We start from the raw sequence: 288,358 nt of genomic DNA, 5'->3' as shown, positions 1-288,358 counted from the left end.
AAATACTTACCTGACATTTTCTGGCAGTATAAAACAGACATTGCAACCAAAATTTTACAAGATGATCATTTTATATTTATATAGATATGCCCTAGAAGGAACTTTTGCTATGCTTTAACTTGTTTTGATACATTTGCTTTACTGCACTGCTATGAATATATAGCTGTGTATTTGTTTGTTTGTTTGTTTTGGGTTTAACGCCGTTTTTCAACAGTATTTCAGTTATGTAACGGCGGGCAGTTAACCTAACCAGTGTTCCTGGATTCTGTACCAGTACAAACCTGTTCTCCGCAAGTAACTGCCAACTTGCCCACATGAATCAGAGGTGGAGGACTAATGATTTCAGACACAATGTCGTTTATCAAATAGTCACGGAGAACACACGCCCCGCCCGAGGATCGAACTCGCGACCCCGCGATCCATTGAGGCGACTCTCTGACTGAACGCGTTCCATGGATTACATAATACTTAACCCAAGGATGATTAATTTTTTCTTTTATTTCCTCCATTCTTGAAGAACATAACATATGTACATTCAGTCGACCAGATAGACATATATCAGCAAATGTAAATGTAAACAACCAAATATTATCGTTACCTTTAAATGCATGGTTAATATGTGAAAACAAACCCCATTACGACCCTCTAATTATGCGCAACAAAATCACACATCGAATCATAATAGATTGACCGGGTCAATGTCTTATTGCCGTATTTACTCTACTGAAAGTGGTAACAGATTTAATTTGTTGTTGGATTTAACAATTTATGTTAAATAACTATCGTAAATACTTACCTGACATTTTTTGGCAGTATAAAACAGACATTGCAACCAAACTTTTACAAGATGATCGTTTTATATTTATATAGATATGCCCTAGAAGGAACTTTTGCTATGCTTTAACTTGTTTTGATACATTTGCTTTACTGCACTGCTATGAATATATAGCTGTGTGTTTGTTTGTTTGTTTGTTTGTTTGTTTGTTTTGGGTTTAACGCCGTTTTTCAACAGTATTTCAGTTATGTAACGGCGGGCAGTTAACCTAACCAGTGTTCCTGGATTCTGTACCAGTACAAACCTGTTCTCCGCAAGTAACTGCCAACTTCCCCACATGAATCAGAGGTGGAGGACTAATGATTTTAGACACAATGTCGTTTATCAAATAGTCACGGAGAACACACGCCCTGCCCTAGGATCGAACTCGCGACCCCGCGATCCGTAGACCGACGCTCTACCTACTGAGCTAAGCAGGCGGGTTATAGCTGTGTATAGCTGTGTATTGCTTTATGATAACTGTGCTGTAACCAAACAACAGGCGTAAATGTTTTAGTCCCCCTCGATGGCGATTTATGCTGACAGGTTATTTCAGATGAACTGTGATTTACACATGTTGGATTTCTTTCTTCGGGACCGACAATGACATGCATGATTTGAATGCAAATCCTATCTGGCTCATGGGTATAGTTCAGAAAGGGTCTGACTGCAATCAAACACATTGTTCTTTTAAAACATTCTATTCTACCAGTATTACCTGCACGCTTATCATATATTTTTGATAAGTTTATTCTTTGGAATTTCCTTGTGGATCAACCCGTTGACCTAGATCTATGCGAAAAACATTGGCATACTACGGAAGGAATCGGTTTTAATTTGAATGGTCAACTACCGCGCACCTTGTAAGTCATGCGCATTGTAGTTTTTGTAACATAGGGGTCGAACCGCGTCTCAGGCAACGGTATGGCGTTATCGATTTCTCCACTATTTAGTCACGTGACTGAACAGCCTATATCAGAGTTATAGTTTTAGTCTAAACAGTCACCTAATGATGATAAACAAGTGTGCAAAGTTTCAAAGCTGCAGCTCTTATAGGTTCTGAAAAAAAGGTTGACCTAAACAAAATATTTAACCAACGCCGAAGTGACGACAATACCTTGTAGATTATTTTCAAAAATCAGACGAGCTAAAAAGGCTCATTACCTTGGTATTTCTGTTACATGTAGTTTAATGGATTGATGTTATGGTTAGGGTACCATCAGCTTTTAAGTGAGGCTAATGGGTCGTTAAAAGACTTCCCGTTTTGAACCGAGTGTTGTTACATTTTCTGATCGATTATGATCATTGAGTCCATTCGATGTCCAAATGTATCTTTATAATATAATCCCGCTTATTATAAGCCGGCGCTAGGGATACGAGAGATGTAGACATGTCAGTCTCAAATTTGGCGCTTGTAGAAATTGATGTTTAGGGTAATGTACATGTATTATAATTATTGCTAGGTAAATCCAAAACTACCAGTCATGGATGAATTTTTCAGCGGGAGTATAACAGTGATATAACATTTATAATGTACTAAAATAACAGAAAAGTACGATATACAAGTAATAATTATATACTGGTCTTCCATTTCCACACTAGATTTTTGAGTTGAACTATTCTCGCAACATCCGTGACATATCTGGACAAAATAAAAATGATACATCTATTCTTATAGGAAATACCTACATAAACGTTGCCCTTAGTTAGCCAGTCTGTGTGCAAAAAAGATACAATCACTTTGACCAGTTTGACTTCATTGTGCCCTGCATGATGATACTGCCAGTCAGTTATTGTCATTTGAGATCTAAACAAACACTAAATAAAAGTTACAATCATAAAACGTTAATCACTCGGTTCCTATTTTCTTCAAAAGGCATTACTGAGATTCTAGTTTAACAAAAGTATTTTTGCTAAATATGACCACCGTAAATTAGATGCAAATATATGTACCTATGTGACACGAATGTAGTTACGGGCATAGCTATTTCCGACCTTTTCAGCTTTTTACAGTTGGTTGATATGCTTTCTTGATTGATTCAGCGAAGACTGACAATAATACAATCCCTAACATGGGACAATCTGGTTTGATGAGTTGTCCGATATATTGCTTCCTCGTGAGCTCAGAGGAGCTTCTTCTGGTATTCTGGCTTCTACAAACGAGTGAGATCTGTCTCCAGTCAACTACAATGTAGTTTAAACTACCTTGTTGTGGTCTTGTCACTGACCGTCCTAAAGCGGAATACTGCTGTGTCTTTGTGTCTTTTTGTTACGTCTGTGTTTATCTTTGCATCTATCTCTGTTTTTGTGTATAAGTACACATTAACACGTACCCCATTATCCACACAGAGTACTGTTTGGACGTCTGTATTCTTGGAATGTTGATTTTTATCGACTATCACAAGAGTAGTCTTTTTGTGCCTTGTGTCGACCTTAAAATGTCTCCCCAGTCTAGATCATAGAGTCCTGCCAAAATTTGTGTAATAGAATATCGGTTAAGTCACTGTTAGAGGGCGTGAGAGGTATTGCGCTTTCCGTTACATCTCGTGAACAGACGCAATCAAGCCGAGTCTGCTATTATTTTGTTTGGTTGTATTCTGTGCTTCTAAAGGATCTGTTTATAACTTTGACTGCTGGTATTTTGTACTTGTTGTTTATCATGAGATGAATGTTTGCATGATTTAACTTTTTCGTACACAAAGGGACCCCGTGTACTTGGTGAAATAAACGAAATCGTAGTACGTAGCATGTGAAATAATATTGCAATGGTAAAACTGAACATTATCGAATAAACGTCTGTTGAAGTCATCCTGCAAGTCTATTTGTCAGTGAAATGAAACAAAATTATGATAACTATTTAAACAGTTTAGGCACGCGTACCTCTTCTCGATAAAACATGATATTAGCCAAATAAATATGACCGAATGGCGGATAATTTGTTTAAGGTCAGTATAGATTGGTTTGTAATTTTCTATAATCAACTTTTACCATACGGTATCTTATGCATCTGTCACATGTCTCTTGTTTTTTTAATATGGGAAAATGCATGCCTGTCTGTCTAAAATTTTTGCTATTATATGAAATGCTATTTCCATTTTCGATCAAAACTGATTGACAATTAGTTCTATTTTTATTCTATTTATACTGCTGTTTATGAACAAATTGATGCAAACACAATCAAGACAGTAGTCACAAAGATATCTTACAATTTTGAATTCAATGAAGTCAGACGTTTGTGAAAAACTGCAAGATTTCAGTAGCAAATATTATTTATAAACTTGACGTTTTGGAAATATATATCCAAAGTATCTAAGTCTAACTATAAGACTTGTAACGTTGATTAAGTTACTTGTACCCATATCAATTACTTTACTGCGGAATACTGTGTGACATTTATATCCTGTTACTAAAATTTTCTTGATTTCATCTGTATGCAATGTTGTTGTTGTTGTTGTTTTTAATTTTATGTCAAAATTAGAATGAGTGTTCGTTAAGTTCGCAGTAACAGCTACGTTGACGGTAAAATGTACTATAAAATATAATTGAGAATTCTATAACCATTTGTTTGAGTTAATGACAATAATAATGAAAAAATTGTATTCTATGAAGGTACAAAAGACTTAGTGCTACCTTCAAAGAATGCACAAAATCAATCAGACATCATATCAGAATGACAAAAATGCAGATAAATGCTGATAGTACTTTTCTGCTTGAAACAATAAAAAAATCAGAAGTGCATACTCTTAAACATCCATCGTGCCAACTAGCATAGGCATAAAAGGAAACCAGTTATACAGTAACCTTAATGAACGTCATAATGTCAAAAACACGACTTAAATAAAATCGAGGAATACATATATGAAAATGAGAAATAATCCTCTTCCTTCTCGAACGATTAAAGTTTGCCCCTTTGATACAAAAAAAACCCTTAAACTTCTATGATCACATGTAAATTAACACAATTTGTTGACCAGAGAGTATAAAAGCTTTATCATATTCCGATTTGCCCAGCTGTCGTTTATCAAACACCCAGCTGTGATGGTCAATTACTGACTCGAGTTTCAATTTCACGCACGTCGCACACGACAAACACAGCAGGGCCGGTAGAGAAACATGCTAAATGAACTCGTAATTGAAATAATTGTGTGACAATTCAGCTAACAGGAAACCAAATTATGACGGATAGTTGAAAAGTCCGAACAATTTCAGATCATTTGCATTAAACATTGTGATACCTCCACCAAAAAGAAGAAAGACATTGACCAAATAACAGTCACATTGAATACGGTTAAGTTTGATGTGAATATATAACTACTATGACTCTAGGCAAGTAACAAATCTAGTAAATTTATTATATGTCATAATTCTTGGTGATAGGAAAAACAAATGACGGTATTTAGATTTATTTAAGTGTAGATGAACAGAAGTTTGAAAATAGTAATGATTCTTTTTCAATCCCCCTTTCCGTCTGTATGATAGTGTTTTTTTTTTTTTGTTTTTGTTTTCAACCAAGCATAAGGTGTAAACTTCTTTGACATTAATATGTGTATAATAAGTTATGCTCAAATTCCACTTTGGTCCTAATCAGATATTTTTCAGCTGAACTAATGCTGTCATATTTAATCATTTCAAATATTTTAGACATAATTTCTCAATGTACTTAAGTAACATTCATTAACAATTCGATAGTGTTGTTTCTTTCTGTTTTCTCTTGTTTTTATTGTCAAAATTGCGAAGCGGAAAAGCGAGGAAATTTACCGAGGCTAAATAATCAAACTTTAGTCACTCAATTTATGATAAGATAGACTTTTGATTAAATAGATATATAATCGAGAATCAGAACATTTAGGATATGTGTCTCGATATTTTACACTTTTAGTTGGTTAGTTAATTGCATATGCTTTTCAGGAAACAATTCGTAGATACTTGATATTTCTTAATTTATTTACATAGCTCACAACTGAACTAACAATACAAGTTATTACAAAAGTACTAAATGAATTAAGATAATAACTTCAATGATTAGATTTTTCTCCTCGATTTGTACCGGAGAAACATCTTACAAGATAAATAAATATGTACACATTCAGGCAAAGGATTATCTAATGCCAGATATGATTATATATATTTTTTGCAATTACCATATGCAAGATGGCTTAATGCACGCATTGAACCAAGACCATCTTTATCGTATGAAATTATAGGCCTGTTTCTCAGCAATTTATGGAATATATAATGTGACTTTACCAAGTAATCGTTCACAATAACAGCTTTTAACTTTTGTCTGGACGAAACTAGATTGTGTGCCTACAAAATTATATTCTAAAGATGTATATGCATAAAATGCCTATTGTTGCCCAAAGTTCTTCTCAAAAGTGAATATAGTGCAGTACATACCGAGATAGTTGAGAAAGCTAACTTACAATTCCTGAGGTGAATATATATTAGAAATAAACCGATGAACATATGTACAAAAGAAAATCAAAATATAAAATCAATGAAAATGAATTTAATAAAACAATAATATTTCTACATAGCATATGACAATAAAGCCTTTATATAAATTTAAAGTTTTATATGACAGATTGTACCCTACTGAAATACGTTATGTACTGTACAAATGAACATACAACATGATTGCAAGTCATTTTAAAATTAATTTAAATTTTCATTAACATCAAACAAAATTCAAAAGCGATCATTATTAGGACCATATTAATACTAATCTTACATTATATTAGAAGCTTTAAATCAGAGACTGCTAATAAATAATGTAGTTCAGAAATTTATGAAAGCAATTCAATTCAGCATGTTCAGTTCAATTCGTTTCGTTTATTTTAATATATATTGACATGAGTCTCACAATGCGTGGGCAGCATCAGCAATATACATGAGCAAAATCTGACAACAGGCATGTGTAAATTGTCCCTTAATAAGTTTAGATAATGTTTATATTAAATATTTAAATGTAGTAATCATTAGACGTGAGACATCAATAATAGAAATACTTTGATATAAATAACATATTATGTATGCTGTCATAGTTTCTTCTCCTAAAACGACATGTATTTCTCATTTCTTTGGAGGGCATGGGTAAAGAATAGTCAAGCTGATTTTTTTTCAATAAAAGTAAAATTCAGTGAGAGAAAAATATATAAGAAAGCAAATAATGGTAATTGTTTGGAAAGGGTATGGTTAATGTAGGACATAAAAATATCAGCATTAAAATTACCAGAGGAACACTGAGATTTTAGGCAAAAAATGGAACAACTTGCACCTTAATATGATGTTTACAGTATAAGGCAATGCATAAGCAGTGATATAGGGAAATGTGTGTGATAATAGTATTCTTTCACAAATTTTAGTCTGATCATTGTTCTATTTTTGACGCTCAATCACCGAAATCAGCTGATAAGAGAGGTTATTTATATTTTGGTCAAGATGGCGGTTATACATCCAAACTACACTTTGTGCCTTTGGTCAGATACTAGTTCATATTTCAATTATAGCCACTTTTCCACATGATAGATATTACAATGGTTAAATTAAATCGTAATTATATTGTTGTGTTCTCATAATCACGTAATGGGACTAAGTTTAAACCATGATGAATAGATGAAAATCCAAGGTAGACGTATTTTATTTAGAAATCATATAAATGATAACAACACCAATAACAAACAGATTCCTTTTTATTTTATGCCAGTATAAGCTGTAACTTCCTACAATTTATTAATAATATGGCAATTAATTTAAATATATTTGGCACGGGTCTGTCTGAAACTTGTTTTGACCAAATAATTTACTAAATTTTGCTCAAACATAGTTTTAAAACTTACATGTACTGTAAAGATGCTTCTACGACAAAGTATCTAGTTCAAACTTTAATGGAGACGTAATTGACCAACTTCGAAAGACATTTGGTCATGACAGTTTTCGTATGTATTCAGTACAATTACAAAAGGTACATCTACTAGTATCCTCTTTTTCTTATTAAAGCATTATATTTGCTGTCTTGTCGGATTATGTCTTGTCTTTAAATGCGTTTGTCCTGTTGCTGTACCTTTTGCGAAGGAATTGGGTACATAACGAACTGTTTATGGTTCATTTTGTCCATAACGTGTCTTTTATTATTATTGCATGTGTTAGGATATCAATGGCGGGAACTATCAAAAATGGTGAAATTAGCTAACGATGTGTGATTTATTGCACATTCCCCCGAATTAAACATCCAAATTCTGACTTGCTATGTTTGTTAAAAGGCGATTACCATTTTGCTCTTCATATGTTCATATTTTCTTCATTATGTATTTGTTTTTCTTTTCTTCTGTATATTTCTTCCTGTAATCATATGTGTTACGTAAACAACAAACCATACACTAAAATAGATGTTTTAGAGGGTTTCATTTTTTGTAATGTGACTATCCCTTTTGGTTCTTTAATGTTTAGCCAAACCACAGAAATATGCGATGAACGAACAACACCTTTACCTGTCCAACATAAGTATGTATTGCTGCACTATCCAATACGACTGGATATTTACAAATATTTATTAAAAGTAGATTTTGAATGAACAGTGTTTTTGGCAGTGGTTCAGGTTATCATAAACTGCGTATATATCATAAACTGCCGAACTATTTTACCAACTTTTACCACGGTTGCCATAAACTCGGTAAATATATTACCAAGTTACACTATAATCACTATAATAAACTGTGAATATATTTTAACTATATTATACTTATAGTATACTATCCTTATTAGAAAATATTTTTATACTTACTTTGATTATCAAAAGACACATGTGGGACAAAGTACATCCAAAAACTATTTTTTTTTTTTATAAAGATTCGATTTACCTTAAAATGAAACCAAAATAGCGACAGACGCGTGTGGATTTTCTTTACGCCCGTGGAGTGTTAGAATTAAACTTTGAATACCTGTTTCCAAACGTGTACTATATGAATGGTTTCGTTGAATATGACTTTTATTGTCGGACGTTTATTTGATGTTTTATCATCAAATGAATATACGTTTTTTCGTGAGCAAGGCAATACTCGGAGCAATAACTGAAATAATGGTATTATATGGTTACGGAATATAGTATAATAACAGGGATAAATAAAATTGCATGAAACGCTTGCTTGACTTATGCTGAAAGTCTTTTTTTATCAGACTGAGAGTACAACTGGTTAAACAAACGAGACACCCGTGGCTCGTATGCATACACATGATATTATCCGACAACTCATGACCGAATGACACTTAATTTGTTTAAGGTCAGTACAAATTGGACTGTAATTGTCTTTAATTAACTATTATTAAAAGCCTTAGGCATCTAATGCATATGTCACGTCTTCTGTGTCCTTGCCAAGGGAAAACACACGCTAGTCTGCCTGAAGATGATTGTTAGGGTAATAATCAATGGATACAGTTTGTATTAGATGAAAGGATGCATTTATTATGACCCAAAACGGACTGGAAAAAAACATTTCTGTCTGATATGCTTATTTTTCTATTTTATTCTTCATGTTATCGTGCCAATAATTATAATAAGCAAAGTAAAGGAAACAAATTTTGTACGGTATTCATAAACGTTTTAAGTCTTAAATTTGACGCTAATTTTTCACTGTTTAATTAAACAAATACAGTTCTTTGCGAAACATTCTCCAAGATTATAAAACGTTTACGTTTACGTTTAAACATATTTTATTGCCAATATATACATATATAAACAGATAACTACGCTAATTGTACATATAATAGGCAAAAGGGTCGATCCACAAGTTCTCGCAACATAAGTAACGGGTCTTCCATAAAAGATTATAAAAAAAAACTCAACTGATAACATTAAGACTTAAACACTGATTAATTCATTTTGACCCAAATGAAAAAGTATTTATTGCCGAATGGTTTATGCTATTTATATAATATTCTGATTTCTTCTGTAGAGTAATATCGCTTGCAAGTTGTTTCATGATCTTTACTTTAATTATTCTGATAGCAAAGTGATAAGAATCTTTAAATTTGATTAAAGGCATGAGCTCAAAAAAGCTTTGTTTTGTTGACAGGAAATTTTACGATAGTTTATAACATGTTGTTTGAGATAAGATAATGATAATGCTATGTTATGCAGGTTTAAAAGACTTAGTAATACCTTCAAGTGTATTTAGCCTATCAGCAAGACAAAAATTACAAAAAAAAACGTTCATGGTATTTTTCAATTTGATACAATGTGATAAAGGAAAACATGAAAAAATACATACAGCATATTTTATCCATTAGTCCAACTAGCACTAGTTAATCTTAACCTCTATTATGTAGTAAAATTGATAGAACTCCATAATATCAAAAGACTAGAAATAATAACATGCTGGTCCCAAAGACACTATGTTGGTTTTCTCATGGCACGGCTCATTTTTGACCATGTTACATTTGTACTATGAAAATAAAAATACCAAGGGATTTTAACCGCGATACCTGTAGCGCTTTTGCTTAAAATATGCCTATATCCAAAAAGTCAAGATAGAGTAATTTTAAAGTTGCTTAATCGCTTATTGACTTTGAAAGTATGGCAGTTGGAGTATTGGCACTTTTCTCCTGCTTTTGATATGGGTTAGCTCGTGCCGAATATTTGTAATTACTTAACCCTTCTCATGCTGGACACAACTGATTCTGCCTTTGGGACCTGTGCAAATAATGATCAGCCTGCACATCCGTGCCGTCAGATCATGAGCTGCAATGCTTGCCATTCAGTCAGTATATTTTTGGTATGCACCCCTTTTAACAGTAAATGATACAGTCAAAAGTGAAAGATGGACAAGTTCATAATAGAATTTCAGCAGGATAAGGGTTATTATATAAAATGCTACTTTATGTGAACATTTGTCCTGTAGCATTTACTGTCCTATGTATGAACAAAGATAAGGAGAAATACTATTTTGAAAGTTAAACAATTATTTACATGTGCAGATGTGGCTAAAATATATAAAAGACCGGCCCTGTATATCAGCCGTGTAACTCTTCTTATTAGACCTAATACTAGAAACAAACAATACATAACAATTTTCCACGAAACTTTACAAATTTGTTTAGTTTTGCATGTGTTCAAGTATTGGCTATTTAATAGTAATTTAAATAGCACTAGAGATAATGAATACGTCAAAATACGTACTTGTTGCTAACCTAAATAGAACATTGTAATGGATTTTGAAATGACTGTTTAGGCTGTATAGACGACATCCACCAATTCTCGCATGCCTTGAGTATAAAACAATCGTACTTATTAAACAAGTATGTGTGGCTAACGAACTCCCGATGTGTATTATACTTTACCGCAAATTACAAGGCTTCCAATTAAAATGCATTTCTTGACTTGTAATTAAAATGTTTTAATGTGTAGCCAAAACTCGTAGTCGTGTCGATTTAATATGATATTTACTGTAAACAAACTGACGACTCTATGTTAGATGGAATGTCGTCATATTGAATAACATCGCAGGTGTCATTTTGCGGATCTTGGAAATTTGCTTTCATCGTAATTTTAATATTTGATAAAATGATAGTAAGATATGAGAGATGGTAGAGCCAATTTACGGCGACGTACGAATGCTTATATAAAGTAACATCACTTTCAGCAACAGCACTTTCAGCGTTTTTAGTTTGATAGGACAATAAACAAGGTCATATAACGAACAGCTCTTAAGTTTATATATTAACATAAATTTGGTTGGAAAAGTCAATTTTTGTTTTCCTTCTCTGATTACATTTCACATTTTATATATTTTTTATCATCAACATTTGAAAAGCTAACGAACTGTCATTATGCTGTATTTATGCAAACATTAATATTCAATGGAAGATTTAAACTGCTATTACGGATACTTCAGTGCTTGGCAACCGTAAGCTGGCTGCTTAGACTTTAGGTTTCACGTTGTACAAAGACGGTTGTTAAATAAATAATATAATGCTTAGAGCACAATGGCTTTTACAGGAGGATTGAGCCATCTACAGTGTCTTGTAGACTTTGTTCACACAAATCTTTAATTTTACATTTCGAGGGGAGAGAGCAAAGCATCTGAAATGCGAATCAGTAGGAAGATTCTTTAGAGGCACAGAATGCAACCAAGTAAAGTAACAGCAGACACGGTTTGATGGAGTGGAGTTTGTCGAAGAGCTGTTTTGATCTAGATAGCCCCTCGATTTGTTCATTGCTTTCTATGCACGAAAATGGCACGTATAAAGAAACAGTTTTAAGCACTGTTCAGGTTTTTAAATGATGATAGCTCTCAGTTTTTTTGTTGGGTTTAACGTCACACTGACACAATTATAAGTCATATGACGACTTCCTAGCCTTATATGGTGGAAGAAGACCTCAGGTGTCTCTCCGGGCATATTTCATCACGGACACAAGCCCGCCCGCTTAGCTCAGTAGGGAGAGCGTTGGTCTACGGATCGCGGGGTCGCGAGTTTGATCCTCGGGCGGGGCGTTTGTTCTTCATGACGATTTGATAAAAGACATTGTCTCTGAAATCATTCGTCCTCCACCTCTGATAATTCATGTGGGGAAGTTGGCAGTTACTTGCGGAGAACAGGTTTGTACTGGTACAGAATTCAGGAACACTGGTGATGTTAACTGCCAGCCGTTATATAACTGAAATACTGTTGAAAAGCGGCGTTAATCTCAAAACAAACAAACAAATCATCACGGACACCTGGCAGAACCACCAACCTTCCGTAAGCCAGCTGGATGGCTTCCTAATATGAAGAATTGAACGCCCCAACCCAAACCCACGTCGGTGAGGGGCCAGTAACCTTAATCATTTGGCCATGTTGCCCCCTCTCTGTAAATTTTAAACTAAATCTATTGATGACATATATCAAAGGATATCCGCATTTGTGTTTTATTTGTCAAACAGCAAAAGTCGAAAAGTTATATAACAATTTGAAGTGTGCGACTTAAGCGCTCTATGATAGTAACATGAATTTCAAATATTTTTTCACAAACGTTGAAATTGTAAGTAAGACAATTTTCAGTATAAGAGAATTTTTCATTACATTGTATGTTCCACAACACAGCTTCTACTTCTACGGTATCAAGTATAGCTTTGGGTTCCTTATTAGAATCGCTTGATACAAGTTTTCAGAAAATAGTACCTCAGTGTGTTGGTATATTAGATAATGGATTTGATTAGCATTTATCTCTCAAATTAAAAAGACACAACTACTGAGATAAACAACATTTTTATCATATGTTATTTTTATTTCACATAGTCGAATGCTAACTAAATAAAATAAATTGGAGGGGATAACGTACGCCACCCAGCCATTTCATAATTATATTTCTTTGATACTATGATTTGTCTGAAATAATATGAATATTTTACATCCAAGTCAAGCAGAAAAATTGATGTCTAGACGTGAGAGGAAGCAGGAAATTGTATATAATAGTGAGTCAGACTAAGGTCAGATATAATTATATATGATTTTCACAATAGCTCTAGCTAACGGTACACAAATATATACTATTTAACCATGACTATCCATATCGTATGAGTAATGCTATTACTGTCCTATTTTGACATTTCGTATAATATATATTATGAAATATATTACACCGAATTCAAGGCATGGGAGTCATTTTACGTTCTCCCCATTGTACTTTAATTTACATTTAATATATGTGTCACCTTTCACCACTGCAGTGGTAACATACAAACAGACACAGCTTCAAAAAAAGAAAACAGACACATCCACACAAAAAATAAACAAAATAAAACACATACACAGACAAAAAAAAACAAGAACAACATAATAGAAAGAAAAAGAAGACGAATAAACGCTTCATGATTTTACATATCTCAGAAATCCAATGTAACGGTACGTTTTTGTAACGAAATCAAAAGTTGAAAATTCTATGACAGAAATTTCTACAATACAAGAGTCTTTGTTACGCCAAATTTACTATATGACATAATTATATTAAAAAGTCGATCATCTGACCATTTAATGAAATACTTGTAAATTAATTGATACAAATTAATGTAATTAGAATTGTCTTCAAAATACAGCTGACCAAACACAAAACACTTGGGCAGATTACTGTGTATTTATTAATGGTAACATCTTAAAGCATAATAAATCCTTGTGATTGGCCAACTAAGCTTTCCTATTAGATGTTGTAGTAACTACTTAAATGTAAGAATATATGAATTACTAGTTGGAGTGAGTTGGTTTTGTGTAACATCTTGCCTAGTCCTAGTCATTGGTGCTCAGACAAATGTGTCATCGGGTACGTCGGTGCTTAGATATTTTATGCCTATAATTTATTTTATCCAACTTGGCACTTGATTACTTGTGTAAGAACCCAACTATGTAACTATAACAGACGTTCAAAATTAATTTTAAATATTCTTAAGTTATTGTAAAGCAATGCCTTTTAAACAAACGTAGTCTCATACGTTGGACATATGCTTTACAGACAGAGATATCTAATTTTCCAAACAAAATCATCTTCAATAACAACAAAATACCACATTCTTTGCTTGAGTTTCACTAGGGAAAATAAATAAAATTACATGCTCTCTAAAGCGACTTTGTATTTTAGAAAGAACGTTCTAGCAGAACATCGAAACTAAAGCCGAAGAAATGACAATTGATTTTAACACTCTCCAAAATCCATTTATAATTTTATAGCATCATGTAGCAGCGCAGTCTTTGTTCTTGAATCAGAAACTGGATCACGTTTTATTGTTCTTTGTTTTGTGCAATAACTTTTTTTTTAATTAAGATTTACAATTGGTGTATTTTTCTTGTTTGATAGGACAGATAACGTTAAATGTTTTCTTTTACTAAATGAAAATATACGAAACAGGACAAGAAGTCAAATTGACAATGTGCAATGAAATTTCACATTTGCTCCCTTAACCATTAGCCTTCTGGCAGCAAGTGATTCTGCCTTTGGAACCAGTGCAGACCAAGATCAGCCTGCACATCCATACAGTCTGATCATGGTCTGCATTGTTCGCTATTTAGTCAGTAAATTTTCAGTGAAAACTTCTTCAAATGATAAATGGTATTGCCTGAAATAAAAGATGGACCAGTCCATTTTAGAAATTTAGCAGGGTAAGGGTTAACAATAATCTTTGATTTTTTTTAAGATTGGAAACAGTTAAGCAGAAAATCATAAATCTTTAAGCATTACTTTAAATCTGTACAAATTATTAATCGCTTGTAGTGTTTAATGATGTTGACCAACATTCTATTTCGGAAAAAATTGCAGTCTTACTTCGTCGGATAGTTTGTCATGTATAAATAATAAATATTGTAAAACATGCCGAAATCATTGTTACGGAGAAAATGGCGTAATTGTTCTGTAGCAATGGCCATTGTTGTAAATGCTTGACCTTCTTATGCACACACGGAGAAGTGGTTTATTACATTTGTCTTCTAAGTAAGTAAAACTATATACTAGTAGTCAATACGTTGCATGTTTTATTCCTATTACATAATTAACAAATAATCAAGGCCTTCGAGTTGTTTATCGTCAGACTCTGATTTACCACGGTTCGGGTTATTCTTCGATAAATCACTCTTGGGAACTTATTATTTCGATTCTAACACGACATACTAGCATCAACAGTGTTAGAAAAAATGGTAACTACTTCTTACGACCGTGCTACGCACCTGGATCGGATGATGTCATAGCACACGAGTGGTTTATTGCAGAATAACTCGAGATAGATTTTGCTTTACATGTATGTAGGTTATTTGCTGGTCGTGTTAGAATTGAAATTATAATTAGAACTAGATTAACTCTATGATGTGTAAGTGTACATTTGTTAATCATATTGTCTTTATGGTGTACCTTGTCCATACATATTAGTGTATATGTTAACTTTGTACACATTCCTACACACATTGTAATACTCTTGCAGTTCGAAGGGACTGTATTTTTACTATATTTTCCTTATTATTATATAATTGTCCTTAATTTTGAAAAGAAGGTCTTCGTCTATTTGTTTAACAAAGGAGTAAATGTAATGGATGTTACGGAAGTGTTAATTTCTTGTAAAACATCAAGCAAATCTATACAAATCGATTTTTTTTTCAGGAAGTTTGTCCAGAAATCAATTTAAACGTTGTTGTAAACATTCACACTTCATACTTAGAAGTCCTAAAGGGCTAAGAAATTTTCATATGAAATTATACACTATTGTGCCTTCGTATTATTGTCACTGATGCCAAGATTTATTCAGTAAGGTACCCTGGAAATAATCTGTATCTACCAGAGTTTATTGAAAGTTTGGTAAAACTTTGACATGAAATATGTGACAAATTCGTTAGTTTTGCGAAAGGTCTTGTGATTTCTGGGCTTTTGTACTGCCACGATAATCTGATAACCTTTTATAATATAGTTAGACTTCTTTTACTTAAAACAACATTATGTCCTTCAATTCTGTATAAAACTGAGATATTCATTTAACAATTATTTAATATTTGGTTATTCTACAAGCTTGGTTGTGGGAAAAACGCTTTTCCAAAAACAATAAAGATATGTAAGGTAGGGACCTCTGTTGGGGCATGACCCGTTACATCCGAATCAGCACCCGACCGTGTATCTACTTCATAAATAGATCTCGGACAAGTTTGCAACATAAATATTTTCTTAAGATGTCTGGCTGGGCTCTGAGTACTTTGAATGATTTGATAACATAGAAAATACAAACATTATTGCAACAGTATAAGAGTAGTAAAACTATTAATTTTTTGTAATCTCTTTGTTTAACCAATCTTATCTTTTAAAGACACACTAAGTTTACAATTAAATATGATCTATGCTGATAAAACATTAATCAGTCTATGTCAGATTTTTATCCAAACATATATCCTCGAAAAACTTTGACATTATAGTTTTTAATCTATACCAGAGCAATTCTAATTCGTTATTATATGCACTAAATACGTCAATTATGTAATAAAGTCCCAATCTCGTGATAGGCAAACACCTAAGGTTTATTAACTTCTTTTAAACAGTAAACATGTGGTATCTTTTAATTTTTCACTTTGTTGAACCTCAAATTACATATTTGTAAATGCTACATTAAGAAATATTTTGACGTCATTAGATATTTTGCGATTTTAATCCAATAGATGCGATTATTCTGTTGGTTGGACTGCCGTCAAATCTCAGAATATATGTTGCGAACGGAATGTAAAAGATGCATTTAGAAAAGAAAAATGCATTTCTACATTCCTGGTTGCTTTATTCGCGATGTGGCTGTTGAATTTGATATTTGTGTTGCACAATGCTCTCATTTATTCTACACTGACATTTCCACGATGGAAACAGATCTGCCTTTAATCCCGTAATTTCTGGTGTAGCAGACTACTTGTTTTGCTGACGTAGCTTTTGAAAGGATAAACATATTTATATTTACAAAAAATGTGTATCTAAACATGAATATTTTATTGGTATTCGTATGATATCTGTCCTAAAATTTGCATTTAGACCGATTGAAATTGAAACTGTCAAACTAAAAGGATGAATATCACGATTATCAGACATTTAAAGGGAATCGACAATCCAAAATTCTAAGTTTACTAACATTCTACCGCAGATTGTTAACATACGATGAGTCATTCAGTATCAAACACATAGCCTAAAGAGAATAAAATTTATAAGGATCACTGCAACAAAGCAAAATAGGAGCGGACTCTGATCAGGTGTTTGTTTGTGATTTCGCAGATTTCACCTATTTAGATCCGGTGATAAAAGTTACTGAAACATACAAGGTGTCTTTGATGTTCCTAATTGACTTTTGCCCTCAAGTCATTAATGGTATAAGAAGTACAAACTCGAACAAATAGCTCACGTGGTGGGTAAACCATATTACTCGATATGAAAAACTGTAAATAAAATTGATGCAGAAAATCCTTTGTAAGTTTGATGGAAGTTTCCTTTTAAAATGACTACTGATTTTTACTTCTAAAGAAAAATAATCAGGTCTGGATATATCTGCATCTTATCTATATATCCTGAATCTTTTTTTTATAATTCTTAATATGATACTGGAGAAAATATAAAATGCTCAGAAATTAATAATATAAATAAAAGAATAAATATTAATTCTAAAACAAAATAAAGATCATGGTCTAACATCAGTTAAAGAATCCCTAACAGAAAAATCTCTCCGTGTTGAATTTGACAATTGAGGAAACACCACCTAACCCAAACACACATAAACATTTACCCCTTTGATTTTATTGAATAAAAACTTTGAAATAAAAAACAAATAAAATGATCATAATTATCTATTTGTATCCGAAATTTATTGATCGCAATTTTAATACAACTGAAAGATAAATCAAAGGGGTCATAGATTGTCAAAGCCTTTGTCAGTTTTATCATGGGGGACTTTGTTGATGTGTGTGTGTCTGGCGGTGGGGTGCACTACATGGAATGTATCCGTAACGTCGTCGAAATGTTGTTTATTTTCTAAAATCCATGAACGGAAATGAAATGTCTACTTCAGCTACTCTTGATTATTTTTTAAATTCCACGTTTAGCTTATTGCTACGTGTTGTAACGTCTGTCGGGCCATGTTACAAATGCCCATAAAACATAAGCTTTAAATTGATGGATAATATCATACATCCATTTTTCGTTAACCTTAACCTTATGCCTGCTGGTGGCAAGTGATTCTGCCTTTGCGACCAGTGTAGACCAATATCAGCCTGCACATCCGTTCTGTCTGACCATGGTCTGCACTGTTCGCTATTCAGTCAGTAAATTTTCAGCGAACACCCTTTTTAACAATTAATGGTTCTCTCCAAATTGAAAGATGGACAAGTTCATTATAGAAATTTAGAAAGGTAAGGGTTAATTTGTCCAAATGGAAGCCAATCTGGCTGAAGAAAAGTTTATAATGGATCGCTTATATTCATTTGTAGTTTATCACTGTTAGATAATATATAATGTTATTTTTGTATTCTTTTTTTCTGCTGAAGAGAAGGATAGTATCAAACCCCCTTTAAGGATTTTCATGAAAATTGAGTCAAATGAACCCCCCACAAGACGATGTGCAGAATATGAGTCAGCCATGTCAGTTCAAGGTCAAGGTCACAGCTAAAATCAAAGGTTTACCTTTCACTATCCATAGCAGTGGCGGGAGATTTAGCTGTCTTTCAGACTGCCTTGTTTCAAATTAAAATGGGTATATCTCCATGACTAATGAAGATACTGATCTGAAATTTCATTTATGTCAACAGATTTATTTGGCAGATCCTTCTTTTGTTCACTTACAATATTTATTTTTTTAATTACTTCCCTTTTACGTTTCTATAAATAGCTTATTTTTAGTAACTTTTTTAGCTCACCAGAGCACAAAGTGCTCAGGGTGAGCTATTGTGATCGCTCACCGTCCGGCGTCCGTCCGGCGTCCGTCCGTCCGTCCACACTTTCCTTTAAACAACATCTCCTCCTAAACCAACAGGCCAATTTTGATGAAACTTCACAGGGATGTTCCTTGGATGGTCTTCTCTAAAAATTGTTCAAAGAATTGAATTCCATGCAGAACTCTGGTTGCCATGGCAACCGAAAGGAAAAACTTTAAAAATCTTCTTCTCAAAAACCAGAAGCCCTAGAGCTTAGATATTTGGTGTGAAGCATTGCCTAGTGGACCTCTACCAAATTTGTTCAAATCATGACCCCGGGGTCAAAATTGACCCCGCCCCAGGGGTCACTTGATTTTACATAGAAAAATCTTAAAAAATCTTCTTCTTGAAAACCAGAAGCCCTAGACCTTAGATATTTGACATGTAGCATTGCCTAATGGACCTCTACTAAAGTTGTTCAAATCATGACCCCAGGGTCAAAATTGACCCCGCCCCAGGGGTCACTTGATTTTACATAGGAAAATCTTCAAAAATTTTCCTAAAATAAACCAGAAGGCCTAGGTCTTAGATATTTCACGTGTACATTGCCTAGTGGACCTCTACAAAATTTATTCAAATCAGACCCCCGGGTCAAAATTGACCCCGTCCCAGGGGTCACTTGATTTTACATAGGAAAACCTTAAAAAATCTTCTTCTCAAAAAGCAGAAGCTCTAGAGCTTTAGATATTGACATGTAAGCATTGCCTAGTGGACCTCTACTAAATGTTGTTCAAATCAGACCCCGGGTCAAAATGACACCCGCCCTAGGGGTCGCTTGATTTTACATATGAAAATCTTCAAATATTTTCCTAAAATAAACCAGAAGGCCTAGAGCTTAGATATTTCACATGTAGCATTGCATAGTGGACCTCTACAACATTTGTTCAAATCATGATCTAGGGTCAAAATTGACCCCGCCCCAGGGGTCACTTGATTGTACATAGGAAAATCTTCAAAAAATTTCTAAAAATAAACCAGAAGGCCTAGGACTTAGATATTTGACATGTAGTATTGCCTAGTAGACCTCTACAAAATTTCTTCAAATCCTGACCCCGGGGTCAAATTGGCCCCGCCCCATGGGGTTACTTGATTGTACATAGAAAAATCTTCAATATTTTCTAAAAATAAACCAGAAGGCCTAGAGCTTAGATATTCAACATGTAGCATTGCTTAGTGGACCTCTACAAAATTGTTCAATATTGACCCCCTCAGGGTCAAATTGACCCAGCCCAAAGGGGGTTACTTTATTGTACATAGGGAAATCTTCTAAATTTGTTTAAAAAATAAACCAGAAGGACTAGAGCTTAGATATAGGACTTGTAGCATTGCCTACTAGACTTCTACAAACTTTGTTCAAATCATGACCCCCGGGTAGAATTGGCCCCGCCCCAGTGGTACTTGATTGTACATCGGAAAATTTTCCAAAAAATTTCTAAAAAATCATCAGTTGACATTTGAAACATATTAATCTGGTGAGCGATCCAGGGTCATCATGACCCTCTTGTTATTATTGGCCGTAGGGAAAAACCGAGACCACTTTTCTGTGGTACAACATGGATGGTACCTCCAATTTTTAGGTGTATTTTGACATATCTATACCTTGTAAGAAATTTTTTTTTTCTTTTTGGCTAAATTTTTCTTCGCTTTGTTGTTCCTGTCCTTTGGACTTAGATATTTTTTTTTGAGGACCTTCTTGTCCTCAAGTGCAATGAAACAGGTGAGCGATATAGGGCCATCAGGGCCCTCTTGTATAACTGATTACCCCCCCGATTGAATCAAATGATTTATATCAATGAGTGCTTATAGAACTATTTAAAAATTTCATATTTTTAAATTAGTTGGACTGAGCCAATCAGGGTAGATAACAAGGATTTAAATTTATGTCAAATTACCCCCCTTTTTATTTCAAAAAAAATGGGTGTATCTCCGTAACTAATGAAGATACTGATTTCATTTATGTCAACAGATTTATTTGGCAGATCCTTCTTTTTTTCCCACTTAAAATATTTTTTTTTCGTAATTACTTCCCTTTTACGTTACTAAAAAATAGCTTATTTTTAGTAACTTTTTTATTACTGCCGTGGGAAAAAAAACCGAGACCACTTTTCTGTGGTACAACATGGATGTACCTCCAATTTTTAGATATATTTTGACATATCTGTACCTTGTAGGAATTTTTTTTTCTTTTGGTTAAATTCTTCTTTTTGTTGTTTCTGTCCTTTGGACTTAGATATTTTTTCTAAGGACCTTCTTGTCCTCAAGTGCAATGATAACAGGTGAGCGATATAGGGCCATCATGGCCCTCTTGTTTTCTTTTTTTGTGCATACGACTATAGCATACTTGTGGGGGAGGGTGTGCATTGTCACCCAAAAGCTCTTGTCAATGACAGCTCTTGTTTTACTTATGTAGACTTTTGTGTTATAATTATTATGTTCATAAGTATTTGTTTTGGTATTTTTTAAATAAATAGATTAAAATCCCGTGTTGAAATTTTCAGTGATTGTTGTATTGTTTCAATATGGTATTAAGTGGCATTTGTACGAACAAATGATTATGAGAAATGAAAAAGAATTTTAAATGCAATTTGGAAATATGTTCGTACGTACGAACAAATCTGGACTGTTTCAAACAAAATGTCAGAACTGAAAGTACTTTTGCATACAGACCCTGGATTTGTTTCGTATGTACAACAAATTCCCAAATTGCTTTTTTTTTTTTTAAAGTTAATTCTTTTTCGTTCTCTCATTTGTTTTGTACATACGAACAAATGCAGGCTGCTCATTACGAACAAATGATTGTGAATGAAAAGAATTTTTAAAAACAGTTCGGAATTTTGTTCTTACATACAAACAAATCTGGCTGTTTTGAACAGAATATCGGGTTGAAAAATAATATGGACAGGATTTGTTCGTACATACAAAAAAATTCCAATTGCATTTTTTTTTAAAAATAAATTCTTTTTCAGTTTTTTCATTTGTTCGTACTACGAACAAATGACAGTGAAAAAATGAAAAAGAATTTTTAAAGCATTTGGAGTTTTGTTCGGACGTACGAACAAATCTGGGCTGTTTGATCAGAATTGAAAAAAAATACGGACAGGATTTGTTGGAACAGAATATCAGAATTGAAAAATAATATGGACAGGAATTGTTCGTACGTACGAACAAAATTCCGAATTGCATTTTTTTAAGAATAAATTCTTTTTCAGTTCTCTCATTTTTCGTAGTACAAACAAATGATAGTGGAAAATGAAATGAAAAAAAATTTTTTAAAGCAGTTTGGAATTTTGTTCGTACTTCCGAACAACCGGGGCTATTTGAACAGAATATCAGATTTTAAAAAAAATATGGACAGGGTTTGTTCGTACGTACGAACACAATTCCAAATTGGGATTTTTTAAAGAATAAAATTTTTTTTCAGTTCTCTCATTTGTCCGTATGTACGAACAAATCCAGACTGTTCATACGTACGAACAAATAATAGTGAGAAAAGAAAAAGAATTTTTAAAAACAGTTTGGAATTTTTTTGTACGTCCGAACAAATCTGGGCTGTTTGAACAGAATATCAGAATTTAAAAAAAATATGGACAGGGTTTGTTTCGTACGTACGAACAAAATTCCAAATTGCATTTTTTTAAGAATAAGTTCGTTTTCAGTTCTTTCATTTGTTTCGTACGTACGAACAAATGATAGTGAGAAATGAAATGAAAAAGAATTTTTAAAGCAGTTTGGAATTTGTTCGTACGTCCGAACAAATCTGGGGTGTTTGAACAGAAATCAGAATTGAAAAATAATATGGACAGGATTTGTTTGTACGTACGAACAAAATTCCAAATTGCATTTTTTTAAGAATAAATTCTTTTCAGTTCTCTCATTTGTTTTGTACGTACAAACAAATGATAGTGAAAATGAAATGAAAAAAGAATTTTAAAGCAATTTGGAATTTTGTTCGTACGTCCGAACAAATCGGGGCTGTTTGAACAGAATATCAGAATTGAAAAAAAAAATGGACAGGATTTGTTCTTACGTACAAATAAAATTCCAAATTGCATTTTTTAAAGAATAAATTCTTTTTCAGTTCTCTCATTTGTTCGTACGTACGAACAAATCCAGACTGTTCTTACGTACGAACAAATGATAGTGAGAAAAAAAAAAGAATTTTAAAGCATTTGGAATTTTGTTCGTACGTCCCCAACAAATCTGGGCTGTTTGAACAGAATATCAGAATTGAAAAATAATATGGGCAGATTTGTTCGTAATTACGAACAAAATTCCAAATTGCATTTTTTTTTAAGAATAAATTCTTTTTCAGTTTTCTCATTTGTTCGTACGTACAAACAAAAGATAGTGAGAAATGAAATGAAAAAGAATTTTTAAAGCATTTGGAATTTTGTTCGTATGTCCGAACAAATGGGCTGTTTTTAACAGAATATCAGAATTGAAAAAAAAAAATGGACAGGATTTGTTCATATGTACGAACAAAAATTCCAAATTGCATTTTTTTAAAGAATAAATTCTTTTTCAGTTCTCTCATTTGTTTTGTACGTACGAACAAAATCCAGACTGTTCTTAAAGTATGAACAAATGATAGTGAGAAATAAAAAAGAATTTTTAGAGCAGTTTGGAATTTTGTTCGTACGTCCGAACAAATCGGGCTGTTTGAACAGAATATCAGAATTGAAAAAAAATATGGACAGGATTTGTTCGTACGTACGAAAAAAAAATTCCCAAAATTTCATTTTTTTAAGAATAAATCTTTTTTGATTCTTATTTGTTCGTACTACGAACAAATCCAGGCAGTTCATACGTATGAACAAATGATAGTGAGAAATGAAAAAGAAATTTTAAAGCTATTTTGGAATTTTTTTCGGAGTCTGGACAAAAACTGGGCTGTTTGAACAGAATATCAGAATTGAAAAATAATATGGACAGGATTTGTTCGTACGTACGAACAAAAATTCCAAATTGCATTTTTTTAAGAATAAATTCTTTTTTGGTTCTCTCATTTGTTCGTACCCTTCGAAACAAATCCAGGGTGTATCAAAACGTATGAACAAATGATAGTGAGAAATGAAAAAGAAATTTTAAAAGCTATTTGGAATTTTGTTCGGACGTACGAACAAAATCTGAGCTGTTTGAACAGCATGTCAGAACGAAAAATAATACGGAATATGGATTATTGTTCATAACGTACGAACACCAGGATTTGTTCGTACGAAAAACAAAATTCCAAATTGCATTTAAAAATGTGAGAAATGAACAAGAATTTGTAAATTTTATTTGGGAATTTTTGTTCGTACGTACGAACAAAATTTTTATTTTCTGTTGCTGTGTCTGCGATTTCCCTTTAAAATTTTTTCTGTGATTTTCACCAGTAAAAACTCCGTATAGCGGCAAAAAAGAGGGACAGACCGGAAGATCCTCTTTTATTCCGGAAGCAGATTAGGTATATCCTGAACTTTTGAAAAATCAGGGTTTAATCAAATTCTACATTGTAGATAAAAGTTCGATCCAAACGTGCAGAACTACCTTAATTGAGAACCATGTACCGCTTTTAATGGAATTGCACCCCGTGTATCATTGAAGGTTCCATGTACACTGCCGTAAGAATACATCTATGGATGTATGCACTTGAAATAAATACAAATGTTGAAGGGCTGGAGGCCGTAAAGGTTGCATGCATTTCCACTGCTGCCCGTGGACAGGCTTAATCAAACCGAGCCTGAAACAATTTCAATATTGTCGTGGCTGTTGACCTGCGGAGTTTCCACTTTTTCTATTGTATGTTTTATAGGGCTAAATTGTAGCGGACAAGTTACATTATTCTATTGTTAAACCTGTTATAAGATGATTGAGACCATAGAAATTCTAATGTAATGCAGAATACAAATTGTAGCCCAGTGGCATATAAAATGTCGTGTTTTCAACTCGCTACATTTTAGAAACTCCAGACACTCGCTATCTTCTTCCATAAATATCAACTAATTTGATTTCTTTTGATATACCTCGAACAAGGTGCGTGTTCAAAGTATTTGAAAATAAATTAGTTACCCAATCTGTCTTTTTCAAGTTTCTTTTTGAGCATTAGATGCAAAGTATTCAAAACAGATGTTCTAATAATAGCATAAACCCTGTTTAAAACGTTTTGATCAGCATGGAAACGGCCTGCATAAGAAATATGCATGTACAAGTTTATTTAGTTCCATGAATGACCATAATGGTAGTAATTATACTCATCATTTCGAAGTAGTAAAATCTCCAACGTTGTTTATATAAAATAGCACATATTCCTAAAGATCTCGATTAAACTTTTAACCAGACTTCAATTGCTGTTGTGCAACACGGTGTTAAAAATAATGCTACCCCTTCCGCTTCAATTATTTTTTCTGAGAATCGTGGTGGGCCATATGCATGTATCTAGTTAATATTTACCTTTTATTACGTTAACGTCAACGTGTCATCAATTGAATGGTGCAGTGCTTTTCGTCCAATTTAATTTTGAGATATACCCTGTAAACACCTTTAACCTCTGGAAACGTCATAAAATTAACTTTTAAGTCGTATCAGCACAAATCGTACATGTATCTAGAAGAAAAGGTTGCATTGCTTCAAAATTGAAAAACATTTTTCTTCAGTAATTTTACTCATTCTTGTTATCACGACCGATGAATAACAAACATGTAAAGTAAACTTCGTGTATCACGTGATCATCTGCATATTAAATTCAACGTCCCCTACCTCACGATTTATTTGATGAAGTATTGCTCTAAATTCATTATCAAGTACATGTATGTACTTCTAGCAAAACTAAACTATATCTAATTATACCTATCCCCCACTGTGTTCCATTTTTGTTTGTGTGTCTTATATATATTTTTACTTAGTCTATATACTTTTATTTACTTACCGCTGTGTACACATCCATGTATACATTGATGTATTGTTTCATATTCAGTGAGGCTATTGTCTTTAATCGTATTCCTTTACATCTATATCAATATCTTCCTTCAACATCAAAGTTCATCGAAAAGTCTATTGCAGTTGAATATTGTTACCTCGATATCGGTTAGCTCGATACTCCGGTTAGCACGATGTGTTTGAGTCAGTCCCGATTTTTCCCTATTTAACTTAATGTAATTATTTATCGTTACCTCGATATGATTAGCTCGATATTTCGTTAAGCTCGATGAGATTTTTCAGTCCCGTCAACCTACCTGTACTGCTTTTACACCTGGTTTCGTCGATATCACAGTTTGTCAGAAAATATCCATGTTATTTGTAAGGTGTTAAAAGTCAACCTATTGTTGTCCGCCGATGTATTAATTATATTCAAGTCAGTTTGTATTTGTTTTTTAATATTTAACCCAATTTAAATGTCAGGAAGTTTTGCATTTAATTCCCAATAATTAGTCTTATAAAACATCATGCAAGTAGGAAAGCTGTTTCCAAATATAACAGCTAACTTTGGATGAAATATTTTCTGTTTGACGGAGTGAAAATCTACTATTTAGGATTAAGTAACAATATGCGTATTTATTTGTTTGTTTGTTTGTTTTGGGTTTAACGCCGTTTTTCAACAGTATTTCAGTCATGTAACGGCGGGCAGTTAACCTAACCAGTGTTCCTGGATTCTGTACCAGTACAAACCTGTTCTCCGCAAGTAACTGCCAACTTCCCCACATGAATTATCAGAGGTGGAGGACTAATGATTTCAGACACAATGTCGTTTATCAAATAGTCACGGAGAACATACGCCCCGCCCGAGGATCGAACTCGCGACCCAGAGGTCCGTAGACCAACGCTCTTACCTACTGAGCTAAGCGGGCGGGCATATATGCGTATTTAACTGGCAAATTTGCGTTATCGAAGCACAGTCAAAATGACTACGCAACATTATCACTGCATTCAGACTTGTTTAGGAAAGGAATCAAAATGCTAATGTTTAAATGTATATTTTCAAAAATTAAAAAGGTTATATGTATATATTTAATTAATATGTTTTATTTGTCAATAAAATGAAAATCATAATTCCGTTTAATATTATTTCTTTCCCCTTTCAAGCCCTCTGGAAAAAAAGCATTAGATATAATAACAATATAGGCGTCCACCACAAGTACAAAGTAGTCCTTAATAGTCGATATCGTTACGTCGAACTCCAGATACGTCGATGCAATTTTTACAGTCCTTTGAATATCGAGGTAACGGTATTCGACTGTATTTCGTTGCAGTGCGTACAAGGTTGGAACAGTCACACATTTAGTGAGTGTCAACCATGTTGAATGAATAGCTGTGACTCCAAAATACGTTTACACCATTACAATTTGAGAAAGGCAAGGGATTATTCATTTATTTCAAATTACATTAATATTTGATTAAGTGAAACACTTACTAAGGTTAAAGGCTTTGAACAATTGTATCCTTTTCAACATTTTGTATATAGCAAATGCGTAATGGGGAAAAAACAACTTTTGGACATCTAATGTTATACTGACTTTACAGAAATATAACGCCAGGCAAATGCGAACGTCAACGTTGTAAAATTTTGTTTCTAGTATCGTTTATGATTATTTTATGAAACATGTTTACCGATAGATATATTTTATCCCGATTACTTTTAATAAAAGCCCCCTATACGTTTATCAGTCATTTCTAAAACAAGAAAATATTTAACATATTGCATTGCAATGACTTTTCCAAAAAAAAAAAAAACAGAACAAAACACAAATTACTAGAATACAGCGACAATATCATGCTTAGCGAAATAATTCAAAACTTTATGTAATCAACAAAACCTGGCACTGTCTCTTATATCATCGGTTTGATTAATTCGTGGTTAGAGTTGAGTACGTTCAACTTTCAAATTGGATTTATTTTATATATACATTTATATTTAGTGCATTTTGGGGTGAATGTAATATAATGACCTTCCATTAGAATCTTCTAAGGTAAATATTGAGTTCTGGCGGCCATTTTGGAAAATGGCCGCCATATCGGCCATCTTTACAGATATCAAATGGGTCCCATGAAAAAAATGTTTTTAATGCTTTAATAAATAGCTGTGCCAATTTTAGTGCTTTTCCCATTTTCTGAAGTATTTTGGCATTTTCTGTTACGAATTGATCGCACTATAATTCCAAATTACATCCAAAGAATATAAATCCTCTCTTGAAGAATATTTTTTAAATCCAAAATATTAATGAAAATCCTTCAAATATTAAATGTCCAAACTGGTAATATTTTGTCATTAAGAAATACAGGAAAGTTTTTCAATAAGGTAATACTTTAGGTTCTGCCCGGTCCCCAGACAACTTTCTATTTAAAGCATCTAGCACTTTCATATATCACCAAGAATACCATGAAAATTCTGGAAAATCCAGAATAACAAAAACTTTAAAATAATGTAAACAACCTGTTTATCGGTATTTGTGATGGAACCGTCTGGAAAACTATAGAATATGAATAACTGACGACATACATGATATCTCATAACTAGGTCAGGCTTTACAGTAAACAATGAGTCAACAGTACAAAATGATAATAATGTAAAGCACAAGAAGAGAATGACAGCACAAAACAATTGTCGCATAATCAATTCTAAATTATTTATCTCATTTTTTTCTATTGTTTAGGTAACTTTTCATTTTATGCCGAAGGCACGCCGTTATTATTTGCGCCTGTAATTAAAGCAACTAAGATAGTCCGAAACCCAAATGAAACAGAGATAGCTGCTGGACGGAAAACTGTTTACGACACCTGGTTTGCCACGTTTCCTGCAAATAAATTTGGACGACCTAAGTATGATATATATATGCGTTATTTTCTATGTTACAGTTATTTGATAATGAAACTTCGGTAGGTTTATCTAACTGTTAACGACACAATGCCTCGTCATATATGTCCGCCCGCCCGCTTAGCTCAATAGGGAGAGCGTAGATCTACGGATCTCGGGGTCGTGAGTTCGAGCCCAGGGCGAGGCTTATGTTTTCCGTGACGATTTGATAAAAGACAATCATTGTGTCTGAAATCATTCGTCCTCCACTGATGCATGTGAGGAAGTTGGCAGTTACTTGCGGAGAACATGTTTGTACTGGTACAGAATCCAGGAACACTGGTTAGGTTAACTGCCCGCCGTTACATAACTGAAATACTGTTAAAAACGGCGTTAAATCCAAAACAAACAAAATCATCAAATATGTACTAAAACAAGGGTTGAAAATGTCGATTTTTGATAATTATCACAAAATAACAGACAATTGATAACAAATATTTTTATCATGTTGTTCAACTTTATTACAGGTATAATTTTTTAACTTTTATATTTTTATATCTTCTAGGATTTTGTTGCCGGGGTCTGGCAGTGACTATGCACCGTTTCGTGACAAGCTTGGAATTCCTATTATTGACCTCTGGTATACATACGATGTAAGAAAGAAACACTTTTGTTTTAACTGTTCAGAATAATATATATATATATATTCTCTACGTCTTTTGAATAGAAAGGACAAAACGTTTATTTTCGTATTAATATCACTGGTGCAAAATTTCAAGGGCTGTCCTTACCGTGAGAATGCACGTGTGAACTGGCTTCATTCATCAAAAACAAAAGCAAAGCCACGTCGTTCGAAAATGGCAACCAAAATATCTAAAGATTATTAAGTTTTAGATAAAACCCATCTTTCACACGGTATAGATCAAAATAGAACCTACAAGACCGTGCGCTTAATCATTTGATTTAAAGATATTATAAACTGTATTTTCAGCGGAATGAGAAGTACAAGTTTAGGTGGGCGGGTCTTTTGGGGCTTTTCTGTCTTGATATTGTACTGACATTAATTCATATTTTCAAAACTCATGAAAGAAAAACAACTTATTTTTGTAGCAAGCTACTTTCAAAATGTAAATTTAAGGATTGAAAGTTATTTTTGTGTGTGTAGATGGGTTTTAACCTCACCAGGACTTGTAAATCACCAAAAGCGTTGGAAGTGCGATTCGTGGATTTGCAAGAAGTCTCAACCTAGATTAAGCACTTGTAAACGCACAAAAAAAATGTGATTCTTAAAACTGACGTTGCGCAAGATACTTGTGAGTATGACGTAACGTCAAAACTTCATAAAAATTTACATAACCACGTCGAAATAGAATTTATCGCAGTACCACTTGACTCTCCAGTGAAAGAACAAACAATTTGACATCATTGCGACGTTACGTTATTACGTTGATATTACATTTTATCTTGCCTCCTACAAGTTTCTTGCATTTCTGTTGGTCAATAGACGTCCCGTGGAGACAGGATATATTCCATATCCTGCTAGTATATTTCAGATATGAATTTTGATTAAAACAAAATGGCTGCCACACTGCTGGCTTAATTGAATCAAGCCAGATTATTTATCAACTCCGGTGATAGTATCGTTTCCGAGAGTAAATTTAGTGTTTTCTTGCCGATTTCATTCAGTCTGGCACTCTTGTTTGAGATATCAAAAAACAAAACTTTAATTTTTGACTTGACTGCGTTCTAGCTTTTCCTGTTAGACTTCTGTCTTTGATTTTTATGCTGACTACGGTATAATTAACACACATACCTCTGTTTTGTAAATGTATATATTCTGGACAAATGTGTATGCAAAAGCTTACTCCTTGTTAACAAAAAATAATACAAATACGAAATAGATTATCTTATAAAAACTACAGTACTCTGCTGACTGCTGAATTCAAATCACTTGCTCGTCACGGATGTGGATTGGCGTGTAATTTTTCATGTGAGGAAGCCATATCCATCTGGCTTACAGAAGGTTGGTGGTTCTTCCAAGGTGGCTGCCTGTGATGACATAACGCCTGGTCCTTATTCAGAATTAAAGGCTAGAAAGTCGCCATATGACCTTTATTTGAGTCGGCGTGACGTTAAACGCAAGAACAAAAACAAAACGTTTAAAATGAGGGTTATTATTATTATATTATTATACCAGATTTATATAGCGCCCTTTTCATGATCAATTTCACGTTCAAAGGCGCTTTACATATTTCAAATGCAGCCACACAGGGCGCATAATTCATCCTCTACTAGTACAGACACAGAGCGATCTGACCAGAGGGACAGAGTGAGACAAAGCCCCCACGACAGAGAGATCAGAAGTCAGATACAGGCTTGTCCGGCTAACTTAGCCTAGCTCGTTGCGAACAGACAGCCTGGTTCTTTAACGTGCCCAGTGTACAGCACTGATACACTGATTACTTTATCATACCAGATTTTTTTACTTCTCATGTAATGTAACCTATGTATATATATATTTCTGTTAACAAAACCTAAATGTTGATGTTTGGTATTTTTTCAGCCTGATCTTGCAGTATTGTCTTACCCATTATATCACTCCGTTTATGATACTTTCTATATGGTGGATAAAATCGCAGACAGAGGTTTCAAGGTATGTCAGCTTCTGAGAAGTCCTTTAACCACCTGTGAACGTTTAAGATTCACGATGCGCTATGACAGTTTTTCGAAGTGGCCTAAAGCATTTAACAATTTCTTCCATGTTCTTTTTCCTAATTCAGGTGTATTTTCCCAGAGGCTTTTACTTTGACCTGCCTTAGCATAGTTTTAACAATTTCATTCGTATATGGCTTATAAAGTAGTGTTTAAACAACGTTTTCCAGAAGTGTATACAATAAATTGTGAATCTATCATTTTATGACATGTGTATTAATTATCTGATAAAACATGTTCCGTTATAATGCTCTGTTATTGACAATTTCAACTAAATTAAAAATAGTAAATATTTTCTTTTAATAAAAACTATTTTTTTCATAAAACATTTACAGACTTGAAGGAATAAAATAGAATAAGAAATTCAGAACAAATGCACGTTTCCAAGATTTTATTAATAACATCTTAGTATTTATATATAACATTATCATGATATCACATTCCAATAATAATAAAGACACATGCTCAGTAAAGAACAACTCTTATTCAAAAACGTGAAAGAAGGAATCGACGTTGAAATTTCAACTAAGAAATTTATATTCATATAAATCGTGTTTTTCATTCAAAAAATCTAAATACAATAGTTCAGTACACATCATTACATTAACATATCAAATGTAGAACATAAGCTCCGGTATTTGAGTCTGTTTATAGTGCTTTTGAACTTAGTCTATAATTAGAAATTTTAATCACCTCACTCAGTAACTAGGGTTTTGATTGGTCAGATTATTTCCATAATATGTTACAAGGTCAAACATTTGAGTTATTGTGTTGTACTCATTGACCGTGTGGCTTTGAGAAAAAAAAAGATGCTTTAATGTCCATCACACGTGGTCTACCTGTAAAACGGTGTTCCGTGGTTAAAAGGGGTCAGATTCAGTGTGAATTAACTGTTCTTCGCAAAATGATGTAGATTTTGATTTATTAACGGAATTTACATCAGCTGTGTCACTTTGTGGAATTTAATAATATCTTTAAAGACACCCCACATAACTGTATCCTTTTGTATTTCCATGATGATAATTATACACGATTTACATGAAAAAATTGAGAAATACAATAATCTAGTGACAAAGTGACAGTGACATAAGTTAGGCCAAGACAATGTGTTTATTGTCTGAACAGTCCATTAAACTTTATTAGGTGTATGCACAGTACTTGATGTATTAAGTTGAATTTAAACCACACTTTGTTTCTACATTCAATTTTGTAAGATAGTTATCTGTCTATGTTTTTAAAACTATACTGAAGAAGGATTGACTGAAAAAGTTCGCAGATAAAGTTGTGAAAAAAAACACAATTCAGGGAGGCCTAAATTGTCCATCTGTCATCTTGTAGAATAGCTGTATTATATCAGTATTATTAGAATGAGTTGCATGAAGTTCATGTTGGAGGAAAAAGTTAGTCACTAGGCTGTGATGGGTCTTTAAAAAGAAAATAATTGAACTTCCTTTGCATATGGACGTTTACAAAAGCTTTCCTGTCAGCATGCGATTTAACTGTTAAAAATGGATAAGTCAAGTATTTTATCATACCAATTTATAACAAAACTGGCAGTAGCATGTTAGTAAAAGCATATATCTCAGATGTCAAGTACATATGACCTACCCTTGACCGAAAACAAAATAACAAGGGCAAATCCAGCTTGAATTGTCAAAAGAATTCTTAGTTGTTGTTTTTTTTTTTTGGTGTTTTTTGGTGTGTGTGTTTTTTGTTTTTTTTTAGAATTTGCAGTTATGAAAAGAATTTCAATATTTTGTTACAGACTAATTTTCAACAATAGATATCACATCTTTAATAGGAAAAAGAACAACAAAATACCAAGTCTTTTTGAAAAATAACTATTAACTAAATAGGAAATTTACAGTTACTTCTTTCAAGTTTCTAAAGAACTGTTGTCCTGTTCTAACAAATATTCATAGGTAGACTCTGTTTTGGTTTTAAAACAATGTGTAACATGTAACAAACCATTCATGGTATCCTTAAAGATGAAATGTGTAATTGGCAAAACATATTTTTAGACAAAATAAATATTTCGTTTTAGTTAAGTTTATTTTGGCAAAAAAATGTATGGAATACATACAGAACCGTACAAACAAATTATTCATGAATATGAGAAATTACAAAATATCTATGATGTATTTATTAATCATAACCAGCTAAAAGGATAAATACTAGGATAAAGCATTATGCCATAGAGATAAAACATGCAGATTTATATTAAATATTTGAAAGATAATGATATCTTAGAAAAATAAAAACAAAACATCAACACGCACATATAGGTAAAATAGTACAAAATTTCAGTCTTATTCACATTAAAGCAGTGTATGAATAAATTTATACATATTTACATTATACAATGTCAGTAACTGATTTCTTTAAAGGAAAAAGTACTTTTCCCTACATATGAGTCGCACCATGAGAAAACCAACATCAGTGCGTTTGCGACAAGCATGGGTCCAGACCAGCCTGTGCATTCGCGCAGTCTGGTCAGGATCCATGCTGTTCGCTTTCAAAGCCTATTGCAATTAGAGAAACCGTTTGGGAACAGCGTGGATCCTGGTCAGACTGCGCGGATACGCAGGCTGCTCTGGATCCATGCTGGTCGCAAATTCACTATGTTGGTTTTCTCCTGGTGCGGCTCAGTTATATTTATATACAAGTCATGGTATACAGGGTAATCATCTAGAAAGACCTACAAGACTCAATATAAAAAAATACGATTTATATATCCTGTCATTTTTCCTTTAAATTTCCATACCAAGTCAAGCCACAAAGCATGTGGTTACATTTTATTTTAATCTTAATATTGGACTACGTTTTGTTTAATGATGAAAAATGCAGTTAATATTGGGTTTTAATGCTTTTCAAGATAATGTCAACATATTTGCTCAACTTCGTAAGCTCTTATCTGTTTTCTGTATTAAATAATTGGTCAAACTTCAATGAATTATGATTCTTAAAATAACATGATCATAAACATGGCCTTATGTATGTTCTTGTTTGTTTGTTTGTTTGTTTGTTTCGGCAACGCCGTTTTTCAACAGTATTTCAGTAATTTAATCGCGGGCAGTTAACCTTACCAGTGTTCCTGGATTCTGAACCAATACAAACCTGTTCTCCGCAAGTAACTGTCAACTTCCCTACATGAATCAGAGGTGGAAGACTAATTATTTCAGACACAATGTCGTTTATCAAATAGTCACGGAGAACGTACGACCCCGCGATCCGTAGACCAACGCTCTACCTACTGAGCTAAGCGGGCGGGCTGTTCTTATCTACCTGAGTGTCACAACATGTTACGCATGTTGTAAATTACAGTATACACCTGTTGAATCGTTTGTCAGTCAATAGTCAAACTGTTGCCCGAGGTGCGAAGGTAGGTTTTACTGTTGACCCACAAGCCATTCAATACTTGTTTCATTATATGCATCAGATATAAATTTTCGCATTTGTTCTATCCAAATTTAGACTTTTAAATTAGCCAAACAAAATTTAGTATCGAACGTTTGGATTTTAGCCCAACCAACAAAGTTTAGTGTTGAACTATAGACCGATCAGTAGCACACCAGTGAAGCATGACCAGTAGACCATGCACAAACTATGGACCGACGATTTATTCAAGGAAGAGCTGACGGCTTCAAATAATTACATATTAAACAAGTATTAAGTCATTTGTTATGTATTTTACAGTACCATAAAACGATGGGTCAGATTTGGACAGAAGTGACACGTGACTTGGCAGATAGTCTTCTTTTACCTTTCAATGTATCAGATTACTCCAGCGTATTGAAGGACCTTGGTGAAACGTTTATTACAAGATTTGACAAAGAAATGAGAGGCCATGGCTTAGACACTTGTATGTCATGTTTTGTTTTACAAGACAATGTTAAGACATGTTGAACAAAAAATCAGAAATGATAAACTTTTCGATTGCTCTGTTTAATGGTTAATATTTTGTACTTTTTTCCATATCTTAATTTCTAATCCAAATTTCTAAATCCATGCAAATCCTTGATGACAAAAGTTTTTTAGTTTGTATAACTTTCGTTTATTCGGCTTTTATTATAAAATAGTATTTTATGCATCTGAGATTTGATGCGTAGGGGTTCAGTAGAAAAAGCAATTTTGAAGGACACCGAATCTGTACTTTTTTGTTTGTATTTTAGTATTCATATTTCTTAACAACGTGATAGGATTATAAACCAATGTACATCAATTATTTAGAATTGCCAAAATATTTGTTAGGTTTAATTTTATAGCGTGTTCCTTGATGCTGTTGTTCAAAAGTAAATTTCATCATGATTTGCCAATATTGACTTAAAATTCGCTGCAAGAACATACAATATATTAAGTTAAGTGCATACTTCAAGCTTTAAATATTTTAAAGCATGTATACACTTTGTCTTCAGCACTTCTGCAGAATGCAATTGAAAATTTTACAAAGGAAGCAGAGGAGTTTGAAAAGCGTATAAAAACAGCCAACTTACAAGAGTGAGTTTTACATATAGACTATGCTGTATCAGGGCTTTGTGCAATAAAGTGAAAAATAAATGATGATAATACATTTTAACAGTTGAAAACAGATGCAGAATGTATGTTTGACATCCATATATGACATAAGAGAGACAGATTCGCAGTTGAATATAAAAAAATATTATCTTATGATGCAAATACATTTTATATGTAACAAGAATGTATGTTTTTTTGGTAATCAACCTTTGGTCAACCAAATGCATGATGTATTGAAATGCTTTCGTTCGAGCTCATCTGAGTATCGCAAGGCATAATGACAAAACAGAAGTTAAAGTAATATAGTTAATCAATTGTAACATCACGTAACATTAATGAGCTGCACCATGAGAAAACCAACATTGTGCATTTGCGACCAGGATGGTTCCAGACCAGCCTGCGCATCCGCGCACTCTGGTCAGTATCCATGCTGTTCGCTTACGGGTTCTCTAATTGCAATAGGCTTTGAAAGCGAACAGCATGGATCCTAACGAGACTGCGCGGATGCTGGGCGCAAATAAACTATGTTGGTTTTCTCAAAGTGCGGCTATTTGTATTTTTGTAGCCCTTTTGTGGTACGGCGTATCAATGATCAACTGATGCAGCTGGACCGAGCATTTCTAGATCCCGCTGGGTTACCAGGAAGAAAACTTAAGAGGTATGAAGTGTTAATATCCAATTATTTATTCAGTGCAGTATCACTAGCCCACAATTATATGAAATGGTGCAATATGTGGACCTTAAATACTTAATTGCTATTTATACAAAACTAAGAAAGGGTAATGAAATTGCACTTTTTGTTTCCCCCCCCCCCCCCCCCCCTTATAAGCGGTGGGGGCATATAGATTTGGTCTTGTTCGTACGTGCGTCCGTCCGTCCGAAGTTCCAGAGTTATGGCCCCTGAAATAGTCAAAAATGCACATTTTCACCTTGTGGCGCGCCTAACTCAAAAAGTATTTAATATAAATTTATTAAATCTTGCATGAGTCTTTATCATGAACTTGTACACCTCTTATTTTGTGTCTGCCTCCATCCCCTATTTTCAGAGTTATGGCCCCTGAAATATTCAAAAATGCATATTTTCACCTTGTGATGCACCTAGCTCAAAAAGTATATGATATAAATGGATGAAAACTAGCATGAGTCTTCATCATGATATAAACTTGCACACCTTTTATTATTTTTTTTTTTGGCTGGCTCCACCCCCTATTTTTAAAGTTATGGCACCTGAAATAGTCAAAAATACACATTTTCACCTAGTTATTTGACTAGCTCAAAAGTATTTGTTGTAAATTCATGAAACCTTGCTTGAGTCTTTATCATCATGTGACCTTGCACACTTGGCATTCTTCTTGAGAATCTTAGCGCTTATGACAGAGTTACCGCCCTTGAAATAGCCAAAATAGTGGATGTTTTGTTTGTGATGCTCATAGCTCAAAAAGTATATGGCCTAGAATAATGAATCCTTTTCATAAAATGTTTGTTGAGGCTAAACCCCATTAAGACTGCAAACATTTGAATCATTTTCCCTTATTTGTGACAAATGTACTAGTCTTGGGCACTTCTATAATATTTGGATTTCGCATTCGAAAATAACAGAATAATAAATTAAAAGTGAATCAAAACTTATTTCTTTTATGTTTGCCTGAGGAAAAGAAAGAGTTCAATAGGATACTAATTGTTTCAAAATTACACAGTCTTAGAATTGTGCAAAGGTGGCTTTTAAACAGAAATAACATAATGTGTTGACAGTAGGCATACGGAGATATAACGCAGTGCATCGCAGTGAAACAGTTAAAAACACTTCCGTGCAACGTCACTTAATACAGTTTATACTTCTGATAGCATTCACATATAGAATTTAACAGAAGTTGAGGGAATACGTGCTGACAATTCAAACAAATCAGACCTTCTGAGAAAATTTCGAATGAGTCTTGAATGTTAAAATACAAAGGTAAAAAGAAAAGACTAGGGGTGGTAAATCGTTTAAAACGTTAAGTATAGATTAACAGCACCCTTTTCGGCTTTTTTGAAACTGTTTATGGTCAAATGATATTTTTTTCTTACAGACATATTTTATTTGCGGACAGCACGATTGACAATTACTCAGGTAGCAGTTTTCCTGGTCTTTCAGACGCACTAGTTGAGATATCACTTGGGAAAAATGATGACAAACAGTGGAAAATAGTCCAGAAACATTTCTCAGTGATTTTATTTACAATACAGTCAGCTGCAGGAACATTAAAAGACGTATCTGATTTTATGTATAACTACTAAAATAATATCTAGAGCCGATTTATGTACGTGATGTTGCCGATGAAAACTTTTAATTTTTGAAATTTCTTTAAGTGTTAAATACAGATGTATATTCCATTGTGAATGTGCTTTACCTGAGAATCAATCTGGCGGCATCTGGGCAATGGTGTCCGGCATAGACTAGCCACTAGACTGATATCAAATATATTTCTAAATTTTACCCATTTTTGTCGAATTCAATTTCATAGAGACAAAAGCCAGTCTTTTTTAGAGATTTTCACAGAGGAATGATGTTAAAATTATCATATTGGACATAGGATATACATTCAATCATAAAAATGTAAAAAGATATATCATAGTCTAGGAGCTAGTCTAGGTCCGGCATCGCAATGGTTGATTGTGAGCACAAGTTTGAAGTTAACCAATGGTAAGACTGCATTCTGAGACAAGGTCAGTTGGTTGAGGTATCGCACTGCTTATGTTAAACACATTTACAATGTAATGCCATTACACAGTTATTCCATCTAACAAATAAATATTATGTGTACGTCTTACAGCGATCCTTTCATTTCGATCTAAGACAAAACTATATGTATTGTGATATGAAGTTTGCTTACATTGTTTATATTATAAGATTATTTCACTGGTTGTAGGTGCACATGGGAATACCCGGCCTCGAGGGTAACTGTTTAAGGCGGTACCCAGGCTCTACCGAGTTACCGCGTAAAAGTAACCCGAGAGCCGGATATCCCCATCTGCTCTTACAGGCAGTGATAGAATCTTTTTCTTGCATACCTAATTCAAAAAATAATACTGAATATAAAATCAAGCGAATGAATTTCTTTTCATTTTAGAACTATTTTTCTTCAGCAGCGCATTTAAACAAAACGCGGGAAATCATCGTCAGTAAACAGGAAAAACGTCATGACGTTTCAGACAAATAACAATGTTTAGTTCCAGTTTTGTTTTATCGCTTGCAGCGTGGCATTATGTATTTAAACTAAACTTACGTTTTTTTTAATCAAGAGATATGCTATATTATAATAATAAAGAGGAAATATCAAGGTATTGGATTTTATTCAACTACATGTATATATTACACCCCGGGGTGTAAGACTAAGCTTTCCAGCACCGGTTAAAATACCGGAAATTCCCGTCTGGTATGCAAGAAATACCTTTCTATGATAACAATGAGAATAACAACAAATAATAATAATAGCTTTATTTAAAGATGATAACATATTTGACTATAGCCAGTCTAACATAATTATGGTCCAACGAAATAATACATATTTTGTAATGTGAAAATTCATCTTATCATAGACAGTGAAGTAAAAGACAGTAATCAAAATAATGTATTATGAACAAATTAATTCTATTAGACACTATACTTTCGCATTTTCATTTTCTACTGAATTTGCTAAACCCGGGAATCAAACTTAACTGGTGGCATAGTTATAACGTCATAACGCCACTGCTGAAGGTCCATAAGTGTTTTTGTCTCCGCCTACAAGTCAGTAATATTTACCTTTTCATCATTTGTCATGTGTCTGTGTTAAGACATATTGGAAGACTTAGAACCTTTTTCTTATTATATAATTTATCAGCTACGTTTTACATATCTTGTAATACTGTAATGTGTATATTTTATAAAAACAAGGTAAATCTTATCGGTGATCCAACTTTCTGCAAGATGCTCATCATTCAGTAACCATAGAATATTGTCAGTAATGGAGTATAAATATAGATGCTGCAAGTTGATAGCCGACACCGTTGTTAAATTGATTGTTCTACTTCATAGTTTTTGGCAGCTAATTCTATGACAGATTTCCCAAGACTTTGCCAGTCTGGAATAAGTTCATATAGTCCGTCCTTTTCTACAAGCTTTGCTCTTGTTAGTCTATTGAAAAGAGTGCGTAACAATCTCGACATAAGGTCTGGATTAACCTCCTCTTTGAAGAGCAGAATAATTGGTTTTCCCATTTCATGAGCTTCTTTTAATTCCATTTCACACCAATGACTTGCACAGAAAGATTTAGAAATCACAAATATAATGACGCAGGACTCGGAAATACATCGTAAAATTTCGTCAATAATCGAACGCCCCAGACAGAAGTTGTTATCTCCATAACAAATTACTTCCCTTTTACAACGTAGTATCTCTTCGAAAGTTGTATTCAATTTAGGGTAAATAGTATTCAGAAAACATGCGTCGTCTTCACTTGAATACGATATCTGACACAAATATTGTTCTTTCAATATACCCTTTTTAAAGTCCTTCAGAAAGCGTTTTCGCTCGAATTTCTGTTTTTGTTTTCTCTTTCTCCTACATATACATATAATCAAAATGATAATTCCTGCAAGAAGTATAAGACCTCCAGTCGATGCACCTGGTATAATAACATCTCGATAACATAACCAAATTTTTGAATTCCGCAGAGAATCCTTATTGATTTCTGCTTCTTCGCTTTCCATAGAACAGCGATATGTTCTTTTAGTGTATTGTTTCAAGAAAATTACCCATTCCATAAACCGAACACTATCACAACTACATTCGAAAGGGTTTCCAGACATTTCAATGATAGTTGTTTGGTTACTTCCGGCGGAAGCACGTGTTTTAAATAACAACTGAATGTCTGTTAAGGGTTTATCTTCTATGAATTTTATACGATTTCTGGCAATATTCAGAGACTTTAGCCTTTCTAAATGTGTCAAAGTAAACGTTACTGACTTTAAATGATTATCTGCTAGATCAATTATCTCTAGCGCAGCATTGTTTCTAAAAATATCACGTGGCATATTTGAGATTTTGTTTTCGGCAAGGCAAACGTGCTTTAAAGCGGTGTTACTCAAAAGTAAATCCTTAAAATCAGGTAAGCTTTCCATCTGAAATAGTTTGTTTGATGTCAGTTTTAAGATTTCAAGCGCATGCGCATTTTGTAGAGCTAAAGGGGATATATACTCCATTTCATTATTAGATAAATCCACCTCTGTAAGTGCATTATTCTGTGGGAGAATAATTGATATATTAAAGTACTGAACATTGTTCTCTTTAAATTGCCACTTTTTTAGATTGAAATGACAATCTGAGATATTCAGTATGGTATTATTCATTATGACTGGGCTTCGAAACAGTGTATTTGAATACAGGTTCTTAAGTCTTAGAAGAAAAAATTGTATGAACCCTTGACGTAACTCATCACATTTTCTTATGATCCTATTATTCAGAAAATCTTTGTCTGGCAGGAAAAATTGCACCGGAATAGCAGATATATTCAATGTTTTGAGACCTTGAAAAAAGGAAGTAAATATGTTATGAAGTGTAAGTAAATCAACATGGTTGGGAAACATATATGTTGTCTGGGATACATCAAGGGTCGTAAGTCCTGACGTTTTCATCTGTCGGGGTTGGAATTGGTTGATTTTGAAGATTGTTTTCCGTAGAGACAAACTGGTAACTTTCATTTTTTGAAGAAGGTCATAGAAATTTTCATTTATACTTAGTTTGTCTGTATTAGCACTGGATACGTCTTCTAACACCAAAATATCTACTGTAATATTGGCATGAGAAAGAGCTGCAATTACGCTGTTTATATTCAGATAGCTGCACTCAAAAAACCGAAGTTTTTGGAGGTGTTCAAGTTTGTGGAACGAGTACAAGTGAAACCCATTAATCTCCACGCCTTGTATTCGTAGTTCTTTTAAGGCATATAACTTACTAAAGCACATACTTCCAAAGGTTACCGTGATTCCCCCATACTCATTTTTATAGCGTGCGTTTATATCTAAAGCAGCTACAGTTTGCCAGCTTTTGTGAGAAAAAGATCTGCCACTGAAGTGTATATCAAGTGAATATATATGTATATACACTTGTGTTATATTAGAAGGTAAAATAACTGGAACAATGTTGTCGCAGACTACAGTAACTGTGTCTTTATCTGAAGGTATACATGTCTGATTTGTCAAATTTAAACAGAAGACAAATATTACAGCAAACGCAGTGATCATTGTATATGTAATAGATCTCATTTTCATCTGTTGCTGCATGTTATTTTCTTTATTTCTGAAATAAACAAAATAAACTCCACATTCCAATTTACAATGAAATTATGCTACACATTAAAATAGGTAAAAAGAATAAATTTCTGTCGGTATGCATACCTGCTTAGGGAATAAATTGCAATAATATACCTACCTATTAAAGTAAAAATGCTTTTTTTTAATCACAAAAGCTTGTTTTAACCTTTAGCCAGCTGGTGACAAGTGATTCTGCCTTTGCGACCAGTGCAGACTAAGACCAACCTGCACGTCCATCCAGGTCAATGCAATGTAATGTTCGCTATTCTGTCCGCAAATTTTCAGTGAACACCACTTTGATGAATAGGTGGTATTGCCCAAATTTAATGATAACCAAACCATTTTAGATTTAGCAGGGTTAAAGTTCATCCAATGTCAGACATAGACATAAAGAAACTGAAACAGGGTAGCATTCACACCGTGTGACTGCCAACTCAGTGATCTTCATTTAGTTGATCCAGCTTTTGATTTCTTAAAAACGCTTCATAAGGATTTAAAGTAAGGGTAAAAAGAAAATAAAAAAAGAAATGTAAATCACTTGAATTCTAATTATCTTTTTGCTCTTTTCAGCAAAACAAATCCAAAATTTATAGCGATAAAATGAACAAATACTATTTGCGAATTAAGAATAAATGTAAACAGCGATTGAAAGAAAATGTATAAAAAATTTGATTATTGCAGTAGCTTATTTTCATATCTTAAACGTACCACGTATAAAAGACGAATATGGCAGAGGATTGGCATCTGAAACACATTATATCGTCAGGTCTAATATTACAGGAGTCTTACGAATGAATGGAAATGAACCGCGCCATAAGAAAACCAACATAATGCGTTTGCGTCCAGCATGGATCCAGACCAGTCTGCGCATCCGCGCAGTCTGGTCCGGATCCATGCTGTTCGCTAACGGTTTCTCTAACGCGCTACGTTGGTTTTCTCATGGCGCGGCTCAAATGATTAATTTACTCATATCTTTTTCACCCGACAATGTTATCAAATAACGCCAAAAGGTTTGATTATATCATAAATTGGCAACCATAGAGGCTGAATAATCAGTTCAGATTTCGATGATAGTAACTATACCCTCAGTTGTTACATATTTAAATTTAACTGGTTATTTTCACAGTAAACATACATTTTGTTATTTGGGTAAAAAATATTAAGTAGACCTTTTTATTCGTTGGAAATTATAAAATGGCCGGGTAGAATTTGCTAACAGCTATTTGTTTGTAAGATTAAAATGATTTTCACTCTTGAACAAGAGAACTTGCATCTTGAAAATATTGCATGTGCATGCCGTTCACCGCTCTGTGATAAAACTTCATTCACGAATATCATTTTAAATAATATTAGTTCTATTCAATAAGTAGTACGGTGGCACAGAGGTGACATAGATGTTTTTATATTAATACGTGCGCACGTAATAACTAATACGTGCGCACGTACTAGTACAAAAAACATCATCGCACATACTAAGACGTGCGCACGTACCAGTATAAAAAAACGTAAATAAGTCCAGTTATCATCTCAATGATGAATGATGAATTTAACGTCACATCGACACAAGTATAAGTCATATGGAGACTTCACAATTTTTTATGGTGGGAGAAAATGCCCTTTCACGCATTATTTTATCACGAGTGGGTACAAAATGTACCTGAGTAGAATCACCGACCGGCCGGGCGGCTTTCTCGCATGAAAAGATCAATGCCACGAGCGAAAAAGGAAGTGATTTGAAGTCAGCGACCTTAACCACGCGGCCACAGAGACTCCTCTTACTGATGAAGAGTTTAACTCAAAGTCGTTACGGAATAATGACGAACTTCATAAGCATCGGTCTTCAAACACTGGCTCCCTCTCTTTGTTGGAGGTGAGTTGAAAAACAAGCCACTGACACTTCAAAGGCCGGAACTACACGGGAAATGTAAACAAAGAAAGAGGGTGTGTGAACGCTAAATGATACAATTTTGCTAAAAGATACATCTGAAGTGTAATTATTCAAAACTGACGCTAAATGATACAACCAACATTTAAAGATACAAAATTGAGGCTTCCTAAGAGATACAAACTAACGCTAAATAATACAATAAAGATAGTTTTAGGCTTTTGAAATTGGCGCCAAAAAATAAAGATTTTATGCAGTATATGGAAGTTTTCTTAAATTGTTAACAATTTGCGATATTATTAATTCAGTTTATGCACGACTTGTCACACGAAATTTTATCAAAGTTTTGTATGTTTCCTGTTACATTAACGTAATTATACAAAATGACAAATCTATTTGAAAAAAAAAACTTCCGAAAATTGAAAGGATATTTTAAGGATGTTTTTCAATGGAGTGGGCGAGCGCAATCAAAAATAAGCAGCAAAGTATATTTTGTTTGTTTCCGAAAAGGGGAACGAGCGGAAGATCCAACGAACAACTTTTTGATTTGGTGATGCCTTAGTTATTCGTGATTTTAAGCTGAAAGGCATCTGCGTACTCAGATCTAATTACAGAGAAACATTTGGACGAGTTTTTCTGTTGAACAATTAAATCTTATTTTGACGTTTTAGACAGAAAAAAAGGCCTAAGTATATCCTTATTTTTCTTTGTGATAATGAACGGGAAGTTATCTTTTGGGATAGCGAGTTCGAGATCGAGGTCAATTAACACTTTTCCTGCTAAAGTTCGACAATGAATTTGTCCATCTTTCAATTTGGACAGTACCATTAACTGTTGAATGGGGTGCAAACCAAAAAAAGAATACTGATTGAAAAATGGACAGTGCAGGTTACGACCAGACTGCACGGATGATTATGATCTGCACTTGTATCAAAGGCATAAATATTCGTGTCCAGCAAGATAAGGGTTAATTAGACGTTTGCTGTTTTTTCTACCTCTTAAAAAGACTCTTGTATATTCTAGTTTAGCAATAAAAAGTGTTAACTTACTGTCGTTTTCTCTGTCCAAATCCTGTAAGAATTCCTATTGTTGTTCAATCAACTCTAGTTAAAGCCATTCACAATATTGTAATTAGATGAAAGAGAATCCTTATTTTCATTATATATAATGGTAACAAGATTTCAATATATGTTGTGTATTACAATAATACTAAAGCGTCGTATCATTAACGTGCCATTAACGCTCAGGACAAAGGCACTTATAAAAGTCTGAAAGTATGGAAGCCCTGGAGGGACATTTGACGTCCGTACTTCATAATTAAAACGTCTGACTTCTACATTTCTTATTTGCAAGTTCTGGACTTCTTACTTCCAACTTCTAACTTTCGCACTTCTGATGTCCTGACTTCTGACTTCTGACATCCCCCCACCTCCCCCACCTCACCCCCGTTCCAACTACTTACTTCGAACTTCCTCACTTCTAAGTTCTAACTACCTCGCTTCCGACTACTGACTTGCAATTTCTTCACTTCTAACTTTTCTAATTTCTTTAAAAGAGTTTCCACACTTCTTACTTCTAACTTATTGACTTCTGACTTCTACTGATTTCCGGTTAACTTTCACATTCCTTTCTAGCTTCCCACCTCTGACCTGTAACTTCCTAGCCCCTGACGTCCAATTTCCACATTTAAACATCCGACTTAAAACTTCTAAGTAGTAACTTCCTGGTTTCTGACTTCCAACTTTCAACTTTCTTATATCAGACTTTCAACTTTTGACTATCGACTTCCAAACTCCTGACTTCCGACTTTCCCTCTTCCTACTTCTAAAATAAGAAGTTAGAAGTATGGAAGTTAAAAGCTAAACGAAGACAGTTAGGAATCAGAAGTTCGGAAGTAAGAAGTTTGGAAATTAGAAATAGGAAGTAAAAATTCAATAAGTAGGTAAGAAATCAAAAGTTGGAAGTACGGAAGTTAAGTGTCCCTCCAGGGCTTCCATATATTTAATGTTCTATTAGTCTGTCACATAAGTACGGAAGAAAAATACAGTCGAAACAGCGACTGAACTTGAGTATACACATATCAAAACACTTTATTTCTATTTCCGGGGTACTGAATTATTGTACTCTGAAAACAAATGCGGTTTATACTTAATTAACATCACTCCTTATAAAAACGCCGGTCCATAGTCTATGCTATTGACAGGTCAATAGCTCAGCCGTGCCATGGGAAAAGCGACCTAGTGGCTTTGCGATCTGCATGGATCCAGACCTGCCTGCGCACCCGCGCAGTCTGATCAGGATCCATGGTGTTCGCTAACAGTTTCTCTAATTGCAATAGGCTTTAAAAGCGAACAGCAAGGGTCCTGACCAGACTGCGCGGATGCGAAGGCTGGTCTGGATCCATGCTGGTCGCTGAGCCACTATGTTGGTTTTCCCATGGCACGGCTCAGCTCATGTTAAAGATGAAAACTTATTTATGATGTCATGTAATAAATCACTCATTGAATGGTTTGCCAGTTAATTTTAAAACCTATTTAGCTCTCCTTTCAGACCTTGGGAGATAGTTTTGACTACGCAGATCCCTTCAGCAGAATCCCATAGTCAATATATGTTTTGATAATTGTTGATGCCTATTGAATATTTTTAAGGTAGATGCAATTTATATTCATGTAAATTAACTTTGAAGTTTTATTGTTAATCAAAAACCTCTGGTTAAACCTGTTTTATTATCTCCATTGAACTAGAATTACAAGAACTTTAAGTTATTTTACTCTAGCGTTTCCCTATCAACAGATTGAACGTATATGAAATGAACTCCTTTGAATGAAGAAGTTTTAAGTGTGTTGTAGAATCATCTTTTGATTTCCCTTGGATTTAAAAAAAATGCCCCTGATTTTCTGGTTCAGCAGTTGTAAGAAGAAACTTGTTTTCATTATATATTACTTTACGTGTTGCTAAAATGACCACAGAACGAAAAACATTAATTCCTTTTCATGATTTCGGGTTTTTTCACACATGATTGATTTTTTAGTGTTAGATTTTGAACAATTTTGGAAGAATAGAACCCCAACCAAGCTAACACAAGAGCAGACTCGGTTCATGAGAGGTAATGAATTATGCAACACCTTCACGTTTCCTAGCACCGGCATAAGCGAATTCCCATTTTAGTAAAACTTGACTGGACGCCATGATCGAACAACACGTCCAAAATTTTGGGAAGACTTTTCACAGCCCTACACGACACTTAAAGAAATGTTTTGCGATAGTTAAAAAGATTTAAAGAACAATCTTTTGGTAGCATTAACACGACCAAGCCAAAATAATAGATTCAGTTTGATTAAGCCTGCTCATAATAGGTAATGAAAAAATACAAACCAATCACGCCTTTAACATGATTTAGTGACGTTCTCTCATGATAGAAATTCATGATAGTAAATTAAATGAACCCAATGACCCCAAAGACTAGAAAATATACAATACTGAATCTAAAAAACTGGGGCGGGGGCTTTTGACAGCGCCAAAAGCACTAGAAGACTGTTGTTGGATAGTTAATAAAGTAAATTAAAAGATTGATCTTTTGGAAGCATTAACAACGGTTTTATTTTCGTTAAAACACAAGGAAATAAACGCCAAATCAGTTATACTTTGCAGACGACAATTTGTAATGACAGCACATCCTGTCACCACTTGCAACACACGTGGCGTTTTTTTTTTTGCAATATCATTTTGCTGCATTTTAAAAGACTTTAGCCCTGCAATTTAAAATGCCTCTAGAACATTTTCGGCTGTGTGGCATTTTGGGGGTAAGGCGTGCTAATACAATAATATAAATTGTTAATGTTATGTTTATGTAATATGCAGTTTTTGTCTTTTTAAGCGTGCACGGCATATTTTGAAATGTATGCGTATGCAAAACAGACTTTCGACCCAATTTGAAATTTGAATGAGAAATTTGCAAGCAACTTGTACTTTTAGCAATTGCGAATATTTGAGAAGTTTTGATTGAAGTATTTATATTGCTATCCACGTGTTCAGGGCCCATTTAAAAGTAAAATTGATATTTTGTTGTTACTAAAGATGTTCTACAAACGATACTCCTATATTTTATATATGAATGTTGCATTCCTGAGAAAGTGATATGAAAAATGTTTACCCCAAAGTAAATGACTAAATTTCCCCCAAAGCGTCAGTCGAGGTCTGTATTTAGGACTTTGCCTTTGTGGGGGGCCGATTTATCAAACCACAAAATTCGCAATTTGTTGCCTGTCTTAAAACCGAGCAACATCTACGCAAATAGTAATCTAATGTCCTCCGTAGATGTAAATACAATAATTTTACGTAGTGCAAGTCTATAAAACTTCCCCCCAAGCGTCTTTAGAAAACTTCTAAATTTAAAACTCGGTTTCTGTAAGAAATGTTAATTGAAAACCCCTACTGGACAGGATAGGTGTCATACAAGCTGTATATTCAATTAGGTGAGGTATACAAGTGTGGGAGATGAAGAACAATAAAAGAAGTAAGTCCCCCCAGAAGCTAAGGTTTATATCATTGAATGCGGCTATAAAAAATTCAAAATTCAGTTGGCCTATACAGTGAGCATAATCGAATTTAAAAAAGATATTACATGTATGTAAAACAAAAGAAAGCAAAAACTATTTCTCCCTATAAAAAATAACTTGAATGCCTTTTCCCTTTCGTGTTAGACCTGCTTTTTTTGCCGGAAAATGGAAAAAACTAAACTCAGGATGACTTTTAAGAATAAAATACCGAACTTCATTTGTTACTAAATAAAATAGTGACTAGAAGAAAGCTTTTATTTTTCTTCTATTTTAAATGTAGAATACAGTATCAAGAAAAAGAAAGTACAAGGGGCAGATGAAAATAGCTGGCTTTTCAGGTAATTGCTTAGCAATTTCAGGCTGCCTCATTACCGCTTTACGGTTTTCCCTTTGAGCCAGATATTTACATCTGCATCTTAAATAGTGATATATCTTGTAGTCTACCATTCTGAAACAATAGATACAGTAGAGGATATTTTTTATTTCAGTGTAAGATGGAATTATCTTTCAGAGTAAAACTGAGAGATATGATGTTCATAAGTGAAAGATATTTTTGATCTGCATGTAAAAACGAACACATTTTCTTTTTATTTAATGTTTTGAAATTTAAATTACCCACACATTGATTAAATTACCCATATTTTAGTTTCTTTTTATACCAGTGAAAAATTTTTTTTGATATTTTTTGATATTTTTCAAATGTGAAAATACCAGATTTATATTTCACTCTAATATTTTGATAATAAAAACGTGAACAGATGATAAAATTATTTTCTACATGTAAGAATCTGATTTAATTTGTTCATGTATTTAATTAATTATAACTTATTTTTCCAACAGAAAAAAATGCACAGAAATTAAGAAGGCAGTGACTTAATTTTGCCCCATCACATTTATTTATGTTATGGTATTTGGCGGCACTGGGGAAAATGAAAGATCCTTTAAAACAATTGCACTGCAACTTGTGAAAAATTGTTTACCAATAGTTTAGTTGCCAGGATGTCTATTTTTCTTTGAAATTCTTTTTTTTTTTTGTAATTGACACCTAATAGTATCAATATAATTGGGAATGTTTAACATTGGATTTTTAAATGAACTCCTTTGAATGAAGAAGTTTTAAGTGTGTTGTAGAATCATCTTTTGGTTTCATTGATTTAAAAAAAATGCCGCTGATTTTCTGGTTCAGCAGTTGTAAGAAGAAACTTGTTTTATTATTATTATTTACCTCACGTGTTGCATAAAATTGACCACAGAACGAAAAACATTATTTCCTCTCATGATACGGGGTTTTTTCACACATGATTGATTTTTAGTGTTAGATTTTGAACAATTTTGGAAGAATAGAACGCAACCAAGCTACACAAGAGCAGACTCGGTTCATGAGAGGTAATGAATTATGCAACACCCTTCACGTTTCCTAGCACCGGCATAAGCAGAATTCTATTTTAGTAAAACTTGACTGGACGCCATGATCGAACAACACAGTCCAATTATGGGAAGACTTTTCACAGCCGCTACACGACACTTAAAGAATGTTGTTGCGATAGTTAATAAGATTTAAAGAACAATCTTTTGGTAGCATTAACACGACCAAGCAAAATAATAGATTCAGTTTGATTAAGCCTGCTCATAATAGGTAATGAAATATACAACACCAATCACGCCTTTAACACTGATTTTAGTGACGTTCTCTCATGATAGAACTTCATGATAGGTAAATTAAATGAACCCAATGACCCTAAAGGACTAGAAAATATACAATACTGAATCTAAAAACTGGGGCGGGGGCTTTTGACAGCGCCAAATGGCACTAGAAGACTGTTGTTGGGATAGTTAATAAAGTAAATTAAAAGATTGATCTTTTGGAAGCATTAACAACGTCATTTTTCGTTTAAAACACAAGGAAATAACGCCAAATCAGTTATACTTTTGCAGACGACAATTCGTAATGACAGCACATCCTGTCACACTTGCAACACACGTGGCGTTTTTTTTTTTGCAATATCATTTTGCTGCATTTAAGAGACTTTAGCCCTGCAATGAGATGCCTCTAGAACATTTTCTGGCTGTGTGGCATCTTGGTGTAACGTGCTAATACAATAATATAAACTTGTTAATGTTATGTTTATGTAATATGCAGTTATTGTCTTTTTAAGCGTGCACGCATATTTTGAAATGTATGCGTATGCAAAACAGACTTTCGACCCAATTTGAAATTTGAATGAGAAATTTGCAAGCAACTTGTACTTTTAGCAATTGCGAATATTTGAGAAGTTTTGATTGAAGTATTTATATTGCTATCCACGTGTTCAGGGCCCATTTAAAAGTATAAATTGATATTTTGTTGTCTACTAAAAGATGTTCTACAAACGATACTCCTATATTTTATATACTGAATATTGCATTCCTGAGAAAGTGATATGAAAAATGTTTACCCCAAAGTATATGACTATCCTCCAAAGCGTCAGTCGAGGTCTGTATTTAGACTTTGCCTTTGTGGGCGGCCGATTTATCATACCACAAATTCGCAATTTGTTTCCTGTCTTAAACCGAGCAACATCTACGCAAGTAGTAATCTAATGTCCTCCGTAGATGTAAATACATTAATTTTACGTAGTGCAAGTCTATAAAACTTCCACAAGCGTCTTTAGAAAACTTCTAAATTTAAAACTCGGTTTCTGTAAGAAATGTTAATTGAAAACCCCTACTGGACAGGATAGGTGTCATACAAGCTGTATATTCAATTAGGTGAGGTATACAAGTGTGCAGATGAAGAACAATAAAAGAAGTATGTCTCCCAGAAGCTAAGGTTTATATCATTGAATGCGGCTATAAAAATTCAAAATTCAGTTGGCCCTATACAGTGAGCATAATCGAATTTAAAAATGATATACATGTATGTAAAACAAAAGAAAGCAAAAACTATTGCTCCCTATAAGAATAACTTGAATGCCTTTCTTGCGTGTTAGACCTGCTTTTTTGCCGGAACTGGAAAAACTAAACTCAGGATGACTTTTAATGAATAAATACCGAACTTCATTTGTTACTAAATAAAATAGTGACTAGAAGAAAGCTTTTATTTTTCTTCTATTAAATGTAGAATACAGTATGCAAGATAAAAGAAGTACAGGGGCAGATGAAAATAGCTGGCTGTCAGGTAATTGCTTAGCAATTTCAGGCTGCCTCATTACCGCTTGACGGTTTCCTTCGAGCCAGATATTTACATCTGCATCTTCAGCTAGTGATATATTCTTGTAGTCTACCATGCTGAAACAATAGATACAGTAGAGGATATTTTTTATTTCAGTGTAAGATGGAATTATCTTTCATGAGTAAAACTGAGAGATATGATGTTCATGAGTGAAAGATATTTTGATCTTGCATGTAAAACGAACACATTTTCTTTTTATTTAATGTTTTGATTAAATTTACCCACACATTGATTAAATTTACCCATATTGTAGTTTCTTTATATACCAGTGAAAAATATTTTTGATATTTTTTGATATTTTTCACTGTGAAAATACCAGATTTATATTTCACTCTAATATTTTGATAATAAAAACGTGAACAGATGATAAAATTATTTTCTACATGTAAATGAATCTGATTTATTTGTTCATGTATTTAATTAATTATAACTTATTTTTCCAACAGAAAATATGCACAGAAATTAAGAAGGCAGTGACTTAATTTTGCCCCATTCACATTTATTTATGTTATGGTATTTGGCCGGCACTGGGGAAAATGAAAGATCCTGTTAAAACAATTGCACTGCAACTTGTGAAAATTGTTTACCAAATAGTTTAGTTGCCAGGTGTCTATTTTTCTTTGAAATTCTTTTTTTTTTTTGTAATTGACACCTAATAGTATCAATATAATTGGGATGTTTAACACTTGGTATTTAAGAGCTGAATTCCAAGTATGTGTCTCTTCTAGTTCTAGTTCTACACGTATAAATCTGTTTTTTATTCTACAATTTAGAATTTGATTAAACTCTAGACTGTTTTTATTTTCAAAACCTTCTAATATGCTTTGGCAAATACAAAAGATAATCTTGTGAGCTTGATATTTTGCTCGTGTGATTGGAGAAATTTTGACCTCACACAAGTTTTATAATGGGCGTCTGTGAGAAAATCACAATTTTAATAAAAGTGTCGCCAATAGGAAATTTTCCACTTAGTAGACTTAAGAGTCGTTACTAAAGGTATGGTCTATAATTTGGTGAAATAAAATGTGTAGATTTGAGACATTTGCCTATATTTAAGTGGCACGCGCATAACAAACTGGTATTAAGACATTATTTGGTGTTATTAAACGTGTCAAGCGTTTTATTATTATATCTATCTAATGCAGATATTAAAGTTGCTGTTTTTTATAAATTACTCACAGTTTGACATCTATTAATAAATGATTCTCATTTACGTATACCTAGGCATGGCTGTACTAAACGTTATCATGATAGATATGTCCGGTTCATCCGACCTTCATCAAAACTACCTTACGTACGAGAAAGAAACTGTTCATTATATGGACACATTTGGTTTTCTTACTTAGTCTTACCCTGTCCTGTGGCTTTGTTTACTTAGTCTGGCCCTGTCCTGTGACTTTGTTTACTTAGTCCTACCCTATCATGTGGCTTTGTTTACGTAGTCTTACCATGTCCTGTGGCTTTGTTTTCTTAATCTACCACGTCCTGCGGCTTTGCTTACTTAGTCTTACCCCGTCCCGCGGCTTTGCTTACTTAGACTTAGCCCGTCCAGCGGCTTTTTTACTTAATAGTTTTGCCCTGTCCAGCGGCTTTGTTTACTTAGTCTTACCCTGTCCTGCGGCTTTGCTTTCTTAGACTTACCCTGGCCTGTGGCTTTGTTTACTTAGTCCCACCCTGTCCTATGGCTTTGTTTACTTTGTCTTACTCTGTCCTGTGGCTTTGTTTACTTTGTCTTACCCTGTCCTGTGGCTTTGTTTACTTAGTCTTACTCTGTCCTGTGGCTTTGTTTACTTTGTCTTACCCTGTCGGTTATACGTCGAGGGTAATAATTTCACGACGTGTTGCTTCAAACAGATATAAATAGAGGGGGGATGGGGGAGTGGTAACGTGTAGAAAGTGGGGTGGTGGAGGTTGAAGGGGAAAGTAGAATAAGGATGAATGTACAAAGGAAATGCTACGTTCTTAAATCAACATCTGAATTTTTTCACAATGTACACTAAACAAGTTGGTACAATATGTAAGAAACATGGACTAAATCACCATTTTTACGCCGGCGATGGGCAGCTTTATTTATCTTTCAAACCGACACATCCGGTCTCTCAGAAGGATGCTTTACTCTGTGTTGAAAACTGTCTCGTCGAGATTGTATCGTGGATGAACAGCAACATGCTGAAAATCAATGCCAATAAACTGAAGTTATTGTATTTAACTCTCAAAGAAACGAAAAACATATTAAATAGGTTTCTGTGAAAATTGGAGAAGTGAATATTACACCATCTAAATGTGTAAGAAATATTGGTGCTTTTCTAGATTCTAAAATTAGCATGGAAAACGTGTTAACTCATTTTGTAGATCCGGATACGGACAGCTATGTCAAATAGACAACTTCAGGAAATATCTAAATACAGATGCCACAAAATCGCTAGTAAATTCACTCGTTACTTCACGCCTTGATTATTGCAATGCAGTCTTGTATGGTGTTCCGAAGTCCTTGCTAAATAGATTTCAAAATGTTCAGAACACTGCAGCTCGAATCGTAACGAGAATATCGCGTTATGCTTAAAAGAGCTGCATTGGATACCAGTTACTCACAGAGTGGACTTTAAGATTCGAGTTCACACATACAAAGCATTGCATGACCAATCACAGGTCTAAGTTAAAGACTTGCCAAAACTCTATCATCCAGCAAGAAATTTGAGATCAAAGAACAACTCAATACAACTAGTTGCACCAAAAAGCAAAACTGTAAGGTACGGTAATCGTAGTTTTTCATTAGCTGCACTAAAGTTATGGAATACTCTTCCGGCTATCATTAGAGACGCTAAAAGTTTGGATGTTTTCAAAAGATCATAAAAATTACCCTTTTTCTTCAAGATTTGTTGAAACTAACTTTACACTGGAAAACAAGCTATTTTATGGCTATGCAAAAGAAGTTATTAGTATAATTAATATGTAGGTTTAATGTTGAACTATTTTTAAATATATTTTTGTGTTGTACCGTGTGTCCATATCATGCTGTGATATGTAGTTTGTACCTCGCTTTTGAACGTTTATTTTATAGATGAAAAGAGCGCTATAAAATATGGTAAATAAAAATAATAGTAAGTACCAGTGTCACTTTGTGGATATATCATTAAAGTAGATACACTTAATCCTCACTTTCCCTCTGTGACGTAGGTACACTCTCCACCAATAAAACACAACTTAACTCACTTATTCCGGGATGTTTCTCAGAAGCACTTATTGGCAATTAGAACTGAATTACTTTGACCGGTTTTTCTTTAACAATCATACATTACATGTACACTTGCAAAAGCTTCCTTGTTGTATATACTGTGGATTCTCAACTTAGATGTGTAAGAATGTAGTTGTAACTAATTTTTCTTGTATTAAAAAGTACACTGACGCTTTTATTTATATCAATAGGTACTTAACAAACATCTGCTGGTAGAGCAAAAAGCCTTATCACATATCCTAAATAATTATGCATTTTAATATTGTATTAAAATTTTTAAAATGATAGCAATAAAATGCACTTTTTCATAATATGAAATTCTTTATAAGCACCACTAGGACCAATTGTTTTCCCTTATTTCTTTTTTTTTTTAGCTCACCAGAACTCGTCCGTCTTCCGTCGTGCGTCGTCTGTCGACATTTTTTACCCAATCTTTTTGTAACATAGTCAGAATGTTAGTCTTGATGTTCTCTAGGTCAAGTTCAAAACTGGATCATGTGGGGTCAAAAACTAGGTCAGTAGATCAGATCAAAGTAAAAGCTTGTGAATACGCTAAAGAATACATTTGTTATCTAATCTTTATGAAACTTGGTCAGAACATTTGCCTTGATGATTTCTAGGTCAAGTTCGAAACTGGGTTATGTGAAGTGAAAACTAGGTCAGTAAATTAGATCAAAGGAATAGCTTGTGAACACTCTAGAGACCACATTTGAGACCCAATCATTATGAAACTTGATCAGAATGTTAGTATTGATGATCTCTAGGTCATGTTTGAATCTGGATCATGTTTGTTAAAAATAGGTCAGTAGGTCAGATCAATGGAAAAGCTTGTGAACACTCTAGACACCACATTTGTGATCCAATCTTTATGAAACTTGGTCAAAATGTTAGTCTTGATGATTTTTAGGTCAAATTCGAAACTGGGTCATGTGGGGTCTACAACTAGGTCAGTAAATCAGATCAAATGAATAGTTTGTGAACACTCTAGAGACCACATTTGAGACCCAATCTTTATGAAACTTGATCAAAATGTCAGTATTAATGATCTCTATGTCAACTTTGAATCTGGGTCATGTTTGTTCCAAAACTAGGTCAGTAGGTCAGATCAATGGAAAAGCTTTTGAACTCTCTAGAGATCACATTTGTGATCCAATCTTTATGAAACTTGACCAGAATGTTAGTCTTGATGACTTCTAGGTCAAGTTCGAAACTGGGTCATGTTGGATTAAAAACTAGGTCACCTGGTCAAATCAAAGGAAATTTTTTTGAACACTCTAGAGGCCACAGTTGTGACCCAATATTTATGAAACTAAGTCAGAATGTCTGTCCTAATCATTTCTAGGTCAAGTCTGAAATTGGCTCATGTGGAGTCAAAAACTAGGTCACCTGGTCAAATCAAATGAAAAGCTTGTGAACACTTTAGAGGCCACATTTGTGACTCAATCTTTATGAAACTGGGTCAGAATGTTTTTCTTTATCATTTCTAGGTCAAGTTTGAATCTGGATTATGTGGGGTTAAAAACTAGGTCACTAGGCCAGATCAAAGGAAAACCTTTTCAACACACTAGAGACCACAATTTAAGTTTGAAACTCATGAGAGAATTAGTCAGAATGTTTGTTTTGATAATCTATAGGTCAAGTCCGATCTGGGTCATGTGGGGTCAAAAACTAGGTCAGTAGGCCAGATCAACTCTGGTGAGCGATATATAGGGCCATCATGTCCCTCTTGTCTCTAGTATATTTTTTTTTCAAGTTTTATTATTGATTCATTGTACAAAAGTGGAAATTCTTCATTTGATAAGCAATTTCTTGCTGTTCAAAGTAAATTTACCTCTAAAACAGAAGAGGGCAGAGTAAGACATCTTTAAAAATATTGAGTTACATGCGATAAAAGGCCTCTACTTTGCCTTTACTCTTTAGAGTACATATTGTGGAAGAACTGTAGGTAGGTTTTACTTCTGTCCCAAGATTATTTTTGTATGAAGTTAGCCAAATTTAAAACAGTCCCACAGAACTCGACTATATTTTTCAATTTCTGAGTTAGAATTCTGTCTCATGAAATCCGTTTACTTGAGGCACCCTGGAAAAATGATATTGACAGTTTTATTTTGTGTTTTATTATTGTTTACGAATAGATTAGTGTTTCTTCTATTAAAATTGATAGTATAATGAATTCTCTGCAAACATTTTGGACAGTGGTCATCACTTTGCAATTTGCCTCTACCTGAGCTTGAGGAAATGCCATAAATTAAACAAAATTTATAAACAAGAGGGCCATGAAGGCCTTGTATCGCTCACATGAGCTATTGACCTTAAGATAATTAAGATTAAGATTCTGACCAAGTTTCATTAAGATATGGGCATAAATGTGGCCTCTAAAATGTTAACTAGCTTTTCCAATGAATGAATGGCCTAGTTTTTGAACCCACATGACCCAGATTCAATCTTGACCTAAAATCATCAAGATTAACATGCTGACTAAGTTTCATAAAGATACAATCATAAATGTGGCCTCTAGAGTGTTTAATAGCTTTTCCTTCGATTTGACCTAGTGACCTAATTTTTAAACCAACCTGACCAAGATTTGCACGTCACCTATAAATCATCAAGATTAACATTCTGATCAAGTTTTATTAAGTTTATGGTCATAAATGTGGCCTCTACAGTGTAAACTAGCTTTTCCTTTGATTTGACCTGGTTACCTAATTTTTCAATTCTACATAACCCAGATTCAATCTGAATCTTGAGATGTTCAAGATTAACATTCTGACCAAGTTTCAATAAGATTGAACCAAAATTGTGACCTCTAGAGTGTTAACAAACTTTTCCTTTGCTTTGACCTGGTGACCTAGTTTTTGACCCCAGATGACCCAGTATAAAACTCGTCCAAGATTTTATTTAGGGCAACATTCTCACTAAGTTTCATAAACTGAGCGAAAATTGTGCCCTCTAGAGTGTTAACAAACGTTTCCTTTGATTTGACTCCAGGTGACCCAATATCAAACTCGTCCAATATTTTATTAAGAGTAACATTCTGACTAAGTTTCATTAAGATATGGTCATAAATGTGGCCTCTAAAGTGTTAACTAGCTTTTCCTTTGATCTGACCCGGTGACCTGGTTTTTGATTCCACATAACCCAGATTCAAACTTTACCTAGAGATCATCAAGATTAACATTCTGACTAAGTTTCATGAAGATACAGTCATAAATGTGGTCTCTAGAGTGTTCCTTCGATTTGACCTAGTGACCTAGTTTTTGACCCCACCTGACCTAGATTTAAACGTTACCTAAAGATCTTCAAGATGAACATTCTGATAAAGTTTCATTAAGATATGGTCATAAATGTGGCCTCTACAATGTTAACTAGCTTTTCCTTTGATTTGACCCGGTGACCTAGTTTTTTTATCCTACATGACCTAAAATGGCTCTTGAGATCATTAAGATTATTATTCTGATTGAGTTTCATAAAGATACAGTCATAAATGTGGCCTCTAGAGTTTTAACAAGCTTTTCCTTTTAGTTGACCTGGTGACCTAGTTTTTGACCCCAGATAATCCAATATTAATCTCATCCAAGATTTTATTGGGGGTAACATTCTGACTAAGTTTCATAAAGATTTGTCTAAAATTGTGACCTCTAGAATGTTAACAAGGTTTTCCTTTGATTTGACCTGGTGATCTAGTTTTTGACCCCAGATGACCCAATATCGAGCTCGTCTAAGATTTTATTAAGGGTAACATTCTGACCAAGTTTCATTAAGATTTGGCCAAATTTGTGACCTCTAGAGAGTTAACAAGCTTTTCCTTTGATTTGACCTGGTGACCTACTTTTTTACCCTGATGACCCAATATCGAACTCTTCTATGATTTTATTGAGGGTAACATTCTGACTAAGTTTCATAAAAATTGAGACCTCTGAAGTGGTTTAACAAGCTTTTCTTTTGATTTGACCTGGTGACCTAGTTTTTGACCCAAGATGACCCAATATCAAATTCTGACTAAGTTTCATAAAGATAAAGACTTGGCCTCTAGAGAGTTAACAAGCTTTTCCTTTGATTTGATCTAGTGAACTCGTCCAAGATTTTTTTTTTCTGATCAAGTTTCATTAAGATTGGGCTAAAATTGTGAAATCTAGAGTGTTAACAAGCTTTCCCTTTGATTTGACCTGGTGATCTAGTTTTTGACCCTGATGACCCAATAATTGAACTCGTCTCAGAAGATTTTATTGAGGGTAACATTCTGACTAAGTTTCATTCATATTAAGCCAAGATTGTGAACTCTAGATCGTTAACAGTCAAATGTTGACGACGAACGACGACGGGTGCCGACGGACGACGGACACAGGGCGATCACAGAAGCTCACCTTTATGAGCTAAAAAGGGCACGATAAAAGTTGTTTAAAATTTGCAACACAATGCAAAACACAATCAACTTTTAGAATATACCTAGCACTAGCAAATATTGTTCTTTAAACATTACTATTAGGGTACAAATACTTTAAAAGCTATAATTTCTTCCACCCTTTTTTACAGACACATCTATTTCAACTAGATTTTTTACTTGAAAATAATGCGCATAATTCCACTTAAAGTTTTAAATTTGTATTTGAGATGTAAATATTCTATAATAATTTATTATTCATCAGTTCTCTCGATGCGAACGGAAACTACTGCAATCGAATTCAAGTGTGTGAAATCATTTTATAACAAGTCAAATGGTTTATCGCGGCCAGAAATTTGTACAAACCGGACAGAAGTTGCGAAATTGTCATTTGTGCAGGAAAGAAGCGTTTACCATAATGTCCAGTACTGGACAGGTATAGTGACCATGCACGGACACAGCCAATTTTCTCAGAGGGGGTCCGATCCCCTGCCCCCCCCCCCCCCCCCTCACCCCCTGGAAATTTTGAAATTTAGCACTTCAATTTTTGCATTCTGGGACAGTTTTATGGACTAACCTGTTAAATTTGGGAAAATGATAAAATCAAGCTTTCTTGAAGGTAAAATTCTTAGTTTCTTTTAGATAAATAATATGAATTATGTCGGGGTCGTATGTAGCAGCAGCCGCATATACTTTACATGCAGTCCTAATGTTGCCTTTTTCGAAAAACATTTTCTTTCCTTCTTGTCTTCTTTCCTTTTTTAAAGATTTTCCAGAGGGGGTCCGGACCCCCGGTCCCCCACCCACCAACCCTCTGGATCCGCGCATGGTGACATATCATGCTTTCTGTTTATGCAAGTAAACTTGTGTTTGGTTAAATTTCAACAGAGCACAATTGTCTAAACAGTGTACAAACTCATTACTGTTTTTTCAGGCAAAGGTGGAAAAAAAGTGGAAGACAATGAAAGCAGTAACATTTTTATTAAAAAAATAAACAATGAGACAAACATTTCCAACATCTTTGGACGGTTCAAAAATCCCATGTTAAACATACGATAAAGCCCGAAACGCGTGAAAATGTTCCGAACGTGTTTTTTTTAAATGTTGCTCTTAAACAAGGGTGGCGGTTGAACTACTAAAAGTACAACAACAGTTAATTCACAACAAATCGTACGGTATGTTTTATAACCAGTAGAAGCTAGTCGTATTTACGCTTATGAGACCTGTTTCACCCATAAGTAAAGAATTCACAGGTCCATCATGAAATATTTTCCCCAGCGCATATACTTTACCTATTCAATATGATCGCGATCAATAATAGTCTTGTTTAGTATATTGCGTGGTATTTACTCGTAAAGTTAATGACTGCATTATGCAGAAATTTTACATATTTTTCTGGTTTAACGTATAAATGATAATATAGCCAGGCATTTAGATTTTATCTTCGGTAGGTAAGATTTCTATTTTTTACGGAATCCTGTTCGTGCCACTTAAATTGTCGCCTCGCCAACACGCGACAACGCGATAATTATCGCGTTGTCGCCTTGTCCGAAAACATACTTACATGCGAGATTTAACAATCCTCGCGAGGTTAAGAGGGCGACAATTATCTCTTAAATGTCGCTTGTCTTTCTTAATTCTCGCATCGTGAAATTGAAATCCAATATACATAGTTGCGAGAATTAGTAAAATCTCGCATTGTCGCATTGTCGCTTTGTCGCCCGGTGATAGGGATTATTTCTTACTACAGCACCGTTGGTGAAATGTTCTGCTGCACCGTTGACAAAGGGAAACTACGGAATCCGGTTAGTGCCCCATTGAATGCCGACGAAATATTGACTAAAAACGAGTATGAAAACAATTTTCGACACGCCATCGGAAAAAATTGCTAAACTTTGCAATTTTTGCTTAAAATATTAGCCGTACAATAAGGAAAAAGTGCTTATGAAATATTTATCTGGGGTAAATAACTGCAAATAAAACTTTTTTTATATAGAAAATGACACTATCCGAAAGTCTGTGTAAAAAAGAAATTTATTTGTTCCTTCGTCTGTACGTAATTTAGGATATCAGCTGTATTGCCGTACTTTTCCGTACGGAAAAAGTCCGTGTTTTTAAATAACCTTTAACCTGCTGGACAAGATTGATTCTGCCTTTACGATCATGTTAGATCATGATTAGCCTGCAATCCGAGCAGTTGATCATGTATCTGCCACTGTTCGCCATTCAGTAAGAATCTTTGTTGTAGCACCCATTTTAACAGTTAATGGTATTTGATCTGTCCAAATTGAATGATGGACAATTCATTATAGAAATTAGCAGGGGGAAGTGTTTTAACTTCAAATAATTCGAAAATGTCCAAACACATATATATTTATGAAAAAACTTCTATAAATTTAATGTAAATATTGTCTACACAGACATGTGATTTTGAATAATTTTGACAAACTACGGTTTTCGGTCCGTGACGGTCTAAACATGTACTCATTTTCGTAAAATACGCATACTTCTTCATAAAATAAATATAGGGGTTGGCATTGTCAGAGAGTCATATCTTCATAACCTGATGTCCTATTTTAATAAATAAATGATATCAAAATGCAAAGGGCAAGCCAGTACCTAGAAAAACAGGCCTAGTTTTGGACAATCCGGTCGACTAGGGTCAAGGTCATATGTTAAAGTATCGTAATATTCTCCAATAATGAACATTTTAGAGCAGTCAAGGCAGGCACGATCCATCACTGAGTTCCAACGACACCATTGGAGCAATTCTCAACGCTCCCCCGGTGGACCGCTTAGTCTTTGCCCAGCACCCTACCGCATATAACAATTTGGTCATTACTGATACCTGTCCTGAGCTCTGGATGGCATTATAGGACTTGTAAGTAGCTTAAATAGTAAAGCTTAGATACCTACTCAACATATTTCATATAAGGTATTGGTAGACTACCCGGGATATTGAGAGTCTCGAACAGCGGACAAAATCAACCTAAAGACATAATAACAATCCGTCCCTCCAAGTCCTACTCCCCTGACACATATGGCTCACCCTAGTACTTTTAACATGGGTCTCAATCATGGAATTAGAACTTGATTACCAGGAAAAAAATCGGGACAATTTTGTTATATTAAAGTGTACCTTGTTGAATATTTTCGAAAAAAATATTTTTTGTCTCCGACTTTTGTTGTTGTTCTTTTTTCTTACAAGAAAACGAGTTAATCTATTTCAATCACGGACTCCACCTTCAAAAATAAAATATCTTACCCTAAACTAATATTCTGGGGAGTGGGGGATTGGTAATGTTTTTTGTGTGGGCATTAAAAAAAACCTTTGAAAAAATGCGAAAAAATACAGTTTATGGTGTAATAAAAAAAATATATTATGATGCTAGGCACAAACTTTAAAACTATCAAAATGAGTGATGAATAAATTTGGACCCTCAACGACGTACCTTGACCTGATGAAATATATACAAAAATCGATTGGAAAAATCAATGCTGGTCACGTGTTTTATTTTTCCAAGTCCAGTGCTGCAGACATCTCATTATAAATACAATATAATGTAGTTAAAAAGTCGTACTACAAAATAAGAACATAACAACGAAATGGAGGTCACATATATAAGTAGCAGCATAGCAGCCCTAGCGGTCTAGTAGCGTAAAGTTACAGCCTAGCAGATTAGCGGCTAGCCCTATACATTTATTTTGTACACTTATTGAAGTCATTGGCACTCAGAGATATAGAAGCAACATAGACCCTAAATCAGACTGACACGCTGTTTACCGCACAGCGTTGCTCACCTGTCATCGAATAAATCGCCATATTCCGATGTTAATGCAGTATTAACGTTCAAATCGGTATAAATGATAAAACTTTTAAAGCCGCGCTCACAGCAATTTGAATTCAGACCTTAGTAAATCATACATAAGCCACCACGCCAGAATCGCATACTTAAAAAATTGGAATTCCATTAGGCCACGCCTTTGATTGTGTTGACTGAAAATGCGATACTTGGTAGTACGATTAAAAAGCGAAATCACCACACTACTATAAACGAAAAACGCACAACACGATGATGATTAACGCCGATAATACGATACTACGATGGTGATTATCGCGTTTTCACCATCGTACAGCGCTTTTTCACCATTTCCGTTAGCGTAGTATCGCGTTATCACATTCGGTTGTCGCGTTTTCGTTACGTAAGTCCGCGTATAGTCCAGGGAAACGTTCCTTACATACGCCGCGGTTGTTTCCGTCTGGTGAACAGAAATGGCCGGAAGCTGATTTTAATGATAAATGCCACTATATATGATCAATTATAATATTATCTGTCTACAAATGGAAATGAAGTATAGATGTAAATATAAGAAAGTAAACTAATTTTTTTCGGTGTCATACGAAATGAACGACAGAATAAGATCGCAATTAAAACATGATTTGCCGATCCTATTCTGTCGTTCATTTCGCATGAACACGAAAAAAAAAAAATCATTTCATTTCTTAAATAATACAATGAGTCACGTCAAAACACAAAATACCGGAAATGTCGTAAAAAGACGTCGCAGCAAAACAACATGAACGACGTAAAATGCCATCAAGAATATCCCTGGTACACGCACAAAACTGAAGCAGTCCAGAAACAGATACCTGCATTTAAAAGCGGAGATAATATAGTTTTTGCTCGACATATAAAAGAAATAAAATATGGATACTTAAAGCATGTACAAATTTTGAAAATCAAATCTGGATACTGCCAAAAAGACTCCATTAAGAATGAGAAGTGTAATGCGGAGTTTCAAAACAATTGAATCGTTTGATAACATACGTAAATAACACACAGTTGAGTCTTCAACCCATGTACAATTATTATTAAAAGGTCAAATGCAGCCCTTATTTACGCAAATGACGTCGAAACTAATAATATCTACACATTTATTTTACTGTAAAAATGGCAAACAAAAATAGTAGTCACCGACTTCGTTTTTGCAGTATTGTCATAAATAAAAACATAAACAAGTACCTAAAAGGAATTTTTCAGCAAAATAACGAATAAAGTCCTTGACTACCGACTTTATTTGCGAGCTACGAAGTCTCCAAAAAATGATAAAGTCTCAATGGCGATATGGACGCGTTGGGCGTTGCGGCATTTTCCCCCCGTTTTTTTTCTGACGTTACAGCAAACTCTTTTTACTATAATGGCGAATCTGTTTGCAAATAGATATTTAGCGATACCGCTTAAAAATCTAATACTTTCTGAAACATATCTGTCATTCTTGTATTTACAAATCATTACATTCAAAGTAGTCTTAATCACGTGAAAATATGTGGAAATTTCAAGTTACTTACTTAGAAGATTTAGTCTATTCCGCGGTAAATAGAAAAGCCGTAATTTATTCTCTCGCATGAAATGTTAGGACATATATTAAGATGATAGTGTTATTAAGTGTATAATTTTAAGGTGCAACTGCGGTAACTGATTTCTTTGCATAGAGAATGTTACAAAATATGAAATGATTCTCTTTTATGTGCCCCCCCCCACACCGCCTTTCCTCCATCCATGTTGTGTTTGGGTGGGGCAATTTATGGTTGCCCTATCCCACCCGTCCGTCTGTCCCGTCAGTCCGAATTAGGTCGGCATATCTTCAAAGTATTGACCAAGATCCATCAAACCCCCAGATTGTTACAGCACTTCAATTGAAATATTATAATTTCGCCTCGATACATTCGCCCTCGGGTTAATATCAGCGCGTCACCATGACCTGACAGTCACTTTCGCTTGTCACTGTCAAAAAGGTATGAAAATGTTTTTTGATAGTCAAAATATTCTTTCTCGGGTATTGGGATTTTATCATTGTATACAAAAGAGAGGAAAGTAGAAATGTTTTAGATCTCAGACCATGAGGATGAAATGACCTCATGACCGATAATGCCAGAAAATCGATACAGGGAGACACAGCTATTTGGTATTGGTAACATATATTGGTAACAGGTTGACTCGGGTATGGCGATGTCATATCTACTGCCTCGGGTATTGTCCACTGGATGTTATTTCCAATATCAAGTGTATAAAAGAGAAGGTTTTTTCATAAGAAAATTAAACAAGCTGAATTATCACAGGAGTTACAAATTATGGGAAAGGGATTTTTCATTAGAAAAAAAAGAAGTCATTTTATCAAATGAAAGTGTTAATATGTAATTTTCTGAACCATAGCATTTTTAACATGTTTATTTTATAAAAATTAAATTAATTTTTATATCAATAGACCATATCTATCACAATAAAAACCATATTTCATATAACAATATTATTCATACATATTCTTATATAAGAAAGAATGTATATTTAGACATGTTTTTCGAAAAACAATTATAACAAATCGCTGAACCTGCTACTGTAAACATTTAATTCAAGTAAAGGTCAGATATCGATGAAGTCCTTTTATATATTTATTTTTGTTTACATTTTCAACCAAATCGAAAATGTTAAATGACCCTTATTCGCGTGGAAAAAAGGAGGTTCGTACCCATAGACACATCCTTTATATTTATATGCACATAGCAAATGATAGGGTTTACGGCTTCTCCTCCATCTATAAAATATCCGGTCCGTTGAAAAATAAAATCCTGACATATATATTTAAAAATATATCGGATTTACAAATGTTTTAAATAACGCTACTTAAAGTTAATATGTTAAAAGACCTAGGTACACCCCCCCCTCCCCCCCCCCCCCCAACCACACACACCCAACAATTGAATGAAATCCACTTTTTAGTTCTTTTTCAGTTTTTTTTTCTATTTTTGTATAATATATTGTATCTTATATCTCAAGTCAATGTAAATTTTGTCTTTTTTTTGTCATATTTTTCAGATATATGTAATGTTTTACTGTATCCTTTTGTGTCACTTTGTGATTTGAGTTTAATAAAGTAAATGTTGTCTAAAAAAAAAAAAAAAAAGAAAAAAAAAAAGAAAGATTTCGAACCATGTTTTATCCGATTTTATAACTTTTACGGCCATATCACATTCTTGTCCAAAAAAAGGAAAACAAAGACAAATAACAACAGGGAAGTCACAAATAATTAATAAACTTGACGAATATAATTTAAAATTGTCTGATTGATATGTTATTATACCAGCTGCCACTACCACTCCATTCATAAGTCACAAAAATACATACAAAAGTTTATTTTTTTTTTAAATAACAGCTGTTTACAATTTATAATGACACAGGTGTAGGTTTTGAATTATTTTAGATCTGAATGGCGGAACATCACACGTATATCAATTCAGTAAATCTTAAACATATAACAAAATAGAAGTTTAATGAATCGAAAATTAATGGTATGTTTTTGTAAAAAAAAATTAAAAAAAAAAAGATAGTGGCAATCAGCGTGGTACAGGTATTTTGCCGTATTCAGGCAACAATATTCACTTTAATATAACTACACATATTCCACCAATAAATGAAACTGTTTGCAAAATAAAAAATATGCAAAAGATTAAAATTCGCATGATAAATTTACCTTGTAAATTACAAAACAAATACCCGTATAAATTCAAACGCAATTATAGCCTTATTCAGTATTATAAACGTCTGTGTTGTTTTAACGATCCTTAATTTAGAGGTAATTGGCAAATTTTATTACAGGTCCAAAAAAAAGGAAGTATCGTGATGCAAACAACATTTTATTACTTCTATAAGTAAAATTTGTTTCATGTAAAATTATCTTGAATTGAACATGTACAATAAATTATGAAAGTACGTATAATTCACGACGACATTTATGATAACTGAAAAGATCACGTATCCAGGTAAAATGTTCACGAAAACATAAATATACATTAAGTAATGAAAGTAAAATTCAATTCGTGTTTTAAATGCAGATATTATTTACATCGCAAAAACATTCTTGTACACAAAAAAAGATGCTCCGACTATATTTTCCAGCTTTAATTGGATCAAGGCGACCTTGAAATTTTATTTACACAAATTTATTAATAAAATATATACAAAAAATTCTGTATTTTACTTTTTACGACAGTTTGCATAGATATACCAAGGTTACTAAATGAAAGCCAACTCTTCTAATGTTTAATTGACATAAAATGGCATACTTTGACACTTGATATATAAAAGTAAATGCCATCAGGAGAGAACAACCACATAATAAGAAATGCGCAACTCTTCAATTAAGAAACAGAAATATTAAAATAGCCATATTTATCATTATATTGTTTATGTGATATTAACACCAAATGACTACACGCGAAGTAAAATTACATTAAATGATAATATTATTACTTCTACGTTTTGATCACAAATACCCATGTTCACGCGGCAATATAATAATCTCGACAGCTATGACACTACAACAACAACCTCGCGCTGAAGATATTTTTCCTTCGAAATTAGTGAAATAAACCGTCTTAGAACTGAATCAAATTTTATATCACAAAAATGAAAAAAAACTTCTTCAAAAGATAAATTTCAATGAGAGTAGGAAAGTTCTTGGCACCTAAGCTTTCATATCATGGTTTTTTATACAAAAAAATGCTTGAAAAACGCAAAGTAAGAGATTTTGCACAGTTTTTGAATCAAAGAAGGGAAAAATGACGAAATGATGGGCATCCCAACCCTTACATGCCGAAGAACGATCAAAAATTAAGGAATAAAATTTAATTAAAAAAAACCTTGTGAAGAATCAAATGTTGCACTTTGGTAATATGTTTGCACCTAAGGTTTCTTATTTTTAGTAATTTTGTTATTAAGTAAAATGTGTACATGCCCTTCTTTTTTCTATATAGAAATTGAACCGCTATCGATTATTGGCCGGAGGAATATTCTTCGGTATGACAGTCAGACCAGTGTTATGGCCCTTGACGTAGTCGAAAATATACATAAAAGTTTGTATCTCATTAAGTGCTTCAAGATTTTTGTTGCATATATCTTAAAAATAGTATTCTGCATGTGAAGTTGTAAAATATTCGGGGTTGAGCTACCCCCAAAATACTTGTTTTTGCTTTTAATTTATCTTTTGAAACTCTGCATCAAAACACTCAGACAGATGTATAGAAAGATTCAACCAGTCATACTAAATTTTTCTTTTTTAAACATGGGGACAACTGGAAGTAGCCGCTTTTGTTATTGTTGGTTTGTTGTCAGTAACAAATGTTGAGCAAGTTAATACGGTAGGGAGTTCCAAAACTTCGGAAACAATAACATTAAATTGTCAGTATTTTAATTACTACCTACAATTAAAACAGAACACAAACATCAAATGTTTTCATAATTTTTCTTTGTTTATTATGACAATGCGCTTGATAACTTCTATGGTTGTATGTAATACAGCAATGTTATAAAATATCTGAATGATAATGAAATTTATACACATCAGCTGTCTTCAAAATTTTATATGAATTTTGAAATGCCTTTCAAATTTTTAAAATGTACCCATTGGTCATATAAAAAAGACTTGCACATACACAGCATATATAGTGATTAACCACCAAGATTATCCAGCCGAGAATAAAAAACAAAATGTTGGTGTATCGCCCTTCTCCATCGCTCTTTCCAACAGCTTTATAGAACGAAATGTCGCGACGTTGCGATGCGTAACGTTTGGCGTCCGCCAGACGTCGCTAAATTCCCCCTTCTTTACCTGACTCTAGTTATTTATGAAAGGATGATTTTAAAATCAAATACATAAATTGGTCAAAAGGTAAGGGTAGATGATAAAATTAAAGAAAACACTGTACTTAGGAAAAACTGGACTAAAACTTAAAAAAAAAGCAAGCATTTAGTGCACTAAAATTTGGCACAAACATTGATAACTTTTAAATTTACTAACAACTTTTAAAATTTTTTTATTGTAAAAGACGTTATTGTTGTTGTATATTCATTATTGTTTTTAAAAGCTTGATATTCTTATTGTATGTGCGATTTCCCGCGATATAAATAGCACAGGGGACGCTATACAATACAATCACATAACATGAAAAAGAATGACACGTTTTGTAAATAGAAATGTCAAATATTGAACAACAATGATGACTTTTATCAAAATAATATCGAACATACAATAAGAATAACGACATATACAATAACAATGGTAATATTTAGAATATGAATGACACGACATTGAATAACAATATCAAAGATAAAAATAAGAATAACGAAATATAGAATAACAATAATGGCGTTTACCATAAGAATATCGAACATAAAATAAGAATAACGACATATAGAAAACAATGGAAAGACTTGAATATGAATTGACACGACACTGAATAACAATATCAAAGATACAATAAGAATAACGAAAATATAGGAATAACAATAATGGCGTTTACCATAAGAATATCGAACATAAAATAGAATAACGACATATAGAAAAACAATGGTAAGACTTCAAATTTATGAATGACACGACATTGAAAACAATATCAAAGATAAAATAAAAATAACTAAATATAGAATAACAAAGCGGATTTAAAAAGGGTGTTTAATGTTTTTATTTAAACGTTACGTAAAAATCTCATCTGCTGCAACTTGTTGAACCGTAAGGTCAAGCGCCGTTTTAAATATGAACACCAGATAGAAACTTCCACCGTTTTTATCAGTATGTGTATCTTTTTTTTTTTCAAATTCGAATAACGTGAATATTATAGCTGGATTAGATGCTTAATTCTCTGTCATTTTCAATTTTAGCTTGAAACAAATCCGGATGATATGAATGAACTGAGGTATAAGATATGATAGATCGGTGCCGTTTCCAAACTTTTACCGGAACTTTTTTCCGGGTCTCCCGAAACGTGACCGCTCAGAGTCTGTTTTAAAACAGCACTTAAAACAGCACTATAAAAACGGTAAGAATTTAGTATGAATAAACGGGAGGGTAGTGATAACAATGAACTTTCACGTTTTAACAGTTAACTGCTAACTTCATTTTTCTTTATTTTATTATTTTAATCATATTCGATTGCTGTTTGTTTCATATTATAAGATTTCTTTCATGGTAGTAGGTGCAAATGGGAATATCCGGCTCGAGGGTAAGTGTTTCTGGCGATAATGAGGCTCTTGCCGAGTTAACGTTAATCGGTTACCTAAGAGCCGGATATTTCCATCTGCACCTACCACCAGTGATTGAATCTTTTTCTTGCATGCTACACTCAACAAATAGTAGTAAAAATAAATTCAAACATATATTTTTATAGCACTTTTTTTCTTATAGTAGCGTATTAACATAGTGCTGGAACTTTATGTCAATAAACAGGAAGTACGTCATGACGTTACAAACACGAAAACAACGTAATAGTTCCGATTTAGTTTTATCATCTGCAGTAAAACGTTATGTTTTTTCCGTAAAAGGACATTTTCTGAATGGAGAAATACGTTAAAAGGAACAACAAAAAACTATAAAGGGTATTTGATTTTTCGTAAAACATTATTATTACTACACAAATCTTTTGTACAGATGTAGTTCATAATACGTCATTTACTGCACGACAGATGGAGTTTTCCAGCACCGGTGAAATCACCAGAATAATAATATCTGTCATGTGTTTACTAATCGGATAGAAATATCCGCCCCGAGGGCACTACGCTTCGGGCAGTAACGAGGCTGCCCGAGTTACCGCCCAAGAGGTCAGATCTTTATATTCGAGCCCAGAGCATAACTTCAAAACCGTTCAAAATTTTGACTTCAAACTCGGCATATGAATAGGAGGCGATGAGAAAATGTACGAGCCCATGAACATGTTTGGGTAGGTCAAAGTTCAATGTCACAAAATTTGTTCAAATGGCAAAGCTGTCCTTGTATTTTTTTTCCCAGATCACAACTTCAAAACTATTCAAGGTATGGACTTTTAACTTCGGATATAGAAGAATAATTAGACGATTTGCGCAGTGTGAAAATCCACACCCTCTCCTCACATATACGTTTTTAGCCCCCTCTCCCCCCACCAAAAAACAACAAACACACCAGTCACCGCCGCCACTCAAAACCAAAACCTGTCACATTGCACCCTCTCTGAACCACCCCACCCCAAAAAGTAGGTCATTTGTTTTTTGTGCCGGGAGAAAAAACTTATAGTAGTCCAGTAGAATAACAGAGAAAAGAGACCGAACCTTGCAGTGGGTATATACAGGGTTTTATTGCAGTTCTCTGTCTTATCATGTGTAAATATGATCTAAACAAGCATTTAACATGACACTGAAATTTCAAAGATTCAGCTGATATAAAAATGTAAGGAAAATATGGGGGATATTTCTTTAGAAACTCTTTATTTGTGATAAATGACCCTTTTTTAATAAGGTACTGTTGAATTTACATTTACGATAAATTTCAAAATGTTTTCACTTTCAATACTTAATTCTAAAGACGTTTCATCTGAGACAGAGTGTTTCAATCATAATCTGATCAAAATATGTAAAATCAATGTTTCTTGTTTTTAAAAATACTTTTACTACATTTACCTGTGTTCCATTTATGCAAAACCTTAAAAATATTTAAATATAATCCTTTAATTCATTTCAAGATAACATATATTGATGTAAAATGATAACCCAAAGTGAAAACTTCGTGTCATTTTCTAACGTTCCTGCAAGTATGCGTTTTTTTGTGTAACTTGAATAAATTGAAATGTCAATGCTTTTCGCAAAAATTAGCCATGTGCATAACATAACACGACTGATTTTTTACCTTTTCTTTTCTTTTTTTGAATAATTTAAGCAAGAGGCCCGTTACAGAACTTTTTTAATTAAAACGTGATAACACTTTGAAAGTTATGCATGTTTAACAAAAAATTTAGTTAAACTATTGAAAGGTACAAAGATCTTTACTTTGTTTGAAAAGCGCATCAAAACTTCATAACTATGTTTTTGCTACTGCTAGATGCGTGATGGAATTTTAATAGGTTGGCTTTCTCTTATATATATTTATATGAGCATTCCTTTTTACAGTAAATATTTACTTATAATCAAGTTGCATTTGGGCCCTTAGAAAAAGTTAAAATACGTAACGGTAACGTAATATTTTTTCTCAGAATTGCACTGTGACATACCCTTAACTCTACATCTACATAGGTAGGACTTCTTGTAATCTGCACATATTAAGTCTGAAACATGAATATATTGTTCCTTTAAAAACACTTAAAAGACTATTTTTTTCATGTGAAATAAGCATGAATGATATTAAAAGGCAGGGACTGGTGAGTACTTCCAGGATATAATTTCTCTACAGTTAAAATGTACGATGTCGAATTGAAAATTTTTATTCATTGCTAAGGTGTTGTTTTCTGACAACTTATGCATAACAGTTAATGTTGCATGTTGCTCCTTTAGAGGAGGAGGAATATATGGAATTGAATTGTCATTCTTTGATTAAATGGAGTAAAATGAGAGAGATATGTGTAGGTCAAAGGTTACTTAAAATTTCCATCATACACAATGTGCACACAACTCAGTTTTTGCTGTGCCCTCTAGTAAGTTTTTACATCAATGATCATTTTTCAAACGATACAAATGTGTATTACATGTAATAATTGTTTTACTTCAAAATGATAACCCCAAAGGGCGAACTTGAAATATAATAGCTTAAACCCGGGATCTTGAGATTACTCCCTTTTTACTTAAATGCAGGAACTCCATTTTAGTCTGAATTTAGCAATTATGGTCAATAATTTTGATCAAAGCTATTTTTTCTATCCTTACAAATTTTAAAGTTTGGCAGTTCTATATAATTTGAAAAAGTCTTAAAACTATTTTCTGAATTTCAACATACTGTAATCTAGTAAATTTGAGGGTTTTTCTCCTTCCCGAAACTAATCTCTCATTTTCAAAAGTGACTTTCTTAACTTATTGACTATAATTTATATTATGAAATATTAAGTTTGTTTCGTATTACTGAAATTGCAATATGTTAGAGAAAGCACGTTGTTCTAAATTTGCGTAATTAAATTTAAACAAAGATATGCAGTTTTGGGAGTTTTAAAGATATTTGCCAAATTTCAAACATAGCATAAGAAGCCGAATGACCTTCTTAGAAGCCAACTTTACGGTAACGTGAATGTATTTCTACACAGTGATGAATTTGAGAACATTTGCCGGAAATTAGCAAGGCGCATTTAGCGGCTAGGAAGTAGTTTCTCTACAGTGAGGAGAGAACGTCATTCGACCGCTCAAATTGTATATATCGACTGTTTATGGCACACTGATATGGTAAAAACATGGTCGCTATGACTTATTTTCTCTAAATGCCTTGTAAAAACAATTTAACGAAAACGATATTTCAGGGAAACTGTTGACACTATGATTTGTAAAAAGTGATGGCCGCTGGTGGCCGTGACTTGCTAGAACATGTGTGTGTAGTAATTATAATATCTGTCGAGCGGTGAAACTCAGGTGATCGATCTAGAGACCATCATGACCTATTTGTTTTCAGAAAAATATATCTCGAACGCTCGATATGGATCTTATCTTTGGTGGGTCAAAAACGTATCTCGAGTGCACATCTTATTTCGATCGCACGCAGTTTATCTCGAGAGCACGACATCTTTTCTCGAGCGCGCGAAATCTTATTTGTGCGCACGACATATTATGTCGAGTGCTCGAGATAACTTAATCCAAAAATTTGTCCTAAACATACCACCATATAAAAAGACATGTAAAGTATTTTTCAACTTATACTAAGGGTTTCGTTTTTGTTCAGACCCCATCTTCCCTCTACATACGAGGGTTGCAAGACAAAGCGAATGTTTCCCATTTCCTGAACAGAAAATCCGTAGTAAGGACCTTAAATAATTCAAGTTCTGTCGCGCATACCGCGTCGAGGCTAACCCTGTAAATATTCAATCAATTACGTATGTATAGTGTTAGCACCATTGAAAAGCAAACATGTAGTTCCAGAACAGTATGCCATTTTTAAAGATTTTAACGATTACGGTGGTGCGACAATTAACGGGGCCACACTTTATTTCATGTCATATTTTTTATTAGAGGTATTCCTCAAATTCGATTTGTCTAGAATCACGATTGTGCAGCCAAGATAGAATTATTTGAGCATATATATAAATTTAATACACGCAATTTGCCTTACATAATTCTGGAATGGAAGTGTCTTGCACTATCCTCCCAGCAACATTTTGAACAGTCTTCTGGAGGGATATCCAGTGGCGACTATAAATAAGCTTGCAAACAAGAAAACAGAGTAACCGACAACCATATTATCAGTGTTGAAATCATCTAGAATTCACAATATTCAGCCCTGTACCGCCCCACCCCTACCTAAAAAACATATCTACATTTTAAGGTAGGTTGAAGGTGCAAGGATAACCCCTAGAGGTCACAGGAGATGAAATATGGAAATCAACTACAGCAAAAACAATGAAACATCAGTTTTTAGACCTAACTGAACAAGTTTAGACCCGAGTTCGAGCCTCTGTGTCATCACATATACCCTTTCTACATATGATCTCACTTGTATGGTCAGGTCGAAATCAACTTTGTATAGAGATTAAAACGGAAAACCTAGTATTTCAGGCAAAAGTTTTTGTTTTTTATCTGGTCAATGTAATTATAAGTACAGTTCGATTACTAGGTCATAAGTGTTTACACGTTTTCAGAACAAATTTTCTCTACTTACAAAATGACATTTCTACTTTTGGATTATGTTTTGTTTAATATTGAGCTCACAGTATTAGGGCGTTTTTATTTTTAGCATCATGTAAATAAATAATCAGTACTTAGCAATCTCTTTTAAAAGGAAATATATTGAAAGTATGATCAAAAGTTGGCTTGCTGGCGCAGTAGGTTGAGTGGATAGACATGTAATCATTTTGTAGTGATAGTCTTGATGGTTATGACCTTGCATCCGTCATTTTTTTTTTTTTTTTTTTTTTGTATTTTATTTTTTGTTTTTTATTTTTTTTTGTTTTTTTGCATTTAATTAACATACTTTGTATAAGTTTGTTTTTCTCTGATTTCTAATCTATTCACAAAAGCCTCTAAACATTAGATCATATTAAAGTTGAAGCATATATAAACATGAATATGTGTTAACAATGACATATATAAGTTAGTGAACAAGTTAGTACTAGATTAACAAATTTTTGCTGTTTTCTTTGAATCGTATTGATAAAAAAATTAAATACAGTTTTCAAAATACATTTTACAGGTCCGGTAATCGAACTCCCGACGGAAATACAAATACCTCTCGGCCAACGAGGAATTACTATTCGCAATGTAAACGTTGTTTATTGAATAAAATTTATGCTATTGTTTTGTTTGTTTACATTTCAAAACGCCTTATTACTGTGCGATACCTATACTTACGACATTTTTAGAGGTACATTAATTCGTACTTACAAGTCACAGACTTGTCGGAAAATATATTTGAGACAATTATACCCAGAATAACTCAATTGAAGTACTTACTTATGCTTAATTTAAGTTTGAATCCTATACATTTCCTTGAGGAAAAATCACTTAAAAATGTTCAGAAACATTTAACATTTGTAAATATTATAATATATATAACAACAACGAAAGATGCAATCTTTATCCTGATATTTCAGGAAAATACATTCTTTTATCTAGACCATATAATTACTTATCAACATAATCATATTTTTTTTCAGATAATGACCCGTCAGGAACAAATATGATATTTGGAATGTATACATATATTGTTATTGTCACATGTCTTTCAATCACGTGCGTATGTTTGTTGCAAGATAAGAAATGCACGCCGAAGTTCGAATTGGACATACTCACATGCGACAACATGGTTCCGTCCACAGTGCCGCCAGGTGTAACGGAAGTGTATATAACTATTGACAAATACGACGTGAGTTTTAAAGACAAGATGTTCGCTAATAAAAGCTTGGAAACAGTAAGTGTATTAGATATAACCGCGCAACACTATGAACGGAATGGAAATTTTCATATTAAATTTCAAGATGGATGTTTCAAGTCCTTATCTAAGCTTACAGAACTTCGTTTCCACGGAGACAGAATAACAATCTTCGGTGCAAATACACTCGCAAACAATACACATTTAAAATTGCTAGAATTTTTATCGTGTCCAAGGATGAACTTCACATATTTCCTAACCTCCGCTTTAAGCGTAGACATAACGATAGACAATTTAACACTGAGTGAAATCTCAAGCGAAACAGGTAACAAATGTAATATTAATGACCAATTTATCAAGATGATAGTAGAGTACGGGGTATTGAATTTAAATCTAAGCAACTCTAACATTTTTGTTCAAAGAATGTCAGATCGGCCAAAAGGGCATAGCCGTTTGAGGAGCGTTGACCTTTCAAAAGTGATCGTCAGTTTAGATGGTACGGATATAAATTTCAACAACATTTATGACACATATGATAAACTATCGGATGGTCTCATTTCATTAAATATTTCTGAAATTCCGCTGGATCTCTACACCTTCACAGCTAATATAGTTCAAGCAAGAAATATTACTCGTTGCGCTCAGCTAAACAACAAGTTTATTAAATTCATTTTTAAAATTGAAAACGTGTATGCTGATGCAGTTTTTAGGTCGAACACAGTTATTATTGACAACCTTTTCATAAACATTTCAACGTGTTCGGTGAAGTTGAAAACATTACAGTTTAGACGAAACCATGTTAAAAAATTTAATATGACACTTTATTTACCTACACAAAACAACGTTACCGAGGTCGACATATCATTCAACGAAATTAAATATCTTTCTCCATATGCATTCAATTCTGCAACTTCTTTATTGACCCTGAATCTGGACAGCAACAAGTTAGGACAAATGGAAAATCTACCAGAATTTGGCAAACTACTTCGTGGTTTAGCCTCGTTGAAATATTTTAGTGTTGCCGGAAATAGAATTTCATATTTACCTCACGACTTTTTTAGAGATAACTCATATTTACAAGTCGTAGACTTGTCGGAGAATATATTTGAGACAGTAACATTCAAAGTAACCAATTTGAACTATTTACTTGTGCTAAATTTAAGTTTTAATCGTATACATTTCCTTGAGGGAAAATCACTTGAAAATGTTCAGATACATTTCTCACGTAATGACAAAAACAAAGTTTTTCTAGATTTTTCCGGAAACCCAATTGAATGTAGTTGTAAAAGTGTTAATTTTATAGAATGGGTAATATCTGACTTACAACCGCATTTGAAACATAGGTACACGTGTGATATGGAAGGTGAGGCAATTGAAATCAGTGAGAATTCCTTGCGATATTCGAAGTATCTTTGTTACCGCACTGCTATTTTTGTAGCTGTTTCTGTTTTTGCTGTGGTACTACTGTCAGGCTTTCTATTGCTAAAAAAATACGTGTCTAAAAGAAAAAACATGCGAAGAGAAAAAAGTGCTCAGAAGTTTTTTCTTGAGCACTTCTTAAAGGGGAATTTACAGGAACAATATCTTTGTCAGATCTCATTTGCAAGTGAAGATGAAATCTGTGTTTTAGACACCATAAATCCTAATTTGAAACACGCTTTAAACAATCATGCAGCAATTGAGCGTGACTGTATTTGTCTCGGAGACACGCATTTCAATTTGGGCCGTCCTATTGTTGACGAAATCCTAAGGTGTATTTCCAAGTCATGTGTCATGATTTATGTGATCTCTGAATATTTCTGTCGGAGTCAGTGGTGTGAAATGGAATTGCGGGAAGCATATATGAAATCAACAAACCAATTATATTGATTTTGAAAGAGGATGTACCAGAAAATGAAATGTCAAACCTGCTGTCGACCATATTTAACCGGTATACCAGAGCAAAACTTGTTATCAAAGATGGACAATATGGGCTCATTCCTGACTGGAAATCTCTATGTGAATCAATTATCAAGTTAGCTGCAAACAATTATGTTGACAAACTGAGTAATCGAAAGCGACAGAATAACACTAAGCAGGATGATACAACCAATGTTTAAAATGTCATTTACATGTGTTTGGTGTAATTGCATTTCATTCATGCTTATACTGTATCTTTAAATAAAGGTATTTTGTTGTAATACAGTACAATTTGATGTTGTGATAATTCGGAAGAATAAAAATTTGAAATGAAGTAAGCTTTGTCGTATTTCCGACATTTGATTCACGTTTTAACGTAACGTAACGTAAAGTAACGTTTCGAGATAAAGGAGGCATTGTCTCTAGTTTTTAGATATTTTAGATAAGAAAAGCAAGAAATACATAATAATTATTCACAAACTTTCTACTAATTTCACAGCAAAGTTGACGAGACTGTGGTCATAAATTCAGAAATCATGCTTCCTCGAAAACAGTCATTTACACGAACCCGAACATGGTGATCATATTTCAAAGACGTAAACGAGGTTGTGACTTCGTCGAGATGCTTCCACTTTTGTTTGCTTTACTTTATATTCGTAAATTTCTTTTATTACTTTTGGTTTACAGCATTTTAGTAAAAGTAAGTTTTTTTTGTTAGAATGCTGAAAACAGTAATACCTCTTATGCCAAGCATTTCATAAAGTGCGCACCGTAAGAACTTGGTCATTTTACAGAGCGTGAAAGGCTGACCATCGACCTTCGCTGTCTCCTATAATTCTGGGTCATTTTGGAATCGTTTGATTCGCTTGAAAACCAAAACATAGATGACCGAATATTGATGTGGTGTCTGCTTCTTTAGTTTATAAATGACAGTCGGTATTTGTCAAAATCATTATTTAACTAACTCCATCAATCTAGCAGATGACGACATAATATGTGTTATAAACAATAATACATGTATTTTGGTCTGATGTTTCTGTGAGGGTTCTAATGTTTATTCACATCTCGAATTTATTGCTAATAAAAGTTTTTCTGCATCCTTTTTCTTTAAATATGAATAGAAGGAATGTACTACCGTCTTTCTAAAGGGATGTTGGCAAAAAAATACGACACAATAATAACACGTATGTAGCGAATAACTCGCTGCATAATAGGCAGGGAAAATTCTGCGCTAGACATCATAATTATATATTTGAAAATTCATAATTCAACACAGTCAACTTATAAATCACTTAAGAACACTCAACATCTAAAGTACCAGTGTCACTTCGTGGATATAACATTAAAGTAGTTAAAGTAGATACACTTAATCCTGACTTTCCCTCTGTGACGTAGGTACAATGCCCACCAATAAAACACAATTGAACTCACTTATTCCGGGATGTTTCTCAAAGTAGTTATCGACAGAACTGAATTAAGTTGACTGCTTTGCATTGACAGTCATATTTACATTTACATTTGCAAAAACTTCCTTGTTGTACAGTCTGTGGGTTCTCAAAAACAAAGAATGTAGTTGTAACGAATTTTTTGTTGTATAACAAAGTTCACTGACGCTGTTATTTATATCCATATTATGTACTTGTCAGATATCTGCTTGTAGAACAAAAAGCCTTACCACATATCCTGAATAATTATGCATTTAAATGTTGTATTAAAATATTCAAAATGATAGCAATTAAATGCACATTTTTATCATTTGAAATTCTTTTTATGCTAAAATTCAATAAGAACAGTGTTTTAATACACATGGTATAGCTGCTAAGACATATGGTGGAATGTTCAGATTAGACATGATTTATTATTTTAAAGATTAAATCATTTGATGCAACCGATATCTTATCTCGTAAGCTCAACATCTCATCATGTGCTCACGACATTTAATCTCGAGTGCTTTCAACATTTCATATCGAGCGACCGACTTCTTATCTCGTGCTCACGACATCTTATCTTGTATGCAGGAGATCATTTTTCGAACACAAAATATCTTATTTTGAACGAACGACATCTTATATCGTGAGCGCGACATCTTATCTCCTGCGCAGAACATCCTTTCTCGAGCGCACGATATTTTAGCATTTGGAAACAAGCATGGTACACTGGCCACCCATGGAATCATTACAAAACTACAGTGCTATTTTTTCCTATAAACAGAAACCCATTCCTCAAAGGATAAAAATGAAAATAATGGTTAAATAATATTATTTAGCTGTTGGCTATAGTGGCTGATTTGTACCATTTCGTTATTTCATTCTGTCGCAGCGATACAATGACATACGTCGCTATAGCGCCTAGCCAAACGTTGTCTTTTTTCCTCCCGAAGGACATGATTGGAGATAAAAGGCTGTAGTAGTGTTGAATAGCTATGATATATCTGTCAGTCCTCAGCTAAGTGTAACTAGATGAAATTGCTCGCTCTTACCTCCACTCCGCAGACATCCCCATCCCAACCCCAAAGTCACTTCCCCCATCTTTGCTTCTGAGAATGAGTAAAAGGTATATGGAGATATGTATGTTTAATGAATTTTTTGTGTGAAAATGTTTAGAAATAAGAATGTCCCGAAACACCCCTCGTAAATAAAAAAAGAGACCATACCTGTGACGGTTTATCTAATAGGGATTGATTTTCCAATATATCGCTCCAAAACATTCCACGGCCACCTTAATGTCCGACATCCAACTTCTTCCCACGTCCATGCTCTGAGGTTTACGGAATGCACGCTGCGGATAATCCGCCTTCAATTTACGGAACCATTTGTCACTTGGTCCTTTGCGTAAATTAAATAGACTTGCGTCCTCCAATCTAATAATATTCCGTTGAATAATATGTTCTATATTAACAGCTTATTTACTATAAAAAGATATTAAAACAGCTTTAATTATGTATCATTTAAAAAAGCAAAGTTCTAATATGTTTTAACAAAACTACATCGTGGCGCAGTGGTAGCGTGTTCGCCTCAAGATCGAGAGATCCTGGGTTCGATCCTCGCTATCACCACCATGCCTGTGTCTTTAGACAAGATACTTTAGCTCTACAGAGCCTCTCTCTTCCAGGTTGATTCCATCTTGAATGTGTCTCGAGAGCGTTTAATCTAATATGTAAGAACTAGTTTCGCAATCGAGAATAAATAAAAAAAATAGTATATTAAACTAGAATGTGTCTGTAGGACACAGGATGTGCCCACCATTGGTACATTTGTCACAAATAAGGGGCAATAATTCAAATGTTTGCAGCTTTAATGGGGTATAGCCTTAACAAACATATTATGAAAAGGATTCATTATTTTAGGCCATATACGTTTTGAGCTATGAGCATCACAAACAAACAATCCACTATTTTGGCTATTTCAAGGGTCATAACTCTCAAGAAGAATGCCAAGTGTGCAAGGTCACACCATGATAAAGACTCAAGCAAGATTTCATGAATTTGCATCAAATACTTTTTGAGCTAGGCACATAATTAGTTAAAAATGTGCATTTTTTTACTATTCCAGGGGCCATAACGTATAATATAGGGGGTGGAGTCAGCCAAAAAATAAGTGATGTGCAAGTTTATATTATGATAAAGACATATGCAAGTGTTCAACCATTTATATTAAATACTTTTTGAGTTAGGTGTGTCACAAGGTGAAAATGTGCATTTTTGACTATTTCAGGGGCCATAACTTTAAAAATAGGGGGTGGACACAAATGAAAAATAGGAGGTGCGCAAGTTCATATCATGATTAAGACCCATGCAAGGTTCATGAATCCATATCAAATACTTTTTAAGCTAGGCCTGTCACAAGGTGAAACATGCATTTTTGACTATTTCAGGGGCCATAACTCTGAAAATAGGGGGGCAAACCCAGATGAAAAATAGGAGGTGTGCAAGTTCATATCATGATAAAGACTCATGCAAGGTGTAATCAATTTATATGAAATACTTTTTGAGCTAGGCGCATCACAAGGTGAAAATGTGCATTTTTGACTATTTCAAGGGCCACAACTCTGAAAATAGGGGGCGGACCCAATGAAAAATAGAAGGTACGCAAGTTCACATCATGATTAAGACTCATGCAAGGTGTCATGAAAACATGCATTTTTGACTATTTCAGGGGCCATAACTCTGAAAATAGGGGGCAAACCCAGATGAAAAATAGGAGGTGTGCAAGTTCATATCATGATAAAGACTCATGCAAGGTTTAATCAATTTATATCAAATACTTTTAGAGCTAGGCGTGTCACAAGGTGAAAATGTGCATTTTTGACTATTTCAGGGGCCATAACTCTTAAAATAGGGGGCGGTGCAAGACAAAAAGTAGAAAGTACGCAAGTTCATGTCATTATAAAGACTCATGCAAGGTTTCATCAATTTATATCAAATACTTTTTGAGCTAGGCGCGTCACGAACTTCGGACGGACGGACAAGACCAAATCTATATGCCCCCCACCACTCATTGGGGCACAATAAATATCAATGCTGTATATATATTACGTAAATTAATGAGAAAGAAACTCGTGCTGAACAAAAATAAGTCAAATATGCACATAGGCTTATGGAAACTTTCTTTTGATTGACTTATAGAATATAGTACGATTTATGATATTTTAATATGCATCAGGAAACCTTTTACTTAAACTTTTGAATTATTCTATGGCGTGTTATTTTTGGTCTATGATGTTCTTAATATTAGTAGGGAATCGACCCTTCGCGAGGAAAATCGGGATCGATCCCTCTACGGTAATAGCAGAGCTACCGGCGCCGTAAAGCGGCGCCGACAGCGTCGCATTACGGTTAAACGTGTGAAAAAGAAAATGAATAAAACTGTGTATAGAATTACTATCGAGTTGAAAATTCGTGGTACTGTTTTGGAATCGGTGTTGTTCGGGTTTCTTCCAGTATACAATGCTCATAGTAATTAATCAGTAAGACGTCAGTAGACGCTTGCTGTTTACGGTTGACAAAAGCGTTTCGCTCACTGCTTTGAATGTTGAATAAAAATGTAAATGAGCGTCTGGTAATAAGAATTTAGTGCTAAATACATTTTCTACGAGGAATAAAAAGATAAAATACAATATTTTCAATGGGAATCGATTTTCGTCACGCTGCCATCACTGAAATTTATTACCTATACTTATATTTGTGATGATTACGTCATACTTCCACATTGGTGCACTGGTTACCGAGTTCGCATTGAAAACCAAAGGTCGAGAGTTCGATCCTCACTGGAAGCCATTTTCTTTAATTTCTTTTTTATTTCAGTCTTTTATGAGTTTTGAAAGCATTGTTAAAAATAAAGTCATTCATGTGAAATTTGACAAGTGTTTTGTTAGTGATGTCAGGTTCCAATGTACTGTCTGTAGATAAAACATATTTTTTGAAAAGGTTTGGGAACAAAATATACAGGCATTGAACTGCGAAAAGCACATAATGCTCTTCTCCACGTTCACATATATTTCATCCACAAGCTTAAAAATAACTGAGTTTATTACAGTGAAAAAAAAACTATTGGCTATGAATTATCAATAAACATCAAAAAGGCTCCTACTACCATTCCTATTCTATACCAGCAGTGCTAAAAGATTAACAATAAAAGTTAACTTAGCAGTTCAGTAAATAAAACAGGAGTTTTCGAGAATTTCGGCAAACAGTTATTTTCTCTGGGTAAAATTCTCATCACTAACTTTTAAAGATGGCTAGTCTTTTGGGTTTTAAATAAGCTTTGTACATGTAAATGATTTTTATTCCCCCATACCAGACGTCTCAATTATCACATACATTGAATTTATACAACACATAATATATTAACATAGCTTGGATATCACAGACATTACTGGTGACTAGTGCACATTTATGACATGTATAAAAACACAGGATAACCTGTAAAAGCCTTGCGGCTTATTTCCAACATGGTCCTTATATATTTACACGAATAAATCTATCTATCTATCTATGTCTATCATAGCAGTATTTTGCCTTAAAGTTGGACACATTTTTCCTTCTAAAAAGAACCGTAACTTTCTTTAGTTCGTATATAGCATATTTGTAGAGTTTTCACATGTCAAGATTTTTTCTTAATGATTCTAAGACATTCATTCCGAAATAATGAATTATCATCAATTCTTAAAATTTTAATAGATCTTAAAGAACATAAACTTCTTAAAACGGATCCGTAATTCCAGATAATTCCAGCAGCACTCCTTTAATTTTCAAGGGGCACTTGTCATTTTTCAAGGGAGCTCTGCCTTCTAGGTAGTACCTAAATTCATATTAGTAAGTGTAGCTTGCCTTAAGACAATGTGTAGCTATAGGCGAATATTACAAGTGTTCCGAATGAGGCAAAGTGATGCAGCTGAAAAACTTTCGCCGACGTCAGGGCGCCGCCATTTTTGTCTACTTCCGTCAAAGTCGAGAATTTTTTTTATTTTTTATTTTTTTAATTTCTTATTTGAGATATAATCTCTATATTTATTTAGTGTCTTTATTTTTAAAGAGTTGTGTTATGGAAATAATTTCAGTTTTGCTTTTATTTTACGAAAAACGCGTCTCTAGCGGACGGGTGCTCACATGAAATGCTTTGTTCGCAGAGACTACAGAACTTCATTTGATTGCTGAATATTATACATCTGTTAAAAATAATGCAAGAAAGATTTCAAGTTGGTAGAAAAATTATAACTTTCTTTTAAAAGATCAAGCTTTGGCCAGAAAATGGGAAAAAATATTATTAGTAAGCATAAAGCCACATGAACGCGGCAAATAGGTACTGACGACATCGTGACACCGGCTTTCCATAAATTTTGCAACGTATGATATTCGCTGTTACATGTATGATGACACTGTTTTTTTTCTTTTCACGCGAATTATTTTGAGCATTGAATAGTTTCTTTGTCGTTTTTGCTACGCTCGTTGAGAGGCTTTGCCTTTTTCATATTATGCAATATATAACGAATGAGATATACTATGGAATTAAAAAATGTGGTCTTCCGACACGTGCACAGAGCGTCTGACTCCGGATTTTCTGTCTGGAAGAATACGCTTTTGCCTTGTGCGTTATAAGCGTCCACATAACTTGTCCGAACCGGCAGTTGTATTTTTCATTCCAAAATCTACTTTTCAATGGATACAAACGCATATTTCTGGGCAAGCTGATGGACTGTATCGATTCCCAATTGAAGCATTGCCTTTTTTCAAATTATTTTATATGTATTAAAATACAAACATACTACATCATAAATGTTTATTATGTTCTTATATATGTGCGGTACAAAGTAATTTCATACTTACCTATCAGAGGTCTCAAACATCTCCTGTATATATCAGCGGACCATCCTCAGGGACATTGGCAATCCTTGTCCTGCCATGAATAGCACCAATTTCGCCAGACCATCCGACTCCTCTTTTGTTAATTTTCTGGTCGGACCTCTTTTTGTACTATTATTCTGGGTAATTTACATGGTCAAAAAGAATTGTTCTGGGAACATTGTATTCTCATGCTGCTTTAGACAATGTCAGTTACTCTTTTCATTGCCGAAATGGGAAGTTTCCAAGTTTATTATTAAATTCTCAGTATGTACATAGCATAAACATGAGATTTACATTCTAATAAATAATAATAATAATAAAGACACATGATCAATAGAGGACAACTCTTATTCAAAAAAGTGAAGGAATCGGAATTAAGGTTGTATTCAAAATCGATACAGTAATTTATTACATCTTATCAAATTAGTAATTAAGATCCAGCATTTGGTTATGATTTTAGCGCCTCGTAACCTATTCTATTATTAGAAATTTTAATTACCTCATTATTAATCATTAGCTAGGTTTTTGATTGGTCAGATTAGTTGCACGCGCTTCTGTGTAGAATTACTGTAGCAGGGTCAGTTTTGGGAGTCTAGTACTGTTTTCCTCTTTCCGTTGTTTTTAGTATCCTTCCTGTAATTATCCTTGCTCCTTGTTGGTATTGAAAGTTTAAGCTGCTTGAGTTACTTCCCTTTGATCAGTAGCCTGGAACAAGCGGGTTTTTCAGATAGTTATCAGGGAGTCATTGCTGAGAGCAATATATATAATTTTATGAAGTTTCTAGGTCTCATAGAAATTATAAGGTAAATATAACCATGTCTGTTTTAATAATGCTCTATATTGATTGTGTAATTATTTTCTTGATTTGGAAATAATTAAGAAATGATTTATTTAAATTTTACAAGAATCCAAGATGGCTGCCAATTTCTCCTTCTGTCAATCTGTCTAACAACTGCATCTTTATTCATGTTCTATGCATGTCACTAAATACTGCTTATTGTTCACAGCATTCACAGCAGCACCCACAGAGTGATCCTGTTTGTATGTGTGAAGCCATCAGTCAGTTGTATGTTTGGTATTTGGTCCCACAGACCTTAGTAAGTACTTTTTATTGTTGTTATTCCTTTTTGTACTATTTTTATATACTTGGGTTACAGCCTAAACAATAATAGTTGTCAAGATTTGTATGTCAAGTCACAGACCGCTGCACTGGTCTTAATACGGAATATATTAGAGACCATTCGATTGATATTTTATTATTATATATGTATATGTTGTAATGTATGTTTATAATGAGTATGATATATATCCATCATTGGCAAGGTATTAAGGACTTTTTATATTTATAATTGCAGTGCCATTGTTTTGTCGACTTGGCGATTATATCCCTCAATTCTGTTGACGTAATTGTATACAGAGTAAAGAATCATCGCATAGAGACGAACAGAGTTATTTATCATTAACACCCCTAAATTGACAAAAGTTACAATGGAGCCCCCAGTGGTGTGATGATACAAACATTACGTTTAACAATAATTGGGGTTATACCATCAACTTTGAATGCCATATTGTCGGTAACTGTTCAGTACTAGGATCCAGTACTGTGGTCATTTTGAATGTTTTGGACACTCAGTGATACATACTAGGAAATTAGTGAGCTGTTGTACGAGACACGCGTTGGAAAATGTATCTTCGTCTACATCGGATTTCATGGGAAAATCCATTCTAAACTAACAAATTACAACATTTACGACGTGGAGACATGCCACTTTCACAGCTAAATCAGCCAATTCTACAGACATAATTCTTCAAAGCAAGGGAGGAGAGACATTATAAATATATTTCTAACCTTAGTAACATTTAGTAAGAAATATACTGTAACAGTGCAGTGGTTGCTATCTTTGGTATTGGTGAGTTAAACTAGTGACCTTGATTTTACAAGAAATTATTTTTGGTAGTGATATTGTAAAAAATTGGAAAGTCAGTCAGCACTCACAAGAACACAGCATTATTTATCTGCTTACGGTGGTGGTGCATGTAACACTTAAATTCTTAATTCTGTACATTTCTCAGTTAAATCTATATCTTTGATCACAAGATTAATTTTCTAATCTTATTTTTCTTCATTCTTTAGATAAGCTATCTTGGATTTGAAAAAAAAAAAAAAAAAAAAAAAGATAACATATTTATCCTTCTAGCCATAACACATTGTATTGATCAAATTCAGTAGTGACCCAATTTTAGAAATCCAGGGAAACCAGTTCTATTTATAGATTTTCAGAAAATCAAACTGTTGTAGATACTTTCAATGAGTGTAAGGATCCTTGACCTCTGATTGGTTGAAACTTTCTTTGACCTTTGATACTTTCAAGGAGTGAATACATTGCTAGTTTCTGATTGGTTGACTTCTTCCTGGGTCAGTGTTTGTTGTTTACACATTTGACATTTATTATTCTGGTAGTTGAACTTGAAAAGTGATTTGATTTTCAGCCTTTACATTTCCAATTGGCTGTTTATTGTTGGTATTAGACTGTTATTCATACACTGGGTTGATTTATAAATTAATTAGTAATTATTGATTGAACTTGAAACATTTTTTTAGGTTTTGGAGCTGAAACTCTTTGACCTACTCTATTGAATAAAGCTGTATTTTTTTCAGGACTACATGTTTAATTGAAAAAAAAAAAAAAAATATATATATATATATATATATATATATATATATATATATATATATATATATACAAAACAAATAAATAAAACAGTTTAATTTAGAGCTAGAAGGTGTTTATCTATTCTTGTGTGCTCAATATTTTTGAGATTTGTTTCAGTTGAAACTGTCTTTAAAATATTTCAGGTTGTTTATTTACACTTGACATTTTGATAAATCAGGATTGAAAATTCAGTTCTGTTCGATCATATTGTTCAGTGGAAATAATAAAAAGAATCTGAGCTCAGTAATTTGATAATTTATAACACAAGGGTGAAAATAATTAATTTACTAAATAGACATACCACCCTGCAGCATTACATCACAGAAATAAAATTATTGTGTAGAACTCCAAACCGACATAGAATTTTTGTCATGCTATATGACTTGGTTGTTGTTGTTCTGTGAATACTTTACTTTTTAACCAGGGATTTATCATTGTGATACAGTTAATAACACATAATACTGGTCAATACTTATACAGTGACCAAGATTGAAATTTTGAGTTACACTTAGTTGAGTTTGAGTCCCGTACTTAAGTATTGGTGAGGTACACTTAAGTTAAGTGTGACAGTGAAACATACTTAAGTGTTGTTGAGTTAATCTTAAGTTAAGTGTGGTAACAAAGTATACTTAAGTGTAGTAGTGAAATACACTGGTGGTAAAATATATTGATTTGTACATTGAAATATACATAGAAATAAACATAAACTGAATATTTTATATGAACATAGGAATGAAAGCTTAGTGCGGTATTGACACTTTGATGTGAACTTAGAGTGATATTGACACTTGATTATAATTAGTACAAAATAAACACTCGATTGAACTTAGTGCGATATTGTACACCTGGATGTAGACTTGAGTGTGAAACTGACACTTGAAGAAATCAAAGGCATTGACGACGAATACATATAAACGGAATTACTCAACATTTTGATGAGAATTTTGTTGAACATGAATTACCGTATATAGTAAATTACCGTATATAGTGTAAAAAAGCTACACATTATTTATACTTTTTGTGAAAATTACATTGTCAACTTGAGGCAATACTATTTAAGAGAACTAGTTGATATTTTGTTTAGAAATTGCTTATAGTGAAGTTGTGAATATTAGTAAACTAATAGCTTATGTCACATTGGAAATTGTGTATGTAGATCTGAATCTATTATAGCAGAACAATAATAAACATGACAGAAATAACTGACAAAGATAAAAAGCTAATTGCAGCTTTTCATGAGCTAGAAGGAACTTCAGGGATAGAAACAAAGGAAGACCTCATCAATTACATTAAGCATACTGGTAGTGGACTAGCCTCAATGGATCCAGTTAAACCAAAAGATCCTGAAGTCAAGAAAGAGTTAACTGCTACACTTGTTGATAGCTCTACAAGGTATCCCAAGATATCTCTGTTCTATGGTGAACCAAACAAAGGTGAAGTCAAATATCCTACCTGGAAATATGAGATCAAGTGTTTGATAGAAAACAAGGTTTATTCAAATGAACAAATACTTCTAGGTATTAGACATTCAGCAAAAGGTATAGCATCAGATTTATTGCGTCGACTCGGAACTAAAGCGACCCTACAAGACGTCACTGATAAATTTGAGGCTACTTACGGAGACATAAATACTCCAGAATCAATCCTGAAGAAGTTATATTGTTGTCAACAAGAAACAAATGAAACAGTTATATCATATGCAGCCAGAATTGAAGAGTTATTTGCAGAAGCTATAGAATTGAAAGCTGTCACGCCAGCACAAGAAAACATTATGTTGAAAAATGTATTCTACCAAGGCCTACAACAACCATTGAAACAATTATCTAACTATAAGTTTGAAACAATTGACAGTTATGATCTGTTTAAACGTGAATGCCGAAAAATAGAAAGTGACAACAATATCACTCCTACACTGAAGACAAAAAAGGAAGAAAAGACCCAAAATCAGGCAGTGACTCCGAACAGTAAACAAGAAAAGTCAGAACTCTCTGAAATGAAAGAGTTACTACATCAGATGAATGACCGCATTAAACGACTAGAAATAGACAGACAGCAGCCGAGAAGTGCAGAACGAGGTGATTTTTCCGGAAGGGGTCAAAGACACTTCAGAGGTAGATTCAAACAGAATGGACAAAGGGGTCGAGGACATTACCAGCCATCACGCCCTACGGCATCAGGCACATTTCAACCAAGAACAAACCAAGGACCTTCAAACAATTACAACTTAGACGTAATATGTTACCGTTGCCATAAACCGGGACACATAGCAAAATATTGTCAGGAGGGAAACTTTTAAGTGCTATGGTGACAGGACCTCACAATAGCACAGAAAAGAAAAATGGTCCTGAACTTGTGGGACAAACCAATGAAGCAGATGTTTTTATAAATGGATTAGAGACAAGGGCTCTTATTGACACTGGCAGCTGCGTTTCAACACTAAGTGAAAGTTTTTACAAGAAAAATTTGAGTGATTTACCTTTGACTTCTGTCACAGAAATTCTTAATATAGAATGTGCAGATGGAAGCTCATTACCTTATAAAGGATATGTAGAAGTCACTCTAAATTCAGAAGGCATTCCACAACAACAAAATGTACAATGCCTCTTCTTAATAGTCCCAGATACTGCTTTCAATACCAAAGTGCCAGTATTGATTGGAACAAACATACTTAATGAACTAGTGTCACAATGCAAAAGCAACTTTGGAAATCTTTTTCTACGCAGAGCTGCATTACACACACCTTGGTTCCTGGCATTTCGATGTATAGAGGTACGAGAAAGAAACCTCAAAAGAAATAAAGATAGATTAGCAGTAATACGTAGTGTTGAACCCTCAGTAGTGACTCTTGGTCCAAATCAGACAATAGATATTAAAGGAGTGGTAGACAAAGAGTTAGACTATCAGCCTACTTGTGCTATTATTCAAGAAGCACTAGACTCCAGGATTCCTGACTTTGTAGATATTACACCTGCAGTGATCTACTATCAATACAAAGAAAACAAAGAAGTTGTTGTGAATATATCCAATGTGACGACTAACACTATCACCATTTCACCAAAGGCAGTGATTGCAGAACTTCAACCGGTGAAAGTAGATGACACTGTACTTGAACAACTTCAAGATACACCATCATATAATCCTTTAAAGGACATTCATATAGAATCAAACCTTACAGAAGAACAAGATATTAAGATAAAGGAACTACTACTTAAACATCAAGATACATTTTCAACTGGTGAAACAGACTTGGGTCATTGTGATGTCATGAAACACCGGATAGATCTTATCAACGATACACCCTTCAAGCAACGACATAGGAGAATACCCCCTTCCATGATCGATGAAGTTAGAGAACATTTGGAACAGTTACTCAGCAGTGGAGTTATAAGAAAGTCAAAGTCCCCCTGGTGTTCCAATGTGGTGTTAGTCCGAAAGAAAAATAAAAAGCTTAGAATGTGCATTGACTATCGTTTACTCAATGAAAGGTCTTTGAAAGATGCCTATGCACTCCCCCGTGTGGAAGAAATTTTTGACGTCTTGAAAGGATCAACTATCTTTAGTACTTTGGACATGAAAAGTGGATATCACCAGATAGAAATAGAGGATTCCCATAAGGAAAGGACAGCCTTCACTCTGGGATCTCTTGGCTTTTACGAATATGTTAGGATGCCCTTCGGACTTTCCAATTCCCCTGCAACATATCAAAGGGTCATGGAAGAATGCTTAGGCGATCTTAATATGAAAATATGTATAATCTATCTTGATGACATAATAATCTTCAGCAAAAACTTTGAACAACATCTGGAACATATAGACATGGTATTGACAAGATTAAAGGAGTGCAATCTCAAACTTTCTGCAGAGAAATGCTACTTTTTAAAGAAGAAAGTTAAATTTCTTGGCCATATAGTGAGTGGAGAAGGTATAGAGACAGACCCAGAGAAAATAGATAAAGTGAAGAACTGGCCTACACCAAAAAACTCAGATCAGTTAAGATCCTTTGTCGCCTTCTGTGGTTATTACAGGAAGTTTATAAAGGATTTTTCTAAAGTAGCAAAACCATTGACAGATTTACTACCCCCTACAGCTACCAAGAAAAGTAAAGCAAAACAACAGAAGGAATGGGTATGGGGTAAAGATCAAGAAGATACATTTAACCTATTGAAAGACAAGCTAACCAACCCGCCAATCCTGGGATATCCAGATTTTGATCAGAATAATTTCGAATTACATATTGATGCTTCAGGTAAAGGACTAGGAGCAGTGTTATACCAACATCAAGATAACGTAAAACGAGTCATTGCGTACGCCAGCAGAAGCCTCAGCAAGTCAGAACGCAACTACTCAGCATTTAAGCTAGAATTTTTGGCGCTGAAATGGGCTGTAACAGACAAGTTTGCAGATTACCTCATAGGACACAAGTTTATTGTCTATACAGACAATAATCCGCTCACACATGTACTCACTTCAGCAAAGCTTGATGCCACTGGACAAAGATGGGCTTCTGCACTTGGAGAGTTTGATTTTGACATCATATACAGATCTGGCATTAAGAACACCGATGCAGACGCTATGTCAAGGTACCCTGAAGAGGATAATGAAAGTCCTACACAGATCAACAATGAAACAGTAAAATCCATCTGTTTGAACCAAGCCGTTGCATACATAAACATTCTACCTGTTGCGGAACTTAACATCATTGAAACAACTGATGCCCCTGGTCAAACTATGGCTCAAGTAGAACTTCGTGAAATAAGAAAAGCACAGCGGGAAGATCCTTTTATTGGCAAATGGTTAAGAGGTGTTATAGACAAGAATCTACCCAGACGTATTGGCATGTTTAAAGAAGATAATATTATGAAAAAAAACTTCGGTCACTTTGTTGTTGTTAGAGGTGTTCTGTACAGAAATACAATGAACAACACTACCATGGAAACAAAAAAGCAACTTGTATTACCATCGGTTTACAAAAACCAAGTGCTGCTGGGTTTACATGACAATGTTGGACATCCTGGTAGAGAAAGAACCCTATATTTGATCAGAGACAGATTCTTTTGGCCTGGCTTCTCCAAGGATGTGGAAAGACATGTTGAAAATTGTGAACGTTGTTTAAAGCGCAAATCCTCAACAAACAACAGAGCACCACTTCACAGTATCAAGACCTCGTATCCTCTTGAGCTGTTATGCATGGACTATCTAACTGTGGAATCGTGCAAGGGTGGTATTGGCAACATATTGGTTATAACAGACCATTTTACTAAATTTGCTATGGCCATACCAACACAAAACCAAACAGCCCATACAACAGCCAAAGCCTTATACGAAGGTTTCATTGTGCATTATGGTGTACCGGTCAGGCTTCACTCCGACCAAGGAAGGAATTTCGAGTCGGAGGTTATAGCAGAACTATGTACTCTGTTTGGTATTGATAAATCCAGAACAAGCCCATATCACGCTATGGGAAATGGACAATGTGAAAGAATGAACCGTTCACTTTTGGATATGCTAGGTACTCTAAAACCAGAGCAGAAAACAGACTGGAAGAAGTACATCCCAACCCTGGTTCAAGCGTACAACAGCACAAAGCATGAAAGTACTCAATATACCCCATACGAGTTAATGTTTGGGAGAAAACCTAGACTTCCGATAGACGCTTTATTCGAACAAGCGCTACAAGACACGGAAGACACTCCAAAAACATATATAGAAGACCTCAGAGCTAAGATCAAAGAAACTCAAGAAGCAGTAAAGAAGATAACAGACAAAGCCAAGATGAAACAGAAAGAGCACTATGATAAAAAAGCAAAGGCGGTAAAAATAGTAATAGGAGACAGAGTCCTAGTGAAAATACTGGCATTCGACGGAAAACACAAGATCCAGGACAAATTCGAAAAGGACATATATGAGGTTGTGGACCAAACTAATCCAGAGATTCCGGTTTATGACGTAAAGTCACCAGATGGTACTATTAAAAAGCTACACCGTAATCATTTATTTCCCTTGGGCAAAACCAATGGAAAGATGAGTGAGCTTAGTACAGAAAAAGAGGCAGCTGCATCAGATGTTACAGAAGACAAAAGTCTGTTACCCAAATCTGAAGGTGAAGTTGTTAAGAAGATAAGTCAAGACATCGATGTCGAAGACAGTGAAAGTGAAAATGAAATTGTCTTACAGACAAATCAGAATGGGGACGCCCATATTTCACTAGAAGGTACAAATAATACAGAAAAGTCAGAAGATAAACATAGTACCACTGAAAACAATAAAGAACCAAAATCAACAATAAAGAAGATAAATGTTACTGACTCAGAAACAGCAAAGAAAGTAACTGTTACAGAAACAGAAGAAACAACAAAGAAAAACACTATCACTATTCCTTCTCACACAGATAAGGAATCAGAAGTTGATAGTGAAACCACATCAAAAACAGTGGATGATGAAGAAGAACCAAATCTGATAGAAACAGGTGTGGAAAAAGAAGCAAAAGTAAAAGACACAGAAGGTTTGGCAATAGAACCCAACCCAGGTCCTGTAAACTTGAGAAGGTCAGAAAGAACTTTTAGAAAACCAAAATGGACTGAAGATTATCAGTGTAATCAGCTAACAGCTAGGGACAAAGCAGATAGACTTAAAGCATTAAGCACATTATTTAATTCAGGTGTTTTGGAAGACATGAGCAGTGATATTGCCCACCAACTTGTTAGCTCAATCTGGACTTGAATATTTTATTTATTCTGTGTGTTACAGATTTTAATATTAATTAGATGTGCTGTAAAATACTATGGTTTCTTTTTCAGGTTATAAATCTGCTAAATTGCAGAGCAATTTTAAAACCCGGGGAGAGGAAGAGTGTAAAGAGTGATACTTATCTATGTTATATTATATAGATATTAAATGAACTGTTTCCATTTTCTCTTTTAGAGAATGTAGAAACTAATGAAATACTGATAGTCTGTAATGTTTGTCGAATTTCTCTTTAAGAGAAAGAATACAGAGATGTCACAGTAAGGTTTACCTTGTTTTGAATTACTTAATTGAATGTTGTTCATTTTGTACATATTTATTCCAGGAGAATCAACTTTGATTCGGTTGAATTGTAATTTTTCCCTGGTTTGAAGGCGATTTGTTTAATTGGGTTTGTTTGACATCTTAATGTGGTTCAGTTTACTAAGGTGGAGTTATTCCCCTTGTCGTTAGTTTTTAGTTAGTGAGGAAAGTTGTTTGGTCAGAAAATGACAGGTGTCATTTTGTAAAAAGCAGGGAAGAATGTAGCAGGGTCAGTTTTGGGAGTCTAGTACTGTTTTCCTCTTTCCGTTGTTTTTAGTATCCTTCCTGTAATTATCCTTGCTCCTTGTTGGTATTGAAAGTTTAAGCTGCTTGAGTTACTTCCCTTTGATCAGTAGCCTGGAACAAGCGGGTTTTTCAGATAGTTATCAGGGAGTCATTGCTGAGAGCAATATATATAATTTTATGAAGTTTCTAGGTCTCATAGAAATTATAAGGTAAATATAACCATGTCTGTTTTAATAATGCTCTATATTGATTGTGTAATTATTTTCTTGATTTGGAAATAATTAAGAAATGATTTATTTAAATTTTACAAGAATCCAAGATGGCTGCCAATTTCTCCTTCTGTCAATCTGTCTAACAACTGCATCTTTATTCATGTTCTATGCATGTCACTAAATACTGCTTATTGTTCACAGCATTCACAGCAGCACCCACAGAGTGATCCTGTTTGTATGTGTGAAGCCATCAGTCAGTTGTATGTTTGGTATTTGGTCCCACAGACCTTAGTAAGTACTTTTTATTGTTGTTATTCCTTTTTGTACTATTTTTATATACTTGGGTTACAGCCTAAACAATAATAGTTGTCAAGATTTGTATGTCAAGTCACAGACCGCTGCACTGGTCTTAATACGGAATATATTAGAGACCATTCGATTGATATTTTATTATTATATATGTATATGTTGTAATGTATGTTTATAATGAGTATGATATATATCCATCATTGGCAAGGTATTAAGGACTTTTTATATTTATAATTGCAGTGCCATTGTTTTGTCGACTTGGCGATTATATCCCTCAATTCTGTTGACGTAATTGTATACAGAGTAAAGAATCATCGCATAGAGACGAACAGAGTTATTTATCATTAACACCCCTAAATTGACAAAAGTTACATTACAATGACCATAAATATGTTCTAGATCAGACATTTGAGTTATTGTGTCATAATCATTGACCGTGAAAATTTTGAGAAAAGCATGCTTTATTTACTTTTAAAATCCCTCACACGCAGTGAAAGGTGTTCACTGGTGTATTGTCGTGGCAAACTGAAACCATGATAGTAGAAGCATTATAGAAGTTAGTAGGGGTCTGCATTCAATGTCAAATTATTATGCCCATGTATGTAGAATGTAGTTTATTTGATTATCAATAAATTGTTCTCTCAGGATAAAGTTCATACAAGAGGAAATTTTATATTGGCTACATTTATTAACGACGTAAGTACTTTAGCAAAAAAAAAGTCAAGTAAAGGGACAGTGATTCTACAACGGAGTGCAATTAGTAAGCTCAGGATTTACCTCCCTTGAATTAAACATTTTTGGAATGTCCTTGTCCAACTGGTGTTTTTTCTTGTCAATTATAAAATTTTATGTTTTTTTTATTCACTAGTAGCAATTTTAATGAATTATCAAAGTTTTGAGAAACTTCTTAGGAGGGGATCGTCTGCTTTAGTGACAATTGGGAAACTGAACTTTAATCTGGCAACACGCTGTTATTTTTTCCGAGCATGCGCAAGAGGGTCACGTGGAATCACCAAGATGTAAACAAAGCAGAAAGTAGAAGGTAGAATTTCTGTGAAACACAACGAAATATCCAGCACTCCCTTTCTAAAGAGTACCATTAAAGGAAAGATTACGATTATTTGTTAACTGACACTTTCTGGAAACTGGTCCGAAACCAGTACTTTTAGAACGAGCGACAACAACAATGCATTTTCCGTACAGCCGAAATTTAGTTATATTTTAGAAATAAACGTAAAACGTTTACAGCATCTACAAAGACATTAAATGAAAGTAGTTCCCGATAATTTTGACATATTGTTGTGGTTTTATTTCCTGATGTTTCAAACAAAAAGTTCTCCCGAGTAATGTCCCTACGCTGTAGGGTAAATGCCGTGTACTTGCACAAATACCGGTTAGAATGTACCACAGGCGGGCTGCGATCATTGAAAATTCTATATGAGCCATGCCATGAGAAAACCAACATAGTGGGTATGCGACCAGCAAGGATCCAGACCAGCCTGCGCATGCGCTTTTAAAGCCTATTGGAATTGGAGAAACTGTTAGCAAACAGCATGGATCCTGACCAGACTGCGCGGATGCGCAGGCTGGTCTGGATCCATGCTGGTCGCAAACCCACTATGTTGGTTTTCCCATGGCACGGCTCATATCTTGACTTGAAATAGTTTGCTTTACTATCCATTTACAGTGTTTTTCACTTCAAGTGGTAGATCTACCTAAGTACTGCCCAAGAATACTAGTAGTTCTGCCCAATTAGTTCCGTTAAACCACTAAAAATATTGCAAACATATTTCACTGCATAGAACATATAGTAAATCTTTCGCTGCAGTGTAAAATAAATACAATGAAAATATAAATTATATTTCATCAATATTTTTTAGTATTTCATTAGTATGTATTTGTTTCTTTTTTGGACTGTATCTTCAATTTGATTGGCTAACAGATTTTTTTAACAAGTGTGTAAAACAAATTTATCCGGATAACTTTTGTGCTGCTCACTTTTTATTTATACTGCCAGTACAGAGATTTGAAATAATTTGACAATAATGACTATAAAAAGAAGCAAAAGTAATAAATGTCATATTTTTTTTGTTTTACACACTTGTAAAACCCAAAATCTCGTACACATATCTACGATAACGGCCATTATCGGATATGTGTACATCGATTTCGGGTTTTACAAGTGTGTAAAACAAACAAAAATATGACATTCATTCCTTTATTGATTGGATAACAGAATTTTTTTACAAGTTTGTAAAACAAATTTATTTGGATAACCTTTGTGCTGCATCCGATGTTGGACTACTTTTTTCACTTTTTAATTATACTGCCAGTACAGAGATTTGAAATTAGAAATAATTGACTTAAAAACCTTGAAACCTTGAATAATAGAATGCTATAATCATTACAACGATGTAATGTGGATGTCACGTCGATTTAAAATACTTTACTTAAATGTTCTAAAAGAAGTGCCACATAGCATAACTGTCTAAATTAATTTACCCACAAACTGAGTTGATTATTAGTTGAGCAGAGTATTTCGTCAACGTTTGCGCCCTAATGGAATTATTCCGCAAGACGTGCTTTAATAAACAGTTTTATCATAGTTTATCTAAATTTTACGTTAAAAGACATAATTATCACATTCGAAAGAATTTATAACAAAATCTTGTTTGAATCAAGAAAAGCTTTACTGCAAAACCGTGTTGTAACACTACTTATACACGATGGGTGGTTATATGATTATTTCACGAGGAAACAAGTGCAATTATTTCGTACGACGTATAACAGACATGGTGTGTAAAGAGTGTTTTGGGTTTTGCTTAAATTATTTCGATTCTAATATGCTTTTATTGTAAATTGTACATCAAATATTATAGAACTGTTTCTTGGCGTATGTATGGCGCCAAAATGGTAGGTCGTCACGATCCCTTGTTTATAAACGCCACGACCAGAAATGGTAATACGTATTGCGGAATAGTTCCACCAGAGCACAAATGATGATGAATTATTCTGCCCAGTTTATAACAAATTCCGATGTAGGTTCATTTATTAATAAAGTTATGCTATGTGACATTTCGTTTTAATCACGTGTTTAAGTAAAATATTTGATCAAATTTGACGTGACGTCAACATAATATCGTTGTGATGATTAAAACATGTAAATGTCATTTGAGACCCTATATACTCAAGCGGTTATACGTCGTTCCAAATAAATTATTACGCCCGATGTATAACCACACATCGTGTATAAATAATGTTAAAACACGGTTTTGCTATAAATTGTTTCTTAAATCATTTCACCCGAACATGAAGAAAATCTGCGCACCTGCTCTAGAGAGTGAAGCATGAATTGTTGCTGAATTCCAGCCAGCTAAGAAATACTCCTGACTATGATGGCGCTATGTAGGACCACATTCGTAACAGATCGCATTTGTAACAGGTGTTACAAATGCGATCGCATATGTAACAGGTGTTACGAATGAGATCGCATATGTAACAGAAATCAAGCACATTTGTAACAATTTTTGAGACAAATGTGATCGATGCCGATTTTTGATGTGACATCTGATCACATTTGTCACATGTCATTTTCAATCGGAAAAATGAACAAAAAAGTGTATTTTTACATCTGAAACACATTTGTAACATGTTTTAGCTCACTTGTACGAAGTGACAAAGTAAGCTGTTGTGATCATCTTTTGTACGTCGTCCGTCGTCCGACCGTCCGTCCGTTCACATTTTTCTTGTGAATACGATAGAGACAACATTTATTATTTGATTTTGACAAAACTTGCACAAACTTATATATACCTATGATATCTCGGTTCCTTTCAAAAACCAACCATATCACCTTATTCGTCTTAGAGTTATAGTCCCAGAGATGGCAATAATTACTGATTTTAGCCTTGTGAACGCGATAGAGACCATATTTTTTGTTTATTTTGACTAAACTTGCACACAACTTATATATCTATAAGATCTCGGATCCTTTCAAAAACAACCGCATTGCATCATTTGACTTGGAAATACGGCCCCTGAATTGGCAAAACAATACTGTTTTTATCCTTGTCAACACAATGGAGACTACATTTGTTATTTAATTTTTATTAAACTTATGAACGATCTCACTTCCTTTAATAACGGCCATATCGCACCATTCGTCTGGGAGTTATGGCTGAAATGGCAAAATTTGCTTATTTTAGTCTTGTGAAGACAGTAGAGAGAGACCATATTTATTATTTCATTTTGACCAAACTTGTATAGAAGTTATATATCTATAACATCTCGGTTCCTTGCGAAAACCAGCTATATAGCACCATTTGTCCTGGAGTTATGGCCCTTAAAATGACAAAATTTGCTGACTTTAGCATTGTAGACATGACAGAGATCACATTTGTTATTTGATTTTGACCAAACTTGCATTGAAATATTATATCATTAAAATCTTGCTTTTTTTCCTCGAAGAGTAGCCACATCACACTATTTGTCTTAGAGTTAGGGCCCCTGAAATGGCAAATATCGCAAATTTAATAACATGTATAATGTAGTATTACTCATGTGAGCGATAGTGGGTCATGACGACCCTCTTGTTGATTAGAGGGATATTTCCGGTCAGGTTAATATCTTGGTACAGGTTTGTTATCTGGCAATTAAACTTGGCAAGAATACAGTTATCATGACTGGTCTCTTCATAGTACCATGGTACTACATAGAGGATATTTGTTTGTTTGCAGTGAGATATCGAAATATATCATCACCGATAAGGGAGACAATTGAATATTTTCACGAAGGCGGAGCCTGAGTGAAAATATCAGAATTGTCTCCCTTATCGGTGATGATATATTTCGATATCTCACTGCAAACAAACAAATTTTCTTTTTATTTTATGCTAGCTTGTGAAGATCAACGAATTTTCTGTTTATTACGTGCATAAATGTTCATATAAATCCAATATTTTATGACGAAATTCGGATTTATTTAAGCTACCGTGTTACATATGATACATCCACTAAATTACCATGGACACTTAGGCACATTAATATCGAATATTGGTGATTAGGTTCATTAAATCAACACGACGCCATTTTGTTTTTAAAAACAGAAGGCGACAAACAAAAACTGCATTTAAATATTTTGTGTGAAAATACACAGTCCGCGGCTAACAGAGACATTGACAAATGCCGGTAGTTAAGTAGAAGCATAATTAAATCTTTTCGGGTCAATCCGTCAGTTCGTTGAATAACCGGAAGCTTGCTTTGTTTACCAAAACACACGCTGAAGGTCAGATTAAAAAAAACAACACGAAAAATCTAAACAACTGTGGAATATGCGTATGTCCATGGAAAATCAAGCTGCAGAATTAAATATCATCATGGATTCAATAGAAATAACTAGGAAATATTGATCTAGGAGCTGCATAGCATAACAAAATGCATGGAAGTTGGAACACAACTGGCTGGGCTTGGAGTGGGAAAGTAAATGCTGGCATATTACGTAAGGTTGAGTTGATGTCTTGTGATAATTAACTAAGACAATAACCAACTGAATGTGCTGTCGCCAGTAAAATCTACCACACGATAGTGAACCAATGGAAAAAAGTAGAGGAAACACACATATATCTGTAGCTACATGAAATTATGGCAAGGCCTAGCAACCAAGCTGACAAAGGTAACATTATTTCTTTTGCAAATTTAATTATATAGCTAGCCTGTTCTATATAGGATTGTCTAGCAGTTCATGACTCGTGTATGGTTTGAGTATTAGTATAATTCAGTAATTTTAAAGGCAGCAAAGGGAGGTAATTAAAGAATATATATTTCAAGGGAGATAATTTATCTGGAAAAAAAAGAAGTTCGGCACTGTGAGTGATATCGATTTATATCTCACTGATATTTTCCAGTATTTCACCAATAAGCATAAAATAAATGTACATATCACTTATAAATTCCCCATATCGGTTTTGGTTTGTAAGATTTCATTTTTACTAAATGCATATGAATATGTATGATTAAAGGGGAAGATGCACACCACATGCAATCCCTGTTCAACTTTTATAATCGGTAAATCGCTGGTTGTATCGCTTCAACAACAAATAAAATGCACTAAAATCAAGATCAGGGCATTCTCAGCTAACATAGAAGTCTTGTAAAAGCTTGTTTCCGTAGAACACCGGGTATATATACATTTATGTATACTTTAAAATAGTGACTAGCTTGACTATTCTTAGACTGCTCATGGCTATTGTTCTGATCCTGATGTCGTCGGCGTCCGCGGGTTCGCTGCAAGATAGGTTTTTCGTTTTCGTTTTGTTTATCTTTGTCAATTCGCATTGCTTTAAACATCAAAAATAAAAAAAAACTTAAACTGACGACAATTGATACATCAATGAAATATGTCCCATTTAAAACCCTGACGTGAACTCTATTGGATTATATTTAATAAGAGAGTTTTCTTGCCAGGCCTGGTGTCTGCATTCGGGCCGGAATTTCCAGAGATATTGTGTTTCTCATCCACCCAGTTAAGACTTTACGTGTATCGGTGCGTTTTACCAGACCCGTAAACGAACGTACGAGTGTAAACTCGTATATGAGCCAGGGTATAATTTCAATTGAAATTAATGGGAAGAACTAACCATCGGCTAGAGTGTCAAGGGACGAACGTTCGAGACCGGGTGAAAGCTACTCGTATCTGTTGCGATTTTCGCCTATCGGTGCTGTTTCAAGCTGGGAAGTTGTCTGTTACTAACAAAGATACTGTTGTACTGATTTTAATATTATTGACATTTTTATTATCATTATCATCATCATCATCTTCATAATCATCATCATCATCTTGGACTGGTCCGTTGTAGGATCAATGGTAAGATTATAACTGCCTTAAACTGTATTACCTAAATACTGTTGAAAACATGCGCTCTGAATCCAACAAACAAACATAATATTCATCAAAACCATTCTACAGGTTGCCAAACTTTGAGACGTTTGCAGTAATAAATGTAATATGATCACTACAGATTGTCACTAAATGGTGGTTTATTGTACCAAAGTATTTGGAAATCTGACTAAAGCGAGTTATGATCTGGACACAAACGTATATATTACAACAAAGTAACAAAACAAATCTTAGTTCAAAGCTGTGACCTTGATCTTGGATATAGCAACATGGATCATGATCGCAAAAACCTTCTATCCATGCTGGTCATTTGTACCAAATAATTTGAAATCTAATTATGCATGGGCAAGTTATACCAAGGACAAGAACCTATATATAACTGCACGAACGCACAAACTCCGCTATTTCACGGCGGAATTATAATAAAAGAAGGCCTATTACCTCTGAGGCGGGCTCAGTGGGGTGAGGGTAATAAAAAATAAAGTGTAATTTCTTAAAATCTCATAGACATTAGTCCGCAGCACAAGATCGGCCCCTAGACTTAGGGCTAACGACTCCGTCCATGACAAGTTATATATAATTTGTCCCACGACATAGCAACTTCCTGTTTGTCACCCAACTTGAAACAGCTCTGGATAACGAAAGATAGCTACACATGTTGACGCCACCGGGTTCGAACCAGTGACCTGAGCCTGTAGGTCTACAATTCAGGTAGTCGAGGTAGCAGTAGAAGTAGCTGAAGTTGTAATCATATTATAGTGGTAGTGGCAGTGGATGCATAAATGATAATAAGAATTGAGCCACGTCACGGGAAAATTGGCATTCGGACATTTGCGTGAATTTCCGGAAAGTCTTATATTCAGGATGACCTGTGCATTTATGCATCTGAATTAGGGTCAGAAAATTCCATATTCAGGTAGAATAAGCCTTCTTTGAAATAACAGCGAACGGTGTGTTCCCGTGATCAGACTGCGTAGATGTGCAGGCTGATCTGGGCCTGATTTGGGCCCACAATGGTTGCAAAGCCTCGAAGATTCCCGAAGGCCCATTTTCTCATGATGCGGCTCAAATAATTTATGACGTCGATGACGACGAACTTGTGATGGTGCTTATGGCACTCATTTAATGATGTTGCGATGGCAACCGACTGATTGAACATTTGCAGTATAAAACTCAACATGATACATATGTGCTTCACATGTCAACCCCCATATTGGACAAACACATTCGTAACACATTTTACCTGTTACGAATGCGATCGCATACGTACGAAATCTGTTACAAATGTGATCTGTTACGAATGTGGTCCTACAGCGCTATACTTTACCAATACTGGATCATCAAAGGACAATAACGAAGTAAAAATCATCAGAACTGAAACTGAATATTTTAATTTATGCGCATCTCTTCTTGGAGGTGAAATTTCCTATTAAGTTTCAATGAATTCCAACCAGTGGTTGCTTAGGAATACTCCAGACAAGACATGGTTACAGTATACTAATGTAGAATGATCAAAGTGCAACCAATCTTTGAAAAATCAGTCGACCGGACATGAAGGCAATATGCGCACCTTCTCTTGGGAGTGAAGTTTCCCCTAAATTTTGATAAATTCTAGCAAGATGTTTTTGAGATATAGGCCTACGCCGGACACGAGATGGTACTATAACTTACTATGTTGAATATTTAAAGGGCTATAACTCAATAAAATATCTTCCGGCAAGAACCTGGATACAACCTGCACATTTACTCTTGAGAGTAAAGCTTCCAGTGAAGTTTGGCTAATTTCAAACAAATTGTTGCTAAGAACTACTCCGGACAGGAATTGTACTATAGTATACAAAGTTAAATTAGCAACGGGCAATAAATCGGTGAACATTCATTAGACCGACGCATTAAGACAACATGCGCATCTCCTCTTAAAGGGCAATAACTCAGTAAAAATCTTCCGACCAGAACTTGGAGACAATATGCGCATCTTCACTTTGGAAAGAATCGTCCTACAAAGTTTAGCTAAATTGCAACTAGTGGTTGTTAAGAAATACTACAAAAAAGAGTTGTACTATATTCTAACACGACCAGCAAATAACTTACATACATGTAGAGCAAAATCTATCTCGGGTTATTCTGCAATAAACCACTCGCGTGCAATGACGTCATCCGATCCAGGTGCGTAGCACGGTCGTAAAAAGTAGACACAATTTTTTCTAACATTTTTGATACTAGTATATCGTGTTAGAATCGAAATAATACGTTCCCAAGTGTGATTTATCGTAGAATAACCCGAGTTTTTCGTTCTCTCAGGTCTACGGCCTTCGTGATATATTCTTACGCATAAAAACTCAAAACTCGGGTTATTCTACGATAAACCACGTTTGGGAACTTATTATTTCTTAAGTATACTACTGTTGAATAATCAATGACTTCGGTGAAAAAATCATCCGACCGGAACACAAAAACATTTTGCGCATCTCCCCTTATTGATGAACACTGTCTAGATTCAAATCTGTGGTTGCTGTGAAATACTCCGGACAAGAATTTACAAAAGTAAACTAGATCTACTGTTGAATATCTAAAGAGCAATAACTTGGTGAAAATCACCCGATCGGAACACAAAGATATTAATAAAATGCCACGGCATAGTAAAACTCAGCGAATTGAAGCATTAACGGGCTGACAACGTCAGAAGAACGTTAAGATGCCAAAGTAATGTCATAATTCTTTTGCACCAGCAATTTCTGAAAATTGGTCGAGTTGCTGTATGCCATAGATCCAGCAGACCTCGGGTGACAACCGCTACTCAAGAATGGAATAAAATTCCTCGTGACGTCATTTTACTGTTACGTTAGGCCAAAGCGTTGCCATATCAATGCTTGAATTAACAGTAGAGATGGTCACACACGATATGTAAACAAAACAATGTTTTAGGAACAGGCAGCTTTTTATCATCTGACCAGAAAGAGATTTATAACTTCCGTTTTTGACCCTTGTTGGCTTTGAATTGCCAAGAATCCCCATAAATGTCAAAATTTTGAAATTAATCGAAACACAACAAATTGGCCATAATCTGCGCTAAATATTGGTACACAACATGACATACTTTTAGACAAAATAATCTACTTCGGATAACATAATCTACTTCAGCTGACGAAAACCTGAGTGCACACTTTCGTTTGCGTTTGAATATATTTACGTTACAAGTTTCAGCTGACCTTAGTAGAAGTTTTAGGAAGTATTTGGTGCAGTGTACTTCAAACATTATTTTTCTTTTTTTTTTCTAAGATAACTGAAAGGATGAAGATGAAGAACTGTGTCAGCATGATCAAACCGTATTATGCTGGTGACCACTTCGGTTGCCGCTTACATTCTCTAGTCTGTAAAGGTCATCCGAAGAACAACTTGCTAATTAAGAGCCCTAAATTCCTTACCAAAAGCTTCAGGGTGTTTGACAAAGCCAGCTAACGATAACACCATGCTAGACTGAATTCCGGCTAGGTAAGGTATGCTCCAAAAACTCCACCCGAACTCAGACACTCAGAAATTAAAGGGGACAAACAGATCTTACCGAAAAAAAATGCCAATTTTACAAGAAATTTTCCAGTAAGATTAAAATAGTGCTGCACTCAGTATACAATGGTCCGAGGGAATCCCTAACAAAACTCGGCAAGGCAGAGTGTTTTTGATTATGTTGTTTGGTTGCCACTACTGATCACTGTTTTCATAAATATACTAAGTGCGTTCAATAAATAATGATACTCTGTGTGTAGTTCCGTAACCGGTGGTTATTTTTTGAATGCGGGTTTCAGAACATTATACATGTAGGGCAATTTAGGGGACACAATATACCATAAAAACGATGAAAATCGATAGATTTAAAGTAAATGAATAATCATTTGAGTGAGGTGTACTCGGGTATACTGGACCATTTTATGTCCATAATATTGAAATTGTAACATGCAATTCCTTGAATCTACTATTCAATAACTAGAACTGTAGTTCAATTTTCCGTTTAAACAGTTAAAACAAATCAACATAAACATTTGAAAACTAAAATAAAAAAAAAAAATTGATAACAGAATTTAATGAAGTGTGTATACTTTTACTCGAAAATTGATAAGTTGAGTACAAGAAGCCTCTGCAATTTTGTCAGTTGTAATGTTCATCATTGAACGCCCCTCGTATATAGAAATGTATGTTGCCCTTGGAAATTGATGAAAATGATCACCAAAAAATCTGAATCTCCTACATTACTGCATTTTGCAGTCACTGATACTGAAGCGTTACCAATCAGTTCGGCCTTAATCGCTTTATATCGGTCTTCCAAGAAACATAATTTCTTATTTATGACAAAACATGTTACAGGACTGTGTCGGTCATATCGTTGGACGAGGTTATGTAATTTTCCCCCGAGTATGCCGGAAAAAAATGCTTTTTCTGAGTTATGGCATTGTCTATCTGTTATATTCGCATAATTTTCGATAGTAAGTGAGAAATGTGATTAGATTTGCTGGAAAACGAATAGCAATAAGTCATCGATATTGTTCGGAGCACATCTAATGCCCTATGCCGTCCTTGACAATATTTTCTAAATAGCAGACAAATACCAAAAATCGCCATTTGATACGTGATCCAGCCTTGCTGATTCGGGTTTCTCAAAGTAATGACTCGACGCAGTGAATATTAAACTTTGCTCAATAAAAGAACCAAAATGGGATTTGAAAAAAAGTCGAATTGAAATGGATGTTCGTGTGGGCAGGTAGGGTGTTTTAGAGTGATTTTTGTGCGGGAAAAAGGGAAAAATTGACTGGGAAAAAGACCCCCCCCCCCCCCCCTATAAAATGGGGGGTATTTTTATGGGTGTACGTTCATTTTAGTACACGCTTTTTGCTTCAAATAAACCTTCATCAGCGGTAATATACTTTGGATGTCCATGGATGAATGGTATGACTGAAAATTTCAACCAAACCTGGAAAATCTACTTAGATCACATCGTAACCTTTGCAAAAGATTACATAAAACTGTGCTCATAATAAGGTATGACAAGTGTGCATGAGACATAACACAGTGGGACACCGCTTTGGTCCACATGCACAATAGGAGAGGCATAACTGTGCCCAGTAACTGGCCATGCCGCAGGGCGATATTTCAAGACCAGATTTATATTTTTTATGTATTTAGAAAAATGCACTATATAAACAGCTTGCGCTTCTTACCATTTTAGTAAAGTAAAAACAGATTGTCATTACAACAATATGTTAGACTGTAAAGATGAGAAAAGCTATACTCCAAAGGAAACATTGACTCATGTGATCAACTGGAAGAAGTTGATGAATAAAGCATCAAGCAAACAGGAAAAGATGGCACTTACATTATTGATGACCGTCCGCATGATGAAAGATCTGGACAGTTTGAAGTGGTTATGTGAACTGTATGACTGTGACATTGAAAACATTAAAATGGAGTGGTATATGCATGACAAAATAGAAGACATGTATTTGTTGAATTACTGTTAACTGTATTAAGCACTGAGTAATAAACATGAAAAATAATGAATGTTTCTAGTAGCACTATCCCTAAAACAATAAAAGTGAAGTCAGAAAAGCCGTTGTATGTTATCAGATATTAATACACAGTCAGAGCGATGCCAGTTTCGACGCACGCAAAACTGTGTACTATATCAACAATGAATGTTCCTTTGTATTTCAATGAACAATTACCACTTACACTTTTATATCAGAAAGGGTAATGCTTGATCTATCTCTGAAACACTAGCAGTAACACAAGAACTGCTTCTATTCTGATTTACAGATAAAACCTAGAGGTGCACTGATAGTCAACATTGCACACAATTTTGACGCGAAACAGCCCATTTGAATAATAGTACCATGAGACATCTTCTATTTTGTATGCTAAAGGCGTAAGCAATGTACCTGTAACACTTTACCGTCAATAAAACAGACTTTTTTCTAAAAACATGCATTTTTTGCAGCCAAGCACGGTCGCATTCTGTTCTAAAGCGTTGTGCACATTTCTGATACAAAACAGCTTATTTCAATAACTTCACAGGTTCAAACATTCTGTAAAATACATCAGGCATTGTTGAATTAGTGTGTGCGAGGCTTTTAGCACCATAAAAACAGTAAAACAGAGAAGTCTGCGAAACAACTGTGACGTTCTTCATCAATTTACAGCGTACACATACTGACAGTGCGTGGCAGTCACAACTGCGTAAAAAGTTCTCTCTGAGTTTTGGAGCTTTATGGAATTATTTGGAGGATTCGGAAGTAACAAAATGAAAAGGTAGGTGGATTTTATGTCAGTGAATGACATTATCTTGTTTTGATACGTTTGTAGTGGAAATAAACACTTTATTTTGACTTTTTTCGCGCAACGGCATGTGTGCAGAATGATGCAATTTCTGTCAAATTTTGGGAGCTCATATTTTGTTAACGCATGGATCTAAAAAATATCTCTTTTAGGACAAGAAAGCCTGTTCGCTAGCGTAATGAATGCATGCAAAAATCTTGTTCTGAAACACTTGGTTATGTATTTTTTTTACTCTGAAAAATTGTTGAAATTCATGTGAAATGCTCGCGAAAATGAGTGATTTTGAAACGTCAATATCTTATTCATTTTCAATGTAAATTCATGATGTTGGTCTCATTTGAAAGCTAAACCCTTTCTTCTTTCGATGTTAATTTGGCATAATTTACACGACTGTGGAAATATATGATTTTTTGCTCAGAAGTGACATACCGTATTGTCAACATAACAGTAATGCGCCATTTGCAAAGTTTCAAGATTCAACCCTCGTAGTTTTCTATTGCATGGATGTAAAAAATATCTCTTTTAGGACAAGAAAGCCTGTTTGCTAGCGTAATGAATGCATGTAAAGATTTCATTCTGGAACATTTGATTTAGCATATTTTTGAACATGAAAAATTGTCAAAATTTGTGTAAAATGCTCGCGAAAATGAGTGATTTTGAAACGTTAATATCTTATTCATTTTTCAATGTAAATTCATGATGTTGGTCTTATTCGATAGCTAAACCCTTTCTTGTTTTGCTGTTAATTTGTCACAATTTACAAAATTGGGGAAGGACCTGATTTTTTGCTCAGAAAGTGACACACTACGGTAAACAACACTGGCCGCGCCGTTACAACAAAGGTGCAGGTTTGGGAGATAATTTTGCAAAAAGTAAATAAGATATGAAACTGAAAATTTAATACAATGAGGAGTATTATAATAGTATTGGCTTTTAAATGAGACCATTTTCATCTTTCTGCGATCAGTAATAGGTTCAAAACATTGATTTGAAATGACCCTGTCATTCACCATTTCTCGTCTTTTTTTTTGCATTTTCCGAGAATAGGGTCACGTAAAAAAAAAGAAAGAGAAATATCAAACAGGGAATGCCACGCACCAAAAGCGCAGCCTCCTCAAAACGAACCCCCCAGCACGCAAACGCGTGCACCACACACACACACACACACACACACACACACTCAAAGCTTACACATCAGGACAAAACGAACAACACACACACACACACTCAAAGCCAACACATAAGGACAAGACGAACATTAAGCATACACACACGCGCGCACACAAAGTCAACACACAAGGACAAAACGAACAAACAAAGCAATACAGTGGGGCACCGCCTTGGAACGGTCAGTGGCAAAAACACCACTGGGGAGCTTAAACCGGTTTATGGTGCGCACCCAACCTCACTCTTACCCCCACCATGTTCCAAAGACATGGGACAGTGTAAATAAAAGTAATCCCCTCCAGGTGAATCTCTAACACACGTAATGGAAACAAAAAGGCATAGGTCGCTACGTCATCACTCACGTCATTTAGGAGCTGGACATAACAATAACAATATGGCTTTCAACGGTCAAAAGTATTTCTCTGAAATTAAATAATTTTATTGTGTTTGTAGATGGAGGATCGGAAAAAAACTTTATGAGAAAATACATCTCAGAATGCCTGCTGTTGAAAATTACCAAGGATGGAGGCGAATGCATGTTACAGGAGCTGAAAAAAAAAGGTAGGTGTATGTTTTCATCTGTCACTGCTCAGTATGTTGTTTGTGATTTGAACTTTTGAAGTGTCTAAGCTTTCTTAGATGCTCAGTTGTACATATCAAATATACTTATAGACCAGATTCTGTCTCATTTTATGTATATAAAAAATTAATAAGCACTTTGACTGAATGAATCTTCAAAAAAGCAATGATAGAATGATGTTTTGATTATTTTTTTTCCAGAGCAACATGTCCAGGCCAAGTGCTAAATTTTTTACAAGCATGCTGAAGAAGTGTGATGCATACTGAAGTGATGTGTGTGTGTTCCACAGCAATAAATTATGGAAAGAAAAGCAGGTATTTATTTTTACAAAATAATCTCTATTGAATTTTAGCAAACATAATGCCTTTTCAGCTTCATCACAGTGTAAGGTTGTAGAAAGTTGGTAATAAATTTAGGCAAGTGTAAGGCAGATATGATCTAGCTCAGCTTTCAGAAATGTTCAGAAAATATTTCTAGACTTAATTTTATCTCATTCATTGTGTGTAAAAATGCATAAGCACTTTTGTAGAATGAGTTATCAAGAAGCACTGATTTTCTAATGTTTTGCTTACTGTTTTTTCAGAGCACTACAGTGACTTGCACAGGCCAAGATGTCTCAAGTTGTACATTCAAACAGAAGTGATGGGTGACAGGCTTTTACTAGCAACTTGTGAAGAAAAATCAGGTAACAATTCATTTTACAAATATTGAATTAAAAAAATACAATACCATTTCAGCTTGATGCTTGAACTTTTTGTTATATTTTCTATACTGGAGGCTGTCAGTATCAAGTGTCATTTTACATTTGATTTGTGTGATGTACAAAAAAAAATAAAATATGAACAGTGAGTTACAGATGCAATGATAGATTATCATTTTCCTCAGCATATTTCTTGAGAGAGAGAAAAAAAATAGATTTTCATTTCAACAAGCATAATTTCATTTCAGCTTCATATGTTTGCATTGAATTACTTTGTTAGAAAATTTGAAATGCCATTCAGTCTTATAATTTTTCTGTTACAGGTAGCTAGAGCAGAGACCAGATGCTGTGATTGATGCAAACAGGGAGAGACGTTTTACAATTGAAATGATAGACTCTGATATTTACATGTATTGTTTTGTATGATGAACTTTGTCCGTGCAAGTGGCTATGCCCGTAAAAGAGGCACACTTTTGCTTATTGTGTTTGTTATCTTTCAATATAAAAAGTAATGGTAAAGGTCTCCGAGATGAAGGTTTAGTGTTGTTTGTCTGTATTATAAGAGTTTATTTTATGCTTATTGGTGAAATACTGGAAAATAGCAGTGAGATATAAATCGATATCATTCACAGTGCCGAACTTCTTTTTTTTCCAGATAAATTATCTCCCTTGAAATATATTCTTTAATTACCTCCCTTTGCTGCCTTTAAAATTACTGGATTATACTAATACTCAAGCCACACACGAGTCATGAACTGCTAGACAATCCGATATAGAACAGGCTAGCTATATAATTAAATTGTTACCTTTGTCAGCTTGGTTGCTACTGGGCGTTGCCATGTGTGTTTCCTCTACTTTTTTTCCATTGGTTCACTATCGTGTGGTAGATTTTACTGGCGACAGCACATTTAGTTGGTTGTTGTCTTAGTTAATTATCACAAGACATCAACTCAACCTTACGTAATATGCCAGCATTTTCGTCGAAGTACTTTCCCACCCCAACTCCAAGCCCAGCCAGTTGTGTTCCAACTTCCATGCATTTTGTTATGCTGTGCAGCTCCTAGATCAATATTTCCTAGCTATTTCTATTGAATCCATGATGATATTTAATTCTGCAGCTTGATTTTCCAAGGACTTGCGCATATTCCACAGTCGTTTAGATTTTTAGTGTTGTTTTTTTTAATCTGACCTTCAGCGTGTGTTTTGGTAAACAAAGCAAGCTTCCGGTTATTCAACGAACTGACGGATTGACCCGAAAAGTTTTAAATATGCTTCTACTTAACTACCGGCATTTGTCAATGTCTATGTTAGCCGCGGACTGTGTATTTTTACACAAAATATTTAAATGCAGTTTTTGTTTTTAAAAACAAAATGGCGTCGTGTTGATTTAATGAACCTAATCACCAATATTCGATATTAATGTGCCTAAGTGTCCATGGTAATTTAGCGGATGTATCATATGTAACACGGTAGCTTAAATAAATCCGAATTTCGTCTTGAAATATTAGATTTATATGAACATTTATGCACGTAATAAACAGAAAATTCGTTGATCTTCACAAACTAGCATAAAATAAAAAGAAAATTTGTTTGTTTGCAGTGAGATATCGAAATATATCATCACCGATAAGGGAGACAATTCTGATATTTTCACTCAGGCTCCGCCTTCGTGAAAATATTCAATTGTCTCCCTTATCGGTGATGATATATTTCGATATCTCACTGCAAATAAACAAATATCCTCTATCTAGTAGCCTGTCCTGTCTGTCCGCAGTCAATATTTTGCCAGCTTGTTTGCTAAGTACACTGTCCCTGTGAAACATTAAGAAACACTGGCATTCACCAGTGAAAGTAAACATGTTCACTCATGCTGGTAGTGCCTTTGCTTATTATGTGTACTTGGTAGACAGGTATGGTCTATCACATCTCGGAGATCAAACAAGGGTCGTTGACAAAGATAAAATGAGACGTGTTATACTATTTAACAATACTTCTGAGATACTATGTAAGGTAGATGGTCCTTCAAAATTTCAACACTTTGAACAACAAAACTCTTGATTTCTGACTGATCATTTTTCTTGAACTCTCATTTTATCTTTGCCACTGTGCCCTTCATATATCCAACCGCAGGCTACTGCATCGAAATTGCAGTCAAATCTCTGGTACTCTCGGTATGATGAAAATATGTAGCACTTACAAAGTATAGTCTCAATGCGATAACTTGAACATTATGTAAAACCATTACAAAACTTATCAAACTATCAAGTAAGCTGTAATGCAAAATCATTACAAGACTCGTATCAAGCTATCGATGTACTTTATTTGTACCGAATTAAAAATGTGCCAAGTTTAATTTGGTACACTCCAAAAATCAAAAGCATGTTTTTTTCCAAAGTTTTTTTTTTTTCACAATAGCCCGCTATGGTGTTTTTATTATAGTGTAAAGAAAAGACTAAGTCTTTTTTAAAGCTAACTCGATATACTTTATTTGTACCGAATTAAAAATGTGCCAAGTTTAATTTGGTACACTCCAAAAATAAAAAGCATGTTTTTTTCCAAAGTCTGTTTTTTTCCTAAGTGTGTTTTATTTTGAGTAACTCGATATACTTTAAATGTACCGAATTAAAAATGTGCCAAATTTCGTAAAGAGGTCCATACTCGTTGTTTTTTAGTATTAAAGGAAAACTTGACATTGGCCATTTCAAGTACTGTGAACATACTTTGGAACCTAGGACTATGTCAATCTTTGCCAGATCAAACCATTTCATGTTGTCACACAGCTAGCGAGAGCAATGCAAAAACACGTCCACTCTCTACGGCTACACAATTGGTCATGTGACCACTTAAAACTTGAGGAAAAAATGCTCGACGCTGATTGGCTAGTTACTTTTTGTGTAGACTCGTCCTGTTGGACAAAACTAATTTTAAAGCTATCAGCCAATCAAATCGTTCGTGACGTCACAGTTAGTTATTTTTCGGCAGGCGAGCCTTTAAAAGCGGCTGCACAAGCTCAGTTGTTCAGTTGGCCGGGCGGATTTCACCAAAATTTCAAGGTGTTTCCGCGTCAGTTTTTTTTTATTTTTTCTTGTGTTAAAAATGTTCAAGTGTGGATTTGAAAGTGTTATTCGTGGTAGCAAGAGTACAAGACAGATGAAGAATGCCTGGGGTGAGTACTTTGGCAAAGTCGCGTCGCTCTCGAAATGCACATGTTAGGACTTGGTTAGGACATAAGACTGGCAACGCACATTGGCATAGCGATGCCAAGTCTTGGTTCGGCTAGAACTTGATCCGGGGTTTCGATCAATTGAGAATGTCCAGTGTTCGGCGTAGTTGGGTTAGGGCGAGGAGACTCGATATACCGAAAATGGAAAGACGGTTGAGCTCCTGTCCCCGTCATCCCGACCAATATCTTTCCAGCTTAAAATAGCTGGAGTTCTCTCTTGATTGAAATGACACTCGAGATGATATACTTACTCTCGAAGTCGTCTGAGTGTCTACTATTTGAGTCTTGCATCATCTTGATGCTGCGTCCCGATATTGACGGTAGACATGGTCACATGTTGATCGTTCAGTGCTTTTGCAGATCGCCAGAAAATGCGATAGGCAATTAACGAACCACATTTTTTCTTCATCTTTTTCGCATGTTAGGAGCAATGACAAGTTGTTTGAAACGAGAGCGACGGGACCTTTGCAACCTTAGTATAAGAATAGTGTTAAGATCTTTAGATATGATAGTTATGTCTTAGATGTTAGTTGTTAAGTCTTAAAGTTGTGCACAACTTATTGTAGCTATTGAATGTGTTTCTCTCCACAGGGCTTTGTCACTTCTATCATTGGTGGTGGAGTACGGCAAGGGGCGTTTTCGTATCCTTACTTGTTTAGCTTAATTTAAGAAAACGACTCTTGGCTTGCTCACACTGCTACATGATAACACAAGTGACATCAAAATTTCAGAACTTTGGCAAACATAAGCTCTTACTTGTAAATGAAAAAATCAAAGCTTCAAATTCAATGTTGTATCAAGTGTACAGCTTATTTGGCATTTAACAGCTGCACATAAAACGATGCAACCTTTTCCTCTCTTCTCTTGCTCTTCAAAAAAAAAAAAAAATCAAAATTACTAATGCTAATGGACCGAACGGCAACCGATATCGCTAGAGTTGGGCTAAGTTTAGGCAAAACAAAAAAGGACAGCCAAAGGTATGGAGGTGTCGTTAGACCAACTTTATGCTATGGTAGGGTGATGTGCAGTAGCATAAGGAACCGCCTTTGGCCATCACGAGGCGTTACAAGCTTGGTAAAGTAGGAATCTCCCCGTCTAGTGACAGGATCTGGTCTTTTGATGTCCGCTAAGATTGCTAGATCGGGTATACAAACCAGCTCTGTATGCCAAAGGGTGCCTACTTATGACAAGCTTGCAACGCCATCCTAGTACAAAAAACTTAATTTTTAAGCTCGACTCTGGTGCATGTCATGTCGAAATTTCAAAACTTTGGCAAACACAAATCTCTTTATCTTATTTCAAACAATCAAAATCAAAAACACTAATGGACCGAACGGCAACCGAAAGTTCTCATTCAGATTGACTTCCATAGATCGGCGCGGGTAAACTGTCAATGCTGGCTTCGGCCCGACTCCGCACTTGGTAGGCAATGAAGCCGGTGCGGGGAATTAGTTTGCCCGTCATTGCAATGATTGTCTGCAAGATATAACATGCCAGTGCCACGTTCATTGGAAGGGCGACACTTCTCTATTGAGACGTCCGAAATCACCTTTGAATAGCCTTGTCATCCGAGTGCCGCGGCAAGTATCGGGGACTGGCATGACAATGTCTTGTGGAGATACTGATCTTGTCAATTTGAAATTGAATTTGGCTTTTACTTCTTCCTATATTTTACTCTTCAACACACTATTTGGCATTAAAACGATCAGCGTGGGTCAAGCGTTAATGATGGCTAATCCCGACTCTGTGCTCAGTAGGCAATGACGCTAGTACAGGGAATTACTTGGCCCATCATTGCTACGATTGTCTGCAAGATATAACATGCCAGTGCCACGTTCACTGGAAGGGCGACGCTTCTCTATTGAGACGCCCGCATACACCTTTGAATTGCCTTACCGTCCGGGCGTTGCGGTAAGTGTTCGGGGACTGGCATGACAATGTCTTGTGGAGATACTGATCGTTCAAAATTCAAAATACTTCTTCTCTCTGTTTCTTCTGTCATTTGGCACTCTATCCCAAATTTCTTTTAATGCGACCATGTTTCGAGACCACTGTGATCAAGAGTTTCTCTTATGTCACAGTGGTCTCGAAACATGCCAGTGACAAGTCTGGACGAACGCAGAGTCAAAGAAATTTGGTACTTCTGATATTGTAATGCTGAACGAATACGTTGGCTCATACCTCAGGCCGATGTCTGATTAGCTTACTATTGATTCATACTGGAGAATCAGACACGATATTTTCACATACCGAAGAGCCTAGATGCTTAATTATGACCAACTATTTCGTAATAGACTTGATTTAATTGATAAGTCTTTAACTTTTGTCAAAACGGCAAGTTTGCACAAACGAGTCCTTCTGTTAAAGCATACAAATATCCAGCATGAACTGATAAATGCATTTGGTTTTTCATAATGTATCTTTTCACTAAATTCAAGCAGATGGTCAATTGTCTACTCTGAGATCAAATTTATTAGTCTCAGCATAGTATCATGATAAGTGTTGTGGTTAAACCTGAATTCAGATAAATAAAAACAAAGCAGAGTAATTTTTTTTTGTATTATATTGTCATCATGCTATGGCAAAGGAATAACATCAGCTAATACTTTAGTCTGTCAGTCTCATTTTTACACTCGATCCTATTTTTACATTGCAAAAGCAGCACTTGCCCTTAACTTTTATCTTATCAACACAGTCTTTGCAAAAGGTGTGACCACAAGGCACTAGTGTGTGATCTTTCTGGTTTGACAGACATATAATGCATAATAACACTTCATCTCTTGCTTCTTGCTTAGCTGTAGACAGTTCTCTCTGATGAGCCACCAGCAGCTCATTTTCCCTCTTTTCCCAAGCCGTTTCGGACAATGTATCGCTGGTGCTGCTTGCATTTGTAACCGTTGATGAATGTTTTGTATATGGTTTCAACTTATGCAGTCCTCTGATGCCTTTTCCAGGACCTTTTGATTTCAAACTAGGTGTTGGCGTCAGAGTCGGACCAATGATATCTGGTAGCTCTTCCTCATCGTCACTGTCTATCGCGATAGTATCTGTCGGAAGCAACTGTTTCTTCGCTCGGTCGATGTTGTCTGAAACAGAGAGAAAAACGAACGTCACTTAAACCTTATCTAAAATGTTACATGGTCATTTCAACAAGTCAAATCAAGTACAAGTATCAAGTTAAAGTTTAAAGTTTCAACTCAGCATGGTTTGGTTCTCCAAGAGGAACCTCGCAGCAAATATGATGTCCGGCATATCCTTGTCGTTCGTTGCCGCTCTAATTTCATCCTCCCATAAATTCAGTTTAGATAGCGTCGACATGCTAGTCTTGAACAAGGAAGGATCTCGTCCACGATCGCAGTTGATGCAAGTTACGACGTTATCAATGTTTTGAATCAAGTGCTGGGCCCTTCGTACTAAGCCTCTTCGCTTGTACTCGACGAAAGTTTCAACTGCTTGATGATAACTCTTCATCATCAATGAGCTAAGTAAATTCGCGACTGAACTGTTCATTTGTCTGATGCAGAATGACAATAAGACAGCATCTGCACACACTATATCTTGCAAAAATCGTTTTGACCAATCAGAATGTGTCATTTAAACCACGCCTACTTTGTACTGACCAATCAGAAAGCAGATTGATTGAAAAAAGTTATTTTTTGGTGCAGTACCGAGGAAATCGACACTTGAGCTTTATTCTGTCGAATGTTATCATACCGTAAACACGCATACAAACTTTCCTACAACTCATCGATTCTACAAGATGCTTGCGAATATCATCAGCATCGAAACACTGAGACAGAGGTCTCAAACTCTCGACATGCTGTTAACGCACAACGATATATACAATAAGACAGAGAAGATATTGTCGCTCGGGGAATGTCATGAACAGTACCTGCGAGAGCAACTTGACGGATTTCTGAAAGAAGGGGACATTGAGCAATATCACAAACAGTTCGTAGTGGACTTGTCGAATCCAGTGGTGAACTTTGATATTGTTGTGTCAAGGATTGATACTAGAATTCTACTTGTTCTACTAGACTATTATTATGTAGACACATGGAAAGACGAATTCGTAAACTTTGTTCTAAGAAGTGAGATGGCAAACTGGATCGTCTTCAATGGGCTTTTACTCTTATCATTTGTGGATCATGGCATTGTTGATAGATTTAGCACAGAAGTAGATGCAAAGCAGAATTTCAGACCGATGCCACCATTTCGGTTCAACGAAACGCCTAGACGAAATGCAAAGTGTTTCGGGGACATTTATGCAGCGATTGGCACTCGTAACCGCAATAAAAGTACATCAACTTGAATATTTGCCTTGTTGTATTTTAACGAACAAGACTGATGTAATTTGCTCAATGCGGATCAGTCAGTAGCCTTAAGTTTGTAAAACAGACAAGCCCTAACCCTAACCTCAACTAACCTCACCTAACTTTTCCTAGCCATGCACCTGGGACCAGACACCAGCAAAGCCGATTTCGTTTTGGAAAAATGTTCAAGACTGTAGGTGAATGCCAGTAATTTTCCCAAGGTTAGACAGTTAATGCCCCTCGTTACATGTTGTGAAAAAACATAAAGCTAGTTGATACATGACCTAAGGTAAAACTGACGGTACATATTTACTGTGTTTATTGTTTTATCACTTACCAAACTCACAATTTTAACAAATTTTAACAAGTTGACCTCGCATAACTTTACCTAGCCGTCGCTCAGGGACCAGATGCATCAAGAGCCGAATAACAGAATGCAAGTACAACTGACTTCTGCTTAAAGCCTATCAAGAAAAACTAACTTGATTTTTGATATCGAGTCCGTGGTTGTAATGAAAAGTTTTATATGATTTTACCTTACTTTTAGCAACAAAAAAAATAATAATTAAACTCATCTTATCTTGTCTTTACGGTGATATGTTTAGGACATGCCTTTATTTTTGATCATGCTTGTAACATCTTATCTCATGAGCTCGACATTTTAGCGTTGCGATATAAGCATGGCACATCGGCCTTTCATGGACTCGTTACAAAACTACAGAGATATTTTTCTTCAAACAGAGACCCGCTTCCCAAAAGATAACAATGAAAGCAATTCTTAGAAAAACTGAAAATATTTAGCTGATGACTATGGTGGCTGATTTCTGCCATTTCGTTATTTCGTTCTGTCACAGCAAATGACCCAGAATTTCTAGAAGTCAGCGAAGGTCGATGGTGAATAAATATCCGTGATTCAACGCTGACGTAAATATTTGACCAACTACTCAGGATGTGCACCCTTTATGAATTGGCATAAGAGTTCTTACTGTTTTCAGTATTCTAACCAAACGAATTTTACTTTTACTAAAGTATTTTTGATCAAAAATAATAAAAGAAATTTACAAATATAAAATAACGCAAATTTGAAAGGAAGCATTTCGATGAAGTCACGACGACGTTAACATCGTTGAAATATGATCACCAGGTGTGTGGTTCGTGTACGTGACAGTTTTAGAAGAAGCATGATTTCTGACTTTAAGGCCACAATCTCGTCAATTTTGCTGTGAAATAAGTAGAGAGATTGCAAATCGTGATTTATATTTCTTTCTGTGCGTCTTTGAAGTATACAAAAGCTAAAGACAAAGTGTACTTATTCTCGAAACGTTGCGTTACGTTACGTTAAACCGTCATTCAAATGTCTGAAATACTTTGAAGGTTACATTATTTTAAAAGTTTCTTTCTTCCAAATAATCACTACACCTAGTTCTACTGTATTTCAGCACAACATCAAAATGAAAAATACAGCATATATAGCATGAACGAAATGCAATTACACAAAACAATGTAAATGACGTTTAAACATGGGTTGCATCCTCCTGCTTTGTGCTATTCTGTCGCTTTTGATCATCTAGCTTGGCAATATAACTGTTTGATGTTAATTTGATAATTGACTCACATAGAGATTTCCAGTCTGGGATAAGCTTATATTGTCCATCTTTGATGACAAGTTTTTCTCTGGTATACCGGTTAAATATGGCCGCCAACAGGGGTGACATTTTATTTTCTGGTACTTCCTCTTTCAAAATCAATATAATTGGTTTGTTGAATTCATACATTGTATGCTTCCCGCAATTCCATTTCACACCACTGACTCCGACAGAAATTGTTAGAGATCACATAAATCATAACACATGACTCAGAAATACACCTTAGGATTTCGTCAACAATAGGACGGCCCAAATTGAAATGCGTGTCTCCGAGACAAATACAATCACGCTCAATTGCAGCATGTTTGTTTAAAGCGCGTTTCAAATTAGGATTTATGGTGTCTAAAACACAGATTTCATCTTCACTTGCATATGAGATCTGACAAAGATATTGTTCCTGCAAATTCCCCTTTAAGAACTGCTTAAGGAAAAACTTCTGAGCATCGTTTTCTCTTCGCATCTCTTTCCTTTTAGACACGTATTTCCTCAGCAAAAAGAGCCTGACAATATGACTACAGCAAAAATAGTACTTGCTACAATAATACCGGTGCGGTAACATAGAAATTTCGAATGTCGCAAGGAATCGTCACCGATTTCAACTGCTTCACCTTCCATGTCACACATGTACCTATGTTTCAAATGCGGTTGTAAGTCAGCTATTACCCATTCTGTAAAATCAACACTTTTACTACTACATTCAATTGGGTTTCCGAAAAAGTCTAGAAAAACTTTATTTTCGTCATTGCGTGTTAAATATATCTGAACATTTTCAAGTGATTTTCCCTCAAAGAAATGTATACGATTAAAACTTAAATTTAGCACAAGTAAATAGTGCAAATTGGTTACGCTGAATGTAATTGTCTCAAATATATTTTCTGACAAGTCTATGTCTTGTAAATGCGAGTTATCTCTAAAAAAAGGTAAGTTTGAAATTCCGTTTCCAGCAATTCTAAAATATTTCAACGAGGTTAAGTCACGAAGTAGTTTGCCAAATTCTGATAGATTTTCCATTTGTCCTAACTTGTTTTTGTCCAGATTCAATGTCAATAAAGATGTTGCAGTATTGAATGCATATGAAGAAAGATATGTAATTTCGTTGAATGATATATCGACCTTGGTAACGTTGTTTTGTGTAGGTAAGTAAAGTGTCATACTAAAATGTTTAGTACGGTTTCGTCTAAACTGTAATGTTTTTTAACTTCACCGAACACGTTGAAATGTTTATGTAAACGTTGTCAATAATAACTGTTTGACTTGAAAATTGCATACACATTTTCAATTTTAAAAAAGAATTTGATGAACTGGTAGTCTAGTTGAGCGCAATGAGAGATATTTCTTGCTTCAAATATATTAGCTGTTGGGATGAAGCGCTCCAGCGGAATTTCAGAAATATCTAAAGAAATAAGACCATCCGAGAGTTTATCGTATGTTTTGAAAATACTTCTCAAATCCATATTCATAGCAAGGAAACAGAAGGAAACTTTAGAAAGGTCAACGCTCCAGGGATAGGAACTTCTGGCAAATCTGAGATGCTTTGAACAAGTACGTCAGAGTCACTTCGATTTAAGTTCGTGACCCTGCGTTTTTCTATCATCTTGATAAACTGGTCATTAATTTTGCAATAGTCACTACTTCCGCCTGATATACGACTAAATGTTAGTTTGTCTATCTTTATGTCTATGTCTAGAAGGGAGTTAAAGAAATATTGAAATTCCATCCTTGGACACGACGAAAATTCAAGCAAGTTTAAATTTACATTGCTTGCGAGTGCATTTGCACTAAAGAGTGTTATTCTGTCGCCGTGGAAACGAAGTTCTGTAAGCTTAGATAGGGACTTGAAACATTCATGTTGAAATCTAATTTCAAAATTTCCATTCCGTTCATGGTATTGCGCGGTTATATCTAATACATTTACTGTCTCCCAGCTTTAAGTTTCAGAGGATTGCAAGGTTGAGTTGTCAACAAAGGAGAACAGGTTGTTTGGGCTCTGTAGAATCACTATCGTCCATGATCGAATTTTCAAATACATCTGATTCATTTATCTGAACTGTGGAACTAGAACATTTTGTGTAGACTTCATCGCTTGACAATGTATCTGTAGCAATACTTTTGTTTGTTTGTTTGTTTGTTTATCAAAGTTAAATAAATGGTCTGGTAAACCCTTCACCAGTTCATGTTTTGCCACCGTGATGATTTGTCCATCATTGAGTAATTGCACTTTGTACATGCAGTAAGTTCCTAGAGAGTGAACGATGTCCGTTATTATGCCTTTCTCGCCATTTGATCCCACTTGAAAAGTGTCCCCGACCGAGAATCACGATTTTTTTACAATTTTTGACACTAGCGTTATTTTTGTACTCGCCAAGGGAAGCACTCATACGATCTCGTCATTTTACATTTATCTACCTCCCTTGACTTAAGGCGTAAGAATAAGAAAGTGTAACCCATGTGAGATAAGATTTTCCAGCACTTCTAATAATAGAGATTTTTTCTATCCGATAAGTGAGAATAATAATATCTGCCATGTGTTTACGAAATGGATAGAAATATCCGTCCCGAGGGCACCTGTGCATTGGGCGGTAATGAGGCTTGCCGAATTACCGCCCATGCGCAGGTGGCCGAGGGACGGATATTTCCATCCGATTCATAAACACATGACTGATTTTTTTTCTTGCATGTCGTATACATGTTAGCTTTTTATTCTGGCAGATTTTTTTCTTGCATAGTGTTTTACAAATAACATGTAGAATTACTTTCTTTGTAGAACTCTTTCTTATAGTAAACACAAAGCGCGGAAAATTAACGCCCGTAAGCAGAAGTGACGTCCTGAAGTTTTGCGTTACGCACAATAACAAAGTTCAATTTTAGTTTTATCGTTAGTAGCTTAACGTTCTGTTCTTACGGTAAACTAACGTATTTTGAATCGAGAAATATACTATAAGGAACGGAGAGAAACTATCAAGGTACCTGCTTTTTTTCGCATTTTACATAAACAATATATTATCAGTGCACGAACCACTTGTTGTCATTAACAGCACGAAAGTCATCTAATATGGTGGGGGGGGGGGGGGGGGGGGGGGGGTGCCAGATAGGTTTTGCCGGTAATAAAGTATTTCGACCCCCATAGAATAATGACCCCCCGGTCATTATTCTATAGAAAAAGTGACCCCCGGTCATAGTATTATGATCTCCAGATCATAGTACTATGACTCCCCCACGTGAAGTAAACTGAACCTCACGAAGAATATTGACTCCCATAAAAAAACGACCCCCGGTCATTTGGTCAAATTTAGTGATAACTCATGTATCTAAGGCCTAATTGCTGCATTATATGCCCCCACTCGGGGGAGGGGGGCATATAGATTTGCCCTTGTCCGTCCGTCCGTCCTTCCGTTTGACCATTAGCCCCAGATACCATCACTTGACACAGAAATCAGAGCATTCCGCAACGGGAAAAGGGATTCTATTTCTAGACACTGTATCTTAGTGTATACATTTTTTTTCAGGAAAATAACAATTCACAATACGTTCACAAAACACACCAGTGTCAATAATCCCTGTAAACTTCGGTATGAAGTAATTATTCAGATGAAAACTGCACAAGAAACTACTAGCATAGAACTTAGTATTAATAGAAGTTGCAATATTTAGCAGTGGCAGTAAAGTACGGTAGCGGCAACAATAGAAAGTAGTAGCAGTAGTAGTAGTAGTAGTAGTAGTAGTGGCAGTGGTAGTGGCAGTTGCAGCAGCAGCAGCAGCAGCAGAGGAATAAGTGACAGAACAACAACAGCAGCAGGAGAAGAAGAGGTAGATGTACAAGACGTATTAGTGGAAGCAGGTATAGTAGTATCAGTAGTAGCAGTTGTAGTAGTAGTAGTAGAAGTAGTAGTAGTAGTAGAAGAAGAAGAAGTACATGTAGTAATAGCAATAGAAGTAGCGGCACCAGTAGTAGTAGTACAATCAAAATGTTAACTATTGGCAATGGAGGGTATTAGAGTTGTAGATCTAGTAAAATTGTCCGTTAGGTTTGGTGGGGATCACTTTTTTAATAGATATTATCGTCGAAAGTCTTTTTAGGAGCCGGTGTTTTACACGGAAAGAGTAACTTTTTTTAAATAGAATAATGTCCGTGAATCGATATTGTATGAGAGTTCGAATGTAGTAATTTCGGCAGTGAGTATTATTCATGGAAGGAGTCACTTTTTCTATAGAATAATAACCGGGGTCGTTATTCTATGAGATTCGAAGGGAGTCATCTTTAGGGAGTCAGTATTTTACTTGGAGGGGTCAGTTTTTCTATAGAATAATGACCGGGGGTCGTTATTCTATAGAGTTTTCAAAAGGAGTCAGTTTTTTATAAGGGGAGTCAATATTTTACAGGAAAGGAGTCACATTTTCTATCGAATAATGACCGGGGGGTCGTTATTCTATTGGGGTCGAAATACTTCATTACACTGCATGGGTGAAAAAACGGAAACGCCAGTCCGGTGTGCAAGAAAAAATGTCTGAACAATATGAACTGCACACAATTTGAAGCAGAAGTGTTACAAGAATCACATTCTGCACGTCTTGATTTTAAGATGTGACTTACGATATTTTCACTTTAATGTTACCTTATATAGCATATTCACTCCCTTGTTGGTTAGCTGTTATGAATGATGTGTTGCTTTCAAACATATAATTTACAAAATGGAAAGTAACTGACAAAAGAACAATAGGTTTTAACAAATCACTTTAATTTTTATGAATGACTGATTCTGAAGCAATTTGTATCATCTTCTCGAAATTTTTGCTACAGTTTGAACTTTTGACAAAGACTATAAGGCGTAAAAAATGTTTGTTTCCGGTATCCCGACCTATCCTAATTTTTGGCCCGACCCTAAATGTTTTTATGGCCTTGGAGATATTTTTTTTTTTAATTTTTTGACAAAAAGTTGCCAAACTGCACTTTTTATGCTTTAAGCATGGTCAGTGATGTTAGAAATCAACTTCCCGGTGCTCTAAAGGCATAATCCCCTTATTTGTATTCATTTTTTGACACAAAAACAATTTCCGAAGAGTCTCCCTTAATTAAAAAAAAATTAAAAGAATTCCGACTTACCTACTCTAATTTTTCTGAACATGTTTCCGGAAACAGAGAATTGTTTTAGGCCTAAGGTTTTTTCACTGGTTGTAGATGCAGATGGGAAATTCCGGCCTCGAGGGTAGCTGTTTAGGCGGTAACGAGGCTCCTTGCCGAGCAGAAACATGTTTTGGGTGTCTAGCTTCAAGGTCAAAATCACATTTGGAGGTCAAAGGTCATATCAGTTTGTTTCGTGTCCGCTCTGTAACTCTTGAACTGCTTGGGGGATCTCAAAGAAACTTGGCACAGATGTGCATCACACCAGACGACGTGCAGAGCGCATGTTTTGAATGACTCGCTTTAAGGTAAAGGTCACACTTAGGGGTCAAAGGTCATATATGATTTTGCTATGTATATATTGCTCTGCCCTGCAGTGCTTCTGTTTTTATTTGGCAGATCCCTTTTATGTTCATTTACAATATTTTTTTAATTACTTCCCTTTTATGTTAATATAAATAGCTTATTTTGAACCTTTTATACACCCGAAGGGATGTATTATGTTTTACCCTCGGTGTCCGTCCGTCCGTTAGCAATTTCGTGTACGCTCATTTAATTTATGTTTTTCGTTCTGCTGCGAATTTTATGCGATACTTGATGTAAAGATGTTTTTTCTTATAACTGCTGGTCCAGGACCAGAAAAACTTTTCATTACACATGTTTAGTTTTGACTGCGGCATTTTGTAAAACCATAGAAAACAAAAGATAAATCCGAGGATTAAACATTCTTAATGCAATGGGTTGATTTCATATACGTTCAATCTTTCGGAAATGATAGACTGCTTTTTCTTGTAATTCTATTCGAATTTCAATGCGGATAATAAAACAGCTTTAGCAGAGGTTTTTGATTAACAATAAAACTTCAAAGTTAATGTACTTGAATATACACTGCATCTACCCTTAAACTATTCAATAGGCATCAACAAATTTAAAAAATGACTAAGGGATTCCGCTGAAAGGCTCTGCGTAATAGTACAAACTTTCACCCGAAGTCCGAAATATGGAGAACCAAATGTTTTTAATATTGACTGATAAGTGTTGTATTACATGACATCAAAATATATTTTTTTTTTATTTCATTAACATGAACTAGGGGCCTGTCAATAGCACAGACTATGGACCGGTGTTTTATGTAAGGAATGATGGAATAATTAAGTATTAGGTAAACCAGCAAATCACAATTTTAAATATGTTTTCTTTATTTTCCTTTATTACAATAATTCAAGATGCCATTATTTAAAATAAGTGTTATAGTATGTATATACATAAGTTTAGTCGATATTTTGACTGTAGGTTTCGTCCTTATTTATGGAACTGACTAATAGAATATTTATACGAAAGCCCTTGAGGGACACTTAACTTCGGTAACTTTTGACTCCTTTCCTTTACACTTTTCACTGCCAACTTTCTGACTTTACTTCCTCTTTCTAATTTCCAAAATTCTTACCTCCGACTTCCACACTTCTGATTTCTAACTGTCTTACTTTTGACTTCAAACTTTCATACTTCTTACTCTTACTTCTTAGTTTAGAAGTAAGAAAAAAAAAGAAAATTGGGAGCCGGAAGTTAGGAAGTTAGAAATTAGAAGTGCAGAAGCCGGATGTCAGAAGTGTGGATGTCGAAAGTCAAGAGTTGGAAGTCAAAAATAATAAACAAGAAAAATCAACAACAACACGTGTAGCGTTTGTTCATAGATTTTTTTTAAGTCAGAAATAAGAAATTTGATCTGTATCATTTAGCGTCAGTTTTGTATCATTGCACATCAATTGTATTTTCGACGAAGTTGTATCTTTTAGCGTCCCCACAGGGGAAAGAAAGAGTAAGTAAAACTTGAATGCACTATAGAAGTGGGGGAGTAAAGGGGGAATAAATATGTGAATTTTTATCTATTACACTCAGTTTTAACATTGTCTATGTCCATTGGTATGTCGTTCTATTGCCATACATTTGTATACAAGAGTCATACTGAGTTAATATTTATCTTATTAACTGTTGTTGGCCCGACCTTCGTTGGAAATGATTATTTTATTAATATCTCTTTAACTGTTTTTTGTATAACAAAAATGTAAATCACTGTTATCTTTAAAACATATTAATGATATTTAGCCATAGTTACTTTATAAGTATTTCCTACGTAAAATTTGACTATTTACAAGTCCATCAATAAGACTTAGCATATTTCGTTAAAAATAGGACTGGGACGATTACTCGGTTAATCGATTCCGATTCGATTACTAGGTGAAACCGGTTTCAATTTTGCAAAACCGCTAATCGCTCTCAAACAATAAACATCACGAATCGTACTTCATCTTTACACATTTCGTTGGCTAGTACCTTGACCCGCAGTATATTTCCGCTAAAACACATTGAACATAGTAAATAGTCTCGGATTTGCCTGTCGTGATATACACATAAAAATAATACACAAAAATATGACTTATCAATTATCACACTGTTTGTCAAGAATAAAGTCCGTTAGTTCCTAATGTATTCAGCTGCTTGGAGTACCTTGATACAGTCGTCAGGAAAGAAAACAGCATTTTCAATATCATACCGGTACTTAAAATTGGTGTAAAATAAATCACCCTTCCCACTAGGTTTTTACAGTAGATCTCTAATCTATAATTCTTGTTTTTTTATGATCAGCACCTCCCGTGATACGATAAGCGGAGATAGCCGAACCATAACGATCTGCCACACTCGCTAAAATATCCGATAGTGATCGACATTTAGCTAGACGGTCGAAGGGAGACAACAATGTATAGCGTTGATCTCAATAAACAAGGAAAGATAATAGAATCGATTTTTGCCCAATTCTTCAGTATGGGTGGCCGATTAACCGGTTTGGTTCGATTTCATACAAATGATTAACCGGTTTCAAAATTTTAAAATCGTCCCAGCCCTAGTTAAAAAACACCAAAAAACAAACAAACAAAAAATCGATATTGAAAATGATGGGGGTATTTTCAAGTTTATTATCATATTGATTGCCAAATAGGTTGCACTACTCATTTTTTTTCCGTGAAAACTCTTGTCGAATGGGCAATTTTCCTAACATAAATAATCCGAAATAAGATGTGTTCCAAATCCGGCTTTTATCGCCGCCTCTGCAGCAGTGACTCTTCCTCTTGTTAAAACAAAACACATGAATCCCGTCAAAAATCACTCAGGTTAAATAGTAAGAGGACATTTTTGTTAACGAGATATTTCGATGACTTTAAAATATTTATTATATGTAAATTAGGGCGAAATATGTAGACAGAAGTCCACTTTCGGTTTAAACCGGTCCTATTTCCCAATTTCCCAAAGTCTATATACGTCAACATATGCTTTTGCAGTACAAATTGATCTGCATAAATTACAAGTATGACTATTCCGAATGGAACTACATTGTCCGACTTTTCCCTTGTAGTTCCGGTCTTTAGCGCCATTTTTGAAGTATCAGTTTTCAACTGGCCTCCAACAAAGAGAGGGAGCCAATGTTTAAAGACCATGGAATAGATGCAGTGAAGTACGTCATAATTTCGTTACGACTTTGAGTTCAACTCTTCATCAGTGGGAGGAGCATCTGTAGCCGCGTGGTAAAGGTCGTTGGATTCAAATCATTCATCATTCATCGTATTTGGTCTACACTCCCTCACAGTATTGAATTCTTCATGCGAGAAAGCCACCCGGCCGGTCGGTGGTTCTACCCAGGTACCCACTCGTGATGAAATAATGCAAGGAGCGACAACTATACTTGTGTCGGTGTGACGTTAAACCATAAAAACGAAATTCATCATTAAGATAATAACTTGATACTTGGAGTTATTGAAGAGAACTAATATTGAATATAATGATATTCGTGAACGAAGTTTTTTTTTAACTGAGCGGTGAACGGCATGCACATGCAATATTTTCAAGAAGTAAGTATGCTTTTTCATCTTGATCTTACAAATAATGGTTGTTAGCGAATTCTACCCATTTTGTAATTTCCTACCAGTGAAAAGGTATACTATTTTTCACTCAAATAACAAAATATATCTTTATTGTGAAAATAACCGGATATATCCCACGGTTACTTTAAATATGTGACAACTGAAGGTATAATTACTATCATCAAGATCTGCGCGTATGATTGCAAACTGTTCATACTGTTGAAAAACGTAAGTTCGGGTGTGGGGGTTTATACTCCATTGATAAAATACGCTTTATTCCAATTTTCAATGCTAGTTTATTATGAGATTTTGTCATGTGATGGAAATAAGTCATCAAAATTATAATTTCTCTCATTCCTCTGGTCTAAAGTCACTTATTATTATAACTGTAAAATATTTCATTTCTTGTTTCTATGATCTGTCATTTTCAAAGTCCGAGCCAAAAGTAAAGAAATCCCCCTCCCAAGTTCTGACCTAGGCTTATATACAAAAGCAGGTACCCTCCCATATTTGGAGTGTATCATAGTGATGAAAGACAAAGATTACCCCTAATATTTATGAGGATAACCGTTGACTGATGGTACCATCCCAAATATGGAGCAACCTCTAACTCTAACAGATCAGACATGTTTACGATGGTACATGATGACAACATACCCTGATAAAATGATACACATCCAGTCCCAAGCAATTTATGAGGGTAACTGGTGAATGACATCTCTAGTAGCAGAGGTCAAAGTTTCACATCAGTAGAATCAATTAATAAATCAACTTTAATAAGACTAGCTGCTAAATTTACAACACTCCCCCACCCTTAGCTTCTTAATTGTCCCCAATTAAGTTTTAACATTAAAATATAAGTGACTACTGAGCCAGACTCTTGCTCTCAAATACTATGAAGAAGGTACATAAGAATATGAATACCTAAACTATATTATCACTGAAATTGCTCCTCAATATAAATGATTAAGTGTCATGAATAGTAGCAAACATGCTATACTTTGTGTTTTAATAAAACTCATGATTATAGTTCGGAAGAACTATGTGACTAAATACTTCTCAAAGTAGTATACATGTAAAATGACTATTATACTATGTATGTATGAAACATTAAAAGTGTAAAAAAAATCGCCAACTGTCCTAGTAAAACACATGTAAAATAAAATCCAGTGTTGAATTCAGTTCATCTATAAGGTGAATATATTTTTGTAAGCACTTTCACACAATGTTTATTTCACTCACACTAAGTCCTGGTGCCTTTATTTATTTTAACATTAACACAGTATGATGATAGAAATAGGCACAATTTTGATTAGTTTCATTGATATGGTAGTCGTCTTTACCATTTACTAATGTAAGTCCTGGTGCCTTTAATTTATTTAAATTAATTAGAAAAAAAAAGGGAATAGGCACAATGTTGGATTTTATATGGCTATGGTAGTCGTCTCTACCAAAGTTTTAAGTCCTGTGTGCCAAGAGCATCTAATTATACAACATATGATTTTAATAAATGGCACAAATTTTCATATCTGAAAATGAAGCCCACAAATAAATCCATTTCGATACACCAAGGCTGAATGGGATTATTATTACCAATGCAGCCACTAATTAAATCCATACAAAGAATATTTAATCCATTTGAATACACTTGTGCTGAATGGGATTATTATTACCATTGCAGCCACTAATTAAATCCATACAAAGAATAATGAAATGAATAAGTACACACTTATAATCCAGGACGAATATTAGTTAGCACTTAAAATCCAGAAGGAATATGAACTTAATCCAAAACAATTAACACTTTTAATATTTATAACTATTGTGCACCATGTTGGTATGGTCTGTATTGGGTCATGTTCCTAGAACTTCTCCTCACTTGTTGACTGGTACTGTCCAGGCAGGGTTTGGAAGTTTGCTGGAACCCTTTCATTTTTGATTTATGGTTATTTTCCTTAGACTTCACCATGTTTGATTGCCAATGGGTCGTTTTATTTTCATGAAACGGTTTCAATCTGTCATGATGCACTATTCTTGATTTGCCATTTGGGGAAAGTCTTATCTCATACAAAAGGTCTGTGATCTTCCTTGTAATAACATAAGGCCCCTTCCAAATATTAGGGTCAATTTTCTTGCTGATTCCTTTATGTCTAGACTTCTCTAAGCACAAAACTAACTGTCCTTTACTAAAATGTGTTTTTGAAATCCGGGTGTCATAATCACGCTTCTGTCTGACAGCATTCTTTTGCAAATTAGTTCGTGCTATATGATGCGCCTCTGTTAACTTCTCTTGTAGTTGAATGGCATAGTCCACTGAACTTATTTTATTCTCTAAAATGCAGCCAAGTGAAACGTCAACCGGGATAATAGCTTCGCGTCCCATCATTAAATAATTTGGCGTGAATCCGGTCGCCTGGTGGACACATCCTCTGTATGCGGAGGTGATTAAATTAAGATTTTCATCCCAGTTTGTTTGATTGGAGTTTACATAAGTAGATATCATATTTTGCAAAACTTGATTGAATCTCTCTGGTCCACCATTTGCCATTGGCCTATATCCACTAGTCCTAGTTTGATTAATTTCCAAAATCCGACAGACTTCACTGAACAACTTGGATTGGTAATTTGTCCCTTGATCAGAATGTATGTCCAAACACATACCATATCTGGACAAAAATTCATATACAATCTTATGAGCAACGGTACTTGCTAGCTGATTTCTGGTTGCATAACACTCAGCCCACTTGGTAAATCCGTCAATGACCACGATAATGTACCGATTTCCGGATTCTGTCTCATTAAGTGGTCCCATTATGTCTGTTTGTATACGATCCATAGGATTGCCGACTGTGTACTCTGTTAATGGTGCCCTCGGTATGTTTTTCGGCCTTTTTCGGAATGCACACTTTTCACAACTTTTGATATGCAACTGGACGTATTCCTTCATTTTATACCAGTGATATTTGAGATGTAATTTTGAATATGTCTTTGAAATTCCTAAATGTGCTCCAGTAATTGAATCATGACAAGATATCAAAAGTTCCTTATATAGTACTCTTGGCACTATCAACAAAAGCCGATGGTCCTTTGCACTGACAATGTACTTTTTAAATAACACTCCATCAATCAGAGTTAACAGGTCATAATTTAGCCAATAATTCCGCACACTTGGTGAATTCCCTGCTACCTTATCTCTCAGGGGTCGTCTGTTTTCTTCAAGCCACTGTATCACAATTCCTAAATCTGGGTCTGCTCTCTGTAATTTGGCCATTTTGACAGGTGAACAATTAACTGTGTTAAACTGTTTGAGACAACCTAAGTTAGATGTTTGCGCTGCATCCTCGGATAATGCAACATGTTCATCCAGTATAGCATTTACGTCCTTGTTCAACACCTCCTCGTTATTGTCACCATAGTTGAAGCTATTTCCACTTTGTACACCATTTAAATCCAGACTATTATGGAATCGAAGTCGTTGAACGCGATTTCGGAAGTACTTCCCAGTCTGTTTTAATCCATGGAAAAGTGTATTGAAACAACCTATCAACTTCATGATTTGCAGCTGCATGAGCACAAAAATACTGCTCCAAAATCCACTATTTTGAGCCTTCGCTCGTAATATGACTGGCCTATTCTGATTCCCCATATTCAAGTTTTTATCGAATAAAGGAACAACGTCATTGAATTGTGCAAAATCTGACCAGGAATCGTGTTTCTTCAAACAAGTCTGACACCCCTTACATGGTAAACTTTCAAGTATTGTATTCCCATCATAGCATTGACACTCCTCTGGTTCACATGGAATTCTGGACAGGCTATCAGCATTGATATGCTTTTTCCCACTACGATGTTCGATTTTAAAGTTATACTGTGACAAAACCTCTAGCCAGCGCGCCATTTGATCAGTAGGTGACTTAAACGACATTAACCACCTTAAACTGGAACAGTCAGTCCTTAATAAAAATTCTCTACCCAACAGAAAGTGTCTAAACTGGGTTATAAATGTCACTACGCCCAACAGTTCTCTTCTTGTGGCACAATAACGTCGTTGTGTTTTGTCAAATGATTTACTCGCAAACATAATTGGTTTTTCAACATAATCCTGAGCTGTATCTGACCATTGCATTTGCGACAAGCAACCCCCGCACGAGAAATTGCTACTATCAGTATCCACTATGAATAAGCCTTCCTCTTTTGGATATGCTAACACTTCTTCGCCTGTCAATGCAGTTTTTAAGTCCATAAAAGCACTATCCTGTTCTGGTCCCGAGATAAACGCTCGACCGGCCTCTGTTAAGCGATTAAGTGGTGACGCCCTAGCACTAAATCCCTTGATAAAACGTCTGTAATAACTACAAAAACCTAAAAAACTTCTGAGTTCGGTTAAATTCCGCGGCACAGGCCACTCTTTCACAGCTTTAACTTTCTCTTCTGAAGGACGTATTCCAGAACTGTCAATTGTGTGACCTAATATATTTATGCGCCTTTGGAGTAGATTGCACTTGCTTGGTTTTAATTTCAAGTTATTTTTCTCCAATCTGGTTAAAATTTCATCTAACCTAAACAATGCCTGATCAAAAGTTTCAGCAAAAGTACAAATATCATCCATGTAAATAATCATTGTCCTCCACTGTAAGTTCTTAAACACTAATTCCATACACCGCTGAAATGTATGTGGAGCCCCTGTAAGGCCCTGTGGCATAGTAACGTATTGATACAGACCGCCCCTGCTGGTGCCAAATGCAGTCTTTTCACGATCTCTCTCATCCAATTCTATTTGGTAAAATCCTGACAAAAGATCTAATGAACTGTAATAATTATTTCCTCCCAAACTTTCTAAACAACTGTCAATTCTCGGCAATGGATAGGCACATTTTTTACTTAGATCATTTAAACCCCTATAATCCACAACGACACGCACTCCTGCCTGCGGGTCCTTCTTCCTTACAAAGCATAAAGGTGCAGACCATGGACTCTTACTTTCTTCAATTATTCCCATTTCAAGTTGTTGTTGAATAATTTTTTCTTCTTGGCCTTCGAACGCTTTTGGCACCCGTCTAGGTGGTATTTCTACAGGTCGAACATTTTCTGCCACCTCAATTGTATGTCGCACTAATGAAGTATGCCCTAAATCTGTGGAGGAACTGGAAAAAGCATTTTTATGTTTCTCCAATAGACACTTCAATGCTTCTTTTTGTGACTCATTGAGATTTTCAGAGGATCTATGGTACAAGTCCTTTAACCCACTACTCCATTTAGTCATGTCATATTTAATGTCATTTTCACTTGTTTTGGTATTATTGTCCAATATTTCACAGTCATTTAAATCGACATTTTCTCTCAATAAATCCTCTTGTTTAGTTTCATGTAAATATCCCAATAATGACCCTTTTGATAATTTCACTTTTCTGTTAGAGGTGTTAACTAGTCTAATGGGAATTGAATCACCCTGAATTCTCTTTGGAGCAATGAGCACACTTCCCATCAAAACATTGTTAGCCGGTTGTTTATTCTCTGAAGGGTAAATGATGCCCAATGATGAATTAATTGCACCGAAATTTATAGCCTCCCCAGGTATTACTGTTTCTGAATTCGCTGGAATTGTTACTCTTGACCTTGTGGTCACTCTGACTGCCCTCAAGGGAACTTTTTCAACTAGAGTTCTACACATTTTCCCATTCAATTTTAATCCCTTTTTAGCACTAAGTTGGTAATCATTTTCATACAAGAAGTCTAATCCAATTAGTCCATCTTCATGAATAGGTGCAATTAATACAGTGTAATTAAAAGTTTGACCCGATGCACTAAATGAAAATTCACATTGTCCATCTATGGCTAATAAACCATCATCCGCAACTTCAAGACGTATTGAAGGGTCAACTTTACACAACTCAGGTCGCACATCCTCTGGTATTCTATGATATAATGCAGTAGAAAAAATTGTAGTACAGGCACCAGTATCTATGACTAAGTTCGCGCGCACAGTTTGAAAAATATTTACAGGCAATATAATGGAAACACCATCCGTATTAGCACTCCTACACTTAATAGTCTTAAATTCGACTTCACTGTTATTGACCAAGTCTGGGCCGTTAGGCTTGGTCGAAGCTAGTTTTCCGACTTGTTACCTTCCTGAAGGTTTGCCTTACACTCGTCCGCATAGTGACCAAACTGCTGGCATCTAAAACACTGCACATCTTTTCTTGGGCGCTGATTTACTTTACGATCCGAGGCTGATCTACTACTTTTAACATTCAGCTGGTTCGCGAGATGATCAATCTTTTTGCCTATGTTGGATTTCAGATCCCTACCAAATTCTTGCAGTCTTACTTCTGTTACATAAGGTTCCCTGCCCGTGTCAATGTTCCTAATTCTCGCCCCTCTCACGTCATCTCTGATGCTGGAATAGTTGTCGAGCAATTCTCTTGCCTGATCGATAGTTTTTGGGTCCTGCATCCCAATGAACAAAGCCGCCTGAGAATCCTGAAGTCCCTTAAGAAAGTGCCGAAGGTTTATCGTTTCCCTCGTCTCGTTGTTTGCTGTGGGGTAACCTTTTATTACCAACCTCTTAACCTCTGCCACATATTCAGCCAACGATTCTTTTTCCCTATTGTATTTCCGGTTTTCTAACTCAGCCAGATAGGAGGAAGTGGAGCGCTTTTCTGAAATCGCATCGCCATAGATGATTTTATCTTCGCATAACTTGACAATTCGTCAGCTCCCAGCTGCTTGAAAGCGTATTCCGCAGCATCACCGCGTAAACTGTTCTTAAGGCGGAACAAACGTTCACTATTGTCCCACTTGCACGCATCAACCATAGCTTCAAATGGGTGAATGAAACTCTCCCAGGATGATTTGCCATCAAAGATAATTTGCCTTGGTAGAGGAACCTCGTATTTATCACGGCCTCTCTGTTGATTTTGCTGCCTTGATGTATTGCTGTTTTCATTCGAAGCTGTGTCCCTTTCATTGACTAAATTTCTTATCTGATTGTCTTTTTCCATAGAAATGTCATTGATTCGTTGTTGGTAACTGCGTACTAATTCATCTCTTTGTAAAGTACTTTCCTGTTCATTTTTGCGTAGTCTCTCACTTAAGGTCAAGTTATCAACTTCTGCCGATTTAAGTTTTTGTCTTAAAAGTTCAACTTCAGCTAATAATTGTTCATGACTATCATCGTCTTCAGTTGTGACAGAATCTTTTTCGTGTTGCTTTTTAGGTCCCATAATTATCACTTAATTGTCACCACAAATATTTGAATAGAAATATATGTCCAAATTTCTTATAAGCACGTGTGTAAGTCCGATCCCACCGCTGCCACCAGTGTTGAAAAACGTAAGTTCGGGTGTGGGGGTTTATACTCCATTGATAAAATACGCTTTATTCCAATTTTCAATGCTAGTTTATTATGAGATTTTGTCATGTGATGGAAATAAGTCATCAAAATTATAATTTCTCTCATTCCTCTGGTCTAAAGTCACTTATTATTATAACTGTAAAATATTTCATTTCTTGTTTCTATGATCTGTCATTTTCAAAGTCCGAGCCAAAAGTAAAGAAATCCCCCTCCCAAGTTCTGACCTAGGCTTATATACAAAAGCAGGTACCCTCCCATATTTGGAGTGTATCATAGTGATGAAAGACAAAGATTACCCCTAATATTTATGAGGATAACCGTTGACTGATGGTACCATCCCAAATATGGAGCAACCTCTAACTCTAACAGATCAGACATGTTTACGATGGTACATGATGACAACATACCCTGATAAAATGATACACACTCCAGTCCCAAGCAATTTATGAGGGTAACTGGTGAATGACATCTCTAGTAGCAGAGGTCAAAGTTTCACATCAGTAGAATCAATTAATAAATCAACTTTAATAAGACTAGCTGCTAAATTTACAACAATACATTAAACTTTGGGCCGTTATTTGATAGTTCTTGTATTTGAATGACTGTGTAAGAAACAGTCGAGTGAAAGAGTTTAGAGAATATAAATCCTTTCCATTCATTCATTCATTCGTATGACTCCTGTAATATTACACCTGGCGACATAATGTATTTCAGATGTGTAACCTCCATTAGTGCATCATTGACATAATACGCTAAGTACCCATTTTCTTACAATCTCTGTTTACATTTATTCTTTAAATTATTCGCATTAATAGTTTTAGTTCGTATTTTACCATACAATTTTGGATTTATTTTTTTTTTTTTTTTTTTTGCTTAAAAGCAGTTAGATAATTAGCATGTATTCAATTTGCATTTCTTTTTATTTTCTTTTTACTCTTATACACAAGTTTCAAGTCTGATGTAGCCTTTTTAAAATAAAAAAAAGTCTTATCCTGGATCAACTAAGTACAGATCAAAGTTAGTGAGAATATTACCCTGTTTCCGTTTCTTTATGAATACTTTCCGATCATGTTCTATAACCTCTCCTCAAACTACATGGCCAACATTCCAATACATTGACCAGTAGTTTCGGCAAAAGTAGTCTCCCTTGAATATACACGGATCGCGGACCCGATAACGTTTATCGATAAACCAACAGAATAAGTAAATAAATAAACATGGTTTAAATAGAAAAAAATTTCTTTGAGCAAACGCTGCCCGGTCATGTCAATCATATGACCATGTAGGGCTACTCGATGAATACACTAGGAACCTAATCTTGGGTAGGACCTATATACATCAACGTAACTATTGCAGTTAGTAACTCAAAATTTCGACTTAGTGACTCGAAATTTCGAGTTATTGAAAAACATACGCGTGTCAGTAATGCTCTTCCGCACTGTTTGCTATATCTTGTACGAGGCATATTGAACTTTCAATTTTTCCAATAATCGGTATTATAGATTTTTTTACACATTAAATAAAGAAGGATAATTTCGATTTATTCGCTATATCTTTTAAATGGTTTAAAATAACGAATTTGCTTCGGTGGCATTCGTTGATTTAACCGTTCATCTAAATGATGATATAATTTTAAATATTGTAAGTTTACGCTTTCGCTTACCCTTTGGGCTTTTTAACGTACCACCCTTGTTTGCCATCGACGCAATTGTAGATGTCTATTTTTTTGCTAAAATTTAGGGCAAGTTTTGTTTGTATATTGTTCAAAGTACGAAAATCGGTGAAAATTATCGTATTTGCTTCGGTGATGTTCTACAGAATAATTACTGCTCGACTCAACTGTGCAAAAATAATTTTAAAAAATATTTTATTTAACTTACCCTTTGGGTGTTTTATAACATCACTATTACTTTTAAATGAAACCTCGGGCCGACTCGGAATTTTCCGGATTTTTCCGAATGCAAGCAGACGACTCGGTATACAGGTAGTTTCCAGTTACGACAAATTTTATGTCAACGTAAATTGACGTTTTTAAAGGAGTTCATCACAATATTTTGTGCGCAGCTCAATCGCGCAGCAAGCGATATCCACTGTAAAGTTCAGAATTCGCCGCCGAAAGTGCATAATTGTCGGATATGTAGCGCACTCGCGCAAAATATATCGTATGTACTGACAATATAGGTCGTGCATCCATATTTTACCTTTAAAAATGATGGTGCTTTATTGGAGGAGTAGTTGTAGGAAGTGCTCGAATCGAATACATTGTGGACAGCCAATTTGAAAGTTAACTATTTCGTCCAGTGATGATGCAGCCGACTCCAAGTCAAATAAAATTCCAGAAAATCTTAACGTAGATATATCTCCTTCAAGTTTAAATGTGACTTCCTAAAAATGTTGTTATACTTTTTCTGCCCCATCCCGTTTTTTACCTAGTAAGACCAGAGTTATGGCCCTTGATAGTCAAATTGTACATAAAGGGTCTAAACATTTGTGTCGCATGTACCTCAAAATTATATGCGCCAAGAGTCATGAAACCATACAAGAATTAAATTCAGCATGCGAAGTTGTGCACTAGTGCTTTTATTTGAGGTTTCACTCAATAAAAACAAAACAGATTTATGTCCCTTGACGTGGTCAAATATATACGTAAATGGGATGTGAAAGCTTGTGTAGCACGTATCTCAAAAAATATTTGACCTAGAGGCATGCAGCCTTAAAGGAGCATTATTCCGCATGTGTGTAAGAATATTGGTTAAGGAACTGATAATAACATTGTGCAATTTGTTTTGCAAGAAAAAAAATGTTCATAATTTTGAGGTGGGTGGGGTAATGAAAAAATAGTTTTGTGGGTGGAGTGAATATTTTTTAATTTTTCTTGAAAACAAGCACGGGTTGATATTATTTTTTTGGTTTAGATTTTTTTGTCTTAGTTCTAGCTTTCATAATATAAAATATGGAAAAATTCTGTCCGCTAGATTTTTCATATCATTAAGAAATACTTCGTGTTTTTCTCAGTTTCAGATACTTTCAAGATCTGTCAAGAGTAATTTTTCTGAGTAAATATATCTATATGTTGAAATTTTATGCATATTTATAGTGGTGTTATAAATTCGGATGCATAAACAGTAACATCAGAGTGAAACTTCAAATAAATAATTGTTTGCAGTAATTTTATTATGACATGTATGTACTGTTTCTTCTGACAAAAATACAGATTTGGTGTTCTTAATAAACTTTGAATATTGAAAAAAGAAGCACGGGTACCTACTATTTTTATTTTTTATTTTAACTTGTTATACATCAATCTATAAATATGCAAAGTTATAAAAAATTCTGTCCGCTAGAAATAATTGTGAAAAACATCTTTAAATACCTGGATGTAATCATCATAATTTATCAATTATTTTGCGTCCATTTTTCATAACAATGATTAAAGGTTATACATATTTTGACATGCGAATACGTGAAAGAAGGGACCAGAGGTAAACAAAAGTAGATACATATGGGATCTTTTATTGGGGGCAAAAAGGCAGACACAAAGATGAAATTGTCTGTACTTAGAGAATTCCGGATTTTTCCGAATGCAAGCAGACGACTCGGTATACAGGTAGTTTCCAGTTACGGCAAATTTTATGTCAAAGTAAATTTACGTTTTTAAATACCTGGACGTAATCATCATAATTTATCAATTATTTTGCGTCTATTTTTCATAACAATGATTAAAGGTTACACATATTTTGACATGCGAATGCGTGAAAGAAGGGGCCAGAGGTAAACAAAAGAAGATACATATGGGATCTTTATTGGGGGCAAAAAGGCAGACACAAAGATGAAATTGTCTGCACTTAGAGAAAGTGTAACTTGATTATTTGTCCAATTGTTTTCTTAAGTACATCAAATATGATCCTTGTATTGGATGAAGAAAATCCTCAACTGTCAAAAATTTGCGATTTACTTTTGTTTGTTTTTTGCACACACCTTGACACACAAGATTCCCCAACCTTTTCTTTAACCAGTTCGCTTCAGCGAAGTGTTAATATGGTTAAATGACAATTTATACATATTAATGAATGATAAGATGGAGAGTAAATTATCCGTATTTCAATTTTTTAGCATGTTAATCAAAACTCTGACAGCGTAAGCGAAGATTAATTTAGAAACTGACAGTTTCATATCGGGATTTTTATTTCAATCGGATGTAATAGATATGAATTTTTGAGTAAGCTCTAACTGATACTTAATTAGAACAGAGCTGAACAGAACAGAACATACAGATGAGAAGGAATATAACAATGTAGCAAACAAATGTACACAAACAATATGAATTGTAATAGGAGTATTTACGTTAATCAAAATTATCTTGTTTATATGAAGAGAGAAAAAGGTGTAAAACTTATATCAAACATGGTCACGATTCATTACGATACTGGATAATTAAATATGGCGGACAGTGGATGTGCTTTGAGATCGTTGACTAAATATTTTAGAGATTTCTGTGAATTTGTTGTTTTGATCGGATTTAGAACTTAAATACCTTTATCAGAAAAGTTTTAAAGACTGGATATATTACATAAATCACATTGTTGTGTGAGTAAAATGGCTTCAAATTCTCATTTTGCTGTACCTGTGCAAAACCGATTTGAAATTTTGGACGAGCGGGAAATGGAGGGGATTACAATTTCAAAATCAAATGATGTTTCTCGACAAGAATTTGCTGCAAGTTCTGCAAGTTCTCTTGATAACAAATTGACAATGATGTTTGATGAATTAAAATTCATTAGAAATGAACAGGTTGCGTGTAGCACAGGTATGTTGACATTCCAGAAATCGCTTGCACAGGTGAACGATAAAGTAGGTCATGTTTTGAATGTGACAAATGCCCAAACATCACTACTACGAACTATTGCGTACAAATCAATAGACATGGAAGCACGATCACGCAGAAATAACTTGATATTTCGTGGTTTTGCGGAAAGCCGAGGTGAAGATTGTTACAGAATTATTTTGGAGTTTCTAGAAAATAAACTGGACATATTAGATTCAGATACATGTATATACATAACACGAGCTCACAGACTTGGAGCAAGAGTACCAGGGAAAAATTTTAACAAGAGACCAATTATAGCTAATTTTCGTGATTTTGGAGATGTTGAGCATATTATGAGTAGGGTAGGTAGATTAAAAAATGTACCTGGAGTCTCAATTGACCATGACTTTCCTAAAGAAATACAAGATGCCAGATCAAGCTTGTGGCCGAAATTCAAACAATTAAGATCGTCATACCCAAACTCAAAAGTGTCAATTGTATATCCAGCAAAACTGATAATGGACGGGCGTGTTGTTCATGATGAGTTTCCGGACTGGAACATGTACATGAGGAGTAATCGGTTACAAAATATAGGATATATCGGCAGTTACAATGCCCTCCACCCCCACAGTCAAACCAATAATGTACCAACACAAAACAATCAACAAAGTAATACATTGGTTAACATTCAGCATTCCCAGCCCTCTACGCCCATTGTTAACTCCACAACAGTGCCAGTTTCAACAAATGTTCTAATAGACAATACCCGGCAGTGCCCAAATTCAAACTACTATAGTGACATTTTTCCCTCAGCGCCATACAATGTACATGCAACAATTTCAGCAATTCAACCGATAATTCCAGCTCGGAGTGATAATCAATCTCTGGAAGCTTGCAGTAGCGACTACAACAAGACAGCAGACACTATTTCGGCACGGTTTACACCACAGTCGGCTGTGGAACAAAATATGTGCAAAAAACAAAATGTTAACCAGTCTAAGATGACCGAGTATCAGACTAGGAAAAGTGATGACCCTGTTCACATGGTTCCAGAAGTAACAATTGATTCCGGAGTGAATTTGAACTTGCAAACAAATACTAGTACTTGCCCAATAATAAACGATAGTACCCCTGTGTCGAAGGAATTCCTGGGTGATGCATTTCCAGGAGAATGTATCGCACACGATGATTCTTCTTCTGGAAATGCATCAGCCACGCTGAACCAAATCATGTCGTCTGACGGAACTACATTTATGAGCAACGATCAACACACAGCGTTAACGCAAAGACTGACGTCACTTTCTGAGACAGCAATGCTTGCCACTGCCAGCTCTAACACTGTGAACAATGAAAATATGTATGTTAAAGAAACTCTTACCTTGACAAATTCATTTTCTGCTGAACATAAAAATCCAAAAGACCCGTGTAATTCCAGGACAAATGAATCAGACAGCACACTTTTAAGCACATCATTGACTAATAATAGTCAATTGAATACACACAATGTACTAGTAAAGCAGGCAGGTGTTGCACATGTTTCCCGTGCAAACAACCGTAGTATACGGAGATCAGTCTCGGCATGCCCATATCGCAGTGCATCACACAGTAAAGATAGGAATTCCCCAGTCGCTATAAATAGAACTAAGGAAAAACCAACTTCCGCTGATCAAGCGGTTAATAAATAGGACGTCTCGGAGAAGGTTCAGTTGCAATGTGCCTTATTGAACGTTCAAGGACTAGTTACAAAAAGGTCAAATAAGTTAAAATCTGACTTTTTGAATAATGTTTTTAAAAGAAATAGTGTAGTTATGTTTACTGAAACTTGGGCTGATGATTTTTCCGATTTACATGTAGAAGGATTTGAATATTTCGTGTTAAATAGGACATGTTTTAAAAGTACAAGTAAACGTAATTCCGGAGGAATTATTATTTACATTAAAAACAGTCTTGTATCTGATAACACATTATTTTTTACTAGCCAAGATGATATCATTTGGATCCGAATCTCTGCTGAGAAACTAAACATTGAAAAAGATTTCTTTTTAGGATTGTGTTATGTTCTGCCCGATGATAGTAGCAGACAAACTGTGGTTGAAAATTGTATATTTGATAGAATGATAGATTCAGTTATACATGTAGAGAATAGCTGTAATGATTGTTATATGTCTTTATTTGGTGATTACAATTCACGCACTTCTACTCTTCCTGATTATGTTTCACATGATACTAGTATTCATATGACTATGCTACCCGAGGAATATATTAGTGATGTTGAAATTTCACGTACATCACAAGACCGGGGTCATGTAAATAATAATGGTCTACTCCTGTTAGATTTTTGCAAGCAAACCGGTCTGAGAATTTTGAATGGCAGAGTAGGTAAAGACTCGAATTTAGGTAAATACACGTTTGTAAATAATCGGGGCTGTAGCGTGATTGATTACGTATTATGTAGACCAGGAATGTTTGATATGATTGATCATTTTGAAGTTGATGATCCAAATATTTTATCAGATCACTGCCTTGTATCATGTTGTTTTAGTTTTGATAGATTAGTAAGGGTACACAATGATATGACACAAGATATAGAGTCAGACTGCGTTAAGTCCAAGTATGTATGGGAAAATGAATTAAAAATGCAATTTATTGACAGATTGAGTGCAAATGAAGTGTCACAAAGTTTAGATGTCTTATCAAATGATATTTTGTCATGTTGTACTCATTCTGAAATGGACAGCTGTTTGGGTAGTTTTGAAACTATAATAAGTAATGTTGCATCACCGATTTTTGAGAAAAAAATTAATGTAAGAAATGTAGACAATACTATTTCTTTTGACAGCAATAAGTCCTGGTTTAATGACGATTGTCACGAAAAGAAATATAATTTTCTTCACTCACTGAATAAATTTCGTGATAATCCAACAAATGTAAATAGAGTAAATATGGTTACATCAAGGAAGGAATATAAGGCATGTGTCAGAAAATGTCGGTACATTTATGATAAGGAAAATACTACAAAACTTTTGAATGCTAGATTTAAAAATGCAAAATTATATTGGTCTATGTTAAAAGAATCAGCAGGTATTTAACAGTCGAATATACAAATGTCAACTTTTGAACAATACTTCAAAGTTGTAAACAATCCAAACGATAGGTTTTATAATCCTGACGAAGATATTTTATTTTTTAATAATAGATATCAGAATGATGAGTTTAAAGTCATGTTTGATGAGCTTAATGAAATGATTTCCATTAATGAAATACACTTAGCAATAAAGCAACTTAAAAATAATAGATCAGGAGGTCCTGATTTAATGTTAAATGAGTTTTTCGTGTTTGGTAAAGATGCACTTGTACCAGTTTTATTTGTATTATTCAATAAGATTTTTGAAATGAAATATTTTCCAGAAAAATGGGCTGAAGGATATGTTATACCTTTGCATAAAAAAGGCAGTATAAATAATGTCGATAATTATCGAGGCATTACTTTGCTTAGTTGTTTAGGAAAACTGTTTACACGTATATTAAATAACAGGCTTAAAGGTTGGGCGGAAAAGTATAATGTTTATGTAGAAGCCCAAGCCGGTTTTAGGCCAAATATGAGCACTACTGACAATGTTTTTGTATTAAATGGTTTGATAAATCATGTCTTAAATCAAGGGAAACAACTTTTTACCCTATTTGTGGATTTTAGCAAGGCTTTTGATTACGTTGTAAGAGATAATCTTTGGTATAAAATGATAAAATTAGGTATACGTGGTAAAATGTTAGACATTATTATATCTATGTATGAATCTGTAAAGTCAAGAGTAAAGTATTTAAATCAACTTAGCGAAGAATATACGTGTATGCTCGGGGTAAGACAAGGGGAGTGTTTATCTCCCTTTCTTTTTTCATTATTCGTAAATGATATAGAAGACGTTTTTATACAAAGTGGAACAAAGGGCATTGATGTTAATATGTTTAAAGTTTTCTTGCTATTATATGCAGATGATATTGTTGTATTTGCTAATTCAGCTGAAGAACTGCAGCAATGTATCGATGTTTTAAGTGATTATTGTAAGACTTGGAGAATGAAAGTTAACACCTCTAAGACAAAAGTTATGATTTTTAGAAAAGGTGGTACATTACCAAGAAATATTGAATTCTTTTACGATGGTGAGCCAATTGAAAAAGTAAATAAATTTTCCTATTTAGGAATTGTTTTTACGTGTGGTGGATCACTTAGTACAGCTCAGAATACATTGTCAGGCCAAGCACAAAAAGCAATTTTTAGATTAAATAAATATTTATACAAGTTTACATATATTTCTCCTAAGCACAAACTAGATTTATTTGATAAATTGGTGACACCTATCTTAAATTATTGTAGTGAAGTATGTGGTTTTGCAAATGATATGTCCATCGAACGAGTACATCTTCAATTTTGTAAGAAATTGTTAGGTGTCAAGAAAACGACACAAAATGATTTTATTTATGGTGAACTCGGTAGAACAAACTATAAATGTATCCATTATTACAATGTTATTAAGTATTGGATAAAAATTCTACATGCAAAAGAAAACAAATATGTATATCGAGTTTATAATATGCTAAAACATGATTATGAAGATAACCCGAATCGTGTAAACTGGTGCTCTTCAGTAAGAAATTTGTTATGTACATTAGGTTTTTATGATGCTTGGCTCCAACAAAATGTTGGTAATGTTGATCTATTTTTACATGTAGTGAAACAAAGAATAACAGATCAGTTTGTTCAAAACTGGAACAGTAGAATTAATGACTCGAGTAGAGCGTTATTCTATAGGAACATTGCATCTTTTCAATTTCAGCCATATTTAGATTATTTCACTGTAAGCAAATTCTGCCAGTCATTAGCTAGATTAAGGGTATCGTCACATAGATTGAATATTGAATCTGGTAGATGGGCAAGACCAATTCGTATACCAGTAAATGAAAGGAAATGTATTTGTTGTAATATACTTGAAGATGAGTATCACTTTATAATTGAATGTCCATTATATGTTGATTTAAGGAAACAATTTATTAGTTCAAGATACTGGAAACGACCGAATATGATAAAGTTTATTGAACTTATAAAAACCGAAAATAAATCAGTCATAAGAAAATTAGGTTCTTTTATACACATAAGAAATGACTATTTGTTTAGATAAGAATCCAAGGTACTAAAATCATCATTTACTTTTATCATTACTTCGATTTGTAGTTTATCAGTGTAGTTAAGCCAATATATTAAATATAACACAAAATAAACAAATTTTGAAAATGTTAATGTTTCAATCAATATAATATTTCCAAAATGTTAAACTGTATTCGTTTTTGGGAAAAGGTTAACACTAATTGGAATATTTTATACAGTAAAGTTATTATCATCTGGACCTTTCTTTTTGCTTTCGTGAAAGGTTTACGGTGATCTTGTTTTTGAGGTATGATTAATTATGTATATGTATATGTATATATTTCTCTAGGTATGACATTGTTTATGAACATGGCAGAATGTTTCTTGTAGTATGGTTACATATAATTATGTGTCTATGTAGATACCACTTTTGTTATTTGAATTGCATATTTAGCAAAATTACATGTAACCTTCTCCGGCTATTTAGAACATTTGTCATTAAGTTTCAATATTATTTGTTCATATCACTGTTCGTCATATTACTACCATGCAATGTTTTTCCTCATGGGCTTCTTAGCCTAATGGAATGAAATATAATAAACTTGTAAACTTGTAAACTAAACATTACAGCATACATATGCATGGTGCAATAATTGCATTTGGCCATTTACTAATTAAATTATATCATAAATTAATCATCTGTGCAAGTAAAATGCATACATGAAACAACATATCGAATGGCAATTCTTAGAAAATGCTTGTGAACATTTTTACAAGTAATTGATATCAAACGTCTACCAATAAGCTTCTGAAATTTTGTGTCGTTGTCGTCGTTCAATAATTCATGCAATACATTATCGCCAAAACTAAAGTCTATATTGCAAAAGAGTTCATCTCGTTTAGGTTTCATTTTATCACAATCAATTGCTATATGCGCTAGCTTGTTATTACATAAAATTCCACAAGAATCACAGAGAAATATTTCATCGTGGCTTGTGTCACACCATAATTTACTTATTTGAAATGCGTTTGATAATGACTCAGAATCCAGTGCACAGTCCCATAAAATGGCTCTTTCAATGTTCGTATGCAAGAGACGAAATCTAACAAAGTCATTGTCGGTATTCATTCTTTCTTTCCATTTATAAACTTCCGAATTATGGATAACATATTTACATATTAATTTCCACCTTTCTTTAGAAGGGAAAGTACCTAATTGTATATAATTTATTAATTATTTTGCGTCCATTTTTCATAACAATGATTAAAGGTTATACATATTTTGACATGCGAATACGTGAAAGAAGGGACCAGAGGTAAACAAAAGTAGATACATATGGGATCTTTTATTGGGGGCAAAAAGGCAGACACAAAGATGAAATTGTCTGTACTTAGAGAAAGTGTAACTTGATTATTTGTCCAACTGTTTTCTTAAGTACATCAAAATATGATCCTTGTATTGGATGAAGAAAATCCTCAACTGTCAAAAATGTGCGATTTATTTTTGTTTTTTTTTTTGTTGTTGTTGTTAACATGCGTACACATTTATATTTGCATAATATGTTTTCAGTATTCTACGGTGATACATGAAACTGAAGTTATTCATGTGGTTATTATATACGTACATTGTTATAGTTTGTGTTGATGTAAACACGTTTATTTCTAAACAAATTTTTAAATATTACAATGTTGACTTACACACTTAAATGATAAAAAGCTTTCACGGGTAAAAAGACATTTAAGTACTATCTGGAACGACTACAGACCTTTCTGGTACTACCAGCTAAATATGTAAATAAAGATGCAAGAAAAGATATAATATGCCCTTTAAGTACTTTTTTTCTTTATTATTTTACTTGAATTTTATTATACCTCAAACTTGACTCTTCCTTCGCTCATGTCATATCACTCCCTACTAGTGTCTTTAATCCACTTAAAACATAAATGCTAGGTAGAGTAAAGACTAAGTTACTTATTACCTGACGGCAATAAATATCGATTTTGTAGATAAGGTGATTTATGACCCCCGCTTAATCTCGGAAGTTTACGTAAAATTTACGGACGATAACGATCATACCTGTCGCATTATCGATTTTTCTCCAGCTAGGCTAAAGCTGTACCGCAGATAGGAATGTTTTGATTTTTTTTAGTGGGGTGGGGGTATATAGGAATGAGCTTGCCGGTCGGTCGGCGGGTCGGTCGGTTGGTCCGTTGATTTTCACGGTTTCCGGACAATAACTCATGGAATGCTCGACAGATTTAAATCGTTTTGGTACACATGTGTAACATAATTGAATACAGGTCAAGTTCCTACTTTGAGGTCAGAAGGTCAAGGTCGAGGTCACAGTGACCCGGAACAGGTAAACGATTTCCGGATGATAACTAAGTCTTGGGAATGCTTTGGCCTAAGATCATAGATGTTGAAACACAGGTGTAACATCCTAAAATACGGGTCAAGTTCAACTTTGAGGTCAGTAGATCAAGGTCAAGGTCACAATGACCCGGAACAGTTAAACGATTTCCGGATGATAACTTGAAAATGCGTGGGCCTAGGATCATAATTTTTGGAACACATATGTAACATCATAAAATACAGATCAAGTTTAACTTTGAGATCATAGGTCAAGGGTCAAGGCCACAATGACCCAGAACATTTAAACGGCTTCCAGGTGATAACTCGAGAACCGCTGGGCCTAGGATCATGAAAGTTTATAGGGACGTTGGCCATGACAATCAGATGACCCCTATTGATTTTGAAGTCAGTAAGTCGAAGTTCAAGGTCACAGTGACCTAGAACAGTTAAACCATTTCCGGACGATAACTTAAGAAGGCTTGGGCCTAGGATCATGAAAATAATAGAAAGGTTTGTCATGACCACCAGATGACACCTTTTGATTTTGAGGTCAGTTTGTCAAAGTTAAAGATCACAGTGACCCGAAATAGTTCAACCGTTTTTGGACGATAACTGGAGAATGCTCTGGCCTAGAATCATGAAACTTAACTGGGAGGCTGATCATGACCAATAGATTACCTCTATTGCCTTTGAGGTTCGACTTTCACATTGGTTTATTTCTTTGACAAGGCCGTAATGTTTGAGTATTATTCGTCACTTCTGTGGCAGCTCTAGTTTTATATCATATTATTTCTTTTCGACAGAGGAATATTTAGACTAGTTTTCTGTTGAGTAATGAAATCGCATGTAGTCCTGAATTTAGATATATTCGAAATCTAAAGTTATTTTTCGTAGTAATAAAGATAGGGGCGGGACATCCGGGTTTCAGATGTAATATTTAAACAGATGTGACCTATTGGCGATGTTGTCGGAACGTTTAACCAATTTTTCCCCTTTATAATAGTGGCCTTAAAAACGTCCCATCCTCTCAGAACAAAAACAAATCTTTTAAATCATGCAGTTTTCCCCAAAAATTGACTTTACATCAGGTTTTTTATTCCCCTTTGCCCTAATACCGAGCTTCCCCCCCCCCCGCCTCCTCCCCCAAATCACAGGCCTGGGCACATTCCACTCCTGATAAAAAAAAACAACCCTGTTAACTCATACAAAAGGAGCTTTTTCTTGCAAGCCACTGAGTAGTTTTCCGTGTTGTCAACAGTGTCGGATAACTCCATCTTACACCCCGTCTTGTTTCAAATGACGAACAGTAAGCAATATTTTTGAAATAATACGTGCAGTTATTTCTATTTTTTGTGGGTAAAACCATATCAAAAGCAAATACCTTAATAGTTCTCTTTAGTTCTTTAAAATAAAGTATACTTCCCTATTAAAACATAAAAGAAAGAGCGTTGCGAAACAAATTATATCCCCACTTTATTGTTTGCTGTTGAAACGGGGCGTCCTTTTGAATTGAAAGTGAAATACAATAAAAAGTTTATAGCACTGGTTGTAGGCATATTGGAATATCAGGTTTTCGTGTTGCTATTCGGGCGGTTACTTGGCAGAAGCCCGCGGCCTAAACAAGTACTATCAAGCCGTTTATCCCATATCAAATGTATGACTGTTACATTTGATAAGCGTTTACCAATGCTGAATGCCATGAGATACTTTTATCGTTCAACGAGTTTTTGAAATTCAGTTATTTTGAATCTTCAAATATTCAAATAATTCAGTTTTCCTTGTATTTGATACAGGAAAAGGTATAAAATTGCACATTCACATTACGCTATTGCTGCGATTATCTTTGGGTTTTATCACGAAAAGCCTGTGTAATAATCCCCACTTCATAACATACGTAATACATTGCCGACCACAGCAGTCCGTACATATTCTCTTATTATTCACCTGTTCCGTAACAAGTATTTTTCTTCAATTACTTTGTAAAATGCTTGAAAACAATACCAATGCCAAACATAATTAGAGATATACAATACAAAAGAGAGTTTGGAAAGAAGAACAAGTGACTGTTATGAAATCATGAACAAAAATGAATGTATGATTTGGTATTATCATTTTTATATTTCTAGCAGTCGTTTTCGGACAAGTTCCTTCAACATGTTTGTGGAATGACTTTTCATTGGTCAAATTTATTGTAAAATGTTTGCTATGAAAATTTAACATTTGTTTTGGAAATAACATTAAGATCACTTATTCCTACTTCTTCTAGATTTCTTTGAGATATAGAAAATCATGAATGATGTATAGGAGGAATTACGAAGAAAGATGAAATAATACATCTATTTAGGATGTAGGATCGAATTTTTTCTAACGTTAAGAATTTTTTCATACTCTCTAAGCTTGGAGAACATTAGTTTCCAACACAAACAAGAGAAGAAAAAACATAGGTCACGGAACTCGTTTTAATTCTATAGGGCATTTTCTCCACCCACTGTTTACGCATTTCTGAATTTTTGTAAAATTGAAAAAATGGTGGTTCTTTATAAAACATATAATATCCCACTTAATCTTTTAGGGATTTCAAGTCTTACAGGTTAATATCAATATACGGTGAGGTCAGTATTATATACACATAAATGTCACTTAAAAATCTCTTTCGTTATTACATGTTGACGTAATTACCCCACCCACTTTATTTTCAATGGAAAGTAACGTATTTAGATCTACAAAAAAAAAATCTGACGTTAAGATTTTCAAAATACTTTGCAGCTTTAATAACACAAAAAAAATGCTTTAAAATGGAAAGAAAAAAAAAGTTGAGGTCGCCGTGTATCTAAGAGATTTATTAAGACAAAAAACTGTTAAAAACTGGTGAAATTTGATATTTTTGTTCTTTTTTTTTAATTTGTATTTTCTAGATAATTTAAAGTGCTATCTTGAAAACCTTTATTTCACTTATAGATGAATATTATATGTATAAGTCAGGAAAATATCAAAGCCAAACCGGATCTACTTTAATCAATATTTGAAATTACCTACCCCTACCCTATTGTAAACCTAATGACAATTTTAGGCAAATGCCAGCCAAAAATAAGGGTGTTTTTTTTTTTTTTTTTTTTTTTTTTTTTGCAAAAATAGAATATATTTGGTTAAATGGTACATTATTGGCCATATTTTAATTATTTAGCATTAATTTTTGGCAAAACTTTTTTAGAAACCAATATTCAAAGAAACATTTTTCAAAATGGCGGATATCCTGGAAAAAAAAACGCTCGTACAAATCCTTAAATCGCCAAGAAAGCTAAAATGATACCAGATATACACAAAACGCTCTACTTTTGCAAATGTTACACACATAATAATTCTATACATACATTACTTTGAGTTATATCTCAAGATCTTTTTCCAATCCAAAAAAAAATTATAGCAAAAGATAAAGTTTATTATCTGAACACGAAGACAGGACCTGATTTACAGTTGTTGTTACATGGCTGCCACGTGAAAACCAACATAGTGCGTTTGCGGCCAGCATGGGTCCAGACCAGCTTGCGCATCCGCACGGTCTGGTCAAGATCCATGCTGTCCGCTTTCAAAGCCTATTGGAATTAGAGAAACTGTTAGCGAACAGCATAGATCCTGACCAGCCTGCGCGGATCCTTGCTGGTCGCAAACCCACTATGTTGGTTTTCTCGTGGCGCGGCTCTGTATTCTGTATTTTACAGTCACAGCAGTAAAAGACCTGTAAGACATACAGCTGAATATTATCAGTGCAACATTCTTACAGTTCAATTTTACTGCTATTAGCCAGGTGTATGAAAGTATCAAGTGTATTTGCTTTCCTTATCATTTTAGTGGGAATCATGAGTTTAATGCATTTGAGAAGGATATCACCGAAATTCAGAGAGACACAACATCTTCTGAAACAGTAAAGGTGATGGGGTAAGTGCAACAGTTTAAGCACCTGTGATATCTGTAATCGACATGTTTATACCAAAACTAATTTCTTGTATAATGAGCCGCGCCATGGGAAAATCAACATAGTGGCTTTGCGACCAGCATGGATCCAGACCAGCGTGCGCATCCGCGCAGTCTAGTCAGGATCCATGCTGTTCGCTAACAGTTTCTCTAATTGCAATAGGCTTTGAAAGCGAACACCATGGATCCTGACCAGTCTGCGTGGATGCAAAGCCACTATGTTGGTTTTCTCATGGCGCGGCTCATATATTTGAAACTGACAGTTAAAAAACAAAAGTTACATGATTTCACTATGATTTTATGATCAAGAGATTTTTAAAGCACAGATCTGATGCAGAGTTACTATTTCTACGTTGTAACTTTTGAATGTTGCAGTTGTTGCATTGTAAACACTTTTATATTATTCTAGAGAAACACAATTTACTTATTATACTTTTGCTGTCATCCTCTTGAAACATGCCTCTTTTTCAACACCTTGAACATTTTAATGTTGTAAATTTCAGGCATATTTAGAGCTGTATTTTTTTAGTATTATTATTATTTTTACAGCTATAAAGTTTCGTATAGATGACGCTAATTCACAAACAAGGAAGTTCTGTCCGTGTATAAGTAACCATTCTTTACTGTCCCTTACTGTCATCAAAAAATTTCTTTACGTCTGAACATACGCAGTCAGCTTTTATTTCTGCTCGGTCATTAAAATTTTGATTGTCATGTTATGATGTCAAATAACTTGTTTACTTTACAAATTGTCATATAAAATCGTAAGATGTAAATTAGATTTTAGATAATAAAGACTGTAATTTTCAAGTAAAACGAGCCTTACACAGCTATAAAGTTTCGTATAGATGACGCTAATTCACAAACAAGGAAGTTCTGTCCGTGTATAAGTAACCATTCTTTACTGTCCCTTACTGTCATCAAAAAATGTCTTTAAGTCTGAACATGCGCAGTTAATTTTTATTTTTACTCGGGTCATTAAAATTTTGATTGTCATGTTTTGATATCAAATAACTTGTTTACCTTACAAAGCTTCCTGATGCACAGGTGTAAATGAAACCCTATATCAGTTTATAAACATCTAAATCGAAGGACTACATGTAAGGAAAAAACAAGTATATCTCTGTCAAGTTAAAAAAAACAGGTAAAATCTCAAAAGTTTTACTTGTTTATATCATTCTCTAAATTGTAATACAACTTTAGAGGGCTAAATCCCTGCTAATTCACGGATAATACCCCTAATATCAATTTATAAATCAAATTTAAGATGCTTAAATTACATTTAAGTACATTCTTCTAGAGTTTGATACTATTTTGAAACTGAAGGCAAACACTAGGAACAAAGGAACTGTCTCTAAAATTGAATAATTTGCCTACCATCGATATAGGTTCAAAATGTACTTGTTTCCTAAAGGTATGACGTCATTAATCTGGCTTGTGTGAGATCGGTGGTTATAAACAGGTACCAGTCACTGCCAGGGTACCTAGGGTCTTCGTCCACAATAAAAAGATGGGAGGTGGCATGGTTATTTGTGCCAACTTGACTTAAAATCCAATAAACAGCTATAATTTTGAATCATTCATTCTTAAAAATCAGAATTTGGTGTCAAGTTATCCCTGACTGTCCATTCAAATTTTGCTGTTTGGACTAGGGAATATTTGCTGTTGGTATGTTAATGTATAAAGTGTCTAGCGGCAATAATTTCAGCTACAAATGTATAATTATGATGATACAAATAAATGAGCCGCGCCATGAGTAAACCAACATAGTGGCTTTTCGACCAGCATATATCCAGACCAGACTGCTGTTCCATTTCAAAGTCTATTGCAATTAGAGAAACTGTTTGCGAACAGCATGGTTTCTGACCAGACTGCGCGAATGCAAAAAAAATGCGCAAATGTAAAACAAGCAATTGTAAGCCACTCCCTGCTTACGCCGACAACATATCACGTTTCAATAAAACTTTGTTTCTATAGCTCTTTTTATATTTTAGGACGCATTATTCGATGTATGGGGTTATTCTGTATTAAGATTATACCACGTTTTAAATTTCTGGTGAATGAAAAATAACCAAAAAAAAGATATTCAGTTGTTTACAAATATAATTGAGCCGCGCCATGAGAAAACCAACATAGTAGCTTTGCGACAAGCAAATTTTACCACAAGTTCGGTTTTAGTACAAATTTTAAGATATTTTTATGTAAAACTGATCCAGAATCTATATTTATAACAGGTCAAACTTATAAACTGATAGTCTTATTAACCTGTTACAATGCACGTACTCGTGTTTCGTTAAACGGCTCACATTTCGCTGCATGGCGTTAAATTTTGGTACGTCGCTCCAAATCGCACAACACGGTTTCAGTATGCATTAGACGGTGTCAAGCTTTAATGAATCGTTTCATTTTTCACTGCACGAACTCGTGATGCGTTAAACGTCTTCACATTGGACTGCATGGCATCAAGTTTTAATACACCGCCCTTAATTACACAACGCGGTTTCAATATGCATTAGACAGCGTCAAGTTGTAATAAATAATTTCACTTTATACTGCACATACTCATGTTGTGTAAAGCGGTCTCACATTGAGCTGCTAGTATCATGTTTTGTTGGGTGATTTCATATTACGGTGTATCAAGTTTTTCAATGCATCGTTCCATGTTTGAATATATGGAATGAAGTTTTGTATTAAATGGTCTCAAAATGCAATGCCTTGAATGTACATATATTGGACGGGGTGGAGTTTTAGATTAGACGGCGCTGAAATGCACTGCACTGACTGACTTGTTTAGGAATGGATTGTATATTTACTAATTTGGCGGTTACCGCCGCCCATAGTATTGAACTAAATTTCAAACTTACACTCGAATATTATAATTCATGTCTTAACATTAAATGAATTAATGAACATTATGGATATTTTAGCTTTAAAAGCGATACGGTCGAATATTCTGACATTGTTCGATATTTAAATTATCATCAGTTACTAGTAAACGAAGAAGGTCAGTATAGCCTACTCTGCGTTAATCAACGGTAGATGTGCGGATCGGTGAGAGAACATTATGACGTAAGTTATGACGTCAAATAGCCATATCATTGCGATTTACCAGATGAGCTTTGATATTAATCCAATACACTCATTGTTCAATTCTCGCGTTTCTGGATACTAAGCCGTTGTGTATCAAAAGATAAACTACTCTAGGCCTATTTGATATAGCTGTACCATACGTCTGCTGCTTAAGAGTGAACTACGTAGATCTAACAAATTTCACTTATTGTTTGAACATTCATTTCTTTATAAAACTGATATATATACTTATGTCGTAAACCCAAGTCCCCGGGTTATACTGTTCAACCAGGTCCTACATCACTCGGGAACTGGGGTGAAAATGTTCAGGATGGCCGACACCACTGGCTTAATTAATTTAAAGGAAAAGCCAGATTCCTTACAAAGCCACTTTCTGGGCTATTTCAAAGCTAGATCTATTATAACGCCAAGTGCTGTAATAATAAGTTTTAATTATTATCACACCACTTAGATCATAAATAGGAGAAAATCAACCCAAACAAACAAATAAGAAAATCAACACATATGACTGTGTAAAATTAAATGAAAACACAAGAGTAAGTCCAATTTTATAAATCTATTAAATCTAAAGCCCTATAGCTCTCATAACCACACATTCACAACTACAAATTTCTAAATTATGTCTACAAATAAGCTTCTACAATTAATATATACACTAATTTAAATATATGTCAATATTATCAGACAATTCCACAATTATTCCACATAAAATGCACATAAATTTTAGTAATTTTCTTAAGCAAATACATGTAAATTTAACTCAAAATTTCTAAATTATTCCCCAATAAAAATAAAGTCCAAAGTTCCTAAAATTGGCTCCAAATTTCCAATAATGTCCTACATAAGAGAAGTGTTTAATCCAAAAGTGTAAACTAGAAGAGCAAAGAAATACCTGATAAGCCCATATATATAGAGAAGCACCAAAACTGCTGCAATCTGATTGGTCAATGACATTTTCCAAAATATGTAAAACTTTTCTCACCAAATGCAAGAAATAGAATAAATGTCATCAAAAACCAATTACATAAACACAAACTACAAGAAAAACTACACCTTATCAGTTTATTTCCAATTACACTCAAATTATCCCAAAACATATCAAATATGGCTGCCAAAATCAGTCTTCACATCTAAGGGTCATCTTTAAAGGATACAAGAGAACAAGGCTTCTAAAAAATCTACAAAATTTCATATAACTAAACATTAATATCCTTGACTTGACAGTAAAGTTTCAGATCTGAACAATATCTCTAAATGTTTTTAATAAATATTTTCAATGGTCAGCTCTGTAGTCACACTAGCAAAAATGTAAACAACAGAATATTTTTCAAGATTACTCTAAAACTTCATAGTGTCATGTTCTCAAACTTTACAAAAATGTTAAGACATATATTTACAATATATTGAACGTGGAAATACCATGGCAAAATATCAAAAAATAAAGGGTGTTTTTGAATACTGTATAAATTAATTCTATGGATTTCTGGCACCGCACTCTGCCCAAAACGAACTGTTAGAGCCTTAATGAGTGTTTGTGTGTTTTCACGTGTATCTGGGGATAAGGTACAGGCAAATTTCACAGCATCACCTTTCAAGGCCAAGATTAACTGTAATCTATATTGTTCATCTGTCCATGCATAGTATTTAGAAAACCGTTGAAGCTGCCATAAGAAAGCCTCAAAAAAAACATTGCTTCCCATTGTAGGTAGGTAGTCTGTATCTGGGTTCATGAAAGTCTTCTTCATACTGGTTCAGGTAGCTTGGAGTGTGATTCCTATCTTGGTCACAATTTCTCATTTTGGAATTAATTTCTACATACATTCCAGAATTAAAGTCAGTATTCATTCTAGAATCCATCCTAAAGTCACTTATTAAATCCATTTTAGAATCACCATGTCTACAGATTCTACTCCAAAGCCTTAACGTTTTATTAACTTGTCTCAGAATTGTGGAAATATTCTGGAGTGTGATTCCTATCTTAAGTCACAATTTCCTACACTGGTATCAATTTCAACATAATATTCCAGAATAATTGTTAAAATCCATTCTAGAATTAACTTTAAATCACTTATTAATCACTTTGTCTACTCCATTAAATGATATATATCTTTTCTGTACATTCTGTACACATTTTAAGCGCTTGTCTCAAAATTTGGATTTTAAATCCTCTTTTGATGTAAGTATCCCACAATTATGATAATCCACTTTTGAAAGCTGAAGAAAGAGCATCTAAGGGATTAATTATAACATTATATATATAACATTAAACTTAGCAAAATACATGGAAAAATGTAGCAGGCGGCGCATCGATGCCGTGCTCCCCTGCCCTTAACTTTAAGGTTTAAAATATGTAACAGGCGCATCGATGCTGTGCTCCCCTGCCCTTAACTCAAAGGTTTAAAGGCAATGTAGCAGGCGCACCGATGTCGTACTTCCCTGTTAGCAATGGTCGCAGATTCACTGATAACGTGCTCTCCTGATCTAAACACTAAAGTTAGGAAAAAATGTTGCAGGAGGAAGGACTAAAGGCTCAACTGCGTTTACAACTAAGATTATGAAAAAATGTAGTAGGCGCATCGATGCCGTGCTCCCCTACCCTCAACTCTAAGGTTTGAAAAAAATGTAGCAGGCGCACTGATGCTGTGCTCCCTGCTCTTAACTCTAAGGTTTAAAAAATGTTGCAGGCGCACCGATGCCGTGCTCCCCTGCCCTTAACTCACTAAGGTTTAAAAATGTTGTAGGCGCACCGATGCCGTGCTCCCCTGCCCTTACCTCTAAGGTTAGGAAAAAATGTTGCAGGAGCAAAGACTAAAGGCTCAACTGCATTTACAACTAAAGTTATGAAATGTAGCAGGCGTACCGATGCCGTGCTCCCCTGCCCTTAAATCTAAGGTTTAAAAAATGTAGCAGGCGCACCGATGCCGTGCTCCCCTGCCCTTAATTCTAAGATATAAAACAAGTAGCAGGCGCACCGATGCCGTGCTCCCCTGCTCTTAACTCTAAGGTTTAAAAAACGTTGCAGGCGCACCGATGCCGTGCTCCCCTGCACTTAACACTAAGTTTGAACAATTGTGACAGGCGCACCGATGCCGTGCTTCCCTGCCGTTAACACTATGATAGGATTTGGAAATTCAAAAAAGTGAATGACCTGATTTAATATCACAGACCCAATCACCCCAACTGAAGATTTGTATAGCAATAGAGGAAAGCCTAGTTCACTCTCAGGCCTTTCACACTATCACCCCAAGAAAGAAAGAGTTGTGATACAATAAGCGATAGAAGAAAGCCTAGTGATAACAGGTCTTCCCTATTATCACCTCTGTTTCAAAGATAAAAGAGTATAATCCAGAGGTCCTTTCAAACTTAATACTCCTGCTGAGGTCCGATCCTTGTAAATGATACCTGCAGTATAAATTATTTCCAAATAATATTCCTGTATGAAATCCCCACTTCTGACGCCAATTTTATCGTAAACCCCAGTCCCCGGGGTAAACCGTTCACCGAGGACATTATTCGCTCGGGAACTGGGGTAAAAATGTTTAGGATGGCCGACACCACTGGCTTAATTAATTTAAAGGAAAAGCCAGATGCCTTACAAAGCCACTTTCTGGGCTATTTCAAAGCTATTATAACGCCAAGTGCTGTAATAATAAGTTTTGATTATTATCACACCACTTAGACTATAAATAGGAGAAAATCAAACCAAACAAACAAATAAGAAAATCAGCACATATGACTGTGTAAAATTAAATGAAAACACAAGAGTAAGTCCAATTTTATAAATCTATTAAATCTAAAGTCCTATAGCTCTCATAACCACACATTCACAACTACAAAGGTCTAAATTATGTCTACAAATAAGCTTCTACAATTAATATATACACCAATTTAAATATATGTCAATATTATCAGACAATTCCACAATTATTCCACATAAAATGCACATAAATTTCAGTAATCTTCTTAAGCAAATAAATTAAACTCCAAATTTCTACATTATTCCCCAATAAAAATAAAGTCCAAAGTTCTTAAAATTGGCTCCAAATTTCCAATAATTTCCTACATAAGAGAAGTGTATAATCCAAAAGTGTAAACTAGAAGAGCAAAGAAATAACTGATAAGCCCATATTTATAGAGAAGCACCCAAACTGCTGCAATCTGATTGGTCAATGACATTTTCCCAAATATGTAAAACTTTTCTCACCAAATGCAAGAAATAGAATAAAAGTCATCAAAAACCAGTTACATAAACACAAACTAGAAGAAAAACTACACCTTATTAGTTTATTTCAAATTACAAATAATGATCTAAAAGTACTTAAATCAAGTGTTAAAGAATTGACACACAAATTCTCCCAAAAATATCCAATATGGCTGCCAAAATCAGTCTTCACATCTAAGGGTCATCTTTAAAGGATTACAAGAGAACAAGGCTTCTAAAAAATCTACAAAATTTCATATAACTAAAAATTAATATCCTTGACATGACAGTAAAGTTTCAGACCTGAACAATATCTCTAAATGTTTTTAATAAATAATTTCATTGGTCAGCTCTGTAGTCACACTAGCAAAAATGTAAACAACAGAATATTTTTCAAGATTACTCTAAAGCTTCATAGTGTCATGTTCTCAAATTTTACAAAAATGTTAAGACATATATTTACAATATATTGAAAGTGGAAATACGATGGCAAAATATAAAATATGTACTTATATTAGGAGCATTTAATGGTTTCTGCTAATAAACTTTCTCGAAGTCGGGGAGTTTTTTGGTATGTTTTTGGGAATAACTCGACCAATAATTACTCAATAAGGTTCAAATTTTCAGCAAAGCTCTGTCATAGTGTATTCTTTAATGTATGGTAAAAGAACATGGTAACTTAAACTGTTTATTTAGATATTTACAAAAAGCAAAATATTTCATTGCCAAAACCCAGGTTTACCACACTTATTTAGAAACACCAGTTAGAAAATACAAATATTTTGGTTTTCTGTTTATTTACACACAAATCCATAACCATAGTTAGAGAATATATTTACATTTCATTGTTGTGGGTTATCCACTGGGTCTCCAGTTAGGTACATTGTAACTCAATTTTATAAATCAATATTGAAATATAAAGAAAAAAAAACTGTCATCAGAAAATCATATAGGTCGTTGACATGCATAATAGCATATCAATTTTACATTTCATGCCTGATAACATACTAATATGTTAGTTCAAAATTATTATACTACATGCGGTCTCATTCCGTACTAAGACCATACAAGAATTATACATTATGTACTATGGCGACTTTCGACATCATACAGAAAACATTTTTGCTCAAATTTACAATTTCAAATGCTTGCGTTCAGTTGTTGAAAGCATGATATGTTCATCTTCCTTTTTAAGTGTAAATCTACATCTCAGTATATGACATTGTAGTTTATTGATTTCGGCTACCGGTCCATAGCAAAATAGTTATAATAAATACATTTATGTACAACAACGTGTGGTGTAACAATTTAACTTACGAAGACCTTCCTTTTACTATACTTCATTCTGTATCTTCTGTAATGATAATCTAATTCAGACAGTGATAGCAGAATCTATGGCAATTATACAATTATTAAGCTTACTTAATGAAGAACTGTGATGAAAACGATATATGCACACATCTTTGTAAGCAATATATAAGTTACAGAAGTTCTATTTTATAGTCAACAATGTTAGCAATAACATGTATCAAATATCATTACACAGCGGCTTTCTAATAAATGTCTCCTTTCATTGAAAGCATTATAACTGTATCTTGATAACTTCCTTAAAATATTTAAAGATTAACGTTTTGAGAACCCATCAGTATATTAAATTTGTTTGTAGAACTATTAATATAGGATTTATTTGGTATATATTGTTCTTCTATATGCAGTAAACCGGGACATATTAACATAAAATAAAATTCAGTTTCAACCTCTAGCTGGATGTTTATGAAAATCTAACTCTCTGCTACTTTTAGTCCATCAATTGCTTTAATGACAACGCCTATAAAATCGTCGTGATACTGTATTGAAATTACCACAGGTCCGCAGTCAAGCGTGGACCTAACAGTATATCTGTCCTACATATGGTGTATTCTACATATTATCTCTGTAAGTTTCGCTATTGATAAATGTATATACCATAATATTTGATCTAATATGTATTGTTAAATGCTTATTTATCTTTTCTGTACATTCTGTTCAATACGTACCACTTGTGCATATAGGCCCATGGGGCCGGGTGTTTTGTATTCAGATCATTGTATTCACGTGTATGTACGAAACCGTTGATACACATATCGCTATAATAATCACTTACTTTCTTACTATATTCAATGTGAAAAGACACAAATATAATGTTTTTATCACATGTAGGCTTTTTTTCTATTTAAACACCAATATCTCTTCTTTTTAATCTATTATAGAGCAAGTCAATGCGACCAACATCTTTATTTTTAACGACGCCAACGTCAAATCCTTATTAGCCTAAAGTAATGCAAATTAAATGTAATTGCCTTTTTTCACATTCACAACGACAAGCATTTCATAAAACAGAAGATTGGATATTTACAACAGATTTTATAGAAAACTATGTACATTCGTACCCCAAAATAGGATAACAGAATATATAATTACAACTATTTGTGGTATAGAGCCGTGATTTGTTGCTTTATTTAGTTAATAATATAGGACAGTGTATATAAACTTCCAAATATAGGATAAACTAATATTCATTTATATTTTTATAGAATCATGATTATCAATGAGAGAAATTCAGCCTGTATCGTTATCATACAATCTCCATGTATGACTGTAGTATTAATTAGAATATTGACTTTCAATGAACTTTTGGTCGATTGATTGTTTAGCTATAAATTGTTCTGCAGCTAGTTTGATGATAGATTCACCAAGACTTTCCCAGTCTGGAATAAGTGAGTATTCTCCCTCTTCTTCTACCAGTTTGGCTCTTGTCATTCTGTTGAAGATAGTAAATAACAATTCTGGCATCAAACTTGTTTCTACCGTCTCTTTGAAAATCAAAATGATCGGTTTGTCCATTTCATAAGCTTCTCTCAGTTCCATTTCACACCAACGACTTCCACAGAACGATTTTGAAATAACAAATACGACAACGCAGGATTTGGAAATGCAGCGTAAAATTTCATTTACTATTGGTCGTCCCAAACAAAAGTTCTTATCTCCAGTACAAATAATTTCACGCTTACAACGACATTTTCCGCTTAAAGCAATGTTTAAATTAGTACGAATAATATCAAGAGCACACACTTCGTCTTCACTTGAATACGAAATCTGACACAAGTACTGTTCTGTCAAGACGCCCTTCTGAAAATCTTTCAAAAAGAGTTTTCTCTCATATTTCTCTCTTTTTATTTTCTTTCGTCTGAGTATGAACTTCGTTAAAAGAATTGAAACTACAATGATTACAAAACTTGAAACCGATGCACTCAATATAACAGCTGTTTTGTAACACGAATAATTTGAATGATATAACGAATCTTCGTTGATTTCTGTTTCTTCATTTTCCATCTTACAAAGATATTTTTTCCTAGTGTGGTGTTGAACAAACGAAATTATCAATTTCATAAATTCGACACTTTCGCAACTACAAATAAATGGGTTTTCTGTTATTTCAATGACTGCTGTATTGTTACCTCCAGCGGAAGCCCGTGTTTTGAGAAACAACTGCACGTTTGCTAGCGCTTTACCGTCTAGGAATTTTATACGATTTCGAGCAATATTCAGTAACTTGAGCATCTTCAAATGTTTCAAATTGAACTCGATAGTCGTTAATTTATTGTCTGCTAAATCAATTATCTCTAAACCCACATTATTTCTAAATATATCCTGCGGCAAGTGTGAAAGTTTATTCTCACCAATATTAAAATACTTAAGAATGTTTAGAGTCTCCAACAAATCGTTGAATTCTGGCAAATACTCCATTTCAAACAATCTATTTGATTTCAAATTTATCTTTTCAAGCGACTTTGTTGTTTTGGTTACCATTGGAGAGAAGTATTTTATTTCATTATACGATAAATCAATTTCATTCATCTCATTCAGTACTGGTAAATAAACTGTTATGTTGAAAATCTGTATTTGGTTCCCTCTAAAATGCCACTTCTTTAGATTGAAAACACAATCAGAGATATTCAGCAATGTATTGTTTATAATGACTGGATCACTAAATATTTCATCGGCAAATAGGTTTTCAATACGAAAGAAAAGTATTTTCATTAAATCATGATTTAAGTCATCACACTTTGTTATGTTTTTGTTTTTTAAAAAATCTGAATTGGTATCGAAAAACTGTACAGGAATCAAAGATATATTCAATGTTTTGAGATCTTTAAGAAATAAGGCAGCAAAATCATATAGTTCATTTATATTAGTTCCGGATGGTAAATTCATTGTTGATTGGGAAATATCAAGTGTCTTTAGGCCTACATATTTCGGTTCTTTCTGCCAGTGTTTGATAAAATACATATTGAAGTATGTTTTCTGTAAATTCAAGCTGTTAACTTTCATCTGTTGAATTAGGCTATAGAATGCTGTATTTATATTCAATTTGTTAACTCCAACAGTCGAGACGTCATTTAACGATAAACTGTCCACTGTAATATTAACATGGAGTAAATCTGCAAGGAGATCATTGATCTCTAGTTTCCTGCACACTGAAAATTGCAGTTCTACAAGGTGTATACCATGAAATGTATCCGTACTGAATGAGTCCTTCTTAATCTCATCCCCGTGTATTCGAAGTTCCTTTAATTCATTCAGCGAACTAAAGCACATATTACCAAATCGAACAGTGAAGTGGCCGTGATCATCTGAATACTGTGCAGTTATGTCTAAAAATGTTACATTTCGCCAGCTTCTATCAGCAAATGATGCATTATTGAAGTATATAACACTCAATGACATATTAATCTTTTTATTAATGTTTATATATACGCGGGTCACTTTTGCAGGTAGACTTTCAGGGATTATGTTGTCACAAATTGTGGTATCTGTGTAAGAGTTGACACAAGTCTGCAGTGACCTGTTCAGGCAGAATATACATAGAACAGCAATCGCCGTAGATAGTTTACATGTTGTAATTCGGAATGCCATCCTTTTTTACACGTTATTTCTTTGAACCTTAAAAAGATATAACGGATGAATTTACACTCGGTCTGTTCCTTACTAACGGAAGTAAAATTTCGCACATGCGCACTCTACGTAAGCAAAAAGACATGACCGCAAAATGTAAACTTATAATCGTATCAAATTTCAATCTATTTGATCTGTAATACTCTGTATTGTAGATTACAAGTGCAGGACAAACAAAAATCCTCTTTAGATCCACAACTGCCTTGCCCAGACTAATCAGCAACTTTTACGGTCTTGTCTAATAGGTGAAATCCTTGAGATCACAAACAAGTCTTGATCACCAAGGTGGCCTTTATTTAGTTATTTTAGTTACATAATAATTTTACGTATATTTATTTACTGAACAGCTACTCCAGTGACAAAAGAGCCGCGTCGTAAAATTCATGATAAATATCATTTTAGTTGGACAAAATTGTCAACTACAGTTAAGTGAGGAACGACAAAATGACAGAAAATGTTTTCAAATCCAAATAACAAGTTTTATATTTGTTTTGTGTGTAGATCCAGTTTTTGGATTGTTTGTGAAGAGACTAAACATTGGATAAGGCAGAACCTCGGGTTATCAAGGCAATCTGTGTAATACTATCAAAAACATTTATTGCAATAAATTTCGAAATATAATGATGATTTTTGTAGGTCTGCCCATTGCTGAGCGATCGTTTTGCCTCACGCAAAGAGCTAATGCGCATTAAAATCAAAATATCCGATTAAACAACAGGCCATCCTACGGCGTTGTAAATTGGTCTATACTTATATACATTACAATATCGCTTTTGCAATATCAATATATTTCGAGTTCATTTGAAGAAATGTGTCTACAAAACTAAAAAATGACCTAGTTTCGAATTTGACCTAGAAATAACTAAGACAAACATTCTGACAAAGTTTCAAACATATTGGGTCACAACTGTGGCCTATAGAGTGTTCACAATTTTTCCTTTGATCAGACCAACTGACCAAGTTTTTGATCCCACATGACCCACTTTCGAACTGGACCTAGAAATGATGAAGACAAACATTCTGACCAAGTTTCATAAAGATTGAGTCAAAATTGCGGCCTCTAGAGTGTTCAAAAGCTTTTCCTTTGATTTGACCAGGTGACCTAGTTTTTTTCCCCACATGACTAAGATTCGATTTTGACCTAGAAATCATCAAGCAATCATTCAGATTAAGTTTGATAAATATTACCTGACAACTGTGGCCTCTAGAGAGTTCACGAGTCTTTCCTTTGATCTGACCTACTGATCTAGTTTTTGACCCCAAATGACCCAGTTTCGAACCTGACCTAAAGATCATGAAGACAAACATTCTGATCAAGTTTCATAAAGATTGGGTCACAAATGTTGCCTCTAGAGTGTTCACAAGGCAAATGTTGACGGACGATGCACGACGGACAACGGACGACGCACACCGACGATCGCCGGACAATGACCGGTTACAATAGCTCACCTTGGACATTTTGTGCTCTGGTGAGCTAAAAAGAGGGAATACTTATGACAAACTATAACAATTGGTTTATAAAATTATCAAAACTTTTCTTACTTTTATTGGCGGTCTCGTGACCACTAGTTCCACGTCTTTGTATATCAGGGGTGATTGATAAGATGAAAACTAATAGTTTTCCATCCTGAAAAATCAAAAATGAATTTCTGAGCATAAATTACAGTGTCTTCAGTAAGAATATTGTTACTTTTCTTTTTTTTTCTCTTTTTTTTTTGTGTGTGTGTTTTTTGTTTTTGTTTTTTTTTTTTCTGTTTTTTTTTTTACTTCAACAACCTTCAGCACTGTATATAATATTTTCGATTTTTTCAGCGCTGAGAATTTTCTCAAATCTGTACAATTTTGCAGTTCAAGTAACAGAAAGATTAGGCCTACGGCTTCACTAAAATAACACTTCATTTCAAGCGTTGGAATAGAGAAATAGAAATTTGTTTTACCTCCCACCATATTCAAGCCCTATCATTGGTAGAGTAGTATCACGTGGTTGCCCTCTATATTTCTATAGAGGCTCAGTGGGTGACCCTGCATGAGAATTGCAATTAAAAATGGCGGAAATTTGCATTTCAATTATGTTTAACGTTTCTTTTTTTAGGTTGACTATTCAATAGATTAGGGAGCTATCCTACTTGCCCGGGAGAAGTAATAAGATGGTCGATAAAACAAATCAATTATTGGGTTTGTTACCTTGTATACCTCATTTTTCATTACTTTAGAGCATTTAAGGTAGTTCTGCACGTTTGAAAAACCGGAAGTGATAGCGTAACGTCATTTATCTGGAAAACGCAGAATAAAACCTGGATTCGGCGTATGGAAATCAAAATCAGTTTATGAATTAATGGCAACCTGTGAATTAATTTATTAAAATGGCACTGTTACTAATTTTCTAAAGTTAAAATATCATATGAAAGCATGCGACACGTTAAATAATTCAAAATAATGTCTTAAAACTAGAAAATGCTTTTGTAAAAAAGCGCATGTCTCCCCCAATGCAAAGTCCTATAGGCAAGAAGTCAATAGGGGTCAGGAGCAAAAATCAAAGAGACACTGATGGTTGGCTGCAATACGGATCATCTACTTGGCATGTCCAGTCATCCCGCTAAATTTCAACACTCTTGGCCTAGTGGTTCTCCAGTCACTGTTCAGGCTCCTGTGACCTTGACCTTTGATCAAGTGACCTCAAAATAAATAGGGGTCATCTACTCTGCATGTCCAATCATCCTATTTTCAAGTTTCAACATTGTAGGTCAAGTGGTTCTCAAGTTATTTCCAAAAAATGATTTTACATGAACAGGCCACTGTGACCTTGACCTTTAACAGACTGACCCCAAAATCAATAGGGGTCATCTACTCTGCATGTTCAATCATCCTATGAAGTTTCAACATTCTGGGTCAAGTGGTTCTCAAGTTATTGATCAGAACTGGTTATCAATGTTCAGGCCCCTGTGACCTTGACCTTTAACGGAGTGGCCCCAAAAACAATAGGGGTCATTTACTCTGCATGAACAATCATCCTATGAAGTTTCAACATTCTGGGTCGAGTGGTTCTCAAGTTACTGACCGGAAATGGTTTTCAATGTTCAGGCCCCTGTAACCTTGACCTTTCACAGAGTGACCCCATAATCGTTAGGGGTCATCTACTCTGCATGACCAATCAACCTATTAAGTTTCAACATTCTGGGTCAAGTGGTTCTTATTGACCGGAAATGGTTTTCAATGTTCAGCCCCTGTGACCTTGACCTTTAATGGAGTGACCCCAAAAGCGATAGGGGTCATCTACTTTGCATGTACAATCATCCTATGAAGTTTCAACATTCTGGGTCAAGTGGTTCTCTAGTTATTGATCGGAAATGGTTTTCCATATTCAGGCCCTTGTGACCTTGACCTTTGATGGAGTGACTCCAAAATCAATAGGGGTCAATTACTCTTTATGACCAATCATCCTATGAAGTTTCAACATTCTGGGTCAAGTGGTTCTCTAGTTATTGATCGGAAATGGTTTTCAATGTTCAGGCCCCTGTGACCTTGACCTTTGGCGCAGTGACCCCAAAATCAATAGGGGTCAACTACTCTTCATGACCAATCATCCTATGAAGTTTCAACATTCTGGGTCAAGTGGTTCTCTAGTTATTGATCGGAAATGGTTTTCAATGTTCAGGCCCCTGTGACCTTGACCTTTGACGGAGTGACCCCAAAATCAATAGGGATCATCTACTCTTCATGACCAATCATCCTATGAAGTTTCAACATTCTGGATCAAGTGATTCTCTAGCTATTGATCGGAAATTGTTTTCAATGTTCAGGCCCCTGTGACCTTGACCTTTGAAGGAGTGACCCCAAAATCAATAGAGGTCATCTACTCTTCATGGCCAATCATCCTATGAAGTTTCAACATTCTGGGTCAAGTGGTTCTCTAGTTATTGATCGGAAATGGTTTTCAATGTTCAGGCCCCTGTGACCTTGACCTTTGACGGAGTGACCCCAAAAACAATAGGGGTCGTCTACTCCAGCAGCCCTACAACCCTATGAAGTTTGAAGGTTCTAGGTCAAATGGTTCTCCAGTTATTGCTCGGAAATGAAGTGTGACGTACGGACGGACGGACGGACGGACAGACGGACGGACGGACAGGGCAAAAACAATATGTCTCCTGGGGGAGACATAATTAGCTTGAAATGGGCAGTAAGCACACGGACCTATACATTTTATTTCACCATATTACAGGCCATATGTTTATTTATCACTGTGAGACGTTTCATTAAAATCTACATTTCAGAAAAAATTCTATTCGCGAAAATGTTATGAAAGTTGCGATTTTCCTATAGACTCCCATTATGAAAAATTGCGAGAGATCCAAATTTTTCAAATAATCTAGCAAAAAATCAAGCACACGACCCTATCTTTTTTATTTGCTGAATTTTCTTAATATATTCCGAAGTTTTGAAAAATCAGAGTTTAACCAAATTCTACATTGTAGAAAAAAATTCGATCCAAAAGTGCAGAACTACCTTAAGTGGAATGAAAATTACATATAACCATTTAGTATAAAATTTCTTTTTACCAAAGATAAGAAAATAAGAAAAAAAGATATTGAAATGTTATTTAAATTTAGGATACATAATCTGTTCTTCTAAACTACACCATGATCCCCATAGAAATTATGCGTATGTAGATATTTTCTCAACGAATAAAACTAAAACCAGCAAATGCACACTGATAGTAGAAATATTTTCGCCTATATTGAAGTTGTATTGGTCAACTAAGAATTAGTTATTACAGTACATAAAGCCAAAGAGAATTTTTTCTAGATGAAATATGTTTCTATTTTGTGTAACTGCTCGATGGGATACCAGTATCATTAATTATCTGAGTTCTGTTGAGCGCTAATTTACTCTTACAAAAAGCTAAGGCCAAAAAAATAATGTTTAGTTTTTCAGGCCACTTTCTGAAAAATTTAACGAGGCAGTGCGATTTTTTTTCATTTTATTTTTTTTTTTTTTTGGAATTATTTTTTTAACAACATTGACCGTTTTATATGGAATCCAGTGATGTACATCCATTTTAACACACTTAAAGACATTGCATTTTATGTAGATAACGATTTATAAGAACAATACTTGTTCTGAAGGTTGCATTTGGCAATGAGAAAACTATTACATATACTAAACAAGAAATTATTGAAGCATGGACACGAAAGGAAATTGACGACTATTAAAAGAAACTGGGATGAAAGCACCATGAATGTTCGTATATAATGTTTGATGATGTTTTTCAATTTGTGTTGATAAGAATACTAGGGTGGAATGTTGGCAGATTTAACCCATGTCTGCAGCCCATATGTAGCCCAGGTTCGCGGTGTAAGGAACAGTCCTGCTCTTGTAATCTCTGACTGAAAAAAGGTGGTAAGTTCGAGCCCTGCTACCGACTAAGATTCTTTAAGTGAGAAAGTAGGCAGTTACTTACGGACTTCGGTCTAGTACTGGCCCCGTGTTCACAAAACATTTTCAATCTCAGCTGAGTTTGATAATGAACTTTATTTGTCATTTATATTTAAATATCAAGTTTAAGACTTAATTTGAAGTTAATAACTATTTTCAAGTGACAATTTAGTACTTATAGTAAGTCTTATTTGAAATTCAACAATGAAGTTTTAAAAAAAACTGATATTAAAATTTCAAACTCAAACTCAGCTGAGACCGAAAAATGTTTTGTGAACACGGGGCCAGGTCTTTCCACAGGAGTGATGGTTCGGTGAACTGACCGTCTAAACATTATTTCAATTATATCGTCTGATATAAATGAAATAATGTTAAAAAAATGGGCATAAAACCGGACAATTAAACTGACCAATATTAAACAAGCATTTCTTTAATGTACGCTTATAGAATAAACAGAGCACCATACGCCTATTCTGCTGATTTCTCCTTGATTCGAGCCCTTAAATATTTCAGGGGTGTGCATATTTTTGTTATCCTGTTCAATTAAATGAATTTTGTTTGTTGTTACAGAAACATTTACATTTAACAATGGAAATTAAGAATCAGAATTCTTGCCAAGACTAAAAGAGGTCAAACTCCAGGCGCGTACCTAGTGCATTTTTCATAGTTCGCAGACGTAATGGGGTTGGGTGGGGGTCGATGGATCCTCCCCTTGATGGAATGTCTTTATTCAAAATACCTCTTTTTATCAAAATAATCGTAACACAATTCATTTATTATGAATTTAACAGGTAACATATTGAAATAGTAAGTTTGAGTCCGCTATTCATAAGCATACGTTATAAACGTTTCAAGTCAGGAATTAAAAAATAAAAGTTCCAGGGTTCCTATGCTAAAATGGGGTCAGATTTTGAAAATAGAAAAAAATTACCCCGTTTAAAAGTGTTATATGCATTCACCTTAAAGATGGGCCCGGTTTTAGAGGACTCAAAACTATTACCCGATTTACTACATTACAGTCGCGCAAAGGATATATCAAATAATTTATTTTACTACGTATGTGCGTAATATTGCACGTGCAATCTGTGGTTAATGATCAATGTTACATATATGCAAATATTGTTTCAAATCAAATGGTCTGCAAGTATATATACGATAGTTGTTACAAGGAACTTGCCATAACTCCAAATTGAAGACTAGTTCACATAGACATGTTTAGTTTAATGATAATGATACAAATGTACAACATCTGAACCTTGAAACTGATACCTTGCATAGGGAAAGCATCCGGTACATAGTGGCGTCTTTATTACGTCAACTTCGTTATAGGTATTTCTAAAACTAAAGCAGTATTCTGCAAAATGTTTCTTACACCTTTTGAATTATTTCGCGGTTTCGCCACATTGATCTCGCGCTTTGCGCTTCATATATAACGAGATAACGATGATAAATGGGGAGATCGCGAAACTTTAGCAATGTCGCGCTTTGCCATCGATATTTCGCGCATGTGAAAATTCTCGATTTCACGTTACGTCATCGTGATCTCGCACTTTGCCATCATGATTTCGCTCTTTGCCATTATGATCCCACGCTTCGCGTATCGCCTGATGAAGAAGCGCGAGATCACAATGGAGAAGTGCGAAAAAACGAAAAGTTCAGGCTTTAACATACTCATTAAGTAGACATTTTATCAACAATATTGAATCATGAATTATTTTTCATTATTATTATTTTTTTTTTTTTTCATATCTTAAGACTATATTCCTAGCCCCATTACAAATTTAAGCTCGATATGCCAATACAGTTATATTTTGTCAGCAAAGGAGAACAATTCTATAAGACTTGTCTTTCATTCTTATCCTTTCTTGTTTTGTCTTCACTACAGTATGCATATGTATAAATATATGTTCTCTATTTTGGGAATAAATATGTTTAAACTAATCATAAAAATGTTAAAAACATAACGTGAATGTTTATATATCTCAACGGCGTCTAAAACCAAGTATTACACTGAAATCTTAATTGAGTAATTTTAGGATGTTGTTTAAGGTCTTCTGAAATATTATACCTATAGTTTAGTTACCTATAAGGCCATTGAAAAACTGTAATCACCAATTATAAAGAAAGAACGTAATTATTTATCTCAATGTGAAGTGGTTGTCAGATCACTGTAATATGTCGTATGACTTGTACCGCTGTCAAACCTTGGCGATAAGCTTAGGGTTTAACTAGGTGTAATTATTCGATTTCTATAATATTTTATTTTCTACAGCATTGTGACTATGGAACAATTATAACACATGTAAGATATCTCTATGAAAATAAAACGTAATAATCATTATGCGAGACAAATTACGCCTACAGTGTTATAAATTGTCCTACTAAAAAGCTTTTAGCCTTAAGCACTAGTGTCTCTTTTCTGATTTCTCTACAGTAGTAAAGTAATTGTTTGTGCGAAGTCAATCTAACCCCATTTGACCTTTTAACCCTTGGTCCGAACCGACCAATGCCGGACAATTTAAAATCCACAGGTTTTTAACCCAATAAAACCTTGATTAACTAAAGATGATTTAATTAAGATGATTTAAAATGAGAAAACATTATGTCTTTATTTAAAATAGTTTCCACCTTAAAAACTTTAAAACACTACAGAGATACAAAATGTAGAATAAGTTTGGCCTTCGCTATATAACCTACAGGGAAGTAAAATTTCATGTGGTTGATTGTTAACCACATTTATTTTCTGTTTAAATAACTCTTTTACTTCTTGTTTGTAAATCCTTCTAATAGATAAAACAACTGTTAAAGACATTAGAAAATGACACAAAATGTACACAATACTATATAATACATTAATAATTATCCATGAACAAGAAAATTTCAAACTAAAAATATAACACAGACCGGGGGAAAACCAAATGCCTAAATTTAAAACTAAAACTAACACAGGACGGGAAACCAAATGTAATTATAACAATATATAAGGTCGGTTATTTACAAATTATCCTCTTTTTATTAAAAAACAAGTAATATCTCCCTTTGATATTGAAATTCATACAAATATATTTTAATTATATGGGAAACGAATAAAATTACCTTGTAGGAGTTGTTATTATTTAGAACAAAAGTAATTGTATAAATTATAAACATAAAATAAAATTATGATAATTTCAAAACCATAACACTATTATAATAAAGAATTACTACCATATATATAACGGTTTCAACTTTTATATCATTGAGGGACGAGTTTCTGTTATGCTTAGTTCCAGGAAGTCAATCTGACGTTTCCTTGTCTGTTGTATAGGTAGCTTGGCAGTATGGTTTGTGTACTGGATCGCTTGTCTGTTATCTGTTCAGCCGCTGTGTGACATTGACTGGTTGTGCACCTTAAAGAATTCTTTCCGTCATTGTTGTAATAGCACTGAATTCCGTATTCGTTCTTGTCTTAGTTTCGAAGGTTTCGGGAAGCATGAAACAATGGGGTTTGAAGGTGATTCTGGCTGCAAAGGGCTGGTTTGATGATTTAGGAAAAAACCAGCTGTTATGGTGAGCTACAGATGAGGTCTCTTAGGAAAGACTAATGGTTTCACCCCGCGTGGGTGTGCACGTTATAAATTCTTACCTGGCGTCGGGGTTAAATTAAATGTACAGAACACGGCTTTGCATTTATTTTTTTAAAACTAATATACAATTATTACAAGATTTAAGTACAAACAACTGAAATTACTCAACCGTTTGAAGTATCATAGGCATATGCTTGATTGAATTATTTATTATGTTTTACAATGTTTACTTTCAGTGTTTTATACAATAAATCATAAATGTTTATACTTATTTTGTAAATTTTAATGAAAAAATAAACAATATAACAAAAATTGTTTGTTTTGTCTTGATTTTGTATGTTATTATACTTAACCCCAGCTATTATATCAAATCACTGTCCTTTTGTTTTCATCCGATATATATAGAATTTGATGTAAACTGATCCGCAAAGCGAAAATGTTGTTCTGTAGATGCCGAATCGTCATGAGGATGAATATCAATCACTGTCCCTTGTTTTAGATAAATTTTAATTTTTTTTCTTATACATAGATATTAATGATCAGTGTCAAAGTCTCAGCTGTTATATTTACATATCAAACTACATCATCTATACCAAGAATTGTCTGATATTCAGCATTCCACTTTTAAATAAAATGTTATATTGGGCTTTTAATCGGTTTGATTTTGGTTCACCTAGGGGCCTGGCCCCGTTATAAAATCTAATATCTTTATATAATTCCGGATTTTTTAAACTTTAAACACTCCACTCAAAATCACATCTTGTGCAATAATTTATATTTTGGTTTGTGTTTTAAAGCTTCATAATTACAATAATTCCAGGTTTAAATTTAACTGATTTAATAGTTAGACCAGTCATATTTTCATTGGTTGAATTATATCCAGGCACTCGACGGTTTAAATTTATTTTTCATTTATACATAATCATAAAGAGTGTTATTATAGTATTCAAAGAGAAACACTTCATGTCCCACTTCTCTAGCCTTTCTTCTATTTTCCTGTCTTTTTTTTTCTTAAAGTTGAAAGAATTATTTCAGCTAAATTCATCAAGTCGTTTTGTTGTGGCAACTTCAGAACGAGTTAGATTGTCAAACAGTAATTCTTTGGTTCTCTAATTGAGGTCTGTTTTAGAAAAAATTTTTTACTTTTGTAATTTCTTGGGGTATTAGTGGGTAATTTCTCGAATTAGCGGTTATTGCTTTAGTATTAGCAGTAATTAATGGAAAGTATTAGCAGTGATTGATTCTTGTTTAGCTGATATTTCAACTACAGTGTCCAATATCATTTATTCTTTTTTAATTGTATCATTTAAATTTTATTAATGATATTCTTTAAAAATTCATTAATATCATTTTGTAATAAACCTTTAAGTTTACTTAACTTTCGTACTTTATATTGTGATGTGCATCGACATTATTAATCATGTTTACAAGTTTGTTTCTCAAATTTTCTAGTGATTATTAATTATGTTAATTGCTTCAGTATTAGCAGTAATTAACTCTACTTGTTTAAGGATTTTTCAACTACAAAGTCAGTTCATTTTTATGTTCTCAACTTTAGCATTAAATTATTACTATCATCTTGTAATTTTTTTGTATATTACTTAAGTTGCATACTTTAAATTATGACGGTTGTCATTTAATAACTAATCCAATTTTCGAATTTGTTTTTTTTTAAAGTCATCATTTAGAATTAATTTCTTTTTTAAGGTTATTAATGCGTGTGTCTTGATCATCACCTCTTTGTGAAGCTGCCTTTTCCAATAGATTTATATCTGCAAGTTTAATTGAAATTAATTCTAATAATTCTTTATGCATATTTTCAGTTTCGTATTTAGTATATTTATTTCTGTTTCTGATTTCTAACTGATACATAATTTTGTAAACTTTTTCAGCTTCAATAATCTTGTTCTTTTAGTTCTTCATGTTTAATCATACTATCTTTTTAATTCTGAATTTGGGTGATAAAATTTTAATTTAACTCGGAAAAACTTCCTTTTATGTTGTCATCTGTCAAATCAGATTTCTCTTCAAGTTCTTTAATAGAGAATCAACCTTGCTTTCATTTCTTCTTCAATTTTACTTGTAATTGATTAATTTATAAAAATGAATTCTTTTTAAAATCTTTTGTTAATTCATCAATATTCTTAACTTCTTCTTTGTGTTGTTTTATACTTTTGATGTCTTCAAGTTTTTAGTCATCTATTACACTTTGAATTTTTTTTATACACAACCGTTCTTAGGAACTGATCGTTGGGTTGATCTTGGATACCTAGGTTGAATTATTCATTAACCTCCCATATCTAATGCTCTATCTCATTGTGTTAGTTCAAGTTCCTTATTTCTGTGAAGATACGTTCCGTTCCTTTTTAAGCTTTTTGACTTGTTTTTAGTAGATAATATTAAATCAATATCAAATTTAACTTTACTTATACTGTCAGGTTCACTTATTTGTTTTCGTCATTAAAAACTCCAAATTATATAATTATTATATATTACCGTAAAGTTTTTTTTAAAAAAACTTCCTTGGTTGTCAATATAGTAAGAAATCATATTTTTGATTTGTTGAATAGCAAAAGTATCACGATCCTATATTTTGTTCATCACAAATCTATTAATCTTCATTTTACCCGGACTTTCAAATAAAAATATAATGTGAACAGTTAATCCGAATATCCTTTGGTGTTTTTAGGTAAGACTGACTTAAATATATACACAACCGTTTTTGTGGCGTCCTTGATTAAAATATTTTGTACTTTCATTTGCAACCTTTTTATCTTCAATACAAAAATCATCAAATATTACTACGTTTTGTTTTCTGATTCAAGGTTCTCACAAGGTTCAATTTGGTCGGGATCAGCTGAATATTCAAGTATTTCATTTGGATCTAATTTAATCTTTTTTGCAATTTGGTTTAAGTTGTTATTTAAATCTTGATATTTAGATTGTTCTAGGTTTTTAGCAATATGTATAATTTATCATAATATATAAGAGGTTTCGAAGTATACTGCATAATGTATTGTTTTCCAGATCCTGACGATCACATATTAACATTCTAAACATGGAATTCTGGCATAAAGGATAAAATTGTTTAAAGTATTGGCTTTCATTGTTTGTATCATAATTTGGAATTCATTTATATAAGATTACTTATTTTACAATATCTACATTATTTACATTTTTTACATTATTTTACATTATCTTACATATTATTTAATTGCAATCAAAACTTAATGAATGATAATAAGAAAAAAATTAGTGGGCAAAAGATGAGAAGTCTTAGAGAGAAATAATGAGAGGAAAAAATAAGAAAGATTACAAATCGGGATATGTATACTGAAATTTTATAAACCAATTACTGAAAAAATAGAAAGTCAAAAAGAACAATTATAAGTCAGTAAAAAGCATTACCTGGAATAAAACAACAATTAGGATTATTAGGTGATGAAATGAAAGACATACAAACATACCAGGGTGTACCAAGCTATTCCAAGAACCAATACCAAATTACAGAGTCTCCTGAGAGAAGAACTGTTGAGGAAATTTGAAAAATGGGAGGAAAAATACATGAGAATAGATTTGAATGTGGTTTGGATATGATGTTTTAAAAGAATAAGGGGAACATATCCCCGTTTGAAATGTTTGACTTTTTTATGCAGCTTGAAGCTAATCATAATTAAATATATGAAGTCACAGTCCAAAATACAATAGGGAATGTTACTACGAATATTGTGAAGCTAAAAACGGTCTGATAGCTTAGCAAAATCAAGGATCAAAAGATCCATATAAACGAGAAATAACCTAAAGAATTAAAACATAAACAAAAACGAATGGTATATGTACAAAAAACGGTTGATAATTACTGTTAATTTAGCCTCCTATATTTAGTGGACAAGGAATTAAACCTTAATTCCCATATATAGTTCACCAATGGACAATATGTTATTTAATTATAATTTAATAAACTTTATGGTCAAAACAAATTAATTGCTTAGGATGAATAATGGAAAAGAAGTAATTAAACTAAAGTAGATGATGATTTAATTCGATTTGATTAATAAAAGAGATAAACATTAAGAAAAAGCATTCAATTCATTCAATAAAAATATTTAAAGATTTAACAGAAAGTAGGATTACATATCATTAAAAGATCTATGAATTTTAATAAAAGTAATTAGGGGACAAGGTTATGACGTTTGTTCCAATGTAATCCACTAAGAATTGGTTAATGGATTGGAGTTAATTTGTGGTTCATTTAATGCTGGAAATACTAATGAAGAACTAAAAAATGAAGTATTAGAATAATTGATGAACTATTAAATATGAATTCTCTTTTACCAGAACATCATGAAATGTTATATAAAAATTTTTTTTCTTGAATTTAGAATATTTTAATTAAAAAGACTATGTTTGTTAATTATATAATGGAACAAAAAATTAGTATTAAGTTCTGAAACAGTTAAAGATATAAAAATAAACCGATTGATTTTTCAATCAGATTTAGTAGTTCTTTATTTTAGATAAAAATAAACTTATGTTGTTGGTTGGATAGTATTAACACTTAGATCTACTCTTGGCATAATATTAGTGATGAATATGACAATTTAAAGAAGCGTTATCATTAATGGTAAAGAATGGAAAGATATCATATTTACAAATGGTTCTTACAGGTTACACAGATATTAATAATTATATTTGGGAAAAAATTAAGAAATAATGGTGATTATGGGTATTTGATAAATCAGAAATTGCTCAATAAAGTTGGAAATTTGATTTAAAGTAGTTTTAAGATTTGATTTTCAATTTACTGATAATTTTAGTTGGATTGGAAATATCAAATTTTCATACATTGCTTGGATTTGAGAAAAAAAAATTAGAAAAACTGAATGGGGAACTAAAACACCAAATATAACTAACTTGTGGATACAATTTCATTCATGTGATCTTATTGATAATTCTTGTCTGATGGTATATTTCAGTGTTTATCTATGCTTTAGTACTGCAGATTTAACAAGAGCTTATCCATTTACAAAAGAACAACAAAGATGTTGGATATTCTTGAAATTAATAAATATATTATAAATTCAATTAGAATATATATTACAGATGTATTTGGTAGGAATAATTAAATTTTAATGGAGGTTGAAACAAGTTTTACACTAATTTTAATAAGAAATTAATTAAAACTTTAGTTTTAAAACTTTTATTAAAAATTTAGTTTTATAAATGTACAAAAAGGTCATGATAAAAATAAAGGAAATATTTATATATGTGTGCTACACAGGAGAAGAAATCTATACACGGAACAGGTATCTTTGACACCTTTACGAAATTGCTTTCAAGCGGAGTGCCATCTTCATTAGCACAGCTGGAAAAAAAAAGCTTTGGGAAACAGCAGGGAAAGCAGCACTTGAAGTGGCAAACAAAAAGGTTGGAACAGAAGTTGGCAATTAACTGCAGCTTAAATTGTTGAAAAACTTAAAAGAAAACTGCTCCAGCGTTGGTAATTAATTGCAAGGAATTACAAGAAAAGAATAATAATAAAAATAAAATGAGGAGGATATTCATATGAGATAATAGAATATTAGTACAGGATCTGGGGACTTTAGCTCGTGCTGGAACTTCAGCTCACCAAAACGTATTAAAGAGTAATTTATAAAAAATAAAATAAAAAACTAAAATAAAACTAGAATAAAAATAAAAATTATATATTAAATATATACATGTTTAGAACAAAGAATATTGCGAGATATGAATTAACTCTCTATTCGATTAGATACAGCTTTAATTTCTGTTTCCTGGGAAATTAATGTTTAACCACAAAATCGGATATCACTTTACAATTACTGATAGTAGTTCATATTTTGATTGGTTTAATGCTTATTTTGAAGTAAGTTTTTTTAAGTAAATAAATTGTAATGGTAAATAATTATGGTGTTGTGGAGATGATAATCTAATTGCTTTAATTAATAATGCGGCTTCATTTATTGATCAGTTAGTGGTTAACAATGGAAAAAAAAATTGTTTATGATTGTAATAATTTTATTCAAAGTAATAATGTAAAGAGTTTGGTTGAACTATCTGCGGATTATGTCAAAATCAACTTGACAAATGAGTTTATTTATTTTTTAGTTACTACTGCTGTTGCTGAAAGTAGGAATGACCAGCTGGATATATAGTGGTTTCGCTATTAGAAAGCATTAATCAAGATAATAAGAGGTAAATGCTAGATTCCATAAATAATTTATTCATTTTTTCCGGGTGGTTTAGAATTAATATTTTACTCCAAGTCAAATTCAAATAACACTGCAAGCTGACAGATGATGATGAATTAATTTTTAGAGCTATGATACTGTGATTGTAGAGTAATTGTAACAAAATTAATTTCTATGGGTTCCTCGTTTAATTTTTCAATGAATTTGGGTTTTTGGGTTATCATCAATATCATTAATATCACTCTTCGTTCCTAAATTTTCTTTTAATTGGTTTGGTGTAATTCTTTGCTAATTCATCGCTCCATGTGATTCCGGGGTATACTCTACCCCCTTTTCCCGTTTTTTGACTTTTGTTTTTGTCCGAGACCAAGTGTGTATTTCGTTTTAATTATAGGTTTCACAACTAAATGTTTTGCAATCTTTTCTCCAAATGTTTTTGATTTAGTTTTATTTAAATTGGAAAGCATTTGCTTATCACATGTACCCTTTTTTACATCACTGTCATAGCATAAATCATGGTCCATACATACTGCATCCAGTTCATTGACAGGGGGTCCATTATCTAGGGGATTTCCTGGCCCACAATAATTATATCCTGGAAGTGTTAAACCTTTCTTAGGTAATAAAGGTAACATTGCTTTGTGAATATCTAAATTACCCCCTGTACTTTTAACAAACTTTGATTTCATCTTTCCACAAGATGAACAGGTAGCTTTTATCATTTTTCTCCCATTTTTTGTTATAACATAATGGGGGTTTATATTATCAGTAAATCTTCTTTCTTTCAAACAATATATTTTATTCTGTAAACTCATCTATATCATATGTATTTAAATTTAACTTTAAAAACTTTTAATTGGGTTTAAAACCTGTGGATTTTAAATTGGCCGGCATTGGTCGGTTCGGACCAAGGGTTAAAAGGTCAAATGGGGTTAGATTGACTTCGCACAAACAATTACTTTACTACTCTCTACAAGCAGTTTATGAATTTTTGACATTGTATTATAATTTTAATATAGAAATTTTACTCTTTAAACCGTTAGCATAGACGGCGTATGAATGTAATCTTTCACATGGTCAGGATTATTACTAAATAAGCAACCAAATAGTATAAAGACTGTACCTAATAAATTTACAAAGACAATTACTTACGGAAGCGCTGGAAACGGAAGGACATTTTTGACTAAACTGTTATTACTTACGACTAACGATTTATGACTTACGACTTATGACTTATGACTTAACACTAAGAACTCAAGTACCTGCACCTATACTCATCAGACAAAATGGTGTTGCTTTCATATAGAAATATATTACATTCTCTCCGGATTTTCATCATTATTGTGATCTTTTATTCGTCCGTTGCATGTGCAGTGGTCCCAGCATGTTTTCCAATACCCGGAACATGACTCTCAAGACTCGAACTGATACAGATGTATTTTGACAGTGGATTGCGATACAAGGAGATTGTGTGCATGCTGCTAAAAATGTGCGTCATGGACATTCTCTTTGTATAAGGCAATTGAAACGAATTCTAAAGAAGAACAATTTACGCAGAAGACAACAGGTCTGTACTCCAATTAACGATGTTATTGACGTTGTAAAGAGTGAACTGCAAACTAGTGGCCGATCTCTTGGATACAGAGCTATGTGGCGTAGGTTGGTCAATGATCATAAAATGCACGTTAAGCAAAAGACTGTACTACAAGTATTGCGAACTCTCGATGCAGACGGCATGGATTTGCGTAAACAGAAAATGTAAGACAACATTTATCGTTTGAGCCGTGCCATGAGAAAATCAACATAGTGGGTTTACGACCAGCATGGATCCAGACCAGCCTGCGCATCCGCGCAGTCTGGTCAGGCTCCATGCTGTTCGCTTTTAAAGCCTATTGGAATTGGAGAAACTGTTAGCGAACAGCATGGATCCTGACCAGACTGCGCGGATGCGCAGGCTGGTCTGGATCCATTCTGGTCGCACACCCACTATGTTGGTTTTCTCATGGCACGGCTCATTTTATTTGTATCAGACATAGAGTTTATTTATTTATTTTGCCTGTCCTTCCCTCCCTCATCCTTCCTTCTACTTGTGCCTTTGCACTTCCATTTCAAACACTCTAAACGTCTTTGATAAGAAATGCCGGTCTAGAAATAGGCCTAAGTAGTATATGTTTCAAGTCCTGCTGTGGTTGCGAGCAACGTCATTATTGTTAGGACACCAATTACTTTTTTGTACCAGGAAGTGGTCTGGAAAGTGAATCAATAAGCATTAAATCTTGTCAGAATTAAACTAACTGACTCTATTTTGTAATTTTCAGACACCAGGAGAAAACGACAATAGCAATACATCAGTTGTCTATTATGCGGACCTTTTTTGACTAGAGCGAATGTGCATGTCTCTGTTACAAATGCGGTGGTTCCTACAGATTTGCCTGTATCTGAAACAAGACTTGAGAGACTACAACAAATGCTGGTGTATTTCGAGCAAGGAAAAAAATTGTTTGCATGCTGCTTGTGCGACATAAAATTCGTCTATGTATAAGGCAACTGAAAAGAATACTGAAGAAGAACGGGTTGTAAATATACACCGGTTGACGAGGTTATTGCCTTTGTGAACAGTGAATTTGTGAACAGTGAAATGCAAACAAGTGGCCGGTGTCTTGGATACAGAGCAGTGTGGCGTTGCCTGGTCAACGACAATGAATGTGAAGCAAAAACTATATTGCAAATACTATGCAATCTTGACCATTTGCTATGTTAAATAAAGCTTTTCTCTTTACTTTATTATACTAAAGTTTGATTAGAATACTTTGATATGACCACTCATTGCTCAGTGAGAAAGAAATGGTGGATATTTATTGGACAATGTAAATATGCAAGCATAACAACGAAACATACATGTATACACCTTTTATTCAGAACATTTTGACATGCACTAAAAAAATCATGAAAATAATTATATAGAACATAGAATACATTGTACTTATTTCTTTTATACACTACTTGTATACATCAAATAATAGGTTATTAATAATGCATCAAAAATAAGCTACATTAACTGTGTAAAACCTGAAACAAAAAACTAAAACTGAAAAATCTAACATTCATTTTAAAAGACTTATCAGTAAAGTGTAAGGACTTTTCAATTAAGACTTGTCAGTTAAGTGTTAGGACTTAGCAGTTAAGACTTGTCAGTTAAATGTGAGGACTTAGCAGTTAAGATTTGTCAGTTAAGTGTTAGAACTTAGCAGTTAAGACTTACCAATTAAGATTTATCATTTATTAGTTCAAATAAAATTTTCAGGAAATTCAACATTGAATAACAATCAAAGTGAAATTAACATTTATTTTAAACACGAGAACACACATAATATTGATTCATGAACGGTTCTCTCATAATGCATACACACAATGCATGTATGACTGTTTCATTTGGACAAATAAAACAAGCAATTGTAGTATTCGCATGAATACTAGATCTGTGACGTGTATGCTATATCATATTACATTACTGCAATGCTGTTTGCCTCTCTGATACCTGCTTTAGCCGTATTAAAACGGTGTTGTTCAATGTGTGAAAGAATATATAAAACTTTAATAGTACAGCAATGTGGCGCTGTTAATAAGTGCACTTTCAGTACACTTTAAGGAATCGCCATATACATGTAGTTTCATCCCTGACATTTGAACAGATTTTTCACAATGTCCTGTCGTGAAAATTTATATACCAAATCGCTCAGCATAATACAGAGTTAAATTTGTATCAGCAGATAACTAATTAATCATTTTCCTGTCTATGCATCAACTTTTGACAATGTCCGAACTTTTCTGTCCATAAATATACTGACATAAGTTGTTCTTTGTTATAGGTGGATTTTCTAATCCCTCCATTGTTTGCGCTTCTTACTACACGATAGCTTCTCTTTTTGTAATGCAGCTTTGTGAAGCGTGCCATGTTTCCTTCCCTTCTTCTGTTGGACGGTATTGGCAGTATCACTCTGAAATTAACAAAACATATTAATATGGATACTGCAAAATGCTATTGTAATAATTGGTAATCTTTGCCGAATACCAATACCAGTCATGATGATACCCTCACCCTACATTCCCACAACATACCTGACATGATACAAGGTCAAACCTGAGACCTTTGACTAACCCGGTAAAATAACTCTTGGTTCACGGCCCTATAACTCTCATCTTCAAACAAATGACTGTAATTCCATCCAAGCAAGAGATGTCAAAACGACACATGTTCACCCATCCACTGGTATATATTGACAGAATATTGAAAAGTTTCAACTTCTATAGTACACTACACTCAATACTTAAAACCTGTGTCTGTGACTTTGACATTGATCTACCAATCAAGTTCATATGCTCTGCACACCTCATCGCCACCTACATATTTAAAGTTAAGACCCTGATTGGTTATAAATTTATGCCCTGGACAAAAAATAATTACGACAGACAGATTTGTGACCTTGCTATGAAATTTGCCTTTGTCCTACTGACCAGGTTCATGTGCTCTTTGCATCATCTTATAGCCAGCTACTAGTACCTATATGCCAAATATGACAGTTAAAATATAAATATGGACCTTATAATGACGCTACAGATCAAGTTTGTCAAGTTTCATCAAGTTATTACTCGAACTATTCATTAAAATATGAAAGTGCTGCAAAGATACTAAAGCGTCAATTTATGCGGATTCATTGAAAATTACAATAATTTTGATTTAAAAGAATTTGTGACATTTTGTTTTTCGTTGTATTTACTTTACTTTGTTTAGTATTACTTGATTTAAAAATGCCAAATGAAAATCATATAGATTCTAATTTCCAATGAATCTACAATAGTCTATATGCCTGTCCCTTTCATATACAAAAATGTATATGCACTTGCCATAATGTTACATTTCATTACAAATAATTCGCAAAATTTCCAAGAAATGAAACAATCTTCAAATCGAGGTAATTTCTCTAACCAGATGGCCTAATGTTGAAAATATGTCAGAATCAACTTACAGCGTCAAAATGTTCTGACTAGATTCTCTGGCATTACGAATAGACCAGGCTTATACTGTCTTGGCAGAGAATTGCCAAACTATTTTTAAATGTAATTAGTAGCAGCACAGACGGACAGACAAACACCATGAATAAAAAATATCTCTCTCACACCTTCGATTGGGTGAGGTAAAATAATAAATATTAGACTTACGTGACCCCTTCTTTTCTATCGTCCATCTTAGTTGCACGTCAACTTTTGGTGCGAAACTTTAGTTTTAAGTGTTAAGTAATACATTTTAAATTAACTCATAAATGTCCCGCCAGCGCTTCCGTAATTACTGGTGAATTTCAATGCTCGTTAAATCAACTAATTATATAAACCAGCTTTCTATTACTTCGGTTTACTGTACTACAAACAAAATATGAAGAAATATGACGTTTGCGTGTGTAGCAATCTTCGTTGGATGATATAGACTTCTTGTTGCAACGAAATAAGGTAGTAGGTCAGTTTGTGTATTCTTGCCAGATTTTCACTAAGCAGCTACGAATCTGCGTAAAAGCAGCTACGCGCCTGAACATGTGCCTCATTTTAAAACCTATCCTTTGTTTGGTAGGTCAATAAGTGTTAATTTTTGCACAGTTTATTTCCATAAAAAGGGAAATTTCTATCAAGACTGAAATCTTGAACACTCGTTACAACAGTCTAAATATGCTAAGGATGCTTTTAGTTTGAATTTTGGGCTCACAATATTACCCACTGTGTAATATCCTTTTGAAATAAGCAATTTTTGATGCAAAATATTAAAAATGGTATTTACTCAGTTTTCAGCGGTTTCATTACTAATATTTTCTTAGGCATTTTAAAATGTTTTCAGAAACACAAGTTTCTGATGGAAGAACTTCTACATGAGCATGCATTTTATAAAAACACAAGGGCACGAATCAATGAGAAAGGAAAGCCCGAATCGACGAGAAACAGTTCTTGATGATTTATTCTCACTTATTTTCGTTTTTTCGTCCTTATTTTTTGTTGAATGTTCTCCTTTCGCGAATTTCGTCATTTTTTTTCTTTGATATAAAATTTAGATGCGGCGGGTCAAAATCGTATGCGGCGGGGCCTGAGAAACTAAACATTAACTTTTTTGCCTAAACTTGTTTATAACTATGACAAATTTTCATAATGCAACAAAGTCAACTTACTAGTCACATAAGAAGAATTAACAACCAATATGCCAGTATCGCTTTGTTTTTATCACATTTAAGTAGATATACTTCTCAGATAGCACCAGTATAACACAACTGAACACACTTATTCCGAAATGTTCTTAATGTCCTTTTAAAGTGGTTATTGAAGTGAATAAGTATGAAAAATAATTCACACTGAGTCTCTATACAATAACACTGTTCCTGTCGAGGAAGAAAATAGGCAGTAAAATAAATGTAACTGACACTTTTATTTATACCCGTTATATGATATATGTACACAACAGTCGTTTGCATTTGTCGGTAGAAAAATAGATCTTATTACATCCTGAAATAATATGCATTCTATGAATGTATTAAAATATTTAAAATTTAGTTCAAAAATGCATTTTATTTACATATAGAAATTTTCTATGTGAATATTAAGTAAGAACAGTGTTTAATAAATAATACTAAAATATTTGATGATTTTATTTCTTTAAAATATATATTGATGACCTAAATAATTTTCACACTTTATCCATTCTAGTTTGACCTAACATTCAAAATACCTAAGTTCTAGATATTTGAGAAAATGACCAAAAATACAAAAGGATAAGGATTCAGTGAAGAATATAGAGCCATTACAGAACAAGTGATGACATTAACCTAGGGTAATAGAGTGTGAATGACATCAATGAATTAAAAGTAATAATTATATTTGAGCCGCACCATGAGAAAATCAACATAGTGCATTTGCGACCAGCTTAGATCCTGCAATCAGAGAAACCGTTGGCGAACAACATGGATCCTGACCAGAATGCGCGGATGCGCAGGCTGGTCTGGATCCATGCTGGTCGAAAATGCGCTATGTTGGTTTTCTCATGGTGCGGCTCATTTACATTTAAAACAGTGATTGCCACCTTATTAATATATGTAAAAGCATTATGGCCATAATGAACACCTATCTTCAAAGATAAAAAAAGTTCTTCTCTTTAAAATCAGATGATAGGTTTTGGCAGGATAACGCAGCAATGCAGAATTACAGAGTATGAAAGTCAGTTTTCCAGTATTGCTACGAGACATGAAAGAGTGATCTATTTCAACAGCTTTAACAAACAAAAATGTGCGGTACTCCTCTAGAATGTAAAATTACTTGAGACTCATCTTCTACAACTTCACAAAATTGACACTTTCTATCCTGGAAAGGTAACCTAAATGAACTTAATGCTGACCTATGTTGGATTGGCATGATCAGCTTACAATAATTTTCTGTACAGAATTCAATCTTTGAAAGACTGTATGTACGCAGTTTATTTCTCATTAAAGAGGTACCTGTCCTGTCTGTAAAATAATATTTTTATTCTCATGTTTTTCTCTAGAAGGCAGTCAGGAACTATCGGTCCACATTTTTTAACTATTACAGTTCTTCGCTCTTCAATTAAGTGCATAGTGGAATATAACTGTGTTAAGCTGTATATGTCACATGGCGAATACATCTGTATATATAACACGACTTACTCGAGTGAAAAAAAAAATCGACCGAATATATCACACGTGTGAAATGTATATGATACATAATATGTGATGTACACGTTGGACTTAGGTTATTCATAGGCACACCAAAACGAATATCTCACATGCAGGAATGGACGAAGAAAAACGAAATTTCAACGAATACATCACCAATTCATCAGTTTGAAAAAAAAAAAAATCTTTTAAAGCAATCAAAATTGTATTGACACATCTCAGTAATGCCACATAGATTCTGCGAATGCTAGATTCACACGACCGACCAAATCGAACCAATAGCTCTCGACCTATTCTTCGGAAACTGCACTATCCGTCTCAGGAGTGTGGTTGGAATGACCAGTCTTATGTCTTTAATTTGTATAAATATTTGATCAGTTACCGATCGGGGGTGGGAGAGAGGGTCGAAAAGTTATCGACTACGATTATGCGGCCGTCGGTTGGCGGTCAATTCAACATAGACAAGAAATTGAGAAATGGTCGTAAACTGATAGAACTCAATCGGTAAGAGGTCGGGATAATCGATATAGATCTACTTTGATCGGCAATGCTCGGAGTGTTTGTCCGATATTTTTGATATGTAAAACAAAATCGAGCTGCGGTCGGTTAGCATGTGTTCGTGAAGAAATCGTGAAATAATCATGTAGCAATCGACTCTTGATGGTTTAGTAATACAATTGATCGGAAAAATTTGCTGTACGAAATCGCCACCCGATCGAAGCGATCTGCTGTCCAGATTAGTTCGAACGCCATCCGAATGCGAAAATGTTTATTCATTAGGAAAGCTGTTCGTATAGGGATCGTGTAAATATTGAGATGATTGCCGTGTATGAGTTATGAATGCTCGTATAGAGTCGTGTAGGAGTCGTGAATAATCGATAGCATTCGTGTTGAACGAGGTTGGCCACAAACTAATGCAAATTAAGCAATTGGGGCTCATAACGCACCAACTTTTTGAATGACCCTCGTAGTTGAATGTGAAATTTTTTTAAAAGATGGTTGATTGAACATTTTCATATTATTAAACCATATTTTTTTCCGAAGATATCTCGTCGTGTTCCAATGAATGTCCCACAGATTAACTTATACATGCTTTAAGACCGGGGACGGATTAGGAATAATTAGTACGATACTTTTTCAAAACGTGCACACAAAGGCATGCAGAAGTCGGTGACGCATGAGAGCAGTGTTTGTCAATGTATAAGAGCCGATGTGATACTATTGTAATAAACCTATAAAGCAGATCAATTGGAGTAGACCCACGTATTTTGTGGGGACTGTCAGGAAGTTCAGCCGTTATCTTTACTAATCATTTCTTGTGATTTATTTCCAACGTACTCAGGTTCAAAAATAGAAGAATTCGGGGCCTCAGATAAGGGTAGGATATGGGTATATATCCCATCAGCTCAGATTCCATACGAAGTTCGGTAATAGATCCTATGCAAATATTTGGGATTTTTCATGTCTATTGACTATTCGTATGACGGTCACTTCACCTCTTAGTTATTAGCTCTCGTAAGAAGTGTACTGACTCTCAAACGAATAATTTATATATGAAAAGGCATGACAAATCAGATGTATTCGGATTGGGTCTACTGCTGAACTTCGTACGGTATCTTGCTCAGCGTCGGACACTTAACCCCCAGTTCTACATACCACTCTGCTGTATCAATATGAAAATTATCGATCACTTTCTTACGGAAGCACAGCAGGGACATTTGGTTTTCTTATAAATTATCTCGTGATAGAAAAAAAAATACAAAAAAGACAAAACAACAACGAAAAACTATTACGTGGCCACGAGATAATTTATTTAAACAAATCAAAAAGTTATCGCGTGGCCGCGTGGCAGCTTTTTTTGTTTTAGTTTCGTTTTTCCTTTTTCTCCACGTGGCTACGAGTACTACTACTACTACTATTACTACTACTACTACTACTACTACTGTAACCAATATAACAAACACACCCACTACCTTTACCTCTACCACTACAACCAACACCTCTACTATTACTATAGCCCGCCCGCTTAGCTCAGTAGGTAGAGCGTCGGTCTACGGATCGCGGGGTCGTGAGTTCGATCCTCGGGCGGGGCGTATGTTCTCCGTGACTATTTGATAAACGACATTGTGTCTGAAATCATTAGTCCTCCACCTCTGATTCATGTGGGGAAGTTGGCAGTTACTTGCGGAGAACAGGTTTGTACTGGTACAGAATCCAGGAACACTGGTTAGGTTAACTGCCCGCCGTTACATGACTGAAATACTGTTGAAAAACGGCGTTAAACCCAAAACAAACAAACAAATCTACTATTACTGTCAACACCGCTTCTACCACCAACACCACTACTACTACCAACAACGCTACAACGCTACTACCACCACCGCCACTTTTGCTACCAACACCGCTACCAGCACAAACACCACTTCTACTACCAAAACCACTACAGCCACCAACACCACTTCTACCACCAACATCGCTACTACCACTAACACTACTACTACTTCAAACACCACTTCTACAACCAACACCGTTATTATCACCAACACCACTACTACTACCAAAACAACTACTACCACCAACACCACTTCTACTACCAACAACACCACTTCTACTACCAACAACACTACTACCGCCAATACCATTACAAATACCAACATCAGTACTACCACCAACACCGCTTTTACTACCAAAACCACTACTATCACCAAAACCACTACTACCACCAACACCCTTACTACCACAAACCCCACTTTTTCTACCAACATCGCTACTACTACAAACACCGCTTCTACTACAAAAAACCACTACTCATGCCATGAATATACTACCACTTTAGATTTCCTACAGTTTACCGGGTTGTAGTGATGAATATAGCCAGTCTATACCTCTGATCCATGACATTCCGTGCAAAGCATGGTTATAAATTATCTAAATACATGTACACTGCTTACTAGCGTACAAATAAACCAACTAGAGCTAATGCGGTCTCAATCAAATCGAGTCTGCAATATTTACTATTTGTTTTGTCCTCGTTGCTTCCGGGGGATCTTTTTTTTCAGATTTTGTTAGGGCCTAATATATTATGTTGTTATTAAGTGATTAAGTATATATCTATTTCAAGAATTTTACAAAAGCAGTTGATAATTTTAGGTTTTTATTTAATAATAACATCCTTACATTCTTTAAAGATGTTTCAGCAAAAAACTTTTTATTTACACTACAGTATGTTCTTTGATTTTAATGCCCCCAAAGGTAGCCATATTAAAATCGCAATGTCCGTCCGTCCGACCGTAACTTTGTAAATTCATTCTATCATCCATGAAGGAATTTTGAAAAAGTTAGGCATAAATATTAACTTAATGAGACGACGTTTCATGTGAAACACTCAGACCCCTATCTACAAGGTCAAGGTCACACTTAGAAGTCAAACATAAATAGAGTCTGTTTCGTGTCCGGATCGTAACTTTGCCATTATCAAGAGGTTTTAAAGGTACTAAGCATAAATGTTTATCAAAATGAGAACCCTAGCTCCAAGGTCAAGGTCAGACTTAGTGCTCAAATGTAAACAGGGTCATTTTTGTGTCCGATCCATATTTCTGCCATCCATGGAGGGATTTTGAAATATCTTGGCATAAATGGTAACCATAATCAGACAATGTGTCACTCGCAAGACCCAGATCCCTTACTCCAAGGTCAAGGTCATATTAAGAAGTCATATCTTAATAGATAACTCTGTTATCCCTGAGGGGATTTTGAAACAACTTGGCATAAATGTTTACCATAAGAAAACAATGTGTTACGCGCAAGACCCAGACCCCTAGCTCCAAGATCAAGTTTACACTTAGAAGTCAAGTGAAAGGTTAAAAGGGTCTGTTTCATATCCGGTTCGTAACTCTGTCATTAAACAAGAAATTTCGAAATTAATTAGCAGAAATATTACCCGATAACGAGAAAACGTGTCATGCATAACAACCAGACCACCAGCTCCACGGCCGATGATTTAGAGGTTAACGGTTTAAATGGTGTCCGTTCCATAACTATTCCATCGATGAAGACATTTTAAAATTACATGGCATAAACGTTCCCTATATTGAAATGACGTGTCAGACGCAAGTCCAAGATCTCTAGCTTCAAAGTCAAAGTCAAACTAGATCTACTTTTCAGATTTTATTTACTTCACATCAGCGGGTGTTAAGTGCTGTGTGGCGGCCGTAAAAAGTCGCCCCGACTTCATTTCAGTGTTGTTATATTTTCTGGTCCTTCGGGATCATTGATTTCAACTCATTTAGATTTGAAGATTGAATACTGCTTAAGCTGGTGCTAGGGGGCGTGGGCAGTGTTGCATTTTCCATTACTGCTCATGAACAGACTCAATCAAACCGAGACTGCAATTTTCACTGTTTGCCTTGTTTTCGGTGATTCCGAGGGATCTACTTTTCAGATTTTATTAGATTCAAAAGTTAACATTTATGTTTCTTGTCCAGTCAATAACTCTGCCATCATCAAACATTACTTGTCACAATTTTTCCCTATGATGAGTTAGTGTGTCATGCTCAAGACCCAGACCCTAGCTCTAAGGTCAAGGTTACCTTCGGAGATATTTTTTATCTGGTCGAAAAAATGAGTCATACCTAAACTATTCTGGCATATTTTGCGCATCGAACTGTAGCATTCTTGGGCAAACCTCGGGGGCGTGTGTCAAATTTTTACATGTCAAATACATGGATTGGAAAACAAGCTGATAGCTTATGTAAATTCCTTTCCAAAGACGATAACTTTGAAAACGTAAAGCACAATCTAAAGACTTTGAAATTATTGTATACATATATTTTAAGGTATCCGATCCACAAATAGGTAAAATTTCGATGCCTGGTAACCCCATGTTTTTGTATCATTGGAAAGAGTGGTGTCTGCTGCACAAGAATTAGTAAATAAGATGACCATAAATAATATGCAAGAATCATTAAAGTCATGTTGTTGTTTTTTTGACTGCAAAATGATAAATTTACATCGTAATAACTGGATTTCTGTTGAAGTATCATTGAGGAATGTAAAGTCTAAAAAAATCTATAACATATTTTGATATGTAATTTATATTTTTTTCAGTAGACAATACACTTTCTGATGATGCCAATATTATAGGAGGTTATCAGGCATCAAAATTTGATATATTTAAATTACTCTCTTTTATAAAACTGGGTTTTTGTGGATCGGATACCTTAAACTGCCATAACAAAAGATGAATATATTACAAACAGCATTTTCTTAAATGATATTTTATCAATTACAGTGAAAGGTTACATACATACACTCACCCCAGTGACAAACCCGTATGACATAAATCTACTTAATTTATTTATCAAAAAAGTAACACCAAAGTATATAACATTAACAAATAAGAAACTCCATCATATGGTCATTCATTCATTGAGATAATGTTCAAGCAGCATATACAATGGTAATGATTTAAAATATAAATAAACTTTACTTGTTTCCAATCAATTCCTTTGAATTGTTCGTCCTTTTGTGCAACTCGTATTAGCCAATAGTAATAATTGTTTCCCAACATGCTTTAGCGTCTGCACCCGCACAGGAAATTATATATAACATACTAAACGAATTAACAACACAAACTTATACCACAGTCACACATACGGCGCGGATAGCTACGTCTAGCCACGCATAGAAACGTAGTAATCCGTATCGATCCGTTCCTGAGCCGTACCTTAAAGTAGTGATCCGAATCAATCCGTACCAATCCGTACGGCTCAGGTACGGATCGATACGGATTACTTCGTTTCTATCCGTAGCTAGACGTAGCTATCCGCGCCGTATGTGTGACTGGGGTATAAGATTAACGTTATATTTCCCAGTGAATTGTCATTCACTATTACCCTACTAACTTAATCCGCTATTGATCTTGTGCTGTACCAAGGATATACTAGAAAAACAGGTTATATGATCGCAAAATAAACAGCACCAACCCTTAAGTGCAACTGATCAAATATACTAATAATTTGCATCGTAATAGAGATGAACACACCGGTGTCGCGTGAATATCACACGCGTGCCAGACAAAAAGAAAATGCCAGTGTATATATGTTTTATCGTGCCCCTAGGTATACTGTGAGACGGTAAATGTACTGTTCCATTTCACGTCAATTATAGTGCATTTTATTTGACCTGGCGTGGCGTGGTTTCGCGACGGTCCACTACATTTCTGTGCAGGTAATGTAGTACATGTAAGCAATGTAGCGTTGAATTTTAGTCGTTGGTTACCGAAGATTACGGAATGAAACAATTATATTGCTCTACCTATTTTGCTCGTTTTTTTAGGTTACCATTATTTGCATATGTCAGAGATTAACTCCGCCACGCCAGGTCAAATAAAACGGGCTATAGTCCTTTACATTCTTGAAATCTCGTTCTTGAGAAATACACTTTACCTTCGTTTGATAAATTAAACATTGTTCGTTTAAGCATCGCTACGTGAAAATAAACCTAGGTATTTTATTTAATTCTGAGTGTTTGGTTAAACTATTTCAACGTTTATTCAATACTATAATCTGTTGCAGATAAGCTTTTTCTGCCTCCTAGCTATATCTTAATATATAACGAGAACAAATGAAGTACAATTTTCTTAGGGGATGTTGGCAAAAAATACAACATAACAAGAACATATATATAACGAATAACTCTCTGCTAGAGAGGCGGACAAATTAATTTCAGCACTCAACTTCATCGATTTTCCGGTCGGTCGCGACGAGATGGTAATTTTGTTATAAAACAACGAAAAAGACCGAACACTCGAATACAAAGGAGGCGGCAAGCAATTATGATTTGATTGCGATCCCTTTGGTAAGCTTGGAACCAGTTCGTCTTTGTTACTTTTGAATCCTTCATTGTTGACTTGTTTATAAGTATAATTTCAGTCTGCCGAATAACTGTTTTAATTTCTGAGGAATTTTGTACAATTTTTTCATCAATAATACAAAATGTTAAAGTAACTGAAATATGTTCTAGATAATCCGATCTAATTTGTACATGATTTCAATGAACTATAAGTACAGAATGTAGCTTAAAAGAAAAAAACATTCTGTATTTAGGTTACATTATACGAATTCAGTTCCACCTTTATTTCATATAAACAATTAAATCTGAAGACCTCATTTATCAGTACTTTAGAGCATTTAAATGGAATGAAAACCATAAATAACCAGTTAGTGTAAAATGTCTTCTTACCAAAGATAAGAAAAAAAGATATTGAGATATTATTTACATATAGGAAACATAATCTATTCTTCTAAACAACGCCCTCTGAAGATGCTGCCCATAGAAATTATGCGTATGTAGATATTTTCTCAACGAATAAAACTAAAACCTGCAAATTCACATTGAAAATGGTCAAAATATTTTCGCCTAAACTGCAATTGCATTGACAAGCTGAGAACCACCTATAACAATACATAAAGCCCAAAAGACTCTTTGTAAATGAAATTTGTTTCTGTTTTGTGTAAATGCTCGATGATATACCAGTATTATGTACTTCACAGATCATTAAGTCTCAGTTATATTGAGAATAACAAACAACCCACTAATTAAGTCTCAGTTATATTGAGAATAACAAACAACCCACTAATTAAGTCTCAGTTATATTGAGAATAACAAACTACCCACTAATTAAGTCTCAGTTATATTGAGAATAGCAAAAAACCCACTAATTAAGTCTCAGTTATATTGAGAATAACAAACAACCCACTTATTAAGTCATATTGAGAATAACAAACTACCCACTAATTAAGTCTCAGTTATATTGAGAATATCAAACAACCCACTAATTAAGTCTCAGTTATATTGAGAATAACAAACAACCCACTAACTAAGTCTCAGTTATATTGAGAATAACAAACAACCCACTAATTAAGTCTCAGCTATATTGAGAATAACAAACAACCCACTAATTAAGTCATATTGAGAATAACAAACTACCCACTAATTAAGTCTCAGTTATATTGAGAATAACAAACAACCCACTAATTAAGTCTCAGTTATATTGAGAATAACAAACAACCCACTAATTAAGTCATATTGAGAATAACAAACTACCCACTAATTAAGTCTCAGTTATATTGAGAATAACAATCAACCCACTAATTAAGTCTCAGATATATTGAGAATAACAAGTTCAAGTTCAAATTTTATTGCAATTTTCGGCAAATCCTTGCCTTTGGCAATACATACAAAACATAATATATACAACACTTGAAATTTGACATTCATACAAATCACATATATATAATGCAAAATAACAACAGTGTAAATGTAATATTACGATTCTAAAATTGTTCCTATAACACCAGATCTTAATGCAAATGCTTTATCTATAAATTTACATAATTTCAATATTTTACCTTTATTTTTCGTTGACATTATATGGCTGAACTTATTCAGTGTTGGAAAAGATGCAGGTTTTATAAATGATTTTCTTAGCTCAGAATATAAAGGACAACATAATAAAAAGTGGTATTCCGATTCAACGTTCTTTTGCGTACACATTTTACAAAGTCTTTCATTTCTGCTCGTCCCTGTGTATCTTCCTGTTTCGATTTCTAAAGTATGAGAACACAATCTAAAGCAAGACATCTGTTTACGTAAGTTGTCATTCTTAACAATATTGAGATATTCCTCAAAACAAAATTGTGTTTTAAATTTCTTGTAATAATCAAGTTTTGGCATATTTTCAATACAGTCGTGCCACTCTTGTAAAAATTGGTCTCTTAGTCGTTGTTTAAATAACTTTTCATAATTGATATTGACAACAAAACTATCTAAAATATATGGAAACCCCATATTCCTTATAACTGTATGAATACATTTGGCCCAACATTTATCATTACCATTGATGCATTGGTCTAAATATATATCATAAACTGGTGACTGCAGATTCATAACAATTTTATTCCAAAACTTTAATGCTCTTTCCTTGCACAAAACCGACAACGGAAATCTCCCTACTTCTCCATAAACTGCAAAATTTGGGGTTTGTTTTTTAACACCTAATACATATTTATAGAATCTAATCTGAAGTTTATCAATGTCTTTAAGTTTATATATACCCCAAACCTCAGATCCATACAGCAGGATTGGAGCAATCATCGTATCAAAAAGGTATAACTTTGTTTTAACATCAAGTTTAACTCTATCAAATAATGCTAAAAGATTGTGATAGGCCCTGAGACCTTGATCTGAGAGAGATTTAGCTGCTTCAACGAAGCTACCTGTATAAGAAAATTTCACACCTAGATAAGTAAAATCATCAACATTTTCTATTACTTGTCCATTTATAGTTATGTTAAAATTATGGGCTGATTTACGTTTCTCAAAAACACACACTTTAGTCTTGTCAACATTTATCTTGAGACCATATTTTGATGAATATTCATAAATATTATCTACTTGAGCCTGCAAACTTACAGGGTCAGTCGTAAACAGCACGATATCGTCAGCAAAAAGTAACAAATATTTGGATAATAACTCCAGGTCAGTATTTGACATTTTGTTAAGATCTATACATTGTTCAATATCATTTAAAAATAGGATAAAAAGCAAGGGAGATAATGGCTCTCCCTGTTTCAAACCAAGAGTTACCTCAAAAAAGTCTGATAAATTCATATTTGCATTTAGTTTAACACAAGACAATACAGATGAATAAATAGATTTTATCATAGTAATTATTTTACAGCTGACACCATTTTCAATCAGTTTAATCCATAAAGCATCTCTTATGACTGTATCAAATGCCTTTTCATAGTCAATGAAAATGCAGTAAAGTTTAGATTTGTTAGCTAAAACCTTTTGAATAAGAGAATGAAGAATGTAAATAGCGTCAGCTGTAGATCTTGAGTCTCTAAATCCAAACTGTACATCATTAAAAACTCTCTCTGACTCACACCATTTATTAATTCTATTACGAAGTATTAAGGAAAATATTTTGGCCATATTATTTACCAGCGTAATGCCCCTGTAATTAGAAGGATTTCCGGTGTCGCCTTTCTTATGTATAGGTACAATAATCCCTTTACGCCATGCCTCGGGGTAATTGCCTGTCTCATAAATTTTATTGAAAATAGTACACAAATAAGGACTTATAAACTTATTAGCGTCAATAAAAAAGTCAGCAACAATGTTTTGAAAATCTGCGCTTTTATTTCTATTTATTGAGGAAATAGTTTTGGAAATCTCTTCTATAGTGATTGGACAGTCTAACTGTTCAATATGTAACGGTACATCACGTGACTGAGTAAAATCATCTGCATTAAAGTTACTGTGTTGCATGTTTGAGATATTTGAAAAATGATTAACAAAACTTCCTAAGTCTAAATTATTATTAACAGACGTGCTCTTTTTAAACTTGTTAATATACTTCCAGAACTTACGAGGAGCATTTTTACACATTTGCGAGAGATTAGATTTTTCCCTGTAATAAAATAAGGTTTTCGCCCGTCTTTTAACCTTTACATATTCCGTTCTACTTAACAAAAAAGATAGCTTATTAACATCACTCTTATCATTAAGAAATAATCTTTTTTTAGTAAAAAACTCTGCTTTGGCATTTCTACAATCATCATTAAACCATGGCGCTTTCCTTACATTTTTGTAGGGTTTCGGCGAAAACGTTCTCCCAAAACACTTAAAGGAGATATCAAAAATTTCGTTCGTAAGAGAATTTATACAACTATCCACATCCGTTTCGCCTGACACAAGTTTTCTAGACAGATCCTCAAATAAGTGCTTTTTCGCCTCCAACAAACAACCCACTAACTAACTTTTACAAAAAAGCTAAGCTTGTTTATAACTATGACAAATTTTCATAATGCAACAAAGTCAACTTACAAATCACTTTAGAAGAATCAACATCCAAAGTGCCAGTATCGCTTTGTTTTGATAACACTTAATTAGATACACTTAATTCTCACATACCACAATTATAATACATCTGAACACCCTTATGTTCTTAATGTTCTTAATGTCCTTTTAAAGTGGTTATTGAAGTGATTTAATATGAACGCAAGGAGTCTCAATACAATAACACTGTTCCTGTCGACGAAGAATATCGTCAGTATAATAAATTTTAATGACACTCTTATTTATACCCGTTATATGATATATTTACACTACAGTCGTTTGCATTTATCGGTAGAAAAATAAATCTTACCACATCCTGAATGAATATGCATTTTAAGATTGTATCAAAATACTTGAAATTTAAGTTTAAAAAGGTATTTTATATTCATACCGAAATATTCTGCGTAAATATTTAGTAACAACAGTGTTTAATAATAATACTAAAATACTTAATGATTTTATTTCTATGAAATAAATATTGATGACCTAAACTATTTTCACATTTTATCCATTCTAGTTTGACCTAACATTATTATTATTATTATTATTATTATTATACCAGATTTATATAGCGCCCTTTTCATGATCAATTTCACGTTCAAAGGCGCTTTTCATAGTTCAAATGCAGCCACACAGGGCGCATAATTCATCCTCTACTAGTGCAGACACAGAGCGATCTGACCAGAGGGACAGAGTGAGACAAAGCCCCCACGACAGAGAGATCAGAATTCACATACAGGCTTGTCCGGCTAACTTAGCCTAGCTCGTTGCGACAGCCTAGTACTTTAACGTGCCCAGTGTATAGCACTGATACACGCAAGGATTGCCTGGGTTCCTGACCAGTGCACCTCTAGTTGGGTGGGAAACACTGAAAAGCGTTTCTGAAAATTCCCGGGTAGCTGCCGGGAATCGAATTCAATCTATTAAAGACTCTATGTACGCAGTTTATTACTCATGAAAGAGGTATCTGTCCTGTCTGTAAAGTAATATTTCTATTCTCATGCGTTTCTTTAAAAGGCAGACAGGAACTATCGGTCCACATTTTTTTAACTATTACAGTTCTTCATTCTTCGATTACGTGCATAGTGGAATATAACTGTGTTAAGCTGTATATGTCACATGGCGAATACATTTGTATATATAATACGACTTACTCGAGTGAAAAAAAAATCGACCGAATATATCACACGTATGAAATGTATGCGATACATAATATGTGATGTACACGTTGGACTAAGGTTATTCATAGGCACACCAAAACGAATATCTCACATGCAGGAATGGACGAGGAAAAACGAAATTTCAACGAATACATCACCAATTCATCAGTTTAAAAAAAAAATAGTTTAAAGCAATCAAAATTGTATTGACACTTCTCAGTAATGCCACATAGATTCTGCGAATGCTAGATTCACACGACCGACCAAATCGAACCAATAGCTCTCGACCTATTCTTCGGAAACTGCACTATCCGTCTCAGGAGCGTGGTTGGAATGATCAGTCTTATGTCTTTAATTAGTATAAATATTTGATCAATTACCGATCGGGGGTGGGGGAGGGGGTCGAAAAGTTATCGACTACGATTATGCGCCCGTCGGTTGGCGGTCAATTTAACATAGACAAGAAATTGGGAAATGGTCGTAAACTGATCGAACTCGATCGGTAAGAGGTCGGGATAATCGATATAGGTCTACTTTGATCGGCAATGCTCGGAGTGTTTGTCCGATATTTTTGATATTTAAAACAAAATCCAGCTGCGGTCGATTAGCATGTGTTCGTGAAGAAATCGTGAAATAATCATGTAGCAATCGACTCTTGATCGTTTAGTAATACAATTGATCGGAAAAATTTGCTGTACGAAATCGCCACCCGATCGAAGCGATCTGCTGTCGAGATTAGTTCGAACGCCATCCGATTGCACTCGATAACTTCCCGAAAATGTCCATTCATTAGGAAAGCTGTTCGGATAGGGATCGTGTATAATATATTGAAATGATTGCCGTGTATGAGTTATGAATGCTCGTATAGAGTCGTGTAGGAGTCGTGAAGAATCGATAGCATCCGTTGGCCACAAACTAATGCAAATTAAGCAATTGGGGCTCATAACGCACCAACTTTTTGAATGACCCTCGTAGTTGAATGTGAATTTTTGATGGCATACAGAAGTCGGTGCAGCATGAGAGCAATGTTTGTCAATGTATAAGAGCCAATGTGATACTATTGTAATAAACCTATAAAGCAGATCAATTTGAGTAGACCCACGTATTTTGTGGGGACTGTCAGGAGGTTCAGCCGTTATCTTTACTAATCATTTCTTGTGATCTATTTCCAACGTACTCAGGTTCAAAAATAGAAGAATTCGGGGCCTCAGATAAGGGTAGGATATGGGTATATATACTATATATCCCCTCAGCTCAGATTCCATACGAAGTTCGGTAATAGATCATATCGAATATATGGGATTTTTCATGTCTATTGACTATTCGTATGACGGTCACTTCACCTCTTAGTTATTAGCTCTCGCAAGAAGTGTACTGACTCCCAAACGAATAATTTATATATGAAAAGGCATGACAAATCAGATGTATTCGGATTGGGTCTACTGCTGAACTTCGTACGGTATCTTGCTCAACGTCGGACACTTAACACCCAGTTCTACATACCACTCTGCTGTATCAATATGAAAATTATCGATCACTTTCTTACGGAAGCACAGCAGGGACATTTGATTTTCTTATAAATTATCTCGTGATAGAAAAAAAAATACAAAAAAGACAAAACAACAACGAAAAACTATTACGTGGCCACGAGATAATTTATTTAAACAAATCAAAAAGTTATCGCGTGGCCGCGTGACAGCTTTTTTGTTTTAGTTTCGTTTTCCCTTTTTCTCCACGTGACTACGAGTAATACTACTACTACTACTGCTACTACTACTACTGTAACCAATATAACAAACACACCCACTACCTTTATCTCTACCACTACAACCAACACCTCTACTATTACTGTCAACACCGCTTCTACCACCAACACCACTACTACTACTACCAACAACGCTACAACGCTACTACCACCACCGCCTCTTCTGCTACCAACACCGCTACCAGCACAAACACTATTTCTACTACCAACATTACTACAGCCACCAACACCACTTCTACCACCAACATCGCTACTACCACTAACACTACTACTACTTCAAACACCACTTCTACAACCAACACCGTTATTATCACCAACACTACTACTACTACCAAAATAACTACTACCACCAACACCACTTCTACTACTACCAACACCACTTCTACCGCCAATACCACTACAAATACCAACATCGCTACTACCACCAACACCGCTTTTACTACCAAACCACTACTATCACCAAGACCACTACTACCACCAACACCGTTACTACCACTAACACCACTTTTTCTACCAACATCGCTACTACTACAAACATCGCTTCTACTACCAAAAACCACTACTACCACCAGCACCACTACTACCACCAACACCACTTCTACTACCAACGCCGCAACTACTACCAATGCTGCTATTACCACCAACACCACTGCTAGCATCAATACCAATACTACTACCAACGACGCTACTACCACCAACACCGCTACTACCACAAACACCACTACTACTACCAAACCATTTCTACTACTACCACCACAACTATTTCATGAAACCAGAATGTTTCAACTTTTAGACGGCACACTGCTATTATTTGGATCTGACATATACTCAAACGAAAGCAATTCACAAATTACTTTAGCGGTATATGAATTAATCATAAATTCTAATCGTTTTCAGTGAGAATAGCGACAACTTGTTATTTCTAACAGTACCTAGCATTTGATATTGATTCAAACCTCAATTTATCTAAAACGAATACAGTTACTCCTGCCCTTACCTAGCTTCTGGGAAACAGATCCATGAGGAAAATTAGCAATATCAACATCATATCTAACATTAAACTAGCTATATTTTATGATGGCATATTTCTGCCAGCCACATATCCACTTATTTATGTAGACAGTTTTCTCTAAAAATGTCACATATCCAGTTATTATCTGGCAAGTGGCAAAATTGCATGTTATCCAGATAATTTAGATAACGGGACAAAACTGCCTATTGGTGCCCACTTCTGCCATCCACATATTCACATAAATAAGTGGTTATTTTGAAAGTTTTCATGATGTCCAATTAATATTCGTACCCGAATTGGAGATTAACGGTTAGATATTTCGTCCCCTATACGGAATTGTCACGGTATAGAATATTGAAACGGGGAGAAATGTATAGACAGCCGGGTAGCTCAGTCGGTAGAGCATTGGAACGGTATTCCGAAGCCCCTGGTTCGAGTCCCGGCCTGTCTGCACATTTTTCTCATCCTGTGACATTTGGCGCTCAACGTGGGTCCGTGAAGGCATTACACTGGTAAGTCTCCGACGCCTGTAATTGCTTGATTTATAAAGTACCAAAATGGTTGAGAAATATGCACGGTATAGAACCTGAATATTGAAACGTGTAGACGGCCGGATAGCTCAGTCGGTAGATTACTGGAACGTTATTTCGAGGCCCCGGGTTCAAGTCTCGGCCTGGCTTCACATTTTTCTCACCCTGTGACAGAATAAATGAGTGTGTACACACCTTATCCCACACCACCACCCCTAATGGTTTGTGACTAAAGTTAGGACTAGGAAAAAAAATTGTATAATTGTTACGCCCCTTTATGTATTTTCATTTATTCCGGAATGATATGGTACGATTACGGGATATTGTCAATCATAACTGACTAACTGACAAAAATCGAAATAACCAGTTGACGTAAGTGAATATGTGGATGGCAGTAATGGGCACTAACAGGCAGTTTTGTCCTGTTAAGATACTTAAGTGGATAACAAGCAGTTTTGTCACTTGCCAGATAATAACTGAATAAGTGACGTTTTTACGAAATATTTCGAGATAAATAAGTGGATATGGTCACCTCAGTGCAAAAAGTGGATAACCCCATTGACTTAAAGAAGGAGTTATTCACTTTTTGCGCTAAGGTGACGATATGTGGTTGGTGGCATATTTCTGCCAACCGCATATCCACTTATTTATGTAGACAGTTTCCTCTAAAAATGCCACATATCCAGTTATTATCTGGAAAGTGGCAAAATTGCGTGTTATCCAGATAATTAAGTTAACGGGACAAAACTGCCTGTTAGTGCCCACTTCTGCCATCCACATATTCACATAAATAAGTGGTTATTGTGAAAGTTTTCATGATATCAAGTTAATATTCGTACCCACAATGGAGATTAACGGTTAGACTTTTCGTCCCCTATACGGAATTGTCACGGTTTAGAATATTGATCCGGGGAGAAAATGTATAGACGGCCGGGTAGCTCAGTCGGTAGAGCATTGGAACGGCATTTCGAGGCCCCTGATTCGAGTCCCGATCTGGCTGCACATTTTTCTCATCCTGTGACATTTGGCGCCCGTGACGGCATTACACTGGTTAGTCTCCGACACCTGTAATTGCTTGATTTATAAAGTACCCGCTGAAATTCGAGTGGTTCGCAAATATGTCACGGTATAGAACTTGAATATTGAAACGGGGAGAGAATTGTATAGGCTGTCGGATAGCTCAGTCGTTAGATTACCGGAACAGTACTCCGAGACACCGGGTTCCAATCTCAGTTTGACGTCACATTTTTATTCACCCTGTGACAGAATGAATGCCCGGAGTGTATATCTATTTTATCCCCTACCACCACCCCTAATGGTTTGTGCCTATAGATAGGATTTGAAATTATAAATTTGCATAAGTGTTATGCCCCTTTATGTATTTTCATTTATTCCGTAATGATAGGGGACGATTACGGGATATTACCAATTATAACTGACTAACTGACAAAAGTCAAGATACCTACTTAACGTAAGTGAATGAATATGTGTATGGCAGTAGTAGGCACTAACAGGCAGTTTTGTCCTGTTAAGATACTTAAGTGGATAACAAGCAGTTTTGTCACTTACCAGATAATAACTGAATAAGTGACATTTTTACGAAACATTTCGAGATAAATAAGTGGATATGTGGTTGGCAGAAATATGCCACCATAATATTTATCCTTTTTTCCAGTTTTAGTCATACTTTAGTCTTTTCTTCTATCTTTTGTAATGCATGATATAATTGTTTATTTAGTAAAAATAATCAATTGTATGTAATAGTTAATTTTCAAAGGAAGAGCCGTTTACTTATGTTGGCAGAACTTGTGGCCCGACCCTATTGCTATAATTCAATTGATTGTTAATATCTATATGTTGCAGTAATTATACATATATATATATATGTTTAAACTACAACCAAAACCACTACCATCACCAACACCATTTCTACCACCAACACCACCACTACTACTAACACCGCTACACCACTACTACCCCCGACACTACTACTACTACCAATAACGCAACTACCACCAACACCCTTACTACCACCAACACCGCCACTACCACAAACACCGCTACTACCACTAACACCACTACTTCCACAAACACCGCTACTACCACAAACACCACTTCTACTACCAACACCACTACTACCACCAACACCACTATTACTACCAAAACCATTAATTCCACCATCACCACTTCTAACACCAACACCACTACCACTACCAACATCAATTCTATTACCAACACCGCTACTACCACCAACTCTTCTACTATCATTTCCACCATTACTACTACCAAACCACTTCTAATACCACTACCATTACTACCACCAAAACCGCTACCATCACCAACACCACAACTACAACCAACACCGCTATTACCACCAACACAGCTACTACCACAAACACCGCTACCATCACCAACTTCTTTACTACCACACCACTACTACCACATACGCCACTTCTACTACCAACACCACTACTACCGCCAATACCACTACTACCATCAACACTGCTATTACCACCAACACAGCATACTACCACCAACACCGCTATTACCACCAACACCGCTACTACCACCAACACTACTACTACTACTACTACTACTACTACTATTGCTACTACTACTACTATCACCAATATGACCACCACCACCACAACTACCACTACCATCAACATTACTACTTCTACCAACACGGCTATCACTTTCAATTCCACTATTACTACCGACACCACTACTACCACCAACACCAGTACTACTACCAACACCACTTCTCCTACCATCAACACCAATACTACCACCACCATCACTACCACTACCATCAACACCACTACTACAATCAACATTGCTCCTACCACCAACACAACCACCACTACAACCACTACTTCTATTACTACTACGACTGTTACTACTTCTACTACTATCATCAATAGAACCACCAACGCTATTACCACTACCTCTACCACCAACACCACTACGACTACCAACACCACTACTACCACCAACACCACTACTACTACCAACATCGCTACTTCCATCAACGCCGCTTCTACTACAAACACCGCTACTACCACCAACACCATCACCACTACTACCACTACCACTACTACTACTACTTTTACCACTACCACTACAGCCACAACAACCACCACCACTAACGTCACCACTACTGCCACCACTACCACTACCAACATTACAACCAACACCACTACTTCCACTACCACTACCGCTATCTATCGCACTACCACCACCACTACTGCCACCACCATCACTACCACTATCTTAACAACTACTTCCACTATAAATAATACGACGACGACCACCACTACCACTACTACCACTACCATCATTGAGTTTAAAACATCATTATTAGACATTTTATCTGTTTAACATTAGTGTTCGAGAGACATCCGTTTGCATTGTAGGCATAGGCTGTAATATGTGGCGAGCCGAAATGCAGTGACGGGACTGATATCTATAAAAGTCACAGTCACACGTGCGACCATTATAATACATTTATTGCAAAGCAATCAACTTAAACAAATATAAGAGTAAACCTCTTATATTTGCATGGCCGACTCCAGCGGGGGTCCGGGGTGATCGGGTGCCGACCCCCTTCCTGGAATAAATATAATTTGTAGTTTCCTGTACTTTTATATCACAACATATGTGACATATACGTTTTGGTGTAAACTGTCAAAAATGATCAAACGAGTATGTCACATATGACAAATGTCAATTTCTAGTTCAAATAATATCACACACGTGTTATATACTCGCTCTGTGATATATACGGCCGAACAATGTTGCAGTTTTAGTAGATACATAGTTGTGATCTGTTCCGGTGTAGGGTGAAATGGGTGGACATGGAAAAAAGTGGACACAAGGTCATGTGCGCATGCGCTAATCTATATAAAGTTAATGGGCGGAGTGCGCTAAATATAATCTCAGGGTACATCTCAAAACCTAATATGACTGGTTTACTGATTGATAAAAACGACCAGTAACAAATAAATATCCTCTGGATTCAAGGCATTTAAGTTACCGTGTATAAATTGGGCTAATATACTATAGCTTGCTTATCTTAATACGACGGACATTGGTATCATCATAAGGGCTAAAATAGTTTCTGTGTTTTCCGGTTATATTTTACCTATATATAATGCGCAGCATGAAATCTCCAGCGAATAGTGATAATTGCGGGTTCGAGTCCAGTCAGAGATTTTTTTTTTCATTTTGTCTTTTACTTTGTAATTGTTTCGTGATCTTATAATAACTGAAATATGTAAACAGTATATACAGTTGTATGCTTATAAAATTCCTGGGAAATATGTGGACACGACACATATGAGACACAGCTAATAAAATGGTAGACACAGTAAGAATCTCATGGGAAAGAAGCGGACACGACATTGAAACACAGCTGAGTAACTTGTAGACATACTAAGAATCTTCTGTGAGATAAATGGACATGACATATATGAGACACAGCTGAGGAATTAGTAGACATACTAACTATCCACTGAGAAATAAGTGGACGTGTGAGGCAGAGATGAGTAACTGGTAGATATACTAAATATTCTCCTGAGAAATAAATGGACACAACACACATAAGACACAGCTGACGAAATGGTAGAAATAGTAAGAATCTTCTGGTAAATAAGTGGACACGACATATATGTAACACAGCTGAGTATATGGTAGACATTATAAGAATCTTCTATGAGATAAGTGGACACGATATATAGGAGACACATCTGCGAAATTGGTAGACATAATGATTATACTGGGAAATAAGTGGACATCATATATACGAGGCACACCTGAGGAATTGGAACACAAAATAAGACATAGCTGATGAACTGGTTAACATAATACGAAATTGAAGAATCACCTGGGAAAAATATGGATATGATATTTTTCAGACGCGGCTGCGGGATATGTATACATGATAAGAATCACGCCAGGGAAATATGCCGACACGAAATATATGAGACACAGTAGAGGAATTCGTAGACATAACAATAATCCACTAGGAAATAAATGGAAAACATGATAATTTACATATGATATACAGCCGAAAACTTGGTAGACATAATAAGAAACTTGTGGGAAATAAGTGGACATATGACACAGAACTGAGAAAGGTAGACAAAATAAGAAACTTGTGGGAAATAAGTGGACATTTTAGAGAATGCTGAGGAATGTGTAGACAAAATAAGAATCCCTTGGGAAATAAATAGACATAAGCGACAGAGCTGAGAAATAGGAAAACATAATTAGAAACTTCTGGGAAAAAAGAGTACATATGAGACAGAGCTGAGGAAATAATAGACAAAATAAGAAACTTGTGAGAAATAAATGGACATATGAGGCAGAGCTGAGGAATAGGCAGACAAGATTAGAGCCTTCTGGGAATAAAGCGGATAAATGAGACAGAGCCGAGAATTAGTAGACGAATTAGTATACAAAATAAGAAACTTATGGGGAAATAAGTGGACATACAGAACTGAAGAACTGGTAGACAATATAAGAATCCCCTGAGATATAAGTGGACATATGAGACAGAACTAATGAATTGGTAGACAATTTAAGAATCCCCTGAGGAATAGGAAGACAATATAAGAATCCCCTGGTAAATAAGTGGACATATGAGACAGAGCTGAGAAATTGGTAGCCAATTTAAGAATCCCCTGAGGAATAGGAAGACAATATAAGAATCCCTTGGGAAATAAGTGGACATATGCGACAGAGCTGGGGAATAGGAGTACAAAATTAGACACTTCTAGAAAAAAAGTGGACATATGACACAGAACTGAGGAATTGGTAAACAATATATGAAACCCTTGGATATAAGTGAATATATGAGACAGAGCTGAGAAATTGGCAGACAATATAAGAATTTCCTGAGAAATAAGTGGACATATGCGACATAGCTGAGGAATAGGAGTACAAAATTAGAAACTTCTAGGAAAAAAGTAGATATAAGACACAGAGCTGAGGAAATGTAGACAAAAGAAAGTAAGAAACTTGTCGGAAATAAATGGACATATGAGGCAGAGCTGAAGAATAGGCAGGCAAGATTAGAACCGTCTGGGAATAAAGCGGATAAATGAGACAAAGCCGAGAAATTAGTAGACATAATGAGAAACCTGAGGAAAATAGGTAGACATATGAGACAGGACTGACGAATTGGTAGACAAATTAAGAATTATCTGGGATATAAGTAGACATATGAGGCAGATCTGAGGAATGGTCAGACAATATAAGAATCCCTTGGCAAATAAGTGGACATATCAGACAGAACTGAGGAATTGGTAAACAATATAAGAATCACCTGGGATTAAAGTGGACGTATGAGTCAGAACTGAGGGATTGGTAGACAAAATAATAATCTCCTGGGATTTTAGTTAGTGGACATATGAGACAGAACTGAGGGATTTGTAGACAATATAAGAATCCCCTGGGAGGTAAGTGGACATATGAGACAGAGCGAGGAATTGGTAGACAATATAAGAATCCCCTGGGAAATAAGTGGACATACGCGACAGAGCTAATATATTGGTAGACAATATAAGAATCCCCTGGGAAATAAGTGGACATATGAGACAGAGCTGAGGAAAAGGTACACAAGATAAGAAATTTCTGGGAGACTGGGCTGAGGAATAATCCACTGGGATATAAGTGGACATATGAGACAGAACTGAGGAACTGGTAGACAATATACGATTCCCCTAGGATATAAGTGGACATATGAGACAGAACTGTTAGACAATAAAAGAATCACCAGGGATATAAGCAGACATAATTGAGAGAGAACTGAGTAAGTGGTAAACAATATAAGATTCTCCTAGCATATAATTGGACATATGAGACAGAACTGAGAAACTGGTAGACAATATAAGAGTCCCCAGGAAAATAAGTGGACATATGGGACAGAACTGTGAAATTGGTAGACATTATAATAATACCCTGGTAAAAAAGTGGACATATGAGACAGAACTGAGAAATTGGTAAACAATTAAAGAATCCCCTGGGATAAAAGTGGACATATGAGACAGAACTGAGGAACAGGTAGACAATAAAAGAATCCTCTAGGATATGAATGGACATATGAGACAGAACCGATGAACTGGTAGACAAAATAAGATTCCCTTAGGATATAAGTGGACAAAACTGAGGCATTTGTAGAACAAATCATAATATTCTTTGAAATAAGTGGACATATAAAACAGAGCTGAGGAATGTAAAGAAAAGATAAGAATTTTCTGTGAAATAAGTGGACATATGAGACAGAGACTGAGGAATTGGTAGACAACACAAGAATCCCCTGGGAAATAAATGGAAATTCAAGACAGAGCATATGAATTTGTAGACAGTAAAAGAATCCCCTGGGATATAAGGATATAAGTGGAAATATGAGACAGAACTGAGAAATTGGTAGACAAGATAAGATTCTCCTGGGATATAAGTGGACATATGAGACAGAACTGAGAAATTGGTAGACAATATAAGATTCTCCTAGGATATAAGTAGACATATGAGGCAGAACTGAGATATTGGTAGACAATTAAAGAATCCCCTATGACATAAGTGGACATATGAGACAGAACTAAGAAATTGGTAGAAAATATAAGAATCCCCTATGATATAAGTGGACATTTGAGACAGAACTGAGAAATTGGTAGATAAAATAAGATACCTGTGGGAAGTGAGTGGACATATAAAACAGAGCTGGGAAATCGGTGGACAAAATAAGAAACTTGTGGGGAAAAAGGTGGACATATAAAACAGAGCTGGGGACATTATAGACAAAATAAAATACTTGTGGGAAATAAGTGGACACATGAAACAGAGCTGTGGAATTGGTGGACAAAATAAGAAACTTGCGTGAAAAAGGTGGACATATAAAACAAAGCTGGGGACTTTATGGACAAAATAAGGAACTTGTGGGAAATAAGTGGACATATGAAACAGAGCTGGGGAATTGGTGGACAAAATACGAAACTTGTGGGAAAAAGGTGGACATATAAAACAGAGCTGGGGACTTTATGGACAAAGTAAGGAACTTGCGGGAAATAAGTGGACATATGAAAACAGAGCTGGGGAATTGGTAGACAAAATACGAAACTTGTGGGGAAAAGGTGGACATATAAAACAGAGCTGGTGACTTTATGGACAAAATAAGAAACTTGTGGGAAATAAGTAGACATATAAGATAGATCTGAGGAATTGGTAGACATAATAAGAAATTTGTAGAAAATAAGTGGACACATAAGACAGATATAAGACAAAAATAAGTGGGTATATGAGACACGGCTGAGGAATTGGTAGACAAACTAAGAAACATGCAGAAAAAAGTGTACATATAAAACAGAGCTGGGGATTTAGTAGACAAAATAAGTAACTCGTGGGAAAAAGGTGGACATATTAAACAGAGCTGGGGAATTGGTGGACCAAAAAAAGAAACCTCTGTAAAATTAATGGAAACAATATTTATGAGACACAGCTGGTGAATTACTAAACATAATAAGATTCAAGTAAGTAGATATGATATATATTAGACAGCCGAAAGGAATTAAAAGACATAAAAACTTTCGTAAAAAAGTGGACAGGCTAATGATATACGAGTCATAGCAGAGGAATTGGCAGACATAAGTTGAATCCTCTGAAATATTTTATATACATCTTGTATGTTTTGGGTCTAAATTATGAGGTACTGGAGGGGTTCTTCTATTCAAATTGTTCTCATCACGACAACCATTTCCGCAGTTGTGTCAGATATATATTGAATCCACTTATTTCTATATAGAATATTGTTAAGCATAGCATTTCTCAGCATTGTTACATATATATCGTGTCCACTTATTTACCAGTTGACTTTGTCTACCAGTTCATCAGTTGGGTCTTATTGTACATCGTTTTTATATTTCCTAGAACTTTCTTATGATGCCTACCATTGCCTCAGATGTGTCTGCTAAATATCGCGTCCACTTATTTCTAAATAAAATGTTATTAAGCATAGCTTTTCTTTGCAGTGCCTTATATACATCGTGTCCACTTATTTTCCAGGCGATGATTTTTCCACAAATTCATGTTGTGTCTCATTATACCTCGTTTTCATTATTTCCTAGAACTTACTTATCATGACTACTATATCTTCAGATGTGTCTGGTATATATCGCGTATATATTTTTCTAAATAGAATATTATTATGTATAGCATTTCTCAGCAGAGTCTAATAGATGAGCCGTGCCATGAGAAAACCAACATAGTGGGTTTGCGACCAGCATGGATCCACACCAGCCTGTGCATCCGCGCAGTCTGGTCAGGCTCCATGCTGTTCGCTTTTAAAGCCTACTGGAATTGGAGAAACTGTTAGCGAACAGCATGGATCCTGACCAGACTGCGCGGATGCGCAGGCTGGTCTGGATCCTTGCTGGTCGCAAACCCACTATGTTGGTTTTCTCATGGCACGGCTCATATACATTGTTCACTTATTTTCAAGATGGTTATTATATTTGGAAAACCATGACACTATATTTGAACTTTTCTCATCATGACTACCATTTCCTCAGGTGTGTCAGGTAAATATTGCGTCCACTTATTCCTATATAGAATGTTATTAAGCATAGCCTTTCTCAGCATTGTCTTATATATATCGTGTCCACTTAATTACCAACTGGTTTTGTCTACCAGTTCATCAATTGTTTCTCATTGTAGATCTACATCGTTTTCATTTTTCCTAGAACTTTCTTTTCATGTCTACCATTTTCTCAGATGTGTCTGGTATATATCGCGTCCACTTGTTTCTAAACAGAATATTATTAAATATAAGATTTTTCAGCAGTTTCTAATATATATAGTGTGCACCTATTTCCCAGATGCTTGTTATTATGTCTGGAAAACCCTGAAACTATATTAAAACTTTATAATATCTTCAGACATTTTAACCTACATTCAACTTTGAGCTTTAGTTATTAATATATCAGTCAAATTTATACACGGAAGCTTTAACTAATGTCATGAGTCAAGCCAAGATTTATTGGTCAGTGGCCGTTGTATTAGTCAGCGAACTAGTCAAGTTAGGTTTTGAGATGCTCCCTGAAGTTATATTTAGCGCACTCCGGTCATAAGCAATATATAGGTTTGCGCATGCGCATTTGACCTTATGACCACTTTTTTCACGGATCCACTTATTTCACCCCACACCGGTTTCTTATTGTACAGAATGCTAGTATACCGTCTCATATCTGACAAACGTCTCCTTACGCAACAGCTGTGATCTTAGGCTCATACATATCAGTTAGTTAGAAGATAGTTAGAAGAAGAAGGCTATGGCAAGATCTTTTGCTCACCGAATTTGAAAATTGTAAATATAAATCTTTGAATGGCTAAAATTGCATACAAACATACATTTAACACATACCTATTAAAGTATTTGTCATTGATATCTCCGGAAGTCATAAAACAATCTTAGACTATTTAATACTAGTAACTGTTATGCCTTATCTCAGTATTGACTAATGATTGAACTATTCTACAATAATTCAAAAGTTTTTTTGTCGTTGTTTTTCCAAGTTCTTACATTATTGAATGTTTTTCTATTATTTTTTATGTTCATGTGGCGTCATTTTTAAATACGACTACGTACTGCTGCTCCAGACGAAGCGTTTTGTACTTAAGATTCAAATGACCGATAGACGTTCATTTTGACGGAGACGTCACGTAAAATATATTCGCATGGTGACGTAACATTCGATATTCTGTTGAAGAAATTTATTTACTTTTACGTTGTCAAATAACCTCCAAATCTGTACTGTATGCCGAAATACTATCTTGATACAGTTGCTAACGGATGCGGTACAGATTATTACGCTACAGGTCAACGTAAAGATAGTAATAGAGATCAATCAATGACAACAAATATTAATCCTATCCCGCATTTACCTGTACTCCTGCATGACACAGGTTAATAGGAATAATGACTTAAACTTACGGTTAGAAACTTAAGTGATAAGTCATTTTATAGTAATGTCAATGTTCATGGCAAATACTGAAGAGTTTTTTCTTGTTTTTCGGCGACGCCGTCTAAATTCGTTTTCGCTACCTATGCCACGTGACTTCAGTTTGCAAATCAAACTACTTAATAACGCATTATAGATAATTTATCAGAATGGAAGATTTATGCAACACTCTGCCTGATTGGACGAGAGTGTCAATTTCTTTCACTCTGTTGATTGTGCTACGCTGAGTGAAATGTAGACAAAGCGTTTATCCTAAACGACGCTGTTCGCAGTTTTAAAGCTAACTTTGGCTCAGTATATTTAGCAAGAATATTGATATATCTCAAAATGATAAGTAAGTTTAATAAATATGATAAAAACCTGTTCAAATACTAACATATATCAAATTAAAGAAAGAGCTGAATACGGTCTGCGTATCACATGAATAAGGGTGTGATAAGAGTCTTTTATGTAGAGAAGTGCTTTTTAAAAGATTTTCCTTGTTACAATTGTCGTCTGTATATGAAAAGTTTTCTTGCTTTTGTGACTTATTCAGATTGCATATTAAAATGAGTACTTGTTTGCTTTGATATAGTTGTTATAAATTATTTAACTGATTTATTATATATGAATATTTTTCTTTAGTATGGTATGCAAATATTGAACTCAGCTGAAATTTGTTTCATTATATATATGCTATATAATGACTGAATCTCATTACACTGAAACGAAGGTACGCTGCATACAGTTTATCTATGTGGTATGAATACGGTCAAACTTTGCTTATGAAACAGAAATATTGAAATAATTACAATTGTATGTTTTGCTTGACCTTCACTTTTTTATAGGTGTGACGTCATTGTCCAAAGACTCATGAATAGCGAATATGCATTTGTTAAAGCGGGATCAGTTGGCCTATTTTAGAAATAAATAAAAATAATAAATAAAAAAATCCTTTAATTGATTTTTTCTCATGTATTCTAATCAAACTTGATTTGTAGCATCTTTGTTAGACCCGCAGTCAACTTTGTTCAGCTGGGACATTTGACCTCTTTTAGGGGCTGCTAGAGCTAAAACTATAAATGCCTTTATACAGCGTCTCATGAACAGCTGGGTGGATCTTTGTCATACTTGGTTTGGAGCATCATTATAAGGTCCTCTTCCAAATTTATTTATATAGGAACTTGGGTCCTATTTGGGACCACTATAGCTAAAAGCAGATATGCCTTTCTTCGCATTAACCACTAAAATGTAATGGAGTTTTATCAAACTCGATGTGTAACAATTTCGTAAGGTCTCCTGCTATTTTGTTACAAATGGGGATAGGGACCAATTAAGCTAAATATATAAACACGTTTAATGACCTCTTCCCATGAACCGCTTCATGAATCTTCATCAAACTACTGCTGTAATTATTCGTCTAAGGATAAACGAAACAAAACTGCAACCCTACAAAACCTTTGCAAAAAATTAAAAGAGAACCATTTAAATTGTTAAAGTGCGGTGTTTAGTTTTACAATTTGAAAAATGTTAGATGAAAGATGAATGTTAGATGAAAAATCATAAACCTCTTTCCTTATTACAATTCGCCGACCATCATTTTTAAAGATATTTCTTGTTATATATGATATGTAATTTGGTACAAATAACATTATATGCAAATTTCAGCTTAAATACTGGAAAAGCATTTACTTTCGCTGGGTCAAAATTTCTCGAATTTGAAATTTTGAGTATGTTCGTAAGGTTTTATTTACGCGAAATTATGAAAATGGTATCATACCTAAATTTGAATTATAAATGGTGAAAATATTACGCGATCTTTAATTTTCGCGAAATGTAGGGCCTCGCGAATACAGCGAAAATTAAACCCTCGCGAAATTTTCTGCTTTTACACTAGCGCCTCTGATTTTATTTTATAAGCCTTAAAACATTTTCTAACGTCACACAATAATCGTGTATATGACAATTTTTTTTCCATTGAGATAAGTTTTTCCCGCAATAATCCAGTTATAATTTGGGTTTAAATACCAATGACTTGATTGGTAGGACTATCTGCAAGAGCAGCTACATGGAAATTAAATATTAAGAAGTTTTAGAAAATCTTAAATAATATGCTTCAAAATGATCAAATCAAGACTTAGGTATAATGCTACAATATCAACAACCAGCATTATTTCTTTAATTGTTTTTCATAATCTAAAATTTTAGGTTCCTTCTCTATAATACGGAAGAAAAACTGAAGTCGAAACAGCATAGACAAGTAGAAAATCCTGTTATAAAAACGCGTTTAAACAATTAGTATCGTTTAGTTGACAGTGCGTAAATTACTGGTGTAGTAAATAAATATAAATAATAAGATTGCAAGGCATATATTTTTCATTTCCAGGAGGTAAGTTTTGTTTTTGCACATAATTCATTTCGGTCTTGAGCTAGTTTAAAGCAGCTGGAATTCAGCTATTTATAGAGATAAAAACAACGAAATGCAACTTTGTCCTGATAATTTAAGAAAATATATTCTTTTATCTCTAGACCATATCATTTCTTTTCAACATTTTATTTCATCATCATGATCGTGTCACATTTTAAGGGTTATGACGTTCTATGTATGTGTTGTTTTGCAAGACTTGAGTTTCACTTGAAGTGTATGGTATTTCTATCTAATACAGTATATATGATGGCACCATTAACCGGGGGTTTGAACCTCTATATGCAGCCCGTCTGGGCGTACCAGGTGCTTAAAGCACTGGTATTGGCAATAGGGGTAAATCGACTTCAAGGGGAGGGGTGCGGTCATGGCCATTTGTTACAATAAGGCCGTAAATATTATCATTGTTCATTGATGATCTTGTTGTAATAACTATTATTTTTTATCATTATGTACAACGCCATTGAATATATCATTTATAAAAACGCGTTTAATCAAATTGTTCAGTTTCAGTTTTGTGATTGCATAGTTCATGTTTTGTTATTTTCCTACATATCTGCGATATGTCACATGTTTAACTGTAAAGCGCCTTTGAATGTATATTCCATATGAAAAAGGCGCTCAACAAATCTGGTATAATAATAATAATAAACATACTCATTTTCAGATAATGACCCGTACAGGAACAAACATGATATTTGGAATGTATACATATATTGTTATTGTCACATGTCTTTCAATCACGTGCGTATGTTTGTTGGAAGATGAAAAATGCACGTTCGAATCGGACATGCTCACATGCGACAACATGGTTCCGCCCACAGTGCCGCCAGGTGTAACGGAAGTGTATATAACTATTGACAGTTACACTGTGTATTTTGAAGACGAGATGTTCGCTGATAAAAGCTGGGAGACAGTAAGTGTATTAGATATATACGCGCAATCCTATGAACGGAAACCAAATTTTCATGTTAGATTTCAAGATGGATGTTTCAAGTCCTTACCTAAGCTTACAGAACTTCGTTTCCACGGAGACAGAATATCTTTCTTTGATGCAGAAGCACTCGCAAGCAATGATCATTTAAAAGTGCTTGAATTTTCATCGTGTCCATTGATGGAATTTGATTATTTTCTTAAATCCCTTTTAAGAGTAAACATAACGATAGATAAACTAACACTGAGTCATATCTCAAGCGGAAGTGGTGACTATTGTAAAATTGATGACCAGTTTATCCAGATGATAGCAAGATGCGGGGTTAGCAATTTAAATCTCAGCAACTCTAATGTTATTGTTCAAAGCATCCCAGATTTGCCAAAACGTCCTAACCCTTTGAGGAGCCTTGACTTGTCAAAAGTGTACTTCAGTCACCTTGGTATGAATAACGATATGAGAAGCATTTATGAAACATACGATTACCTCACGGATGGTCTAATTTCATTAAATGTTTCTGAATTTCCATTGGAGCGCTACATCCAACCAAAACCTCTTGATTCAAAAGATATTACTCATTGCGCTCAGCTAAACTACAAGAATATTAAATTCCTTTTTAAAATTGAAAACGTGTATGCTGATGCAATTTTTAAGTCGAACACAGTTATCATAGACAACATATTCATAAACATTTCAACTTGTTCGGTGAAGTTGAAAACATTTCAGTTTAGACGAAACCGTGTAAAATATGTTAATATGACACTTTACTTACCTACACAAAACAACGTTACCAAGTTTGATATATCATTCAACGAAATTATTTATTTTTCTCCATATGCATTCAAAACTGCAACATCTTTATTGACCCTGAATCTTGACAATAACAAGTTAGGACAAATGGAAAATCTACCAGAATTTGGCGAACTACTTCATGATTTAGCCTCGTTGAAGTATTTTAGTATTGCTGGAAATAGAATTTCAAGTTTACCTTACGACTTTTTTAGAGGTAATTCGTATTTACAAGTCGTAGACTTGTCGGAGAATATATTTGAGACAATTACATTCAAAGTAACCAATATGCACTATTTACTTGTGCTAAATTTAAGTTTTAATCGTATACATTTCCTTGAGGGAAAATCACTTGAAAATGTTCAGATATATTTAACGCGGTATGACAAAAACAAAGTTATTCTAGATTTTTCTGGAAACCCAATTGAATGCAGTTGTAAAAGTGTTAATTTTATAGAATGGATACTATCTGACTTACAACCGCATTTGAAACATAGGTACACGTGTGACATGGAAGGTAAGACAACTGAAATCGATGACCATTCCTTGCAAAAGTCAAAATACTATCTATGTTACCGCACCTGTATTATCGTGGCTGGTTCTATTTGTGCTTTCTTTATACTGCATCTCTGTGCGTCAGGCTGTGTTTTGCTGATTGTAACGAAAAAGATGCGAAGAGAAAAAAATGCTCAGGAGCTTTTTCTTAAGAACTTCTTAAAAAGAAGATTGAAGGAGCAATATCTTTGTCAGATCTCATATGCAAGTGAAGATGAAATCTGTGTTTTAGACACCATAAATCCTAATTTGAAACGCGCTTTAAACAAACATGTTGCAATTGAGCGTGATTGTATTTGTCTCGGAGACACGCATTTCAATTTGGGCCGTCCTATTATTGAGGAAATCCTACGGTGTATTTCCAAGTCATGTGTCATGATTTATGTGATCTCTGAATATTTCTGTCGGAGTCAGTGGTGTCAAATGGAATTGCGGGAAGCATATGAAATCAACAAACCAATTATATTGATTTTGAAAGGGGAAGTACCAGAAAATGAAATGCCAGACCTGCTGTCGACCATATTTAACCGGTATACCAGAGCAAAACTTGTCATCGAAGATGGACAATATAAGCTCATTCCGGACTGGAAATCTCTATGCGAGTCAATTATCAAGTTAGCTGCCAACAGTTATGTTGACAAGCTGAATAATGAAAAGCGAAAGAATAACAATAAGCAGGAGGATATAACCATTGTTTAAAATGTCATGTACATGCGTTTGGTGTAACTGCATTTCATTCATGCTTATACTGTATCTATTTATTAAGGTATTGTGTTGTAACACAGTAAAATCAGATGTAGGATAATTCGGAAGAAAGAAAAATATGAAATAAAGTAAGCTTCGTCGTATTTCCGACATTTTATTCACGTTTTAACGTAACGTAAAGTAACGTTTCGAGAATAACAAGACATTGTCTCTAGCTTTTATATACTTTAATTAAGCAAAGCAAGAAATACACAGTCATGATTCGCAATCTTTCTATTTATTTCACATAAAATTTGACAAGATTGTGATCATACAGGCAGAAATCATGCTTCCTGAAAAACGAACTAGAACATTGTTAGAGACCACTAATTGTTTTCCCATAGACATCCATTATAACATTATGGCCCTCCATAAATCGAAACATGTGTATCTAATCACATATTTTTCAAGAACTATTTTAGTTCCACCAAAATAACGGCCGAAAAACATGAATAGTGATACTTTATTTAAGTAATTTTCGTGTGAATGACATGACCTTCTGTTTACATGGAGGAATTCGTTCGATAAAACCTTTTACCAATTCACAAAAAATGTAGCAAGTTTTGTCAAAATGTACAATGAAATAGTGTAAATGCAGTTAACAATTTTATTTCTTTTTTTTTTAAATAATAACTTCTTGCATTTGTTTACTCTGGTATAAGCAAATACGTGAAGGAATCGACGGAAAGGTGTTGAAATTATTAAGATCCATGTTCGTGCGTGAGACACAATACATTATCAGAGTTTTTCAACTGCACCGTAGGATTATTTCAGGGGGACTGGATAACCTCACCGATTTTGTTTTGTCACTTTATAAATGACCCAGAAGTTGCTTACAGCAAAATATATTCTCGGGATTAACTTCAGTTGAATATACCTTATTATGTTTGCCGATGACTGTGTATTGCTAAGCGAAAACAGCCGAGGGGTTACCAATGCACTTACATCAATTAGAAACATATTGCAAAAAGTGGAATTTAAGTGTCAATATAGATAAAACGAAAATAATGGTGTTCCGTAAAGGCGGTCGTTTAGCCTGAAATGAGGAATGGACATATAACGGTCAGAAAATAAACATAATAGATAGTTTTAATTACCTAGGATTTGTACTGAGCACAGGTGGTTCTTTTCGCAAGGGACTAGAGACCTTAGCTGCTAAATCACTTAAAGCAATGTTTTCTCTAAGAAATTTGACTAAAGATTTGGCTTTGCCACTCAAAATTACATTTTATTTATTCGACACATATGTCGCACCCATACTCAGTTACTGTTCGGTGCTATGGGGATTTTTACAAGCAGAAAATATTGAAAGTGTCCACAGAAAATTCTTAAAGCGAACTCGTAATGTTAAAAGTCTACAAACTGCCTTGCATTATACGGAGAGACTGGAAAGTATCAGCTCATTATTAATAGGAAAGTCCATATAATTGTGAAATATTGGTTTAAACTTATGAATAGCTTTAACACCAATTGTATTTTAGATGCTGTATATAATAATATGCTTTATAGGTGTGAAAGAAAATAAAAATTCCTGGTTAACAAACGTTTGCATGCTTGTGTAATATTGTAATACGTATGTATTATTGATGATAAGCTGTACATGCTTAAGTCAAAATAAACCTATGTTCTGTTTTGTTCTGTTCAATTCTGTTCTGTTCATGAATGACCAATTAGAACACCGCACAAACATTACCTTATTCCCAGGTATACACTTACCTCATTCACAGTAATGTCCCTGTATTTTTTTTTATTTTTATTTTATTTTATTTTTTTTAAATGGTGGTCTCTGACCTATTGATTTCGTATCATATCTTCCTATTTTACAGTGTCATTGTCAAATATGATCCAATACCAAAATTGTTTTCATGAAATGTTCAGTTTTAAGAAAGATATGGACAGTTCACTTAAGTCACCCCCTGTCGCCCATATTCAGACCCTTTCGCCATTTTGATGCAATTCTTCGCGAAAACTTAAGTTGTCTGCATTGGACTTGGATTAGAAGCTGAAATACGATTCATTTCATAGAAATAGAAATAGAGTCTATTATTTTTATCATTCTATGTTCGCGATAAACAATCAGGTAAATACCTGGACATTTTGGTTAATACCAGTTAAGGTAGAAACATACAGCAAGGAGTATTTTGCTAATTTATTTGGAACTGGCCAAAGTAGAAAATCATAATAAATTGGGAATGTATTTTTTATGTTTCCTGCTCACGTGACCCGTGTTGGCCGAAGCGTTCGTTTATTATTAAACCGGCGAGTATTTTTTTCTTGCCGCTCACCTGACCGGCACGTCCCGGATTCAGTGAAACGAATTGGCCCATAACAACAATACGTGTATTCAGTTCTGAGCACAGGCACGGGTCCAGTGTATATTTTTTTGTTAAATATAAAAAAAAATATGTTTTTTTTCACACAAATATACTTTATATATGTTAGTCAAATGAAAAAAAATCGATGACAAAAAATCCGGTCACAGTATCATAATATATAATTTTTGTCATCGATTTTTTTTCATTTGACTAACATATAAAAGGTTAATTGTGTGAAAAAAAAGGATTTTTTATATTAAAAAAATATATATACACTGGACCCGTGCCTGTGGTTCTGAGGTTTTGGTTAAACTGTTCTAATGTTTATTCATGTCTCGAATTAATTTTCTGCCTCCTATATCTTCATATATAACGAGAACAAATTACCTACCCTTTTCTAAGGGGATGTTGGCAAAAGTACGACACACTAATAATATAAATGCAGCGAAACAACTCTCTGAACTATAGTGGGAAAAATTAATTTCCGCGCTAAACTACATCATTATGTATATCTTTAATCCTCACTTTCCCTCTGTGACTCAGGTACAATGCCAACCAATAAAATACAATTGAACTGACTTATTCCGGGATGTTTCTCAGACGCACTAATTGACAATAAGAACTGAATTACTTTCACCGCTTTGTTTTAATAGTCATACATGTACACTTGCAAAAGCTTCCTTGTTGTATATGCTGTGGATTCTTATGGAAGATTATTTATGCAAAAATTCTATTATTGTATTTGATCAAACGCTTTATGATTAATGACAACTATTATTGCATTTGGTAAAGTGCTTTATTGTTGATGACAAACGCATGCTACATGTTGCAATTTATATCACTTATATATGGATATAAGTAAACCAATTAATGCTTTAAATGCCAAAATCCTTAGTATCTGATGTATAGCTTCATGATAAATTTTCAAAGTATTTTTTCTAACGCCAAGTGCCAAAAGAGAACTGGTAGTCATTTACTTGATTTGGGCTATTTGAGACTAGTTAAATGTTAGCAAATACGTTCTCTCATTGTTAATCAACTGTTTTTATTACAGTTATTACATGCATACACTGTAATGTAATTAAGTACTTGTGTAATGTCAAGAGAGCAACGATTTCTGTATTGCGCTTTATGCTTATTCATATACGTAATTTCATGTCTTCATATTTTGTTAGCTGGGTCCATTTTCGTTTAAATGAAGAACGATAACTCCAGCTTACTTATTTGAGAATACAGTTAATAGCTGATCCCTTCAAGAAACTCTCGTAGAAAGAGGTAGCCGGGTTATTAATAAAACCCGGCCCGGCCCAAACCACGGAAATAGCCGATTCCGATTGTACGGAAACCACCGGAAACTTACGGACGGAAGGCTAATATAATTACGAATGGTGATACCGTCATCTTTATCAAGGCCATTATGTGTATTTTATTTCATTATTACAAAAGTAGAAGCAAAGTATTTGATATTGATGATACGTATGTTTGATGAAGTATTGCACTTGACATAAGCGAAGACCTAAAATAACAAGATATTTGAATCACACTCAATCAAAGAAGTAATACGTTCGGCAGTCGATGTGTCATTTTGTGTACCGGACAGACACGAGATAGCAGTTTGCAGGATACTTTCAACAGAACTGGACAGGCTAGTTAAATGTACGTCGTTATTTCACACCTAACGATGTGACATAAGGCGAAGGGGTCTATACCGTGCATTGGAAGTATTTATAAAATTTGGTTGCCCGACCAAGATAGCGTTTTAGCATATTAAGTTTTAATTTAATGAAAATGTCTTGTCTTAGGGAACATATGAATATAAACACTCTTATATTAAGGTTGTCAAAGATTTGCATTGGTAAGTACACATTTTGCGAAAATTAACTAGAAATGTAAGTTTATGAAATTATTATTATACTCCTTTTGCCTGTCTCGGTTGCGCAACCAAGATAGATCGAAAATAGATGAACTACGAAGCTATGCGCTGTTTTCATACTTGCCATTTGTTTCAGGTTGTTGAAGTATTCAAATTTGAATATAAAACTAAATAAACTAATAAATTATATCAAAATCTAAAAACATAGTCCACTTTTTACATTTTTTTTTTCATATTAAAGGGAGGCAATTACAAATTTTCATAAAAAATATCAAAGTAAACATTTCCAGAAGAGGTATAACTCTATGTAATAGGTCTTTGTTCCTGAAATACAAGAAAACTGAAAACAAAATATCACAAAATGTTGCTCAAATGATAAATCATATGATTTAGCTTTAAACAAAACCGGGTGATTTTGTATGGAGATGATACCCGGATTTACAGTAAGTTGTAGAAATGAATGAACTGGAGTATAAAATATGAAAGATCGGTCGCAAAGTTTCGAACCCGGACCCCCCACCCCGAAACATGTCCGCTCAGTCTGTTTAAAACAAAACAATAAAAAACGGTAAATATCTAATACGGATAAATGGGAGGGTAGTAATAGCAATGAACTTTCATGTTTTATCAATTTACTGCTAACGTTATTTTTGTTTTTAGATTATTTAATTTTTGATTTCTCTTTCTTTTATATTTGAAATAATACTAGCATATCTTTTTAACACAGAATTAAAAAAAACCGGTCCGGTCGGACTACGAACTATGCTTTTGCTATATGCTTATACAACTATTCACACAATGTTAACTTTTTTGTTTTTAAAATGAACATTTTAAAGCGTAGATTACAAATGTGTGCAATTCAGATGTTAAATTATTATACCCCACACAATGTCCAATGCACTTTTCCCATTAGTTTAACTTGAATAATATATCATAAGCGTTTTTATATCTCGTGCGCAAAATCGTTATTTTCAATTTCTGCGCATGTGATATTATACAATAATTGCCTTTTGGTGAGGTCGATATGAGCCGCGCCATGAGAAAACCAACATCCGCCCAGTCTGGTCAGGATCCATGCTGTTTGCTAACAGTTTCTCTAATCGCAATAGGGAGAGGTGGTCTAGTGGATAAGGTGTTGGCCGCTCAATCCAGAGGTCGTGGGTTCGAGCCCCACTGGGGTCACGACCATGACTTCTCATATGACACCAGTACTGGTTTTTCCAGGAAGCGGACTCGAGAGTGGTTACAATAAGCTTGAAGCTTTCATCACAATCGAGCTAAAACAAATTTGTATAAACTGAAAACTAATCGCAATAGACAATGTTGGTTTTCTCATGGCTTGGCTCATAAGTGGATTTATCGGCCTGATAAAAGCAATATCAACCTCGAGCGAATTTATCGACTTGATATCGCTTTAACAGGTCGATAAATCCGCATATCGACCACACATAAAAACGACATTTTTTTTATTATCAAATCCAGCCTACTAATAAGTATAAACATTAGATGCAAATGTCTGCAGCCTTAGGTCATCTTTCGTGGTTAATTGTATACGACGTCGCATTGTTTTAACGTAATAACGTGTGGACGTCACAGCTAGAGGTCAATATGTGTGTTTGGCTCCGCCTTCGAGAAAATACGATTTTTATCGTTGAACATGTGACTACATCTAGAACAATGGAAAGGACTATAAATATAGATTTAATGATAAAACAATAATTTCATATCACATGCGCAACAACGCTATTTTGTTTTTCTGCGCATGTGATATTACATTTTCGTGTCTCCCTATGAGAGATCGATACTTTCGTACTGATTAAAAGACGATGCGCTTATTTATACATAGGATTAAATTACTTTATCTTGTGTTCATACATGTGTGAACCCGGCCTATTTTTTGTGAAAAAAGAACACACTGCTTAGTCATTCCATTTGAAAACATATATGTTTTAATAATGGGCCTGCTATACCAAATGAAACATAATTACTTTTTGGATATAATGGAAACCCAAAAAATAAATTAATCTCCGTAAAACAGAAACGTCACAACTATATATATTTAGGGTTGAGCTAAAATGTGATTTCTCGACGCGATTTGCGTAAGGAGTTTCAATACAATGCAATATCGGGTGAAGATCAACTTTTACTATTATTTAAACAAGTTATGAAGGATGCAACTTGTTTCTGGAAAATCCCGCTCATTACACTTTCTTTACCGTAAAGTTGAAAAAAAATTGTAAGGTTAAAACTTTTCTGAGATGCTTTATGGATTTGGCCACACATGGGCAGTTTAACAAACCAATTATAGCTGAAAAATTACACTCAGATCTTTCGTAAAAAACTGCAAACTATCGTACAATTACTCGGTATATACAAAAGAAGAGCAACAGTTTTATTTGCATAATTACAATAGGTTTGGTTCTACCAATGAAAAACTCACAAAACGTAAGGTCTCAGAATGCGACAGCATTAAAGCTGCTCAATATAGATCCAAGTACAGTTCACTTCCGGTGTGGTCACGTAACCATAGTAAAGTAAGCAGTGTTAGAGTAAATCGTCTGCAGTACATTGTGATATTGATAAATTTACAAAAAAAATCTTAATGAAGAAATTTGTGAGATTTGAAGAAACAACATCCGTTCAAAGTTTTATTTTGCTTTTTCGAGACTTATTTGTAAATTATGATTAGCGGGCTCAAACGATCCTTCAGTTGTTATGTATCAAAAATGCCGAGCACTAGCAAACTGACTGAAAAGGCATTCTGTATACAATAATATATCAAATCAACCTAAATGAATTGCAAAGTTTTGCAAGATATGTCTAACCATTGAAGTTTAATTTTGAAGTATCTAAATTCATAATCTGAAAGTGTAGAGCATTGGTAAATATCCAAACGAACCTTAACAAGTTCAAGTTTACTTGGTCTTTTTTCACGAAACAGTGTGAATCGTTCTGTATACTGAGTGCAGTTAAATGGTAATTTTGTTTCCATTTAAAAGATTTCTTTTTCGCGTCGAGTTTTGGTTCACCAACTAATGTGAAATACACTCGATGACTGCTTCCTGGAAAGTAACCAGTACTCGCACCGAAAGAAGGGACTGTTGGAGTCACGGTCAAAATCCGCTGACAGGATTCGACCCCGCGACCTCCGGTTTACGAGACATCTGTACAAAAATGAAAAAAGGTAAAATTTGTATCTCGATTCTATTCTATATAGTTTTGAACTAATTTGAATATAACTTAAGTAAGTCAGTTTATTCAGAGATCACTTGCAAATTCAGTCGACTAAGTTCAAGAGATACTCAGAATCCTGCGTGAACAAACCTATCTCACTATTTGTTTCTATATATTTGTTTTATGGTCCTTGAGATTTTTTAAAAACTTTTTAATAAAAAGTTTTAAAAAACTGCTCAGTCTATTCTCTAAAAATTGTCAGTGATATTAGAAATTATTCGTATTCATTTTTTTTTTGACATAAAAATAATTTCCGTAAAGTCTCATTGAACACAAAAGTATAAAAAATCCTGCCTTTTTACTACCTATTTTTTTAGGCATGTTACCGGACACAAAGAATTATTTAGGCTTTGGGAATGCACAGGTGAAACAAAAACTCTTTGAGGCCCGAGAGGAATTCCTTTCTTCGAAATATAACAACTTTTTGGACAAAACGTGATTATAAGATAGTATATAATGATAACGATACAAAATATCGGGAACTAATTAGAAGGCTCGTCAAAACAACGCTATGTATAACGATTTCCTGTGTACAAGTTTACAAATTATATTAAGACGTTTTTGCAACCAGAAAGAACACGCAGTTTTAACCCATTCATCAAAGAAGTTCCTCGCGGGCATCATAAAGTTCAGTAAAGTTTTTTTTTTACTAAATTCTAAATATGTAAATTGATATTGACACGATATCATTCGTAATTATATTAGCCTTCCGTCCGTAAGTTTCCGGTGGTTTCCGTACAATCAGAATCGGCTATTTCCGTGGTTTGGGCCGGGCCGGGTTTTATTAATAACCACGTTTGAACGCGCTAAATTTAGAACCGGAGATCTATCTTACTTTCATTTTCACATTTTTTTCCTTTACGATTATGACATTTTCTGTAAGTTTTTTTTTTTTTTCACACGGAAGGTACTCTATATGTTGTTTGGATAGATTGTAAGCAAGTTAGTGAAGAAACAATTTTTATTTTTAAAACATACTGGCAATTTAAAAGAACTTGTTCGTTGTTGTTCCTTTATAGCAATTGAACAAGCCTGGGGATCAGTCCTTATAATTTTAGGACAAGTGGCGCCCCTAGCGTTAAAATTTATCAAAATTTGCCGGTTCCCGGCTTCGTTGAAGTCAAGGAACTTAGTGTATGGTGGATAGTGCATTGTCGCCGTGCCAAGTGTCGAAATTTCTTTTTTTCCTATTTAAAACTGTAATTAATGCAAACGCATTATGGAAGAGCTACTTTACAAAATCAAAGTATGGTCATACATGCAAACAGTTGATTTATTCTGTGCATCAGACTAATAGAAGTATATGCATGCGAACATTTGATATAGAGCTATGCAGGAAGTATGTTATCAAACACCAAGCATATAGTGTTTATATTCATCAAAATTGCGTTACATAACATACATTTGTCTACAATCATAAAGCATTTGACAAAATGCAATTGAATGTTTGTCATGAATCATAAAGCATTTGACCAAATGCATTAATGTTTGTCGTCAACAATAAAGCATTTGACCAAATGCAATAATAGTTGTCATTAATCATAAAGCGTTTGATCAAATACAATAATAGAATTTTTGCATAAATAATCTTCCATAGATTCTCAACACTGCTGAGGAAGAGTGTAGTTGTATCGAACTTTTTGTTGTATAACAAATTTCACTGACATAGTGATTATATCCATACAGTATCTATATGCCATCTGCTGTAAGAAGAAGAAGAAAAAATCTTATCACATATCTTGAATAATTATGCATTTTAATGTTGTATTAAAATATTTAAAATGATAGCGATAAAATCCAATTTTTGGTAAAATCATCTCGTGCGCACGACATCTTATCTCGTGCGCATGACATCTTATCTCTTGCGCACGACATCTTATTTCGAGCACACAACATTTTATCTCGAGCGAACGACATCTTGTCTCGTGCACGCGACATCTTATCTCGTACGCATGACATCTTATCTCGTGCATACCGGCCTTCCATAGGCTCATTACAAAACTACAGTGTAATTTTATAAACAAACCCGCTCCCCTATGGATAAAAATGAAAGTAATTGTTAAAATGATAAAAATATTTAGCTGATAGCTATGATGGCTGATTTGTGCCATTTCGTGTTCGTTCTGTCGCAGCGACACAATAATAAACGTCGTAATTGCATATGTTACATAATATAGTAACAAATATTCACTGAATTTAAACGTATATGAGCAGCGCGAGGCCGATATTCGCGTTCGTGTGAGCTGGTGTGTCTGATATCGATATCAGGCACACTTCCGGGTGTGCCAAAAAATCAATTTCAGGCACACTTCCGGCTGTTTAAAACATTAAGCTGGCAGAATGTCAACTATAAAATGTATATACAAACTAACGTTTATTTTACAAAAAAATACATGGTATGAATATATAATTTCGCTAGCTTCTCCTTCTATCGTAGTTGAATAAGACTGACACAAGAAACTATGGCACTAAAATGCATGAACTACAAACTCGATCCATAAAATCAAGTTAATTTTTCTTGGTAGGTATTTCTCAAATCGTTACTTCGGGGAAAAACGGATCAGTAACGCATGATCTCGGATCAAATTGTGCGGTTTAAACGATTTTTGGTATTTTCCTGTTATTTAGAAATCATTGTCATGGGCGGCATACAGCACAAGATGGGCTCCGAACAATATGGAATACTCGTTGCTATTCGTTTTCCAGCAAATCTTAGAACTTTTCTTAATTCCTTTGGAAAACCCTGCGAAAATAAGATATAAACTGCGCCATGACTCAGGAAAGGCATTATTTCCGGTATGTTCACCGGAAAAAAAATTACGTAACTTCGTCCATTTTTCGGTAAGCTTCTTTTGATAGATCTGTTTTGTCGCCTCTACTTTTTTGAGTGTTTGAGTTCGGGCGGATTTTTTTTAGCAGATCATACCTAGCCGGAACTTAATTTAGTCTAGCGTGGTGTCGTGGTTAGCTGGCTTTCTAAAACATCCTGAAGATTTTGGTAAGGAAAGGGCTCATAATTATCTAGTTGTTCTTCGGTAGACCTTTACAGACCAGAGATGTAAGCGGTAAACACAGCGGTAACCAGCATAGCACCGTTTGATTGCGTTGACACAGTACTTCATCTTTTCAGTTATTTTAGATTTTTTTTAAATTAAATCAAATTCTGTCCTACAATTTCTACTGAGGTCAACATAAACTGGTTACGTAGATAATTTCTGTATACCGCGTCATGGCCATGTGTCATGCTTGAAATTCTGGAACAGTTACGCATTTGCTTTCGGTGATTTTCAGTAAGATGCCCGGTGTCAAACTGATAAAACGGCTCTGCGCTGGTGATTTTCTCATTGTACAGATCCAGTGCAGCCCGGTAAATACAGCTGTCTGCATCTGTAGTTAAGAAATTTATTTCCAGGCCATCCCTGTGCAGGTCTTCAGAACAGTGCCTAGCACAGGTCTGTTCATCGCAAACTGTTGTCTCCATGCTAGCAGTGGCAGAGCATGATCCGGATTTAACATCACATTCTTCCGGCCAGATAATTTTTCTACGAGTTGAGCCACTGTCATATATTGGCTTCCTTACTGAGAGTATACCAAACAGTTTGGCCATGATGACCCCTTATAATACATTCTATGCATCTGGTCATGCAATGATTCCACCTAATGAGAATTTGCCACGCTGTGGTCTGCAATACTGGAACCACATCCAGAGCCATTGGGCAATTGGTTGCTATACTAGAGGTTCCCCCTCCCCCCGATTTTCCGCTCTAGTTGCCGATAAAAGTGGTCAGGCACCCTTGTTTGCACAAACTTGGAAATGGGTCTTACAAATAATGTTACAGACCAAGTTTGAAGATCCATCAAGTCATTTAAAAATATTTGTGTTTCTTGCTTTAGAGGTCCCTTAAAGTAACAACTGCTTTTAAACAAATGTAAGAGTGGACCTTAAAATGATGCCACAGACAAGTTTGATGAAGATCCATGAGGTGGTTCATGAGAACTTGTTAAAAAGTTTATATTTTCTATATTTAGCTCTAGATGCCCCTTCAAGGGGCCAAGTGCCCCATCATCAAGTTCGAACAAATCTGAGAAAGGATGTAGAATGAAGCTACAGCCCAACCATCAAGTGGTCCATGAGAAAAAAGTGTTGAAAGGACGTTCTATTACCTGTAATGACCCCTCAATGGGGAAGAGTCTTGGGGGAGGACCTTATGCTACAGGCCAAGTTTGATGAAGACTAATACAGCAGTTCTTAGAAGATGTTTAGATGTTTTATATATTTAGATCTACCAGCTCCTTAATGAGGCCAAGTGACCCCATTTAACATATTTGGGAAAAGTTCTTAACATGATTCTACAGACCAAGGTTGATGAAGGTCCGAGAAAAGTCATTTAAAGGTGTTTTTTTTCTACTTTAGCTCTAGCAGGCCCAAAAAGGGGCCGAGTGTCCCCATTTGAACAAATATGGGAGATGACCTTAAGTTGTTCTAAGGATTTTCTGTTGCTAGCTCTAGTGGCCATAAAAGGGGCTAAGAGCCCCCATTTGAACAAAATTCGAAGAGAACCTTAAAAGTATGCTGCAAGCCAATTTGGTGAAGACCCTTCAAGCAGGTTATGAGAACTGATTTAAAGGTATTTCTATTTTTAGCTCTAGAGACCCCTTAAAGATGTCATGTGCCCCTATTTGAAACAATTTAAGATAGCACTTTGCTGGGATGCTACAGAACAGATCTGGTGTAATTCTGGATATTTTTAAGTAAAAATATTTGAGGATGCCAGATCATACTTACAGCTTAACCTGAATCTTTGATGAGGTAAAACCAATTTTAAAGCACAATGATACAAAATCCAAACTATATGTTTTATCTAATTCATGTTGATAAAGTATACAAAGTTCCTTTTGAAATGGATGGAAACTGTAGGAGGACTTGAGTACACAAGGTACAGATGTAGTTGTAATATAGCTAAGTCCACAAACAAGCAAACAAGGGGCATAAACATTAATTGCTGGGCACCAGTCCTGATAATATGCAATGTCCGCTTAATGTTGGTGGTGTACACAAACTTTCATTTGAATTTGATGAAACAGTAGATGAGCAGACAAGAAAGAAGGAAGGATGGACAGAACAAAGGATGGACATCTAGACACTGTCTTCTACAGAGAGGGGGAGGTGGGGACGGGGGCATAAAATTTATCATTGGTCTCTGAATGGTTCATTTTAAGAATTAAACAACTCGTCTTTATTACATTATTTAACATTTAATCTACAAAAATATCACTAAGCATAATAAATTATGGCAAGGAAAATTGATAATCGAAGAGTCTACACTTCTACAATAATAACTAGCTACCAGTAGATATATCACAACAATTAGGTTTTATAATGTAAGCATTTTAGAGGTGACTTTAAACTGAGGTCCAAAGCAGGGTGCTTTAAATCTTGCATGCAAAAATAATTAGGTCTAAATAATTGCTATCATTTTTATAACTGTCATAGCATTTATGTATGTTAATAACAACTTATTAAAATTTTAACATGAATAATATATTATTATATTATTAAAGGGGTATTGTAGTTTACCTTCAAAATAAGCAGACATGATTTAAATGCACTTTTCAAGTCTTTAAAGCTATATGAGCTGCACCATGAGAAAACCAACATAGTGGTTTTGCAACCAGCATGGATCCAGACCAGCCTGCGCATCCGCGCAGTCTGGTCAGGATCCATGTTGTTTGCTTTGAAAGCCTATTGCAATTAGAGAAACCGTTAGCAAACAGCATGGATCTTGACCAGACTGCGCAGATGCGCAGGCTGGTCTGGATCCATGCTGGTCACAAAGCCACTATGTTGGTTTTCTCATGGCACAGCTCAATTATGTGCATATACTGTAACTGTTCAATGAATTAAACACAAGAAATGCAATTTCATGCTAGAGATTTTCAGTCTGTACTGTTCCAAGGTTTGCTTTAACTGGGTCTAATGTTCTGAAAATCTTTACTTATTTTTACCGACAACAGTATATTATCTCACTGTCCACTTACACAATGATTTGAAATAACAATTTTTACCTAATTGTATAGTTTATTTCACAAATATCTCCATACTAGCGAAAATAAATGGAGATATGAATTTGTGGATTACCTTTTTTAACAGTTCTGCAAAACAGAATTTAATTTTTAGGATGGGATTTGATTCAATAGGATGATGCAATCTTTAATTCATCCCAAATACTGTGATATTTCCGTCGTATTTTCTTGGAATTTTCGGCAAACTAAGCAATTTTCAAATAGATAGTAAAAAACTATGTCCATACCTCATTATTTTTTCCAATATATTCTTTTCAATAGTGGGCATTTTACAGACTAACAAGGCAGTCTGAAAGACAGCTAAATCCCCAGCCACTGCTATGGATAGTGAAAGGGTAAAACCTTTGATTTTAGCTGTGACCTTGATCTTGAACTGACATGGCTGACTCATGAATTCTGCACAACGTCTTGATGAGGTGATCATTTGACCAAAGTTTTATGAAAATCCTTCAAGGGGTTTAGGAGATACAGAGCTGAAACCTTTGACCTTCAGTTGTGACCTTGACCTTGAGTTGACATGGCTGACTCATGAGTTCTTGATGAGGTGATCATTTGACCCAAGTTTGATGAAAATCCTTCAAGGGGTTAAGGAGATATAGAGTGGACACCAAATGGAAGGCTCAAACCTTCGACCCTTAGTTGTGACCTTGACCTTGAGCTGGCATGGTTGACTCATAATTTCTGCACATCGTTCTGATGAGGTAATCATTTGACCCAAGTTTTATAAAATTCCTTCAAGGGGTTTAGGAGATATAGAGTGGACACAAAATGGAAGGCTCAAACCTTTGACCTTCAGTTGTGACCTTGACCTTGAGCCCACATGGCTGACTCATAAGTTCTGCACATCGCCTTGATGACGTGATCGTTTGACCCAAGTTTGATGAAAATCCTTCAAGGGGTTTAGGAGATATAGAGCGGACACAAAATGGAAGGTTCAAACTTTGACCCTAAGTTGTGACCTTGACCTTGAGCCGGCATGACTGACTCATGGGTTCTGCACATCGTCTTGATGAGGTGATCATTTGACCCAAGTTTTATAAAATTCCTTCAAGGGGTTTAAGAGAATATAGAGCGGACACAAAATGGACGGCTCAAACCTTTGACCTTGAGTTGTGACCTTGACCTTGAGCCGGCATGGCTGACTCATGGGTTCTGCATATCGTCTTGATGAGGTGATCATTTGACCCAAGTTTTATAAAATTCCTTCAAGGGGTTTAGGAGATATAGTGCGGACACAAAATGGCAGGCTCAAACCTTTGACCTTGAGTTGTGACCTTGACCTTGAACCGACAAGGCTGACTCATGGGTTCTGCACATCGTCTTGATGAGGTGATCATTTGACCCAAGTTTCATGAAAATCCTTCAAGGGGTTTAGGAGATATTGACCGGACACGATTTTGTTACGGAAGGAAGGACGGACGCAGACCATTCCTATAATCCCTCCGCCACGGCTGGGGATTAAAAATGCATCGTTAGAAGTGACAACCGCATAAATTTAATCATTCAACAGAAGATGCATAATATTCATTTGGTAACACTGTGGCTGAAACTTTAAAGCAGGCCAAATAATACTGTGAAATCATTAATATTCGTGGGGGACTAATTTTCGTGGATTTCGTGGTTGAGCCAATCCACGAAATTAAATCCTAATGAACAAGTAAAATTGATATTCATTTTAAGTTCAGAAGTTGAAATCCACGAATTCATATCCCCATGAAATTGCCGTTTTGACCAAAACCACGAAATTTCATGCCCACGAAATTAAATGATTTTACAGTAACAAACAAAAAATACATAAACACATAAAAAAAAAAATCCAACCCTGTTCATAACAACAAAATACTGTGTTCATCTGAGGCACTTAGTTCTTCAGTTAACCCTTAGCCTGCTAAATTTCTAAAATGGACTGATCCATCATTCAATCTGGGCAATATCATTTATTATTCGAAGGGGTGTTCACTGAAAATTTACTGACTGACTAGCGAATAGTGCAGACCATGATCAGCCTGCACTGATCTTGCTCTGCACTGACCGCAAAGGCATCATCACTTTTCCCCAGCAGGCTACAGGTTAATTGTACTGAAATGCATCAAGTGTATATTTGGCTGAACACCTTTATTTGTCAACATTGTTTACATTCTCATCCATCAGAGGTTCGTCAAAATCCCCAAGACGAAATTAGGGAACCATGGTAGACCACTGGTATGCTTTAAAGCAGTGTGAGAAATTACCTAACACATCAAAGAAAATAAAAACGCGTGCATAAAAAACAAAATACTGCATTAAATAGCATAGATTTAAAGTGCATTGAATGTAAACTGGGCTGAATATAAAGAATAACAAATACAATGACTTCAGATTAAATAAAACAAAAACTTGTAATAAGTCCTAAAGTTAAAGCCTTTCATTAATTTGAACCAATCCATGACAATTCATATGTAAATGTCCAAAGCAAATACACGGGATAAAATTATGAATATCAAACAAGAAAATTCATGGAATGCAGAATCCAAATCATGTAGATCTACAACAGAATCATACAACCTGTCAAAATTGTCTATTTTCTGGACAAAAAATCTGTTAAATGTGGTAATTTAGAGTGTCATGTAGGCCTGTACAGTACAACGATTATCATTACGATAGTACAGGCATGTATCCAGATTTTATTGTTTGACAAAACGGTTCCGCCTTGTCAAAATGAAATAACGATCTAACAAAATGTTTTTATACTTAGCAAATAACTTGTTAGTAACAGAATACTGATGTTGTTTTTGTTAAAAACATTTCATCCCGTACTGCTAAATCATTGAATCTTCTCCTTCATACTTGATCTGAGAAATGAGCCGTACCATGAGAAAGCCAACATAGTGGCTTTGCGACCAGCATGGACCCAGACCAGCTTGCGCATCTGCGCAGTCTGGACAGGATCCAAGCTGTTGGCTTTCAAAGCGTATTGCAATTAGAGAAACTGTTAGTGATCAGCATGGATCCTGACCAGACCGCGGATGCGCAGGCTGGTCTGGATCCATGCTGGTTGCAAAGCCACTATGTTGGTTGTCTCATGGTGCGGCTCAAATGTTTTTTTTTGTTTTTTTTTTGTTGGGTTTAACGTCGAAACCAACACAATGACAGGTCATATGGCGACTTTCAAGCTTCGATGATGAAGGTATACAACAGCTGCCCCTTTGTGTATAATTTCATCACGGGCAGGCATCTGGGTATAACCACCGACCTTCCGTAAGCCAGTGGGATGGCTTCCTCACATGAAGAATTCAACACCCTGAGTGAGGCTCAAACACTCATTGGTAAGGGGGCAAGATATTTGAAGTCAGCGACCTCAACAACTGTGCCACAGAGGCCCGCTTTCGAAAAATGTGAATCTTGCATTGTGAATTAACAACATAAGTAAAAGCTGCCCGTGCGAAAACAGGCCAGGAAATCCTGGGATTATCCTGGGATATCTCAGGTTATCTCAGGAGAAATTCCTGCCATTTTCCTGGGATATCCTGGGATATCTCAAGATTTTTCACGCCGGTAATTGGAACAGGATTTATTCCTGCACATTCCTGGACAATCCTGTATAAGCAGGAAATGCCAGGGTGTAGAAAATAACATTTTGAGGTCCAGGAAATCCCAGGATATCCTGGGAAGCCAAGATTGAAAAAAGTGTCCTGGGGCCAGAATTTCCTGGGATGTAGATGGAGTACCAGGACCAGGAAATCCCAGGAAGCCAGGATGGTAGTGTCCTGGGGCCAGGATATCCTGGGATTTCTTGGCAAGTAGAATGAATCCTGGGGCCAGGACATCCAAGGTTATCCTGGGTGCAGGACTTTACCTTAAAATAATTGTTAGAAATAATCAATCATTGTGTCTCATTTGGAAAGAATTAACTTTTTGTAGCTTTAAGATTATTATTAGACTGAAATGAGACCCTAAAGACAAACAAAAGTTGTAAGCTTTTCTTCCTTTTTGGGGGAATTCATATAATAGGTATCTCACAAACACTGACAACTGTATAAATAAAAATTAATGTAATAAAAAATGTCAAATGTTAAATGTTATTTTTATACTTAAATATGATCATATTTGACAGGTTGTATTGTTTTTTTTTTTTTTTTTTTTTTTTTTATTTTTTCAAATTAGCATAATTTTTCAACATCTCTTTTCATTCTCCATTTCATTTCATCAACTGCTGAATGTAATCAGCCTTTGCCTGACCAGCTTCAGCCTGTCCCTCATTATATTTAGGCACCCATGTAATTAAGTCAGTGGTTCAAATTTATTTATATAACAATCACCTAAAATATATACAAGTATTAGATAAACTCTTGTTACAGAACAAATTATCTATCCTTCACATATACCTGAACAAAAAATACTATGACCAGGTAAAAGTTTAATTAAGACACTGAGGGGAATAAAGATGGTATTTTAGTCTATAATTTTTTTCTGGTCCTGTGACATTACAGGTTTGAATTACATTTGAAATTAAAAAGTTTAATGTTCTTACCTGATATCCTTCTTAAACTTAAGCATTTTTAGAGATTCCAGTTAAAATATTTTGCTCCATTCCATGTGCCAGCAACAACATGAACAAAGCACTTCCTGTTTACATTCAAATTTTTGGTATTCATGAGCAATTTGAGTACAATATAGTAACTGAAGGGAATATCTAGAATGTTATTGATATAAATATATACAGTACAAGAGTGAATTTGACCATTCTTTAGCCAACAGAATTTGCAATAATCACAGAAAAACAAACAGAAAAAGGGGGAATATTTTTTTTGGCACATGTATAACAGCGTCAGAAGCCTTCATTTTCATTGGTTCCTTTCTTGATGCAGGATTTCTCAGGATATCCTGGGATTTCCTGCATAAAGAAAATTATGATTTACATTTGTTACAGCTTATTGAATCTCATTTGAAGAAGTCCTGGCTTGTCCTGCCTGTTCCTCAATCAATTTATATAAGTCCTGGATTGTCTTGCCTTATCCTGTCTTCTTTTATTCTGGTCCTGGCTTTTCCTGTCTTAAGCTGAGCTCTTAAAATACCACATAGGATATCCCAGGATATCTCAGGATTTACCTGGGATATCCTGGCCTCCAGGATTTATTTCTGCATGGGTAGTATTTTCTGTTTTGTTTCTGTTCTGTATAGAGTCATATTGACAACATCTAGGTAAAAATCTGATGACTGAGGAAGACCCTTGGTGCCCCTCTGGGCATAGTTTCAAATATAGGCAGGTACCTGGGAAGAACAACCGACCTTTGGTGAGGCAGCTGGATGGCTTCTTCACAAAAAAGAATTCTACAACCCGGGGGACATAAGTGAGGGGCAAGTGATTAGACGCCAGTGACATTATAACCACTTGATCACGGAAGTCCCTAAAAATAGGATTTAAAATATTTTCAGAAAACATATGATATTGTAAATATTAATTTTTTTTTTATTTCTAAAGAGTCTCAGATCAAGAGGCTTTCATTCTTTTCCAACCATTGTTTTCCTTACAAATTATAGCCAGGACACTAAGCTAAAATTCTTGAGAAATGTAAGTTTACAATACAGGCCACTTCTACAACTTTATGTGATTTGAAAATATTGAAATGACTGAATAAGTCTAGACTTTGTTAGCTCTCATGTAAATATGCTGGGACATGTCAGACAGCAAGTTTGGAATTAAAGGAGAAGAGACACCAGATTATGTAATATAACACACAAATAAAAGTTTAAACCAGATTGTATAATAAACACACAAATAAAAGATTAACAATAACATGACTAAATGGAATGTCTGAGCAAATAAGTACATAATTATTAGTACATAATTAATACAATATGTAAGAGTACATGTATAAAGTTTAGTATTAACACAGGAATATTGAGGTATAATACAGGGATTGTTCAAACAAAGCAACTACTGTTTGATCTGTCAAATCTGTAACAGCGTTTTTCTCGAAGTTAACTTTATTTAGAAGAGCCTAAAAGAAGTTATGCATCATTTTAAAGGTCCCAAGAGGGCAGAATGCATATTTTTTTTAAATATTAAGGAAGACATAGGAAAAATACTGTTTTTAATTTCCAAATGAAATTACATGTAGTGAAAGATTTAGGTAAGGGGTGATGTAGGATACAGTATATTTAAATACTCATTTTGAAATGAATAACGGAAATGAAATCTTAAGTAGTTCATACAAAAAGTTGAACACAAAAGACAAAGACTATAATCACGGTCATGAAAGTTTACAAAACTGTCATGTTCAATAATTCATTCAAAAGCAAAAAATGGAACAAATAATTGTGCTGCACAATGAGAAAACCAACATTTGCGACCAGCATGGATCCAGACCAGCCTGCACATCCACGCAGTCTGGTCAGGATCCATACTGTTCGCTTTCAAACCCTACTGCAATTAGAGATTAGAGAAACCGTTAGCAAACAGTATGGATCCTGACCAGACTGCACTTAAATGCACAGGCTGGTTTGAATCCATGCTGGTTGCAAATGCACTTTGTTGGTTTTCTCATGGTGTGGCTCAAAATATTGGTAAAACAATCATAATGTAAATGCAAATAAATATGATGAGGTATCAATACTAATTTTCTATAATATTCAATGTACTAAAAAACAGCAAAAAGACTTTTGTGACAATTTTTTTGTTTTTGTTGGGATGTCAAGTCGCAATGACACAATTTTAGGTCAAATAGCGACTTTTCAAGCTTTAACTGGTGGTGGCAGACCGCAGTTGCAGTCTGGGCATAATTTTTGGGATAGGTGGACACTTGGGTAGAAAAAATGACCTTTCATAATCCAGCTGGATCGCATCCTCACATGAGAACAAGAGGGCCAAGATGGCCCTAGGTCGCTCACCTGAGAAACAAACAATAACAGTGTAAGCATGTTTGACCTAGTGATTTCATGGAAACAAATATTCTGGCCAATTTTCATTAGGATTGGACCAAAAATGTGGTCTCTTGAGTTTAAACAAGTATTTTCTTTGATATGACCTAGTGATCTAGTTTTTGACCCCAGATGACCCATATTCAAACTGTACTTAGATTTCATCAAGGCAATCATTCTGACCAAACTTCATGAAGATCAATAAATCAGCTTCTAGCTATAACAAGGTTTTTCTTTGATTGACCTATATTTTAACCCAGATGACCCATATTCAAACTGTAACTAGATTTCATCAAGGCAATCATTCTGACCAAATTATGAAGATCAATTGAAAATACAGCTTCTATCGCATACACCTAATGTATTTTTCTATTGTATTTGAGCACTTAGTGAACACTAGTATTTGATGACCACCAGTTATGATCCACATTCGAACTTGACACCTAGATTTCAACAAGGCAATCATTCTGAACAAATTTCATGAAGATCAATTGAAAAATACCGCCTCTATCGCATACACAAGGTTTTTCTTTGATTTGACCCAGTGACCTATTTTTTGATTCCAAATGACCCATATTCGAACTCAACCTAGATTTCAACAAGGCAATCATTCTGACCAAATTTCATGAAGATCAATTGAAAAATACAGCTTCTACCGCATACACAAGGTTCTTCTTTGATTTGACCTGGTGACCTAGTTTTTGACCCCAGATGACCCGTATTCAAACTCGAACTAGATTTCATCAAGGCAATCATTCTGACCAAATTTCATGAAGATCAACTGAACAAGAGCTCGTCGAACACAAAATGCCCCCCTTGATGCATTCAGTAATTGCACAAGGTACAGAAATTATTTGCTCACTGTAAACAAAGTCCTACTGTTCTGGTTCAATGTGACATTGACCTTTAACCTATTGATCTCAAAATTAGCAGAGGTCAACTGCTGGTCATGATCAACCTCCCTTTTAAGTTCAGTGATCCTAGGCCCAAGCATTCTCAAGGTATCGTATGTTCCGGGTCAATGTGACCTTGAACTTTAGCCTACTGACCTCAAAATCAATAGGGTCATCTGCTGTTCATGATGAACCTCTCTATCATCTTTCATGACCCTTGGCCCACGTGTTCTCAAGTTATCGTCCAGAAACCTTTTAACTCTTCCTGGCCAATGTGACCTTGAACTTTGACCTAATGACCTCAAAATCAATAGGGGTCATCTGCTGGTCATGATCAATCTCCCTATCCATTTTCCTGATCCTAGGCCCAAGCATTCTTGAGTTATCGCCCGGAAACCGTTTTACTGTTCCTGGTCACTGTGACCTTGACCTTTGACCTACTGACCTCAAAATTAATAGGGGTCATCTGCTGGTCATGACCAACCTCCCTATCAACTTTCACGATCCTAGGCCCAAGCAATCTTGAGTTGTCATCCGGAAACCGTTTTTAACTGTTCCGGGTCACTGTGACCTTGATCTTTGATATACTGACCTCAAAATCAATACATGTCATCTGCTGGTCATGACCAACCCCCTATCAACTTTCATGATCCTAGGCTTAAGCGTTCTTGAGTTATCATCTGGAAACTGTTTAACTGTTCCGGGTCACTGTGACCTTTGTCTTTGACATACTGACCTCATAATCAATAGGGGTCATCTGCAGGTGATGACCAACCTTCCTATCAACTTTCATGATCCTAGGCACAAGGTTTTTCTTTGATTTGACCTAGTGACCTAGTTTTTGACCCCAGATGACCCATTTTCGAAACTTGGCCTAGACTTCATCAAGGTAATCATTCTGACAAAATTTCATGAAGATCAGTTGAAAAATACAGCCTCTATCGTATACACAAGTTAAATTTTGGCAGACGACAGACAGACAGACAGACGATGAACGACAGACGCCGGACACTGAGCGATCACAATAACTCACGATCTAAAAACAATGTTCTGAACCCACTTGTGAGGGGTAAGTGATTTGAAGTCGACCTCAACCATTCAAGCCATAGAAGCCCCTTTCTGTGAAATGATAAATATCCAAATCAATTACTACAAACCATTTCTGGATAAAAAATAAATAATCATTTAAATATAGCAGCAGTAAGCATTCAAGTTTACATCTAAAAATAATTAAGCAAAAACTGGGAAAGCTCTTTCCAGTGCCAGTGATTGTAAATAAAAAGTAACTTGAGCTATCACTAAATGTGATTCACACCACCACTTAAAGCCATATTTTAAAAGATTCTAATTGTTATAACTAATACTCATTGTACCATTTTGAAAACTACTCATTGTAGGTTTTATTTTTAATCCTGAAGAAACTTTTACATTTATTAAAAAAAAATTATGGTTCTTGTTGTTTTTAGTTTATTTCATTTTAATTCATCTTTTTTTGTTTGTTTGTTTTGGGTTTAAGGCCGTTTTTCAACAGTACTTCAGTCATGTAACGGTGGGCAGTTAACCTAATCAGTATTCCTGGATTCTGTACCAGTACAAACCTGTTCTCCGCAAGTAACTGCCAACTTCCCCACATGAATCAGAGGTGGAGGACTAATGATTTCAGACACAATGTCGTTATCAAACAGTCATGGAGAACATACGCCCCGCCCGAGGATTGAACTCGCGACCCCGAGATCCGTAGACCAACGCTCTTACCTACTGAGCTAAGCGAGCGGGCTTTTAATTCATCTATCACTGTATCAAGTTATATGGAATTTCCTTCAATGAATCTAAATTAATTGTCATTTAAAAATGTGAAAAATTTAGAACAGAAAGGTAATTTATTATAAAAAATATTCATGACAGTAGTTATGGTTCTTCTGCTCTTCAATTCTGATCATTATCATCTTTCACTGTAACAGGCCTCATGAAATTCCTTTAAGTAGAGCCAAAGTTACTGCCTTACAAATATGCGACTAAGGGGAATTATTTAGTCAAAACAGATGTCAAGAGTTGTGAAACCTGATATGTAAACTTGTTTTATGAGTCTTAAACCTGTGGCAAGTTTCAACCTGTATTGGTTCCATAGATATTTAAGGAAATCAAGTCGGGATGGCACTGGACAGTTTGTTTCTTTTGGGTTTAACACCGTTTTTCAGCAGTGTTTCCGTTATGTAAAGGCAGGCAGTTAACGCAACCAGTGTTTCTGGATTCTGTACCAGTACAAACCTGTTCTCCTCAAGTAACTGCTAACTTCCCCACATGAATCAGAGGTGGAGGACAAATGATGTCAGACACAATGTCTTTTATCAAAACGTCACAGAGAACATAAGCCCCGCCTGGGGATCGAACTCAAGACCCTGTAATCCATAGATCTGTGCTTTCCCTATTGAGCTAAGCGGGCGGGTGCATAAGGTATGGATAGGACAAAGTTTTTCCATTATAGCCACCTAAAAAAAATTTTGGTGGGGAGTACAAAAATGATATGACACAAAGTGTTTTGAGTGGTTCAGAAAATAGGCTGTAGCTATTCAGAGGGAATGAGTCACTTATCTTGCCAAGTTTTTTTGGTAAAAAAAAAAAAGAAATTGGCATATCTTTAGATGGAGCATACTCAAGGACGTCTCATAAGAAGTTTTACAATCAGCTACTTCACTTGGAAAGGAAAACACTTATGAAGTCTTTCAATGTTCCGAAAAGTGTTTGTCAAACTATGTTTCCATAATCTGTTATAATAGATAGATTTCTGATGTGATGAAAACCATGAATATTGTAACACTTAGACCTGACAAACTCTTGCAGAATATACTTTTGCTTTGAATCTAATAGTATGTATCATCTGAAAAAATGTTGTCATAAAATTAGGTGTAGATTGTCTGAGCTTAAAAATTACAAGATTATGGATTTGTTTTTTCCATATGGATATGAATTACACTTTGTTCTGAACCCGTAGCCTGCTAAATTTCTAAAATACGCTGGTCCATCATTCAATTTTGGCAATACCATTTATTATTCAAAGGGGTGTTCACTAAAATTTTACTGACTGAATAGCAAACAGTGCAGACCATGATCAACCTGCACAGACGTGCAGGCTGACCTTGGTCTGCACTGGCCGAAAAGGCAGAATCACTTGCCGCCAGCAGGCTAAAGATTAATCATGTTTTTACCAATAAAATGTTTTGTTTCCCACCTGAAACTTGGCTAAATTTAATACAATACATTTTAAATACAATACTAACACAAAAAATACAACACTTTTAAACTGTAAAATATATACATATAATTCTTAAAAACCTAAATATCAAATTAAGTTACAAAGAATATAAATTAAAATAAATAGACAGGAAATTACAATTTAATACTTCAGGTGCAATAACAAATTTATTGCACAGAAAGTATATTATGTTGCACAAATGCGCATAACAATATTCTACCATAATTATATTTCAAATAGGACAACACATGTAGGTAGTTTTGTAAGAATATAATCAACTCTTCTGCATGAAAAACATGTTCCCATAACTTAGTTCAGACACATATTAAAAGTCCAGCAGACTGTTTTTTATCAATACATGTACAGTCAAACCTGTGCTTAAGATCCCTGCAAACAGAGATGACCTGTGAAGAAAAACTACCTGTGAACAAAGGCAACCTCTTAACAAAGGTCATCAGTGAACAAAGACAACCTGTAAAGACAGACCACCTGTGAACAAAGGCCACCTGTAAGCAAAAAACACCTCTGAACACAGACCACCTTTGAATAAAGGCCATCTGTGAACAAAGACCACATTTCAACAACAGTCACCTGTGAGCAAAGACTATTTCTGAACACAGATCCCCTCTGAACAAGGGCTACCTGTGATCAAAGACCACATGAGAGCAAAGACCAACTCTGAACAATGGCCACCTGGGAACACAGACCACCTGTAAACAATGACCCCCTGTGAACATAGGCCACCTGTGAGCAAAGACCACTCCTGAACACAGACCACCTCTGAACAACAACCGCATGTGAACAAAGACCACCTGTGAACAGAGATAACCTGAATCTTAAGACCACTAATTTCATTTCCCATTTGAAAATTTGCAGTGTATGAATAAGGATCATCTACAAACAAAGACCAGTTTTTCATTCCCCAATAAGGATAACCTCCCAATAAAGACCCCGATAAGGATCACCTGCAAATAATGGCCTGGTTTTCACTCCCCCATCAGGATCAAAAGCCAATAAAGGCCAGTTTTTCACTCCCCAAGCATAGTCCTTATACACAGAGTTGACTGTACATATACAATCAACTGCATAAACATGAAAAAACAGTGTGCAATATTCACTCAAATAGAGACAATTTGAGAAAAACATCCAGTCATTGATAAAAATCACCGAACATTTTCAAAGAAAATTTTGTAACCTTTTTTCAAAACTTTAAGAATGTATAAAAATATTGAGCTGAACAACATGTTTTCTTATTCAATATAAAATTTCTCTGTGACATTATTAACAGGTGAAAAGTATAAAAATATCTTCCTTTCATTAAAAATTTACTATATGGCACAGAAACTTTCAAAAATTATGAATTCTTATTATATGATCTGTGAATAAGCTCATTTCTATTGGTTAAAAATTGCACCTTTTACTTAAGTACAAATCATATTCAACATTCTTTAATTTTGTTTGCTTATGCCTTTGATACAAAAAGTCAAACAATTGATATTCATGATAAGGAGATAATACTAACCTCATGTAGGTCAACACTGATTGACCTCACAGTGGTCAATACTGCCTTCTTCTGATAAATATTACATGGACATCATGTCAAATGGCCAAAGAGTCAACAATTGTATAATATTGTAAATCTCAAGTAGTAAGGTTCATTAGAAAATAAGCACCCTGGTTAATTTAAATACATTCTACTATATATATAAAAGTTTTACATATTATTACATAAGGTTTTAACCTTTACTGTTGTCACCCCAAAGTGCTAGAATATAAAGGTCAAAAATAAGTACATCCTGGTCAAATTCTAGGACATTATCTTTGTAAACGGAATGAAAACATTAAAGGTAAAAGGAATGAAACATTATCTCTTTTTTAGATTCATAGAAAAATAAAGCAATTCGGTATTAAAGCATAAATAACTGCCCGTAATTGGAAAATACTACCTTAAAGATGCATTCTTTGGTGATGCAAATTCTATATAAAAATATACCTACTTAAAAATCGAAAAAAAGATGACTTTAGGTACACATTAAAAATCGATTAAAGACTGGCTCTTTTTGTTCAGTATCCGATTATCGGACATGAGATCAATACAGATACAGGGATGTATAAGAATAAATATCTCACATAAATACTTAAATACAACATTAGGCTATCACTAACAGCCTTAGACCATCACTAAAAATGTGTAACCTTACAACAATAATGAATAAATTATGAAGAATAAAACAACAGAAATTTTACTGAATATTCATTGCTTTAGCAATAAGCAAGTTAAACCCTTGTGTGTATTTTGATACACAGACATACATTATTGTACACGCAATAACATATAACCATAACACAGGGTGACTCCACAGCATATATGTAATAAACACATGCCATGTTGTCCAAGTTACCCAACTATACATAAACAATGCTCCGATCAAACTTTCATTCGAATAAAGCTCCTCAACGCCTTTCTCAAATGTCTTCCTTTCATAAAATTCTTTCAGGACAGCCTCTTTCTGACTCCATTTTTCTTTACACCAATTGTCAAGGTCATCTTTGTGTATTGGAATGTCTTTATTAGGATACCAGTCAATTAAAAAATGGATTTCTGATGGAAAGTTGCCCTTGATTATATCCATTTCATTTTGTGGAATGGTACCAGGATAGGCTATAGTAATATCTGTGACACAGTCTAGGATTTCATCTGAAATAAAAACATTTAATTGTGTACAGAAATGATACTCTGAAGAGAAAAAAATGATTTCTTCCGATATTAAATACTTAGGAAGCTTACCTAAGGGTAGTTCAGAGCTTATCAAAGTTCTGGGATAAAATGTTATCTGAACTGTATTTTGACTATGTAATCTACAGTCAAACCTGTGAACAAAGACCACTCTTCGGAACAAGCAAAAGTGGTCTTTGTTCACAGGTGGTCTTTATTCGGGGGGAAGGGTCACTTCTCAGTTAGCCATTATCATGCTGATAAAAAGCTTCTTGCTTTCTTTATGTTCTATGTATTAATTCGGCCGGTGCAAACTTGCAAATTTTCAGTCAAGCAGTAATTATTATGTTTGCTATAATGCAAAAGTCGTGAAAATTCTGCGGATTTCAAATATTTTCATCCCGGAACGGTCCAGCTTGGTCGTTATTGGGGGGCAAATATGTCTCTTGGGAATCAATAAGGCCGGTCGCTGGTCGCGGTCACCAGGTGGTTGCTATTCACAGCCTTTTTATGAGCATTTTTCTACGGGGGGACCAAAGACCGGTCGTTGTCGACAGGTGGACACTATTTACAGGTGGTCGCAAGCACAAGTTTGACTGTATATGTATAATCCCTTTAATAACCTAAAAACAGATATCCCATGAAGAAGACATTGATCAACTTACTTAAATACGTACTTACTTATATTGGTAACAAGAGCACCGTAATGCGGAGCAATATAAGCCCAAAGGTATGACCTTTGACCCCTAAGTGTGACCTTGACCTTGATGTGAGCCATCCAAAACATGCGCTCTGCACATCGTTTCGATGTGGGGAACATTTGTGTAAAGTTTTTTCAAAATCCTTCAAGGGGTTCAAGAGTTACAGAGCACACACAAAATTGCTAACGGACAGACGGACACAGGCGTCATAACATAATACGTCCCTTTTGGCATATAAAAAGAAAAGTTCTAGAGCGAGCAGAAAAGCAACGGGATTCAATTAATCCCTATAAAAGTGCACAATTAATCGAAGTGCAAACTATTTTATCCACACTCTGTTAAGTACTACAAAATATGTGTATTTTTTATGTTCTGAAATGAATAAATATTAAAAATACTAGGTGATTTATGTGAAATTCTAACACTATCCAATTCATCTTCCTATAAAACAAAGAAGACTGAAAGCAGTTAATTATTCTACAACAATTCACTGTTCTGATGTCACAATTATTACGTCATAGCATCAAATGGCATAGTGGAGCGCTGGAAAAGAAACCGATTGAAAACGGGCAAATATTAAATGAATGCCATCAAGGATGTACTTTAAAGTCCTTGGTAACGTGTTAGAATTGAAATAATATATCTCATTTTGTGATCTGCTCCTGAATGAAATCATTGTTTGTCGTTCAGATGCATATTATTATATCACTCGGGCTGTGCCCTCGTGATATTCCTTTGCATCTGAACTCCAAACAATGATTTATTCAGGAGCAGATCACTAAATGAGATATATTATTTCTTAAGTAAAATACAGCTAAGTGTTAAAGATGTATCCGGTGTGCATCTTTTGGCTCTATTCATACTGTTAGGTTATTTAACATTGTTCTGTAAAATACGGAGATATATTTGGACGAGTACCAGCTGAGAAAACCATATTGGACGAGCCGCTAGGCGAGTCCAGTATGGTTTTCCCAGCTGGGTACGAGTCCAAATATATCTCATATTGTACAGTTCAGTGTTTAATAACCTTTTTATTCTATATCTATTTTATTTTAGTTTAAATCAAAAATGATTCACTGAATATTGTATTTCTGCCTTTCTCATTTCTAAACGCATAATCTAACTCTGTACATAGAGTGCCTACTTCACCCGATTTACATTTGGATCATTTTCACACGTTTTGGGCTTTATCGTATGTTTAACATGGGACTTTTTGAACAGTCCAAATACGGAAAAATATAGGTTTTTGTACGCATGTGCGTCCAATAAGGTAATATATTGTATGGTCACGTGTTGCAAATGAACGTTCAAGACTGAATAGATATAGAATAAATGTTTTGATTGTACAGCATAAAGCTGAAATCTACGGCAAAAAAAGGAAAGGGATTGTGTTACTTTGGCCACAATATGCATCAAACTATTGTAAAACAATATTCAGGAAGAGGCCGAGAATGGTTACAGGGAGTAGTTTAAATATGCAACTGTTAGAAAGTAGTAAAAATATGGTTTTGAAACCCCTCAAATACTCTAACAGCACTGCAGAAATATTCCTAGTATGGTGTTTGAAAATGGCTGATAATAGGTGATATTATGTACACATACTAGTATAGAATTTATTACCAAACCTGCAAATTATTTTTTCTTCTTCAACACTCAGAGGCAAGGAAAAGTAATAATTTCACGATTATATATTTGGAGAGTCGCATTTTCATATTATAAAGCTCAACACGTTTTTGGGGGTGTTTTCTTCATTTTCTGCAAAAATGTCATACTGAAACTGCTTTATTTGATTAAACGCCTAATTTTACACATAGTATATTCACTGGCGTTGTACATTAAATTTTACCAGATTTATATAGCGCCCAAGGTGCTTTACATAGTTCAAATGCAGCCACATAGGGCGCATAATTCATCCTCTACTAGTACAGACACAGAGCGATCTGACCAGAGGGACAGAGTGAGACAAAGCCCCCACGACAGAGAGATCAGAAATCAGATACAGGCTTATCCGGCTAACTTAGCCTAGCTCGTTTCGAATAGACAGCCTGGTTCTTTAACGTGCCCAGTGTATAGCACTGATACACGCAAGGATTGCCTGGGTTCCTGACCAGTACACCTCTAGTTGGGTGGGAAACACTGAAAAGCGTTTCTGAAAATTCCCGAGTAGCTGCCAGGGATCGAACCCCAACCTCAGGATTGGAAGGCCAGTGTGCAAACCACTGAGCTATCCGTCCACCCACGTGGAGGTAATTTAGGGATCTTACTTATTCAGGGCATATAAAGGCTTAACAATGCTATTCTGGACAGTTTAGGATGTAGACATACTTGTAATATCCTGTAAACTTGATTTAGTGCATTTTTACTTTACTTTTTTCTTGCATTTGAAAGATTTCGGCCAAAGTCACACAATCTCCTTCTTGGTAATTGCCTCTAGTACTTTAACATTTACGTTTCCACTTTTCAAACATTTTCAAGCATACTTTTTTTCATTTCTTGTACAAAATGTGTAAATCCTGTGGTTCTTGGATGCAGCACAAAGTCGTACTTTGGTAGGCTATATTTTTCAGCGTGTGCATCACTGCGCTTCTTTGTATTCTTGGTCAGGTCTGTACCCTCTGGAAACAGCAAGATCTGAAAATGACAACATTTTGTATATAACATGTACGATAACTTCTATATGAGCTGCACCATAAGAAAACCAACACAGTGTGTTTGCGACCAGGATGGATTAAGACCAGCCTGCCCTAACATCTGCCTGAAGTAACTGGGTACCTTTAGCTTAATGAACCCCAAAAACATAATGTGTCATCTACTGGCTACAAGAAAATTACCTATGAAGTCTGATTGATGTTTAACCCCACTGATGCATGCTCTATTCATATATCAGAAACCATTTGTGGACTTCTGACCTACTTAATTCTATAAAAAGATGGGTCACCTTCAACTATAGGCAGTCAGTCATAGTATGAAATTTGATGATTTGATTTTAAGATTTAATTTCTTTTATATGTGTATATACTAGATCTATACAGATCAAAAACTTTTAAAAGCCTCAAGGTCACTGTGACATTTGACCTGACCAGCCCATAACAATATGGGGCATTGAACAAGAGGGCCAAGATGGCCCTAGGTCGCTCACCTAAGAAACACACCATAACAGTGTAAAACATGTTTGACCTAGTGATTTCATGGAAACAAATATTCTGACCAATTTTCATTAAGATTGGACCAAAAAATTGGTCTCTTGCGATAAAACAAGCATTTTCTTAGATATGACCTAGTTTTTGACCCTAGATGACCCATGTTCAAACTCGACCTAGATTTTATCAAGGCAATCATTCTGACCAAAATTCATGAAGATCAATTGAAAAATACAGCCTCTATCACATACACAAGTTTTTTCTTTGATTTGACCAAGTGACCTAGTTTTTGACCTCAGATGACCCATATTCAAATTCGACCTAGATTTCATTAAGGCAATCATCCTGACCAAATTTCATAAAATCAATTGAAAAAAAACAGCCTCTATCGCATACACAAGATTTTTCTTTAATTTGACCTAGTGACCTAGTTTTTGAACCCAGATGACCCATTTTCAAACTCGACCTAGATTTCATCAAGGTTATCATTCTGACCAAAATTCATGAAGATCAATTGAAAAATACCGCCTCTATCGCATACACAAGGTTTTTCTTTGATCTGACCTAGTGACCTAGTTTTTGACCCGAGATGACCCATTTTCGAACTCGGCCTAGATTTCATCAATGCAATCATTCTGACCAATACTCATGAAGATCAATTGAAAAATACAGCCTCTATCGCATACACAAGGTTTTTAATTGATTTGACCTAGTGACCTAGTTTTTGACCCGAGATGACCCATTTTCGAACTCGGCCTAGATTTCATCAAGGTTATCATTCTGACCAAAATTCATGAAGAATAATTGAAAAATACAGCCTCTATCGCATACACAAGGTTTTTCTTTGATTTGACCTAGTGACCTAGTTTTTGACCCAAGATGACCCATTTTCGAACTCGGCCTAGATTTCATCAAGGCAATCATTCTGACCAATATTCATGAAGATCAATTGAAAAATACAGCCTCTATCGCATACACAAGGTTTTTCTTTGAATTGACCTAGTGACCTAGTTTTTGACCCGAGATGACCCATTTTCGAACTCGGCCTAGATTTCATCAAGGTTATCATTCTGACCAATTTTCATGAAGATTAATTGAAAAATACAGCCTCTATCGCATACACAAGGTTTTTCTTTGATTTGACCTAGTGACCTAGTTTTTGACCCGAGATGACCCATTTTCGAACTCGGCCTAGATTTCATAAAGGTAATCATTCTGACCAAGTTTCATGAAGATCAGTTGAAAAATACAGCCTCTATCGCATACACAAGCTAAATGTTGACGGACGACAGACGCCGGACGCCGGACATCGAGCGCTCAGAAAAACTCACCTGAGCATTGCTCAGGTGAGCTAATGACCACAGACAATCATTTTACAAAGTTTTACTACCAGAGGTCCAGCTGTTCTCAAGTACTCCTTTTCAGTCCAACAACCATTGTGACCTTAACTTTTTACCTTCTGTCACCCAAAACTAGCTCATACAAGCCCCTGGCTTTCCATTCATATCGGAGACTGTGGAATTCCCATGTGGACAATACATAATCAAATGGAATATCAAATGGTCCACATAACCATAACATTTATTTGATACTCTGATCAAAAGTTATTACTTAAATTAACTTAAATATCAAAGCAGAACGTTTACAGATATACCATTAACTGTTGATGAGGCACATTTCCTCTGAAAAAAAATCTACCTGGATTAAATATGCTTCAAAATTAAGCAGGCAGACATATGCAAAAACTTATGATTGGTTCTAGCTTTTGTAACAGCATTACATATAAAACAAATATATATAAAACATATATAAAACAAATGTAATTTCATTTGACATGTAGCATATTGGCAAACATTTTAATTTAGTGTATTTACAATTGTCTGTGAGAACAAAAAATGTGTAACATTGAACAAGCAGATCTATGCACAAGTGATGAACATTTTGAAACATATAATATTATTATGTCAAGGCAAATCATAAAAAATAACACAATGTAACATACATAACCAGTACACTGCTTTTCTTGAATACATGATGTATTATTGGACAAATCTTGGTGACATTTATAAACAAGACTTTGAGAGAAAATGCCTATATCTGTTCTTACCGGTAGTAAGGGTATACATGTAATTATATACTTCTGAAGAGAAAATTTTTCAGGCAATGCATAAATAATACTGATTATGCACCATAATCTAAACTATTTTGTTGAAAATAACATCAAGAAAAGATGTCCCTTGCAAAGTCATTGTCCAAAGATTTTAAGTGTTTAACCTACTTTTTCAACCAATCACATACAAGACATTTCCAAATTTTTCCAAGAGTGTACAAATTGTATAATATCTATGAAAAAAGGTTATTAAGAGGCTGATCTATTTTTAGCTGCATTAAAAAAGTAGTAAAAATGATAAGTCAGCTAGAGGCTATGAAGTGAAATTTTTTACATTATCAAAAGAAATAAAATATGTTTAAACTAACACCTATCAGTGCATCTGTTTTAAATCACTATACACAAAAATATGCATCTGCTAAAAGTTTTGTGATAGATCTAAAATAAAACAAATTTGAATTCTGCCAGTAAATCTACTGCTTTATAGTTGTTATGCCCCCCTTCGAAGAAGGAGGGGTATATTGTTTTGCAGACGTCGGTCGGTCGGTTGGAATGTAGACCAATCCGTTTCCGGACGATAACTCAAGAACGCTTGGGCCTAGGATCATGAAAGTTGATAGGGAGGTTGGTCATCACCAGCAGATGACCCCTATTGATTTTGAGGTCTGTATGTCAAAGGTCAAGGTCACAGTGACCCTGAATAGTAAAACGGTTTCCGGATGATAACTCAAGAACACTTGGGCCTGGGATCATGAAAGTTGATAGGGACGTTGGTAATGACCAGCAGATGACCCCTATTGATTTTGAGGTCAGTATATTAAAGGTCAAGGTCACAGTGACCCTGACCAGTAAAACGGTTTCCGGATGATAACTCAAGAACAAAAATGGCTCAGTGGATGGCGCCAAGATCACTCTAGTCAGCTGGAGGCTATGAAGTGAAATTTTCACCATGAAGAAACCACAGTCAGTTGCTTAGAATGCTCCCTTCCTACTAGTTTCATAATGATGAAGATATCATTTATAGCCTCTATCTTATACTTAGTGTGTTTTCACTGTCCCTTTGTCTCCTCTCCAACTTACAAAGAAACAGCCTAGTGAATCAGTGATGGCATTTTCTCTCTTTCCTTTAAATGTTTATTCCATTTAAATATTGTCATTCTGCATTACCATCCCATATTCCATGCTTTTCAGTGGTTTCTTGAAATAATTATACATTGTACATAATAATGGATCACCTGAGGAGCAAATATAATTTCACTGGTACTGAATTCGAATTTTTTTATCAAAATGAATTAAAATAAAATTGAAAAGAGCTGTTTGTAAAATGCATTTATAAGCACCTACGAGGGCCTGAAAGAAGCAAAAATGTATGTATTTTTTCATTCTCAAGAAGGCTGTGACCTGAACCCTGCACAAAATGACCCTAACACAGAATTGGGGTCATCTACTGACCACAGAATATCATCATATAAGGTCTGACTGTTGAACATCAAATAGTTCTCTACAGTTATTGTTAGAAAACCTGTTATCAGTCCCAAAACTAGTGACCATGACCTTATGACCCCTATGGAAAATAGAGACTATCAAATAATCATTCCTATGAAGTTTGGAAGACGTGACACAAACACTGTTCTCATGTTCTTGAAACCATTTTCAGTAAGCTTAAGGCCACTGTAAACTTGATTTTAACCTTTAGCATGCTAGATAAATTGTCGTCTGCTGGAAATGTCGTCTGCTAAAATTGTAAAGTTCATTCAATTTGCTCCAAAATTGGAAGAAATATTGTCAGAGTAGCAAACAGCTTGGAACCTGATCAGAAGCCGATTTAATCGGCGTCTGATCTGGTTTCAAGCTGTTTGCAAAGGCTGTTAAATTCGCCTGCAGCAGGCTAAGGGTTAATAAAGAATAGGGATCATCTACAAACCACAGGTGACAAGTGGGTACATGTATCTTCTAAAGTTTGATGACCATAGACCCTAGCCTTCTCAAGATATTGATGGCTAACATCACTTAAACAACTCTTCTCCTTTGCATTTGAGGAAAGGGGAGGACAGGATGCAATTATTCTAATGCTTCTATAGATGATTTTTGTACTTAAAAAAATAACTCATCTTTGATTTAGATTACACACTGATAATATACAGTACCTGACACTACTCCACCACTAAAATGCATGAAATATAATAAACACTTGTCTGTTTCTGGTAAAAGATCAAAGCCTCTTCTTGTGAACACTGTATGTAATATTTTCACAAGTGCCGGTGCCACTCATTGAAATATTTCTAACAGTGCTCGCTCGAAATAGACTCTGATCTTCCACAGAAACAAACAAATATCCTCTATATACATACCTCTCTGTTTCCCGCCTTTTATAAACTGTTACAACATCAAAATAATACAACTTTATCCAGTATGACATTGTGAATATCAAAATATATATTCAAATTTTACCTTAACCTTTACCCTGCTATATTTCTAAAATGGACTGGCCTGTCATTCAATGTTGGAAGTACCCCTTATGATTCAAAGGGGTGTTACTAACTGAATAGCAAACAGTGCAGACCATGATCAACTGCACGGACATGGAGGCTGATCTTGGTCTGCAATGGTCGCAAAGGCAAAATTGGTTACAAAATCAGTTGCCACCAACAGGCTAAACATTAAATAACCAAACCTTCACAACAAATCGTTACATAATTTCTAATTTTCAATGAGTCAGATTGATGTTTTCCTGAATGATAAACTAAACCTCTCTTAAAATATTGACTACAGTCAAACCTGTATTAACCCTTAGCCTGCTAAATTCAATTTGGACCATACCACTTATTATTCAAAGGGGTTTTCACTGAAACTTTTCAAACTGAATAGCGAAAAGTGCAGACCATGATCAGACTGCACAGATGTGTAGGCTGATCTTGGTCTGATCAGACTGCACAGATGTGCAGGCTGATCTTGGTTTGCACTGGTCGCAAAGGCTGAATCATTTGCCACCAGCAGGCTAAAGGTCAAGCAGCCAGCAAAGCGAGCGGTGCATTCTGACTGCTTAAGACAAGTAACTGCTGTACAAACAGTTAATTTGGGAAGTCAGCTGACTGTCCACTTAAGGCAAGTGGCTGCTTAAGACAAGTAACTGCTGTACAAACAGTTAATTTGGGAAGTTAGCTGGCTGGCCACTTAAGGCAAGTGGCTGCTTAAGACTAGTAACTGCTGCACAAACAGTTAATTTGGGAAGTTAGCTGACTGTCCACTTAAGGCAAGTGGCTGCTTAAGACAAGTAACTGCTGCACAATCAGTTAATTTGGGAAGTTAGCTGACTGGCCACTTAAGGCAAGTGGCTGCTTGAGACAAGTAACTGCTGCACAAACAGTTAATTTGGGAAGTTAGCTGACTGGCCACTTAAGGCAAGTGGCTGCTTAAGACAAGTAACTGCTGCACAAACAGTTAATTTGGGAAGTTAGCTGACTGGCCACTTAAGACAAGTGGCTGCTTAAGACAAGTAACTGCTGCACAATCAGTTAATTTGGGAAGTTAGCTGACTGGCCACTTAAGACAAGTGGCTGCTAAAGCAGGTACTACTGTATACCCGAAGTTTATTTACACTCAATATTAGACAGGTTGCAATGTGAATATTAACACCTATCAAGGAAAGGAATTAATATAAGCATTTACTTGCTTGTTTTCTGATCAAACATTTCATAAATGTATTTTGCACAATGACTATGTTACATTATCAAAAGAAATAAAATATGTTTAAACTAACACCTATCAGTGCATCTGTTTTAAATCACTATACACAAAAATATGCATCTGCTAAAAGTTTTGTGATAGATCTAAAATAAAACAAATTTGAATTCTGCCAGTAAATCTACTGCTTTATAGTTGTTATGCCCCCCTTCGAAGAAGGAGGGGTATATTGTTTTGCAGACGTCGGTCGGTCGGTTGGAATGTAGACCAATCCGTTTCCGGACGATAACTCAAGAACGCTTGGGCCTAGGATCATGAAAGTTGATAGGGAGGTTGGTCATCACCAGCAGATGACCCCTATTGATTTTGAGGTCTGTATGTCAAAGGTCAAGGTCACAGTGACCCTGAATAGTAAAACGGTTTCCGGATGATAACTCAAGAACACTTGGGCCTGGGATCATGAAAGTTGATAGGGACGTTGGTAATGACCAGCAGATGACCCCTATTGATTTTGAGGTCAGTATATTAAAGGTCAAGGTCACAGTGACCCTGACCAGTAAAACGGTTTCCGGATGATAACTCCAGAACAAAAATGGCTCAGTGGATGGCGCCAAGATCACTCTGTAATCTCTTGTTAGGTTAATAGGTTAAAGGTCAAGGTCAGATTAAACCAGAATGGTAGAACTTTTGTTTACAGTGAGCATATAATTTCTGTTCCTTGTGCAATTACTGAATGTATCAAGGGGGGCATTTTGTGTCTGACGAGCTCTTGTTGAAAGTATGTTTTAACTGTAGTATGGCACAAGTGAATAAATTACACTTTTTATGATATGAAACCTCAGACACAGAGAGAAATAAAGAATTAACTCCTACATTACATTGTACTGTTACATTGTGAAAAAAGCAACCTCTTAATCTGTAGATATTAAAGGTACCGGTACTTGTAACACCACCTATATTTCCCCAACTTTACAGTCAGCAACCTTTAGTTCCTGTACTCAGATATACAAAAGGACACAATGCTGGTAAAATAATATGCATGCCTTTTTATCAATTTTGTGTTTCACTGATCAGGAATATTAGTGAAAATAAAATTATCTCATATATTATCAAATTTATGAAATAATATACCCTTGTAAAAATGCAGATTTTGCATGTTTTGAAATGTTAAATTTATTAAGAATATGTAGAAAACTAATATCTAAAAAAAAAATTAAATAGATCTCTATTAACTGATACATTTGTATTTAATCTATAAACTACACCTTATTTCCTATTACAGAAACGCCTGTATTAAGCAATAAGTCAAGGGAGAGACATATTATAAACTGTCACTGTTACATACATGTATGCATTTTAAAAAGATTTTTAAACTCTGACAACACAGTACCATCAATAATTTTCAAACTGTCATTTAGTTTCATACTGGGTACTGTGATATCATTAATATTCGTGGGGGACTAATTTTTGTGGATTTCGTGGTTGAGTCAATCCATGAAATTTAATCCCAACGAACAAGTACAATTCCCATTCATTTTATGTTCAAAAGGTGAAATCTACGAATTCATATCCCCATGAAATTGCGGTTTTGACCAAAACCACGAAATTTCATGCCCACGAAATTACATGATTTTACAGTATGCCTTGTCATTTGAAACATCATTTAGACGTGTGCACATACAAGTTCATTCTTCAGTATTTTCTATTTTCCTCAGACTAATGTACGTCATTTTTACATGTAAATTATGCCTATGTAATAAAAAAATTACTAGCACTGAGAAATATGCACTAAATCTTGTATTTTGATGAAGTAACATTGCACTGCTAGTTCAAAGTTGTGCAATATCTCTGCTGAAAACCTGAGCATATTTCTCAATACAAATCTAATAGTTTATAACAAAATTATATACTTATATTATGAAGAATTTTACTGCAAAAGGGTGAATTAAATACCATTTCACACTTATAATTGAGTCGCGCCATGAGAAAACCAACATAGTGGCTTTGCGACCAGCATGGATCCAGACCAGCCTGCGCATCCGCACAGTCTGGACAGGATCCATGCTGTTCGCTAACAGTTTCTCTAATTCCAATAGGCTTTGAAAGCAAACAGCATGGATCCTGACCAGACTGCGCGGATGCACAGGCTGGTCTGGATCCATGCTGGTCGCAAAGCCACTATGTTGGTTTTCTCATGGCGTGGCTCATATTTATATAATCGTAATTCAGTTAATTTAAATCAGTATTTTAACAAGAAAGACATAGAACTTGTTGAACACTACCATCATACCTGGGGTTTATAATTGGTGTGTTTGAAAACTTGCAGACATCTTGATATTGTTTCTTGATCATCTTCCCATTTTCTGTCCAGAAATACAAAACCTGCAATCTGCATGGCCCAACCTGGTTATTATAAAAAGTCATAATATTTGTTAAATATAAGCAATATGATACTTTAGTAAAGCCAGTCTGATACAGATCTACCATCATTTACCAACATGACAGTATATCCTCTATTAACCCATTTCTTCAACCCTTACCCTGCTAAATTTCTAAAATAGACTGGTCCATCATTAGGTTTGGGAAGAACCACTTATTATTCGAAGGGATGTTCACTGAAAAAACTACTGACTGAATAGCGAACAGTGCAGACCATGATTAGCCTACACATTCGATCTTGGTCTGCACTGGGTGCAAAAGCAGAATCACTTACCACCAGCCGGCTAAAGGTTAAAGAGCTAACCCGTCTCTACAAAGGAAGATATTTTGGTCCCCATTTGGTTCAGATTCTAGGTAATTGTACAACAACAAAAAAAGTTAAAAATATATTTTATGGCCTGTAAGTGGTGTCTGCTCTAGCGAGGATGCACTAGATCTATATTTCAGTAAATAATGCAACAGTGTTTGAACCTATCAAGATGTCATTCATTCCATACCAGTACCTTAAATTAGGAGGCTGACTGCAGTCTGTTCTCAACTACTGTGTCATTATGAGTATAACTGTGATACTGAAGTATATCATCATAATAATTCTTGTATAAAAGCCTTATTTACTAACCTATACCAGGCAGAAATTTTAGACCATTCTTTAAGCTGATAGCATAGCGCCTGAGAGATGCATGCCTCACTTGGTATGAAAACAGGTAGAGCCAGTCAAACCTTGTTCGATGGTTCATTATCATTAGATTGGCTGCTTCGTTACTTGGAACATTCCCATATATTCTGACCTTTGTCTGGAAAATTACTTCATAAATGGACTGAAAATAAAACGAACTGATGGATTAAAGGAAGTATATTACTGTGTAAATCAGTGTAAATATAAAGCACTGTTTAACTAAAAGACATTTTTTGAATGTCTTTTACTCTAAAGAATTTTCAGACAGGAAAATGCAGATCTATACAGGTAAGGCTTAGACATGTAAGAGGGATGACAACTATAAAATACCAGATTATAAAACAAGAGCTGTCCGCAAGACAGCGCGCTCGACTTTTCTCAGTGCTTGACTCTGAATTAGAGCTTTGCCAGTAAAAAAAATCCAACTTAAAAAGGGACATAACTCTGTCAAAATTCAAATCAGAGTTATGGGAATTGTGTCTCCTGGTGTATACTGTGATAGTAAATAACTATTTTGAGTTTCAAGTCAAAAGCTTTAATAGTAACAGAGATATTTGACTTCATCAAAAATTTTAACAAAAATTTCTAAGTTAAAAAAGGGAATAATTTTGTCAAAATTCAAATCAGAGTTATGGGGATTGTTTCTCCTGGTGTAGACTTTGATGGTAAATAAGTATTTCAAGTTTCAAGTCAAAAGCTTTGATAGTAACAGAGATATTTGACTTTATCAAAATCTTTAACAAAAAATTCTAAGTTAAAAAGGGGCATAATTCTGTCAAAATTCAATCAGAGTTATGAGGATTGTTTCTCCCGGTGTAGACTTTAATAGTAAATCACCATTATGAGTTTCAAGTCCATAGCTTTAATAGCAACAGAGATATTTGACTTTATCAAAAAAATTTAACAAAAAATTCTAAGTTAAAAAGGGGCATAATTCTGTCAAAATTCAAAGCAGAGTTATGGGGATTGTTTCTCCTGGTGTAGAATTTGATGGTAAATAAGTATTTTAAGTTTCAAGTCAAAAGCTTTGATAGTAACAGAGATATTTGACGTTATCAAAAACTTTAACCAACGGCGATGCCGTCGACACCGGGGCGAGTGCAATAGCTCTACTTTTTCTTCGAAAAGTCGGGCTAATAAGTCATGACGATAAGCCAAATGCGTAAGGCTACTAGAATGCAGGCTACTAAGGCAACAGTTTACCTGACTGCCATTGCCTACCAACATATTTCAAATATCAGATCAATAGATAACTTTTATAATAATCAAGCCATGCCTAAGGAGCCAAAATAATATGTCACAAGCAGCCTAATGAGTAAATTGCTTGGGAGTTATAAGTATCGATAGAAGAAATGCAGTGGCTAGGGGTCCAGAAACCAGACCACTAGACCCGGAGTCTAGAGGTCCCGGGTTATCAGACCTCTAGAAAACCCCTAAAGGGCTGGCTGTAATCGATATGAATATGTCGAGAATGGTATTTACAAAGAGGAGACTATGTCATCTTTAAAACCCGGAGATGATTTCAAATGTTTGCTCTCATACTTTCTCATCTTTTCTAAATACATTGTAAGTGACCTGAAAACAAGTAGAATCTATAATTCTATTTATATTTCTTTAGTCACAAGAAAAATATGATTGCAAATTCTATGAATAATAAATCGTAATTTGTAAGCCTTAATCGGTAGCTTTTCTCGGGACTGATGAATTTAAATAATAAACTTATTATAATGTTTTCTTTAGAAGTTCAGACATGGATTTTGTTTATGTCAATGAGATTAATTATTATAAATGAAATATTTACAAAAAAAAAACACGTAAAAACGGCAACTTTAAGACAACTAATCATAACTTTTGCCAGCAATTACCTTATGCACTAGAAATACAGTACATAACAGTACATGTATATTGATATAATTTGATTTCCGGACATCTGGACTTCGGGTCTAGAGGTCCAACCTCTAGCCACTGCCTAGAAGAAAATATTAAATTTCCAATTTCATGATGGAAACAGGCTGATTCGGACCGTGGCTGATTCGGACCATGGCTGATTCGGACCAAATATTTTGGCTGATTCGGACCACATACTTTGAATAAAAGTAGATAATGACCATATATTTTGGCTGATTCAGAAAATAATGTTGATTATAGCTTATATAGACGTTTAACTTGAAGTAAGGACATAAAATATATACCATACAAACAGGTAAGAAGTTTTGACAAACTAAAATGCATCATTTATGCATTTAAATAAGGACTTTAATTGTTCTTTGCATCAGACATTAAACTAAATACTCATAAATATTATTTTTACTCATGACATTAGTGTCAGGAAAACTTAAACAATTTGGGCCGAATAAGCCAAGTAAATTTGGTCCGAATCAGCCATGGTCCGAGTCAGCCTGTATTCTTCATGATCTAATCATATAGCACTTCAAATATTTTTTTAACACTTACCACGCAATACAGTTTCCAACACCAGATTATCTTATCAGTGATACTCCTTGCAAATACTGGTGCAACAAAATACAATGGCAGGAATGGTGTCAATATAAAAATTGTTCCAAAATAAGTTGAAAAAAATATCAGAAACACAAAACTGACACCTCTGAAACATTGCCAATAGTAATCTAAGTTTGTTTTAGCCATAACTTGCAAATTTCTTTGTTTTTTAAAGTGTCTGCATTTAGAATGTTCAAAGTCAACCGAGATACAATGTAACAGGAATAAACTTGCGTTTTTGTTGCTGTCAAAACATTTTTTCATGTCAGGGGGAGTAACTCACATATACTTCCGGTTCAGAAACATCAGGAGGTGCAGAAATTTCGCTAAAGTAATACACAATATCCACGATTATTTCATGATAAGCATATTGTAACATACCTGTATATTTATATGTAAATTAAGGCTGCATCGTTTAGATCATTCGCATTTGAATGACAGTCTTTAGAATTCTATAAAAGTGAACTGGTGCAATTAGCCGGTGTCGCATATATTTTGTGCCAGTATGAATTGTCCCATGTATGTTACATCTATCTATCTGCCATTGACGTCAAACCCCTTGCGGGCACGTAGATGTTTTGCGCGTCAAAATCAAATAGAGAAAGAACGTAGTGATAACAAGAAATATCTTTAAAAATGATGGTCGGCGAATTGTAATAAGGAAAGAAGTTTATGAATTTTTCATCTAACATTTTGCAAAACTAAACACCGCACTTTAACAATTTAAATGGTTCTCTTTTAATTTTTCTCAAAGGTTTTGTAGGTTTGCAGGTTTGTTTCGTTTATCCTTAGACGAATAATTACAGCAGTAGTTTGATGAAGATTCATGAAGCGGTTCATGAGAAGAGGTCATTAAACGTGTTTATATTTTTAGCTAAATTGGTCCCTATCCCTATTTGTAACAAAATAGCAGGAGACCTTACGATATTTTTACACATCGAGTTTGATAAAAATCCATTACATTTTAGTGGTTAATGCGAAGAAAGACATATCTACTTTTAGCTATAGTGGTCCCTAATAGGGCCCGAGTTCCTATATAGATAAATTTCACACTGGCCATAGCTTTATCAGATCAAGTGGTTCCAACGTTGTTTGAACGGTGAATTTTACGCCGATCAGATGGAGAAATATGGCCGATACTACAAATTTCCGGAACTGTAAATATAATTTAAAGGAATTTCTACCAGTTAAATAACGAATCAAATGAAAACGATGGGTGCACCTGGAGCACAAATGTGTCTATATTTTAGCACGTGTGTCTATTTAGCTGAGATTTGTGCCGTTTATTCAAACACTTTTGTACAGTCCGGCGGGGGAAAGAGATTTTTGACAGTTTTTGACAATATCGCCTCAAATTTAGTGTTTTTCGGGAGCAAGTAACTGTTAAAACACTTTTTATGTAAATGGCTACCTCTTAAAACTAAGTGTATGTATTTTCATAGAATTATTCAGGGTTGTTTCTGAACAATCAGCCGAAAACCTAATGCAACGCCGTTTCGAGTGGGTCGCTATGCAACGCAATCAAGTGGATACCGTTCTGTGTCTTACTTGCGAAGTCTTATCCATCTTAAAAACAGTCCTTATTTTCAAAGCCTAACAATGAATAAATTAATTTGGATAGTTTTATATCATCATATTGATCCCGCCATTTCTAATATATTGTACATTTACATTTTTATGCTCGCTTAACATTTAACATATTTTTGCGGGCATTGTCAAAAAACATCAACACATAAACATAAAGCAAGGATGAACATCGAACAATATCATTAAGTAAATAATAGTATTAGTTCGTAAAAATAAGAACCAGTTCACAGATATTTTTCTCCTCCACGAATGGTACTGAACAGCATGCCAAACTCGGGTTGAGTCTTTAAATCAGTATAGTTACAGTTGGTTACTTTCAGTCCCTTAAAACCAATACATTGCGCTTTCATTACTGATTTGTTGTGCATTTAAGCTGTTCATACAAAATAAATAAAGTTTGGTCCATGATAAAAGTACTGATCAGTTGTTTGTATATATTTTCATTCATATTCCTGGTGAAACGTTCATTTATTTTCAGAGAGATAAATCACAGAGACCGTTAAAATTGGCCAGGGAAAAGGCAAGATTTTATTTGTCCTCCATAAAACAGAAACGATGTAATAAAACTCTACGGTCGCCGTTTAAAAATCAAAATACAAATGAAATACAGACACCAATGAAAAAAAAAAGTTTTCTTGGAAACAGTTAAATAGTACAAGTGTAACACGTCTCTCTTAGTATTGCTAGTCCGTTTATTTTCTTTCATTGGTGTCTGTATTTTATTGGTTCATTTATACATTGATACCACACCCATTAAAATCCGTTCACTTAAGCTGTGTCTATCGCTCGCTAACATTGCCTACTCGTGTATACTAATACAAAAATTGTTGGAAGAAGGTCAGCATACGCCGTACGGTCCTGTATTAAGAACCGTTGTGTTCTTGGCATAGGGTGTAAAGACATTCTTGATGATATATGTTCTGTTTATGGGCATAATGAAATATATTTTTCGACAGTTATTCGTTGGTTTAAGAAATTTAAATGTTGGTTAGTTTCAACAGAAGATGAACCACATGGCCGTCGACCGAAAACAGCAACGTCTGCCAAGATGGTTGCTAGAGTGAAAGAAATAGTTGCTACTGATGCAAGATACACCGCTAGACAAATAGCTAGTATGGTTGGCATCTCAATAGGGCAGCTCATACAATTCTGAAACATAATTTGAAAATGAGAAAGATCTGTGCTAGATGGATTCCCCATCTGTTGACAGATGAGCAGAAAAAGGCACGCGTGCAATGCGCAAACTTGTTGCTTAAACAGTTTCCAAATTACAATGCACGATCTTTCGCAAATGTCGTCACTGGTGACGAGACATTGGTTCACCTTTTTGAGCCCAAACGAAAGATTCAGAACAAAATATGGGCAACAAAGTCTGGCAAAAGACCATGCATTGCAAAGCGGACCATGAGTGTCAAGAAGGTAATGTATGCCATATTCTTCACAACTCAGGGTCCTGCCATTCAGGTTGCTGTACCTAAAGGCAAATCCGTAAATTCGAAGTTTAACAAGACTAAAGTTCTTCGAAAACTAAAGAAATATTTCAAAACTCGAAGACCCGCAACTGGTTTGGCTAATGTCAGATTGCTACATGAAAACGCGTCATCGCACAAGGCGTCTATTGTACAAGACTTTCTGAAGCAGGAAAATGTTGTTGTGCTCCCTTCATCACCCTCCTTATTCGCCTGTCCCTGCCCCGTGTGACTTCTTTTTGTTCCCAAGGCACAAAAATACCTTTCTGGTCGAAACTTTGTGCAGCGCAAACACCTCGGTTCTGCAATATTCCAGTGTCTTCATAGTATACCTAGAAAACACTACGAAAAAGGCTTCAAGGATTGGATTAGAAGACTGAAATTTTGCAAATCTGTTGAAGGTGAATACTTCCAGGGGATCAATTAAAATTTTCATTGAAATCTGTCAAGGATACATTTTATGTGCTCAGATGCATTCATATTTGAACAATCCTCATAAAGAGTCCACCCACTTTTGGCATGCTGTTCAGTACCATTCGTGGAGGAGATAAATGTCCTTAATCTGGTTCTTGTTTTTACGAACTATTACTATTACTTACTAAATGATACTGTTCAATGTTCACCCTTGCTTTATGTTTTTGTGTTGATGTTTTTGACAAGTCCGCAAAAATATGTTAAATGTTAAGCGAGCATTAAAATGTATTATATATATTTAGTACAAGATATTAGAAATGGCGGGATCATTTAATCATTGTTAGGCTTTAATGACTGTTTTTAAGACGGATAAGACTTCGTAAGTAAGACACAGAACGGTATCCACTTGATTGCGTTGCATAGCGACCCACTCGAAACGGCGTTGCATTAGGTTTACGGCCGATTGTTCAGAAACAACCCTGAATAATTCTATGAAAATACACACGCTTTGTTTTAAGAGGTAGTCCTTTACATAAAAAGTGTTTTAACAGTTACTTGCTTCCAATAAACACTATATTTGAGGCGATATTGTCAAAAACTGTCAAAAATCTCCTTCCCCCGCCGGACTGTACAGAAGTGTTTGAATAAACGGCACAAACCTCAGCTAAATAGACACATGTGCTAAAATATAGACACATTTGCGTTCCAGGTGCACCCATCGGTTTCATTTGATTCGTTATTTAACGGGTAGAAATTCCTTTAAATCATGCTTACAATACCGGAAATTTGTAGTATCGGCCATATTTCTCCATCTGATCGGCGTAAAATTCACCGCTCAAACAACGTTGGAACCACTTGATCTGATAAAGCTATGGCCAGTGTGAATTTGGAAGAGGACCTTATAATGATGCTCCCGAGCAAGTATGACAAAGATCCACCAAGCTGTTCATGAGACGCTGTATAAAGGCAATTCTAGTTTTAGTTCTAGCAGCCCTAAAAGGGGTTAAATGTCCCAGCTGAACAAAGTTGGCTGCGGGCCTAATAAAGATGCTACAAATCAAGATGGATTAGAATACATGAGAAAAAATCAATTAAAGGATTTTTTTTATTTCTTTTTTTTTTATTTATTTCTAAAATAGGCCAACTGATTCCGCTTTAACAAATGCATATTTGCTATTCATGAATCTTTGGACAATGACGTCACACCTATAAAATGTGAAGGTCAAGCAAAACATACAAATGTAATTATTTCAATATTTCTGTTTCATAAGCAAAGTTTGACCGTAATATCACATAGATAAACTGTATGCAGCGTACCTTCATTTCAGTGTAATGAGATTCAGTCATTATATAGCATTATATAATAAAACAGATTTCAACTGAGTTCAATATTTGCCTACTATACTAAAGAAAAATATTCATATATAATAATAAATCAGTTAAATATTTTATAACAAATATATCAAAGCAAACAAGTACTCATTTTAATATGCAATCTGAATAAGTCACAAAAGCAAGAAACCTTTTCATATACAGATGACAATTGTAACAAGGAAAATCTTTGAAAAAGCACTTCCCTACATAAAAGACTCTTATCACACCCTTATTCATGTGATACGCAGACCGTATTCAGCTCTTTCTTTAATTTGATATATGTTGGTATTTGAACAGGTTTTTATCATATTTATTAAACTTACTTATCATTTTGAGATATATCAATATTCCTGCTAAATATACTGAGCCAAAGTTAGCTTTAAAACTGTGAACAGCGTCGTTTAGGATAAACGCTTTGTCTACATTTCACTCAGCGTAGCACAATCAACAGAGTGAAAGAAATTGACACTCTCGTCCAATCAGGCAGGGCGTTGCATAAATCTTCCATTTTGATAAATTATCTATAATGCGTTATCAAGTAGTTTGATTTGCAAACTGAAGTCACGTGGCATAGGTAAACGAAAACGAATTTAGACGGCATCGCCGAAAAACTTAGAGTGGAAGAAACTAAAAATAACTGGTGATAGAAAAAAGGTTAAAACTTTAGTTTGCAGGATAGGGCGAGACATGTTCAAGGCTTCAAACTGCAGCACTGCACTACTCTAGGGTAGGGAGGTGGGCGACACTGAGAGGAAGTTGTTTCCAATGGTACACTGTTCTCAGAAAATAAGAAAACTTGTAATAGTCAGTGGTAGCAGTAATTAACCTATAACTTAGGGAATGGCCATAGCAGACACAACGGGTCATTGGGGTCAGGTAATCTACGATCACGATGAGTCTTATAGAAGAGTGATAACCTAGAATCTATATGCCTTAAATCCAGTCGACGAAGGTTTAAGGAGTGTAGCATATCTGTTACATTGTACACTGGAAGTATGGCCGTAGTCGGTCTTTATCCAACGGGCGGCTCTCCTTTGGACGCTTTCAATTTGGTCAGTTTGGGTGTGGGGCAACCATACCTTGGAGGCATTTTCGAGCTGGGGTCGGACTAGAGTCAGGTAAGCAATGGTCTGAAAGGGTTGGGATTTGACCTTAATGTTTCTTAGTAAGAACCCTAGGGTTTGGTTAGCTTTCTTGGTTGACCTGTTTATGTGATTGTCCCATGATAGGTCATTTGAGATATCCACGCCTAGGTATTAGCTGAGCTGACCGATTTAAGTTGGACTCCATGTAGGTAATACTGGGTAGGGATAGGATGTTTCCTTCTAGTGGCGTGGATCACTTGACACTTGGAGGTGTTGAACACCATATCCCACTCCAACTCCCACTTTTCTAGAAGTTTTAGGTCATTTTAGAGAGTGACAGATTGGTCTGCAGATGACAAAGTTAGATATATTGCCGTGTCATTTGCAAACAGACGGACTTTGGAACTGACGTTTTGTGGGAGGTCATTTATGTAAGCTAGGAAGAGCAGGGGACCAAGTACAGACCCCTGTGGGACACCTGATGATACTGGGATGGCATCAGAGGTAGTGCCATTTAGGACTACTGATTGGATCCTATTATCATCATTATCTAAGAAGCCTTTGACCCATCTTAGTATGTTACCTCTGACTCCATATTCATGCATTTTTAGCTCGACTATACGAAGTATAAGGAGAGCTATCCTACTCGCCCCAGCGTCGGCGTCGGCGTCTTTCCGCGTCCCCACCTTGGTTGAAGTTTTGGTGCACTTTCTCTTTTTTCAACTTATCTCTGTAATTACTTGATGGATTTGATTCAAACTTGAAATACTTATTCCTCATCATCATCCACATCATCTGACATAAGGGCCATAACTCTGGCACCAATATTTCATGAATTATCCCCCCTTTTCACTTAGATTTTCAGGTTAAAGTTTTGATGCACTTTCACTCTATCTCTGTTATAACTGAATGGATTTGATTCAAACTTAAAATAGTTGTTCAACATCATCACCCACATCATATGACATAAGGTGCATAACTCTGGCACCATTTTTTCATGAATTATTCCCCCTTTTTACTTAGAATTTCAGGTTAAAGTTTTGGTGCACTTTCACTCTACCTCTGTTATTACTGAATGGATTTGATTCAAACTTAAAATAGTTGTTCAGCATCATCACCCACATCATATGACATAAGGTGCATAACTCTGGCACCAATATTTCATGAATTATCCCCCCTTTTCACTTAGATTTTCAGGTTAAAGTTTTGATGCACTTTCACTCTATCTCTGTTATAACTGAATGGATTTGATTCAAACTTAAAATAGTTGTTCAACATCATCACCCACATCATATGACACAAGGTGCATAACTCTGGCACCATTTTTTCATGAATTATTCCCCTTTTTACTTAGAATTTCAGGTTAAAGTTTTATGCACTTTCACTCTATCTCTGTTATTACTGAATGGATCTGATTCAAACTTAAACAATTGTTCAACATCATTACCCTTATCATATGACACAAGGTGCATAACTCTGGGACCAATTTTTCATGAATTATTTCCCTTTTTACTTAGAATTTTAGGTTAAAGTTTTGATGCACTTTCACTCTGTCTCTGTTATTATTGAATGGGTTTGATTCAAACTTAAAATAGTTGTTCAACATCATCACCCATACCATATGACGCAAGGTGCATAACTCTGGCACCAATTTTTCATTAATTATTCCCCCTTTCTACTTAGAATTTAAGGTTAAAGTTTTGATGCACTTTCACTCTGTCTCTGTTATTACTGAATGGATTTGATTCAAACTTAAAATAGTTGTTCAGCATCATCACCCACACTATATGACACAAGCTGCATAACTCTGGCAGCAATATTTAATGAATTATGCCCCTTTTTGCTTAGGATATACTTACATAGTGTTTTGATACATTTTATCTTTACCTCTCTTATTACTTTAAGTTGATATTTTTGACATAGACTCAGGCTATTGTGCAATATCTTCATCCACAATTGGAGTCATTAAACACTCCATTGACAGCTCTAGTTTCCCCAGATGTGCCCTGAGTTTCACTATCCAGCATCGAAATAGTCGAGCACGCTGTCTCCTGTGACAGCTCTTGTTAGCTTTTCTGATCGCTCGATGTCTGTCGTCTCTCTGTCGTCCATCAACATTTAGCTTGTGTATGCGATAGAGGCTGTATTTTTCAACTGATCTTCATGAAATTTGGAAAGAATGTTAACCTTGATGAAATGTAGGACGAGTTCGAAAATGGGTCATCTGGGGTCAAAAACTAGGCTAAATCAAAGAAAAACCTTGTGTATGCAATAGAGGCTGTATTTTTCAACTGATCTTCATGAAATTTGGTCAGAATGATAACCTTGATAAAATCTAGGATAAGTTCGAAAATGGGTCATCTTGGGTGAAAAACTAGGTCACTAGGTCAAATCAAAGAAAAACCTTGTGTATGCGACAGAGGCTGTATTTTTCAATTGATCTTCATGAATTTTGGTCAGAATGATTACCTTGATAAAATTTAGGGCAGGTTGCAATATGGGTCATCTGGGGTCAAAAACTAGGCCACTAGGTCAAATCAAAGAAAAACCTTGTGTATTTGATAGAGGCTGTATTTTTCAATTGATCTTCATGAAATTTGGTCAGAATATTTGTTTCCATGAAATCACTAGGTCAAACATGTTTACACTGTTATGGTATGTTTCTCAGGTGAGCGACCTAGGGCCATCTTGGCCCTCTTGTTAGAAGGACTTTCTCATGGCTAACCTTGTCGAAGCTTACTTAAATCTAGTAGTATAAGATCTACTTGTTTCTTATTGTAGACTGAATTGACCAGATCATTTACTAACATAACTAACTGAGTAACACATGACCTTTTTTCCCTAAATCCATGCTGTAGGTCATACAGAATACCATGGTTGCTGAAGTGCTTAACAATAGATGTTGAAACAATGTGTTCAAGAACTTTGCATAGGACACATGTTAATGAAATTGGCCTATAATTTACTGGATTTGACCTATGACCTTTTTTACAAATGGGGGCAACATATGCAGATTTTTACTGGGATGGTAGTGATCCTTCCTCCCGGGATTTCTGGAATATGACCTCAAGGATGGGGGATAGTTCTACAGAGAGTGTAAGGAATTTTGCTGGCATTTGGTTGTAGACATTTTGTATATTTTATGTCATACAGTGATAAAAAATCAGGGAATACATAATCCTTAAATTTTGATTATCTCCTTGAAAGTTACTGCAGGTGATAAAGATATAAGTAAACAGTATTTTTGATTACTTTCTTCCAACAGAAACTTAGTAAAGTGCTGAATCAGCATCCTGGATCATTTCCAAAGGAATTATTTGAACGACACATAATTTTAATTTATTCAATGTTTGCCTGTTCAGTGACTGGAAATTTAGGGATCTTGTCGCAAAGCACTAGAAAAGGTTAAAATTTCAGAGATATATAAACATAAATTTCAGAGATATATAAACATGATAAAGGTGCTAGATTATTGCAAGCTTTGTAAATAAGACAGCCCGTGTGGAAGTTACATCTTTCGTTAAATGTCATCCACCCAAGTTCTTTAGCATATAAATCTTTTGTTCTTGTTTGGAACGTTTTATTCAAAATTATTCATGCAGCTCTACATTGAATTTTCATTATTTTCTTTACAGAACTCTTATATTCTGGTCACCATACAATGCAATAATAATCAAATATTGACATTATTTATGCATTATCAATTATAGAATAGTAGGATATACGTCTAAACAATGCTATTTTTGACTTAAGTTTAAATGTAAATTTAATTTAAATGATATATTGATAGGCTGAGTGATAATGCATAACTCTAGCTTTACTCATTTCTGATTTATCTCCCCTTTCATTATGAAACATTATGGATGGCCTATGGTGTACTTGTCTGCTCTTGCTTGTTAAATTAATTTTTCTATACTTTCTTCACAGGATGCTTGAAAACATAGATGACAGGTTAAAATTTCTGTTGGGTCTGACAGCTGCAGCTACGGCCAAGTATCTGGCCACCTGGTGGCTGAGAGAGAAGAGGCAGGACAGGTTTGAGTTGGTTGGCACAGTCAAAGAACTGATCTGCTATCCTGTTAAGTCATGTAAAGGCGTTTATGTTGATGAAGCAGAATGCACAAAGTTTGGTCTGAAAGTAGATGGTGTATTTGATAGGTAATAAAAAAGCAAGTTTTTTTCATATATTGCAATACATGTACATTGTACTTCAAAATCATTAACCCTTATCATGCTTGACACGTCTGATACTGCCTTTGCGACCGTGCAGTCTGATCATGATCTGCACTGTTTGCCATTCAGTCAGTATCTTTTGGTAAGCACCCCTTTAAAAATTTAATGGTACTATCCAGATTGAAAGATGGACAAGTTCATTATAGAAATTTAGCAGCTAGTGTAAGGGTTAATATTTATGGGGGACTAATTTTCATGGTTTATATGGATTCTGCAAAACTTTAAATCCCAGAGAGCAAATAAAATTTCCTTAAATCTTATTTCTAAAATCCCCCTTTTTCTTCCCAACAGAATAAGTTACCTGTTTTGGCCAGAAACCACAAAATTTAATGACCACAATGATTTCACAGTATTGTGACAATAATAAGATTCAAAACTTTGTTTTACACGTTGAAGTAATATACATTGTACATGATTGTATTCTTGTATTTTCTTTTCACCAAAATTTCATGAAATACTTCTTTAAAAACATTACAGACACTGGATGGTAACTCGAGACAATGGGCGTTTCTTGTCGCAGAGACAGGAGCCAAAGATGGCCTTGATAACGGTGAAGGTTACTGAATCCGGAGTGGAGCTGAGTGCACCAGGAATGTCACCTTGTCAGCTTAGTAGGGACATTCAGAAAACGAGGAATAATATCTCCAAATGCACGTACGTTACAAGTAATCAGTACTTTCTTACGATATTTTCATTACAGAAAGTATGGGAATGGGGTGGGGGTAGTGAAAGGAAGATTATATAGTATAAGTACTCCATGAGTCTATTAAAAGATATTGGAAATTGTTTCATAATTTTTGTTTAGTTAAGCAATAAAATGGTCATTTGAATAGATTTGATACAACTATTATAAAAACACTTGCACTAAAGGTAGCAAGGGGAGGATCAGAATGCTCGAGGTATCCAATGTTTAGAGTGATTGAAACAAAGAAAACATGAAAATATAAGGAAATGGCAGGGGGAACACAATAAATGCTCAAGCAAGCCTAGATGCCTGAGTCATTGATGCTCAACGGAGCAGTGTTTCACTGTGTTTGCATAGAAGGCAAGTAATTGAAAGTAATTTAGCATTCTGTAAATTTTAAGAAGTAACATATCCCAAACAGTGATTTGTCATTGAGTAAAATCACTGTTTTGGAGTTCACATGCGAAGGAATTATATCACATGGGTGTAGCCCCGAGTTTAATATTAATACGCATTGGATGACAATGATTTGTTTTTAGTGAAAATCATTGTTTGATATAGATATTATTTCGATTCTAACATGATAACAAGGATTATTATCTGTATCTTTGACGACATACACTAAATATTTGCCTGGGTTTTTTTTGTGGTTTTCTTTTCTAGCGTGCCACTATAAAGTTTGATGCTATGACATAATAATTATAAGGTACTTACAGTGATTTTGTTGAAAAATAACGCACAGTTTCAGTCTTCTTTGTTCAAAAGGAAAATAAATCGAGTTGTGTTATAGTATATCCAAAGTAGTGCCTCATCCAAATCAAGTTGTCTATATTTTAAAGTATCTCATTATGATATTAAGTAGGTACTTGATACTATGTCATACTTGGATTTTAAGATAGCGCTTTCATTTCCTAGTATTCTATAAAGTATAAAGAAAAAATGAAAGTAATTCAGCAAGTTCCCGACAGTATTGATTTAATATAAAATACTTTTCCCTGTTAAATATGTAGAAAAGCCATCTACTCTATTATTCATTCAGTAAACAATTGATATCCAATAAAATGGAGTTAGCTGTACTCTATAATTATTATACCAAAAAAACTGAACTTAAAAAATATAGATGAATGATGTTTTGACATTTTATATAGGTTGCTGTCTTAACCTTTAACCTGCTGGCGGCAAGTGATTCTGCCTTTGCGATCAGTGCAGACTAAGATCAGCTTGCCCATCTGTGCAGGCTGATCATGGTCTGCACTGTTCGCTATTCAGTCAGTAAATTTTCAGTGAACTCCCCTTCGAATAATAAATGATATTGCCCAAATTGAATGATGGACCAGTCCATTTTAGAAATTTAGCAGGGTAAGGGTTAAAGTATTTGTTATTACCTGTGGCTGCAGGTATATTGGAATGCAACAAGTAGTGTAGCACATGGGGAATGGGTGATATCACGTGATTTTTTACCGATATGTGATTGGTTTATTGCATTTATGGAACGCCGTTTTCGCAATATAGCTGGCGAGCTATATGATATATAGAGAAATGCTCGTGATCTGAATTCCTCATTTATTATTTCATATAATTTATTCAAACTTTCAGCAATGATCAATATTGATACTTAGTTGTGCATAAGAGATTTTTAAATGCTCTTTAATTTCCTGGATTATGGTTCTGTGTTGTTTTACTCTACGACGTCCAGGTGAAGGCATGAATCACATTTGTGACAGCTGTAGTAAAGTGTTTCAATAGTCAAGGAATGTGACCAGTTGAGATAAAAGCTATGTTATACATAAAAGGGAAATATAGTTATTTTGCTCAAAACAATGACTTTCAGAATTAAGAAATACCAAAGAGCTATAAAAATAAATTTAGATTAGATTAAAAATAGATTATCTCCTGTTGCGATTCTGTGTATTTCTTACTTATTTGGAAATGTATATTTCATAGATCTACTTGTAAAACACGTAGAATGGAGTAATATTTCCTACATTAAAGCGTAATGGTACGATAAAAAAACAAGCTCGCTTTTCATCCATAAATTACTTTTTAGACTGTGGTCACACAAACATCAATAACAATTTCTGGTCTGTTTAACTTCTGTCCGCAGGAAATCTTTCGACTTGTTCTTAATCTGGAAACAATCTATTATACTGCAGGGTATGGGACTGTAATACACAAGGTCTAGACTGTGGTGATGCTGCAGGTCAGTGGGTGTCACAGTACCTAGGAAAACCTGGACTCCGAGTAATGTTTTATTCTCACGACCTAGAGAAAAGGACATTTATAAATGAGACAAAACCATGGTTTACTAGAACCCTAGAAACAGACTATGTAAGTGTGTAACTGTTATTTTCATCCTCCATTTTAACCATTTAGTTGAATTTCTTGTTGTTTTGGCATTCATGCAGGATAAACTAAATGCTATTTATGCCCTCTGTGTTGAAGACCTGGCAGACATAGAGTGTTTGGACTGTCTGTCCATTATTCTGTCAGAACATCATTCCATCTAAGACACTAATCTTACAGTTTCCATCCAGTTCAAATGAAACTTGGTATACTTCATCAACACGATGCAAACGTGCATGTAATTGTGACATTCATGTCCAAACATGATTTTTTCAGTTATTCCCATTTTTGGATGTAACAATATTACACATACATCATTCTCTACCTTGTGTACTCCACTCCATTTTCTGTCCAGTTGGATGAAATTGGATGTGCATTATCGCATGACATTCCCCTTTTTGGATTTTATAAATTAAATATTATATCACTACTGCATTTGAGTTTGTGTACTTAATTCTTTCTCTTTAAATGAATCATGGTATACAGTACCAGCATCAATGGGACATGCATAATTACATTACTAGAACATTTGTCAGGGTTTTTTTATGTGTGTGTGGGTTAGTAAGTCCCTTATTCAGACTTTAATATGTCATTCTTAGATCAAGCATTTTCATGGTGTCATACAATGTTAACATCATTGTTTTAGTAAACACTGTTGAAAAGCTAATTAAGTCTAAATAGTTTCTGACACAATACTTAGATTTTAAAAACAAGATGTTACATGAGCCGTGCCATGAGAAAACCAACATAGTGGCTTTGCGACCAGCATGGATCCAGACCAGCCTGCGCATCCGCACAGTCTGGTCAGGATCCATGCTGTTTGCTAACAGTTTCTCTAATTGCAATAGACTGAAAGCGAACAGCATGGATCCTGACCAGACTGTGCGGATGCGCAGGCTGGTCTGGATCCATGCTGGTTGCAAAGCCACTATGTTGGTTTTCTCATGGCACGGCTCAGTCATATTCTGTTTGAAGAATTAAAGGAGGGCTATTGGTCTTACCGTGATGTCAGTATGACTGTAATGAAGTATGGTATGGTTCTCATATTTACTGAATATATACTTAAATCTCCTTAACTACTGTGTATGTTATTGTGGAACTGTTGATCGGGATTGGCCTTGACAAAAAAAAAAAAACTTTCGGTTTTCAGTATTGGCAAAGTTTCAAATGGTTATGCTTGAAATCCTTCCAACAGCTCTTGTTTGTTTTTCACTCTCACCATAATTTAGTAATAGTTTATTGTATTAAATGCCTTCTTGTGTTAATAGCTATATATAATTATTTGTTGCAGTGTGGGTATGCAGACTGGGCTACCTATTTATTCCTGACCACATCTTCATTAGAAGCCCTCAACAAGCACCTTAAGAAACCACTCACAATGAAGAGTTTCCGACCAAACATCGTCATTGATGGAACAGATGCATTTGAAGAGGTATAAAAACATCCAGACTTTTATGGGGTTTAAACTTACTTTTGTGAAGAAATCTTTACTTTTTGAAGTTGATATTAAAAATAGGCTTGTATTTGTTTATATTAAACAGACTTTTCACTTTGATGAAAAATGTCTTAGTACTTTGTTTAAATGTATGTAATGAAATATTCCTTTTTATCAACACTTTTTCTGCTTTCTGATCATCATGCTTGTTTTAAGACCACATTTGAGTTTTCATCATTTTCCAGCAATCTCATTCCCCATTCATTCTGTTTCATCAGCATTCCTTAGGTTTTTGGCATGTTTAAGTCATTTACCTTACTTGATCTTGCTTATTGCACTGTAGCTTATTATCACCACCTAATAGATTTTTGTGAAATCATTCAATACATGTATTTATACTTGCATGTACATTAGCTAACCATGTAAGTTTAGTTACAAAATTAAATGGCAAGCTTTAGTGAACCATCAGTTTTTCTTAACAAACCTAATATTGATTCAGTTTTCCTGTACTGGCTATGTACTTCATTTTTATATGCCCAAAGGTAGCGTATTATGTTTTGATGTGGATGTCTGTCCCTCCATCCGTTAGCAATTTTGTGTCCGCTCTGTAACTCTTGAACTCCTTGAAGGATTCCGAAGAAAGTTGACACAAATGTTCAACTCATCGAGACGATGTGCAGAGTGCATGTTTCCCATGACCTTGCTTCAAGTTCAAGGTCAAATATAGGGGTCAAATGTCATACCTTGGGGCGTATATTGCTCCGCATTGCGGTACTCTTGTTTATGCATTTTAGACTCTAAAATACATTTTTCAGCCAATTTAATTTCAGATTTAAGCAAGCTGTTGGAAAATTATGTAAACAGAAATGATGTTGTGGTACTTTAAAGATTTACAACACGTTTACATGACAGCTTGGAATTTATAATGATAAAAAGGGTGGTGCTGTATTGCATGATAAAGTGATATGAAATGAGCCGCACCATGAGAAAAACAACATAGTGCATTTGCAGTCTGGTCATGCCCTAACAGTTTCTCTAATTGCAATAGGCTTTGAAAGCGAACAGCGTGGATCCTGACCAGACTGGTCACAAATGCACTATGTTGGTTTTCTCATGGTGCGGCTCAATTATAACTTTTGTAATGTACATCTATACTTTTGTCTTATTATGATGATACATAAAAATAACAGGTTAAACTGTAGGATTTCTATAGTATAATTTTATCATGTTTATGTCTTAAAGTTTGCCTTTAGATTTATTTTACAATCACCTACTTACCTAATATAATTAAATGTCTTAAAGTTTGCCTTTAGATTTTTTCTACAATCACCTACTTACCTAATGTAGCCAGCTACTGTCCATGTAAAATTTATTTAGAGGATAAAGTCAAAGATTTTATATTTCATTTAACCAGCATCTCTACTGACATCTGTTTGAGCCACTTAATCTGTAACAGGGTTTTTCGTGTACTGTGAAATCATTAATATTCAGGGGGGACTAATTTTCATGGCTTTCATGGTTGAGTCAATCTACGAAATTTAATCCCAACAAACAAATAAAATCCCCATTCACTTTATGTTCAAAAGTTGTAATCCACGAATTCATATCCCCACGAAATTGCCATTTTGACTAAACCATGGTATTAATTTTTCATGCCCACAAAATTAAATGATTTCACAGTATTGTGCCATTAGTTTCCAAGATCTAGCCTAAGGTATAAAATATATTCTAATGGTCTCTAAGAGTGGAAGAAGGATCTTTAAAAATTTCTATGATATCTAAAAAAGTGTAATTTTCATGTCAAGAATGATTTCACAGAGTTATTTACCATTGCACCTGCATATGCTAGTTAGAATATTATTTTCTTCTACAACATAAAGGACACATGGGAAGAAATTCTTATCGGGGAGGATGTACAAATGAGATGTCTTGATGCCTGTTCTAGGTAGGTATGTTATAACGGAATGAGAAAGAATGTCTTGATGCCTGTTCTAGGTAGGTATGTTATAACGGAATGAGAAAGAATGTCTTGATGCCTGTTCTAGGTAGGTATGTTATAACGGAATGAGAAAGAATGTCTTGATGCCTGTTCTAGGTAGGTATGTTATAACGGAATGAGAAAGAATGTCTTGATGCCTGTTCTAGGTAGGTATGTTATAACGGAATGAGAAAGAATGTCTTGATGCCTGTTCTAGGTAGGTATGTTATAACGGAATGAGAAAGAATGTCTTGATGTCTGTTCTAGGTAGGTATGTTATAATGGAATGAGAAAGAATGTTTTCATGTTTTCTGATAAGGTAAGTAGATAAGGAGGTAAAGAGATATTACTGGAAAATGGAACTTAACCATTTCTAAACAAACTGCTATCACGGATTATGCCTTTCCTGCAGGGCTTTTTTTCAAGTATAGTAGAGGATGTTTATAGGCTTCATGCAGTTTTCCCTCTAAATTTGACCTCTAATCAGGATTTTTATTCCATTTTGTCAAAATACTGAGCTCTTTCTTCTCCTCAAGTTCCATACTTCAAAAGATGTAAGAATTTCCCTGTACAGTATAACAGAGTAAACTTCTATGAATTTTCAGAAATATTGTATTCTTAAGTTTTATCATTGACACTAATATATCAGCGCATACTGTATGTGCTTAAAAATGGAACAGTTTGCAGACATTGTTGAAAGAGTCTGGTTCCAAGGCTTATAATATTGGATTTGGTAACCAGTCTCAAAAGACAGTCTTTTTACTGGTCAATTTGAAAATTGAGCACAGGATCAGCCAATAAAATGCTGTATTTTTTAGACTGGTCGCCAAATCCAGTTTTATAGCCTTGGATCAAGTTGATATAAATTTTTGTTTTGAGAAAGTATGCAAGTTGATTTCTTCGCTCAACATTTATACCCAAGAGGATGAAATACCTTTATACTACATGTGTAACGAAGGTAAGTATTTTTACTCTGTATATTACCCATCCAGAGAGCAAAACAGCTGTACACAGGGACAAAGACATGGCAGAAATGGTGTTTAGGTGGTAAGGTATATTTAGGAAAATATTATTTTTTTGCTATTGTTGATAGCAGTTACTTTGCTTGTAAGAAGTAATGAAATGCAGTGTAGAACATTCTTATAGGTAAGTTTAGAAGTTAATGAGCCACTTTGATTTTTAAGTTGCTGAGATGCTTAAAATAACCTCCCAAGTAGGTAAAAGGAAGGACAGATTGTGGAAACTTACATAGCGTGGGATGCATGAAGTATTTTAATAAAACTACTTAGCTTCACCATAATCAACCAAGTATTAATGCTTTATATGTACCAATACCTGCTTGCAAACATTACACAGTATAACTTCTGTTAATGACACCTGTAAAAAACAAAAACAGAAAGGCTGACATATTATGACATTAAATTCTATCTGAATTGAATACGCTAGAGATTTCTAATTTTTATGCTCTCCTGAAATTTTCATTGGAGTGGTTGGGGGAGGTATGTTGCCACCTTCCATCTGTCTGTCCATCCCAAAATCTTAGCTGCTCAAACAGTTTTCAAGGGATTTGGCCAAAACTTACAGAAATGTATCATTATGAAGTGAACTTGTTCATATTATCAGGACCCAAGACCCTTGGATAGAATGAAAACAAAATGCAAAAGTAGTATAATATAGTGTAACAAAAGAATAGCTTCATGACAAACTTACCTCAGTCATGTATCAGCTTTTAAAGCGATATTGCTCTGTAGAGCTTGTTTGGCAATATCCTCCAAAAATCATTTTTACTCTGACTGCACCAAAACTTGCTTCCACTGTCAAAAAGTCTCCAAAAACCCAGGGCCCGTGCTGCCATTGTAGCCAATGGCTAATCAAATGCCACTTTGGCTACAAATTTGATGATCAATTTTGCAATTTTAAACATATTTTTGTATGATTTTAACAGCTTTTTCTTTATTTGGCTACAGCCAATTATTGGCCAGGGCAGGCTTTAAAACCCTACTCTGAATGCCCCATGACTTGACTCTGACTGCTCCTTCATTTCCCTTCCACCAGCTTTATTTATTATTCTATCAGTAAGTCCTGTGCCTTAATCTTTGGATTGATAAACTATTCCTTGTGCATGTAGGATGACTGGGAGGAGATTATCATAGGAGACAAAGTCCAGATGAGATGTTTGTCTGCCTGTGACAGGTTCGTATTTCATACCTTTTTACAGTTTTGTTGATAGGTTTTAAAACTTGGGAGCTATTGTCCCTAATTATTAGCAGATACATTTGCAGTTCACCTCAATCTCATAATTATGCAACCTTTGGGTCACAATCTATTGATGTTCAAAAATTCATGCAGTGTTAAAAAAGTGTTTTTAGCTCACCTGTCACATAGTGACAAGGTGAGCTTTTGTGATCACCCTTCGTCCGTCGTCAGTCCGTCCGTCCGTCCGTCTCGTGCGTGCGTCCGTCCGTCCGTCAACAATTTCTTGTCTGCACGGTAGTGGTTTCATTTATGATTTTATTTTAACCAAACTTGCACACAACTTGTATCACCATAAGATCTCGGTTCCTTTCTTGAACTGGCCAGATCCCGTTACAGGTTCCAGAGTTATGGCCCCTGAAAGGGCGAAAATTAGCTATTTTGACCTTGTCTGCACAATAGCAGCTTTATTTATGATTTTATTTTAACAAAACTTGCACACAACTTGTATCACCATAAGATCTCGGTTCCTTTCTTGAACCGGCCAGATCCCATAATGGATTCCAGAGTTATGGCCCCTGAAAGGGCCAAAATTAACTATTTTGACCTTGTCTGCACAATAGCAGCTTCATTTATGATTTGATTTTAACCAAACTTGCATACAACTTGTATCACCACAAGATCTTGGTTCCTTTCTTGAACTGGCCAGATTCCTTTATGGGTTCCAGAGTTATGGCCCCTTAAAGGTCCAAAATTGGCTATATTGGCTTTTGCAGCCATATAGAGACTTCATTTATGGTTTTATTTGACACAAACTTCCAAAATATCTTCAACAACAATAAATCATGGATTTCATGACAAATTATTCCAGAGTTATTTTATATCTGATTACCTCCCCTGATTGTAATCAAAATGGATTTATATCAGTAAGTACTTATAGGACTTATTTGAAATTTCATTATTGTTATTAGTTGGACTGAGCCAATCAGGGTAGATAACTATGGACTGATTTATGTCAAATTACCTCCCTTTATTTCAAATTAAAATGGGTATATCTCCGTAATTAATGAAGATACTGATCTGAAATTTCATTTATGTCAACAGATTTATTTGGCAAATCCTTCTTTTGTCCACTTACAATATTTTTTTTTAATTACTTACTTTTTACGTTACTATAAATAGCTTATTTTTAGTAACATTTTTTATTATTGGCCGTAGGGAAAACACGAGACCAGTTTTCTGTGGTACAACATGGATGGTACCTCCAATTTTTAGGTGTATTTTAACATATCTATACCTTGTAAGATTTTTTTTTTCTTTTTGGTTAAATTTCTTCCCATTGTTGTTCCTGTCTTTTGGATTTAGATATTTTTTCTGAGGACCTTCTTGTCCTCAAGTGCAATGATAACAGGTGAGCGATATAGGGCCATCATGGCCCTCTTGTTCATTGTTTTTGTGAAGCAAGACTTAGTAGTACAGCATTAAGTCAGTTCAAGTATTGGCTTGTTCTATGCAAGAAGGTAATTGTTTTGCCAATTGCAGAGATGATTTGTATGACAGCCTCCTCACTGCTGTAGGTTCGAAATTGGGCTTGGGATGTTGAATGTTTTCATATAAGGTAGAACCATCAACCTTCTATAAGGCAGCTAGATGGTTTTTATCCAGGTGTCCACCCATGATAAAATAAAGCCTGGAATGGATTCAACCAGCAAAAGCTGGGAAGTCCACATATGACCTTAAGTTATGTTGATAGGACATGAAACACACTAAAAAAAATTTAAAAATGAATAAAGAGTAACATTGTCTTCATTCAAATTGTAATGGAAAAATCTTGCCTTGCACATGGATTGAAGTCCTGACTGTTTAATTCACAGTCTTATGTTGAAATATGTTCTATGCGCTTTGGCAGAGTGCTTGATAGACAGACGGTTAGATAGCATAATAAAAATGCAATACTAATTCAGCTGCAAACAATATATATTATTATAGAAATTGGTCTATTAGTAATATGAATGGTTTTGGATATTTTTTCTCTAACTTTATTTCAGAACAGAGGTGAAATTTGGGGAAACTTGTGTGAAGTTTGAATGCATTCAAAAAATGTAAATGCATTATATGTAGGCCAAAGCTTTCCAGTCTCACCGGTATAGATTCCATAATTATCTAAAATTGATCTGTTTCATGTAATCCAGTTTATAGTCGATTTAGAAATGCATCTTGGGTGACTCATTTTCAGATGTGTGTTGACTACTGTTGATCCAGAGAAAGGTGTTAAAAGTGAGGATGGTGAACCATTGAAGACATTAAAAAGGTACAATTAAAGTTAACTTAAGTAATAGTTCTGGAAAAGTAAGCATATGTTACATAGCCTGAAGAAATTCTTGCTTCATTCTTATTTGTTTGTTTTGGGTGTAATTCCGTTTTTCAACAATATTTCAGTTATGTTACAGTGGGCAATTAACCTAACCAGTGTTCCTGGATTCTGTATTAGTACAAACCAGTTCTCCTCAAGTAACTTTGGCAGAAATTGTACGTACTGGAATCTTGTCATTGATTATTGAGCATCTAATGTGATGATGATGCAGTACTGTAATGGAATGTTATGGGACGGGCTAAAAGGAGTTGCAAACCATAAATCAGCTTCTATTTTTATGCCCCCGAAGGGAGGCATATTAGTTTTCAACTGTCCGTCCGTTCGTCACAACGTTAACTTTTTGCATGAAGGCACTTTACTGGCGAACCACTGCACCCAGGACCTTCAAACTTCACATGCTGATAGTACTTATTGAGTACATGACCCCTATTGACTTTGGGGTCACCAGGTCAAAGGTCAAGATGCTGCGGGGGCATTTGTCACCATTAGTGACAGCTCTTGTCTATTGCTGAGACGCTTTTGCTTCTCATCGGCTCTGTTTTACATTGAACTTATATTTTTGATCAAAATAGCATTTGTCCTGCAGGACAAGTACAGGTGTAGCAACTTCTGCTCACCCAGAACCAATTTCTACATGTATTTACAAGTGGACAAGTGGATTTGTTGATTCCTGAGACGTCTACTTACTATGATATAAATCTTGCTCTCGTAAAATCTGGATAAAACAAACGCCTTCTTAGTATCAAAGTTCTACCCATGAGTATCATGCAAAATAAAATTCTCCTTCAGGACCAGTGGAACTTCGTTCGCTGAAACTTGGATAATTGGAACACCACCCTCACTCTAGCCCTTCATCAGATCTAGGCAAAATCCCTATATATTGTATATTGTTCAATTGCACAAACTGCAGATTACTGGAACAAATCTGGACGGTCATGTTGAGTTAGAGCTAACGAAGTTCAACTGTAGTTCAGATGTGTTCTTTTTTATGCCCCCTGATCTACTGATGCGGGAGGCATATAGTGATTGTCCTGTCCGTCTGTTCGTTCATCCGTCCGTACAAGGTTAACCAAATGGGACCGTTTCGTCTAGCATCAATACCCCTTACTAGAATGACTTGATACTAATGCAGATGTAACCTGTGACCTTTCCTCATCTTCAGACATCACCTGACCTCAGTTTGACCATGACCTTGAACTTGACCTCGTTTTGGACTTGGGTTGCTTTGTATCGACAAGGATGCCACCGGGGGCATCAAGCGTTTATTGAATGCAGCTTCTTGTTTCAGTTATGTGCTTTACATTGAAAATATGTTTATGCAAGTCTTACTTTACTTCAGTCTGTAATTGATGATACTGATTTTATTTTGCATGGGACTTAAGTACCTACCTACATCTTTGAATTGTGATAATTTCTGTTCCAGAATAAGATCCATTCCACCGTATGACAAATACAACGAATGTGTGTTCGGTATAAATGCTGCCCCAGATGTGTGCGGAACTGTTCAAGTTGGTGATCCCGTATATGCCATAAGAAAGTTACAACAGTGACATATATATATACAAACAGTGTTCATCTTTATAGTTAGAAATAGCATATTAAGCTTATGTGCATTAGTTTAAGGGCATTTTAACCAGAGATATCAGATGTATCAGTGGCTCTTTGATTAAATAATTCTGCTGTAGGATTTTGAGACTTTTATACATACATGTACCTTGCATCAATTTAATTCTGCAAATGTATATTAGCTAACTGTGAATTGTCCATAAACAGGTATTTTTAAACATTTTGGCTCTTTTTGAAATGCTTTTGTCAACTAGGGACCCATTATCATTACATATTAGGCAGTAAATTATATTTACATTTGTTTCTTTGGCATGATTCAGTCTGATTGTTTGAAAAAAAGTATAAAATTTTGTGTCCAATTCAACTATTAATCAGAGATCGTCAGCTCTGCATTATTCAAAACAGTTGCTTTGTTTCTATATGTATTTTATTAAGTGTTTTAGGCTCAATCAAACCTTACTTTTTTACTTATCTGATAGGCAGCTACCTCAGACATTGGCAAATAAGCTTGGTGAAAGAAACAGATTAATTCTGACATCTTTTGAAAAATTGTACACAATTCTAAAGACCTCCAAGTGCAGTAATAGGAACTTTGTAATTTTCCAAATATCTCAATTTGTTTTGAATTTATTTTGAAAGAAAAAAAAGGTTTTTATATGTCTTTTGTAAGTTTCAGTCATTTCAGCACTAGAAACCATTTAAATTAAATTACTGGTTTGCGACCAGTATGGATCCAGACCAGCCTGCGCATCCGCACAGTCTGGTCAGGATCCATGCTGTTCGCTTTTAAAGCCTACTGGAATTGGAGAAACTGTTAGCGAACAGCATGGATCCTGACCAGACTGCGCAGATGCGCAGGCTGGTCTGGATCCATGCTGGTCGCAAACCCACTATGCTGGTTTTCTCATGGCATGGCTCATATATTTTTTGCCATAAGATTATGAATTTGTTGGATCAGTATTAGTCTGTTAGCATTTAGCCAGTGTAGTGTACAAAGGGCATTTTAACATAGCAACACTAGTTACCTAGAAATTATTTTTTGATTAAATGTATGCTTGAGCATTAACACTTGAAATTCTGTTAAGAGTGAATTTCAGAATAGGACCAGATATAGGCATTGTAAGATCTGAAGTTGTCAGGCCATAGCAAAAATTGTTATGGAGTTCGTTTGTATGTAAGCTTAATTACAGTCGCCACAGGTTAACCATATGGGAGACTCCTCCAGAAGACTGTCAGTGGGAGGATAGTGCAAGATACAGAAGATGCTCCATTTTCAAAACCTTTCCTGGTTCTTTAGCTTGCCAGGTGTAAAGCAGGGGACTGTTTGTAATTTTTAGTAGGAGGAGCGGGGGCTCGAACTCACAACCCCTGGTTTAGTAGTCAGACAGTGTTACCACTGGACCAATGCATTCTGCTCTATTGTTATGGAGTTTTACAGGTGTTGGTTTATCATCAAGGAGAACAGTGCCCCACCTGATAATAGAAGCCTTGGATCTTTTACACTATCTCTTAATCTACCTAGACAGAATTATGGTTTATTTAGATTTTATTCATCTTTTGGCATATTTAATTGATATAGGTAATTTCAGGTTTATGTCTGTTGGTTGTACTTTGGCTACCTCTTTTATGAATTCCAGTATGCAGTTGTTAAGTTACATAATAATGTTAACATTTTTGTGTGTTTTAAAGCCACTTGAAATTTGTGCTAGTCTCTTCTTATTTCACAGATTTTATGTACCAATATATGTTTTACTTCAGGGTTATGTGTATAATATATTTGCTCATTACTGACCAGAAGTTATTTTTTGGGAAAAAGAAAACATTTTGCCTTTTTGGAAGAACCTCGAGTTCTTTAGCTATTGCAATATACTACCTCCACCCTCCACCCACTCTGCTTACCTTAAGGACTGGTATTTTCTTATTATGCCCCCGTTCGAAGAAGGAGGGGTATATTGTTTTACAGATGTCAGTCGGTCGGTCGGAATGTAGACCAATCCGTTTCCGGATGATAACTCAAGAACGCTTGGGCCTAGGATCATGAAAGTTGATAGGGAGGTTGGTCATCACCAGCAGATGACCCCTATTGA

General features: G+C 34.8%; 6 protein-coding genes across 14 annotated transcripts; 3 read left to right on the top strand and 3 right to left on the bottom strand.

Moving 5' to 3' along the window:
- Positions 1–28,856: 28,856 nt before the first annotated feature.
- On the top strand, positions 28,857–39,055 carry LOC128557556 (N-acetylated-alpha-linked acidic dipeptidase 2-like). Its single transcript, XM_053544943.1, has 7 exons — positions 28,857–29,044; positions 29,584–29,671; positions 31,582–31,671; positions 35,427–35,592; positions 36,146–36,227; positions 36,811–36,903; positions 38,315–39,055. The coding sequence occupies exons 3-7, from the start codon at positions 31,639–31,641 to the stop codon at positions 38,520–38,522; spliced, it is 582 nt and encodes a 193-aa protein (XP_053400918.1). The 5' UTR covers positions 28,857–29,044; positions 29,584–29,671; positions 31,582–31,638; the 3' UTR covers positions 38,523–39,055.
- A 653-nt stretch (positions 39,056–39,708) lies between these two features.
- LOC128557553 (toll-like receptor 6) lies at positions 39,709–45,736 on the bottom strand. 2 transcript variants are annotated; one of them, XM_053544935.1, is made up of 2 exons: positions 45,513–45,736; positions 39,709–42,564 (listed from the first exon to the last, which is right to left on the bottom strand). In XM_053544935.1, exon 2 carries the CDS (start codon positions 42,546–42,548, stop codon positions 40,278–40,280), a length of 2,271 nt encoding a protein of 756 aa, XP_053400910.1. In that variant the 5' UTR covers positions 42,549–42,564; positions 45,513–45,736; the 3' UTR covers positions 39,709–40,277. The 2 variants fall into 2 exon arrangements, with proteins under 2 accessions (XP_053400910.1, XP_053400903.1); XM_053544928.1 differs by lacking the exon at positions 45,513–45,736 and adding an exon at positions 44,387–44,979.
- A 15,423-nt stretch (positions 45,737–61,159) lies between these two features.
- LOC123541134 (toll-like receptor 1) lies at positions 61,160–222,651 on the top strand. 3 transcript variants are annotated; one of them, XR_008371214.1, is made up of 2 exons: positions 61,160–61,296; positions 76,492–76,641. XR_008371214.1 is itself a non-coding variant. In XM_053544918.1 (2 exons), exon 2 carries the CDS (start codon positions 218,670–218,672, stop codon positions 220,971–220,973), a length of 2,304 nt encoding a protein of 767 aa, XP_053400893.1. In that variant the 5' UTR covers positions 61,174–61,296; positions 218,667–218,669; the 3' UTR covers positions 220,974–222,651. The 3 variants fall into 3 exon arrangements, 2 of the variants coding, with proteins under 2 accessions (XP_053400893.1, XP_045182477.2); XM_053544918.1 differs by lacking the exon at positions 76,492–76,641 and adding an exon at positions 218,667–222,651 and having other exon boundaries at positions 61,174–61,296; XM_045326542.2 differs by lacking the exons at positions 61,160–61,296; positions 76,492–76,641 and adding exons at positions 217,839–217,963; positions 218,667–222,651.
- Positions 157,619–200,415, bottom strand: LOC123541118 (toll-like receptor 4). Of its 4 annotated transcripts, none has more exons than XM_045326520.2 (3): positions 200,099–200,401; positions 167,816–167,900; positions 157,619–166,261 (listed from the first exon to the last, which is right to left on the bottom strand). In XM_045326520.2, exon 3 carries the CDS (start codon positions 166,232–166,234, stop codon positions 163,922–163,924), a length of 2,313 nt encoding a protein of 770 aa, XP_045182455.1. In that variant the 5' UTR covers positions 166,235–166,261; positions 167,816–167,900; positions 200,099–200,401; the 3' UTR covers positions 157,619–163,921. The 4 variants fall into 4 exon arrangements, 2 of the variants coding, with proteins under 2 accessions (XP_045182455.1, XP_045182464.1); XM_045326529.2 differs by lacking the exon at positions 200,099–200,401 and adding an exon at positions 187,694–191,212; XR_006684440.2 differs by lacking the exons at positions 157,619–166,261; positions 167,816–167,900 and adding an exon at positions 184,380–185,482 and having other exon boundaries at positions 200,099–200,415.
- A 23,868-nt stretch (positions 222,652–246,519) lies between the features above and the next one.
- LOC123541144 (lysocardiolipin acyltransferase 1-like) lies at positions 246,520–263,740 on the bottom strand. The gene is made up of 5 exons (XM_045326550.2): positions 263,491–263,740; positions 260,980–261,178; positions 260,212–260,324; positions 251,468–251,618; positions 246,520–248,268 (listed from the first exon to the last, which is right to left on the bottom strand). Exons 1-5 carry the CDS (start codon positions 263,680–263,682, stop codon positions 247,814–247,816), a joined length of 1,110 nt encoding a protein of 369 aa, XP_045182485.1. The 5' UTR covers positions 263,683–263,740; the 3' UTR covers positions 246,520–247,813.
- Positions 263,741–263,823: 83 nt separating this feature from the next.
- Positions 263,824–288,062, top strand: LOC123541153 (mitochondrial amidoxime reducing component 2-like). 3 transcript variants are annotated; one of them, XR_008371206.1, is made up of 9 exons: positions 263,824–263,866; positions 273,392–273,622; positions 274,175–274,351; positions 276,536–276,710; positions 278,017–278,157; positions 280,041–280,105; positions 282,267–282,331; positions 284,568–284,642; positions 286,129–286,189. XR_008371206.1 is itself a non-coding variant. In XM_045326555.2 (8 exons), the coding sequence occupies exons 2-8, from the start codon at positions 273,393–273,395 to the stop codon at positions 286,253–286,255; spliced, it is 990 nt and encodes a 329-aa protein (XP_045182490.2). In that variant the 5' UTR covers positions 263,824–263,866; position 273,392; the 3' UTR covers positions 286,256–288,062. The 3 variants fall into 3 exon arrangements, 2 of the variants coding, with proteins under 2 accessions (XP_045182490.2, XP_053400884.1); XM_045326555.2 differs by lacking the exon at positions 280,041–280,105 and having other exon boundaries at positions 286,129–288,062; XM_053544909.1 differs by lacking the exon at positions 282,267–282,331 and having other exon boundaries at positions 286,129–288,062.
- The last annotated feature ends 296 nt before the right edge of the window (positions 288,063–288,358 follow it).

The sequence above is a fragment of the Mercenaria mercenaria genome, chromosome 1, assembly GCF_021730395.1.
Source record: "Mercenaria mercenaria strain notata chromosome 1, MADL_Memer_1, whole genome shotgun sequence".
NCBI lineage: Eukaryota > Metazoa > Mollusca > Bivalvia > Venerida > Veneridae > Mercenaria > Mercenaria mercenaria.
This window is presented reverse-complemented; position numbering and strand designations above follow the sequence as displayed.

What these genes read in the sequence shown, in the direction of transcription:
- LOC123541118 (XM_045326520.2), bottom strand. Translation starts at nt 166,234, where the DNA reads ATGGCATTCCGAATTACAACATGTAAACTATCTACGGCGATTGCTGTT.
- LOC123541144 (XM_045326550.2), bottom strand. Translation starts at nt 263,682, where the DNA reads ATGGCTAAAACAAACTTAGATTACTATTGGCAATGTTTCAGAGGTGTC. An exon ending in GTTGGAAACTGTATTGCGTG is followed by an intron (nt 261,179 to 263,490) that starts GTAAGTGTTAAA and finishes TTTTATTTTCAG; the next exon opens with TCCATTTATGAAGTAATTTT. An exon ending in TGTACAAGAAATGAAAAAAA is followed by an intron (nt 248,269 to 251,467) that starts GTATGCTTGAAA and finishes TTTTTATTTCAG; the next exon opens with ATGAAATCCTAGACTGTGTC.
- LOC123541134 (XM_053544918.1), top strand. Translation starts at nt 218,670, where the DNA reads ATGACCCGTACAGGAACAAACATGATATTTGGAATGTATACATATATT.
- LOC128557556 (XM_053544943.1), top strand. Translation starts at nt 31,639, where the DNA reads ATGGTGGATAAAATCGCAGACAGAGGTTTCAAG. An exon ending in AGGCCATGGCTTAGACACTT is followed by an intron (nt 35,593 to 36,145) that starts GTATGTCATGTT and finishes CTTTGTCTTCAG; the next exon opens with CACTTCTGCAGAATGCAATT. An exon ending in CCAGGAAGAAAACTTAAGAG is followed by an intron (nt 36,904 to 38,314) that starts GTATGAAGTGTT and finishes TTTTTCTTACAG; the next exon opens with ACATATTTTATTTGCGGACA.
- LOC123541153 (XM_045326555.2), top strand. Translation starts at nt 273,393, where the DNA reads ATGCTTGAAAACATAGATGACAGGTTAAAATTTCTGTTGGGTCTGACA. An exon ending in GTAGATGGTGTATTTGATAG is followed by an intron (nt 273,623 to 274,174) that starts GTAATAAAAAAG and finishes AAAACATTACAG; the next exon opens with ACACTGGATGGTAACTCGAG. An exon ending in AATAATATCTCCAAATGCAC is followed by an intron (nt 274,352 to 276,535) that starts GTACGTTACAAG and finishes ATTATACTGCAG; the next exon opens with GGTATGGGACTGTAATACAC.
- LOC128557553 (XM_053544928.1), bottom strand. Translation starts at nt 44,412, where the DNA reads ATGCTTATGAAGTTCGTCATTATTCC. An exon ending in ATGAAGTTCGTCATTATTCC is followed by an intron (nt 42,565 to 44,386) that starts GTAACGACTTTG and finishes TGTTTATTTCAG; the next exon opens with AAATAAAGAAAATAACATGC.